Source organism: Dermacentor variabilis, chromosome 4, assembly GCF_050947875.1.
Source record: "Dermacentor variabilis isolate Ectoservices chromosome 4, ASM5094787v1, whole genome shotgun sequence".
In the NCBI taxonomy this organism is placed as follows: domain Eukaryota; kingdom Metazoa; phylum Arthropoda; class Arachnida; order Ixodida; family Ixodidae; genus Dermacentor; species Dermacentor variabilis.
This window is the reverse complement of record NC_134571.1, coordinates 167218847-167507204: the sequence shown is the minus strand read 5'-3', so window position 1 is coordinate 167507204 and position 288358 is coordinate 167218847. Positions and strand designations below refer to the sequence as shown.

Sequence of the window (288358 nt, the reverse complement as noted above, 5' to 3'; positions counted from 1 at the left end):
ATTATGAGAACTTTTACTCTCACTTAAATTGTTGCTCATTAGCTTGTGGAACAACCTACGGCATCTAACAATCAAAAGCTCTCTACGCTACAAAAGAAAATGCTTCGTATGGTTGCAAGCGTGGCTTTTAGTGCCCCTATTCATCCCATACGTTTACAATTCACATTTGTACCTGTGCACAATATGTTTAAGTATAGATTCTCATTCGCTTATAAACGCACAGTAGCGCGGAACGACTTATCTTTATTCAAAATAGTGAAACTCTAATTTCGCCCAACACCTTATGAGATGCGACGAAGAAACATTTATACATGGCCTCTTTGCAGAACAAGTTATCCTTCCCAGGCGCTCAAAACGTCTTTATTAAATATCTGAAAATGGTCACACATCAACAAATAGCATCCATGTATTTTATGTTCTCAGAAAAATATTTGCGGAGTACGATGTTATTACACTATTACTCCTTTCTGTTTCACTATCTCCTTTTTGTCAAACGTATTCTTGTATAAGTGCATGCTGTATGAACGATGGCGTCTCTCCGCTCCTCTAAAAACATGAGTGTGGGCTCGTCAGCTGGCCTCGGAACAGCGTCATGCCAAACCCATTGCTATGTTTCGTACAGGTAGGTAATGAACATTCTACAGTTTAAAAAAGTGACTGTAGTTTCATGCAGATGGCGTGTCCATAATGTTTGCATACATTCTTGTTTCATTTTCGGTATCTTGTTTTGTCTTTAGATGTTGTGGGCGGACGTGAAGTCCAATCTACGACCGAGTACCAAAAAGCTACTCAAGCAGTTAGAAGCACCTAGAATGCGGGTACCCATCCGCGTTCGAGGTGTCACGCAATCTGTCCTAGATCTCTTCTTGGCCAATCACAAGATGCCACAGCGAAATCCTAGTGTCCCCGGGAGTCTTCGAATGCATATCGCAACATACGATTTTGTGTCTTAGAATACAAGCAAACTGTGCCTTAGAATCAAGAAACGTGAATCAACTGTGCTGTATTCTCTCGTACAAGCGGTGATGATATTATGAACATGCTAGACACCTCATTTCCACACTTTGTCCCTCTATCTGGATCAGATGAGGATTCGGTTGACTATCTGTGTAATATTTTTAATAACCTTGCCATTAAATGCAGAGTTGACTTTGCATCATGCAAGCGCTATATAACACGGAGCACAAACCCTTGGATAAGCAAAGCAATAGTACGCTTGAGACGAAGGCTGAAAAAAAAAATTAAAACGACAATACAAGCGATGAAACGTAGCATCAGCCAACGACGAAATTTTTGTGCTGAGATCACAGCGGAAAGACCGCATCGCCGGCGCTAAACATCGCTACCAGAACGTGCACTTTAAGAAGTTTGTCCCTGGCCAAAGTTTTAGCGCATATTTCACCTATGAAAAATTCAGTGTATAAACTTGTTATAAACAATGTCGCTGTAACGGACAACCCAGAAATAGCACGCGTACTCAATACGTTTGCCCAGTTTTCACTAAAGATGACTGTACAGTTCCTGAGTTTGTTTCCTTCGATGAATTGCCGACAATTGATAGCATAAGCGTAGAAGAAAAGGACGTGTTTTCCCTTTTGCAGAAGTTGGATGACAAGAAGTCTGGAATTGATAATATGCCGATCTAGTTTTTAGTGAGATACGCAGAATGGTGTCTTAAATACCCGTATATAATATTGAACAAATCCCGTGCACGAGCAGAACTTCCCAATGATTGTCGATATGCTAAAATAAAACCGATACTCAGAAAGGCGGTGGTCGTGCTGCCTTGATGGAACATGGTTATTACGGCGCGTTTTGAGGGCAGGACACAAAAAGAATGCACATAGGACAGTCAAGAGGTAGCCAATTAAAGTGGATGAAAAACAGCTTGCCGCAGGTGGGGAACGATGCCACCTTCGTTGCCATTCATTTATCATTTCTTTAATTCAATTAGTAAGTACAACTAATTCCCCCTGTGTTGTGCTTGGTGACTTTGTTTGCTGGCTTCTCATGATATAATTAATAACCATCGGGCCCCTCGGTTAACCCTCTTTCTTCACGTTCTTACATAACGAGGGTCTCGAATACGGCAACATTGATGCCTTCAGGTAGCATGCGCGGGTTTATTGACCAGTTTCCTTCACCCAGAAAGAACACGTACTCGTGACGCCTGCGGCAAAACGTATGGTCCACATCCGCAGCCATGCTTTGTTAGTGGCGGTGTTGCCTAACATTTCCATGGTTAGTTCTACTAGTAACACATAAATAACCATGAAAGTGGATGGAGAAACCGCACCGCGGTAGCTCAATTGGTTAGAGCATCGCACGCGTAATGCGAAGACGTGGAATCGTTCTCCACCTGCGGCAAGTTGTTTCTTCCTCCACTTTTATTGCCATTAATCTGTCATTTTTTAATTCAGTTAGTAACTAGAAGTAATTTCCCCTATGTTGTCATTGGCGTCTTTGTTAGTCGACTTCTCATGACAGATACTGTTGCTCATTTAGAAATATGAGCTACCTACCGGAAAGGAAATTGGCTGGTGGAGTGCACAGAGAGTATTGCTAAGAACAACGTCTCAAAGGAATAAGCGCACACATCCATGCGCCTGTACTTACACACGCACACACATGCACGCACATTCATGCAGACGAAAACACGCACGCAAGGATACAACGTAGAGTTTTCAGTCTTCAAGCGGAGTATTACATGCTGCCGAGCGATGACGCAAAGGAAACAAATCATCGCTCACCGCGCACGAAATGCGCTTCCTTGCCTAATCAGGATGTTATATGATGACAACCAGGTGTGATGTAGTTGTTCTACAGCCTGATATTGAAAAAATGCCATAACATGAGCTGTTACAAGAATGGGAGGCCACTTGAATTCACGGGCCAACTTATATAATACAAAAAAGGTAGGCCAGTACTTTGCACCGCTAAGTCTCCAAGTACACGTTAGCGCACATAGAATGTAATGGCTGTAACATCTCGACAGCTGCTCGTGCGTGTGGCACGAGCTACCTTGCACAATCTCATTTATCAAAGTGTCGCTTCTATGCCTCTCTTCGCTTGCAAACTTGCCATTTTTAAGCACTGCGACACCGCTCGTGTACGCTAAAAACATTTCGAGTTTTGCGTTAGATACCGCCAAGGTGGGTGGGGTCCACCGGTTATGCTATGGAAAATGTGTCGCCGATGGTGGTATCGAACTTGTGTTTTGCCTCACAAACCCAATGCTCTAAACATCAAGACACGATTGCATGCACATTACCCTAGCGCTGAAGTCGCTCTTGGAAACTACTGGCGCGTGCGTTAAGTGTCAGTTCCTCGCCTACTTTCCTTGTGACAAATAGCGCTTTGAGAATCTTTGTTAGCGCGCACTGTCTTCGAGATTGGCCCACATTTCTCGTCCCACGGATATCTAAAGAGTGAGCCAGGCCCACTCATGTTGCTATAGCATTAAAAGGCAGACTCCAATCTGTGTAATGGCCTCCATTTCATCCCGCCACAATCCCGTCTTCTTTGTCCACAATCAGCAATTTCCCACTTTTTTTCGAATTCCTTCCCCAGATTGTAGCACATAAGAGGCCGCGTTGAAATAATGGCTGCTCGAATGACATCGACGCAGATATAACCTCCCTCTAACAATGAGGCCTGTATACGAAGCGGTATTCATCCAAAGTTTGACAGAGAAGTTTCTATTGGCAGTCCACGAAAGTGCGGGATAAACAGACGTTTCATATCGACGTTCCTCATCTATAAGCGTAAGGCTTTAACCACCGTGAGAATTATCTGTAGTACATGGATGTTTCTACAATGCGGCATAGATTAGTTTTAGAAAGCGCATTACAACCTATTTTAGTGTTACTAGACATTATCAATTACATTGCGTTTAACCTTACAGCTTACTTTGGTGGAGTAGCTAGTTTAAATGGAAGACTAATTCATTTGATTCTGCACTTTCAGCCTCATAAATAAAACCCGGCACTTCCGAGTATGCTTAGAGCATAATCTGTAGGTAATGATGCCCCAATTTCTAACACTACCCCTTATGCCTAAATATTTCTTTGTATCCAAACAAATATTTTCCTGAGCCAATTAATTTTGTGAAATCCCCTAAAATTGTAAAAAATTAACAAAAGTTAACGTTTCTACTTTAGCGTATGGACCCGCAGAGCTTGCTCGAGATGAGAGAGACGAAATGCAGGAGAATATATATGTACTACCTATCAATATTGGTCGAATAAACATACCAACAACACGCATTTGATATAAACGTCATAGTTTCCTCCACTGTTTTTTATGCGATAGCTTTGCGGAATGGACTATTTAATTTAATATGGCTGGGCACAGACACCGTCGAGAACGCTGCAGAATATAGGATCTATTGCCACAAGTAGTGGACAGGGCCTCAGAGATAACGTCTTTCATTAATGGAGTTTCTGGGTCGCGAAGCTTTCATCCACTGCGCTAAGTTCAGTTTCTTTTCGAAGTCTGGGGGCTTTCTTATGGTATATCTTGTACTGTGGTTCTTGGTTTTCTTTATTCCCCAGCTGTACAATGCTTGAGAATTTATAATTCTTTTTCACTGTTCGGGAACTTGCGCGACCGTGATATATGTTATTGTGAACTGCAGTGTTTACCATGCTTATATCATTTCGTCGTTTTATACGCTTTTGTTTTGCCACTGTTCAATCACAAAGTATTGCGGCATTTTTTTGTTCTTTGCGCGCCAATTTAATACTTCCACCAGACATTAAAGTAATTTGAACGAACGAATGAATGTATGTATGAACGAACGAACGAACGAACGAACGAACGAACGAACGAACGAACGAACGAACGAACGAACGAACGAACGAACGAACGAACGGACGGACGGACGGACCGACGGACGGACGGACGGACGGACGGAAAGACGGACGGACGGACGGACAGACGGAAAGACAGGCGGACGGACAGACGGACGAACGAACGAACGAACGAACGAATCTATTAATGAATTAACTGAGAATCTCGCACCCAGAGCATGCGAAACAAGGTGTGATATGACCTGGTGTTAACAGCTCAACACGTAGACGGGACACGAGACGAGAAGACGACACCACCAAATGCTGTTAAGACCAGGGGTGGTATTCTGTAAGAGTCCACCTAGTGGACTGTCCATTTCGGCCGTTCCTGATTGGTTGCGGCCGTTCGTCTCCTCCTCGCTCGTACAGTTGCATCAAATCAGCAGCGGCCGAAATGGACAGTCCACTAGGTGGACTCTTACAGAATACCACCACAGGATGGAAAACCAACAAGCCCAAGCTGCTCTTCTAGTGTGATACAATGTCACGAAACCTATAATGGCCCGTCGGCCGGTGCATGGCTGTGCCCAACAATGTTATGGTGAGAAATACAAGGGCCACGTGTGTAAGGAACCGCACGGAGCACCAAGTCAGACTTCTCTGGGAATCCGCATAGTGTAATATATTTGATAGCGCCCCGTCAAGATGGCATGCCCTATGGAGATTGCATATCCAGCTTTATTAGACATCAGGGTTTATTTTTGCGTGAATGCCACCACGTGGCGTATTGACCTTAAACATTTCAAACTATCCGCGGTGACGTAGCGTAGACGTGAACGAAACGAAAAAGAATCAAAAGTTATCCCTATGCGCTGAACTTTACCACAAAGCGTGTCCCACTGGCATTGCCATTGTTATCGATAAGAAGTAGCCGCTTGCCGGCTGGAAATTATTTGTCATCCTGACAGCGTTTAGTCGCGACGAGGCACACCAAGCGATGAATGATTGATTCCTGGTTTTCCGGTGTCTTCCCGAAGCAGCCGTGACATTTTACTTTTTCTTTTTTGTAATGCTACGGAGTCAATGGGCTAGGATAATCGTTGGAAGTACTCAGCGGCAGATTTTCTTCAGCCTGAACCACGGTAAAAGATATATATCTGAAACCATGATCGGAACGCAATCTTAGCGACCAAAAGTCGCACAGCGTCTACGAAAGATGCTGTCGCGGACGGCTTTTTATTTTGACCTATCGGTTTCGTTGGTAGAGGACGAAGAAGAAGAGAACACACAATACTTTGTCCGCATCGGCTCCCGTTTTTTGGGAAGTTTCTGACCGGATTTTTGCTAGGTGGGTGCCCAAACTGATCGCCGACGGATCCGTGAAGTTGTGAGCTCCAACTGGATACCGGACTGTTCCTAGTAAGTGAACTTTTCGGATTTTACGGCACTATTCACTTCGACCGCGCCGCCGGTGGACCACAAGAGTTCGTGGCGGGAAACCGCTCCCAACCTTTTGGCCACTCGGTGAGACCTCTTCTTATGGAATACACTGTGCAAGGGAGGGAACTTCCTTCGACGATTTTCCAGAGGATTCCGGCTGGCAATTAGCCGGCCAAGCATGCCATTTGACGAAATCGTCGAAAGACAGGCCCGCCAATGGGGCAAGGCCTAGTGCGGTGCCTGGGCACAACGTTCGTGGCAGGAGCGGAGCTGGTGTCAAGAGCCGCAATATTCGTCGTGGAAAAATGCCGCCGCTTCCCATGGAGGACATCAAAATTGTGATCAAAGGGAGGGGTGGCCTCAATATATCCAGGATAGGCCCGACTGGTGGTGGTTGATGCAATCAACACCGCTGCTTGCATCGAGGATTCGAAGCGTGAAGAGGACACCATCTGTCCTAACTATCAACAGAATATCCTCGTGGTCAGTACCCGGAGGAGGAGAACGCAACCAAATATGTTAAAATCAAGAAAATTTTGGTGGCGGATCGTCTGCACAAGGTAGCGGCATACAGCACAACACCGTATGGTACGTGCAAAGGTGTCATACGAGACGTTGCCCGTTGTGACGGGCCAGAAGTGTTGCAGCGCAAGATTGTTAATGCAACAAACCCCCTGGCGCTGGCAGCCAAGAGGATCAAGGACGCCAGTACCGTCATAATTGACTTTAACGGATAACAGGTACCCAACTACGTCAGGTATGACAATGCGCTGATCAGATGAGCTTTATATCGTAAGCAGATCGACATCTGCTACGTTGGCGGAAGCCTTGGCCATCGTGCCGACGTATGTCCGACGCCCAGTGAAGCCGCATACAAAGGATGTGGAGCCTCTAACCCAGACGAGGAGCATCAGTGCATGCCTAAATGCAAGTTGTGCGGCGAGAGCCACCTCATGGCACGGAAGGAATGCAGACAACGCTTTAAAATCCCACACGTCGTTCGACGTCGTCGAAGAGAACGAGCCAGAGTCGAAAGGAGCCGGATGAGAAGCCGTACTTCGGATTACCACGGTGCCGAGCTCCCGTTCCCAGAGCTCGACCAGCATCGGTCTCAGCAAACAGCCCCCGAGGGAGGTTGCCGTCGCTCCAGATCGCGGTCTAGGGGTCGCCACAGTTCCAGGAGTTTATGCCGGAGCCATTCCCGTGGTCGCTTCAGGGGACGATCTGCTTCCATGGTTCGCTTCGACCCAAGAAGCCGGTCCAGGTGAAGATCCAGAGCCCGGGGACATCATCATCAGCATCAGGTTGTCCACATTGAGGGCCACCCCACTTGGGCAGATCGGGTCCGTGGAGGACCATCGGAGGTGGTGTTGAGGTCGCTGCCAGAGCATGATGATGGTTTGGCAAAAATCACGAGATTAGAGTACGAGAACGCGGCAATGAGAGAGAACATTAACAGGCTAATGGCTGAGATAGCAGAGATTAAGGGCGCTAGGAACTCGCAACCCACTGCTACCGTCAACACGGAAATTCTGGAAGTCCCGATGGCAGAGGGTAGCGACGGGTCACAACCACCGAAGAAGAGGCCAATAGCTTACGATCAGGAGAACGTGTCACGTAAAGCTAAATCAGAGGTGCGTGAGATGTTAACGGATCTCAGCGAAAGTATGAAACAGTTAGGTGACAGCATCACCGAGATGCAAAGCAAGATGACGACCTTAGAAGCAAACACGAACCAGCGGTTGGCCAAAATGGAATCCTTTCTCGAGTTTGTTGTGGGCCCGGTAACGCCACCAAACCCACCGATACGTCTTTGACCCAACAGCTAGCAATGTAGCCCCGATTCTAGCCCCACCTATGGTCGATGTCCAGCTCGTAAGAGATGGCTCTGCCCCTTGAGACATTCCGAATTTGGCAATGGAACTGTAGCGGCTTCTCTAGGAAGAACGCTCCCCTACAGCAATATCTACGCAGTTGAGCAAAGATGGCCCAGGTCATCTTACTACAGGAAACCCTCTCACCTGGCATATCGATGACTAGGTTTTGCTCGGTCGCCGTGCAGTCGGGGGAGGGGAGTTTGTATTCTCGTTAGTAAGAAACTCATGTGACACATGATCTCAAATTGGCTGGTAGTAATATTGGCTATGTTATGGTAGTGATCAAACCTGGTCGGGTCAGCCGAGGCAGCATATGTGTTCTTAACATATATAGTTGTCCCAACGAAAAAAGGCAACGATTTAAGACTCTGCTCCGCAAGGCCGTAGACATGGCAGGCTCAAGCCCTCTTATTGTCGCAGGGGACTTTAATACCCCGCTTCATGTCTGGGGTTGTAAATATGATACCAATAAGGGTAAGCATCTCTGGCAGAACGCCATGGATCTTGACCTGACGCTGATCACTGACCCTAACTTTCCAACCCGAATCGGGACATCCACGTGTAGGGACTCTACCCCTGATCTCATCTTCGTCAATAACGTGACTGAGGCCAAAAGGAATAACTTGGCTGAGAACCTTCCTAGTGACCAATATATTTTTGAGGCCCAGCTTCCTATCGTGGGTAAAAAACAGCGCGAATTCTCGTACACGGACTGGGATAAATTCTGCAAGCTTCGGGAGGAGAGGCCTCCCTCAGATTCCCGACCTACCATAGAGCAATGGATGGTTAAGGTCCAAGAGGACGTTCGGCGTGCAACCTCTGGTCTGCACCGACCTTCCTGTTGAGAAATTGAATAGCAGGTTAGCCCATCTGTTAGAGGCCAAACAGTCCATTCTCAACAGATGGAAGTGTCAACGACTTAATCGTAGGCTACGCAAAAAAAATATCTGAGATTACCAACACATTGAGGAGCATTGTGTAACACTCTCTAAACAGCAGTGGGACGAGGTTTGCAATTCGATAGACGGTCAAATGAGCAATGCTAGAACTTGGAGCTTGCTTAAGCATCTGCTTAATGAGACCAATACTAAATCTAATCAGAGGCATGCCATTGGCACAACCATACATGAGGCCGAACGAATAACCTCTGAGGATGAATTAATCCGCACGCTTGCTGTCAAATATCTTCCAGTCGGCTCAGGGCAGTCTTCTCTACAGCTCGATTACCAGGGCCAGGTCAATTCCTACCTGGATGCGGAGTTTCAGGTTTAGGAGACTTGTAGGGTTCTACATGGACTCAATGGTAGATCCGCACCAGGGCCGGATGGCATCTCCAACAAGACGTTGCGAAATCTGGATGACAAATCAATCGAGTACCTCACAGAGGAAATTAATGAAATTTGGAGAAATGGAACAGTCCCATTACCTTGGAAGACTGCTCTCGCAGTACTCATCCACAAACCTGGCAAAACACCTAGCGTTGACAACTTGAGGCCCATCTCGCTTACATCCTGTGTGGGTAAGGTAGAGGAGCACGTGGTCCTGAATCGAGTCTCCCGGTTCCAAGAGAATAACGATATTTACCCCATAGTATGATAGGATTCAGAGCAGGCCTATCTACAGGATACCATGAAACTGTTTAAGCATGAGATCATAGACAACGACTCTAGCGACACTCGGGCCGTTTTGTGACTTGATCTTGAGAACGCCTTCGACAACCTTCTACATTCGAATATTCTAGCCTCGATATCTCGGCTCAATCTGGGTGAGAGCTTTTACAACTATATTAGATTGTTCCTCTCGGATAGGAGTGTTACCCTCTGGGTGGCCGTTCTCGAAACACAACTGCTGCAACTTGGTGAGAGGGGCACCCCACAGGAGTCGTCATTTCCCCCTGTTCATTCAATATAGCCATGGTCAACCTTAGCAGAAAGCTTCTCTAGATTGAAAGCATCAAACACACATGTATGCTGACGATATAACTATATAACTATATGCTATATATATAGCTATACAACTATATGGTGCACAGGAGGCAATGACGGTCACGTTGAGGTAGCCTTACAGGAGGCCATAGACGCTATCTAAACCTATCTCGAACCCACCGGTCCGAGATGCTCCCCTTGAAGTCGGAACTCTTACTGTATAGTCCCTAGAAACGTGGTCCAAGACACAAGGGGTGGACATCGTTAGAAGACAGATTCATTACTCTCCTTACAAGAAACGGTTGCCGCATACCCAGAGTCGATTCAATCAAGGTCTTGGGCATGATCGTTGAGTCAGGGGGTGCAAATGGCAAGACTATAGGCAAGCTAATTGCTAAAACTGAAAGTGCTGTTCGTTTAGTTCGGAGGGTGTCAAATCGGTATCATGGACTCAAGGAGGATAACCTCATTCGACTAATGCATTCATTCGTTCTGTGCCACTTTACATACGTGGCACAGACAGGGGCAGAGCGGGATAAATGGAATGCACAGCTTAGGAGGCTGACTAAGCAGGCTCTCGGGTTACCCGTATACACTTGTACAGAGCGCTTAATGCAGCTTGGCATTCAGAATACTCTGGAATAGATTGCAGAGCCCTAGGAGCGCGCACAGCTAACTCGCCTCACTACAACGAAGGCAGTGAGAGCCATCTTGCAGGAACTGGGATGTCACCCCGATAGAGTAGCGGAGGATTTCTCTGGCGTTCCTCCGTCGATTCGTGAGAACATTACGGTCGCGCCCATAACTACGAACATGCACCCCGATCATAATCGTGTTACAAGAAGGGCAAAGGCGGCCAACCTCCTTCGGCAAATACACAATGATCAGCGACAGGTCAGCTTTGTGGATGCCGCTTCTTGTAAGGGACGTCGGGCGTTCACCATCGTCACTGTCGATGGTCGGCAAGGAATCACCAATGCTGCCTCGGTTCGGATAAGGGACTCCGAAATAGCTGAACAAATGGCTATTGCACTAGCCCCGCTGGATAGCTCACGGGATGTCATCTATAGTGATTCAAGGTCTGCATTCAGAGCATTTGAAAAAGGCACCGTTTCCGAGCAGGTCCTCAGACTTCTTGGGGGCAAAGCAGTCACGCACCACCTCATTTATTGGTTTCCCGCACATCAGGGTTAGATAAAGTGTGCTCCTCCCAACCTCAATGAGTTGGCTCACGGGACTGCGCGTGAACTTGCGCACCGCGCTACCCTCGACCAATCGGAAGCCGACTCCCCAGAGAACAGAGGCATGCCCTCCACCTACAACGCTATCACTAAACAGTACTATCTCCGCCGTAGAACCCACTTTCGTCCTCATCCGCGGCTCAATAGAGCTCAAGCATTAACGCTCCGTCTACTACGAACGAATACGTATCCCAATCCGTCTCTCCTACATAAGATCTATCCGAATACTTACACCAATGCTACCTGCCGCGATTGTGGAGAAATAGACACGTTATACCACATGCCCTGACGGTGTGCCCGGTCACGCTCTATCATCGATAACTGCTCGGCAAAATGGAAGGCGGTTCTCCGGAGCCCTCTTCTGGCTGAGCAACTCTGGGCTGTCCAGCAGGCCCACGATGCGGCCGAGGGGCTCAGCCTTCCGGTTCTCACGTGGGAGCGGCCCGCTTCGTGGAGACGTACGACCTGCAGGACTTCATTAAAGTTTTACCATACCATAACATACCATATCGGTTTCGTTAAGGCGCTCCAACTATTTCCCCAGAAATTTGCTATCCGCACTCATCTGCTACCGCAGTAGCTGCCAATCGGGAAAAGATGTGCTTAAGTGTTAAAATGGACACATGAACAAGTTGATTTTCTACCTTGAGGCAGAAAACACAAGAATTATGCAAACTGTCTTTGTATTGTCGTCCGTTAGCATGCTATGCCTTAAGCTGCTCACAATATTACGTCGCATTTACTGGCCACAGGGCCAGGTACACCTTGGGGTATGTCATATAGAGTACTTGCATTTAGTTCTCAAAGTAGTCTCCTGTCCCGGTTATCCACGTGCGTGAATGAAGACTGCTATTTAAAATTATTGTGCATTACCATATGTGGAACTTGGCTGTTCTCCATATTGTCTACCATGCTGCCGTTCCGCTTTATAATATAGCGGCAATGTAGACTAGCAGATATCGAACGCCATAAAGGCTACCCACATACTCAAAGACCCCGCGCACAACTTCTGACACTTACTTGTATTCAAGAGTTTTGCCAATGTCAAGGTTATTATTGAGAACGTCGGCAGTTCGAGGAAGGTGACTGTCAGCGCATAAGGCAATTTGTTCGCATTCTCATGACGTGAGAATCGGTACCAGCCACCGATGAATGTAAGCGTAGAGCGCATAGTATTAAATCTGATGGAGTCCGTGTCCCAAATTTCAGACCTTTGTCTCACCCTGTAACGACTGACGACCAGGCATCTCGCTAGTATGTACAAACGCCCGACAGTTTCCTGCCGCTGGCGTCGACCACAGTACCCGCTGGACCTCTCTTTAATGCTTCCCGAAATTCTCGCCTTATTTCCCACCATCTGGTCTCAACTAAACTTCAAATTTATTTGTCGCGAAATTTGGCCACCCTGTGAATTATTATGGTTTTTTATCTTTACCATTTATATTAAGTTGGTGCTGTCCTGAAATTTTCACTCTTTCACCTTTCCTAAGATGTCCGCCTTTATCTCGGCTTCTGTTAATATTGTGGCAGATTCTTGGCATGCGTTGGAACCAGAATACGGTCCCCCGACCTTGCTGATCCAAAAGTCATTTTATTTTCACGAGACCTACAGCGAGCTTCTGCCTTCATGCCGTTCATCAACTTCCTGAATTCACTATAAAATGTTGCCCATTTTGACAACTATGATCCCACGGAAGCCGGCATTCATGCAAGGGCGATGGGATTGAAGTCGTTTAAATTAATTTTGCCAGGGACATGACCACCACCTTTTCCTACTCAAATGAAAATATTCCAGTAATGAGGGACATTTCTAAGCGTTTAAATTAACAGTCTAAAAAATTATGCGGATCCTAGAACTCGATGTAAGCGAAGCTTTCTATGCTTTTTGCTTTGATCGAGCGCTGATGTTGACGGCGAAGGTGTAGTTTCTTCCACGTTTAGTCCAACAGAAAAGTAGTGAGTTGATGTTAAACGTTACATTGCGCGAACCACTCGTATTTGTCTGCGTAGTACACAGAACACGCAGGGGGAGGTGTTTGCATGAGGCGTTGTTGTGCTCCATACTTCAGACCCTATGAGAGGGCTGAGCATACTTATTGCATCACATGTCACATCGCATCGTGGCAGAAGTATTAAACATTATTTGAATTCTAAGGATGTACATGCCAAAACGACAATCGTATTATGAGGCGTGAGACATTATCAATTATCGCAATCGTCGGTGAAGTTAATAATTTTTTTGCGTTCGAAGCTGTGAAATTGTAGATTGGCTCGGCTGGAAACCATTGGCATCGTGTCGAAAGACGCTTTGCCTAAAATTTTATAGCGAACGCACTATATGCGCCATTATGGGAAAATCCGGTGTCGTCGCCACAGAGCGTAAAACTGGCAGAACGCGCAAAGAGCAGAACGACGCTACCAATGCCCAAATTGGCGTCAAATTCTTCATGGAGGTTCCTGTAATCAGAGTAAATCAATGGCTTTGTAAAAGAAATCTTGTAAAATTTAATGTTGGTGGGAATCGAGCACGAGCTTCCGTGGTGCGAGACGAGCCCGCTTCCCCGACGCCACGGTTAGCCCACGGCTCTGACTGACGACTAAAGGTGCGCCTAGTGCGTGCTTCATTCGGCACGTGACGGCGCAGCCAGCAAGTGCGCAGCAAGTGACGCCATGGCGTGCGTGTATAAAATGAGTGTATCAAATAGAACGCTGAGCAGTCCTTCCAGTTATGAAATCCTCGCGGGCAAGCGAGCGCGTTGATGCACTCGGCGCGTTTTGATTTGGCCTTACCGAGGCGGAGCTAGAACGCGGCCGGGCGCCTGCGGGGACAAGGGACGAGTGGAAAAAGAAATCACTGACGATTACGATGCTCCCCAATGCGAAATTTGAGCGCAGCTCTATGCGTGTTTGTACTTCGCGGTATGTAGAGCCATCGCACCAGTCCCCGCACCGACTTTCAGAACCGCGACGCGCGGAGTTACATATAGATCGGCCAGAGTGTTGCCGCTTCCTAGCAACTGCAGCTTCTGCAACCATAATATCACTGGGAAACGCTCGCAGCGTATGCTATGTGCTAAGGTGAACTTTCGAGTCGTCTTTTTCTTTCCCCGGACGGCCGGTGCCCCCTGCCGCGGATGCCTGTACGTGAGCGCCATCTGGTGGTACTTCAAGGTGGCTTCCTCCACTTTCCTCCTCGCGCTCTCTTCGCTATCGCTGTCTTTCACCGCCCGTTTCGCGCCGCGTTTGCTCTTTCCTCCTTCGCTGTGCTCGTTTGCTTGGTGACGCCGACGCTCAACGCCGAAGCGCTGCGCTCTGAAGACATTTCACCAAAGTGACCATATGCTTTCGCATTCCCACACGTAAGCAGCATGAAGTGTGCCTACCGAAGTTTCATACACAGAAACGTTGTACAGACCCGTCACGGTAGCGTTTCGTCTTTGGAGCCAATAGTTACGGCTGGGACTCGAGGTACCACTTTGTATAACGAGCATAGTTTCTCAAGTTAATTACGCAGATTATTTTGCAGTATTTTTTCAGTCTTAATATATTACAAAAAATCTTCAGTGAAACAGTGCATTTGTGGAGCTGGCATAAACATTTTATCCGATTTACGCTTGAAAAGAAACCTGCACTCTGTATTGTTAATACAAAATAAAATTAAATAATATTCAGCCAGCCGCTATCGGCAAACACCATCGAAGCGTTACGTTTTTACCATCTGTTTTACTACTATGAATTAGAGGTGCTATCGAAACTTAGTAACTTATTTGCTTTGCCCCTCTGATTAGGCTGCCACGTTTGACCTTTCGCTAGGTGTGCAATTGTTCAGCATGGGTCATCGCTTGGATACTGTTTGTGGTGTGCGGTGGCTTCTCAATTGTTATATAGTTAACGCAGGTGCTAAAAATTACCTAAGGCTATAGATGGACTGATGGCTTTGTTACTTCTACAGACGACTTTGGACTTTCTAACGCAAACAAGAAATAATCACTGCCAAGACAGGGGACAAAATTTTCGTTTGCTCACGTGTAAATAATTTCAGTTATGTATGACATATAATCTAGTGTGACGCCTTACCGGTGATGGTCGTAGGGGAATTATGGTCAGCTGGAACAAAAGTGATTGACTCAGAATATATCCATAAAAGTGGTGCTTTGTTATACTTTATCAATATTCTTTTATTGGTACCTGGTTGCCCTATGTGATGTCACGTTTAAGTGAGCAGGCAACCACTGGACAGTTCATAACGTCTAAATAATAAATTCATGTTCTTAAATCTTTCACAAAGGAGTTACAGTGTTTGAAGATCACTGTGCATCAAAAATCAACAAAATCTGGCTGGTAGATTTTTCTTAGGCCTTAATGGGGGGGGGGGGGGGGGCGGAGGGAGTGTTAAGAGGAAGGAGTACTTACATTTATGTTTAATTGGAGCGAACCTTCTTCCTCGGCACATATTAGTAATTGAAGTCCCGATTATCACATTTTCATTTCCTGAGCCGAGTGTGAAGAAGCTTCATAGGAGGCTCGCGACATACGACAGCTTGTTCTGATTTATTTTTCGGTTCTGGTAACATGCCATGTGCTGTGGAATTCATTAATGGGTTGTATGGCGAAGAACTGACCATTATTTCTGCGTGATGCTACGCCAGCATAGGGTGATATATTGCGCGGGGGCGCCCACAAAATAAGTTACAATTCACTTTTAAGCGATGCATGGACATCAGAAAAAATGTTTTCATTAGTGGATATAGTAATGTCCAGACTGTCTTTTTTTTCAGGTGTGAACTATCTATTTTTTATGAATTCATTGTAGCACTGCACTGTGTTTTGTATGCTGGCGTTACGCTTATCTACCACCTGTAACTGAAACGATGTCATTTCTGTCTGAACTGCAGCATCACTGAAAAAAATTTTCCCTGCTGGAAACTATTTCAGTTCTCAGGACACCAAGCAGGGCAACATTCTGACAACAATGATGCATTTCATGCAGAGATGACCTCTTTTGTTCAGTCAAACATGCGCATCAGCATGGCACTGGCATGCGAAAAAGTAAATTTTTATTAAAAAAAGATTTGTTGCAGGTGGAATTCAATGATTAGGTTAAAGAAAATGGGCATGTTGGCCACTCAGGTTATGCTACAATATTGCCATGCTACAGCTACTTCCTAAAGAAAGAATGGCTCACATTTGTAAGAACTACTTGTGCAGCACTATTCGACAATATAAAATTTATGCAGTTTTCCGTGCCTCATTCAATAATGAATTGTGTCTGTGGACACACCTGACGTTAATGTAAACGCTGTCAAAAAATTTTGGGGAATGTATAATAAAAGTCTCCAGTTGTTCTTATCAAGATATACGTTAGCCAACCTTTAGCGTAATGTTAACTGAGCCTAGTGAAGTGCCTCTATGCCTCCATGGCTAAAAAATGTTTTGATGAAGAGAGTTACTAGAATTATGAATTAGCCGCTCAAGACATCTTTTAACATCAATTATCTCCTTCTGGGTTTCATGAGCAGCCGCTTGTGTTTTGTCCTCTTGATGCTGTGGTGCTTTAGTGCAGCTTTGCGTCCATGGTATTTATTTACCGCTGTATATTTTATAAACACAGTGCGAACTTGCACGGTCTTTATTTTTAAAAAATAGCAGAAACCTGCCGTATGATACCTTCAATTGAATTTCTTACAGCTTGCCCGTAACCGTTGTCATGTCCACTAGTAGCTACTGTTTCCTTTATTGAAGAGACCCCAGACGAAGCAAGCTCTTTGAGGGCACCTTTCTCTTCTCCCGTGATCGTTCTATGTATGAAAACTGCCACGAGCGAAGAGTGGCCATTATCCACCCGTTTCTCAGGCGTTGTCTTGGCGCATTCTCTGTCTCGTCTTTCTACCATACTATGTCCCCTTGGGGCTGTTGCACGTGAGTAAAAAAGTGAGCGCTGCAGCTTCTACAATGCTTTTGCACATGACTAAAGCGTAATAGCCGCTATCTAGAGGGCACTGTGTCGATTGCCAGGGAGTTACAGACGGCACTTTGACAAAGGCCAACGAGCCTCATAGGACATTGTGGTTACGCCCACAAAGTTGTCACTGTAAAGGGCTCAAAGACGCCTCCCCCGCGTCCCTACCATATGCATTATACACGCTCTCAACCCCTTACCGACGATGCGTGCAAGACAGCGACAGCGGCAGCAGTGGAAAAGTCAAGGGAAAAGGCAAAGAAAGCTTCGCTTTAAATAGGCCCTGAGCTACTTTTCAACGAAATCAAGAAATTTATTTGGAGTTAAAATAAACTATTTCAAAATACTTCGCCGCAAGGTCTCCGTTGCCGTTATAGGGCGACAAATCCCCATTAAAAATTCTGGGGTTTTACGTGCTAAAACCACGATCTCATTATGAGGCACGCCGTTAGTGAGGGACTCCGGAAATATGGAACACCTCGGGATACTTAACATGCGCCTAAATCTAAGTACTCGGGTGTCTTTGCATTTCGCCCCCATCGAAATGCGGCCACCGTGGCCGGGAGCCGATACTGCGACCTCGTGCTTAGGAGCCAAACACCGTAGCCACTAAGCAGCCACGGCGTGTACGAATCCCCATGTCAGTGCCAAACGAAAACTCAGACGCTGATGGACGCATGCAGCCCCGCTTTCAAAGAGGCGTCAATAGTTCTGAACACAAGTAGCGTTTTAACAACGCTGCACGGCGTCACACACTTGACTCATAAACTAGGGCAATGGAGAATAAATAAAATTATATAAGTAATAAAACAGTAAAGAACGTAAGCTGGATGGCAGAAGTAAAAAAAAAGTGATTGGTCAACATATTTACGGAGAATACAATGACGAACATAAAACGCTGGAGGTGGGGTCGCATCAACACCTGGCTGAGCTATTTCGACGGTTCAGAGTTTTGTTATGCGGTGGAAAGTAATCAATAGCAACAATGGTACACGCGTCTAAATAAAATAACAGTGTTTCATCCAGAACTGCGTCGAATGAGCTAGAAGTTCTGAATAAACGCAGGAAAGTGCAAACCTATGTATAAGGCAAATGCAGAGAGAAAGACTGAAAGAATGAGATTATGAGTGTAAATATTAGATATGTACTTGTGGGCCAACATTCTATTCACTTTCCTTGGTGAAGGCACCACTAATAGGTAAATTCTCACGAGACTCATGTAGGAACGCTGCACTGCAATATCTTGGTTGCCGCCAAACTTTAGTTTCGAGCAAACACGGCATATAGTACTCGTAATATATGAAGGCATAATGGCTTGAGTATTGTACAGGTATAGGGGCTGACAGGCAGCATTTAGACAACTCTTCGCTGTATCATAGTTGCTACGAATTCAATAAATGTTAAATTGAAAACGAGAGAGAAAATTGTGCCGTTTCCACTCACAAGGGGCGTCAGTGCTACGCAAAGCATAATATTTAGAATTATTGACTGTGTAAATGTCTGCCTATATGATTCAATAGGTAGAGCATCTGGCTATGAGCTAAAAGATGATAGTTCTAATCTCATCTCCGTAAAAATTTGCTTATTTATTGAAGAGACCCCCAATGAGGCGAGTCGGGAACCTAATGTATTGTTTCGCAAAGGTGCGAAGAATGTGCTGCATTAAAACTCACATGCCTATAACCACCCTGCCACTGATTGGTGTTCGCGCAACCGACCAAAAATATTATGGTGTTAGAGTGCAGCCCGACACAGCGCGCGAGAGTTCATATCGTCATATCTGCATGTTGTGTGTAAGCCGTAGTTTACGAATTTTCCACGTATTTTAGCTTGCCAGTAACAGCCCGGAAGGGGTTTCAGTATTGTAAATAAAATTCAATTAGTTCAGTAAATTTTTTGCGTCACATGGCGGGCCTGGGTATGTATGGTTCGAAATATTTTTTCTCAAACCGATGTCCGACGCGTGACGCCGACGCCGTATTTTTTGTGGCACGGTCTCTTTAACGCTATCATGTTAATAAGACGAAGCCTCGAGTATAATGCATTCTAAGTGCTAATCACTGGAGACCGGAGGTTCACGAAAACAATTAATATTTCTCTCCTGACATCCTGACCCCGCTTATACTTAACTAAAAGCAGAAACTAAGGGCATGCAACCATTTTATTCCAACATCTGAAAAGCCCGTAAGTGCCTATTTCGATGTTCACCCATTCGTAGCCCTTTCAATAGCTAGAACACCTTTCTTGTGTTTCGTCACGGCTTTGTTTTCTTTAGGCTGTTGACCTTGAAGCGCACAAGAACCACTTGTTTATTTGAACAGGAATGTTGTAACATCGCTTCATTAGCAGAGCAAACAGTAATATTGAAACATCGCTTCATCAAGCAGAACGTGGTTACGCGAATTTTCTCAGCGAATTGCTGCTTCATTGCGTACGAAAAATAATTACAGCGTGACATCCACCTTGCTGCGACTAATAATTTGCAGACTACTGCCTGACAGAACCTTAATAAGATGGAGCTTTGGGTTTTGTAGAAAGGATTAGTGCACGTTGACTCCGAAGCTAAGGCAAATATTCTCACTTGAAGGAAACATGGACAGCTTATTTAATGCGGTAGAAATACTAAGTGGCGAGAAGGAAACAACAGTATATAGATCTTCCTCCCACTTAATAGTCGGCAGGCCTCTTTCTGCAAGACCTTCCTTGTGTAAAAATGCACACTTGTCTAAAGCAAGCATATGCTGATAATAAAAAAAAATATTCGAAAACACTGAAATTTGGTCGCGTGGCATAACATGCGTGCAAACTAACTTCTGCATTACAATTCCAGGAAAACTGCAACTTAGCGACGAAGAGGTGCCCAGCACAAAGCGCATTGCGCCTGTTCCAATTCATGCCGAGCGTGCAATCAACTGGATTAAGATTTATATAATATTTAAGCAAGCATTCTCATATGGTCTAAGAAAGACATTAGTGACATGGTATTTGAATTTGCAGTACTGTGCAACTTGAAGTTCGAACTGATCAAGAAGCCATGCTCTTAGGAAAATATACAGACATGCTTGTCTTGCGTTCAGTCTCTGTCTCCACATTCTATTTGTGCGCAACTATGGTGCGGTTAAAATCTTGAATGAGATAGATGAACAAAGGGGAAATGGATTGAAAATCTTCATTGATGTATCATATAGAACCTTCCTATGCCTCACGCCTTCTCTCAGGTACTGCAGTGCAGTATCAAGAATATCAGGGCAGATTTATTTATTTATTTGGTCTAGTTAAAATTTTACAGATCATACAGTACTGGCAAGGTGCATCTAGATTTCCATCATTGTGCATGTCTACCTCGTGTGGAGCCAATTGAGAAAAGCAGAACTTCTTTAGACGTGGCACATATTTGGCTATGTAAACAGGGCAAAAAGAAGCGCCAATTAGAATACATTTCTGAGCACTCCATACGTAAAAAAAAAAAAACAAGGTGGCTTCTCGCATAGCAACTGAAATTGAACCTGATTCTAATAGCCATTTCAAATATTTTCTATTAGCACCAGTGCCCCGTCCTGGCTCAGCCTGACATCATACTTGCCATGCCCAATTAGCTGTGTGATGTCACGTACATATGGCCATTTTATTTCAACAATGGCATTTGCACTGTCGATCATGCCATCAGGACAAGCCGAAAACAACTGAAGGTTTTGGCTTACCACCGTGCCTGCTTTTCTAACTAAAAACCTGTTTTTTATGAGAGCTCAGCATGCGCAACAGCCTCCATTTGCTTTCCATGTTTTGTGGCTGCATTGCCAGAGCACTCTGGGTAAAGCATTCTTGTTTCGGCGTTTTTTTCCTGCGGTGGTTTACTTTTTTGCCACTTTGGCCACATTCTAGGCAGTCATTGACAATCTGCAGGAAAACATCCACAGCTGAGAAAACTGGTTTGCAGTATCTTAGCTGAAAGCACCCGCAGCTGCAGTAGATAAGACTGCGTACTTATAAAATTCACAGCACAATACACAGCCATTCGGAGCGTTGTCCCCTTTGTCATCAACATCAGTTTGGTCTACGAGAATATCTGCTATGGGGCTCCGTTCCCGTGGAGGGGCACTCAGTGTCTTCTATAGGATAGTACCTGCTTGAAAATATCCTGAAAAATACCGGTATTACATAATCGACCAACATCATGCCATAACTACCACTAACTAGTAAGGTAGCTTAACGTTACTTGCTATGGAAATTTACAAGCAGCAATACAAAGGCATGAAAAAAATTTTTACATAATCTTTGGGGGGAAGGATGTCGCCCAATAAACGTTGGAAGCATTTTTTGTGCAGCCACAGCTCCCCAGATGTTGCACAAATATGATTTCCCAATAAGGTAGGAGTCGTTTTCAAAGCTCCATGCTTCATTTTGAAAATATTTGTTGCTCTTGAAGGACAGAAATTGTTGCTGCACTACTGACAGTTCAGTCAATTGTAAGATGACCATTTCAAATTACTTATTCCAGTGGCCACACAAGTGCAATTTAAGATAATGGAAAGATCGCCAGAAGGAATCAATACCGATTTCAATATCCCATACAAATACGCGTGCACCATAGTAGAGCAGCAGCTTCCTGGTTTGTTTTATGTGGTCGACACGCTTGCTAACAAACTGATATGCAACATCCGGCTAATACCTGTGAATAGGAATGTAAAAATTTGGGATGAAAATTTAGCCTTAGAAAATCAGCTTTTATGGTATTCAGTGAAAACAGTGAACCGACAATGTCAATACGAGACCAGAAAATGCCTGGGGTAACAGGTACAAATACATTTGTGCATAGATAGCCGCAAGCAATAGATATATGGAAACACAGCAAAAACAATAATAGCAAAGGAGAAGAGAAATGCGGCCATAATGAAACACACAGCGCTATGGCGATAGAATTGGTACGAGGTGCTTCGGTGAACGCGGAAATGTGTAATCGTTCCAATACTTACATTTGGAAATGCAGTTGTATGCTTGAAGTTGTGGGTAAAATCAGGACTCGACGGAAACAAAAGGTAAGTGGGACGCCTCGCATAGGGCGCTCACGGGAAGACTAGAAATGAAGTTGTGCAGGGCGATATTCGCTGGACAAATTTTGAAGTGAAGGAAGCTCACAGTGAAATGAATTATGAAGAACGGCTGAGGAATATGGTAGAATGTAAATGGGCTGGGACACTGTTCAGGTATTTGTACAGGAAAAACATTGATTCACAATCGAGGAAAACTAGGAAGCTTACCAGCAAGTATGCGATCGTAAACATGGCAAGAAAGAACGCTAAAGGCAAAGTCAGAAAGTATCCCGTCAAATGTTGCGTAATCCAACAACTGACTGGAGTAAGTTACTTTCAAAGAATTGAAGTCGGGAATCTTGGTCCCGCTCTTGAAGCACCGCAGATGTCCTCTCTAACTTGCTTAATACCACGCAGTAGCAGTGGCTATTTTCATGGCAAAAGAGATAAACATACGAATCACTGCCCGCCAAGAACAATTCTTGACTACCACATTGTTTACACGAACTCCATGACTAGATTTTAACGGGACTCCTCATCTATTAATATGTGGTCGATATCGTTTTGTGCGTCCAGCATCAAACATTGTGCGAATGTCTATATGGCACTTCGTTCCTAGATGTCAGAGGAGTATATAATATACCATTTTCAAAAATTGCTTCACTCATGTCGGCGTTGGTGTTGGCGTTGCCGTACGAAAAAATTCAAACCGCGCGAAAATAAAAACTGCTTGTCGAAGTGGGGATTCGAACCACCGCAATCCGAGTTCCGACACCACCACGCTAATCGATTCAGCCACTATTTATTACAGTAGCACTCAATCCGACATTTAACAGTTATGCATAGTTGGAGAATGGAGGACACAATGAAAGTCACAAACAGAAAAGGTAGCGTTCATACTGTGAGTAGAAACGTTGGGTTCACTTTAGAAGGGTGGTAAGAATAAGCACGTCACCAAAATAGGGTACCAATCCGGTTGTATATCGAGTCCATCATAAACATGTTTAGGTGTAGTGTCATTTAAATAAAATGTACCCTTGTTGGTACCACCGTTTCGGCGTTTCGGTCCATCATTCGCGTTTTCCACAAACAGTGCATTCCCAGGAGAAAAAACATATCTAAAGGTGCACTATTATCAGAGGTCGGCAGCGGATATCGCACAGTATGAGCGTTAATCTCAGTCTTTCTTTTAAAGTCCGTTGGAGGACATCCTAAAATAGTATGGCGTCGGTGCAGCTACTAAAACAATGCTCCATTGTCTATGGCACATCACAAAGGCGACAGCTAACAGAAGAGACAAGGATACCCTTTTTCTGTAGCCATGTCTTTACCGCGACGGTTTCACTATGAAGTTTATAAAATAATGTTTTGCAGCAAGGGGATAAATACATTTTGCGAACTCGCTTTAGTACATCGTGACCTCGCCATTTTATGTATAGTGAACGGTAAAATAGGGGCGGAAACAGCATGGCCAGTAAATCCTTGTATAACGTTTTACGCGACACAGAGTACAAGTATTCAGGGGAAAACCTAACTGTCAGGGAACGAACCGCCAGGTAAACCTCTTGCATGAACCCCCACAAGCATAAACGCGACGAAAAATTTTAAAAAACAACTAAATCAGGTAACGCATTAACAACTGCGACTTGCATGAATGGCTGAAATATAGAATGCGAAGTATCAAGAAAAAGATGAAACGAGACATTATTTGCCGTGCATAAAGATGTACTACGCCCAACCCACCTTCACTAACAGGCCTAAAAATATTATCTCGCCTCATGGGCTCAAAAGTTGAAGAGCATACGAAGGTTGCAAAGATTCGGTGAAAGTGTTGGATGTATAGCCTGGCACAATGAATGACTTGCAATACATAGTAACTTTTTGTTGCTAAGAACTTATTGCAGGCTTCGGCTATCCCAAAAATAGAATGTCGTTGTGGAACGAATGTTTGGGCTCATCGTACGCGCCTTTTAAAGCGGGGCTTTACATGCATGAAGAAGCAGACGCAGCGCAAGGTGCGAGCCAATCACAGGGGTCCTCTTCCCTCCGTAGGAGGGAAAGGGTGGTATCCCGTGTTCGCTCGCCTGCGTTTCCCGCCAGTTCAGGCAAAGCTTGGTTCAGGTACGGCAATCAGACGGGGAGGCAGCGTTTGGTTCGTTCTGCCGAAGAGCAGGCTGCGTTGAAGGAACGGATACGTTAGCGCACCGCATTTCGTGCGTTCGGGCGCAGAACACGCGGCGGTTGATGAACGGCGCTGAGAACTTGCTAGAGGATTCGTCGTCGACATGCCGACCTCGCCGTGAGGGAGCGCGTAGCCGAGGCGTTACGACAATGAAGATCCGCGGATGCCGAGCTTCACTTGCACCCCTCTTCACATTGGTGGAAGGGCGGTTAATTTTTTATGACTCTTTCGGTGAATGTCTAGATATTTTCTTAAGCGGGCCTTTGTGTGTGCCAAATTTGACTCAATCTCAACACATTAAACATGACTGAGTGGACCTCAAATTGGGTTACCAAGCCTGACCCTCCTCCACCTCGCCCATTTTCCTCACTGAACATCCGCCAACTACATTCAAGGAACCAATGTACGCAGAAGACATGCGTGCCGGGACAACAGGGGTGACACATGCTCAGATATTCAAAGGGCTGCTATCTTGTCAGCAATGCACCTTCACAGTCAAGGTCTCAAAATATCAGCAGAAAGAAGCGCTCTATTTTTGTTTAAACACCAATAAAATCCCACGGCTACTCTGGCAAAGAATTATCGTTTGATACTAGAGGACAGAAAGATTTCTTGGTATTATGTATTGTTGCGTTTCGCCTGCGACACGTGGTTTTGCCGGCGCGACGGCGGCGGGGCGGCGGACATTTTGGCCCGATCGTCGTCACCGCAACACTCATCGCCAGGTGTTTCCAGGCGCGTCTGCGGCGATGCGACCGCCTAGGGATTTCGTTCCAGTCATTGTGCCCGAAACAGGCGATGCCAAAGCAGGGATCTCCTTCCAGTTATTGGGCCCGAAACAGGCGATGCCAAAGCAGGGATCTCGTTCCAGTCATTGTGCCCGAAACAGGCGATGCCAAAGCAGGGACCATCTTCTCGTTACAGTCATTGTGTCCGACCGGCAGCGCCACGACAGTGTGCTGCGCAGCGCCACGACAGTGTGCTGCGCAGCGCCACGACCAGGTGCTACGAGATCGTGCGCAGCGCCACGACATGGTGCTACGGCATCGCTACGACAGTGTGCGTCACCATTAGCCCATTGTACATTCACGTGCTCGTCTTTTGAGGGGTTCCTTCTTGCCCTCAACTGCGAGAGTATAAAAACAGCTGCCCCCGGACGCCAGAGGAGGGCTCCGATTTCTTCCGTTGAGTGAAGTGCTCTCCCGTCTCTCTACTTCGGTCAAACCTGACCGCCAACTCTTTGCGATGTTAAAATAAACAAGTTGTTTCGTTGTTACCTGTCGACTCATGCTTTGCCGGGACCTTCGGATGCTTGCAGTTGTACCCCCGGCCGCCAGGCCAACGCTACCCTTGGGGCTTGCGACCCAGGTACAACCACGGGCGTCAGCGCCGAGTTCACAACGGATCGCTCCAGCGTCGCGGATCCAAACATCTGGTTGCCAGCGGTGAGATCGCCTACGACTTCAAACAACTGTCTGCCAGCGGCGAGATCGCGACAACGGAGGCCAGCAGCAAAGAGATGCAGTTGACAGTATGCTGAGCAGCTCAACGACGATCCGGGAGCAGTGCAACGAGCCCTGTGTGACGACTGGTTGCCTGCAGCGGAACGACTGCGCGGAATTCCTGCCTGCGAGGTTAGGTGAGTGCGGGACTTTCTTCTTCTGAGCTTGGCCAGGCTTTTGTTAGTGTCAGAAACAGAGCTGGTAATTGTGGTTGTCGTTGCTGCCGGGTTAGTTTGCGGCAAGACAATAGTAAGCAGTAGAGAAAGCAGCATTCAGAGCAGCCATGGATTTGAAGTCGTTGCGCAAACCGAAATTGTTGGAGCTTGCAAGAGAGTTGGGTCTGGATGTCTCAGACAAACTAAGAAAACCTGAACTGCTAAAGGCTATTCTTGAGTTAGAGGCTGAGGATGACGAGCTGTCGGAATGCCTTGAGACTATTGAGGAGAGGTCAAAAAGACAGGAGCGCGAACTTAAAGAGCAAAAAGAGAAACATGAGCGCGAACTTAAAGAGCAAAAAGAGAAATATGAGCGCGAACTTAAAGAGCAAAAAGAGAAACAGGAGCGCGAACTTAAAGAGCAGAAAGAAAAAGAAGAGCGCGAACACGCTTTGGAAATGAAGCGTCTCGAGATAGAGATGGAACGCGCTCGTAATGGAAGTCAGGCACACGGTGCAGGAGAACGCGTATTGTTCAAAATGACTGACCTGATGCGGCCGTTTAAGCTTGGAGAGGACATTGGTTTGTTCCTGGTTAACTTTGAGCGAACGTGCGAGAAGCAGGGGTTCTCTCGGGAAACGTGGCCACAGCGCTTGCTCACTTTGTTACCCGGCGAGGCGGCCGACGTAGTCGCTCGCTTGGATAGAGAGGAAGCAGAGGATTTCGACACAGTGAAATCGAGTCTTCTAAAAAAGTACCGGCTGTCTGCGGAGGCGTTCCGTCGGAAGTTTCGGGAAAATGAGAAAGGCAGAAGTGAGTCATATACAGAGTTTGCGTATAGGCTTATGTCGAACATGCAGGAGTGGCTCAAAGAAGAGAAAGCGTTTGGTGACCACGATAAAGTTCTGCAGTGCTTCGGGCTAGAACAGTTTTATAGTCGGTTACCTGAGAACGTGCGATACTGGGTCTTGGATAGGCCAGACGTGAGTACGGTGGCTAGAGCCGCTGAGCTAGCCGAGGAGTTTGTGACGCGTCGAGCTCGCGGAGCTAAGGACGGTCAAAAGGGTGAATTTGGCTCCAAGTCTGAGAGGCCAAGGTTCACGCCCATGAGATTTAAGGGGGACACGCGTAGTGAGGATGCGAGTGAAAGCAATCCGACCAAACGTAAAGAGACGGCAGCCGAAGCCGAACGCAGAAAGCGGTTCGAGATGAGGCGAGCGGGCGTTTGTTATACGTGCCAGAAGCCGGGTCACTTTTCGGCGCAGTGTCCGGAAACAACACCAAAAGTTGTGTTTTTTTCCATAGGCAGCACGGACGAGAACATGAAGCTTCTCGAGCCTTACATGCGAGACCTCCTTGTGAACGGGAAAGAGTGCCGAGTGCTTCGCGATTCCGCAGCTACGATGGATGTAGTTCACCCATCTTACGTAGAACCCCATATGTTCACGGGCGAGTGCGCGTGGATCAAGCAAGCCGTGGAAGCTCATAGCGTGTGTCTGCCAGTAGCAAAGGTGCTTATTGAAGGACCTTTCGGAGCGCTTGAGACAGAGGCGGCAGTGTCATCTATGCTGCCACCCCAGTACCCGTACCTATTTTCAAACAGGTCCGATCACCTCCTGCGCGAGAAGGGGCTTTTGTTTGGTGAAGCTAGTGTTCAGGCCTTAACCAGATCGAAGGTTCGGGAGCTCGCTGCAAAGGCGGTAGTTGCGGGGCCGACGTTATCAACCAACGAAAAAGGGTCAGAGGCGCAGCAAGCTGATATTCAGAGCACGCCCGAACAGAATAAAATTGAGTCTGTAGCGTTGAAGGCGCCAGATACTGGAGAGGAAAATCCCGATTCGGGAAAGTTAGAAGAGCTATCTACTGATTTGCTCATCGCGCCTACGTCAGACGGACTTGATAGGTTGCTAAAAGTCAGCCGGTCGGCTTTGATAGCCGAGCAAAAGAAGGATGGCAGCCTAGAAAACATTCGCTGGAATGTCAACGAAGGTATCGCCAGGAAAACTGCGCGTTTTGTGGAAAGAGGTGGAGTCCTGTACCGGAAGTATCTAGACCGCAGAGGAGTGGAGTTCGATCAGCTGGTCGTGCCTCAATGCTATCGTCAGGATCTGTTGCGCTTGTCACACGGGGGTTCGTGGTCCGGACACCTAGGAGTTAAGAAAACTAAGGACCGTCTCTTGCAAGAGTACTATTGGCCAGGGTGTTTTCGGGACGCAGACCATTTCGTGAGGACATGTGACACTTGTCAGCGGGTGGGCAAACCAGGGGACAAATCAAGGGCGCCGTTGAAATTGGTACCTATCATAACGGAGCCTTTTAGACGGCTCGTTATTGATACTGTGGGACCTCTGCCGGTAACAGCCACGGGGTACAGACACATTTTGACTGTGATCTGCCCAGCGACAAAGTTCCCTGAAGCAGTGCCGCTTAAAGAACTCAGCTCAGTTGAGATAGTTAATGCACTACTGTCCATATTTGCGCGAGTTGGTTTCCCTGCGGAAATCCAATCAGATCAGGGCACAGTGTTTACTAGCGCTTTGACGACAACTTTTCTCGAAAGGTGTGGGGTAAAGCTGTTACACAGCTCAGTGTACCACCCACAGTCGAATTCCGTTGAGAAGCTCCACTCCGTCATGAAGCGCGTGTTGAGAGCGTTGTGTTTTGAACATCGAACTGACTGGGAGCTGTGTCTGCCTGGGGTGATGTTTGCTTTAAGGACCGCGCCGCATGCGGCTACGGGGTTTTCGCCAGCTGAACTGGTGTACGGTCGCTCGCTTCGATCTCCGCTTCGCATGCTTCGAGAATCATGGGAAGGTAGGGGCGACGACCCAGTCGTGGTGGAGTACGTACTTAAGCTCCTCGAACGCTTAAGAAGGGCACAGGAGTTGTCAGGTGAAGCAATGGCAAAGGCCCAGCAGAGGGCCAAGGTTTATTATGATCGGACAGCCAGGGCCCGTCGTTTTGAGGTTGGCGATGAGGTCATGATATTGCGCACATCGCTAAACAACAAACTAGACGTGCAGTGGGAGGGCCCAGCACGAATTGTTCAGAAACTGTCGGACGTTAACTACGTGGTAAGTCTGCCAGGAAAGCGGAAAGCACAGCAAGTTTACCACTGTAATCTGCTCAAACCTTATAGACAAAGGGAAGCAGTGGTGTGCATGATGGTAAACGTTCCTGAAGAGCTTCCGGTCGAGCTTCCAGGACTAGGCTCAGTGACGAACAGGGAAGACACCGGTCAAGTCATTAGTGACCTTATCAGTAAAGCACCGCTGTCGCCTGAGCAGAAAACCGAACTACACCAGCTATTACAAGAGTTTCAAGGTCTGTTCTCTGAGAGGCCTGGTAGGACTTCTGTACTTACTCATGATATAGAACTTACCTCCACAGAGCCAGTACGATCCAAGGCGTATCGGGTGTCACCCCGCCAGAGCGATATTATGGAGGCTGAGGTAAAGAAAATGCTACAGCTCGGTGTTATTGAGGCAGGTGAGAGTGATTATACCTCCCCTTTGATTTTAGTTGAGGTACCGGGCAAGGAACCTCGTCCTTGCGTCGACTACCGCAGGCTTAATTCCATCACTAAGGATCAAATTTATCCGATCCCTAACATCGAGGAGCGCCTTGAGAAAATTAGTAGCGCTCAGTTTATTTCCACCCTAGATCTTGTCAGGGGTTATTGGCAGGTTCCACTTACAGAAGAGGCTAGTAGGTATGCGGCGTTCATTTCACCAATGGGAACATTCCGTCCTAAAGTGTTGAGTTTTGGTTTGAAGAACGCGCCATACTGTTTTTCAAGTCTCATGGATAAAGTGTTGCGGGGACAGCAAGAATTCGCTTTACCGTATCTAGACGACGTAGCGATATTCTCCGCATCCTGGTCTGAGCATATGACACACTTGCGGCCAGTGCTAACCCGCCTGCGCGAAGCAGGCTTGACAGTAAAGGCTCCTAAGTGCCAGTTAGCACAGGCCGAGGTTGTCTACCTCGGTCACGTGATTGGTCAGGGTCGTCGCCGCCCCTCTGAAATAAAAGTGGCCGCTGTGCGAGACTTTCCGCAACCGCGCACCAAGACCGATATTCGGTCGTTCTTGGGTGTCGCCGGCTACTATCAGAGGTACATCCCTAGGTACTCTGATATCGCGGCTCCCCTGACGGATGCTCTAAGAAAGACAGAGCCTCAAACAGTCGTCTGGGACGAGACAAAGGAAAGAGCTTTTAGCGCCCTAAAGAGTGCCCTAACAAGCCAGCCTGTGCTACGATCGCCAGACTATACAAAAGGGTTCATTGTTCAGTGCGATGCTAGTGAGCGAGGCATGGGCGTTGTACTGTGCCAACGGGAAAATGGAGAAGTAGAACACCCCGTCCTGTATGCTAGTCGTAAGCTGACCAGTCGTGAGCAGGCGTATAGCGCCACCGAGAAAGAGTGTGCATGTCTCGTGTGGGCCGTTCAGAAATTGTCATGCTATCTAGCCGGCTCGAGGTTTATCATTGAGACAGATCACTGCCCTCTCCAATGGCTGCAGACCATCTCTCCCAAAAATGGCCGCCTCCTGCGCTGGAGCCTCGCTTTACAACAATATTCCTTTGAGGTGCGTTACAAAAAGGGGAGTCTCAACGGTAACGCCGATGGCTTAAGTCGAAGCCCCTAACGTAGGAATCAGCCTCAAAATTGTTTGTTACTGATGTTTTTCTTCCTGAGGCAGGATTTTTTTTAACATATTGCTTTTGTTTAGTGTTTCAAAGTGATGATATGCTTTCTAGTGCAATTTTTCAATTTGTGGACGCGTTCTGAGTGATGCTAGACTACTGTAAGGAACTAGGCAGTGGTATAAAAAGGGGAAAGAGCCTGGCAGGGCTTAGTGAGGGTTGTGCCGTGCTTGCTGACTGAGCGGTTGAGTTTTCAGCGTAGTTCTAACGCTTGCCGGGAACGAGAACAAAAATGTGAACTCTCCCGAAGTCACTTTGCAGTGTCCCGTGCGAACCTGAACGAGAGAACGAGGCCTTCTCTGTGCGCTGCGCTCAAGAAACGTCAAGGGACGCCCGACTTCGGTTATGAGCATCATCGAGCGACATCCCTCCGGACAGCGGATGCAGTCCCCTGTCCATCGGGATCTCCTTTCCCCGGCGGGGCGGTCTGTTGCGTTTCGCCTGCGACACGTGGTTTTGCCGGCGCGACGGCGGCGGGGCGGCGGACATTTTGGCCCGATCGTCGTCACCGCAACACTCATCGCCAGGTGTTTCCAGGCGCGTCTGCGGCGATGCGACCGCCTAGGGATTTCGTTCCAGTCATTGTGCCCGAAACAGGCGATGCCAAAGCAGGGATCTCCTTCCAGTTATTGGGCCCGAAACAGGCGATGCCAAAGCAGGGATCTCGTTCCAGTCATTGTGCCCGAAACAGGCGATGCCAAAGCAGGGACCATCTTCTCGTTACAGTCATTGTGTCCGACCGGCAGCGCCACGACAGTGTGCTGCGCAGCGCCACGACAGTGTGCTGCGCAGCGCCACGACCAGGTGCTACGAGATCGTGCGCAGCGCCACGACATGGTGCTACGGCATCGCTACGACAGTGTGCGTCACCATTAGCCCATTGTACATTCACGTGCTCGTCTTTTGAGGGGTTCCTTCTTGCCCTCAACTGCGAGAGTATAAAAACAGCTGCCCCCGGACGCCAGAGGAGGGCTCCGATTTCTTCCGTTGAGTGAAGTGCTCTCCCGTCTCTCTACTTCGGTCAAACCTGACCGCCAACTCTTTGCGATGTTAAAATAAACAAGTTGTTTCGTTGTTACCTGTCGACTCATGCTTTGCCGGGACCTTCGGATGCTTGCAGTTGTACCCCAGGCCGCCAGGCCAACGCTACCCTTGGGGCTTGCGACCCAGGTACAACCACGGGCGTCAGCGCCGAGTTCACAACGGATCGCTCCAGCGTCGCGGATCCAAACAGTATGTATTTTATGGCATATCAGCTATGTGACCTACCTAGAACAGCACCTGGCCACAATATACCAGCCGTGCAATTTCTTTGAGGGGGCTACTTGGAGATATCAGTCGATGTAATGCTGGGAATGTGCGCAGCACTCTTTCTAGGCTAACTTCTCGTACGGACGAACCCGTGAACGACAAAACGGCCCAGTCAGGTACGCCCAGTCAGGAGACAGATAGTCTCCTTTTGTCTCTCTTCGTGAGCATTTCGTAAAATATCCGAATAAAAACGAAACCTACAAAAAATCTGGTACAGCAGAGGTTATCTATGCTCGAGGTCTCAGGGTCCGTCTTTGTTTCATTTTAATGCACATCAACGCTGGTAACTATTAGAATCGCCCGGGAGCACCCAGTATAAGCTAACATTCCCGAAAAATGCGGATAGTGCACATTAGGCTCGTCACATGAGCCGGTTTCCATCATCTCACCACACTACTTTCAAGAATAGCGCATACATAATTTTGGACAGGATCTCTGCTCATTTCTCCGGTCGTCCACGATCTTCACTCCGCAATTAAACTATTGATTCCTCATTGCTGCCTGATTCAACCTGGAGTGCAATTCACCCAAGCTGTCTTACCCTGCTATTAAACAGCTAGCTTTTCTCAATTTGTATCAAGAGTACCCTTCGCAATGTCCACGCTTATACTGATAGCTCAGTCACTTTAAATGTTCGCTTCGACAGGTCATTTTTTTTTCCAGCGATAGACACCCTCACCAGTTTCAATGCATGCCATCCGACAACATCGACAGCTAAAGACCTTGCATCTCTTCGCAACAAATTCTAGTCAGCCAAGAACAACCTCGAAGTTGCTCCGTATTTGTAGACTTGAAGCGGTCAGTACTATCAGCTGAGCCGCGTGGACCGCGCGGATAACCGGCGTTTGAGATAATTAACCTGATCCATACGTTTGGCCCATAAAGTGCACCAAATCACATTTCAATGAGTTGCTAGTCCCTCAGGCGTCATAGGTTACGAGAAAGCTGATGGCGCTACTCGCTCATTTCTCGAACGCGGCAATCAAGAATCGATATTGTTGTGAGCATTATATGCAGCGGGAGCACTTGGTGTTTTTGCACGACACGCCACATTCTTTTGCGGAACATGCAAAGTTTCGAAAAAACAGGTTTTATTTACCACCTGGACTTACCACTCTGCCTTCGCATACCATCTGAAATCTGCTGACATGAGGATATCCTGGTTATTAACGCAATAACGTTAAGAGCCCCATGTCGCATAAAATCGGGTGTAAATGACCGGCGCCGGCGTCCCCATGAGCAAAAATTCCCGTATATATTAAATGTATGTATAAGCCGCTCTTTCCTATATAACATGAGGTATATGCGGTTTATATTGCCGCACCATTTTATAAGTAAAGTAGTCCATACCCTGTATTCATTCTCGACAAAGTTATTCAATTTGAGAATGACAGCCCACAAACAAATATCATGAAACAAAACAGCGACAGCGCATATCTTTTGTGTTAAAGCTTGTCAGACTGAAATATTAAAAGTCGAAGCACAAACAAAAACTTGAAACTTATGTAATTGTTCGGCTCGGCTGTGCTCAACCTGCAAGATCGGCCCACACAAGAGGCGGCGTTTCTACCAGAAAGCTCGCCTTCGTGCGTAGCGTTCGCCGCCAGCGTTGCCCGGGAAATGTAACGGTTACATAAACTGTAGTTTCTGGGAAGTGGAACAAGCAGTCAAGGCTCTTTGAATGCTATCGCATTCCACTCTTAAAGGCGAAGCTTATGGGTCCTCCAATTTCCTTTGCTATGGCTAGGAGCAGCATTCATGAAGTCTTTTCTATTCCGTTTTGGAATGACAAACAACGCGATATGTTATGATTTTGGTCGTAAAGGGACCCTTGAATACGTTTCGCGCGATTGTTCTCGATAGTCAATAGTAACTGTAGGCAGAATAATTGCTCATGAGTCCTCACAAGCAATTAATGTGCGGCGTCCAGGCATGCATTACGGATAATAATGATGAAATGCTGTTTGTCGAAAAATGTGGTGTTACTGTTCAAATTTTCCTTCAACTTTTGTCATGTTACCTGAGGTCAACAATGATTGAATAGGATGACTTCCTTTTCCAACACAAGGCTGGTATCTGTATGGGACGCATAGTGGCTCCCGTCCTTAGTAGCATCTTTTGTTTTGAGCAGTTGGATGTGGCATTAGACCGGCGTCTTTCTGGGATAGCCATTAAGACGTTCAAATAAGTTGATTTTTTTGTTCTAATTAACAGACACGACTGTGCCAACAAGGGGTCCTATAACGTAAAACTGTTCCAATATATTCTTATTCCAATCTTCTGACGTCAAATTTGCGTAACCGCCGACGCAAGCATCCGGCGGTCACGCGAAGGGTTGTGTGAACAGACCAATAAAACGCTCTCCTCGTTCATAGGAGGTCACTTCTATTTGTTTGAAAAACAAATAACATTGCCTACATGGAGCGGCTTGTCTTATCTGATTGGCTGACAAGAGGCGAGGAGCCCACTCATGTGGAGAGAGATTCGATGGGGCCGAGCCACTGCACTGAAAATCGATAACGGGATGAAGGATAACCGGGTGCCCGCGTCTGCGACTGGTCCGCTTTCCCTTACTTACCTTGTGGTGGCTGGTCGAAAATCGCGGCGACATGCAACGGAAGCTTAAGAATGACGCTAATATGGGTGCTCAGCAAAGAAGAGTTGGCAGAACGAGGTCGTGAACGTGCCGAAAGTGCTCGAAAATGCTACACGACCACGCAAGAAGTCTTATCATACGCAAATAAACCCATGCTTCCCGGCAGGTGCAAGTAGCCAGTGCCTGAGTGATCATTGGCAGCCATCTTTTATTCCTTTCGGAACGGGGCAGGCTGCGGCTTTTCAGAAGAAAATTCAGTTTTGTTCGGCATATTAATGCATCTTTAACGCGCACATGTCACTTTGACGCTGTGAGTCATTACGGTTTTGTGACGTCGCGTGACAGGCAGATGAAGTGGGTGAAGCCCGAAAACTTTTGACCAATAGCCGAGGACTAATTGCAAAAAGGCGTCGAATCAGAAATAACTATTTACTTTTGTTCGGTCAAATCATGCATAATCAGTTTGTACCCGTCATATCAGATGGGGAGCTATTGCGGTTTTTGTGACGTCGGGTGACAGACAGGTGAAGTGGGGGTGGTCCAAAAAAGTTTTTTGACCAATGGCGTAGGGCTGATTGCAGAAACGGAATAGAAAATTTTTGAATAGTTTTACGTTATAGTGCCCAAGTTGGACTGAATAATTGGTCCTTTCAGTGAGCTTGGTCAGGGTTTCAGGTTCACCTCAGAGCAAGCAAAAGAGTATCAACTACGATACCTTGACGCTAGACTACGTTTTTCAGACGACCATGTCTGTTGGGAATATTTCTCCTCTTCTCCCAAGCCCCTGTTAAACTTCACCTCATGTCATTCAAAAGCAGTCAAAAATGCCATGGGCCGGCCTGGTAAGAACATGTGGGCATGGATTGAGTGATGCCTTCACACGTCAGGTAGTCAGGCTGGAGGAAGTTCGGCACTCAGGTAGCTTAATAACGGGCAGCTGTGAGAAGTTGATTAGATGGGTGAAAAACTCGAGGGGGCAGGACGCCGAAAGAAAAAGCAGGAATAAGAACGTTGCATTTGTACCCTATGCACACTGCTTGTCCCATGGCCTCAAGAACGTTGCAGGTCGTTATGGGGTGCAGGTTGTCTTTTCGGCTTCTGCAAAATTGAATGCTACTTGCTCGGCGGTCCAAAGGCGAGCAAGTGGAGCAGAACGTAATTCTAACGTAAAGTGCAAAGTGAACCATATTAATAAGAATGCAGGCTGCACTACCAATGTGGTGTACTCTTTCCCGCTCCAGTGTGGGCGAGTGTACATTGGGGTCACTGGTCGGTGCATCAAGGGAAGACTTAAAAAGCATGAATTGTCCTTGGACAAGAATGATTACGCGCAAGTGTCTGCCCATTGCCGATAATGTAAGTGTGAGCCTCTGCTTAAAGAGACAACAATTTCGTTTGAGCATACTCATGTATCCACCATATTAGTCGTGAAAGCAGCCAACATTTAGCGAAAGGGCACGTGGTGCATTAGCTAGCCTTCGAACGCGCTTTCTTAGCAGGAATTAATTTACCTAGATAGCTCGATAGTGTGACAGATTCCCTGTGTCCACGTGGCCTGGTCGTGCGTTCCTCGTTTGGCCATGTGATCGCCTGTGTCGCTTATATTCCTTCGTGTGTATGTTTAAGTGAGCTTGTTTGTGAGTTAGCACTCGTCCTGTATCATTTCACTCAGGCGTCATTCTCCTCACGCTGTTATCATCATAAGCTAACGTAGAATACCACGAAGGCGTTACAAATTTTAAGGACAACAATCTCTCACAAACTCCTTTCGCATTAATATGTACTAAGTGTGATCCTGTGCTGTGATTATCCTGACGTGCTGTGCGTATCCTTTTCTCTCTTCCTGTCTTTCCAGCCCTCCTGCCCCGTCTAATAGTATACGTACAGTGCCTTTCCACTTTCTTTTCCCTATTGCTCCCTCCCTCTCATCAATTCTACTGTGGTTTGTTCTTTTCTATTTCCAATTGTTGAATTGCTTGGTTCCAAGCATGAGAATATATTAACAGAACTAAACCGACTTGCCTCTCCTTTATCTGCTCGTCTAGTTCCACACAATACAAGACACACAGAACACTGCACCTGCTTATTGTCAAGAAGAACATAATAATAATATATGGGGTTTTACGTGCCAAAACCACTTTCTGATTATGAGGCACGCCGTAGTGGAGGACTCCGGAAATTTAGACCACCTGGGGTTCTTGAACGTGCACCTAAATCTAAGTACACGGGTGTTTTCGCATTTCGCCCCCATCGAAATGCGGCCGCCGTGGCCGGGATTCGATCCCGCGACCTCGTGCTCAGCAGCCTAAAGAAGAACATAATGTACTCAGTCTAGCTCGTTTACGGATAATGTCATCATTTTATTTCCTAAAAGATGCGTATTTGATTCCTTGCAGCAGTGCCAGCTAGTTGGCTGAAATTTGTCATAAGTACTTCTCTTCGGAAAATCACTCTAGCTTGTTTTGTGTGTTGCGCCTGAATGTACTCGGGATGAATGCCCTATGTTTTCGTACTCTCGTCGGCCTTCCAGAGGAAGTTCAAGAGAGGGCTGCCTATTAATTAACACAAGCATTCAGCAATGAGAAGCACAGTCGTCTGTCGCGTTATTTAGACCCGCCAATCGACAGGCTGGTTGACTTGGTTCGTTTGCAAAAGCAATAGGAGCACAGCTGCGAAAGAGAAGTTTTATCCCGCCTTGTATCAAAGCTTCAACGTCACTGACACCGCGCTTCTCCAACGATGCGGGTGTAAAGAAACGTGATGCATGTGGCACCGTCACAAAGAAACCTAATCCAACACATTTGTTGCGTACGTCATACTCATCCTCCTTGGGGGCTGTGTGATGACGTCAAGATGTGATTTTGAACACTTTATTGCGGAAGTCATCGGAGATATCAACGAGGCGTGTCGATCGCTCGCACGTGGCAAGTAACAAACACACATTATTTAATGTAAGCGGACGAGCGCGGAAACATACGTCTCACAGGGGTGTGCTTAATAACATTAACAAAAAAAAGACCCGATTGCCACAAACCCCGAGGGCATACGCGGCCGCCCGAAGCCCACCCAATCTGAACGTGTCACTGCGCTTTCGTGACACCGGTTCCTTTGGCTCGTGCCAACTCCTCTGTATCTAGCCTCGGGATACAACACCATACATATGGCGGGGCACGCAAAGTCGCATACACATCGGGCAGCACCATGCACGTTCATATATACGCAGTCTTGCACAGCGCACTTCTGACGAAATGAGTACCACGCACGTACAGACAGGCACGCACACGAGCGCACGCATACATACACAAGTCGAACACGCGCCAACTCAGCTGACGACCACGCGGGAAACCTCACGGAGACATTAGCGAATCCCTCTACGTCTGTCCAGCAATTAAGCGGCGCCGCTGCGGTGCGTGGCTGATGACAAAGTTGTGGGTCCCTGCGGGCGAAACGTTCTCGCGGTCTTGACGAGCGTCGACATGAGCCGTGACTTAACTGCCGGTGGGCAGGGATTTCTCTTTCCCGACACAGTCTCCGCCCCTATTGGCACGGCAAGAAGGGAACTCCGAAAACAACCCCGGTCGGCTTACCGCGATCGAAAGCTTGGATCATAGGGGTGTGTGCGGAACGAGTAAATATTGACGCAAGGCTAGGCGAATCCACGGCTGTGGGAAAGAACGTCACCACAGCTGCATATTGACGCTGTCGTCGTGGTACAGGTGACAATTAAAGCGCAGCCGGTACAAGAAAAGTGAAGGCAAATTAACGGTAGTGTCCGCATGAATTTGGAGCACGTGCCAGCTGGCTTACATTCGTCTTGTTTCTTTTTTTACTTCTTTTCGCGCAGCTTGCAACAGGAGCGAAAGTAAAGGCCATCTGCAAGAGCTCGTATTTTTCCAGCGATCAAATATATGTCACAAGGCTGGTACAAGAAAAACTTCAGCATCATTCTGGCGCTTCAAGCAACGTTCACTTGGCTAAGCCAGTGATGTTGCACATCGAGTGGCATTTGACACTCGAACTTCAAGTTAGTCAATAAAATATTGAGATCATAGGGTCAGCTTTCTCTCTATCTGTGCTATAGCCTATAGGAAAGATGATAGGAAAGCCCAAAAGGACTTGATTTGAAAATCTAATAATTGAGCGTGCGTGCAGCTTTTAGATAGCGCATGGAGCTTTTCGATAGCGCATTGTGTGCTTTATAAAACTACATGACAGGAAATCAAAGGCAAATAGACAGGGGGACATCACTTTTCGACGCCTTTTAAACATATATGACTGGTGCTCGATGCAGCAGTAAATACAACACTGTCATCAAAGTGAATAGCTTTTGTGTGCCGCACATCTGTTACTCTGTTGTTTCTCCGACTGTGTGCTTTGTGACACGGGAACGATGGACTGTTCATAAATTGTTACTCATTTGTATGGGGGAAAACATGTAGTGTGTGAGTTTCGTGCTTATCAAATATACGCTGCAACCTATTAACTCTCGTGTCAGTTTTCCTGAGATCTGGATGACTACCTATGCCAGCATTTACCTAACGGACCGAAGTATGCTGAGCTATATGCTGGTCGCGTCTACAAAAAATAAGTTTGTCATTTGGAATAGCTGAGTTGATCTGTGAAAATAAGAAAAGAACGACTGCGCGTTCCCAAATTCTTCTCTATCATCCTTGGAGCTTCCTTGCCTCCTAGGCGTCAAATCCTCCTCTGAAGGTTGAGTGGTTCAGCGCAGTCCAGCCTTTGAAGGGACCATCACATCGACTTCACGTTTTACTTAGATGCACATACAAATCAATATGCACTCGGCACGCTATAAGTCAGTGGCAATGGCATTGCGCTGCTGAGCACGAAGTCGCCGGTTCAATTCCCAGCTGCTGCGGCTTCATCTCGATGGGTGTGCAATGCAGAAACACTAGTGTATAATGCTTTGGGCGCACCTTAAAGAACAACAGATGGCCAAAATTTATCCAGAGTCGTCCGCAGTACAGTTTACGGACGTGATACACTGAACTCTGTATGTGCATCCAAGTGTCCATCAGATGCGCTGGCTACCCGAAATACCGGTAGCCAAGGGCCAGAAACAACGAGCAGATTAGCCAGCACGTGATGCTATTGTTTTGTATCTCTAGCGTGTAGACCTAGGCCCGAGCAATAGAATAGAAAACATGCCTTCGAGATAATGCAGCGCAAGAGCTCAGAGAGAGACGGGTCGTAACAGACGACGCAAGGTGCCTCGCAGAAGGAGACGAAGTCAAGACGGATCGCCTTGGGCTCGGGTGAAAGCAGGCGTCAGAGGGAGCGAAGAAGGCATTGCTGACGAGGTCTGACCCGGCCAGGGAAGGTTTATGGCGTCAGTAGCACCGCCTAACTAGCAGAAAACCGTAGAAAATTTGCATGCGACACAAACACTGTACGGTTCCTGTCGGCCCCACCGGAGCGAACCCTCGTTCACGAGCAGACGCCTGGCCGATGAATCTCAAGCAAAGTCCGACTCACACAGCAGACGCATAAGCTGCAGCGAAAGGCGTGAGCTGAAGCTCCTCCCACCGAACGTGTCGGCAGCATACTCGCACAGTCACTGTTGAGCGTGCACGCACGTCGGCACAGCGTCGCTCTTTTCGCACAATTTGTATTTTTTGCGGCGAGTTCGTCGCGTCAGTTGCTCCTTATGCAAATCTCGGAGCGTCGCGCCCGTGGGGCCGCGGATTAGTGGCAGACACACTCATCGGGCGAAGGGGATCTTGCGAAGACGGCTGCCATCCATCATGGCGCAAGCCCCCTTTGGCGGCTGGTGCCGCGTCGCCGTCCGGACCGGGGCGTACGGTTCATTGAGAAGGCTTTTGTGAAGGGAGCGGACGTCCTTTGCAGGGTCGTTTAGAACCACCCACGCCGAGGTATCCAACGGCTAACGGCAGCGAGAATGTCCGCCCTTAGCACTGTTTTTGTTTTAACTTTACATCCTAGCGATCAATGGCCCATGCATTTTCTGCAGGCCTCAGTCGTACTTCTTTTACTGCTGCTGCTGCAGCACGAAGAAAATCGGTTCTCAGGTAGTCTCAAGCGGCTTAATTCAAGAACGTTGTAATCCGGTGGAGGACGGCTTGGTGCTCCTCTAACAAAACCGTTACAAAAACTGGGAGTGGTGCTCAGGCGTACTGTTGCGGATGAGCAATACCGGAATCATAGAAGACAGGAATCCCCGGTTTCTGTCGATCGAGCTTTACGAGTAGCATAGAATGTTGTCCTTCCAGGCAAAACCTTGCTATTCTAAATCAGCGCAGCAAGCTTTCTTAGTAGGGTACATATATGGGGCGAGGACTTACGGAGTCGCCATCTGTCGGACGCGCCTCCCTTGCTTAGTATGAGGGATAACGCGGTGCGCTCCTCATAGGTTTGGCCTACGGCACTCAATAAAAAGACCACGCGGCAGCCCTCATGGATGTTACTATAAGAACTTTCATAACTAGAAATGTTTTTTACTGTCAAAATAATAATCTTGGACAAACTGAAACCAGATGATCGTGTACAGAAGCTATCTCTTTACCGCATACGTACAGTGAACGCCACTGTGCGCGGTCGCCGCGATGATGTCTCCTGAACTGGCTGGAAAGATGGCAAACGCTCAGAGCAAAGTATGTGAAATATGTTCTTATAGGGGGCTGTCTGTATAACCTAATGGAGCATAACATAATGAAGCCTCAATGCTGCGATCGCACGGGTTCGCGGTGACCGACTGCGCGTCTCCATGCATGTGATCCCCGTGATCCCTCATGCCACGTCACGCCAACGGTGGCGCGAGCTTTTCCGGGGGTGGAGCTCACCCCCAATACTGTTCTCGGAACTATTCTTTTAAGAAGAAATGAATCTGGCAAGGAACCAAGCCACGAGGCTGTCCGCACGCTGGAGCAGTTCTCAATAATGGGCGCCAGGTAACAATGACGGCGAAGCTGTATTTTATCAAAGTAGACTGATCAATCACAGCAGCTCAGAATGAAAATCTATGTGAATTGGGCCGCAAGCACATTCGTGAGAAATTACCACTCGACCTGATCAATCGTGCTGACAGCGCTAACAAAGATAAACACTGATGAAGCTTTCATTGGTGTTTAAGCATGAGTAAGAGTTTAAGATCGAGACACTAAATTGCAGAAACGCTCCACTACTCTAGTGACAGGCTTGGTGGGCTGAAGTTCGAACGCAAAGAAGGTGCTATTAGGAAGTTTGTACTCTGTTGTAGGGTTGGGGACAAAGGATGGCAAGTCTCTAAGAGTAGCATTATCAGTACGTTTCTCTTCACTGCGAATCTGCAAAGGAAAAAAAATGGACCATATTACGATAGTGCCTAATACGAAATTTGAGGGCTCCTGTATACGTGTTTTCATTTCGCAATTATATTGAGGCAAAGAATTTTAGACCGAAATCACCGCACCTGGCAGTGGGTCAGTATCGTCAGCGCCTTCGCAAAGGGAGTTGAAGTATAGGTACGCTGGCGCGATGATCGGTATTGGAGCCAGCTGTGCAAGAAGGGAACGACGAAGGCGCGAGCTGTGAAATAAGCGTGAGGGGCAGTATGGGATTGCTGGTATGATCAGTGGCATCGGAGCCAGCTGTGGAAGAAGCGTGGAGGAAGGTGCGAACAGTGCAATGAGCGCGAGGGGCAGTATGGGAATTCTAGCATGATCAGCGGCATAGGAGCCAGCTGTGGAAGAAGACGACGATGAAGGCGCAAGCAGTGAAACGAGCGCAAGGGGCAGTATGGGAACGCTGGCATGATTAGCGCCATCGGAATCAGCAGTGGTACAAGACGACGACGAAAGCTAGCGCAGTGGTACATGCGCGTTCGAGCGGTTACGCCGAGGGACACCGACGAGCCAACTGTGGAAGACGGCATCGAAAAAGTGAACAGTGGAACGAGCGCGAGGGACAGTAGGGGAAAGTTGGCATGATGGGCAGCATCGGAGCCAGCGTGGTAGAAGACGACGACGCTCGCGCGAGCACGAAAGCACGAGTGCTTTCGCGTGGCTACGCCGAGGGACGCCGACGCTCAACCCAGGAACGGGCGCCTAAAAGCTGCGCTCTAAAACCGCTTCCTGCTACGCTAAAAGGAAGCACAAAACGCAGGTGTACAACTCCACGCAATCGTCAGCGAACTAAACCAGCCAGAGAAATCTTCACGATTTTTTTATAATAACACCTAAAAGCAGCGTGCGTGCGTGCGTGCATGCGTGCATGCGTGCGTGCGTGCGTGCGTGCGTGCTTGCGTGCGTGCGTGCGTGCGTGCGTGTTTGCGTGTGCGCGCGCGTGTGCGTGCGTGTCTGTGCCTATACTCAGCTTGCGTAATAACGCTTGCCTAAACGCAGGGAAGCACACATATATCGCGTTGACTTATACGTACAGACATCTGTAGTGCCGCTGAAGTTGGGTGCCGCCTACCGCTTTCTTCTCTGCGGAATTTCGCAACGAAACAACTGTTACCGAAATATCTTTGTTTTTTAAGTAAACATTTTCGACAGAGATTTGTCTGACTGTGTGGGAAATATTAGAAGCAAATAAATTTCCGCATAGACGCTTAAGACTTCTTACGTGTCGGAATGCGAAAGCATTATAGTCCCTTTGGTTAAATGTATTTATCCCTGGGTTCCTTGCACGCGCAAGCTCTCGCCTGCGTTTTATATACCTGCACCTCGGTAAGGCCAAATCAAAACGCGCCAAGCGTCTCAACGCCCTCGCTTTCCAGCGAACAGTTCATAACTCGAAGAACCGTTCAGCGGCGTTCAACTGGACATTAATGGATTGCATTTCATAACCCCAATTGATACACCCGTGGCGTGCGTCCATCGACTCCCCATTGGCTGCGCCTTCACGTGCGTAATGACGCAGAGATTATAGGCACGCCTTTCGTCAAGCAGAACTGCTTAGCCGCTGTGGCGTCGGGGAAGCGGGCTCGCCTGGTGGCCCGGGTTTGATTCCCACCTAGACCAAAATTTGCTAAATTTTATTTTTGAAAGCCATTGACTTGCTTGGTTTGTAAGGACCTCCACGAGAAATTTGACGTCAGTCTGAGCATTTTGTGACGGATTTTTACTCTAATGCGCCGTCGCCCATTTTCGTTACCATCTTTCGGTAACGTCTATTCGACGCCGACAAATTTTCGCGTAATGGGCCATATAATGCTTTTGTATTAAACTGACGCAGCCACGTTTAAAGAGTTCCCGACGTTTCGGGACAGGCTCTGTCCCTCATTAAGGGAGCAACGAAGCCGACCGAGGAAACAAGGTCCTATAAACTACTGCCTTCTTCTTATTGTAGTTCCTCCTCTCCGTAGCGCCAGGAAGTCCGTGGGCTTACGCAGTGGGGAGCGTCGATACCCAACGGCCGATTGATGTTGCCGTGAGTATTTTGAATGTGCCACGGCTCAAGCAGGAGTCTTCCCACCACGTTGGTCTCGGTGTCGATCACAAGTGTACCGTCGAAACCAATTGCACGGTCGTGCTTCTAGCAGTGTTCAGCGAGCGCGCTGTACTGGGCTTCGAGCTTTCGTGACTCTATCTCTCTGTTTAAAGCGAATGTTTTTATTGGGCTCTTTCCCAATTTTCATGCTCCGCCTAAGGGAAGCATAGTAGCGTGACAAAGTAACAAATAATTGTGAAGTAGAGAGTCAGAAGGAAAAGCGAAAGAAAGAGAGAGAGAGAGAGAGTAAATATTTTATTGCAAAAAAAAATGTTAGTAGAAGCGTGGGAGGGACCCCTAGTCCGAAGTCCCTAGAACGATCTCAGCGACAGCACGGGCCTGTTGAACAAGAGCCTGGCGGACCTCGGGAGGCCCGTGTCACAGGGCATATCTTTCCACAGCTCTTTGCTGCGGAACGGTCGCAGGATAACTGGCAGGGGAGAGAATAGGAACAGAGCGGGCATTAAGCGCTCCTTTCTCCGCTAAGAGTTTACTCCCGCGCAACGGAGCTATGCGCGTTCGTCGACGAACGCAGACTATCGCTTTGAAACGTGCGTGCTGCTGCGCGGGACATTTATAGCGTCTACACGTTTGTCTAGGTCAGACAGACAGACAGACAAAGAACTTTTATTTTGGTCCTGAGAAGACGATGAGTGTCCCCGTTAGGGGGCAGCGTCTGCGGGCCGCACCCACGACGGAGCCGGGAGGTTGAGACTCTCGGCGATATCGCGGGCTCTCTGGACAGCCCTAAGTTGCTCTTCCTTCGCGGAGCTGGTGACGAGCCGGAGCCAGTCTTCCTCCGAAGAGGGAGACCCTGAGCCCCCGCACAAGTCGAGGCACTGCCAGAGCATGTGCTTAAGAGTGCATCTGGGATGTCCACAGCGCGAACAGCCCGGGTTGATGCCGCCTAGGAATTTTGAACAAATAAATGGAGACGGATACGTCTCCGTCTGCAGCATTCGCAGGGTGATTGCCTGTGGTCTATTTAGGTGTGGGTGTGGAAGTGGAAACTTCCGACGCCCTAGTTGATAGTGCTTGCAGACCTCGTTAAAAGTAAGGAGAGGGTCCCTGTGCCATTGCCATCCCCCAGCCTCCGATTGCCCACTTCCTGCGCGGCGGGTGAGATCTCGCGCCTGGGAGTGAGCAAGTTCATTGGCGTTGGGGACGGCTTCATGAGCATCGCTGCCCATGTGACCGGGGAACCAGATTAAGTGCTTTTTGCCTGTCCAAGATGCTGCAGAGAGAACGCGAGCGGCTTCCTTGCATACCGAGCCTTTCATGAATGCTCTAACGGCAGCTCGCGAGTCTGTGAAGATAGTGGAACGGTTCGTGGAGGCCATGGCGATGGCTACAGCCACCTGTTCGGCTTTGTCGGCGTTCACATTTTGATGCGTAAGCGACGTCAGCAGCTCCCCCCGCAGCGATGTAGCCACCGAAACAAAATGATTGGAAGCAGCGTATTGCGCAGCGTCGACGAAGGCGACGTTGTCCTCAATCTTAGCCGCTAGGTTAAGAAGGGCCCTGGCCCTCGCTTTACGTCTGCCGTAATTGTGCTGAGGGTGCATATTTCTAGGTATCTGGGATACTGAATACATTTCTCTGACTTTGACGGGGAGCGCGCACTCCCTCTGTTTGGTGATGCACGAACCTTGACCGATATGCGCTAGTAGCTGTCTGCCGGCTTCCGTGGAAGCGAGTCTTGCAACTTGTGCCATCTGTTGCGCCTCGACTATCTCTTCAAAGGTGTTGTGGACACCTAGCTCCAACAGCCTTTCGGTACTGGTGCTCTGTGGGAGACCTAGTGCCTTTTTTATGCTCTTGCGAATGATTGTTTCTACCCTAGCCGCGTCCCTTCGGCTCCATTTGTGGGCCAGGGCTATATAGTTAATGTGGCTGATTAGGAAGGCGTGGAAGAGTCGCCTAAGATTATCCTCCGATAGCCCCCCTTTTTTGTTGGCCACCCTCGTGATTAACTTTGTCATGGAATCAGCTTTGGTAGCGATGCGCTCTAAGGTGTAGTCATTACTGCCGTCCTCCTCCAGGAACATGCCCAGGATTCTGATTCTGTGTACTACCGGAATGATGGATCCGGTCTCGGTGGTGATAGAGATATTGGGAGGTGTCCCTTTCTTTGCACCGATTGTGGGTCGGTATAGTAGCAGTTCCGATTTCTTAGCCGACAGGCAGAGTCCTGCCTTCGCAAGAAACTCCTGAACGACTGTGATCGCTCTTTGTAATTTTTCTTCGATGTACCCGTCGCTACCTCCCTCGCACCAGACTGTGATGTCGTCGGCGTAGAAGGCGTGACCGACACCCTCAATCTCGGCCAGCTTTTGGGAAAGAGCTCTCATGGATAAGTTAAATAAAAACGGGGAGAGGACTGCCCCTTGCGGAGTGCCTCTGGGTCCGAGATCGAATGTTCTCGAGCCCAGAGCTCCTAGGCGAATAGTGGCTTTTCTATCCTTTAGGAAGGAGCTGATGTACTTGTAGAATTTTTCTCCTAGACCTGCTTCTTTAATCGATTCGAGTATGTGAGAGTGTGTTACCTTGTCGAAGGCCTTTTCTAGGTCCAGTGCCAGGACGGCTCTGGTGTCTCTGGAGGCCTTGTCAATAATCTTGTGTTTTAGAAGCAGCATTACGTCCTGTGTGGACATGGATGGTCTGAATCCAATTTGATTAAACGGAAATAGATTCCTTTCCTCTGTGAATTTAGTGGCCCTATTGAGAATGACGTGCTCGGCGACCTTTCCCACACAGGAAGTGAGTGAAATCGGCCGGAGCGAGCCAAGCTCTAAGGGTTTCCCTGGCTTCGGGATGAGGATTACGGTCGCGTTACGCCACTCCAGTGGTACCTCGCCTGTCTCCCAAACCTCATTGATTTTATTTGTGAGGAGCTCGATGGCCCCATCATCCAAATTCTTTAAGAGTTTATTTGTGATCCCATCGGGACCCGGTGCTGATCTGCAATTGAGTTCGTATAATACCTCTCTCACCTCCGCGTACGTGAAGGGGGAGCCCAGAGGGTCCGTTTCGTTCTCGTGCGTCGCAGAGAGGTAGTCATTGTTTGAGCCGGGTTCGATACAGAGGTACCTCGAGGCCAACTCGTCTGTAATTTGTTTCTCGGTCATGCCAGAGTTCTTTAAGTTGTGGATGAGCCTATCAATAGTGAGCCTCTGATTGGCTTTGGATTGTTTGTCCCCAAGCAGATGCTTGAGGATGTTCCATTTTGCTCCGCTCCTCATTTGCCCGTCGACGGCGTTGCATACTTCGTCCCATTGTTGCCGAGCGAGGGTTTGGCTATGTTCATCTATTTGCTTATTAAGTTCTGCAATCTTTTTGCGTAGGCGTCTATTTAACTTTTGTGTTTTCCATTGTGCCTGTAGCGCGTTTTTGGCTTCTAGCAGGTGTGCTAATCTACTGTCCATGCGCTCTACCTCTTTGTCCGTCTCTATTTCCTTTGTGGAAGCAGCAACGTCTTCTCGGAGGCGGGCGAATAATTCCTCTAACGAGCTGTATTTAGTCTCGTCCTTCTTTCTGATAGCTCTAAAGAGGTCCCAATCCGTTACTCTGAATTTTCTGAGAGGCGGTGATGACACTCTTATCGCGAGGCTGCTGATGTAGTGATCACTGCTGAGGTTCTCTTGTAAATTGGTCCATACCGGTTCCTCCACATTCCTAACCATGGTCAGGTCTGGCGTGGTATCCCTGCTGACTGAGTTGCCAATTCTGGTGGGGTATTTTGGATCGGTGACCAAGGTGAGACCGCAGGCTGCTATCTGTGCCGCGAGGGCCTTGCCCTTGGCCGTATCTTTGATGTAACCCCAATCTTGGTGTTGTGCGTTAAAGTCCCCTGCTATGATAAGCGGATGATCGCCTGCAATTTGACATGCCTTCTGGAAGAGAGCGTTAAACGTCTCCCTTCTGTCGGCTGGCGAGCTGTACACGTTCAGAATGAAAACGGATTGGTTGAGTTTAGCGTTTTGGATGAGCTCGATCATGATGTGTTCGACTTTTAAGTTCGGCCTAACGTCGTGACGTAAATAGGCGAGACTCTTTGAGACGAGTGTCGCTATCCCTCTTTTGCCCTCCGAAAAGTGCGCTTCTGCATGGTAGTCGTGAAGAGCGATCACATCGGTGAGTGTTTCCTGGAGGAGGATTACTGACGGCCTTTCGCTAGCAGAGCTAAGTAGTTGTTGCAAGACTGCCTTCCTTTTGCGGAAGCTGGCGCAATTCCATTGCCAGATAACTAGATTGCTTGAGTTAGCCATTTTACTTACGTAGTGGGGGCGTACCGAGCAGCGCAAGCTGTCTGTCGGATTCTAAAATTTCGATCCTCGCTGTGTGCTCGTTCAGTTGGAGCTTGATGGGGCTAATTTCGGCAACTATGTTCGATCTTAGCTGGTCAAGCAGTTGCTTAATCCCCGAGACGTTAAGCGTCTCCTCGTCCATGGGCTCGGGGCTCGCCCTGCGTTTAGCGCCTCTGTTAAGAGAGGCGGCAGCTTGGCCGCCGATCGCGCGTTCTCTCTGCTGCATTTCCTGCAATAATGACTTAATTTCAGATAGTTCCTTTTTAAGAGACGCGTTTTCGCGCTCGAGTGATTGAATTTTGCCTAGCGTTTGCTCTTGGAGTTGCCCTTGTTGTGCGGGAGCACGGGTCTCACCTGTTTTGGCTGCCTTGTCCGCCCAGGTGGGTTGTGAGTTGATCCGGACCCGGGATCTGCTCCTGGATCTCGATCTAGAACGTTCCGCGGTGGCGTTCTTGGGAGCGTTCGTAGCTGGCGTCGTGGCTGGAGCTGGGGTTCCTCGACCCCCAGCGTTGCTCATTGCGTTGTTCTTCTTGTTGCCGCGTTTCCTTCCTCTTCTGCGTCGTCTCCTCACGACATAAGGAACTTGATACCTGTTTTTGCAAGTTCGGTCGCCGGTGAGGTGAGCGTCTCCGCAAAGCGCGCACTTGGGTAGCACACATTCGTGTCCGTTTGTGGTTTGCAAAGTTCCGCACTTTTCACACACTTTTTCGGTCGGTCTGGGGCAAACGTCGTGCCTGTGACCGACTCGTCCGCAGTTGCGGCAAGTGTCTATTTGCCTCTTGTACAGCGTGCAGCGCACCATGTTGGGGCCGCAGCGGACATAGTTGGGCACTTTCATGCCGTTGAACAGTATGATCACGGTAGTCGACTCTTTTATGCGCCTGACTCCGAGCACCATCGGGTTTCTGGGTGTGACAAAAAGGCTTTGCAGTGCAGCTTCGGGCAGATCGGCATCGACGCCTCTGACCACGCCTCTGCAGGTATTACCCGGAGGCGTAATGTATGCCGCGATAGGGTGCCGTTTATCCGCCAAGATAATCTCCCGGACTTGGGAGTATGCACTGGCGTTCAATTCGGAGGGTGTGCTTATAACAAAGATATTCTGCATTGCATTCGCACACACGATATCCTCCTCGGCTGCCACCGGGGGCAGCTTGGCCGCCATTAAAATGGCGTTCGTGACTTTGATCTGACTGCATTTTCGCACGTCCAGCCCTCCCCCCGGGCGGACGACAACTCGAAAGTGGGATTTAGGCAGGCGCGGTAGCCTGGAGGCTGCGGCAACCTTTCTTAGCTGGCTGGCTTGTTTGGCGCCAACGCGGGCGCCTTTTTGCTTTGCCTTGCGCGTCTCGTTCTCGACGCAGGTTTTGTCCGCGTTCCGCTTCCTGTGAGCGGTAATCCAGCCGTTGGACTCGGCGTCTTCTTTGGAGATTTGCTCTCCCTCTACCATTGCCTCGTAAGGCATGGCGGAATGTTCTGGAACGCTCTTTGGCGTCGGCTAAGCGAGCGGCCGCGCCTTCCCGCGCTACGGCGGAGCCGATGTCGTGCTAAGCCAAAATAGGCTTAACCCTTGGTGTCGGAGAAAGGACCCACAAAAAAGGTTTGAGTGGACCTACCGTGATAGATGCGCCATCCAATTGCTCCTTGTAACTTCCCGGAGTCGTTCCAGTAGAAATTGTGAGGAAAAGGTACATTGGAACAAGTAGGTCAACTTCGGTTGGCGGAGCTGATGCAGACAGGTCCGCACGTCACGCCGCCAACTAGCGTCCCTCCGTTTGTCTAGGTGCTGTCATCGGTGGTAGCGCTGCGCACGGCCGCGCTGGAACGCTAGCCCTTCCAGCTCGGTCGTATGGAGTTTCTCCGTCGCCTGTTGTCATGGCCCATTCGTCACCAAAATCTGCTGCGCCTCTCTTGTGGAGATGCGCTGAAATGTACTTCCACGGGTAATTAAGACACATTTCAATGCCACTGATTACAAACCTATGTGTGACTACATTGAAGTGGCAGCTTGAAGAACCTTTAATCAAGCCCGCATAATATAAATGACCATGCTACTTTCACTCTTCCTATGGCGCTCAGCCACTGTCATTTCTGTGGTAACCTTGTTTAGTTCAGGACTCACATAGCCCTAAAATTATTATTTTTTTAGGTTTATAGCTACCAAGCACATAGATCTGACCCCCCCCCCATCCCTCCACTCCCCACTCCCACCCCTTATTGATGGTTCTACCATACCCCCCTTTTAAAAAGAACAAGTGTTGATAGTGTGAAGCGGATGAAAATATTTGCATTTCGAAGCAAAACGATACCTCCATTTTTCTACGTAGTGGCGGTACCATATTTCACCGGAACCTTCTGGCAGTTGTGTGCAAAAATGTGAGCCGATTTTATGAAAAGCGCGTTTGCTTTCTATACGCTCGCCGACACAAAGCAAAATCACGGGAACCGACACGCTAGATTGCTCTTAAGAGAACGCTTTAGCTCGGGGCCTCTTATTTAAATACATAGGAAAGGAAAGACTATGCAAAAAGGTGAGGCGTGCAGACAGGACACAAGAGATGAGAAGTGGACAACACGAACGCCCATTATCAACTAGGCGTTGATAGTAGGCGTTCGTGTTGTCCACTTCTCTTGTATCTTGTCTGCACGCTTCGCCTTTTTGCATAATGAATCCTTACCAACTAGCTCAGCTTTCTGTCATTCTAAGGAAAGCGTTTCTCGGCAGCCACGGCACAAAATTTCATGAGATTTGCAGCATTTCACAGAAAAAGTTAACATCTAGTGACAGTCTGAGCGGATTTCTTATTTAAGCCGTCGTTTTTTTTTCATAAGATTATTTAAAATCGTAAATGTTCAGAAAACGCAACTGTCTAGTTTCCGACTCTGTAACCCAGCAAAGGTAAATGATATCACAATTCTGTAAATCGCATGTAATAGTACATCTAAACCGGACATAGTTGATGTATTATACTTGGCTGTTAAGAGTACCACCAATATGTGACTAAGACATTCGCAAAAACCTTAGCATTGTAATAGATTCATGTACGATATATTTCAATCTGTCGAACTTGCCCCCTTTAGATGTTCTAACGGATGTAGTTTACAGAACTTCGATATCTGTTATTACGGCAAAGCTACGGATTTGTAAAATTCGTGCTTCTATCTTTTTCTCATCGATTTTCGGCAATTTCTGTAAATAATATGAGGCTCCAAATCAACATTCCGCGTCCAACATTCACTTGAACTTAACCTTTTCTCTGAAATGCAACACACGTCGTTAAAATTGACCCAGGAGTTATCTCACAAAAGCATTTCTGTGTTTTTGTTGCACTTGAATAGGGGGGATTGGCTCTGATGGTAGCATTTTAACTTCTGCGCTGTTGCGGGGGTACCACGAGTTCCGTACGTGAAAGAACATTGCTAGCATGACAGCGCAGATGTTGCTATAAGTAAATCGGAGTTGGGCCCGAGCTAAACCTTCCCCTCAACATCCATATGAAGCTAAGACCGAGCTCGAGAAATAAAGAGAAACAAACAATGGAAAACCGAGCTTGTTTTTGCTTATATTAGGAAATAATGTAATGTAATTATGGGGTTTTACGCGCCGAAACCACGATATTATTATGACACACGCTGTAGCGGGGGACTCCAGATTAATTTCGACCACCTTGGTTTCTTTCACGTGCACTCAATACATGGTACACGCGCGTTTATTTCATTTCGCCCCAATCAAAACTGCGGGCGCCGCGGCCGGGATTCGATCCCGCAACCTCGTGCTTAGCAGCGCAACGCCAAAGCCGCTACGGCGCTACGGCGGATCTTTTATTTAGTGAACCGTAGATATAAGAGAGCCCGCTGGACCCCATCATTCTTCTCGTTCACTGCATAGCGACAGTCTAGACTCTGGCCACCTTGATTTCTTGAGGGTAGCATAGGACGCTTTACTTTTTCTCCTAAGATCATGTGTGCTCTTGTTAATTGAACGACCGCGACTGGAGGGGAAAAAGTGGATGGGAAAAAGGCGCCGTGGTAGCTCAAATGGCAAGATCATCGCACGAGAAGACGTGGGATCGTCCCCCACCTGCGGCAAGTTGTTTTTACATCCACTATCATTACCATTAATTTATTTCTTTAATTCAATTAGTAACGCTTTCTGAGTTATTTGTAGTAGTAAAACATAAATACCCAATAAAGTAGGTGGGAAAACGGCGCCATGGTAGCTCAATTGGTAAGAGCATCGCACGCATAATGCGAAGACGTGGGATCGTTCCTTACCTGCGGGAAGTTGTTTTTTTCGTCCACTTTCATTTCTATTAATTCATTTCTTTAATTCAGTTAGTAAGTACAAGTAATTTCACCTCTGTTACCCTTGATGTCTTTGTTTCTTGGCTTCTTATGACAGGATTAATAAAAAATCGGGCCCCTCAGTTAGCCCCGTCTAGTTTTGAGCAGATACTTGAAACACATAAAATCAAACAATATTGGTATAATATGAGGTGGCATAGCAAATTCAATGAATACTATTTACAACATTTCAAAAAAGAGCTGAATAAATCTGTCACTTTGATAAGATTGTGTAAAAGGGATCATGCATAATTAATTGCGCAGATGGGTTGTGACAAATGAAAGATGAGGGAAATTATAAATGAAGTAAAGGGAAATGTAAGCAAATCGTTCTTTCCGACGCCATTCACGAAAGACAGTGTAGAACAACTGAATACATATTTTTGGTGTATTGATCCGTCCTTTGCTGCGAAGTGTAAAGTTTCTGACAATATATCGTTTTCTCAGAGTCCTTCCCAATACTTTTGCCCTGTATACCATTGAACTCGAGGACGTGATGGCGGCAGTCAGTAATATGTAAGCCTTTAAAGCCACCGAATTAGATGGTATTGGTGTTTCCCTTATAAAGGAGAACATACGTATTTTGGGATTGATTTTATTTATTTTATTTTATTCATTAGTTGAACTGCTTTATGTATCCGTCCTCGCTAAAAACTACTGAGGCTGTCCCTATCTCCAAAGATGGAAATCGCACCGACCCTTGTAACTACAGACCAATTTCCGTGCTCAGTGTCATTAACATCATTTTCGGAAAGATTCTTTCCAGCCCCGATTCTGTAAGGTTATTGATAAATTTCAGATTATGTGTCCGCACCAACGTGCGTTTCGTCCAACTATTCTACTTCATCAGAAGTGTTAACGTTAGCTTAAAAAGTTAATGTTGCCCTGCCAAATAACATGCTTCTTGGAATCATTGTCTTGGTCTTCAAAAAAGCCTTCGACACGGTTGACGACACTAAACTTCTTCATAAACTAAAGAATTGTGGTTTACATGGAACCGAATTTAGTCTTCTTACTAGTTACCTTCACAAGCGCGTACAAGTAGTCAGTATGAACAATATTACATCATCGCCTAAGAATGCGAGCACTATACGGTCCCGCAAGGATTCATCCTTAGGCGAATGCTATTTTCTTTATATAATGATGAACACCGACTAATATCAAAACGAAGTCCTTATGTATGCCGACGACACTTGCATTGTGGTTTCGGGCGACAAAGTTTATGATCTTGAAGCTAAAGCAAACGAAGAGTCCAAGAAGGTTTAGCAATGGTTTTTATGCGAAGCATATTACTAGAGCTCAACCCAGCTCCTCAGGCGCGGCGGTGTCGCCTTCAATGACTTTTGACCCCATGCCATACCACGTGGCACCGTGACGTCACGACAGAGGAAAAACGGGGCTCCAACTCGCGCCGTCGCCTTCAAGGCTGACCACGTGACACCGTGACGTCACGACAGAGGAGAAACGGGGCTCCAACTCGCGCCGTCGCTCGCGGCGTCGCGGCGGTATATAAGCAGCTGCGCTTGTTTCTAGGTGGCTTTGGCTCAACTCTTGCAAGATGGGCTGGGTGGGAATCGAACCAGGGTCTCCGGAGTGTGAGACGGAGAGGCTACCACTGAGCCACGAGTACGATGCTTCAAAGCGGTACAAAAGCGCCTCTAGTGAATGCGGTGTTGCCTTAGAAACGAGCTGTTTCTAAGGCTTAGGCGTGCGTCGCTTGCTCAGGCGCACATTTCGTTGCCGCGCCGAACGCTGCGTTGCTCGACGCTCACCGCGTCCAATGCGGGGTGCGCAGTCGCTGCGCCGTAGCATATTGTCTTACACCCCTTGGCGGGTCGACGGGAACGCTGTCACGTTCCACTCTTGAAGGCGAAGCAGAGTAACATATGAGTTGTTTCTTCGTCTAGCCGAACCAAATATAGCCAAGCAACAGCAGTTCACCAGGCTAAACAGTGGTTCAACAACTAAAATAAAGGCTAGTATGCTTCGCATCCTGGGCTTAACCTCAGCTAAGCCACAGCCATTTTTAATCAAGAAACTCACATTTAGCGTTAAAAAGACTAAACATTTTATATTTCGCACATGTAGCATGTCCCTACCTACTAAACATTTTCAATCATTATTAGATGGTGCCCGATCGGATGAAATTAGTTCACTTAAATACCTGGGCGTGTTATTTGATAACAACAGGCACCGGAAAGAGCGAATAAGTCAAGTGCGCACAAAGCTGACATCGGGATGCTACGCATTCTCACAAGCACGGTGTCATTTTGACATAAGAACGCTGGGTTTTTTATGTTTTACATTCATTCACAGCCATCTAACGTATTGTAAGAAATCTCAGGGTGTGACTTACGAAACTTATATTGAACCGATCCGCCAACTGCAGGAACGAGCGTTCAGAATAATTACTCACTCACGAGTCAATCAATTTAGTCAGACTTTGTTTAGCAGAATGAACATGCTGCCTTGTGAGACTATACATCAATTCAAAATTGCCACTAGCGTTTTTAGCATTGTCAAGAACAGCCTGCCGTTTCATTTGTCCGTGTTTCAATCATCCTCTCGTGCTACGAAACAACAAACGTTCGGAAATTTTAATCTTCCTCCTACTGGGAATGCTTACGATCTGCATTTGATTCAGTCTACTGTGCCCAATGTTTGGAATAAACTACTGGTATAGATAAGACAGGCGCACAATTTTTCTTGAATGCTTAAAAAATATTTTCTTGACCTAAATAAAAATCATTGATGTTACTTACAATGTTGTCTCTAAAATTATAATTTGCCAACCTAAATATATGGTAGTACACTCTGTGATTCATTCTGGCCCGAACTTATTCATAAGACTTTCTTACTACAGCTTGCAAACATATGTTCGCGGTAATTTGATGTCTTCATACTTGAGTTTCTTGTGTTCATATTTGCTTGTTGAAGAAATATAACGTGTTATGTTACCTTTTGTTGCATTTCATTATATATTCGACCAGTTTTAACGTAAAGTGAGTATAATGCGTGTACGTACCTGATGTATTTATTCCTGTAATGCAGTTATGCTGTAGCCATACTGTGCAACGTTAGCACCAGTATTTGCCTGACCGTTACTCTTTCATTGGACCGGCAACTATCCTTCGGCTATGGGGCCGACCAGCTTGGAGACTCTGTATATTTTACGTCTGCATAATAAATTGAATTGAATTTCCTGATATAGTATTGGTGATTATCGGTCCTTTTTTTTTCGTTAAAGCCAAAGTCTGAAATCTGAAATAAGAAAAACGCGACGACACATAGCTCACCAGGCGGAAAGCGCAGCATAGTTACGCGCACCCTGTAAGTACAGCGAAACAAAAATAATAATACAGAGGTGTTACTTGACATAAAATAAACCCACTGTGGTCCTACAAAGTTCCGTTAGGATTGATCTCACGATCAACGTCAACGTCATACAATTAGTGGTGAAGCAATGGAGAATGCACTATATTGCCACCACCGAAACGCGTCGCGTTTCAGGCGTGTACGCCCAACTAGGCTCTTTCTCGATTCTCTCTGGATACGCCGCGCCCTCTAGTGGCGCGCCCTCGACATTCGCGCGTTGCCTCCGAGATGGCTTCCGCGCCGACGCGTGTGAGAGCACTGGGAAATAATTGATCTCAGCGCGAGAACGTTTGTGGTGCCACACGGTGAACCGTCCGACTGCTGTACTTAAGGGACCCGTGTGATTCGGGTTCAATTCCCCTCCGCCTAGGATGAATATTAATCAACATTTTTTTAGAGTCGGGCGGTCAACGTTTTCGAATACGAATCGAATGCGAAGAGTAAGTATCGATGAAATAATCAAAAGCAGGTGCATATATTTAAATTATATTTATTTCGGTATAATTAGACACTACGCTTTTACTGACTGATGGAAAGAACGTAGCTCACTGTGATAGACAGTCGGGATCAGTTTAAACACAACGTTACTAACTGTAATTAAAGATATTCCACGAGTAGTGACTCACCATCTTTAAAGTTTGATTACCAGCAAGCTTTCAGAGTATACATAAGTTGTTGCTGCTAAATAAATGGTTACCGAAAAAATATCAGAAATTGTGTAAAAAGGGAAGCTGCTGCAGGGCTTTTGAATGAGCCCTTTCACATCACATGTAAACGGGCTTGTTGCAAGGAAAACATCACCGTTCCTAGCTTAATAGACACAACTGCTACATTTCTAGACTGCTAAAAACACTAAATGACAGACTACAAGCATGCGTATCAGCCAGCAGGCAATAAAGCCAAGGAAAGCATAGGGGTAATTAGCTGTGGTTGAAATTGAAATGTAGCAACTAATCTTTTCGTAATGCGCAGGGGGTGAGTTGGGTCCCCTCCTGTTCTTCATTATTTTTTTATCCATTTCAATTTTAAACGAAACTTATTACCGCTATGATTTCCTCGGATTTGTCGCCTCCTTGTTTTATGTGGTCGTGATTAACAAAAATGAAGCTCCTGTGCGTCCCTTCTCGTAGTTCAGACTAAAGCAAAAATCACAATTTGTCATGTAAATAGGCTTCCGCCGTTAACACGAGAAAAAGAGCCTAATTAGCCATTTTTCATGTGCACTGCTTCGAAAATATTTGTGCTTAATTGTTTCACTTGTAATATCTTGCGATACTTTACTCACTAGACAGAGAACACTAAACAGACTTTAGCAGTTGGTGGTTCGATATGTTTGGTTAGTTTCGATATTCAAAAATACCCAATAGTTCATTTTCGTGTGATTAGTGCGTAATATTCAATTTGTAACAGAAACTTCGAATATTCGTTCAACCCTAGTTTCGGTTTTATTGAAGAGTGGCGTGAAAGAGGTTAAGCCCGCGTTAAGCACTACCTTCGGCATCGATCCGTATATTTAATTAGGCGCCGACGGGAAAGTGGCTCCCGTACCCTAAGAATGCTAATCGGTGGCCGATCTTTTAAGTCACCGTATTCCTGCTCTCTACGCCGTAAATACCTTCGAAAACTGTGTCCCACACGTTGCTCGCTTCAAGAGCCACAGCAGAACGTGCTTTATCTCATTACTTAAAGCGCAGCCTTGCTTGACGGGAAGCATGGCCCTATGAAGTAAATGCCGACGAGCGATGCTCCGCTGACTACACGGGGTCACTATGCTGGTACTATATACACGACGTCAGTACTGGACGAGCCTTGGGTGATGCAATACCTGATGTCACTGGCATTTGCACGGTAAAGGGATCCTTGTTTCTAGAAGTATTTAGTGCGCGTGGCAAACATCACTCTGCAACTCTGTAAGTCGAACACGACATCAGTAGGCCCACGGTTATAGGTAATTGTTACTCCAGGTGTGACTGAAACAGAGTTTTCCTGTGCTTAACACATGCTTTCATTCGCAATGCAAACCGACAGTTTTCATTTTATCGGGGCTGCAGTGGGTACGGTGGTAAAGCTATCATATTTGCTACCCCTGGGAAGCAGAGTTGTGCATATATGGCCACCATCGCGCGCGCCGAAGCGTCCTATGTGTGCTGCAGGAAATCCACACCTTTTGATGGCAGGAGAGACTCGGTCCAGCGGCAATAGTGCGCGCTTGTTCATTCCATGTCGTTGTCAGCAGTAACTTTCGTTTTGAACATAAAACGAGAATACTCCATCAAGCAGGCATTCCATATAAAACAAGTCCCACAATTTCGCTTTACCGTCTACTCGGTGAATATGCAAAATAACGAGAATTTTGCGTTGATCTTATGTTAACCTCATTATGTTGACCAGCAAGATGCGGTGAGTGAATTATTTACTTGAGGCGCTTTTTTTTTTTTACCTTTTCCGGGTGACCTTTTTTTTCCCGGTTAAGCATCGTTCACCCGGCGCAAGACGCGTTTGCGTGCATCATAACAGCCCCAAATGTTGACGCCGATTCTACATCGAGAGAATCATGTATAGTAAGACTGCACGTGCGACGCGAACAGTGGAGTACAATCTGAAAAGTATGCTTATACGCTGGAATGAATGATGAGTCATGCATCAATATTCGTTGCACTCGACCGTATAGTTCGATGACGGACAACTATGCTCGCCGCGGTCATAGTGGTTTAAGTACGTCACTTGTTTTTTCCAAGCACAAGTTCGCTAAATAAACAGATTCGAGACTGACAGTTTAGGTCCTGCCTCGTTCTTCGCTCTCCCCTCAGCGTAACATGGGCGAGAAAACTGGAGAAAGCATTCAAATAGTAAATTCTGCAACATAGCTCCTAGCGCGGTCACTATACACGGAATGTTTTGTATTCAAACATAGTTCTCTGCACCGCAACATGTACACTGTGAATCGCTCCACCCTCTACTCACTGTGGAGTTTCGTAAACAGAGGTCGCCTGCGTGAATAGCACGTGAAATAAGAATAGAAGTAACTGCATGGTTTCACGTGAAACATAAGAAATAATGAATTGTTGTCCATCATACTCTGATTAAATATTCGTACTAGATATAGGCACGTGCGTACGGTGCAAGTCCTCGGAAGTGTTTAATCATTCTTGATCCCTTTGACGTCAGTCTCTCAAGTCTAATAAGCAGCAGCCACTGAACACAGCAACGGTTGATAAAGACTTCAAAATGGAACCTCGACGAATGTATTCCCGTTTTCTCGTTCTCTTGCGATTCGGCGGGCAGCACCAAGCCATAGCTCCAACTCAGCGTCACTGCAAATCGCCGTCCTGCCAAGAGAAACTAATTGTGACGCTGCGAACTGGAACAAAAAGTAAATGACCTGCGAAACTGTATCAGCAGATGCGATCACCCAGCGCAACACACACGAAATTGACAGACTGGCTCGCTGGGAGCGGCAATGGTGACGGTGCGAGGTGTTAATAGTTTAAGCAAAAAAAATCGCCGGCGCCATAAAAAAGAACGAAGGAAATCGAGGACGCGTGGCGCGGGAGTTTTTCGTTTTCTAGCTGGAATGAACGACGGCGTAATACACCCTCCTCTCGGCTCTTCGCGCGTATTATTCTTCGCCGTACTTGAAGCCTGGTCTACCGGACAACGAAGTACTCGGACTTTACATGGCGGCCGGCAGCACTGCCGTGAAACTGGCTTTACTACAAGGAAGGGTGCTTTCAGTGCGCGTGACCACACCTTAGCGAATAGAGGCGCGAACTGCGCGTTGAAAAGAACGCGTAACTCTGCCTCATCAAGGATTGCATATACTGAAAGTTGTATGCGGTGGCAACGTGGTGCTGTTTCTCCTTTCACGCGATAACGTAGCCGCAACGATGGTAGGTGGGGCAGAGTGGGGTAGACAGCGCATGCCCTTCTGAGAGATTGATGCGGTCGTTCGCCGCCGGTGTTGCACTTTCAACTCGCCGAAAGTTGAGTTCCGCGTGATATTTTCTTACATTTCGTGTGTTGCACACGGGAACATAAGAAACAGATGAAATGCTCTGCGCAAGGCCCGGCTGCGAGAATTGCAAGGTGGAGCGCGAAATTTTCGAAATAGCAAGCTGCTAATTCCTCGTTCTCGCTCTATCATTACACACCAGCTGGATATTCACTAGCTTGACACATACTTATGGTTCATAATTATCACTGTGTCTGCTCAAATATTAACAAAAGAAAGTGTAGCTGAGCACACTAGTGCCCACTGCACTATCTCATTCACCCCATTTTATTGTTTGTTCATTGAAATTTTCGCTTAAATAAACTGGCTTTACTATCAGCGCGAGGTAACATCTTAGAAAACACTAGCAAATATGTGCGATATGAACAGCGATGCCTATTATGCACCCTTCATCTGCCTTTATGGACCTTTTATGTACCCTTTAGTCAAATATTTATGAATTGTGATTCACTCTATGGTTTACCTGTATTTCTGTGTTTTTGATGCCCCCTTTAGTCAAAGATTTGTGAATGGTGATTGACTGTATGGTTTATCTGTATTTCTGTGTTTTTGTTTCACTTATTTGTGCACCTCTACGGCGCTGTCGGTTCGACTTTTCTCTTCGAGGTTGCATACTTACTAGAATCAGGTCAGACACCAGCAACTTTGGGCTATATCTATTGCAAAAATGTATCCAAACTGACCTGCATAGATGTATTCTCGTCTGCCCCCATAGCTAAACCATGGAGCCTGTACGGTGTAGGGCAAGTAATCTTAGAGACCCAACAAACTTCTGAAAATTTTATTTTCAGTCTTTCACTGGATAAAAGAAAACTCTGCGAATAATAGTTCCGGCGTGAATATTGAAAAACGACAATGTCGTGGCCTTCGAAAGACCTCGCCTTGAAGAAAAGGAAATGAAAGCACGAGATAATGCGGACAACTTTTTTTGGTCTACACAATTCCGTCGCAACATAGAAGATCTCTCTCTGCAGGCACGCGAGTTCTTCATGTGGGTGCGGGGCACAGACCCATCTTTTCTTCTTACGCGCCTAGGAAAAGGACGCGGCTAAAAGAAACCTCAGTCAATTTTGGCCACGCTCCACGCACGGTTGCGCTCACGTCCGCCATAAAAAGAATGAATGGCCGTTTTGTCCTCTCCGCTGTCGAACCAAAAGTGAACGGCAGGCTGCCTGTTTATTTGTTCGTTTGTTTCTTCGTTTGTTCGTTTTTTTAACGTTTCGAAGATCCAAACAAACGACAGTAAAACTCCAGTGGCACGGTGCTGCGGGTGCCAGAAGGGAGCGCGTAATCTTCGGAGAAGCCCGCGGTTGCGCCTGCCAAATATATTGATTCTCCGATTATTTATGGCATACCAAGTGGGCTAGCGTCCGCAGGTATTAATTAATGAGGCGGAGAAGCACGGCGGCGGACGGAGGTGTTTATTGAGGAGCAGGAAGTCACCGCTCACGGGACTTCGTGTTTACCTGAGCATCGGCTTTCTCGCCTCTCGATTGCTACTCCACGATATAGGCAACACGCACGCACGGTGGCGATCTATTTGCGGCCAGGGGCCGGGATGTCGTAAGGCGGGTAATGTTCCCCTCTCAATGGGCTTTCACTCCGTGGGGAGTTTCTTGGGCGCCGAGTTGTTTGTGAGAATGCAAATCGTCGGTTCCAACGAGCGCAATGTACGACATCTGCGCATAGAAAATGTCGTAAGAATTTTGCAAATCTGTAGCAGCTGCACGTCAACGACGATGTTTTAAATAAGCAAGCCTGTCGCCTTGACGCCAGTGCATGAGTTTGTCACGAGAAGCACAGGTTGTTCTGTGATTTTCGTGTCAACAAGTCTTTCTTGCACTATCGTACCATTAACTTTATTCTTATGAAGTATATTGCGACAATTTAATTGTGTGAAGGAAAGCGGGTGATACAGCGGAGCGATTATCCTTTATAACTCACCCTGCTTCCCCTGGAATAGTGAGGCCGTGGCGATCATCACGGATATCGGCTCATCTCAGCTCCTCCTTGAATGGGGTAGGCGATTTTGGATTGCACTTGCATCAAAAAAGAGAAAATACGAGATGCTGCATGAAAGCGATCCCCGGTCACAAATCTTGCCGGTAAATGGGACATATATATATATATATATATATATATATATATATATATATATATATATATATATAGAGTCATAACATGAGTATCCAACAAACACTGACACCAAGGACAACATAGGGGAAATTACTTGTGCTTAATAAATGGAATGAAGAAACGATAAATTAATGAAAATTAAAGTGGATGAAAAAACAACTTGCCGCAGGTGGAAACCGAACCCACAACCTTCGCATTTCGCGTGCGATGCTCTACCAATTGAGCTACCGCGGCGCTGTTTCTCCAGCCACTTTCTTGGGTATTTATGTGTACTAGTAGAACCCTGAGAGTGTTAAGCTGCGCCACCACCTGTGGTGGCGCAGGTTAACTTATATTATATTATATTATATTATTATTATTATATTATATTATATATATATTATGCTGCTTCACGCTCATGAAACTCGGCAGGCTCATGACAACGGAGAACGCGGCGCTGAAGGATGTGTCGCATCATAGTGAGCGCATATATGCCTAAGTTTATTCATCTCTACCAGACTTACGGCAGTAAGTTCACTTTCCTTTACTTTTTTATTCCAAAGCGTAGACGGCTATACAGCACACGTGTTCACTTCGTGCCATAATGTAGGCTCCGATTTGGTACGCAAGATATCCTTTTCAAGATACGCTGATGAAGAGGTATGCATTGCACGGCTATTTATCGATTGCAGATTTCAAGCTTAAGAACAGACTATTTTTAATAAATTGTTCATTGATATAAAGAAATTAAACTGCGTAAAATATGTGTGTCACTAAATTTCAGTAAATGAACCGGAAACTCACCACGGGAGGTTGATTTTTGATTATTACGATAATTGTCTCTTTGATGGCCTATTTTTCCACTTGCTCCTCCGTCACTAAGCAACAACCCTTCATCCCCATCCATTCTATTGAGCTTCGCATGATACCTGCTGTCATTTCGCACCTCAGTACCCATCAAGCTTAGTTTGCATCGATGGAGCCTTTCTTAAGTGCGGCTTCTGTGGGATTACTAGCTTACTTGACCTAAAACTCCATGATCGACGCTGAAAAATCTAATCAAAGCTCTCCCTTCTTTACAATCTCCCTTTTGTTATTGTTTTTTACCTTTTTATCTTTTCTGCTTTCCGTCCTTCTATTGCTGCCCTTTTTTTTCATTTTCATATACATATGCATTTTTATATGCATATCTAACGCATATCTTGGAATCTATGGGAAGCGCAGATTTAGTGAAGCGGTAAATAAACGCGATACGACTAATGGCGATGCGTACAATTGTGTTTGCTCTCATCCTATGTGGCGTGCATCTCATGTAATAATTGTGTTTACCTACCACAAAGAACTTAATGTCACGATATTATTATGTTTATGCACTAACCCCTCACAATGTATGCGGAAAAGGTAACTCCAAATCACGTGAACGCATACGGTGTGAAACGTCTACGTAGCGATGTCATGAGGACAAGGTTGACGTATCGTGCTTGCAGATAAAATAATGACGACGACAGGTGAGTGCCCAAGAGAGTGCAACACATATCAGCTACACGTAAGGATTCCGTCTCTCTTGTGTAATCCTGGAGGATCCTGGAGGATTGGCCAAGAATTCGCACACCACCAGTGGTACCATACCGAATTGCAAAATCTCCAAATGTAAAAAAAAGAACTCGTAATTGAAACAGTCCGTTCAGTGTAATCATCTATTATAATAAGAGGCCGGCTCATATACATGAGCCAAGATCGTATGCCGGGGCTATATGCAATAATTTATTTTCCTATTACGCCTAACCGACCGACTCTTAATAAGCGAACGGGCGCACACTTGAATCAATGCCACGAAGCATTTGTGACGACGACTATAGATGAACTACACACGAATGTTCGATGTTGAACGTTTCGTGACGGTCCACAGGGGGTAAGCGAGTGACTAGCGATAGTATAGCGGCAGTACATAATACCTATGTTTCAAGCGGTGTGCGTAGCAAGAACAATTATATCGGAACCGAGCACACCCGCAAGTGATTAAGCAGGAAATAAACACCCACTTAGTGAATGCAGCGAGAAACCTTACTCAGTGAAAAACATTACAAACCGCTGCTTCGAACTGTTTGCCGAATAAATAATGAAGAGCAAGGCACACTGATCTTGATTTAAGTCATAAGCAGAACGTTTTGACAGCTTGGAATAAATTTCTAGCCCCGCTTTTAGTAACAAGCGCATACTTTGTCGAACTACTCTGTCAATCAGTATACACGGCTTACGCAAACCCTTTGGACATGGAACTTGTTCGGAACACGTGTAATTTCCGTGTATGCCCTTTATACGACCTTTCCCTTGGCGCCGCCATGTTTGGAGGTCATGTAGTGATGCGTCTATTGCTTGCCTCAGTTCCCTGCGTTGTTCCATTCGATTTGCATGATGCCCGGCGGCTCAGCAAACCTCGGTTTCGGTGGATATCGCTTACGGTGACTGGGTTGAAGACACGAAACTTCGGCCACAGCTTCAGAAGACTCATCTTTCGGTGCTCATAAAGCCTTGTCCAAACAGCTGCTGCAGCATATACGGTGCTTGTACTAAAAGCGAGGCTAGAAATTTATTCCAAGCTGTCCAAAAGTTCCGCTTCTGAATTAAATCAAGATCAATGGGCCTTGCTCTTCATTCTTTATTCAGCAAATTTAACACTTCTGGATCTACCGATCCATTCAATTCCTTAAGATGCCAGTCACTATTCCTGCAGCCAACCACTGCACACGTCTTCCCTCTGCCGTTCCACATTTTTGCAGCATGAATGCAGCAGAGTGAGTTAGCGATCACCCCGTTGCAATTCTGACAGGTGATCGCGCAGTAGCGGAGCACAAACAGTAATGGCTTCGTATTCCTGCGCTTTTGCTAAGGCAGCGTGCGACGCGCCGCCGATACCGCCATCTCGTTTCTCTAGTTCCTGCAAAGGGTCCAGATATACCGACAAATATGTACAAATATATATGCTGAGATATCTAACGTCCCTAGCAGTAAACAGCAGCCTGTAACAGCAGTAGCAGCAGCCCTAACAAACCTGGAAAAGTACGCAAAGAACGCTTCATTCTGAAACTACGGTGTTCAAATAGCTGTCCGTTCCCGTGAGTCACTAATTTTGACAGTTTTCGCCTCCTTCTCATTGCAGAAAACAGTCTGCAATATCTGAACAACATAATAGTATTCCAAACTCGGCTCATCGAATGATTTAATACCTAGAACAAGTATATTATGCCCATATGGTTGGTCGCTTACTGCCAGCACCGCCCTGCTGGACCCTAATGCCGATTATATTCACTTTCACAAGTTCGCTGGTCTTCAGAGTCCCAGAGCCTTCCCTAAGGTTATCGTTACGCGCAAATAACATATTCATTTGAGTGTGGACGAAAACCTTAGTATATCTGTTCTCTTTTTGTGGAGCCGCTTAGCGTTCGGATAAAGAACACCCGAGATTTTTTTTTTCTATTATACATCACATGCGCGATATCGCTTGAAGCCATTGCAGTTCTATAGCAACCCACAGTCCACTTCTATAACTCGATAAATTATATAACAACGTGCTATTACGGGGCAACTAACATCTATCACCACACACCGACGACCGAACGCTATTGGGACAGCTCGACCGGCTACATTCAAGGCCCTTCGAGAAACCTAAATAATCCAGCATTCCCACTATTTTATGTCACAAAAAGTAATAAAAACAAAGCACGATGCCGACTAAAAGTTCTCGCTAGCACTTAGTGAGGCCGCTTGCCCCTTCCGCAACTGAGTTCATATTGCAGAATATATTCACCCGACGCTAGCGGCCACATTTCCGTCGAACTGACGCAGCGAGCGCAAAGCGTCATAAAGGTGGCCCGGTAGCTCCATCTGTTGGCGATACTAGCGACGCGCGGTCCGGCAGCCGCACGGCATCCCGTCACACACGCCCGTGCTTCTTGCCCCATCGCCGCTCCCCCCCCCCCCCCCTCTTCCCCTGCGTCGCACACTGAGGTTCTCTCTCCATGCGCGCGGCCAATTGATTCCGCACGCACGCGAGCCCGTTGGCGCCCGCTGCCATTGGCCCACTTTTGATGCTGAACTCGCTCCCGGGGCCCCTCTGGCAAGTTGAAGGACCGCGCGCGCAGTTAGGAAGCACGACCCCACTCTAAGGTCGACGTCCTCGACAGAGAGAGAGAGGCGAAAAAGAGGAAAAAAAAATCCCGCCTTCCCAGAACTCCTCGTACTTGCGGTACCGTTAGCGCTAACTTCCGCGGCGTAACGCTCTCCTCGAGTGACATCTACGATTGGCTCGTCACGAAACGAAACTCGTGCATCTACTGGTCCACATTCATACGAGTAGGCGGAGTTTGCTCCCGGGGTTGACGGACGTGATGCATCGGATTGCGCCGGAATTGGAGCGCAGCTGCTTGGAGCTTGCGTGCAGTGTGCGTGTGTGTGTGTGTGTGTGTGTGTGTGTGTGTGTGTGTGTGTGTTTTTCTTTTTCTTCACGCTCGCTATTTTGCGCTGGGCCTGAGTTGTGTACGCTACTCCCTCGCTACGTTGGCTCGCGATGTTGTTATTTACGCTTGCATTAGGAAGCTGGCGTTTCTTGGAACGCTGACGGCAACTCCGTTCTTCGCGCGTTCACGGCTAAGGTTTGCTCTTCCGTTAGCCAAACGACCAAACGCGCTGGGTTCACCGCCGATGAGGGTCGCTAAAGTTCCTTTTAGTGGGCTTGTATAGGTGAATTTGATGACCCAGTACCAGGTGCACCTTTGTAGACACCACATCCGTGGCCTCTTCAGAGACGAAGGTACAAAGCGTAACACGCTTCTTGCATGTAATCAAATATAAGAAGTTTCCTGCTGATAATCTCTTAGAAAACATTCTTTTTTCCGGCTATCATTTTCACTGTTTTCTTGCCCTGCGCTCACCTTTTAGACCTGAAGAACATCAAGGAAGAGCGCGATCGTCCATCTTCATGTTTTTTTATATACTTCTTTTTCACGAGTCTCTTGCTCTTATACAAACTTTTATGCCAACGTTTCCCTCCTACACCTTCTCTCCACACATCTCCCTGTCATGATGGCATCACGGTTTCACACTTGTGCAGGAGCTTTGAATAGATTAAAGTTTTGGTGCTAGCTATGTTGAGTGGTTTAATCTCCATGGGCAAATATTAGCTTCAATGAAAACTATTGAAGTTATACCTTTGTATAATGGAGCTGCTAGAAACGTTATGACTAATTATAGATCACTCTCAATCCTGCCGTGGATTGACCAAATTTTCGATAAGCATTTACTACTTCTTATGACAAATTTGTTCAAACGTTCACAGCGTACTATCATCTCGTCAGTACGGCTTCATACCAGAAAGGAACAACAGTGTTTTTTTATAGCATGCTCCGATATGCTAAATTTAGCTTTTTATAACAACCAAGTACTGTGCTCGCTTTTTCTTGTCGTAAGCAAGGCCTTTGATAGCATCTGCCACAGTCTTTTGCTTGATAAACTTGCAGCACTGGGATTTCGTGGCTTATTTTTGCAATTTCTTAGTAACTTGTTGCATGATAGGCGTCAGTATGTGGCGATTTCGGGAATTCATAGCGACTTCACGGTAATTAAATCTGGTGCCCCGCAAGCTTCTGTATTGAGTCCTTTGTTATTTACCTTCTATGTTAATGACATTCCAAACACTGTGCCTGTTTCATTATTCCAATATGCTGACGACACTGTCACTGTTTCACGCGCGACAAAATATATAGATGCCCTTCCAGCATTACAGAAGGCAACTATTAAAACCATGGAATGGTTTAATTCTAACCTTATTAATGTTAATAACGTCTGGAAACGCAGCTTATATATGCTTTCATAACCAATTAAAACAAGTTGAATTTGGTTACCCACTTTATTTGCGGTCTACCGCCTGCCTTCAGTGCATCTGTGAACCTGTGAATTATGCGCAATCGGTTAAATATCTTGTCCTGATCTTTGACAGTGACCTTTCTTGGAAGTCGCACCTTTCCTTTTTATGCCAAAGACTTCGTGCCGTGTCGTGTGTGGTATATAAGATCAGATATTTTATGTCTTTTTCCGTACGCAAATGCCTTTTTCCGCGCCCATGCTCTAGCACATAGTGTGCTCAGATATGTTTATGGTCATGATACGATTCGTTGTCAACAACGGTGAATTCGCTTCTGCGTTCCACTTTAGGAAATATTGCCTACGACCTGTCTATTGACAATGACATTGATATTTTTTAGAAGACTAATGTTTCCAAGCTTTAACGCCCTGTTGAAAGAAACTATTGTATTAAAACATTTTTAGTGCAATCCCTTCACTATTCCACATGTTTCTCACGTGATTTAAGGCCAAGATATCGCTATAGCAATCCTCGCTCCTCAACCTGTTATGGAAAATGCGCACGCCAATACTATGTACCTGTTTGTTTCAATAGCCTACCACCTATAGTGTGTTCCGCAATAAACCTGGAAAAGAAATACGTTCCGATCCATCTCTACGTCGCTTCCTGCCCCATAAATGTTTTCATCTGCTCTAATTGAATGCAGTCCAAAATGTTTTCAAGCCTCTTGGCTGTGTAGCTGTGTCGTCACTATATATATATATGGGGAGTTATGTGCTATATGAGTCATTTTGCCAGGTTCTCTAGGACATCTGTATTTTCTTTTTCGTATATTTCTGTCATTGTTGAGCCCTTTAAAGCTTTGGTAGGCCTGATTATTATTGTATTCAAACTGACATGCACAAATGTGCTATCTTCGTTATTAAAGTCGAAGCATTTCATTGCAAACATTTCCCACTTTGACAGTACCTATCTAGCCGTTTACTTCTTGGTGTTCTCATGGCTGCTTCGTTAACTTGGTAGTTACCAAATTGGCATAGTATGACAAGAGTGTATGACAAGCATAAATGACCGCCCATGACATGAATATCATGATATGTGTGTCATGGAGGTCATGAAACAGCCGCCTACGTCTTGGTGCTCTCTTGGTCGTTTCGTTAACTTGGCAGGTACCACAATATGCATAGTATGACAAGAGTGCATGCCGCACATGAAAGATAGGCCATGACTTGCGTTTCATGTAGGTCATGAAACAGTCGTCTACATCTGATACTCTCATGGCCGTTTCGTTAATTTGGTATGTACCAAAATTGGCATAGTATGACAAGAGTGCATGACGAACATAAATGATAGTTAAAAATCATGGTGATTAACAGAAAACGCCTTGCGACAACGCCTACAGTTTCTCGCGAATGTTCTGTAGTTATCTATCTAATGTAGTTATTTTGGGGAAAAATGCTGCGACTTGCCGCTGAGACGACTATATCATTGCGCCACGAAGGGAAGCCAATGGCCCTGGCACCCGTGCTGCTCAATAGATTACGGTCTACAGACAATGTGTACAATCCCCTTTTTCCGACAACTGTCCCCGCAGGCCTGACGAGAAGCGAGGCTGGCATGCTCCGCTACAGCCAGTTGCTGCTAATTCCAGCCATGTGGCAAGCACGGTAGCGGCGATTCGGAATGGCTCCTACTGTGTCCTCCAGTCATTAAGAGCATCACCATCCGTTGACAGCCTCTCCCACTCTTCCTGTGATAGTCCTTAAAAACGTGAGAAGAAGCGGGGACGACTGGTAGCAGTCGTACCACTCACAGTAATCAACGGAGCACGCTTTAAGATAATTCCTTAAACTTCGGCTGAAATTAATAATGCTGAGCGGCGGGATAATCATCGGCGAGACCAGTGACAAGCGCGCAACAGCTAGTGCCACCCGACAGAGAAGCTGGTTGCACGCTGGACGGCTCACCAATGACGACTTCAGACCATGGACAAATTGCCTGCACACTAAGTTGTGTGCTTGTAGGCCATGCCGAAGACTTGCTACGTGGTCGAATGTGAAGACGAAGTGCACTAAGGCGCTCGCACGCGAGTGCGAAAACGACGAGGCAGATAATATAACAGCCGGCCCAGTGAACGAGTGTTGCCTCTGTTCTCTCCTTTACAGAACACATACTATTTCCAGTGACAATGGCCCCTTTACAGTTTTATAATGTTTCGCTGTGAGACAAAATTGTACAGCGGCGAAGCTGACCTTTGTCTCGAGCACATCTTTCATTACGTCTCCATCCGATGCGAACCAAGTTAGGCCTACTGCCACACACACAAATGGCTTTATTTAAAATCTGACTTCGGCTAGCTACCTAGTACACAATGGTAATTACCATGCAAATGTCCCGCATGACGCTTTTTTTTCAGACGGAGTGCACGAACTTCGTACCACCGACGTGAAGATATCGTTGACATTGTATGAAACAGTAGATTTCGTTGCTGACCCTCAAATTCAATATTCTTTTTTTCACACTCAAACGTGCTTTTCCGATTCTCGGTAATTCTGAAAATTTTGCAGGCTCTTCAGTGTAAGAAAAATTCATCGGAGAATGCAGTTTGCATAAAAATTTCAAATTCTAATATAGCGAGATTTCGATACAACGAAGCAAATTGTCGGCTTTACAGTCTTCATTATCTTACGGTATAACTATAAAGATTTTTTCTGATGTCCGTGCCTCGTTTAAAAGTGCATTGTGACATACTTTGTGGGTGCCCCTTGCGACGCGTAGAAAGAAACAATACAGAAAACCAAGGATAAGCAAAAGTCTAATCAAAGTATAAAGGTTAAGAATAAATTAACCCATGAATTTCTCAGTTGCCGCGATCCTGAAGTTTTTCGTAGATATAGAATATTCCGAAATTCTCTGAACAATGATTTAAGAAAAGCTGAAAATAATTACGGCGCAGCAAAATTTAAGAACAATTATGGTGATCCTAAGAAGGTATGGCAAATGGGAAATGCACTAACATATATAAACACTGTAGTGATATAAAATAAATGGCTATAAGTGGTAGAACTATTTGCGACAAAGATCTGTCTAGCTTAATGAACGCCCATTTCATATTTGCAGGGTGTTACGAAGAGCCTAATAACATATTGTGATACTAATATTCCAGCTATACTCATGTTAGAGCACACAATATTGTTATGAGGCATCTGTCCTGCGGACAAAGCAGACGTTGCATAGCAGACGAGAAAGAGGACGAGCTGTGCACCTGCCCGCAATTATTTGTTCTTGTGGTGGCACTCGCTGCTACTGCGTAAATACTGTGCATAAACCATTTTTCACATGTTCCCGTAACAATATTTATGCAAGTGGAAGCGTACGTAAGGCTGCTGAAAAGTAATGTCGCACCTGGAATTGACGTAATTGGTTTGAAGGAACTAAAGCAGGTATGTCACCTTATTTCGAGGACTATATTGATCACAATATTGATCTCATGCTAATAGCCAGTGTTTTCCCACGAAAACATAAAATAGCACGAGTGACAGCTATATGCAGAGTTGGCCATAGGAATAATTTATCAGGTTACCGACCGATGTCGGTGCTCCCCCTTTTGTCGAAAATATTTGAAAGTGTGATTACCCACAGGATGATTCCTTTTTAGAAACACACAGTCTTGTCTAGTAGCCAATATGGTTTTCAGAAACACAGATCATCTGAAAAAGCGTTATGTTGTATTGAAGATAGTATGCTTAGAAACATAGATAGTAAGAAGTTCGCGCTTGGTTTATTTCTAGACTGAAAGAAAGCTTTTGACTGAGTAAAGTACGATATCCTGCGGGAGAAACTGTCTAGCTATGAGGGCGTTGGGAGTTGTACTAAAGCTCATTAAAAGCTACTTGAGTCATCGCCATCAAACCTTGCAAATATAGAACACAACATAAAGCGACAGATACCACAAGGAGTTCCACGGGGCTCCATACTGGGACCGTTTATATTTGCTGTTTACATTAACGACATTGTAACTATACACAACTCTCCTGAACTTATGTATGCCGCTGACACTAACATATTATTTTAATTCCACCAATTAAACAAATATCGAAACAAGGGCCAACACCTACCTTGCATCCCTCTCGGTCTGGCTCAGGCAAAATAGGCTGCAGCTTAACATAGCGAAAACAGTGTTTAATATTTCGTGCACTTAACAAACCACTAAGTAGCAAAATAGTTTTAACTTTTGAAGGGCAACAGATAACCAAGAGGTAACATAGCAAAAGTTTCTTGGTGTTTGGTTTCACGAGCACCTCTCATGGAATATATATGTTAATAACTTAGCCAACGAATTCTCGATCTGTTGAATGCTGGTATAAAATTTCACATTTAATGCCCATCTGACTGAAACAAAACATATATAATTCATCGTCCTATTCCTGATTATCGTACAGAATATTGCTATGGGGCACCACCACAAAGACTAACTACAACAGGCTAATTACTCTACAAAAGAAGATATTGCACATTTATGAAAACTATCAGGAACCATGTTATGAACTAAGCACATTACAATTATTTTTTTAAAATACAGAATGCTTCAAGCAAACGACGTTTATAATTTTAAGATACTGCAGTCCATACATAACAATATACTATATATGCATAAAAACATTAATTAGGTTTCTTATGATGTGAGAATTAAGAGAAAACGGACGTAAACAGCAAGGACCATTTATGGTAAACAAACAACCATCTACCGAATACTAACTATCTTACATAAGCTAGAATATGTTTATGTCAATATGACTACAAATGCATTCGAAAATCACGTGAAGGAATTGTTACTAACACAATGTTTGAGAGACTGATTGTAACATAAATATATCACAACCGTCCATTTTTTTTTCTTTTTTACGTGGATACATATGTGTTCATGCTCAGCAGCTGCATTTGAGTGTACTATTGTAATTCACGTGTACAACCTGTATTTTACTGTTTGTGGACATAATTTTCTCTCTTTTCATTTCTTTTGTTTTGTTCTTTTATTTTTCAACCAATCAACTTTTATTTTCTCGCCGTCTATTTTAAGAACCAACTGTAGCAATAATTTGTCAAATTGCATTGTCGTAAATTTCTGTGTAACTCGTGCACAGTGTGCAAAAATACATAACATCATGTGTTTCCGTACACTGCCATTGAACTGCCACTAAATGGTATACAATGAATTGTTGCACGTACAGAGGCCACTGTCAGGCGCTGCGAGCCTGTTGTTCCTGCACATTTCTTGAAATTGTATTCATTATCAAAATAAACAAACATTCATTCAATGTGTCGCTTTATGCTGGTGTAGCAACACGCAGAAATAACGGCCAGTTCTTCGGCATACCAAAAATTAGTGAATTCCCAGGCATATTGGATGTTGCAAAACGGAAAAATAAATCGGAATATGCTACCACAATTTTTGACCCACACTGACATATGAGTTCTTCACGTAGTGCAGTGCACAAAGCATGCATGCAGGATAAAATACGGCAAGACGTTTACTTCACACCATGTAACATGCACAAACACTACTGCTCAAGCACATCACTGCCTAATGAAATAGGCAGTAATGTACTGGAGCCGTAATGCATATGCATGCAGAACATGTAATCAACAAAATCATACACATGGATCTTGAAGACGATTTCTGCCACAGCCGTAACTGTCCAGGGTGCTCGGGGAAATTTCGCTCCGCAGTAGAGCACTGGCTACCCACAAAAGTTCACTGTCGTAGGCCATGTGGGCAGGTTCTTGCAGACACACAAATCTGCACACAAGAGAAGAAAGCAGGAAAAGAAGTAAAAATGTCCAAATGGCAACTCCAAATAGCAATATGTTCCAAGCAAGAAGTATGGTTCACATAAAAAGTAAATTTAAGCACTCTTTCCTCTTACAGGACTGGTATTTTAAGCTAAATAGGCAACGTTTAAAATTAGTATATTATCTGGCAGATCCATAAAAATGCAGAGCAGTGCCAGACAAAGAAGTGCCTGCACATTAATGTATGGCGCTTTCTTGCTAAAGAGATGCTAATCAACTTGTCAACCTAGTTTTTAAGAACCTCTCTGCAAAATACTCAGTTATGATTTACCTATAGTGCAGGTAAAATTACATGCTCTCTTAATTAAAATGTGAAATCACGCTTTATATCGTGAAACTAAAAGCAACTTCGGCGTCTCGCACTGCTCAGCTCTCTCCTTTCATGATTAAACTTGGCAAAGTATAGGGTGAGCCGGTACCATACAAAGAACTAGTGATAAGGTATCACGAAGCATTGCTAGTCTGGAGCTCTATTTTGGCTTCAACAATGTCGTTGACATAACTTTAAATTGATTCTAATTCGCCTGAGTCCATCAGAAGAGTAAGGTGTCACACAGATCATATGACATTGTGATGTGTGAAGTGCACAAGGCTCAATGCAGTGTTTTAAATGAAGAAAAGGAAATGGACAACAAAGAGTGCGTGCACGGATGCAAGTGCTTGGGAATAGACGACAAAGAACTAAGCACAAGCGCATGCATCGCTAGGAAAAAAATGGCATTATTCGCAGAATCCCACAAAGCCCCAATCAACCAAATGGTAAGCTCAAGAAGTTTGAAAGAACCAATCGTGGAGCACAGTGGCGTAGCCACACATTTTGTTCGGGGTGGGCTCATGTTGCCACTTGGCCTCCACCTTATAGAATTTGTCGAGGGATCAAACACATTAATAATAACTGCATTGGCATTGCCAAAGATGCTGCAAACGAATTCTTGAACGCTACGCAGCGTCAAGACAAGTAAACAATGTATTTTTTCATAAAAGAATATACTCGTGTCTCAAAAATTGTGCCCGAAATAACTGATATCAATGCTTCCGTGTTTTCTGTCTATTTAACACTTAAAGAAAATATCGTACGAACTTTAGAACTATATCAGTTTGAAACCAGCAAAGCAGTGCATGCCGCTGATATGAAAAATGTAAAGTTCATGAAATGAACAAGTTCAAGACAAATATTTTAATGAAATTTTGGCTACCTCTCTGCCTTTCTCTCATTTGCATCTCTCTCTCTCTCTCTCTCTCTCTCTCTCTGTCATTCAAATATCTTGCTTACATTTTTGTACATATGCAACGACCAAGGAAAAATCTCAGTGACGCCGTCCTTTGTTAGAACCTAATGCGCAGGAGCAGCTGTCATCGGTCGTGTATTGTGAGTAATTGGACAGAAATTATAGTCGCAACAGGGAGCACATGCATAAAGCAGGAGTTCTGCAATATATATGAGGCCGAGTCAAATGAAAGTGAGCCAATGCGAATATAAGACTGACGGCGTACTTTATTTAAAAGTAGTCTCCATGAGCATTTAGACATTTGTCCCACTGACTAACGAGTCGCGTGATTCCCGTCTCATAAAACTCCTTAGGTTACTGCTTCAAAAAGTCTATAACTGAGTCTCATCGCCCAACATGAATCTGGTTCCGTTGCACTGCTTTTTTCAAACGCTCCAAAATGGGGAAGTCACAAGGCGACAGGTCTGGGCTGTGTGGCGGATGCTGCAGCCTTTCCCAGTTGAAATGAACAAGTTTTGTGTTAGCCACATCAGCGACGTGGCGTCGGGCATTGTCGTGGAGCAAGATGACCCCACTGCTCAATTTTTCACGTCGTTTGCTTCTGATGGCGACGCGCAGCCGATTCGGCGTTTTACAATATCGGAAACGATTGATAGTCTCTCCAGGTTTAGAAAATTCGATCAATAATGGCCCCTGGCGACTGAAAAAAATGTGAACACCTTTCCGGCAGAAATGACGGCTTTTGCTTTCCTTGGGGGTGGTGAATTCAAATGTTTCCACTGTAAGCTTTGCCGTCGTGTTTGAGGCTCTTAGCAGTGGCACCATGTTTCGTCCCCGGTCACAATTGCAGACGAAAATTCGTCACCCTCATGTGATACCGGATTAGGCGAGTCAAGGCAGCGCCGAACTTCTCCGTCTTCTGGCGGAGGTTCCAAATCTTGGGCATCCATTGCGCACAGAAGAGTCAATAACCGAGATGTTAATAAATTATTGGTGTGACCCGAACCGTGAATGATATTCACACGCCCTGCCAATTCATCGATACGTATCCTCCGTTCTTGTCTAATCAGCCTTTGCAATTGTGTTGGGGTTGATTAAACGGTAGCTTTGGCCCGGTCGTGGAGCGTCTTTGCAACTTTCACTTCCTTCTTTTAACCGTTTGCTCTAACGTTTCACAGTGGCCAATGAAATGCAATGTTCAACGTACACGGCAGCCATACGGCGACTAATTTTTTTTTTGGGGAAACACCATCAGCTGTCAAAAACCTCACGACACCATGCTGTTAAACTTTTGGAGTATCGATTATGCCATGAAACAAAGTTCAACCCAGTGTACGAGAGCATCAAAGAACCTTTGACCTCACACCTGCGTGTCACTTCTGCAAATAAGAGATGCATCTGTGCTACGCGCATGCCTCGCACATAATGAACCGAGCAATTATTGCGCAGGGTGGACTGGCTGACATCCATTTGACTCGCCCTCGTGCATTATAAATGCGAAGAAACAATGGAATAATCAAATGCGAACATACAGCTTGATAAAGGGCCCAAAAAAGTGTAACTGGAAACAAAGTTCACTGCACGTATACACAAAGCCTCGCCACAGGATATTTAAATATACGTATAAGTCTCCAATGAATCTACGCATTTAAGAAAAAGTCACTGCATATAATGCTTCAAAAAAAACAAGTAATCATGTTGCGCAACTACAGATTCACGAATCAGAGGCCCCCTCTCTCCACTCCCCCTGATCTATCGCGCGCGACAATAAGGGGTGCGCTTCCTCCCCGCTTTTCTCCCTTGCGCACACAGGAGTGAGCCACCTTAGTCGGCTCACCCATGCCATCGAAATGGTAAGTTGGGCCAGTTGGTTGGGATTCATATTAAGGTTCGCTACAGCGCAACACAAGACAAGGACAAAAGAAGTAATAAAACGACGACACGGCGCCCAGCCCTTACGCATACACACCGTAAACGAAAACGCTTCGATGAGTCGAAACACATTTTGTCCTGCATGTTAAAGTAAGAAAAATCAACATCGCCATGCAATATTTCATAGCGTTATATAAACCCTTGTGAAAGCTGTACAGCAACACTGATGACTACGTGGTAGAAAAGAAAATTATGGGGTTTTACGTGCCGAAACCACTTCCCGATTATGAGGCACGCCGTAGTGGAGGACTCCGGAAATTTCGACCACCAGGGTTTTTTTAACGTGCACCCAAATCTAAGTACACGGGTGTTTTCGCATTTCCCCCCCATTAAAATGCGGCCGCCGTGGCCGGGATTGGATCCCGTGGCCTCGTGCTCAACAGCCTAACACCATAGCCACTGAGCAACCACGGCGGGTGACTACGTGGTAGAGATTCGTAGTCACTCTGAGGCGCATGTGCTCTTGTATATGTAATTAAGCAACGCGTACCTAATGCCCGTGACGATCTTGTACTAGGTTGGTGAGACAAGGGCTCAAATCACCACAGCTACGTCCGAAATATCTCTGAAGGCCTTCCGGCAAATTTATTAGATGTTTCTGTGTTTGCACTGTGACAGGAGACGCGGCGGCGAACGCCTCGAGTATCACCCGTGGCATTGGTCCCGTTTTGGTATGCTTCACCGCAGTACATTGCGTATGCTTGACCGCGTAACACTCGTGCATTGCGGCGAACCTGACAGTATGGAACCGGCATTACGCAGCTCTCGAGCCATCATCTCAGTGACTGCGAAAGTGGACTGCGCCAGACTGGCCTGGACTCACTTACGTCCACTCAGACACGTAAGTTTACACCTCAAATAGCACTTCTGGCCACTCAAGTTGACACTCACGTGCATTCACGCTTATCAGCACTTACCAACGTTCATACTTGCGTCCACCCTGTCTCACCAGCTCTCACTCACGTTACCACTCACATAGACTGAGCTTCCCCGGCACGTCACTTTACAATCACTGGCACTCAATAATGTTCATAGCCACATCTACTCACAGTCACAAGTACTCACTCCCACTCATAATCGTGTATACTCGAACTCGTATGTAGGTGCTCATTCCCATTCATACTCACACTAGCCGACAATTGCATCCATTGTCACGCTTACTTACACAAAGTTGCTTTCACTCCCGTTTATGTTCACATGTACTCACACCAACGGTTATCCACATTCACATTCAGACTCACACCTACTCACTCCTGACAACGGTCACTCATGTTCATACATCTACTCGCACTCATATACTATATAGGTACTCACTCGTGTTCACACAGTGACCCACGTTCATAGTCACGTCTACTCACACGAACTGGTATTCACTCTCGTTCGTATTTGCGTCCACTTGCACCAAACACACTCATTCAACTTCAGACTCACGCCTGCTCACACTCACAGGTACTCACTCGCGTTTATATGCACAGTCACGAGCACTCACGTTCATACTCACCTTTACTCACACCCTCTGTTACTCACTCACACTCATACTGGCGCCTCTGAGATGAGTGTGAGTGAAATGAGTGGGAGCCTGAAATGAGTGTACTCACGAGTGAGTATGCTTACCTACGCTCTCTATATGCGGTTGCGGAGACACATCACGGAGACTTAGAGGTGAGACTGCCCAAAGACATTTTGGAGCAATTTTTGGAGCAAAAAAAACTGCGTTTTGGAGCAGTTTGGAGCAGACTAAATTTCATTTTGGAGCAATTTGGAGCATATAAAATTTCATTTTGAAGCAGTTTGGAGCACGACAATTTGACTTTTGGAATAATGAATATGGAATATGGAAGCTAGCGCACTTCGAAACCATGATGAAACCGAATGCAGAAGGGGGCGTTCTGCTCCGACGGCTGCTGCGTATGGTGCGGCCGTGCAGGCCCAATTATGAAAGCGATGTGCGATAGGGACAGAGTGCGATTGCAAAGAGACAACTATATGAAGTAGAGTTAGTAGTTTTATTGGTGTCATACGCACTGAGGCAAAGATCACTCGAACAAGAACACTCGCTGTCGCAACGCGAGCAAATGCTTTTGGCCAGAAGAAAAGCACCGAGTACTTTCGAGATCTTTTCCTGGGCAGTCCCTTTTCCGTTAAATACAAACCCGGAGAGCGTTCGCATTCCCAACTGTCAGAGTTCTTACACGCTGACCTTCGAATTCCTGGAGATGAAGAAATATTATAAGCGGCTTGGGAGAAAAGCGACTTGTTAAAGAAAGTTTGCTCCAAGTAAGTGCATTTCTGAAGCATCTTCAACAGTGCCTAAAGAAATAGATAAACCACGACTACATTAGGCACACTGGGGGCAAAGCAATTGGCAAAGAAAAAGTATTTTCAGAAAGGTAGCATTTCTGAACTTTGATTTCGCAGAGAACTTGACAATTACGCTACCAGATGAAATCCAGGGATATCACTGTAGTAAAAGCGGAGTCTCATATTTACAAATGTCACCCCAACAAAGAAACCTACACACACTTATACTGTCATAAGTGATCACAAGTGCAACGACTCGGCCCATGCATGTTATGCCGTAACTAAGGTTCACAAGTGGCCCGAAACACACATTGCAGCATATGTTCATAAGTACTGCAGCTCATTTCAAGAACCAATATCAAATTTGTTAATCGAAAAACAATCTGTACGCATCAGCCAAGTGTATGTTTTATGCCACTGGACACGAGACAATGCCTACGATGGAAGTGGAGGCATTGTGAGGCACCAGACGACGTTACACAATCTTCATTCTTGCCACATCGGTCATCAACTTGGCTTCAAAAATGGCGCAATTTCTAACTTCCAAACTGCCAAAGGTGACACTAATTTATGTCGCAAACACTGACATAGAAGCTTTCAGGGATTTGAAGGCATGATAATGGTTTCCGGTTCCTACAAGGCCTGGTATTCGGTTTTGGCATGTAGAGAGTGCAAGCAGACCCATAACTCCGAAGCAGGGCACTATTACGTAAAACTGTTCGAATCTGCTTTTATTGCAAATATGCCGTCAACCCTCCCTTTTAGGTCAAAATGGTTCGGGTCCAGCTATGTGGGCAGGCGGCACACCCATATGGGCAGAGCCCGAGCAATTTCGACCTACCACGGAGGGGTAATGGCCGATTTGGAATAAAAACAGATTGTAATAGTTTCACGTTATACCGGCCCACAGTTGTTTATGGCACGGACAGCTGCCTCTTAAAAGAAGCTACTTAAACTGTCAAAGTGAATGCAGCATATTCTACAAAAAGAAGGTATAAGAGCAGACCATTAAGATTTATATCTGGCAGCAGTACCATTAGCCATGTACATTAGGCTCCTTCCTCTGCCACATTGGCATCTAAAATCCCCAATTAGGTTGCAATCAAAAGCCGAAATGGTTATAGAACAGAGCAAGTGAAAGACAAAGTTATCTTTTAAAAGTAAATGTCACCTTGGATAAGATCTAGGACTTGCTCAGCAAATTAAAACATGTAACTCTTGTGTCTTGACGACCACGCCGAGTTGGTCACATTTGATGCTTTGTAACTTGTTAGACACTCAAATAATGTGATATTTTTAGACAGAATGGTAGACCACATGTTTGAAAATGAAATAAAAGTGACCTTTTTTAGGAATATTTTCAAATTTCGACGTTTTCGTTAAACCGCTTCTGTTTGAGTAAATTCGTGAAGGGTAGTGGCGTTTCGCTGAGCCACAAAAAATTACCAAAAAAGAAAACACGAACTCATAAGTCAATAGCCAAAGAGATTTTATACTTTCAGCCAAATATATATGGAGAAATAAGCTCCTAGATTACACTTATGTTAAACTTCTAGATTAGAGTTATGTTGACCAGTTTACCATTCTAATTTTTCCCTTACAATTGCGTCTGTAATGAAATGAAATAAAATGCGAATCAGGTTCGAATTTATATGTCGTTTGGTGGGAAAAAGTATTGTGATCATGAACTGTACCAATTTTTCACTAAGTACGCTCAAACTTGAGAAAATGTTAAATTGAAATCTCCTGGAAAGGGCTTTTCGCAACCAAAACTTGCATATCTTTTACGCAGGCCAAATATGTAGTTTTCTCTGAACTAAGTTTATGGCCATAGTCCTCGGTTCAAAACCTGCCCTAAACTTAAATTTAATCACAATTGAAGATGGTGATCAGGACTACCTGTTCATTCTTATACGGCGTATTAACCCTAACTGCTTCACGGCAAGAGGTTGTCTCATAAGGTGATAAAAAATTAGAGTGCTTGGCTCATTTTGTGCTTACGTAATTTGCAGAATTGGGCCAGCTGAGGAGACCTAGTTATGTCAACCCGAAAAGAATGAGAGTGCTTGGCTTGGACGCTGTATGAGCTCTACAACTGCAGATCAATGGAGAAAAAATGTGCTGCCTAAACATGTCCTCTGAATCAAATCCACTTTTAACTACTTCCAATAACATGTTGATCCTGAAAAGCTCCGATTACAAACGTAAAGCCTCCCTGGGATCCGTCTCAAATGTGTCTGCTAGCACTACTGATGACTATGTTTAGCCTTTGAATCATGCCAGACGTCGACAAACAAATATCAGCAAAAGTGCAAGGTGAAGCCGTCGGTACTTCCAGTCGCACACAAGGTAAGACTGCCCTTCTGCTATGGAAGCTTGTGGGTGATGAGCTCAATCACTTGGAAGCGCTGAAGGTTGCAACAGAAATCAATGCATCTGAGTGGTTCTTCCCCATTATGATTCAAAAGAAAGACAGCAGCATTCGTTATTGCATTTATTCTGTCTCTGCATTGACCTGAGGGAGCCGAGCACAGCATTAGAGGTAGACAACTTTCCCCTGCCACATGTGGAAGGCTTGCTACATTGCTTGAGAAGAGTCCATCGCTTTTCAAATTAAGACTCGGCATCGGCACACCATTATATACTGCTTCCTAGACAGCAGGGACATCACAGCATTCATCGCACATGAAGCCTATACCACTTCATGCCAGTGCATTTTGGTCTAACCTCAGCTCTAGCGGCCTTTCAAGAATTGATGATTATCTTTCAAGGCTGCAACGGTGCCCTGCACTATATCAGTGACAGCTTTGAGAAGGCTGAGCAGGAGCGCACATAGCACCTCAAGAAAGCCTTTTACTGCGTCACAAAAGCTAGGTTCAAGCTGAATGAGAAGTGCATATTCAACACAGTGAGATTGAGTTTCTTGGGCATCGTGTCAGCGCTGAACGCATAGCCCGCTCCAACAAACCGTGGCAATGGCAGCTTCCCCTTCTCAGCCACCTTCCCGCAATTGGCGATGTGGACGCGACTCAAGCATGCTTCCACACGTCAATGCTCCCATGGATCCTGTGCATGTTTCCCCCCTCACCTTCGGATTATAGTAGCCACTCAAGCTACCACTTACGGCCTTGATGCATTGTTGCAGCAAGTTGAGAGACCTTGCACACACACCACTGCACTTGCAACGCAAACACTGACTCCAGCTCAGCAGAAGTACTCGGCTGGCAAGCATGAGCCATTGACATGACTCTGCACATGTGAGAAATGGCATGTGTTCCAGTGGGGGAACAATCTTTCAGTCTGAAAACAGACCAGTAGGCCATGGAACCACTGCTGTCTACTCATGATACCGGATACCGTCCGCTCTGCATCGCAAGGTGGGCAGTATGCCTCTTGTGCTACAACTTCGAAGTGCAGTACGCTGAACTTTGTAAAACAAGGTAGGAGATGCCTTGTCTTGGTTGCTCACTACACAAGGAAGGTGGGCTACAGTTTGAAGAGGCACTCGTGGTCTCAGTGACATCATCAGCACGTCTGGATGACCTCAAACGTGCAAATGCTGAAGACAGTATGTTTAAGAAAGTTAAGAAGTATGTTATGAAATCAAGACCAGCACAAAGCAAGTTGTCAACTGACCTGATTCAATACCACGAAGTTCAAGACAAGTCAACTGTAGCTGAACAGTTTCTCATACAGGCGGAATGCATAAGTGTACCCAGAAAGCCCAACAGCTTGCCTGCCTGCGCACAAAGAACCAGCAAAGTACTGACAGTTTAAGCTACAATCTTCGACGACGCGATGTGCAATATTCACCTGGTGACCGTGCTTGGCTTTGGACTTTGATACGCCGAGGAAGGCTTGATGAAAACCTTTTACGACAATATTTTGGTTCATACAAGATACTTTGATGTATTGGTGCATTGAAGGTTCTGCCCGATGGTGTCCCGCAATCGCATCGGCGCTGTGCATGACCTGAAGTTGTCCATTTAGTACGCCTTAGGCCATTCTATATGCGCTAATGAACAGTGAGAACTTCAATTCTTACTTGTTTTGTCAGTTTCGTTTATTTAGTGCAGTTTTTTCTTTGATGTTTTTTTTTGCAGCATCGGTACACTATTATTTAAGAAGGCATTGACACACGTGCCTTATCTTTTTCCGTTGGCCACATGCCACAGGTAACAAATGTTAAAAGTTTAAAAAGAATCTTGATTCTGGGGTTTTATTTGCTGAAACTATAATCTGATTATGAGTCACACAGTAGTCGGGAGCTCTGCATTAATTTTCACCCCATGGTAATGTGCAACCAGTGCACGGTGCACGGGCGTTTTGGATTTGATCCCGTGACCACTAGCTTCGCAGCTAACGCTTTCGCCAGCAAGCCACCATAGTGGGTAAAATGTTAAAGGCGGAGGACAGCGCAGGACGTGACTTTCGTGTATCGGAACTTTCTCGAGTGTTGTCACAGATTCTATCTGTTTTCTATGTTATCCACGAACCTTGTGTAATCAGATTTCATAGTTAACGCGAACAGTGTATTCTCTAGAAAGCATGCAAGCACGAGCGATTACACTGGCATCTATGACAGGTCGTGCATAAATTGCCGACACGCTTGACCCGTGGATCATATTTCAACGATCATCGAATGTACTCACCGATGGCATTGTGCTTAAAAAAGTATAATTTGCTGGGCACAAATTCACCCAACAAAGAGTTGTTCTTGTGACTCGCAATTTTTGCTACTGTTCGGCTCTTCACCCTCAGTACAACGTGATAATATATCTGCGAACCAACAAAATTGTCTTAATCACTGGGCGCACCACGGAGACAGAGGACTCCATATGCCTGCGGAGAATGTCAGTGTCGATATGAAAGTCGACAGAAGAATAAATTTATCCCGGTATCTTTAGCTCTGCACGTGGCTTTAGAAAATGGGCTGCTTAAACACACGCGCAGTGTTGATATATGCTGGTAGTAAGTCGTCGCATTCTTGTTTGACATTCGTACCATAAAGTACAGCTCTTCAAACAACTTCAGTACACTGCAGAATAAAAATATCCTGACATTAGAATATCCCCAATATTATAACAGAACAACCAGGCACCAATCACCCTGCTTATCGAATAACAGCACAACCACGTACTTTTGCCGAAAAGACCGGCTTGATGTTGCTGCATTGCAAGAAAAGGCGTGCAACTTTTTCTGCATGATATGGTGCATGCTATTGCGACCAAGTAACATGCAGATAAGAACACTGAAACTGCGTCAAGGCAATATCTGAGAATACCTCAAATAAACTCGCATGTTTAAAAAAATGGGGATAGAGCAACACGTCGTAATGCCATGACGACCACATAAAACTCCCGCATTTGATTAGTCCCGCTAGTAGTTATATCGGACAAAAGTGCACGCTCCTAAAACATGCTTGTTTTGACGCCAAGTAATACTCCACAATATGCACTCTGCTAATCCTCGTCGGAGTGCGGGTTTCACATGGGCCTCGGATACATTGATAGCGGTCAGGAGAAAACTAGCGCACTACAATGACGACTGTGCGTACTAGTAATAAATACTTCGCCGTTACCAGAAAATAACAATTATGCAGCCCTGGTTGTGTTGGTCATGCGGAGTGATCCTGGCAGTATCAAATTCTCATGTCGCGATAGCTGCATCCGCTGCGATACGGATTCGTATTACGATAGTGCGCTGGTAACCTCCATCGCCAGCTTACTGCGAAGGCGTTCAAGCGAAGAAATGCAGAGCGAACGGTTCAAGTTGTCAGCAGCCGCTACACAGGGCCTGTGTGCTGCCGTCGCTTCCCACCGGGGCCCGTCACATTCAAGCGACTACGTATTGACAAAGAACGTGAACCACTGGCACGACAATGCTTATACAAGCGTTTAGTAAACTTACATTTGATGAAGTCTCGTTGCAATGCCTACCCTTCATGCATAGGTTCAACAAGGCGCTGGTAGTGCAGGTAGGTTGCAGAAAAGGTAACCACGTTTTTGAACAACCGCCAAGCTATAGCGCGGCGAAAAGTTGGAGTGGCACTTCTCGCCTCGCTAGTTAGACGGTTGTTCAAGAACGTGGCGACGTCTCACGATTGATGTCATCGCCGGATAATTCAATAGTGTATCTAGTGTAGGAAGACGCCACTTTTTTTTATTTGGTGCAGGAAAAGTGTACCTCCGCCCACCTCCACGAAGCCATTTTTAAAAGAGTAATGTATATAGCATTTAATCTTCACTTTCTACACCGCAGTTTCAGCTTTGCTCCGTTCAGAAAAGATACACGGCACCACAAACGAAAAGGTGCAAGTGGTGCCAGCTATGGTGTGCCGGGCTGTGTCCACTCACTGCAAGGTTCAAAAGTCCATCGCACCGCGGCGGCACCTTGCCTTGCACCATGTTCAATAGAACACTGGGTACAGGGTGCACCGCTGCACATCGGGGAATCGAAGGCCTAAGTTACGTACAGTGCACCGTTAATAGGTGCAGATGGTGCAGAGAAACTTGGCTGAATCGAACAAACCTTTCGATGAGTGTAGGTAGCAGACGACAAACAAACTAGTTGGCGTCGCAAACGCGTGGCGCTATTTTGTCTGCGACTGGCGACGATAGTGAATGTTCGCTGCAGGGACGGGCAGCGAAGTGCTGGCGTCACCGTGTGCCGCAGACTTAAAGATTAAGGTGAGCTAATCTTCCAAGAAGACAAAATTATCTTACTCTCTGGTGGTGCCGGCTGTTCCAAAGTGTCCACGATGTATGCATAGAGATGTTGTCTTCATGCGCTGCGCATTCGCGATGTAGTTAGCTGCAATTTGTCTAGATTTGTTGAAAGGAAACTCGTACGTTGGCGCTTAGATTGAGGCAAGGGCACATACGCAGAAAGTACACGGTCAGGCGAAGTACGGAGTCAAGCGCTTTTCGTCTGCTAGTGCAGAAGACGACGCGCAATCTGCTCTGATTGGTTACAGCCCAGCTGGCAAAGTTCAGTTGATTCAGCGCACGACGTCATAGCCATTGCCCGGCACTACACTCGTCTACACGAGCCTGCACGAAGTATAAGTAAAAAAAAATAACCCTATGGTTTGATAATTAAAATTTCCTATTTGTTTGTTTTTTTGCAGCCACTGTTGCCAGCATAAAACGAGTTGCCTGACAAATTAGGACCGGTCCACATGACCACCGCCGAAGATGATCGCAGCGCACGAGAGTCAGCCACATTCGATCAATCACGCAAGTAGAGCCTTAGATAGGCTGGCCACCATCGAGTTAATACAATCTGTATACTAACTCCTTAAACAGAGCCAACTCCACTGCTGAGCGAGCATACGCAAGGCGGTTTCCGCTGAACACTTGGACTCAATTGAGATGCAGAGAGGAGAAGCAAAGCAAAATATAAAAATAAACAAACGCATGCAGGAGGAACATGTGATAAGGTATACTGTCTTATCTATCGTATTATTTAATACCATAGCATCAGGCTGCTGCGCCTTGGAGTCGCACCGAACGATCCGAGGTACCTGCGGTCTCCGTTTATTGCAGCGAACGTGTATGTTCCAAATGTACTTACACATCACCATTTTCTTGAATAACAGGCCATTAAAAAATAGCATCCTTTAGAGATGATTGGCGACTTTAATGCCATTAGCATTTTATCTCATAATTGGTGCGTAGAATTGCAAATACTTTCAAACACAGACACGTCACTCAGTTTTCGCTTCCGCTGTATTTGCAGGGTAAGCTCGCGGCAAACAGACAAATTAGCAGCGCAACGTGCCCAGTGATCCAAGTTGGCGTCAAAGCACGTTAAGAAAAGATGTTGGAACAGTTTCTTACCGCCAGAAATAAGCTCCATACATCTCTTTCTTAGCTTCAGCTGACACTCTGAAAAATAACTTCTCGCTCCCTTTCTTTTTCACCAAAATCTCGGATGTAAGGATAGTGAAAAAATTATGCGTATTTTGAAGTTGCTACGTATACGCCTACACCAAGACGGCCTCGAGAGTAGACAGGGTGCAGCGAAATCGTGAACCAGCCCTGCACCTCTCCTGCCCCTTTTGAAACGAACGCCGTGGTTCAGAGGGCGCCATTCCAGCACCGCTGAAACGAATGGCACCCAAGAAGCACAAGTTGGCTACCAGCTAGCTTGGTGGAAGCAGCTAAAACTACGAGACGTTCATTTGAGGGATCGCCAGTCGTTTGTGCGCAGGCGCGAGTAAGAGCGGGAGCGAGAGAGAAAATCTGGGGGCTTTTGCTCCTTGAATATATGACCCTGCCTAGGTACTACGGAGGAATTTTCTTAGCGCGTGTTGTAGACGTGTGTCCCTAGGCGTGCCGGCATTGCGGAGTGGAGTCGAGTTTGTTTAGCCTGGGACGCTGGCTGCCGGCGCTGTAAAGTAGGTGAAGCAGCGGGCTTAGTCGTGGTGGATCGTAGCTTTCTCGCGCGTTATGGTGATGTACCTTCTAAATAACATCACAGATGTTTCTGTGGGAGCAGTAACGACCATAGTGGAGCCCGGGCCACATATAAATTGAAAATCTAGACGGCAAATGCGGTTGAGCGCGCAATTAAGTGGTGAAAAGCCTCCAGTGACGATGAAGCCTAGTATACCAGAGCCGCAGGCGCGAGAAAGCCTGTCCGACGTACCTTCAGAGGCAAAGTTCTGACTGGTGTTGCAGAAGTCGCGGGGCATGGTAGTGCTGAACTTTGCGTCACAAGTTGGCGGCTGGACGTAATTATATTTATTCAATCCTGTTTTTCAATCTTCAAGATGGCACTTGATGTCTCCAAGCCCTACTCTTCTAGCCATGGTGTAGACAATTAGAAGAAGTGTCGGAATTTTTAAGGCATTTCCAAGGCGAATCCACGGATGCCTCGACGAATTCGAGGCAGGAGGGGGCGGCTCGTCAATACATAGAGTGAACGGGGGAGCGAGGGGGGGGCACACAGTCAACTTTGTAAGCGCGGAAGATGCCAGCATGCTTCGAAAAAGTGAGGGCATAGTTACGTTGACAGGGTATGTGAAACACCTTGTGGCGGGATCAGCGCCACAAATGGTGCACGCGGAAACCGATTCTTCGTTGATTTCCTAAGCACGTTTTGAAGCGCGCATGTCCGCCGATTCAAATCTGGCGCCACAATGATAGCATTCTGCGACTTGCAGCCCGCCAAGAAGGCGCAAATTATTATGAATATAAAAACCTTTAAAAAAAATAAAACATGTGCTGCTCAAAAAACATACCTATGCATTAAAGTTGTTTTAAAGCGAAAATATGTAAGCATGAGAAAAAAGTAGTTTTCTTCAAGGCGACGCCACATGCAACGGTAGCGCTTCGCGCTCCTTTATTGCTAAGCCTTTTGCTAAATCTTTACATTTTGCCGATTTTGAAACTTTCGGCAGCAATGGCGGTGATTCGTTCGTGCTGTTCGCTTGCGTAAAGGGATACGAGTTTTTGTGTGGAGGCCTTCGAGCAGCACTGAGCTTAGTGCCCTATGTTGACGGCGCCGCGCTCCTCACGAGACGTTCATTTGAGGGATCGCCAGCCGTTTGTGCACAGGCGCGAGTACGAGCGTGCTCAAGAGAGAAAATCTGGGGCTTTTGCTCTTTTAATAAATGACTCTGCCTAGGCACTACAGAGGAGGTTTCTTGGTGCGTGTTGTATTCGGTTGTCCTCAGACATGCCGGCATTGCGGAGTGCGGTTGAGTTTGTTCACACTCAGCCGCTGGCTGCCCGAGCGATGAGGCAGTGGGCGCGGACGCCCCATTTGGTGATCGCTGTGTCTGAAGGGGCAATGTTCTTACTGGTGTTGTATAAGTCACGGGTAGCTTTTATCGTCACGGTGATAGATTTGATTTTTTACAAGCACTTCTCCAGGAGCGCACATGTAACCGGTAAATGGAGGTCTCAGGAGAGCATCTGAGGTTATAATAAAGCAGGCGGCGCAGGATCTCCAGGGCACCCAAGGGGTAGCGGGGGGATGAAAGCTAGAAGCAGGGCGGCCTGTGGGTTGGGGTCGCGGAGGCCCAAGTGTGCCAGGGGGTGTTCGCATAAAAAAATTGGCTGTCCGCAATAGCCGATCTACACCCGTGGCACGCGTAGGCCTCGGCGAGCTCCAACCCACGGACCAGTTCGGGTTCTAGCTTTGGTGTCCCCGTTGTCGCTTTGGAGCTTTGGAGGCGCCGCCAATAATGCAAAATAATGACACATTGTTACTATTAGTAAAAAACACGATTGAATATATATAATTACGTCCAGCCGCCAACTTGTGACGCTAAGTTCAGCGCTACGGCGCCCCGCGACTTTTTTCAGTATATGCGGTCCGGGCTTTCTACGGTCGCTACTGCTCCCACAGAAACATCTGCGATGTTATTTACCAGGTACACCGTAAGGCGCGAGAAAGTTTTGATCCGCCACGACTGACTTAGCACGAGCGCCGCAGGTGCGAGACAGCCTGTCCGACACAGCGGTCGCCAAATCGGGCGTCAGCGCCCGCTGCCTCACCTATTTTGCAGCGCCGGCAGCCAGCGTCCGAGCGTAAACAAACTCGACCCCACTATGGATTTGCCGGCACACCCAGGGACAAACGCCTAAAACACGTGCTATATTGGCGGCGAGGAGTTACGGAGTCGCCATCTATCGGAAGCGCCTCGCTGGCGTAGTATGAGGGATCACGCGGCGCTCTCTTAATAGGTTTTGCTATCAGCGTTCACTGAAAACACCACGCGCGGGCTCTCCCGGACATTTCTGTAAGTAATTTCGAAACGAGAGAATATTTTACTGTCTAAATAATAATCATGGGCAAACTGAAAGCACAGAATCGTTTACAGACGCTATCTCTTTACCGAATATGTACAGTGAACGCCACTGCGCGCGGTCGCCGCAATGTATTCTCCCGAACCGGCTTCTTGTGTGAAAGGTAGGTAAACACTGAGAGCAAACTATGTGAAATATGCTCTTATAGAGTTTGTATACCTAAATGGAGCGTAATAGAATGAAGCCTCAATGCAGCGATCGCACAGATTCGCACCGACCGACTGCGCGTCTGCATGCTTGTCCGCGCACTGTTTCGCTTTCTCCGCGCGCGCGTTTTCGCACCGTGTCATGAGCTTTAGGCCGCATAGTATGAGCATGACAGCATACAAGCAGCCATTGTTGCGTGGGCGCTATCAGAGCTGTTCAAAAATAATTTCATTGTAGAGACTTCGACGCCTGTGACGTGCCGTCGCGACGAATCAATCTTTTTTTTTTCTTCTAAATTCTCGGACGTTTCAATATTATTTCTCGAGTTGCGTCGCACTGTATGTTTATCGGTGTTCTCAGCGTGTGATTTCCCGCTCCTTCTTTTTTGTAATCCAGTGTATTAAATCATCACACGAACATGACCATATGCCATGTTTTCTTTTTTTTTTAGATTTGCTTCTTACCGCTCCCTTTCCACTCCAGTGAACTTGCCAGTATCTATAGCATCGACAAGTTCATAGACGAACCCGTCATGACATCAGTCGGGCAGCGGACTCGGGCGAGAGTCGCAATGTGCGTTTGCCGAACATCGCAGGCCCGGCGCCGTAGCAGAAATCTTCCTCGCGTCTGTTCTTGCTGCATACCCGAGGTGTAGCCAATGACTGTTTGCCGGTTTTATGTTTCGCGAGCCGTGCTTCACGTAGCTTCTTGTCCTGCGGCTACGTGTGAATAAGGCTGACACCGGGCCTCGTTGCGTACGTCCGGCACTGCAGTACTGAGCAGTAGCCTACCATGTTGCGCGCCTTCAAAGGCAGCCACTGCCTATTGTAGTGCTTTCAAGCGTTATAAAGGAGACACTCGAAGCGGGAAAATCTCGCCACTAAATGAGATACGCAGCCTACGAGGGAATTTAAACTCTCGTTTTCAGCTCGCTTCAGCGCTCCCAAAGCAGCCGACGCGGCCGCTATGTCCACGTGATCCCTAATAACACGTCACGGAGATGGTGGCGCCAGCTTTTTCAGTGGTGGAGCTCGAGGCCAATATTCAAGGAGCAAAAGCGCCCAGATTTTCTCTCTCGCGCCCGCTATACTCGCTCCTGCGCATAAACGGCTGGCGATCACTCAAATGACCGTCGCGTGCGCTCCTCCTCCTTCTCTGTTTTCTGTATTGGATTGGCGCGGCTCGCTACGTGCTTGCGCTCGCATTTACGAGAACATATTCGCGTGCGCCTGCTTCTCACACTGGGCTTTGAACAGGTCGCTCGCTGCTCGCGCTAAAAGGCGTAGGTTACGCGGACTAAACCCCCTCCATACACGTTTCCGCCGACCAGGTTCGCGGATAGGGCGCGTATATGCAGGGGCCTTAGGAGACCACTGCCGTTTTTTGTGCATTTGGAAAACAGCGACCGCCAACTACTACTTCAGCGGAATGCACAGCTTGTCCCCTTTGCATTCTTCTTATGGTGACTGCCACAGCTCTTCTAAGCCCGTGCGGGCTGTTAGGGTTGGCGTCGGACACCACGGGCGATACGTCATCCCCCTACCTTCTACTTAGTCGGACACCACGGGCGATACGTCATCCCCCTACCCTCTACTTGGTCGGACACCACGGGCGATACGTCGTCATCCCCCTACCTTCTACTTGGTCGGACACCACGAGCGATACGTCATCCCCCTACCTTCTACTTGGCCGGACCCCACGGCGCCGAAGAGGTCATTCACCCGACCTTCTCCCCGGATTCGTCGAAAAGAGGATCGACTTCTCCTGCCCGTGCTCGGTAATGCAGGAGGAGGGGCCCTCTCTCTGTGCCTGTCACGTGTCATCGACGGAAGCAAGATCCCGCCCACACTTGTAGAGAGCCTCTTTAAGGGGCTCCGAAATGTATTTTTGAGATACTTCATACTCCATGCTCTTCTTATTTTCTTTCAAGTACCTTTGAATAAACCTTGCAAGTTTCGCACTAGCAAATCGTCTCGCCCTTGCTCAGTCGCCATTTTCTACCGGAGGCCTGCAGCCCGCCGATAACGCCACGCTACCCAATAAGTAATGTCGGTCGAGCTTCGATAGGCAGGCGCCGCTACTTCTCGATAGCAGTACGGTACGCTACCCTGGAGTACGCAACAGGGCGTCTCACCATCGTCCAACGGCAGTCAACGCGGAAATTCCCGCAGCGCAACTCCAGGAAGCGGAAACGCCGGAACCGGAAATTTTTAAACCGGAAATACCGGAACCGGATTTGGTGTCAGGGGAAAAGGCGGCGCGCAACAAAGGTTGTCGCTACTTAAGAAAGCGGCGGGGGTGCGTGGATGCAGGGGTTTTAGTACTACCCAGATAACGTTTTGCGCGCCGCCACCAGGCGCCGCTACTATACCTGAAACTCCAGCGCAAGACGTCCATTGCGTTGGGCTGCTAAGCACGAGGTGGCGGTAACGAATCCCTGCCACGGCGGCCGTATTTCGATCGGGAAGGGGGGGGGGGGCGAAATTCGAAAACACCTGTGTACTTAGATTTAGGTGCACGTTTAAGAACACCAGCTGGTCCAAATTTCCGGAGTCTCCACTACGGCGTGCCTCATAATCATATCGTGGTTTTGGCAAGTAAAACCCCTTAATTTAACTTGTTTTATTAGAAAGTTATTGGCAAAGAGTGAAGCGCCACCACCTCATCGCAACTGCACCGCTGCTACAGTTGCACCTGACATGCATAGAGTTACACTCTAAGAACAGTTTACACCCTTTGGCTTGCCCCTTCTGCCACACAAAAATAATCGTCATCTGCCTTGATGCGTTTCCTTTCTTTATCGCTGCGAGCCCGGAACTTTCCAGTAACGAATGGCACGCGCGTTATCTGCATAGAATAGTTTACACCCTTTGGAGTGCCCCTTCTGATAACGCGCGTGCCGTTCGTCACTAGGAAAGTTCCGGGCTTGCAGCGATAAAGAAAGGAAACGCATCAAGGCAGATGACGATTATTTTTGTGTGGCAGAAGGGGAAAGCCAAAGGCTGTAAACTGTTCTTAGAGTGTAGTGCTGACATGGCTGTGGCGGCAGTCAATTAACGGCCACGCGCGCTGCAAATATTCTTTTCTGCGTTTGCTAGAAACCATCGCTCGGCGCTACCCAGTGTGCAGGTACATCACAAAGTAAAGGAAAAATAAAGCGTAGTTTCCTGTCCCTTTGCTTGTATGTTTCACGGCATTGCTGCATGCTCACATGCACGGTAAGCATGCGGCAAAAAGCACGTCTGCGCTACGCGACGCCTTTCAGCGCGAACAGTGAGTGACTTGATAAAAGCACAGTGCAGAAAGCAGGCGCACACCAATCTGTGCTCGGAAATGTGAGCGAAAGCACATAGCGAGCCGCGCTAATCCAATGCACAAGACAGAGAAGGAAGCAGCGCGGCGCCGCGAATTTGTGAAGCTCAGCGGCAGCAACAACACTGCTTTAGGTTCGGTAAGTCATCTTATTATACGATTGTAGGGTTCCTACTTTGGTGCAAATCATGTTGCACGATTTGAACGGCATGAACGTCAGTTACCGTTTCTGATTGCACGCTTTCTCATGTTAGCACCATTTTCTTTTGCCTCTGCAACTTGAATGTGGTGCAGGCTTTGAGGCTATGACGGGAGCTGTGTACTTCCTTTACCGACTGGATATGCGGTTGCGATACTATATTCATCACTTTGCGTGCGCTATATTAAAACATGATTGCGTATTTGACACTCGCAGGTTGCGACCACTGACGAAAAATAAGCGAAGTCACAAGAATATCGCTATAGCATGAAAGTCTGCTCAACACGGTTAGTTGACCTCCCAAATCGGGAAATATCTGCTAATGGCCTCATATGTAGGTCGTGGGAGTGTGCCCACTCTACTAATAGGCATCAAGGCAATGCAAATACCCACGGCAGGCAGCAAACAAGTGCGGTCGCCGAAGCAAACTGCCGCCTGTAGCTGTGGCCTCTTTTGCACATTGATGAACATACCTTAGCAAACAGCGCCAATAGGGGGACACAGAAAAGGGGCACATTATGCAGGCGCTAACAGAAAAAAGGGCACATGTATGTGTTCGTACCAACAAGCCCGGCTAGCCACTATTCTGATGACAGTAAAGAGCAGAAATTTATTATGCTCTGCCAAGGGAAGTCACAAGGGAGTAAAACTATACGAAAAGAAAGTCATCAGCAGCTCTAAGCATAAGATTTCATGAAAATTTGAACTTTTAATGTGGTTGAAAAATTTTGTCACTGCATGCTATTTTGAGTTTAAAAAATACCACCTTTACACATTAGCTAAATGTAACTTACAATTTCATGGTTGAGAAGTTTAGTATTGTGTGACTCATTTCATTGTTCCTGTATGAAACTTAAGTTACTTTTGCATGTATTGTTTTGGTTGAATGTGTATAACATATTTAAAATTCATTTTTATGTAAATTAATTTAACCGTCAGTTGGCCTTCATTCTGTTTTTTATTGTATGGTATCTGCCCTGCACTATCCCATGTGACTGTTAAGAGAGCTGTGTCGCTTGCATTGTTGTCACAGAGTAGTGTGCAGTCAATAGGTAGTCTGCATCTTTATTCATTTTTGTTGTTTCCGACCATATAGATCTTTTTTTTTTTGAGCACCTGTCTTCACTCGGAGGTCGCATTTGAAGTTTTGTGTAAGCTGTCATTGTTCATATGACATTCTACCTTTCTCGTTTCAAGGGCAAAATCTTATATGGATTCATAGCTGTCATGAAATGTGAGCTTGATGTAGAGCTCATTTGGCTGTAGAAAGAGATCAATTACAGTAAATTTATAACAAGAAACAAGGTCAAAACAAGATCCATTTTCTTTGTTGAATAGTGAGCTGTCACATTTCAACTGGTTCCTTTACATTAGCCAATGCAGCTTAAGGCTTTCATAGTCAATGCGCTAGTATTTTGCTATTCTAAATTAAGTAGTCATTTGCACTACCTGCATCAGCTGATAAGTGTTTTCTGAATTTCAGAGGTGGCTAGGAATGGCCCAATTAGAGCTACTATGCTGTGACACTCTGTCAAAATAGTGGCAGACTGGCTAACACTGCTGTTTCATCATTGTCTGGGCCCTCAAAGGTAAATGTGATGCATTTTATAACCTTAATTACATAGCATTCTTACTGTTTTCTGGAATAGATGAAATTGAGCTGTGCTTCCATTTATTGGTGGGAAATAATTTAATTATAAATATAAGTCTGAACTCCAGCTTGCCGTATTGCAATGTTTAAGTGCTGTCAGCTTCAGGAAAGGGAGCTTTATATTATGGTATTTGTCAGTAAGGAAAACGGCTATTCCCTTTTAAGTTAACAACATCCATTGCGAATTTGACATCAAAACAATGATGGTGAAGTTGTTTCTCATTTGTGCTGATGAGAGAGTACCTAGTTCTATTTAGGAGTAAACTACAAAATCTTTCTCTCACTTTTATACCAAGAATGGATAGCTGTCAACTCACTAATCATGGTGTAGAGCCTCAATTACTTGTTTAATAATACAGAAATATTATATTTAATGCATTACATTTTAGTGTGACAGCTCAAAACATGAGAAGTGTAGTGTGGCTTTGGATGGGAAAACAGAAGTGTATTCATGTCAGCAAAACTCGATGTGGCAGTCTTATGGTACCAGACACAACTACAGAGATCATTCAAAACTTGACAGGATAACGGGGGTGGGGGAAGTCGTCCTGCATTTCAAAAGGAATTGCGCAATTGGAAGGGTAGATTTTGGGGACTTTCAGTAACCAGGTCAATATATCATTTTCGGCTGCTATATTGCGCCAACCGTCTCGTGCTTGAGTTGTTTGTGACACCACATGAATACCAACTATGGTTTCGGTGATGTGAATAGTCTCCTGCTCCACGTATAAAATAGTGCTTCACTTGGAGTGCATTTTAATTAAACTAGCTGCTTAAAACGTGGTGTAATAATTACTTGTGCTGATCAAGGGATTGAGGCTCCATGTCATTATTGTGGGATTGGCAAGTACCTAAAAAAGCACAAAAGTGGGGCAAAACATTTTTCTGTCAGTACTCCCTTAATGAATTTCTCCTACGTGCATTAATTGATTTGGAAAGAGAATATACATTTGAATGCACAAGTTTTACGTTGTTGATGTCTTCTTTTAAATAATGCAGAATACTAGAAACCATTGAGCCTGCCAACCTTGTGTAAGCAGCTGCATCTTTCCCTGAGGTGGCACGAAGAAGGACGTTCCGTAGCTGTGATATCATCGACCAACTTTCTGCATGAGAGTCCCACTTGTCCGTAGAAGATTGTAACAGAGTATTCCAGGGTGAAAATCAAGTCTGTCCGGTCAGCAGAAATGGTGGGCCTCTTAATTAAAACTTGGCTCCTGGTAAGGTAAGGAGGAAGGTCAAAGCATCGCATATTTCGGGTGGCAAACTGTCGATGCCCTCGCAAAATCGCCCACAAAATGCGGAGAAAAGAAGATGCAGCACGAAGTACGACAGCTTCACATTGTGCGCGCTGAGGTCATATGTGCACAGTTTCTTTCGCCGCAACGAGATATCGATGGTCGAGAACATAACTAACGAGTTCTCGAAGCATATGGATCTCCAATCACTGAAGCGGTGTACTGTGCATCGCCTGCTTGTCGACATCGGATTCAAGCACGAGAAGAGGAGCCGCAATTCGCTGCTTATCGACCGGGATGACATCGCTGAATGGCGGAATCGCTACCTTCATGACGTGAAGCGCTACCGGGCAGAAGGCCGAAAGATCTTTTTCCTGAAGGAGACATGGTTGACAACGGGACACACTCGGTCGATCGTGTGGGAAGACACCGTGCTGCAGAAGCGCAGACGCCTGTACGCTCGAGCAAATGGCCTCACGACGGGTCTGAAACAACCTTCTGGAAAAAGCTAGCGCCTGATTGTGACGCACATCGGCAGCGAGGATGGCTTCGTCAACGACTGCTTAGACGTATTCCGAGGCAAAAAACAGACGACTACCACGAAGAAATGGACAGCAATCGCTGCGAAGCATGGTTTATTGACATTTTGCAGGAGTTGCAAGCTGGTAGCGTTGTTTTGGACAATGCACCTTACCACACACGACAAGAAGAGAAATTGTCGACAACAGCTTGGAAGAAGGAAAAAATACAGGAGTGGCTCAAAAGCAAGAACATCACCTACAGCGAAAGCATGGTGAAAAAGCTGCTGCTTGAGTTGGTATCATCTGTAAAGCCACACTTTCTGAGCTACATCGTAGACCATGTACGTACCCAGGATTTTTTTTCGGGGGGGTCACCACCATCACCATCATCCTCATCATCAGCCTGTTTTATGTCCACTGCAGGACAATTACCCCTGTCCTGCGCCAACCGATTCCAACCAGCGCCCGCGAATTTCCTAATTTCATCGCTCCAACTAGTCTTTTGTCGTCCTCGATTGCGTTTTTCTTCTCTTGGTACCCATTCTGTAACCCTAATGGTCCAATGGTTATCTAACCGGCGGAGTACATCACCTGCCCAGCTCCATTTTTTCCTCTTTATGTCAGTTAGAATATCGTCTATACCCGTTTGCTCTCTGATCCAAACCGCTCTCTTTCGGTCTCTTAAAGTTGTGCTTAGCAAGCTTCGCTCCGTTGCTCTTTGCGCGGTCCTTAACTTGTTCTCAAGCTTCTTTGTCAGTCTCCAACTCTCTGCCCCATATGTCAGCACTGGCAAAATGCACTGATTGTACACCTTACTTTTCAATGATAATGGTAAGCTTCCAGTCTGGAGCTGGCAATGTCTGCCGTATACGATCCAACCCATTTTTATTCTGTGAATTTCCTTCTCATGATCAGGGTTCCCTGTGATTAATTGACCTAGGTAAACGTACTCCTTCACAGTCTCTAGAGGTTGGCTAGCGATCCTGAACTCTTGTTCCTTTGCCCGGCTATTTATCATTACCTTTGTCTTCTGCATATTAATCTTAGCCTCACTCTTACACTCTTCCTGTTAAGGTCTTCAATCATTTCTTGTAACTCGTCTGCATTGTTGTTGAATAGAACAATGTCATCGGCAAACCTAAGGTTGCTGAGACATTTGCCGTCGATCTTTACTCCTAAGCCTTCCCAGTTTAATAGCTTGAATACTTCTAAGCACGCAATGAATAGCATTGGAGAAATTGTGTCTCCCTGTCTGACCCCTTTCTTTAGAGGTATCGTCCTGCTTTTCTTGTGTAGAATTAAGGTAGCTGTAGAACCTCTGTTGATATTGTTACGCGAAGGACGAGTCAGTAAGACGGGCAACTATTTACAGGTTATATTTACAACAACGGTTGCAGCGCTGAGCATATGGATTCAGCCCAGTTTCTTCTTCCTCCTCTTTTCAGGAGTGATTGTACCCACGCACCCCGTTTGAACAAACAAATACCACACGCGTGTAGCAATATTTTCCAAGCTACTTACGTAAGCGTTCTGTACTCCTTGATTACGTAGTGCCTCTATGACTGCTGGTATCTCTACTAAATTAAATGCCTTTTCGTAATCTATGTAAGCCATATAGAGAGGCTTGTACTCTGTGGATTTCTCGATAATCTGATTGATGACCATGGATGTGATCCATTGTAAAGTATCCCTTCCTGAAGCCAGCCTGTTCCCTTGGTTGAAAAAATCCAGTGTTGCCCTTATTCTATTGGAGATTATTTTGGTAAATATTTTATATAATACTGAGAGTAAGCTAATGGTCCTATAATTTTTCAATTCTTTAACGTCTCCCTTTTTGTGGGTTCATATAATGTCTGCATTATTCCAGCTTTCTGGGACCCTTGCAGTCAATAGACACTTCGTATAAAAAGCTGCCAGTTTTCCAAGCATTATGTCTCCTCTATCTTTGATTAAATCGACTGTTATTCCATCTTCTCCTGCCACTCTTCATCATTTCATGTCTTACAGGACCCTTCTGACCTCATCGCTACTTATAGGAGGAGTTTCTGTATCCTGTTCATTACTGTTTCTAAAGTAAGGTATCGTGACTCCTCTGGGTACTGTACAGGTCCCCAGCAGAAGAATTCTTCTGCTGCTTTCACTATATCTTCGAGACTGCTGATGATATTACCCTGCTTATCTTTTAGTGCATACATCTTGGTCTGTCCTATGCCAGGTTTCTTTCTCACTGATTTCAGGCTGCATTCATATTTTGCGGCTTCTTCAGTCTTTCTCATGTTATAGTTTTGAATATCACTTATTTTCGCCTTGTTGATCAGTTTTGACAGTGCCGTGAATTCAGTCATATCTCTTGAGTTGGACACTCATTTTTGTCGTTTCTTTATTACGTCCTTTGTTACTTGGGAGAGCTTGCCCACTGGTTGCCTTGGTGCCTTGCCTCCCACTTCAATTCCTGCCTCTGAAACCAACCTAGTTACGGTTTCATTCATTAGCTCTATGTCATCATCATCTCTTTGTTCTAAGGCTGCATATTTGTAGGCTAGTACCAGCCTGAATTTGTCTGCTTTTACCCTTATTGCCTCAAGGTTGACCTGTTTCTACTTGACAAATTCGAATTTAGCTCTTTCTCTCTTCAAATTCAGGTGAATCCTAGCCTTACTAACCTATGATCACTGCACTTTACCCTACCTATCACTTCTACATCCTCTACTATGCTGGGATCAGCAGAAAATATGAAATCAATTTCATTTCTTGTTTCACCATTAGGGCTTTTCCAGGTCCACTTTCTGTTGCTATGCTTCTTGAAAAAGGTGTTCATTATTCGAAGCTTATTCCTTTCGGCAAATTCTACCAGCATCTCTCCTCTAGTGTTCCTAGAGTCAACGCCATAGTTGCCAACTACTTGTTCCCCAGCCTGCTTTTCCCCCCCTTTTGCATTGAAGTCGCCCATTACTACAGTATACTGAGTTTGCACTTTTCTCATCACTAATTCAACATCTTCATAAAACTGATCTACTTCCTCATTATCATGACTGGATGTTAGAGCGTAGGCTTGTACTACCTTTTGTCGATACCTCTTATTAAGCTTCAGTACGACTACAGCTACCCTCTCATTAATGCTGTAGAATTCGTCAATGTTGCCAGCTATGTCCTTATGGATTAGGAATCCTGCCCCGTATTGTTTCTTGTCTAGAAGACCTCTATAGCAGAGAACATGTCCGTTATTCAGCAATGTATAAGCCTCACCAGTTCTTCTAACCTCACTAAGGCCAATAATTTCCTCAACAATGTCTGATAATTCCTCAAAGAGTTCTGCTAAGCTACCCTCACTCGAGAAGGCTTGGGTGGTAAATTTTGCAAGGTTCAGTTTCCATTGGCGGCCTGTCTGGACCCGGTGATTCTCGGCACCCTCTGCTGCGTTACAGGTCTGACCGCCGCCTTGGTCAGTTGCTCCGCAGCTGCTTGGGACTGAGGGCCATTGAGTAATTGAGTGAACCATGTGGGAGGGGGTGGCCGAATACTGCACCAGGGAGGTCAATTCCTGTTCTGGTGAGGGAGTATCTTGTTGAAGCTTAGTGGGCCTTCCTAATTTGGTTGTACCTGGATTAGTATAGCCCCACTCGCTCTTGTCATCTTTTGCCGGTGACAGGCATCACTCCAAGCCTGTAGATGTTGTACACTGGGGGTGGGGGAGGGGTGCAACCCAAGGTAACTTTCTATGCAAATGAGGGGGGGTACCTTTACTAGTACAAATATGAGTAATGCCTACCATTGGTCACAAAGACGCGTAACCCCACAAAAGAGACATGAAATAAGGGGTATCTCACAGGTATGCTTGTGAGATACACTTCTCCTTTACTTGGCAAACATGGAACAACATCAAATGGAGTCATGCAGGAAAGAAGCGCAGAACACGTAAACAAGCGAAAGTGTAAAATAAAGATTTCTACAGTAGAATAAAACTTAAAGAAACTGCATTTAGCAACGAAGGCAAACGGACCGTGCGGGGTTGTGTTACTCCGCCAGTTAATCACAGAAGCAAACAAAATCATTGTCATGCAGCCTTTTCAAAATGGCATCGTGCTTGATAGCTCCTGATCGTCCGCTCTTCTTGAAGAGTGTTTTCATCGGCGGAAGCAATGAGGTGTGCAGCAGGCATGGACAATGTGTATGGAGCCTGAGTGTATGTCACTCTTTAAAAGTCTGTGGTACAGTTGATTTCACTGCTGAGCCCGTTTTACTCATGAAACTTCACTGTCAACTGAAGTGAAACTTGACAATAAATAGTTGCAGCGAAGCAATCATTTTGTTTCAGTTCAATAAAGAATTAGGCTTTCGTCATTCCACCGTAGTATGCGAGGGAAAACGTGTAAAATTAAGCGCTAATAATTTTACTTTTTTGGTTACCGCCTTATTTGGGTAACAGGAAAAGTTTGAGGTACGAATTATTTGCAGCCTCATGGAGGAACAGTGGTTGGTTGTAATGAGGGCGTGGGCAAGGCTTCACTGCAGAATTAAGTTGTATCTCACTATACTAGCGTTTTTCGTATTAGCTCTGGAAGAATTACAGCGAAATATATATTTGCGGAACAATCACAGTTCTCTTGGATTCCTCGTTTACTGCTCTACCAAGTGCGAAAACCGACTCGTATTGTTATTTGGGAAGTTGCGTAACGCTGTGTGGCCGCCAGTCCCATACAACCGTGTAGAGCGCAGGACGCTGCGATTCTAGACGTACTGCGCCCACCGCGGAAGGTTACAAAAACACCCACACAAGCACAGCGAAGTGGCTACGTGAGGTGGTTAGACCGGTAACTGTAGAAGCATCATTCAAAACACGTTATTGTCCTCCACTTCCAGCGGCGTTTTCTCTACTTCCTTCTTAAATAAAAAGATGTTGATCCATAAATATTTTCGTAAACAAGTTACATTTGTTATTATTCGTTTTCCCTGCAATTTGGTTGTTGCCTTGGTTCTCTCCCTTAGTAGATCGTTTAATTTCTGAACTCCTTGAGATTTTTGTTTCCAGTTGCCAATTTTGCACAAAAAGTGCTGTACAATTAGGGAAAAACCAGACGAGGTAACAGGTGAAAGTCATATTGCTAATGGGTTTAAGGGTTATTGCAAGGTTTCATGATGGACACTGTTTCGCATTATTTTATTTCCCACCCTATCTACCCATATCACGTGTATATGGTTCCGGGCATCTGCCAGCGTCACGGCGAGCCGTCACTCGAGGAAATAGTGAAGCAAAAGGAAAAGTTAAACGCAATTGTCATTTTCTCCGGCCGCAACTCGTTCCACGGAATACAGACCAGCTGACTAACAACCGAATCCCTTTCCTGGTCTCAGGATCAACCTAAAGAAGTAAGGTTGAACTAACAAAAGCAACAGCTATGCGCGTGAGAGTTGAATAAATGGTGACAACTGAATGCATCTCGATTTAATCGTGCGGGCGCCGAATCTATGAAAAAACTGGCGTTCACATCCCAAGAAATGCCGATAACTACCGCCATTCAAAAGGAGTGAAAAAGGCAGCAAAATGCTGACTGATGAATAGCTGCCAAGTCTCAACATTGATCTGGCGGCGCTCTAGAAATGTGTGAGGCCCCCCTTGGGTACGTGCCTGTCGTAGACAATCCAGCTAAAAGGGCCGGTTGCATTGTACTCAGGCTCCCACCTTACCACTGCGAATTTAATCCTATCGAGCTCATGTGGGCAAAGGTGAAAAATGGCATCGCTGCAGACAACAGAGACTTCAAGCTGTCCACGGTCGAAGACATCTTAAGGGAAAAATCAAGCACGTAACGGCGGAAGACTGGAGGAAGAACATTCACCACGTAATGGACCTGGAGGCAAAGTTCAGGCTTGGCACGTCTGGGAGTGACCACATCCAACCCATCATCATCCGACTGGGTAAAGATGACACTGAAGAAAGCGACTCCGACTGCGAGCTGTCCGACATTGAGCCACTCGACGAAGCATAACAGCTTCTTATTAACAAAAAAAAACAGCCCTTATTAGTGCTACCAAAATTTTGCCGGTAAGTTCGCAGCAGCCAACCATTCTCCCGTGACCTCTCAATCAAATAAGCAGTTAATTCGGTGACTTATTCCTTTTAATGGAAGCTCAATTCTGAAAAAGCAACGTCCTGCACAGATCGTGCTCAATATAAGTACTGGCATGGAAACGTGCTCAAATGCAAATACAATTGTTAACCCTGAATACCTATGTGGGGCCCAAAATACTCATTCGGGCAGCCACCGTTCAGCTTGACACGAAAAAGCAGTAGTCAACGTGACAGCCACTGTTATCAGCCTGCACGCCAAAGCACATTCATCTGGTTGTATTGTTTATTTTGGTTATCCGGCTCAGGCAAATAATGCGAATAAGAGAACAGTTATAAAACATCATTAGCTTAGTGAGGCCCAAAGTGCTCACTAAGGCAGCCATTCTCAAGCTGACAGGCCCTATGATGAAGTAGGAGCAGCCGAGGCAAAATTGACCGCCACTGTTGGCGGCCTACGTGTCGAAAGGAAAACAATAGCAGTCGTGTTGGAGCCATCGTAAAGCTTTACATGCCCCTAAAGGCCAATGCATGCAGCCGAGCAATAACAGAAATGCACCGTCAGCTCGGTTTGCTCCACCGCACGGTCATTGTTAATTTCATCAAGCCACTTAAACAAATAAGAGCAATGGAGAGCGACATGCTCCTGTTAGTCGGCCTGCTTCCAGGTAGTTGTTCTGCCTCTACTGTTTTTTCCAGCTTGTTGAGATGAAGGATTCCAACGTCAAAAGGCCCAAAATGCTCTATTGGGCAGCCACCATGGAGCATGATGGGCCGTGTGATGAAGTAGCAGTAGTCAGGGCATGCTTGAAAGGCACCTTCAGCAGTTTACATTTCAGAGCGCAGTCATGCGTAGCCATTGTAGATGAAACAGCAGTAGTCAATGCGAAATTGACAGCCACTGTTGGCAGTTTGCATGCTAAACATAATTATGTCATCATTAGCTTAGTGAGGCCCAAAATACTCAATCGGGTAGCTATTAAAGGGACACTAAAAGTTGCTATGAAGTCAAGTTAAAGTGATAAAGCAATGCTCTAGAACATCTAAGGCGTCAGTATAATCACTAGCAGAGCTTTAGTAACTGAGAAATTGAAGTAAATGCATGACACTATTTGAGATATAATCACTAGCAGAGCTTTAGTAACTGAGAAATTGAAGTAAATGCATGACACTATTTGAGACCCCCCAGCGACATTTCAGTACTAGCCCGATGACGAAGGCACTCCTCATAATAATTTATGTCACTAGTACTCAACTACTCGTATTTAAAAAATCCTTTCATTAGGTTATAAGAGAGACAAAAATGCTATTTGTCTACTTCTGTTCGATTCGAAGAAAAAATAAACATTTTGAAATTACCCTTCAGTAGTATTGGTGGTCGAAAGGTTTTGTTTTCGCTCGACTCTGCGCCGCGTGCGCGCGCTTTGGAGTTTCAGCTTTTTTCATTATCGCGTTGTGCTGTGCTGGTTCTGCTGGCTCGCGAAACTTGCATTTGGAACAAGCAGCGAGAGTGCCACATCCATGTGATGTCGTGCGATGCATGAACAGTTCGCGGAACTTGGGCAAGGGCAGTTGCAGCGACGAATCCAACGTTACTTATCACTGTGTGCCAACGAGTGAACCTCTCCGTTCAAAGTGGTTAAGTGCCGTACCTCTGCCACAGCGTGTTGGCAAGGAGCCGAAAAATTGCATAGTGTGCTCGCTGCACTTTCGTCCAGAGGATTACGAGTTCAACGCCGACTTACTGAAGTCATGTGGAGTGCCTTTCAAAGCAATGCTTTCCCATAGCACTGTTCCGTCGTTCTTGCCTGCATTCTCCGAAGCGCAAGAACTGCAAGTCGAAGACGGGGCGGTGAGTGTGGCGTTTGGTTTTCACGAAGGCAAAGCTACAAATGTGCGAACATGTACAGCCATCACATACAGTTGCTGTCGTAGTAGTACGCAACGACGCCGGAAACGCGAGCCCTCAGCAGCAGGTCACATTCATCAGTGGTTAAATCGCTGAAGTCGAGCCCTGCATCGCGAGCCAATGTGTCGTTGTCAGGGTCGTCCATTGCAACGAGCGTCAAAGTTGGCGTCATAAAATAAGGCACCAGCTTATCGTCGCACGCTTTCCCTTCCGCTAGCCACCACAGTTCTGCGTTCGCAAAGCTGTCGGCTCTCTCTTGGCCCTGTTTCTGGTTGCGCATTTGCGTTTGGCGCAGAAAAGCCGTAGTGCCGTCTGTGGGCGCCGTTTTACTCACCGACGGCGCAATGTCACTATGAGACCATGACGTCACCACTGCTCGATCAGAGGGCGGGCGATTTGAACTGCGCCAGAGGTATGCGGACACTTCAGAATGCATTTTCTCTTAAAATAAGTCTCTTCTTCTCATGAAACAAGCGTTTCGAGGTTTCCTGATGGTATCTGAACAGTCCACGTTGACTTAACATTAACCTTTAGTGTCCCTTTACTAGCAGTAGTCGAGGTCATGCTTGAAAGGCACCATTAGCAGTCTGCACGTCAAAGCGCAGTCATGCTGTAGCCATTGTTGGTGAAACAGCAGTAATCAACGTGAAAATGACAACCACTGTTTGCAGCTTGCATGCAAAAGCACATTTATGTGGTTGCATTGTTTATTTTGGTTATCTGGCCCAGGCAAGTAATGCAAATAAGAGAACAATTATCAAACATCATTAGCTTACTAAGGCCCATAAAACTCATTTGGGTAGCTATTAATAGCAGTAGTCGAGGGCACGCTTAAAAGGCACCGTTTGCAGTCTGCACTTCATATAGCAGTCGTGCCTTAGCCATTGTTGTATTTCTTTATCTGACTAGGCAAGTAACACGAATGTAAACATAATTATTCACCCTGAATACCTCTGCTAGCATTGTTTGTACTAAGAAATGCTGAGTAAGGATGAATGTGTTTTATTGAGGTAATTTTTTAATTCACAAGCTGTCAGCATAGCGATGGCCAGGTTCAGACAATGACATTTCGGAAGTAATAAATGGTGAAAGTTGCAAAAGCTATCAGTGCACTGCTTTTCTGGGCTCCATTCACTAAAAAATGTCTTTGTAACAACGAAAGCATCAGACAGGAAATGACACCCCACTGCACAATGTTATTCGTGTTGAAAATTTTTACCATCATATGTGATGGGCAGCGAAACCGTCTGTTTACTAAGACTGGAAGCGTAAAAAATGCAACAACATAGCATGGTGCTGTTTAACAATGCGGCACCCTTTCATGTGCACTTCTGGCAAGCTGCCGCATGCACTGATGCATAAACATGAACAGAGGTAAGAGGCAAAGTTACTGTGCAACCCACACGACGCTTTTAAGAAAACGTATCTGTAAACCTCTCTGTTTTCATAAGTGATCAAAATTTGTTTTGAGCAAGTTGGTTAATGACATTGCGGCAACAACACAAGAAGCAAGGACAGAAAACACAGCGAGTAGGCAGATTGAGAAGACGAGGTAGACCAGTGAGAAAGACTTTATTAGGATGGAAGAGGCCAGCCCTGCAGTTTACAGGAGTTAGTGCTTTGAATGAGATGGGTTAATGAAAATGTGTAAAAAGACTTTGCTGAAAGAACACTAGCAAAATCAAATGTTAATATCAAATAAAAGGACAGAAATAAGAGTACGCGCAAACACGCATGAAAGCAGGCACATATCCACACAAAACGTGAAAACTAAAAAAATATCAAATGTAAAGAAATGTGGGAAATAAAAAAATTAGACCAAACGCAAGAAAACATACACACATTTACAAACAGACGCGGGTAGAGGTATTAGGAGCGGGTTCACAAGCTGCTGTACCTACCTTCTCGTATGTTTTTCTTTTTTTCTTCTTACCGTTCTCTTAACACTGTCTTAGGAATCTTTAGTTGCAACATATCATGAGAATCAAAAAGCAGCGCATAGCTGTGTTGTGGGAAAGCATATCAAGCGCTGGAAACACACCTTATGCGTGACTGTGTCTCGGCACGCATTCGAAAGCGTACGCGAGCAGTGAGCACTGGTGGACAGCAATCAGTCGACGGTTCTACACAACGCTTTAACACCGCCGCTAGACGCTCGGCTATCTCACTGCTGACAATAATCGTTCCCGCTAAGTTGACGGCGACAAATCTTTGCGTTGAAGGCTTCTTCTGCACATATTTTCTGTTGAGACACTCATAGGTTTGTTTCATATGGGCACACTTTTCTGATTTCTCCTCAGAATGGTTTACCTACATCGCTTCATCTCGTCCGACGAAAAACACAGCGACACAGTACACGAACGCACCTGCCACTAACAGTAGGCACCAGTCTTTGGAAAACTTTTCTCGTCGTAACTTCACTCGGGAGCGAAATAAAACAACATGGAACAAACACACAGGATGTGTGTTCATAGCGGTCGCTCGGGATCCTGTTTTCAGGCAAAGCATAGTGCAGCGTCAGCGATGCTCACTGCAATGTTTCTTCACCGGATTATGGCTCAGAATAGACGCACGTGGCACAAATGCCGCATTGTAAGCTCGCAGTAATATTTCCGGCATGATAGACCATCACAAACAGTTCTGGAATTCACTCTGACGAGGGGCTGAAGCACACAGCTGACGCGACTTGGCCCAGTTCGAAGCGTGGGCGGCCATCTTCTCTGTCGGCAGGGTCACCAGCCGTCCGGCTCATCACGTCAGTCCAGAGTGCCCGCCCATTGGCGGATGTTTGTGTGCATCCTCCTCGGAGGAGCAAACGCCCCCTTTTTTCTAAAGTTGTACCCGACGATAGGTTACACACACATTCAGCTGCGACAGAGAGAATGACGTCAGTGATGGTATGCCCGCAGTCCGCCGTTCTCGCTTGCGTTCGATTTTTCGAGTTTGCTCAGTGGCGTGGTAAGCAGCATCCGCCCAGCATTGCCGCTTGCGATTCTTCAAAATTAAATTGCTTCAAAATTAAATTTGTCCATCGCGTAAGACAATGAATGGCTCATACCCCCTCAAGCAATGGCTCATACACCTATAAACGTGGCCTCCCCATTACGACGACAGACGTGATATTCTATGCTTAAATGACGAGCGCCAACGGAACCAGCTGTGGAAGACGATGACGAACACAGGAGCAGTGGCACGAGCACGTTAACGCAGTAGCATCATGGGGCGCCAATAAGCCAGCTGTGAAAAAAGACGCTCAAGCCATTGCTGATGATGATAGTTTCTGCAAAGTTGACGGCGGCGGCACAGGGTCTGCCATAAACAGCTTCGCTGTAAAAAAAATGCCAGTTTCGCCCAAAGCACGAAGCATTGACAGTGACAGCAAGGTTTAGCGCTGCTATATGGTCACATGGATTCTTCAGATTATGCATGCTTCATAAACGTTTTTAGATTTGTCCTCAGATGGTGTTTTAGTCATTCGCAGTTTCGGCCTATTTCCACGACGCAGAACGCAATACAGCTCCTATAGGGTAGAAATAACAGCACCGTTGCAACTACAGGCAGGATGAGGTTCAAAGTCTAGTGCAATATTATAATGGTACGGCGCGGCCACTTTCGATCGCGCTTGAGCCTGATCTGAATAAAATTCTCCACAGTGGCTAGCTCTTTCCCACTTGTACAAAGGAGCCAACCCTGACGAAGAAGTATAACCCTTTGAGGGTTGATTTTTTTCACCATATGCGACCGCCCAGGGTCAATTTTTTTTATTGCCGATTCCAATTCTTTTTAGGGACTTATTCAAAAAAATGTACTGTAACTTTTCTAGGGTGATCGTAAAGGAGAAAGAAATATTTTGCGTTGGTATATATGTAATCTTCATTCCTGAACAACAACAATAAAAAGGAAATAAACTTATAAGAATTAAAAATTTGATGCATTGTTATGCACATACTTCAAGGCTTTGAATATGCGCACACGAGAATATTTTGCAACTCTCACCTGTTCCTGCTCTTGCACTAATATTTAAGTCCACGGCGTAGTCGAACTGCGTAGGTGCGCGCACTCAAGAAAGCTGTGTGGTTGTGTGCCCGTCAAAAACGCAAAACCTGTGACAAACTTCCGCTAATCTTCATCTTATCCAAAAAAGAAACGGAAATGCATGCACGGCGGCATCCTTCCTATATGCACCCTTGTGAGCACTAAACAAGCAAGAAACAAGCAGTAGCCCTTTGAGCGATTAGTAACAAGATAGCCATCAGTTTTGCAAGTGAAAGAAGCCAAAACAGCCCGTGGAACAAAATCTAAACTGCCGCCTGCCCGCGCGTGCGCCAATGCGCAAGTGTTAATATATATGTACACGCCAGAGCAAACTAGCTCTAAAACAAACCATGCAACGAAAACCGAGACAGTGGCACGCTAAAAAAATTCCCTGTATTCCCACATAGTGGCAGCAGATGATAGAAAAGAAAAAGTTAGGAAATTGGCGCACTTTTTAAACGTACAGATGGCATCGACCGTTTTTGTACTTGTTCGCGGCACCGTATATTTACGTCACTGACCCTCAAAGGGTTAATCCGCGTGAGGCTCGATCGCCATAGATTGTGGCCATGTGACTGGGTAATGTAACTATACATTCCACTCGCCACAGTTTATGCACACGGCAGATCAACAGGATCACTACTGTCCTTATGGTGGCGTGAGGAAAATGCTGATGCTAGCAGCGGGAGGCAGAAGTGGCGCCACTACCAAGGTGGCTGAATGCAGTGCTGGCGATGCATTGGCTTTGCTTCATTAATATTGCAGCCAAAGTGTACTCCATGTTTCTAGAGGCCATTTGACCCTCTGCGCACAAACCTCGCATGCGCCATAGAGCAGGACAGCACAACAACTGCGGCTACGGAAATATTGTGCCTCCGGTGACCGTATAATTTCTATGGTCAAGGTGCAGATGAGAGGCCCTTGCAGTATGACAAGTAGTAAATTTTGTAATAGGAATTAAATTATAATGATGTTGCTACTAATAGTTCATCCATAAAGATGGGCTATGATTTCGATGTTTACATTTTGAAACATGTTGAAAACGCGTATAAGCAATGCTCAACTGATCTTCCCACTGCCAGAGCTCAAGAGAGAGGTCAATATTAATTGCTGTTTTCAGAACATAAAAGTAGAAGAAATCAGATCTGTTTTTATCAAACTATTGATAGAGCTATTCAGACGCAACTCCCGGACATAAGGGTTGCTGTCAGTGCAAGTATACTTAAATTTATGTCGTCTCTGCCGTGTATTCAGACCCACATGTACCATAAGTTGCCAAGTTGACTCCCATGTACAGACTATAGAGCTGCATAACAAACTTGGGTACTATTAAGGGGGCCCTCAAACACTTCTCAAACCACTATTTCTCGGTCGTGTCTTTTCAAAGCACCATTTCTCGGTCGTATGTTAATAATATTTGGGGTTTTACGTGCCAAAACCCCTTTCTGATTATGAGGCACGCCGTAGTGGAGGACTCCGGAAATTTTGACCACCTGGGGTTCTTTAACGTGCACCTAAATCTAACCACACGGGTGTTTTCGCATTTCGCCCCCATCGAAATGCGGCCGCCGTGGCCGCGATTCGATCCCGCGACCTCGTGCTCAGCAGCCCAACACCATAGCCACTGAGCAACCACGGCGGGTTCGGTCGTATGTTGTGTAGGTTGATAGTTGGGGGCATAAATGCTCCAAGAATGGCAGCATAGAGGTATGCAGTCCAAAGTTATTCAGCCGAAAATTTTCATCAAGAAAAAAATTCATGCCTTAGCTTGAATTTTCTATGACCTCCCATCCCCATTTCTCTCGCCCACTGACGTAACCCTTTGCTGCCAATAGCAAGCGCTTCAAGTGCATATGCAGCGGAAGTTGGTATTCTATGGTTCCCTGTTCTGTGCTCATGGACTCCAATGCGCTAATAACTCGTGCCGTTAACATGGCAACGAACCAGATAGAACTGCACCACGCCATCATGTTTAAACCATTGGAGGGAAGGCAGCTGTAAGTAATGAGCTTCCCTTACGATAATGAGGTGCAGTTGCCACTACCAGTCAAGCACACCTGGACTGTACAAGGTCTCTCTTCTTTCACAGCCTGTACAGGCTGCTCAGCACAGCATTGCGAGTGAAAAGGCTGTGCCAACAATGCACCAAGGTGGGACACTAGCACTGCCTGATCAACACTCGGGAGGCAAAAAGCTACTCGTGTGCTCACTTTATTTTATGACCATGTCTGTTTGCGTCAATATAAAAAGCACACCACACAACAATAGAATAGAATCTTAGTTTATCACATTTTTGCTGTAGTGCACTGGTTAACTGCGACTTGGATTTTAATCAATCACGGACGAGCGAGTGGCTATGTTAATTTTTGCGCAAATGCTTCCAGCAAATACTATTGGGCAGTCGTACAATCACCAACGAAGAAGTCACTTGTTTCCCTGATTAACATGTTAAATATTTTGTTACCAGTGCTTTTACCTACGGTAGACGCATCTTTAACCATCGGTCTACACTATCTGCAATAGAAGGACGGTGGCTTGAAAAGTGCTTGAGTGCGCCCTTAGCATCCTTTTCTAAGACATTATTGCATTACGGTTGAATGCATGCTGCTTGCATAATTATGTGCTATGCCACCGGCATTGTGGTTTCATGGCATGTAAGTACATTAGCCTGGCATTTAAACCCTTTATCAAATAATCAATTCCTTCCCTAAAACAGAGTATTTTAGTGCCAATCTTTTCAGACTTCAAAAAGGCATTTGGTTTAGTGGATTTAGTGGACTTGCTTTATGGTGTGCCATAGTGCTAGGCGTGCATACACACGCAGGCAGTGGGGAGGCCAACAGAATGCCAAGTTGGATGCGTTATTTACCCACATAAAGTGTGTGTACACCTACAAAAATGCAAAAAATAGTCAGAATGACCAAAATCGGTGATACCTCCTATTTGTGGGGTGCCTGTCATCCTCTTGGAACACGCCGTGGTACAAACATATTGGTCGACTGCGGTTTTTTCTTCTTATTTATTATTTGTTTGAACCGATGCATGTACACAAAGCGTCAGTATTGTCACGTGGTAGTGACGGCAAAGGAAACAGTAGCGATACTGTGATACTACAATACTACAGCCGAACCTGTACCCACAAACACAGACTATACCTAAAGCACAACGATAGCCGCGAACACAGTCGGTGATCGTCGAAATCTGATGAGCAGGTCAAGCGCATCAGCTTTATACATTAACCATCGAACGTTCGAGAGTAATCGCTGGTGCCCGCGTGTCTTCCAGAAAGTTCTACACCATTTGCATCGTGCATACATGCACTCGGATTACACAAGGTTCGGCTACAACAGACAGCGGATAGAACGATCGATAACATTAGAGAAACTTCTGATACAGGCAGGTGCGCCCCGTGCTTACCGATAACGTTTGTTTGACGGTGAAAAGCAGTAACCCGAGAAAGATAAACAAGTACACGTGTCAGTATGAAGTCCAGATATCTGGGCGACAGTGAAGGCGCCCCTGAAATGTGTCGGTTCCACAAGACATGCCACTCGACTCCAGAAGATGCTGCACAAAAAAATAAGCCTTAGTACATACCGTACCACATCCAGATTCGCTAATGGAACATAAAAGCCTGCTGCAAGTAAATATCACTTGGTGCTGACAAGAATGACGAAACGACAACTAGGAACGATTGCTATCACTATCAGCTACTTCCACAGTGCATGCTGTTTCTCACGTCAGCCCGGCAGTACAGGTGAGCTTGGCTCCGACGGATAACTACACCGACATCACGAGCATTCGCTGAGCGTTTATAAAGGTGCAAGTGTGCACGGTGTGAAGTTGCAAAATGACAGTGTTGTAGCGATGGGCGCAGAGAGACGATAGAAAAAAAAAAGCACTTCGCGTTGCATTCAACCAGGTCACGCGAGCTCAGAGATTGTTTGTTTTGCTAGCTCAAACATACATTTATATCTTCGTCGAGATTATTTGTATGAGTCAGTAATGACAAAAACAGAGGTAAACTGCATATGCTCATACACACCTGTCACAAAGTGCAGCCCTAATCCAGGCGTCATGGCGCTGTCAATCGCATTTTACCGACGGAAATCAGAAAATCCGCATTGCCCTGCTGGGATGGTCACGGGAGTTGCAGCCATAAATGACACAGCACATTGGCATCATGCCAAAATTCTATGGCAATGATGTTCGAAAGCGTTCCGTGCGTGCAGCAGAGAGTATGGCCAGGCTGACAAGTGAGTGAAAGGACTTTATTGGAGTTCCGGCGAGCACATGAACTCATCGCACACCCAGCTAGTTCCATGTCGGGATTGACAGGTCTAGCCCGCAGGCCAGGTCACGGGCGCGCCGGATAGCCAGGATTTGCTTGTCTAGAGCGGGGCCACGCAAACACGAGCCACTCCTCCTTGCTGAACTTGGGGTATCTCGACCTGCACTCCTGGAGCATGTGTGCTAGAGTGGAGGAGTGCCCGCTGGACGGGCAGTTGTCGCAATATAGGTTGGGGTAAACAGCAACACACGGATATTTGCCGGTCTGTAAGAGTCTTAAGAGAAACGGCTAGCACCCTATTCCAGTGACAAGTGCAGCACCTGCTATGGCCGTACTCCACTCACTCGGAGGAGAGAGTCGAGCCCTGGTGTGCCTGCCAAATTGCTTCAGTCCTCAGCCGCTAGGGCGCTGCGCGTGCGCAGTTTGGCGTCACAAAAGGCGGATTCAGCTTCCATGGAGCGCCAAGGCAGCCAATGCATAGGTAAATTCTCGAAGAAGACATTGGTAGCTAATAATCAATAAAACCAGTCAGCAAACAGACTTCTAGTGCTTCCAGAGGATGTAAGAACTCACTTATACAGCTTTAGTGTCTTTGATGTGTCAGTTACCCAAATTGACATTTATCATAATTTTTTATGACCCTCCCTCCACTCTGTCCATTTACGCAGAATTAATTTCCATATTCCCAGGCAAAATGCAGACAAATGTCTGACAATACAAATTTCATTCAATAACTTTTTCACATAGTACTAAATCTAAAGCAGATATCAATCACATCAAAAACAATGCAAAGCTTCTAATGCACTTGCATTTTTTTTTATTTTCTCAGGTCAGTCACACTATGTATGAATAAATGGAACTGTTGCTTTGGCACTTGAGTGGTGCAACTTTCCCCAAACTTTCCATGGTGTGTGCGCAGGGGTGAATTATCCAGGGTTCAAATGGTTCAAATGAACAGGGGCCCTCCGGGCTAATGGGGCCGAGGTGAACATCATGCTTCCTTGTACTTTGATGTCGGCGAGGAAGAACGAATTTTCAGAGCCAGGTGGGTTTAGTTCATGGAACAAGGTACATGCGAAGTTAATGACATGAGGAAAGTGAGTGCCATAGACACAGCGTTCTTGACCTGTGCAAACAATGTTCTTTTAGAACCGTAGTTATTCGATCCATTGAAGAGCACTGCCCGGAACGGGCAACTTACCGAAGAAGTGTCCTTCAGCGCGTAGTTGCTGTTGTAATGTTTCCGGCAGAATGAGGGCTCTCTCTCGGGGTATCTAACGATTTAATAGTGTCTCCCCAAAATGACAACTTCCTTGGGTGTCTTGAACTGATCGCCGAGTTTGATTCTTTCCTTGCGTCTATATAATGAACTTTGAGAACGCTGGACATGGCAAGACATCCTACCTCTTCGCAATCATTGCGGGAGAGGTCGTAGAAGCTCTTGGAACTGACGTCAGAAAAAAAAATTGCTTGCGAGATTGCAAGTGCCAAGCACATCGTTTTTTCGGTTCATTCTACACCTGATTCAAGTCGTAGGGACCAACTTACAGTGGTCATTCGCTGCGTCGCTAACGATGAGCCTGAATAACTCTTTCTCTTGTTTTTACCCATAACCAGTCACGAAAGGGAAGATCTCACGAAGTCAACAATTGACTTCTTAAAAAATCTTGTGAGTTCAGTCACAAAACACAAAGGACAAGAAGAGAGGTTCACACCACGACTCAACTTTCAAGACTGCCATGGCCAGTCATACGACAACGCGAGCAATATGGCTGGCAAATACTCTGGCATACAGGCTCATTTGAACAAATCAATCTGCAAGCAAATTTTATCCCTTGCTCTGCTCACTCACTTAACCTGGTCGGGGCGAGTTCTGTAGGTTCTTATGGGCAAGCCGTTAGTTTTTTCGGGCTTGTACAGCATTTATACGTTTTCTTTGCTGCGTCTACACATCGCTGGGCTGCACTCCAGGCTCGCTTGAAACAATATGCGACAGTGGTAACCACAAAGCAAGTCTCAGAACAAGCAGAAACAAAGCATGAGACAAATTCTTTGCTGAAGGCAATGGCAACGTTGGAAACTGCGCTGATGGTCGAGTTTTATGATAGAGTTTTGCAGCACTTCAATGCTACCAGCAAGGTACTTCAGAGCCCAACACTTTCATTGAACGCTGCCATAAGGCTGATGAAATCGTTGTGTGATTACGTATACGGCTTAAGAGACAGCTTCGATGAAATTGAAAAGCTTGCGAAGGAAGCGTCGGACAATGCTTCGTACAAAGCAAGCACCGAGAGAAAGCGAAAAGAATCGACACGATGCGACAACACTGAAGGCATGAGCACGCCAGAGCCACAAAAAAATTCACCTAAGTTCCGATGTGAAGCCGTCTTCGTCATGATACTCTTGTGCACGCTCTCACAGCTCGCTTGAGCACTTACACTGGATTCTACTCGCAGTTTGCTGTTATTACAGATTAGAACTGCTTTTTCCCAACACAGAGGCAGCTTCTGATCCTTCTGTCTGGCTGGCAAATTTCCCAATGAGCTTGAACAGCGTATTTCATTTGCGAGCAACGAAGGCTGTTCTTGGGTGGGAGACATGCTGAAACTTCTAGTTACTTAAAATCTTGAAGGTTAATCCCCAGATGTCCATGTTGTTTCTAGGATTTTTTTTGTTTGATGGCCACAAATTGCACTAGCGAATGATCATTCAGCAAGCTGAAATTGATCAAGAACAGGCTTCGATCAACGATGACTGACAGCCGCCTCAGCGTTTTGTCGCTGTGAGCATGGAGACTGAGACCCTTAAGAGGGTCAATGTTGAAGATCTCATCAACTGTCCCAGCAAAGGGCCCGAAAACACTTGCACACACATGCATACCTTTCTTTCTTTTCTTAAAATATTAATAAAAAGATAAAACATGTTAATACATATACATGCCCCATTTAAAGGTTGAATTTCTCCGATACGCATAACCCATTTTCTACACCCTGTTGAAGTAGAAAATTTTTGTAAAAATGTAAATTTATTGAGCAATTTAACAGCAGAAAAGGCTTATGCAATATGAATGTGTTTCCTTCTCTTATAAACACCTTCAAAAATGTAAGTTTATTGCCTGTTTAAAAATGAACCATCTGTGCATAAATGAAACTATGTGTGATTGTTTATTCGAGAATGTTATTAAAAACATTTACCTTTATTTCAGCATGGACCATCTGGGCCGACAAATCGTGCTGTCTCTCTTCGTCTCCTAGTATAGTTCAATTCCTATGACAACCTCTCCCCGTGCTCTGGAATAAAGTAGTCGCCCAGACGATGTTCATAAACACTCCAGAAATTCTTCAAGTAGATACGGCATGTGTTCTTCGTAGCGAATTCTAAAAAGCATCAATTCTCAAGTGATGGAAGGGGGGAAGGGGCCCTCCTTGCTTTTTTTGAACCGGGCCATCAGCACTGTTAATTCGGCCCTGGCTGTGCGCAGTCATGCGTCTCTTTTGCACTCCATAGGGAGCTCCGTGTCCATCCCTATAGAGAAGTGTCCAGCCTTGTCTTTGATGTGGTGATTTCTTGTTTCTCTTATTAGGTGTACTTTGTAAATTTTACTGCATAAGAATTGTTTGGTGTGTGATTATGTTTTTTTCCTGTTGGGCTCATGTATGTGTTGCCTCTAGCTTCTAGAACTACATCCTTTTTTCTTGTAACTGTTTTCGTATTCTGCTTCATTCCCATTGAATGTAGATATTCCTTTGTAGTATTTAAGCGTTTAATCATAATAAAAATTCTGTTATCTACGTATGTTTCAGTGCATTATTGACAGTGTTCATTGAACACTTCTGCAATGCTAAGTGATGTGTTTGTTTTCTACTAATAGCATATAATTTTCTTGCGGTATCATTACCATATAGCTGTGTTGGATGTTCCAGGAGGAGTTAAGTGATTGCAAGTGGAAGTTCATTTATTACAAGCATAAATATTATTATTATAACTGATCAAAAAAGCTGATTTACTCAGAACTAGGCTGTGATTCTGCTAAATAGTTTTTTTAAATTGTGTCTATTATTCATTTCTATACTTAGTCTTCTGTTACAGGAGGCATCCCTCTGCTCCTTGAGCCTCAATACTCCACAGTACTTGTAAATTAAAGACAGTTCTCATTCTGCTTTTTGTTATGCAACAATGCATATATAATGTGCAATTCTGTTTTTACATGGCATGCTTATATGAAAAGATATTAAATATATATAATCTTGTTATAAAATGTATTTAGTTCTGTTATTTCTTGCAACTGCTTCTGCTAGTGCGTACCGGCCCCATCAGTGTGAATTTTCCACTTTATTTTTCTTGGTATTCGTTTTTTGTTTGATCTGTGGTTTCTTCTTTTTGTGTGTGCATGTGTTTGCATGGCTGTCTGCTGGTCATCAAGAATGAATGTGCTGCAAGCCTCTGATTTGTGCACTGATTTTGTGCACTTCTAGTGTTGAGGTGAGGTGTCTCCTGCAGTGTTAAACATTATATCATGTTCAGCCACTTATCAGTTAACCTCATTGTTTTCTTAATCGTGCACTTTTTATCAACATGTTTGTTAAGGCCGTCCACGTCTTTTGTGCTCCTCAAAAAAAAGGATGAAGTGATAAAAGAGTTCGCATACTAAAAATGAGCAAGAGCAATGCTGCACCATTACCTTACCACATTATGCAGATTTACATGGCCATTGGACAGTCCTGTATGTTTTAGATGTGAAACAGAGATTTGCACAATGTATTGTTATAGTAAATGTGTATACTACAGGACAGATGATGTCCACAGAAATCTTATTTTACAGAGTGTTATACAGAGGATAGCTGAGGGAATGAGTACCTGCCATAAAACTAGAAACTCTAGAAATGATGCAGAATGCTTGACCAACAGTAACTCTTCTCACTTCAGAACTGTATTGTGTAAGTGTTCTCTTTGTCCCGTGTGGAACTGTACTGTGCTGTATCCTGCATTTTAAAAAAAATAAAGGAGTTGCCCTTGTATTATAGTCAATGGAAAGGGGAATTTTCGTCTGCATGTGTTTGTGCTGCCAGAAAATAAGTTTTTGACTCAGAGATTTATGTTTGTGCAGCAGACTGCTTGTTTTTGCATTGGGATTCGTGTTTATAAGATAGAAATCTTCTAAGCCTTAGAAAATACTGTACTGGTTCAGGAATTGGCATCTAAAAGAGTTTTTATTCAGCTGACAGTAACGCACCCTTTGTGTTGCAATTGCATTATGTGTTTAATTCCTAAGTGAGGAATATGAAGGATGGCTTCGAGATATTGTACCGATTCCTGAAGGAAAAAATTGGAATAATAAGAATATTAATCACATGTAAGTCTACCACAGCACACAATAGGATAAATCCTAGCTTTAAATGGTACGCTGCCTTTTTATTTTGTACATCCAGCTCGACAACTCTAAGCATTATTTAGGTACCTGTACTATGACGATGTTACTGAAGATTTGGGCTGTCACACTTGGTCGCAGCAGCAGCCTGCACTAATACTGCACTCTATCTTACCTTATGATTTATTACAATTCAATAAATTATCCTTAGCATCATTTTGTGTGCATTTCATAAACTCGGTCATCGAACAATCACATGTAAGTATATTGCAAAAATCATAAATGCTCAACCAGGCCAGTCCAAAAACAAGAAAGGGGCTGACAGATGGAGTAGCACACTGTGGTATGCAGTTTGTAAACAGGGATAAGGTGCCTCAGAAAGGCTGGCCAACGTTTCGATAGGAGGACCTATCTTCGTCAAAGGCCTTTGACGAAGATAGGTCCTCCTATCGAAACGATGGCCAGCCTTTCTGAGGCACCTTATCCCTGTTTACAAACTTCATACCACAACCAGGCCAGTCTGTTAGACGTGATTTATGTTCACCGTCAATGCTTCTCAAGCGAAGAAAAAGCTGTTTAGCAGTACTATCCCTGTTCTATATCCTTGGCATTTCACAATTACAGTTTTGTTCCTTCAAGTGAAAAGCATTAGGTAACCTGTTTTGTTTTATTTGTGCAGTATCAACGCGCTCCCAGTGTCCAGCAACTGCGGATGGTGACAAGTTGCATCAGGAGCGCCGCCACTGCTGGAACTTCTGTAACTATAAGTCTAATAGGCTGTCTAATCTGAAAAAGCACATTAGGGTCCATTAGGCGAGCGGCCATTTGAATGCAATTCGTGCCCCCAGAGATTCATCCAGAATTACGCACTGAAGGAACACCTGCGCGTCCACGCAGGCGAGCGGCCATTCCAGTGCCCTTTATGTGATCAGAGGTTCAAACAAAAGGTTAATCTGAAGCAACACCTGCGCATCCACACAGGGGAGAGGCCATTTCAGTGCCCTTCTTGCCCTCGGCGCTTCACACAGAAAATTGCTCTCAAGCAACACCTGCTTGTCCACACAGGGGAGCGGCCGTTTCAGTGCCACTTATGCCCTCAGACCTTTACGCGTAGAGCCAACCTCAATATACACCTGAGCCACCATAAGCATAAGTGACTATATCAGAACAAGTTACACTCTCCCAGCCTTTATGTAATGGCATGCTCGGCTGGTCATATTGGAGTCCTCTGTCAGCGCTAAGTCATGCAAGACAACTTTAACGCTCTTGGTCTAGTGGTGATAACACAGCTTGGGCAGTGTTATTTATGCAGAGAAGTTTAGTTTCTATTGATACAGGGATTACGCACACATATAAAAAACGCTCTAGTGTAGTTTTACAATATATACAATAGTATGAAGCAGCTAAGCCAACTGCCAGCTTGTGCAGAGTTTCTCCAACACCTCGTCGTCTTCAAACACCAGGTACTGTCATCAAGGTCATTTGCGAGCACCTAATAACACTGTCTTAAGAAATTTTTGTAGCATTGTAATACACATCTCTTAAGTGACCACAGTCAAACATGCCATGAGTAACAAGCTCAAGGAACACTTGCATGTCCACCCAGTTGCTTGACTATACTTCTGGACTATCTCATCTAAATCCTTTGTGCAAGCCACTCGAGCACACACGTGAAGACACAGCATCATTATACCACTAAGTAGGTCACCAGCTGTGTGGGTGTACTTTGTTTTAAATAGAATCTCAAATGGCAATCCACATACGTGCGTAGTATGCTGCATAGTAGTCTGGTGCATCAAGAACAGGTCTTATCATACTCTCTTAGTATTCATAGAACTACCGAGTAACTTTGCAGAATGTTCTTGCATAGTCTTGTGATTTCTTTCATCATTTTAAAATATAGCTGAAGCTGTGTATATTGAATGCTGCTGGGACGTTTTTTGTAATGTGCTTGCTGCATAGACATTGGCCATGACCCTTTGATATTTCTCTATGTGATGCTACAAGTGCTTGCGTTTAAATAAAATTTGGTATCTACACTCATCATAAGGTGCTGTATCAGTAAGAGCAAGAGTGTTACTGATTTGTCAAATATTATAGATTGGTGTGTAGTCTATTGGCTCAACGACCAAGTCTGGCCCAAGAGCATCAAGCAACTGGTTATGAGCTTCCAATGGAGAAGTGTAGAATGGTAGGTGCTGGAAAGATGTTAAGTCTGAGCAGCGGGACTTTTCATCCTTTGGTGCCTTTATTGATACTAGTAAGAAAAAATTCCAATAGGACTCCTCGTGCTAAGCTTCCATCATTAACAGAGCCACTTTGTTTCTTCTACGAGGGTTGCCCGGGAAGTTCACATTTGACATTTTACTACCTTCTATCTGCACCTAGGTTATGTCGCTGGTAGATGGAGAACTTTTTATTTGAAGCTGCATTATCTGCCATGGTTAGAATATGTCATGTTACTATTTTTAGTAACTGCCCCTTTCTTAATATGCTAGATCTCTGTGACTTGTGGCTTTAGTAGTGTTGCTTTCCACGGTTACATTGTGCACCCAGGGGCCATTGAGGTAGCATGGGTGTAGCAATCCGGAGCTTGACCAGCAGGGAGGGGCCAAGGCACGAGTGGGAGAGAACTGATATAACGAGTAACAGAACTTTTAATTACATCGCTATGGAGCAGCCAGCTGTACATGCTTTCTGAGGGAGAGCGACACTGTGCTGAAGGCTGAAGCAGTAGAAATCTTTCGGCGGCAGCATCTTTTACATAGCGTCTTCAGAACAACCTTGCTCAGACTAGAGAGAATGAACACACTCCATACTTGCAGCTGCTGCTTGGTACATAGAAGTAAGGTCAATGAATTTTCCAACCGCCACTGGTGCAACAGAGGGAAAAGCGCCGTTGCGCACACACAGACACTGCCAGCGACTTCCTCACTGAGAAGGAGAAAAAGCGAATGTGTCCACAAAACTTAACCACCTCGCTTGCTGAAAGGAGACAGCATTGGCGAGCCCACACAGAAATCAGGACGTTGCGCATGCTGTGGGGAAGGAGGTAGTAATGCACGCACAAAGGCCGTCTTTTCGACATGGTGGCCTCCTAGGCATATTTCAAGCATTGCGGGTGGCTCGGTGTATTTGGAAGGTCCAAGCTTTCCCCATGGCTTTGGTGGCGTGACATAGGCCAGTTGTAACAGCACACAATAAGGTGCGATCTGTTTCTTTTAGGCTCATCCTTTTGTCACTTCTGGTTCAAGTATATGTACAAGCACTTGGATCTTTTTTTCATTATTATGATCTTTCAGCTTTGTCATTGTCGTCCTGCATTTAAGTGTGAATGATGGTAGCTCGCATATGTGTACGCTTGACAGCGTCTTCACAGTGATCGAATGTTTATGCCTTTTTATATCGGTTTTGTAAGTAAGTCTGTTTCAGCACACTAATGACTGTGTTTTATGAATGCATTTTCAATTCTTGTTGTTTCAATGCTTGCATAAATAGCGTGTGGTCTTTTATATAACTATAGCATTTTATTGTGCTGAATGGTGCAAGAAAAGGTTGAGTGACAGCACTTACAAGCTCATTTATTATTGACATTTAACACAGTTCTTATGGTGGATTACCAACAGACAGATCTTTATCAACTACAGGTGCAAGTGTTGGGATCCATGTGCTTTTTTTCTTGTACTGTGGCTTAACTATGATTGCAGCAGTACTACAGTTGCTGGTATGTCAGTATTTATTCGTTATATTTCTTTTTGGTAAGAAAAGGTCCATGCGACTATTGAGAGCCTTGAATATTCTTGTATATTAAAGCCTTGTTCCAAAGAATTTAAGGTTCTGGAATTTTTATGTGTCCTAAGTATAGCTAAATTTTCACTCAACTGTATTTCCGGAGGGGTGCCTTGAATGATGGTCTTGGTGTTTGGTGCCACCACAAACCCCGACCTACCATGGCAAAGTCGTAATCCGGACCACGGCAATAGGGTGAAAGCTGGAGAGTTAGAAACCACACACTATTGCGGCCGGGGACTTGGTCTACCCTAGTCTATTGGGTCCTTTGCCTGTAAGCTAAGCACAGAGCTCTGGGACCTCGCCAAGACTATGTAAACCTCTGCTGACTTAGTTACGCAACCTTCAAACTCGTACATATAGCACTATGATACGGACTATCGAAGATGCATCAGGATGTCTACCAACCTGGAAAACTGGGAATTCTCGGGGAATTTGTACCTCTGTCAGGGAAAATTTCCTGTAACTATTGAAAGGGTCGAAAGTCGCGGTAATGCTACCTCGAGCAACAGACAAGAATCGTAATGAATTGTCTTCGACGCCCTGTCTTCGGCTGGGGCAGTTGCCAGTGTAGAGTCAACGACCGACTTTCCGGATTCCCGATAATTTGGACGGCTTCGCGGCAGCACCACGTACCCCAGAGTCAATGTATCAGAACGTCTGAAATTTCGGATGCAAGAATTCTTCACCGTCCAATTTTCTGGACGTTTTCTCGGGACCGCAGGTCCGAAACTGCATTAATCAAGCCACCACCGCTGCCATTTTGATTACCTCGCCGTCTCGAACAGGCTTCTAACACGCAGATCCGCTGGCAGCCGTTGCCACCATTGCGGAAACGCTAGGCCTAGCTGCTTCGACGTTCGCTATGAAGCTCCTTGCCGTTGGGTGCCGTGTTTTTTATTGAAAGAATTCGCTGCTGTCAGCAATGGCACGGACTCCGCCTTCGTGGTCCTCGCAATTGGCTTAGAAGCTTAGAAAGCACGGTGTGTTTCATAATTCCGGTTCCCGAAAGTCAGATTCGCCTCTGTACAGAAATGTTACTTGGTGAAGCATACACAAAAGTATTGCAGTGAAGCATAACATGCGTGGGAAGGGGCTATTGCCACGGGACACAGCATGTATTCCTTAATTATACACGCGTGCACCCGGTATTGCTTGTCACAGTACGAGCACCGATATGCCTATACGTGTACCGACAGGCCTTCGGGGCGTTTTCGAATGTGCCTGTGGCTGTTTGAGCCCCTAAGGGCAGTAAATTACATGCATTTATTTTATCGACCTGGCCGATTTTCCGGACGTTTTCGCGGCGTTTAGGGAGTTGGAAAAATCAGCCGACGGCTGTGCAACTGACCAAGAAGATTCTTTAAATGGTCAGTGGGGCGAACGAGTGGCGGAAGGAGGGCAAGAACAGAAAAGATCTACGCATTAATGAATGAACGGGAAAGGAAGCGTGCTGCCGCCATTTTGAAGGCGCTTCTCAAAAACAGTGTTGACTGATGCCGAGGTGCAGGTGTCTTTCATCCAAACCAAACTAAGCTCTTTAAAGCAGTGAAACACAACACTGAGGCGTCGTGCGCGGGCTGAGAGTATACCTCAACTGTCCTGTCATATGTCAGGACAGGTGAGGTAGACTTACGAGCTGTTGAGAGAGAATCTCAACTGTGACAAAGTTCGGGCCTCATACCACTGAGCTTTCAATCAGTTGATATAAATAGGTCATATTAGAAAATATTTCCTTCTGTGTGCGTCTCCCTTTCATTCCTGTTTGAGAATGTCCGACTACATTTGCAATTTTTTTCGAAGACATTTGCTGTGCATTTTTACTAATACCCCCCCCCCTCTATTCTCTGTTTGAGTAACATATTAAGCACTACTCCTTAGTATTCAAATTGGATTAGGTCGCCTTTTTTTATTTTTTTATATGCTTACAAGATAGTGACAGCATCGGGCGATATGGTTTCATCTCGTCTTGACATAAAACATAGTTCTTCATCACTCAGGGAAGTTTGCAAAGGCACTCAGAGAAAACCTGCAAAACTCAAGGAATTTGGAAATGTCACGAGCACATCATAATTAGATTTCTCCGCTCTTTCTGCGCATGCGCGAGAAGCAGTGGTTGCGAGAGAAATGTGGGGTCTTTTGGTGCTTAAAATTTCTCTTCGCCTAGGTACTACGGGGAAGAAAATTGTTAGCTCTGTTTCTCCCTAGCCGAGCTGGCAGCACAGAATCCACAGAATGCGTGGCAGACAAGGTGAAGAAGCCATGTCCGAAGTGAGTTTGTTGCTATTTTGTTGCGACGGTAGCATATTAAATTTTTATAATCGCAGGGTGATACGTTTTAAAGTGAGGTGTCTTCTCGGATGACGTTAGTAGCAAAGCACTACATCGTGCTGATGCATTGTTTATTAGTGTCGTTGTGCAAGGTCAGCATACCGCACACATCACGAGATTCGTGGGAACGGAAACAGTTTATGAATTCGACTGCCGTGCCGATGCGAGTTTGTTGCTTTTTTTGCGGCGGTAGCATATTAAATTCTGATAGTCGCAGGGCGATACGTTTGGACGTGAGGCGTTTTCTCAGGTGACTTTAATGGCAAAGCATCACATCGTGCCGATGCATTGTTCATTAGTGTCGTTGAGCATACCAAACATTTCAGGGGAATCGCGGGAACGGAAACAGTTTATGAATTAAACTGCCGTAGCAATGCATTAGTTCTTAATGTAACTGAGCATACCACACACTTGGAGATTCGTGGGAATGGAACATTTGGTACTTTGTATATGAAAGTACTAAAACTTGCGTCGCCATGCAATCTGAACCGTAAATCGTTGTAAAAGTTTACATCCACACTGGCAAAACACTACGCCCTGCGGAAGAATACGAAACAAATGTATGCTAAAGAAAAATGGTCGTCATGCAATTTCATAGCACTAGACCCTTCTGAAAGCTGTACAGGAACACTGATATTGGCTACGTGATGCAGATTCGTAGCGATCCTGAGGTGTTTGTGCGCAAGGGTAATTAATGAAGGCGCGTATTACTAATCCCGACGGTACGATGTCTATCTCATATACGGGGCGCTCTATGTGGGCCAGACAAAGGCTCAGATCGCTACAACCGCGTGCGAAATAGCTCTGAAGGCCTGCCACTAAACCTTTCCGGCGTCTCCGTGCTTGTACTACAACAGGAGACGTGACGGCAGGTGCGCACGTATATCACACTATATCCTCTGACAGTAGCCGTTTTCCACACTTGGTATACTTTGCCGCAATACACGCGCATGTTTGATTGCGTGATACTGGTGCCTAGCGGCGAAGCTGACTTCACGCAAACGGCATTATGTAACGCTCGAGCCATCTTGTCCGTCCCTGTGAATAGAAAACGCATACACGTTGAGGCTAGTTGAGCTGCATCATTTTGTCGATGTTTACCCCTCTTTACTAAATGAAGAGGATAACGTACGCCTGTGTGGGTGATCAAAAAGTTTGATAAAAAGCGGTAACCTATATGCAGCCAGTGAAAAAGCACTATTTATTCAGGTGTCCACGCGCCTGCAAAAAAAACTGAAATTGAGTGATGGCCCTCTGCAGGGGGATCCGCACCTATGTAAGAACGACCGGCTCATCAGTCACAAAGAGCCGAGGAAAACTTTTTAATGCTCATTATACGACATTTATATTGATTAATTTGTGGTCAGCCAGTGACAAACGCATTGCCCTAAACAGTGAGACTGTCTTAATCCGCAATGCTTATGTGGCGAACAGGAGAGCAAAAGGTGAAAACAATGTTTTCATACAAGGCAAGTCATCCATGTAGTGGAATAGCGTTTATCCTTGGTGTAATATTGACGCACTTGCTTTCTTAAGTCTAACTTTTACTGCAACTTAGTTTTCGTTGGTGCAGGTGCTTCTACTGGAAACACCCAAACTATTATTTATCAAATCGGTTTGCTGTCTTGTAGATTTAGAAATTTTCCTCTGATCTTAATTTTTTTCTGAATCTGGAAGAGGTGGCTGATTGCACAAAAATAAACCACGTACGTAGCCAATATCAGTGTTACTGTACAGCTTTCACAAGGGTCGACTGCTATGAAATTGCATGACGACCATTTTTTAGCATACATTTGTTCCGTATTCATCCACAGGGCGTTGTGTTTTGTCAGTGTGGCTGTACAGCTCTCACAACGATCTACGGCTCAGATTGCATAGCGACGCAAGTTTTATTACTTTCACATACAGAGAACAAAACGTTACATTCCCACGAATCTCCAAGTGTTTTATGCTCAGTTACATCAAGAACCAATGCATCGGCACGACGTAACGCGTTGTCATTAAAGTCATCCGAGAAAACGCTTCACGTCCAAACATATCCCCCTGCGACTATCAGAATTTCATACGCTACCGCCGCAAAGAAAAGCAACAAACTCGCATCGGCACGACAGTCGAATTCGTAAACTTTTTCCGTTCCCGCGAATCTCCAGAAGTGTGCGGTATGCTCACCTTGCTCAACGACACTAATGAACAATGCATCGACACGATCAAATGCTTTGCCACTAAACTCATCCGAGAAGACACCTCACTTCCAAACGTATCCCCCTGCGATTATAAAAATGTAATATGCTACCGTCGCCACAAAATAGCAACAAACTCACTTCGGACACGGCTTCTTCACCTTGTCGACAACGCATTCTGTTGATTCTGTGCTGCCAGCTCGGCTAGGGACAAACGGAGCTAACAATTTTCTTCCCCGTAGTACCTAGGCGAAGAGAAATTTTAAGCACCAAAAGACCCCACATTTTTCTCTCGCAACCACTGCTTCTCACGCATGCGCAGAAAGAGCGGAGAAATCCAATTATGATGTGCTCGTGGAAATGTCAACTTGGTAGACACCCCGTGCATGTATCCTAGATACTATCATAAGATACTCCTTGGGTATCTTGTGTCTGTATCATGATACAGTGGGCGAGACATGTATCTGTATTGGCGATACACCATGCGAAGCATCCTAAAAGAGAAGATACACCTATGGCAGAACCCACAAAGGCGCCAATGTTTATTCTAAGAGAAGACTTTTACTCTACTTTCTAATAAGGATGCACGTACGATTGTGAAAATAGAATGCTCTGTGGTACTATAGTATCAAAAGTTAAAGTTATTCGAATTGACTTTTTTAATTACAGTTGTAAGGTAGCATGTTCCTGCTGCAGAATGGAAGTCCAGGTGGTGCAATGGCATACAATTGAATTCATAGGGCCGGCGTTGCTGCGACCCGATCGACGTAGTGGAAAGGCGGGGTAAGCGTTATTTTGCCCGGGTCGTTCTGGCGCTTAGGGCCCGAAAGCGTTAGGTTCACCCAAATAGACCCTAAATAATGATTTGGCTTGGCTCCGTATATTATTTTTAAATAGGTGGCGCTAAAGCGATGAACGCGACGAGAGCTCTGAATCTGTGCTTCCGTTCTGCCCGTGCGGACTTCGCCTGTGCCCGCGACTGTTGAGAAGTGATTGTGGCTGTTTGATGTCGTTAAATGTGAGAGCTTGTGGCGAAGTGTTTAAGTGTGGCCGTAGTGTTTTGCGGGCTTCACCTGTGCCTGTGACTGATCGTGTTGCCCAATAGTTTTGTGTAAGGTCACGTGGTTTGTGTGGATGTCATCGCAGCGTTTGCCAGCTCCTGGGTGGTGCCTGTGCCAGTTATTGATGGTGTTGCCCAGTAGCTTTGTGGAAGTTGATGTACCTTGTGTGCATTTCGTCACCGCTTATGACTGCCTTAATCATAGGCAATGTCATAGGTGGTCACGCTGTCTTTCAAAGCGCGTACGAGCGCGAAAAACTTCACCCGATTTTTGTGTAAACAACGTGGACGTCTCAAAATGTTAGCTAGAAAATCAACCGGCAGCAAGCCAAGTCTATGTTTTGTGGTTTTGCGAGCTTATGCTCGTGAGAGCAGTACAATGACAAAAGATCCGTTACATAATGTCAGTACCATAAAATCAGCTTTGCCGCAATACAGTGATGTTATGCGGTGAAGCATACGTAATGTATTGCGGTAAAGCATATGAAAAAGTGGGCAGGGGCCACTGCGTTACTGTGGCGATTTTCTTCTGTTGTGCTCATGGCCGTGCGCTTTTAGAAGGCGCGAACAAGGAAGAAGCACGGTTGAAGCGCATGGCACAAACCTTGCCAATGCTTCAATTGAAAAAAAAGGAAAGGAGTTGGAGTGGGTGATGCCAAAAATACAAACCTAAAATGGGGTTTTCCCTCCATTTGTAGGTTTGGTGTGTGTTGCTGTGTATGTATGTAATTGCTTCCAGAGTGGCTTTTTTATTGCTAATAAATTTAGAGAAGGCAGCATTCTTCATTTTGTGCATCAGACAGCAAGTGAGCATGCTTCAAAGGATGTTGGATTTTGTTGCCATAAGCAACAAAAACACATAAGCATATAGACTGCTTGCTGGAGGTACTCTTTAGAGCATTAAGGATATTATCATACTAATAACTCTGTGCACAATAATTAGAAAGATCACATGATGTCTGACATGACTTCTTGCCACCATGAAATCTCGTCAGATGCATAACATAGTACAGACACCACACATCTTGGCCAGCCATTCCCATTTGTTGTCTTGACCTCCTACCGCTGAGCAGACTGGTCCAAGATCCAAAACATGCAACTTTTGACTGATTAAATGTAGCGTATGTTGCAGAAAATTAGGAGACCATGTCAGGTGTTATTGTTGACACAGATACAAATGTGTGAGCTTCAAAAACTAATGTCAAAAGAAAGAGAATAATACCCATGAAGTACACTCTTGGTACGACGGTAAGACCAGTCTCTTGCAGAGTTAAGTAACAACCATGCGGCAGTATCATGATATCAAACTGAAGAATAATTTACTCCAATAATTTTCTTTGTGCAACATTGCACTGTTAGTCTTGAAATACAATACCCATTGCTAACAGAAGGCCTTCCAAATTAGCAGGACAGAAGGGCATATTTTAGGAAGCAAGAATTAAAATGGAGCCCGTTAACTATGGAAGATGTGAATGCAACTCGGCAAAAGTTAGAAAAGTGAACCAAATGGAATAGTGTAAAAGTAAGTGATTTAGATACAAAAGGCCATTTTATTCCATGCGAGAAAAGCAAGCAGAGGTTGAAATGCTTTCCACATACATACCTTCAAGGTACATGTACAGGGTCTGTCCTGAAAGTTATGTCAGTAAGGCCGTTAAAAATCATATATTGAATTTATTGTTACAAAAAGTGTTTAAAAATCTTCAAAATACTCTCCTTTTGCGTCAGTACATCGGCTCAAGCGAAACTTCCAGCTCTCGAATGCGTTGCGGTAGTCTCCTCCGGAATGGCTTTTAATGCTGTGGTGCAAGCTGCTTTGATCACGTCCACTGTCCCAAAATATTGCCTTTCGGGGGTGACTTTTGGTTGTAAGTGAGCACTTTTGGAACAATTTTTGTGCGCACCTTCCGCATGCCGATATCGTTTGTAACGATTTCATGAACTTGAGTTTTCGGAATGTTTAACATGTCGGCCATTAAACGAACACTTAATCGTCGGTCTGAGTTGAACAGTTCCCTCATTCACGTCCCTCATCGTCGTCCTCTTGCCAGCCTTCCATAAAGGCCTTGCGCCACCGAAACACTTGCCGATCTGACAGGGTATGTCCTTTATAAGCTGTCTTCAGCATAGCAACCGTTGCCGCAGCGGTCTTGCCAAGTTTCACGCAAAACTTGATCGCAAATCTGTTCTAAGGAGCGCTGCATTTTCACTTGCACAAGAATAAAAAACAACTCACGGACAGACCCTTCCAACACTCTCCGATGTTCAGAGTACACTGAGTGACGGAGCGCTGCTTAGCTGGATTCCGCCACTACGAGTTTCAATCAGTTATACATGCATTCATGTCACAATAAATTTACTGACATTACTTTCAGGACAGACCCTGTATGTGGTGATAGACACGCTTTTTAGATATAAATGTTAGGAATCTGGATGGAGGTGAAGGACATGTACAGTAAAAACAAGATGTATAAGGTCAAAAATTAATTCTTTTAGTCAGAAATTGGTCAGCTGTGTCTGGCTTTTTTGTTCCTTGGATGGTGCATACAAAGCGTGTGTATATATATATATATATATATATATATATATATATATATATATATATATATATATATATATATATATATATATATATATATATATATATATATCGTTGCGTACAATCAAGCCTGCAATAATTGCATTCTACCTGTGCTAACTATGGGGCAGAAACTTGGACGTTTCTTGGAGACAAAGAAGGGCATTGTGTTGTCATGTTGGAAGGCATTTTCCTGGAGGAGGGTGTGTCAGCCACTGACAGAAATTTTAATGAAATTTATGCCAATCTAGCTAACATAAAATGTTGAGCTGTCATGAAGTTGAATCAGTTTGGTTTGACAACGATCTCAAATGATATTAAGGTGGAAAAAAGTCTTTTATGCGCCTTCTTCAGTGCAAAACACACAAGCTTATGGAATTCATTTCAGAACCATTCTGTTGGATTATAAATCAAGGCTTCATGTTGTTTCAGAATTTCTGCAGACACACCTTGACAGGCTGAGAATCAACGACCAATTCCTTGCTCCCTGCTCTCCGAGTCTTGTACATTTCCTGCAGGGGCATAATCTGGGGAAATGCACAGACTTTAGTATAGATGTAGAAGATCTATACAAGTCTTTGCCACAGGTGCGTCTCCTGCAGTTTGCTAAGGACTGCATACACGATCAAACAGGTTAGCTGGAATTTGCTGTAAAATTCTGGTTGCATGTTTTCTGGAGTTTTTGATTTCTATTTAAAGTCAATTTCAGTCTGATGGGAAGCTAAAATATGCGTCCAGAATGCTGGCATCTGCATAGGTGCCGGTGTTGTACCAGTGCTCAGTAATATTTTTTAAAGTTACGTTGACCACCAAATAATCAAAACCTGAGAGGGCTTGCTCTTAAAATTTTCAGATATGTGGATGATTATTTGTTTTTCATGAGCAAACGATAACTTTCGCAGAGCTGTCATCGAAGTACTGAATCTATTAGAGAACAAGAGCAAGGTTTCAACTTCACTTTAGAAGTTCAAGAAAAAAGTGTGCTGCAACTTCTTATATCAGGCTTACTTTTATGTGGAGAAAATACGGGGAAGGCGGGAGATAGAAATTCAAGACGATGAGCAAAACGAGAACAAGGTGAAAGCAGGAGCCAACGTTTCGTTCTTGAAGAAGACAAGTCCGCTTGTCGAAACGTTGGCTCCTGCTTTCACCTTGTTCTCGTTTTGCTCATTGTCTTACTTTTATGTGGGATCACGTATGCTGGGGATATCAGTCGAGAACGTCTAAGTCCCTTCTTGGTTATAGGTCTAGCCATTCAAAACTTATTAAGTACAGTATTGCCACTCACGCAATTAAGATGCCCCAACCAAGAGCTATCCTCACCTTATCCTTGAAAGTGTAAGGAATCTGGTGACAAGCCTTGATGAGGCAGGTTATCCAGTTTCAGTGGTTTCTTTATCTTGCAACACATTAATTAAGGAACTTAAAGTGCAACCAGGGTGGAAGAAGTTTAAGGAGCAAGAGTGGAACAAAGTTGCTATTATCCCCTCTGTTCATTGTCGCACAGGCTGAAGAAGGGGGCTTCTAAGTTTCAGGTCAGGATTGGGTTTTCATGCAAAATTAAGCAGTAGGGAATATGTGAAGCAATAAACAAGCACATTCTTCACAAGGGGTGTCTGAACAGGGATGACTGCAAAGTGAAATATAGCATATAGTTCGTCTATTGCACATGAAATGTTGTTTATTCGATTCCTTTTTCTTGCAGCCTACAAAATATATATCAGTCAGACTGGAAAGTGCTTAAACATTCGACTAAGGAAGCACCATAGTTCTTTAAAAAGTTTTGCGCATTCACACCTTTCTGTGCATTTTTGCAACTGTGGGTTACATCCAGTTTTTGAAAGTACTATTCTACTAGCTGTTCAGACACTGTGAAAAGCTCTCACAGTAATTAATGGTGGCTTATCACATTAGAAAGAAAGGCTCACTATCTGTTAGCCAGCCATCCATCTCGCTGCAAGATACCGCGGTTGCCGTGTTAGATCTTGAGTAAAGCCACTGAGTTGCATTGTGCCTTAGTAATTGTTTTTTACGTTGATTAATCAGCCGTGACATGCATGTTGCCGTCAAAACATGCGCATTCTGTGATGTGAAGGTTGTTTTGATATGTATCTGCATATGATAGGGGGCCGGGTGTTGGTCACGTGATGTGTGTTATATATTGGTTGTTTTCTTCCAATAAACTTCATTTAACAGTGCTATGTCCTGTCCTGTTCTGTTACTTTTGTCGGCATCTGTCATGCAGTAGCTACCATGAAGCTTCACCAACTTGCCCAATTTTCCATCTTATTGAGCTTAGGGCAGATAACCAATGGAGCGTTAGAGTTACGGAATGGGTGACATGGGATATATATATATATATATATATATATATATATATATATATATATATATATATATATATTTAAAGGTTAAATGGTGGTAAGGTGGTAAAAGTAAAATGAAGAGATTTTCACATCATTACTAGTCCTTTAGACACATTTACTTACAAAATTAAACACTCTGTTCTTATTAAACACCTTCTACATAGGTATTCATATTACTAATAATCTTTCAATGCAAATGCATATCAACTTTTGGACTAATGCTAATAACTGAACACATGGCTTTTTGTGCTGCGAGTTTTCTTGGACTCCTGCTTCCCTTAAACTGATACTGTATAATATGTTTGCACGTTCAAAACTGGAGTATGCTTCATCAATCCGGCGTATACCTACAAAAGCATAACTCTCATATTTGATTGAAGCCATACAAAACCAACCTGTACATTTTATCGTAGTTGCTTATTGCCGTACCGCAAGCTTATCAACAATTAAAACTTGCCTTGATTGGCCAGTCTTGTCAACAAGAAAACTTACCCGTTTATTTCAAAAATTCTCAATTGAAACAGTAAAGGCAAGCTGAAGAGTCTGTCGAATTCAATAAGACGCTCATATACGGATGCGGGAACCTTATACCACGCAGGTAAAATTTTGGGGGTGATTTTTCACTTAGGAGCGACGCAATCGTCAGTTAAAATTGCGCTGTAGCTCCGCCCCCCGTCGAGCGCCGCGCGCTGTTGCTGACGCTGACGATGCGAGCGGAGACCGGAAACCGCGGCGTAGTGACGTCAGCACTGGTGTTCCGTTCCTTCGCAGCCTCCGCGACTGTGCCTGAGCGGGCTTATTTCTGCGTGCGTGCCGCCCTAATCTGCTTCGCTCGACCCTACATTCCTTTGTTTGTGTGTATATAGGAGTGGTAGTTGACGTGCGCAGCATCAATTGAACTTGTAGGCCGATCATGCCGGCGCTCTGTGTAGCCTCTGCTTGCACGAACACCAGCGGCCGTGACGATGTTCCGATGTTCCATTAGTTCCTGCAAGACAAGAAGCTTTCAGGTAAGTGGGATGCTGCTGTGAAGCGAAACAACTTCAAGCGCTCAAGAACAACAGTGTTGTGCTCTAGCCACTTCCGTGACGATTACTACCGGCATAATGCGTGCTTTGGGTTCTCCTTCGGGTTAGCACGCTGAACGGAAGGTGCATGTTTATCTCCCACCCTTGACGCAGGTTTCATCGCCAAGCGCCGCGAATTTTCTATTCGCATGTGTGTTGTGAAACAGCCTGCATGCAGCTACCATAACGCAGTGCAAGCGTAGTTTGCATGCGTTGGAAAGCCTGCTCACGCCAGCACGCTGCGCTCCCCCTTCTCTCGCACACACAGAGAAACCGACCATCTCACGTAGCCGATGGAATCGGCTGGTTACGAGTAGCGTGCGAATGGCGCGCTGATGAAGGTTCTATACCACACGTGCTACAACAGCCGGTAAACTTTTCCCGCGTTTAAACCGTCTGTGCAGATTGCCAACAGCTTTGGGGCAGCGTACAAATGCCGAAGATCGTATCACCGCTTACGTTATACGAGGAGGTATGCAGGAACATAACACTACAGTTGTTTGCCCGGAAACGTACTCACTGGAACGCTGAATGCAGCTTAGCACAAAACATACTCGCCAAAGAACATTTTCAACACAAGGAGATGCTAACACTTCGCCTGAGTTCGCGTGGAAAGCATGCTTGCATCAGCATTTTTTGCTTCTTGGAGAGGCCGGCTCTTCGCAATCGGCTCGTACATGTAGAAAGTAAAGTACAAACCCCTTACAAGTGATCTTGCACGCGACAGCGACAGCGCGACAAGCGAGACGATGGCTGTCGCGTTCACTCGTCGCCTGCAAGCCAAACTCCACGCGAGCGACGGCTTTGAGCGAACACTTCCTGGTATGAGGGCAGCAACGTACGCGCCGAAACTAGCGTGACGCATAGTTTATGAATTTAAGTTGATGTATTTTACTGAAAAAGGAGCACAAAATATTTCTGAAGGTCTGGCACTAGGTTCTTATTCCTTGCACGTGTAACATTCAATATTTGCTCGTTCCGTGAGACAAACAATAGGGTTATGTACATCCAGTTCCGTCTTCGCACTATTGGCTAGTCGCTCATAGCACTTCCGGGCTACGAGCGACGAGTTCTAGATTTCTAGAAACGAGCGATCGAGTGACAATACCGAGCGATCTGTTCAAGCGACGGCCCGTTTTGTCGCTCGAAGCCGTCGCCCGTCACCATCGCGCGCAAGATCACTCTCATGGAGTTAGGACTTAACGCCGAACTCCTCAGAGAAACGCAAGCTCTCGAAATTTTCCATGACCGTCTCAGCAAAACAGCACCAAACTACCTTGCACCGTGCTTCGTGTGTAGCGGCAGCAGTCGGTCCGGACGAGCACCATTGTTGACGTCACGAGGCGCCCGACCAATCACAGGCGGAAACGAGGCGCGCGAGCGGGGCGTGTCTGCTGCTGCACTTTTCGTCGAAATAAAATATGTTTGCACTCCCTTTCGCTCAATTTCGATGCGATATTCGAATTCAGAGGGTTGAAAACCACGACGTACTGTTCTTCACTCATTTTTACTGGAAAAGCTTTCAGCTTCCCTTAAACCTTTCTTGCCCTTTAGGGCGCTCCACAAAAAAAAACACATATCGCTGATTTTTCCGGGGGGGCAATAGGGGCCTGTAAGAGTTTAGACGTAGTTGAAGGGAGGGACTTCCCATCACTGGCTACCAGTTGTACGGGTTGTATTCGGCATGAAATAAGTGGTAGCTGGCCCATGCCGTCGCCCAACTCACCCACGCTTGGGACGTGGTTGTAGGGCGGAACTTGCTCTCATCGAGAACTAGGAGTACGTGATTTTTTACAGTATTTACATCACGACAGGAGGTACATTTCAACAGTCTAGCACGACTCCCAAATGGAGCACGAATCACACAGCACTCGAGCACGACTAGAGAGAAGTGGTTCTTGAAGGGGATAAGGAAAGGTTGACGCTATTTTCTGCAGCCCTTGCGGGAGCACGGCTCCGCGTCAACAGGGGTGGGGGGGGGGCATAGTGGGAGCAAATGAGATAGGAGAGTAGGGGGTTAAAGTGTCGCCATGGCAGCGGCTGAGCAGTTCGGCAGGAAGGGCCCAGTGGGTCCGGTAGGAATGGTAATCTGGTGAAAGGCCAGGGGGCGGTGATACTGCAGGAGCCAGATGGCTGGGGCAGCTCGAGCAGCCTAGAGTGGTTTGGATAGCCATGAGGCTATCCGTCTTTGCAGAAAATCCTAGAGTCTTGCCGAGAGCCCCGACGAGTCGAGGTACTCGACAACACTTAGGAGGGCTGGTAGCTCGCTGCGACCAGGGAAGAGGATGTCTTCCTGCCGTGCAGAAGGAACCCCCAGGCGTCGGAACTCCTGCAGGAGGCGGCCACGCTGCTGCAGGTAAGCAGGTCAGGCCAGCAGGGGGTGCTCGAGGGTCTCGGGCTCCCCACAGGAGGCGCAGGCTGGAGAGGCGATGATGCCGTGCCGGTGGCGGCGAGCATCCGTCCAACAGCAGCCAATCGTCAGTCGCAGAAGGAGGAAGGAGGAAGGAAGTGGTCGCGGAGGGAGGCCCAAGGACATCCGCTTGTCCGGATGGCAGGCCAGCAGATGGCGTCGAAGCCTGTGGCTTGTGAAATCATTGGCTGTCACTGCCAGGCTGGTGGGGATCGCGCAGTGGTGGGCACGCTTTGCCAGTGCATCAGCTTCCTCGTTGCCCGGTATCCCTACGTGGGCTGGAAGCCAGTGCAGAGACACTGAGCAGCCCACCTCCTGGAGCGCCATCAGCCTTGTCGAGAGCAGGATGACCCCAAGGCTGGCCCTTTCTGGCCTCTGCAGGCTGAGAAGTGCCGCCTTGGAGTCGCAGTAGATGATCACTGGGGTCGCTGGCAGCTCCTCTGCGAGTAAGTCCACAGCCAGGTGGAGGCCTGCTACCTCTGCCTCTGTTGACGTCGCATGGTCGGGGAGGCGACACTGCCTGCTCTTCCGCAAGGCGGGCACCACGCAGGCTGCAGTCGACGAGCCTGTGTCCGGCATCACCGAGCCGTCAACGTAGATCTGCAGGTTTACTCCGTGGTCCTCATGCAGGAGGGAGGCAGCCGTCTAGCACGACTAGCAGCCGAAAAAACGGCTGCTTAAAAGCCCTCTGTCCTCCCTAGATCCATAGGTGAAAGAAAACTGCCGTTCAACCTCCGCCCAATCGGACCGTCCAAAGTCGTCGTTGGAGGCGTAGTCGACCCGCCTTTGAGGGGGAGGGTTCGCACACTCTCTTCCGCACTTTGGTCTCACTGAACACACTGAGGTGAGCGGGTCCTCGTACACAGGGGTTGTCACGCTTGACCCCAGCGGGCGCCTCTTGATTCCAGAGCTGACTTCTCAGGTAGCCGCCGCGACTGTCAGCAGAAGGGTTGAAATCTGGGCCAGTCGGTACATACTTGAACGAAAAAACCAGTCAAAAACACAAAGGACAAGAGGAGTCTGTCAGCAGACTGTGAGGAATTCTGGGGCCCGTGAAAACGCACCGCAAAACACCCTTTTCCAGCAGCTCTCTTGCTGCAAGTAGACCGTGAAGGCTACATTGAGTCAAGGAACAATACTCGGTCCACCGAACGTGGCTAGCCTTGCTGGCGTCGCCGACTCTCCGAAGGAGGCGCATGGTTGATTATCTTTGTTGTGGTCACCAGTTCTCCGAAGGAGGTGCATGGTCGGTTAACTTTGCTGGCGTCGCCAGTTCTCCGAAGACGCGCATCGTTGGCTCTCCAAAGCCACTCGTCGCAGCGGGCCAGGAAGGGTTCGATGATCGCTACCCTCGCAGGGCGATCGAAGGAGCTGCGGCGGGCGGGGAAAGTTTGCAGGTCAGTACCCTTGCAGGCCGATCGTAACAGGCTGTAGTAGAGGCCCGGCCTGCTCTATTGGTGCAGTTTCTTCGCTCTTGGCAGACTTATCATACGCTGCTCTCCGCGACTTTTCAGAATTTTCGAATGGCCCGCTTTGAGCAAAATAAACGCACAGTGCCTTAGCAACCGCGGTTGAACGCCACTGCGTGATATCGCGCCGTGAGAATGGCCCATATTGCAATTTAAAATTTTTAGCCGTGGACTCCGCAAGGCGTATCCACTTGGAACGAATTTTCAAGATGACACCAGTTTCGAGATATAAATTCCCGAACTTTGCGGAGAAATGCATTGGCGTTGCAGTTAATTTGTTAACAAAAACGTTGTTTCATGAACTGAAGCACACAAGTAACTGGAACGCCAATGCATTTCTCGGCAAAGTTCAGGAATTTATATCTCGAAATTGGTATCGTCCCGAGAATTCGCTCCAAGTGGATCCGCCTTGCGAAGTCCATTGGTCGAATTTCTAAATTGCAATATGGGTCATAAGATAATTTGCTGAAAAGTTAATTAGTGAATTTTTATTAATCAGCCGACTTTGCATTTCAATTTTTGTGCAAGTAGTGTCTGCCGCTTCGAGTAGAACGGCTCATAAACTAGAATTGAGCTATCTGCCACAGGCAACCTTTAAAAAATTTTTAAAGTGTTAGCTGAAACACCCTGCGTAAATATATACTAACGCGGTGAGAAAGGCAATTGGCATCAGCATGACGGCGCCTGCTCATGCAAGTTCCACACTCATATTCTTGAAGTCGTAAAGCCCATTGTGCAAGAGGACCTCATTGGTCTGGAAGACTGACTAGTCAACACAAAGAATTGTGGTTGGGGATGATCTTGAATGGCGACTGCAAACAACAGAAAAATTTTTGAACACTGTGATTCTGTGATTTCGCTCAGAATTGCTCAGACAACGACTGGTATAAGCAACAGCGTATTCTTCGTAATTCTATCGTTGTAGAAAGCACTGCGTCGATGCTATAGTATATCCCACTGGCATCGGTATGGATTTCGGTGGGCGAAGAAGGGCGGAAGTGACGCAGTACAATGTCTGACGTAAGTAGGAACATGAGTTGACCAAATGACGACTCACACTCTAGTGTGCAATCGAAAGGTGCATCTTTTTGCAACAGACGCGTCAATGGATCTTGGAACAAAGCGGCGGAAATACGAGCCTAATCCAAAGAAACTAGGGAGCTCTCGTGCAGACTGCGTTGGCTTGAAGGCACTGACTGCCTCTGTCGTCTGTGGGTCAGGTCGGACTCCATCCTTGCTCACGAGGTGGCCAAGAACCAATGTCACGCGCTCACCAAACCGGCGCTTCCCGGAGTTGAGAATCAAGCGAGCTTTCTTCACGTAATCCAAAACCAGGCTAAGGCGGGTGTCGTGCTCTTCAAACGTACGGCCGAAGATGACGTCATCATCCGGGTAACACATATATATTCCACTTTATTCCACGAAAAATTGTTCGTGAATCTGTCAAAAGTGGCGGATACGTTAGAAAGCCCGAATGGCATAATGTTAAATTTGAACAAACCGTCAGGCGTCACAAATGCGGTATTCTCTCTGTCTGCGCTGTCCATAGGTATCTACCAATAACCTGATCTTTAATCTAGAGACGAAACGGAGGAGGCAGATTGCAGGCAGTCTACTATGTCTTCTATTTGTGGGAGGGGGTATACATGTCTTTCTTTGTGACCGTGTTTAGCCGCCTGTAATCAATGCAAAACATCCAACAGATCTTTTTTTTTCTTAACCAAGCTCGAGGACTCTTGTACGACCTTTTTCTTTAACATCTCGTGCACTTGCTCAGCAATAATCTTCCGTTCCGTTGAAGCCACTCGATAAGGCTTCTGCCGGATGGTGTGACATGAGCCGGTGTCAATCTGATGGCGAGCGCACGAAGATGGAAGAGTGGTACGGTTTTCACCTTGGAAGAAGCCAAACACGGCAGCATGTCGGGATGGAACTTGTACCAAGGTCTCACGTTCACGCGTGACGACAGACACTTGCTGACCATGCTCCGAATTTTTGGTTCAAGGGGGTAGATAGATTGTTCGTTTGGGTAATCGATCTCGTCGCTGACGACCGTAACGGAACTGTATGTGTAATCGTCGAAGTTAGTGAGGTCCATGCGTTTGGCAAGTAGTACGGGCATGGCAGTACAGTTTAGGGCCCACAACGACGTGGTTTCATTGGACACCGACACAACGCTGCTAGGCATCAATATGTCTTTCGTAGCACATAAATTGGCGAGTAGTTGAACCATGGCGTCAAATGAACCGCCAGTATCAAGAAAAGCGATAGCAGGAACAGACGCTAGCGACCATGGATGCAGCGCCACCTCATCAGGAACAACCACCCAGAAAACGGGACAAGAGTGGGCATGGGACGAGCGTTGGCAGCGTGCAAAATCGGCACGTTTTTTCAATGCGGGCGGTATTATCGCTAGCCCTTGCTTGGCTCTCGTCAACTCCAGAACTCCGGACCGGCCTTGCCTCACCGTTGCTTCGAATACAACCATGACTTTTACACCGATGTGCCGTTCCTGAATTCAACTTTCATCGCACAGCTCCCGTCAGGCTACCCAGCGCCATCGTCATCACTTCACCCTGCGAATTTAAAAGCTGGCACCCCGACACGCTCTTCAGTGGGCTCGGGACGAGAGTTGGCAGCGTTGTGCTTAATCGGCACGTTTTTTGCAATGCAGGTGCGTACACGGTTCTTGTTATACACTAAAAAAAACTGATGAACTCCGCCTGATTGTCTTCCCGTGCCCACGGGTGTTGTGCGAGTCGCTGCGCCAGTGCTACGCAATGGCTCTTTTATTGTTATGTGCTGGTGACATTGAATCTAACACTGTACCTAATACATGTACTGTCGCTTTATCTGAACTGGATTATATACCTGATGATCCCGCAGACCAAATGAAGATCATGTTTAAGCTGCTTAAGGACGTGCACTCTCGTTCACTACAGTCTTCTAAGTGTCACACCGAACTTGTAACGGATGTCATAGCCATTAAAAACGGACCGAAAAGTATACAAACTGAGCTAGCAGCCATCAGGAAAAGGCTTGACGATTCAGAAGAATCGTCAAGCCATACTAACCTAACACGCATGCAAGACAACGTAGACAGCCTCACTGCTCAAAACAGATCCTTATTATCGCGCCTGGATGATCTGGAAGACAGGTCTCGTCGCGATAATTTCATATTTCGTGGCCTACCTGACTCGAAAGAAACCTGGCAACAGACAGAAGAAAAACTAACCTCAGCACTTAACGCCGCTCTTGGCTCTTTTCCCAACAAATCCATTGAGCGAGCACACCGGCTCGGCACTTACCAAACTAACGAATGTCGCCCGATAATTGCTAAATTTACTAACTACAAAGCCAAAAAAATCTGTACTTCCATCACCCGCGCAGTTACGACTTCGTTAAGTTTTAGGACATATTTTTTAAAGATAGCTAGGAAGTACTGCCTTTCTAGATTGAATCTCTTGGCCCGAGAAGCAGGTGCTGGCATGCAGCCCATACCCTCTTTGGTCATTCATTAGTATGTGATATTACCTCCTACTAAACAGTATTAATCTTTGAAATATAACTGTGGCATTGTGACTGCTAGTCATTTTTCTGAGAGTTAACACGCTTTTCTCATTACTTTTGTTTTAGTCAAGTTAAATTTTCAAGAATGGTTTTATTACATTTCTTTGTATTTCTTTATTTCAGATCCATGTTTAACCTGTTTGTATACAGTTAGAACTTGCAATGAATATTTTCATACGTGTGCCTGGCTGGGTGCCAATCATTTTTTGCAATAAAGCTTTATCAATTGCATAAATATAAAGTAACGTTGACACTATAACATTATGAGTCTCATTTGTGTGGTTTACTTAGGCTTGCTGAACTAACTTTTCTCATGTAGCCACTGCAGGATTTGTATTATTTCATAAGGATCAAAATATAGATCTACGATTCTGTGAGCCCAGTTTGCACATATTGATGAGCGCTAGGACTATCTTAAAAAGTTGACAGTCACTTTAGCAAACGCAAATACGATGAAAGCAAAAGCCTGGGCGTTTACGAGATATTCATTAAATTTTTAACACGATATCCCGTGTCGCAGAAAATTGGGTGTTCCGCGTCCGGCGCCGGACGTCGTTCTGGCAAAAAGATTTTCGAACCACGCATACCCAGGTCCTCCATGTGACGCAGGGCATTGACTGAACTAATTGAATTTCTGAAGCTAAAATACGTGGAAAAATTGTAAACTACTTACAACCTACAGACATGATAGCTCTTGGATTGTACTTCGAGTATACGAGGAAACAATTCTGTTACGCGAAAGCTCAAACCCCTTCTCCAGCGTTTCTACAATTCATAGACCGGCGATGGCGTCCGCCATTTGCGCACACGCCGGCGCGTAAATTTGTCGGAGTCCACAGAGTGGCGCACCCACTTCCTTGAAACATTTACAGATAGGGCTCGCCTCCGCCGCATCGTAAAACCCCTCAATTTTCCAAAAGTAGCATCATTCTTAGATCTTACCGCCACCCGACGTTTCCTCCTCCACGCCTCCTGTCGCCCCAGCCTCCTCTACTCTCCCATTGGCCAGTCCGTGTCACGTGGAAGCACGCTTCGCGCCTTTGTATACTCTTTTTTTTTCAGCTCGCTCCGTCCGCCATTGCTGGCCCAGTGCGACGAAAGTATGCGCAGATGGACTGATCGCGGGAGGTCGCGGGACCAAGTCGCGGTCGCGGCAGCCGCATTTCGATGGGGGCGATATGCAAAGACGCCCGTGTCCCGTCCATTGGGGGCACGTTAAAGAAACCGAGCTGGTCAAAATAATTCGGAGTCCCCCACTAGGGCGTGCCCATAATCAGATTGTGGTTTTGACACGTAAAACCCAAGAATCAATCTTCGTCTTGTGTGCCTTGAGTGTTCCAGTTAAATCAGCACTTTCTCCCTGCGAAAACTTACAACGAAAAAAAATACAGACGCACGTAGTACACAGATATAAAATAAGCACCTCAACAAAACTGTTACTGGTGCTAAATAGGTGGGGGGGGGGGGGGCTAAGTATTTTCGGAACCTCTGTCCAGTTGTGCCATCAAGTTCGTTCTTGCTATCAAATTGAAACCACTTGCATTGTAATAAATAAATAAAAATGATTTCATGTGGTGGTAAGTTGTTCAAATTATCATTACTGTCTACGCGTGGAGACGTTGCTCATGCACGCCACAACACGTGCATGAGCTACACACATCTGTAAAAGGCGCGGAGCAGAAGCAGCCCTGTTGCTAGGCGTTGCTGGCCCCATACAGTTGGAATCTCACGCGCCGGCCGAACAAAAGTATCCTGCAGGTACGTAAATGAAGCTACGAAACCACATACATACTTTCACGCCGTCAAAACCTGAAACTGAGCTGATTACGAGCGTGTTTGAGCACACCGTGCGCATGCGTCGTGTTTCAGCAACACGAACTCTCAACGTGCGGGAGCTTTACGCCTTAAATTTTCTTTTGCGCAAATCGAACACGACATTATTAAGGCCAGTTACCGACTGACGAAGCAAAATCTCGCCTCAAAAATTTCTCCGCAGGGCTCGAACGAACTTTTCCGCGGATTTCCTCCAGTAGCGCGTTAGCCATAGTCTGCTATTCGCAAGTTCCGTCGCCTATAGGGGGCGCGCGAGAGACTCAATATGGCGCCCACAGAGAGTATAGGAACCCTTGAGCACATGTGCGTTCTTCATGTCGGCTCATATTTTGCCTAGCGCTTGAAGATGGCACTACCTATTTGTGGATCGCTGTCGCTGAGTGACATCATGCGCCACATTGACGCCTCAGAAACGCGAATACGGTGCCTCATTGAAGGGGAAGAGGTCCTGAACGCCAAGCACATCATTTGTTGCGGTGTGAAGGCCTGCAGCGCATCGTCTGTTGCCGTGCAAGGGCTTTGTCTGCAGACGCCCCATGTCCGCCAGAAGCCACACGAGCTGGAATTTATTTATGACAGGGAGGGTTCTATCAAGGTACGTTAGCTTGCATTTCCTCTTTTTCGTGTTAATCGCGACGGCCCGCGAAGCCTGCCTTTCGCGCACTGTCGTTTCGCGACGAAGCAGTTTTACTGCTCTATATGTTCTCAGGCTCCTGTCACGTAATTAGTTATGAGCAGATATTTTCGATAATTAAAAAAACGATATCACTAACTCGATTTTTCAGACGTTATTTTTGTACTTCGCTATGCTAAAGCATGCAGATGTAAAGAAAGGTTGTTTTATTTCTCGCTGGTATTATCGTTCGAGTGATGAGGAGTCGCGACAGAAGCTTGTTGCGCTCGCTTCGCGAATTCAATATGTCTGTTTTATGTTCCACCAATCTTGTTTTCAGGGCCACTGTAGCTGTAAAGCTGGTAATTCACAGCGGTGCAAGCACATGATTGCGATGCTGCTACTCGTGAACAGGCAAGTTAATTTTATAGTTTTCGTGATATTGACATTGATACTGCTGCACACTATCAAACAATGCACGTAAGCATGCCTAGGCCAAGTCTCGCTCAGTTCTGTTACAACCTCATTGTAATGGGTTCCGATTGCGAGAACGCTCGCGTACCGTGCAGTGGGTGCACCTTAAACACTCGGTGGTCCAAATTAGCCTGAAACTTGCTTCAGCGTGCCTCTAAATCAGATAGTTACTTTGGCATGCAAAACCAAATAATTATTTTGTAAAAGTTTCATAGATAAACAGAGTACACAAATTCGTGAAAACTCTTTATTTGGCATGTGTAGATTGCTTCTTGATCTTCGGCCTTCAGCGCGTCTCTAAATCAGATAGTTACTCTGGCACGTAAGACCCTATAATTATTTTTCAAAAGTTTCGTGCATTAAGCACAGTACACAAACTCATGAAAACTCTTTATTTGGCATGTGTACATTGCATCTGGGGAGACAAGAATCTAGGGGAGCAAATTTCATGGCAAAATGTATGTAGCCAAGTTGCGCCATAAGAAAACTGGAAATTATCAGTCTTCATAGTGCTTTGGCTTGATTCATTTGCGTAGATACCTTCTGTGGGTTTATCAGAACAAGTGGAATGTTAAAATACAGGCATGTTAACACAGACTAACTTTGTGTTAACACAGACTAACTTTGGCTTACAAACAGGTCCGGCTTTGAAAGCTTACAAGCTTTGTCATCTACTGACATGAAGCAGGCCTGGGGAAGACTGCACGCTTCTCCTCTCTACGAGGCAAAGCAACTGCAAGAGCTTTGTCACGTGCAGGTGCGCCCGTGTCAGCACCTTAGTGACGAAATGAAACAACAGACCAGAAGAAGACTCCTGGAGGCTGCACCACACAGTGCACTTGCGTTACATTTTCATGGTCGGCTTCATCCAAGTGGGTTTGATACTCTTAGCACTGATGTATCCCATGATGAACAAGCCCTCTTTAACCACATGGACAGTGAAAGGATAAGATTATACACAAGCATGCTTTTCCATGACGTAATATTTTTTTGATGCAACACACTTAAAGATAATCAAGTTCACAGAAAGTGACATCACAGAGGCACAGCAAAAGTTTTATGCTACTAATGGCATAGTGACAGCAGCACAGGCTGCACAGATATGTGCAGATACAAGGACTCAGGAGAGCACCAAGTGGCAGCGAACAAGAAAAGTTCGAATTACAGGCAGCATTTGCCATGCATACTTCACGTTCATCCCTCGGCATGACCGCACGTGGGAACAGAAAGTATCTGCTATGTTAGCCAACTCTTTTCGTGGCAACGCAGCAACGAGATATGGCAAAGCGTGTGAAGGCTATGCTCTTGAAGAATATGTAAAGCTTACTGGCAATGCTGTCACAAGGCTCGGTGTGGTTGTGAACCCACTAGTGCCATGGCTTGGCTACAGTCCTGATGGCATTTCATTTCAGGGCGGGAGACCAGCCATTCTCCTCGAAGTTAAAAGCCCAGTTCTTGGGAAATTGCACAAAGCTTCTGACTTAGCTCGGGAAAAGAAGCTCCAATATGTGAAACAAAATGGGGAGGATCTTGTGCTGAACCACAGACATTCATATTTCTCCCAGGTTCAGCTTGGCATGTTTATCTTGAATCTGAATGTGGCTCATTTTATTGTTTATTCAAAGGTGGAATCGCTCATCCTTACTGTGCAAAGGTCCAATGCACACATTGACCAGCTTGTGCGAAAGCTTCAGTATGTTTACTTCAAGCATCTTCTTCCAGAGCTTGCTAAGCATGCATGACTCGAATAAGCATTGCCAACTGGAAAGTTGTTGAGAGAAACCTAGTCTATAAGAGTGTGAATGTTTCGGCAAGAGCAGTGTGCCCTAAATCATTCATTTTCACTCTAGCAAGTCTACTGTCTTGTGATATGCTTCATTGTTATTTTTGTTCCTTTAAATCAGTACATGCCTAAGTCCTTAGCATTGCACAAAAGGAAAAGCTGTGATACTCTGTGTATTGTGTGGCACAGGTCAGTTATGTCGTTGGCAGGCTCATTCAATCTAAATATATCTTACGCCGCCGTGCACTGGATTCTAGTCAGAGACATCAATAAAATGCAAGAGGAAAGAGAGGGCTACAAGGAAATTTCCCCTGCTATCAGGTTGTCAGTGCTGGGTTGTTCAGGTAGTGTTCTTACCAACAGCCTGATTTACTCTTATCCCCAAAGACTGCCTATGTTCCTCACGACACAGGAACTTCTGAAAATGGTCGCCTTGTCTAATATACCATGGAGTGAAAAGCAAAAATATTTTTCCGGCAATGTGCCACGACTCGGTTGCCTGTACATACCCCTCACTTTGCCATGCCATGTGCTTAAAAAATCTTCAACAAAGTTGTCTAGAGCAATCTAGTCTATAAGAGTGAATGTTTCGGCAAGAGCAGTGCGCCGTGAACCATTCATTTTCACTCTAGCGAGTCTACTGTCTTGTGATATGCTTCATTGTTACCTTTGTTCCTTTAAATCAGTACGTGCCTAAGTCCTTAGCATCGCACAAAAGGAAAAGCTGTGGTACTCTGTGTATTGTGTGGCACAATTCAGTTGCAATGTCATTGTGTAAGTATGTTACATGATGCTTTGCTTTATATACTGTAAATTGCAAGTGTGTGCAAATACTCTAAGTTTGTAATACGAACTGGATACTACACACTAGCTATTCATACTCGAAAATGAACTATTTCGTATATTCAAATATTTCATAACCGCTGAATGCAAACGTCTCGTTACTGTTCTCCATCTGCTAAGCAAAACATCAGAAATAATCAGAAGTTAGAACACAAGTGTTACCAAGCAATGCAGAAATACAACGGGCAATGCAAGCTTTTTTTCACGAGTTGGCAGAAAAAGCCTACGTGACTTGTAATTTTTGCTTGCAATGTTTAATGTTTATGGCAGCCTAGTATGTAACTGTTTTATGTTTTATTGCTACAGCCTGGGATATTTATGAACGGTCGTTTTTCGTGTGCCTGCAGTGTACAAGTCGAAAGCTGCATTTTTTCCCACTAGGATCTTTTTCCAGCAACCATTTATTTATATTTGTAGCTAGTCATGAAGCAGCCACTCTGTCATGAAGATCTTGTTCGTGCTTAGGCTTTAACTTGTTGAGAGGCATGTACAGTACCTATTTATACTATTTTGTCCCACTTTCGGCTGTTTTCAAGTGACATCAGCATTACTAAAATACTGTTTATAAAATATTCAACTGTTGTTTGCAACATTTCACCTTAGTCATTTCTGTACTGTTTTGTGCAACATACTGTGTTCGTGTTATTACTTTATGTGTGATCTGTTATGTTTCTATTGAGACGTGGCTTATATTCATATCTATGTACGTACATCAAAGTGGGGCACTACAAGTGCTGTGGTGTCGAGCCCTGCTTTGTGACTGGTTACAAGGTCTCTGTCAAGTTGTATTAAACTTAGCTAACCACACCACGATTGTGTAGGAAAAAATAGAGAATTCAATGAGAAGATAGCTCTGTTGGCTAGAAGGCAGCGAATATTGACTCATGGCAAGCAGATATAAGCTTGGCCTAGAAAGAAGTGTTTAATCTTTGCATCATACTAGTACTAAAATGTGAGTAGGCTTCAGCATTTTTAATTTAAACTGAAATAAGTACACCAACTCTTTTTTTTAGAATTCAGTTGTAATGAAAAATGGTCAAAGCAAATTTACTGGACAGCTACAACAGCAGTAAGTGCGCAGTGTGGATCCTAAACATGTCTTGACGCAGGAAACCTGCCAACATGAACGTCATGTGCCAGCCTGCCTCAAAAGCAACCTGTACTTCTTTCCTTGTGCCTGCTGCTTTATTGAAACAGATAGGGGACTACATGAAAGGGTTGTGAAGGCCCTGGCCCAACTCTTTGTAGTTGTTGCACTGTCGTGGACGAACTAATGGAAATGCGGCTTATTCTACAAAGTCATTTTTTTCTGTATTTGTAGCTCTGTTCCAGCATAATTTTACAAATAAAGTATGTGTGAGTATCAAACAGTCACTGGTCCCTGCTAGTCCCAACTTCACATGGTTTGTTCAGTCTGAATTTGAATTTATTCTTAAACAAAACATACAATGAGTAGCCAAAAAAGGCTACGGAGCTCGCAGCTTGGCAGGATTGCTCTCCCTTTACATGGCAGCTAGAGTGTACACTTTTTACATACAAATGCAGAGAATGAAATCGCAAGGTAAAGAATGTGTTTTACTTAAGAAGGAAGACCAGGAAAAAATGTGTTTTCATTGCTTGACAGCCTGAAATGAAGGATCTTTCGCGCTAATATCGCGAAAAATTAACACACGCCATGTCCTCTTTCTGAACACAAACATACTGAAACAAGTAAAATTACATGTGTCAACGTAACGGGAAAAGAGCTGTTTGCAAGTGATATGAACTGATTACGCAAATTCTTGTCGGCAGGCACTATTTATATGCAAAAAGAACCACATAAGCAAGTACAAGTAGACATGTTTGGTAAAATGAAAGTAATCTGTCACCGCAGTAATCGCATACAGAAATATCTCAAACAGCAACAATGGGCACATCAACATCAGCAATACTACCCAAGCGGTGTTTTATTTCAATTTCCTTACAGAATAACAGCACAATGCGTAAACTATCCTGTACTGTTTTGCATTGGTATGGCAACATGTATAACCTCAATAAACTTAGGCATGTAACATTTAAAAATTAAATTTAATGAAATTTTCGTTTCCCAGCCGCTTGGGCTGGAGAGCGAAACCACTTCTCGAGCTCGGCAGCACAATACGTTACCCGCTAAACTACCATGGCGGGTTGCATGTAAAAATTATACTGCTTGTAATATTTGAACTGTTTTTTCGTCGGCATAAGCATGTTTAATATCAGGAATATGTCAACTCGACAAACTTGGAGCACACTGCTCGGCACCGACTTACTTGGATGGATGGCATGAGAGCACATTGTTTTGAACAATCACAGGATCTCCTCATTTCTATATTCAAAGGCACTATTACTGCTCAGCGCATTACTGCCATGACCAACCGTCACCACAAACTCTCTGTAGTGTTTGCAGTGCTGCTTGCAATGTATGAAACCAACAGTAGCATGCACAGCAGAATGGTAGCAAATTAAACATACGTCCTTGCACTTTAGGTATCCCCTTTTGCCAGCAAAGCATACATTTTAAACTACATCAAAACAAACAGGCTTTTGACTTCTGGCTCACAGTTCTGGAACAGTAGATTCAGTGAAGATTTTCAGGCGAGAGAGATGAAAATGAGAGAAAAGCAGGGAGGTTAACCGGAGTTAAAGCCTCCAGTTGGCTACCCTGCACTAGGGAAAGGGGAAGACTGAAAGAAGAGCGGGGGACAAAAAAGAAAGGCTTAAAGAAAGAAGGGGGGAGCGGGTCATTACAGTCTTTCCAATAGGCCACTTCTACGTAAAAATGTCAACAAAGCCTCGACAGACTTTCGGTGCGAAGGCAGTTCATGTCGGCATTTTTAGACCCACCCTTCGGCTTTGCCTCTCCAGGTCAGTGAGCATGCATTGTAGTTGGTTCCCTGAGTTACTAAGCAAGGCAATATCATCAGCGAATCGCTTGCAAGCACAAGAATTTTTCATTGCTGCGTCTTATCTTGAAAATGGCAAAGGTTTTCAGAACCTTATATCAGACAGTATTGGGGTCGACAGATTAACAATACCTGCTATTACCGTGAATATTTGGTCAGGCGCCCCTGTCATTTCCCAAGGCACTGGGCCCTTGAGTACTTTGAAAACCTTCATTCTCTGGATCGCTCTTTCAACATGAACGCGTGCTCTAGCGATTTTCAGTGTTTTGCTTGCATCTGCAGCTGAGAATTGCTGCTGAGAACGCAAGAAAGGGGGTTGTATAATACCCAGCCCTAGCTTTGTGCAGATGTCATCTATATTAAATCCCTTATCAACCATGACGTCATCCTGAAAGCTTGTCAGCTTCTGAAGTACCTCTGATTTCTCTACGCAAGCCTTGTCAGAAGCCCTACCACCAAAAGCACTGCTTACGAAGGTTATGAGACCTGCAGGTGATACACCCACAAGGACTTTAGCTGTATGTGTTCCCTTATAGGGGGAGTATGTAAGTATTCTGCATGAAGCACAGTGACTCTTTTCTACCTCAACCTCTGTGCAGTCGAGAATGACGCGCACCTCTGAGAAATCTGAAAAGCAAAGTGGCATGTTTTTTTGTATTTCCTCTGTTGTGGACCAAGGAATGGCACATTCCAAGACTGCAGCAAGACTGCACAACGTGCAGTAAAAGAGCCTGTGCACAGTTGCTTTGCTTATGTTAAATAAGGCACCTAAGCAATGAAATGGAAGACAAGTCTTTAGGCGCACAAGGACAAGTGCAACACGCTCAAGCACGGACACCTCAGAGCTATTATTGTCAATTGCAGCCACCTCACTGCAAATGGAATGAAAAGTTTTAACTGACTGAACACCTGTGAACGCTCGAACAGCATTGTCTGTAGACAGCAACTCTGCAAGGTTTAACTTCTTGCTTACAATGGACAAGGAATCCACCTGCACAGATTTTTCGGCTTGATTCTTGTCATTGCCTGATGCTGCAAGTTGCAGAAGGGCCTCCACTGCATCTTCTTCCTTATGTATCGTGTCAGCCCCAGCTCCAGATTCTCTAGTAGCTTCATGGCTTGACTGCTCCACCTGTACCAGTAAACAGTAACAAAATATATGCACTCAATGTGAGACAGCGCACCATGCAAAGGTCTTGTCATTATTTTACTGCGCTACCTAGATAACGTTCCTTGTCTCCAAGCCCAGTCCATGATAGTTTATGAACAGCAGCCAAGCATAACACACACTAATAACTGTGAAATATGTGTGTGAACTACTGCAAACAAGTGATGTTGCTAATGAATAATATTTAAATACATAAATTTACTGCAACATTGTGACCGCCTTGACTCGCAAAGGCCCTTCTGTTCTGCAACCGTTTTCTGTTAGCAGACTGCCACTTATGTACAATGGCAAACAACACAGCAGAGTGCAGTAAAAACAAAACTAAGTTCCCTGGAAGATGATGCAGAATAGGTGACAATTGTCATTTCTTCAACATTATTTTTATGCAGTGGTTCTGGTTAGGAATGCTGTACGTCACATACATTGCTGATCAGATAGGCATGCATTAATTGCATAACTGCACTTTGAAACTGCCCTAATTTCCAATGAATCTCTTACACTGATAGCCTTCATACAAGCTCATACAGCAGCAATTCGTTGTTAACAGAAATTACTCCAACATAACAATGTCATCACCTTGAATTTACATCTGCATAGAATGTAAACAAAGCAGTGCATCACTGTACACAAATATAGCGGTAAATAATGGCTCTGATAGACATCAATGTGGCACTGGTGTATCTTACCTCCATCTGGTCTTCATATGGAATGCTGTTGTGCCCAGACACTCTTTTGGTCTTGAAAGTCGCTCCTGCACAAACTAATCACAATTTTTGTTACCATGGGAGAAGTGCCTATTCATGGTCATAGTACAACTGTCAATGTCTGTTTTAAGCTACAAAGAAAACTACTGATTGTTCACAGTAAGTTCATGTTTATAATAATGGGCACAGATGGGTTAAACGCCAGATGATAATGTTGCTAGTATAAACACACGTGTTCAAATGATACAAACCTTGAGAATGCCTTGCAGATGCACGTTTGTTACGTTCTTTGGCTGCTTGCATCCTAGACAAGTTCATTCTGTCATAAGGCCGCACAGGTAAACATTGGGACGGCACAGCTGTCAACTTCAGTCGTCGCCTAGCAGGCTTCCACACCTGCGGGTCTGCATACCGAAAAACGAGCTAGTTTCACTGAGGAGCATTCTTTGCAAACCGTTGTCTAAAGGTATGAATGAACTATTGCTATCCTGCACTACACATTATCTGGTGTCTGTATCCTCCAAGCCATAACTTTCTGAAGCATAACGATTACTGCCTTAAACACTCATATGTTCTCTTTGCGCTGGCGCAAGTGCGCAGCTAGAGCTCAGGCGCTCGTTATCGCACGGCGCGCAACCCAGAACGTAAACACATGCGGTTCTGGCGGGACTAGACATAACTGCGACCACACTACGGGCTGCTGCCGATGAAACACAGTCAAATGCTCACTACACCCGCCCATACTGTAGCATTTCTCTAGAGTTGCATCAAAGTGCTACAAACACGTGAGTTTCTATCTTAAATGCTCGTATGTTCTCGTTTCGCTGGCCACAAGTGCGCAGCTCGAGCTTCACCCGGCCACCACACAAAGCCACGCCGCTGTTCGCGCTGCTGCAATACACTCCGCGGCTCTACTTTTCGAACTAACACATTAATTATCCGTAGGAAAAGAAATAAAATAATGCACATAAGTAAAGGAATTTTGTTTTCTTACCTACTTGGCTCCAGAAGAAGTCACTTCCGACGAAATGCGCACTGCACACTTTCATCGGTGGTGTGACCGGCTTGCCAATTCTCAACATCAAAACCCATTCTTTCTTCTTTGCCGCATCTTTGGGGAACGAGTGGAGACTCACGTCGCTTGCAGCTCTGTTGGTGCATTGCGGCACGCAGCACATGCGATTGCTCTTGAATTTATTCATACCATTAAGCCCACGGTGACCAAGCCTACTAACCGCCATGAAGAAAGCAAGCAAATGCGCTACCGTCGCACCACCTGCAGTTAGTCCTATACTCTTTGAAAAAAATTCGCCGGTGACCGCGGGGTGGCGTGACAGTCTGCGGAACTTGCGAATATAGACATCAGAATGGAGTTTTGCAAGACGCGTAGCGCCACCTGCCGGTGCGAAGAGGCAGTGATTGAGTAGTGCGAAGCCCGACTCCGAAGCTTGCTAAGTTGCCTATGCAGCTAGTGACTGAGAAACAACGATTTAACTAGATTTTGGTCCATATTACGAGTGTTTTGCGCATTTAACACCCAGACTCGCTTGCTGGCTCACTTTCTTTATTCTATGGCTCACTCGTCAGACTGATGGTGGAAGCGACGGCAACCTCGATACCTCCGCGTGCTACGAAGAAACGCCGCAATCGACGCTAATGTTGCGTTGTAAATTGCCATGAACGTCAATGGCTGAATGACAACGTTCTGTTTTACCGATTTCTATCGCGATCGTATGAAGGGGAAAGGCGGGAGCCCTGGATACGGGCCATTCAACACATTGGGTAATCGAATTACTTGCATTCCCCACAACACAGCGGCTGGCATGAAAAAGCGCGATAATGCGGTTCTGCTGTAATTGTGTAGCGTAGCCCTGATGGAGGACCGTGGTAACCAAGCGAAAACTCAAGAATCTGCAGCCGCCACTTCGTTGGCAACAGAAAAAACAACTTTGCGCACCATCCTGCGTATGTGCCATCGATATTTTCCGTCCGCCTCCGCTTCACTCAACAAGAGGAACGGAGAGATTTGGCAGGTCAGTTTGACCAAACATTTTGGTTTGTTTGTGAATTCAAAATCTTGTTTAGAGCATCGTTGTATCGCGAGCTCATTTCTAGTTTCTGTAGTTTGTATGTCCTGCGCCGATACAACAGGCACGTTTCGCAATGTGCTGAGCCTGCTCAACTGCGTTTTTCAAATATGAGCAATAAAGTTGCTGTAGGAGCACTGCATGAGTAATTGCGAAGTAACGAACGTGTGTAAAAAATTCGCGTTTATTTACATTTACTTGAGCACGTGTGTTGCTTGAAGCGTCTGCGAAAAGTTCAAAAATGCTGAGCGATGCTGCAGCTCCTGCAAGACAGAAAGATGCGGCGCGCAGGCATCGTAGGAAGCTTACTTTCGTTATGTTCGCACGCAGTTTGCTGCCTTGGAAAACGTTTTCTGTTTGCTGCCCTGAAAAAGGCTATGGAAGGATTTACTCTCTGTAAATAATTCCGAGAAATGAACATTACGATAAAATGCATTAAAATACAGGGATACTTAAGCCTTGTGTTCAGTACATTTTCAATATGAACCAATTTGAAATGCTTAGATTTTTATGCTGATATGCCTATATAAAAACCTGATGCTATCTGTACTTCCGAGTTGCAGCACGCCGAAACAACACCTGAGACTTCTTTTATATTGTACACGTACTTCGCCCTGCTGAGTTTCCTTTCCAAAGTGTGGATGGGCGGAAGAAGCTTTCCAGGTCCTTGATTTTTAGGAAACCTTGCCTCAACACTACCGAAAGAAGAGCGTCCATTGTGGCATATGCACCTTCGCTTGCGGACAGCTCTTTTTGCCCTACTCAGTTCGCGCCAAGGCCGCGAGGGGAGCGCTGGTGACGAGTTTTTCCGCAGCGCCGCCTGGGCAGAGTCTGAGGTCTATGGGGAACCAGCGCTGGAGTTTTCACGGCGCCTGCAGTGCCGCCCTGGCGGTCAGAACGAGCACAATGCAGCCACTCCCGCGGATGAAAATTGCTACTGGTAGTGGCGTTGCGTGCCCTGAAAGTCGAAGGAAAACAAAAGGACGCCGACGATACTGTTGCGTATACAAGTGCCACAACTACGTCGGGATGAGGGAGGATGTATCCTTCTGCGTCTTTCCATCTAAACCCTACGAGCAAGAATAGAGGCGGCGTTGGATCCAAGCAGTCAGGCGAGCGGAGTAAGTTCCCGTCTTGTCGCCCGGTCAAGCGGTGTCGGGCTGGTTTCTAAACCGAATTTCGCGTTTGTGCTTGGTTTATTCGATAGTTAAGACGGTAAGCCGTGGCAGATAGTACCAAACAGCAGAATCTGCAGTCGGCATTTCGTCGGAAACAAAATGAGCAATAGCATGCACCATCCGGCTTATGTACCAACCATTTTTTCTTCGTAATACCACCGCCATGCCCCTTCCAACGCCACCGCACCAAGCGAAAGATATGAAAGGTAAATATTATCCGTTCATTGCCAAGAATTATGTGGGAGGCAAGCGGCCTTGTAATACGAGTTGTGTGCGCGTACTGCCTGCGCACGCGCGACTAAGCGGCCTATGTGTTTTTAAAAATGCGCATGCGGATGAAGACTCGGCGCTGAGATGCATCCGCTAAATTTATGTAATTAATGCTAAACGTAGCCAGCGTTGTAACGGATCCAGCAGAGGAGCACTCAAACCTTTGCTTGCGCAAGTCAGCTGATGCGATAAAGCTTTCGTCTCCATGGACTGCTGTGGCGAAGTAACATTAGAATTTTTTATGTCTAGCCAGAGAAATATGGGATGTATTCAGGCCAACTAATACTTCCGAAACCATAGCACAGCACGACCGGAGCCGTAGCTGCTAGATTTGCGAGGCAGCTAGGCGCAACCGTTAAAGAAACACACAAGCTCGCAGCGACACAATGTGAAAAATATATAAAGCTTAAAAAGCTTCTTTAGTCATTTCTTCCCCTTATGGCGCTAGCTTTACGAAAACTGTCCACTTGAAGCAGCGCGAAAACGGAAACATACGAACTATAATACGGCCGCGCACGTGGGTCTCGTCTGGTCGGGAGGCTGGAATACCCCGCGTCTCGTCGCCAGGGCGGCGTGCAACGCACTCTTTTCGACGCGCCGCCTATCCAGCGCTGGTTCCCCATAGCAGGGACAACATAGGCGGCGCCAGTATCGAGGCTGCTCTAAAACCCCTTAAACATCGTAAAGTAGTGCCACTCTCCTCCTCTGCCTCCACCCTCCTCGTTTCTCCTCTCTTTCGCGCTCCCTCCTCGACCGTGGCGCCACCTACATTGCTCGAGCGTAGCAACGGCCCCAACATGCGCTCCTCGCCACTCCGTAGACGCTTCTCGAGCAAAAATGGCGCTGAAGCAAGACGCGTGGGCCCACATGATGCTATTAGGCCAATAGCGACGCGGCGGCGGCCTCGGCCAGAGCACGCGAGGAGGAGGCGGCATTCTTCAAAGCGTGGCACTACTTTACGAAGTTTAAGGGGCTTTAGGCTGCGCTGAGCCGCTGAGCGCACGAGTGGAGCGGAGGAGGAGGGAAGTGGTTGGCGCTACTTTTGGAGATTGAGGGGTTTTACTGCATCGCTGAAACCCCTTAAATAGCGGCACTCTTCTCCGCCTTCACTCTTCCTCGTTTCTCCTCTCTTTCACGCTCCCTCTTCGACCGTGACGCTGCCTGCACTGCTCGAGTATAGCGGGCGAACTTTCGCAGAGTCAATGCAAGCATAGCAACGCGGTGCGCTTTAAGCGTTGGCGTTGGCTTTCTAACTACAAGTAACTTACTGTACAGCATAGATTTTCTATGCAGACGGTTATACAAATTCAGTGATGGGAGCTTTTCTTTCCTGTTTTGATAACTATTTTTAAGGTATCTGAACGAGCGCTAATATGAGCGGCGCGCAGTCTCATAACTTAGCCGTCATGCATTTTAGGCCGACCTGTCACGCAGCGTGCTCCGCCGCCGCAATCCCGTGCATCACGAGGCGCCCCGCATGGTACTTTGCTCCCCGCAAGAGACCCTTGAGTAAACACGAGGAAAGGCTCATCGCACCCATACCCTGCCATGGTTCCTGAGACTGTAAGAAGAGACCCTCGAGTGGACACGGGGGCTCGAGCGAGGAGAGAGAGAAGAGCCGGAGGCCAGCCGAACCAGAGAAACGGCACGGAGAGACGAATGAGAGACGCGGCCGAGGAAGGCAGCGACGGCAACACGCTTCACGCCGACGCTCTGCAGGTAATAAACAGTTTTCATTTAAGCAAGAATCCAGACTTCTTCATTGCTGTCATGGCGCAGCCGACAGGATCTGCAGACACGTCTTTCCCGAATGAAGAACGAGCGGCCACCACGGAGCCCAGCCGAATGCCATCGGTGAGCTCGGAGTCCACATTCATCTGGTCACCGGTGAAATCAACTGTCCGCGACGTTCTCAGCGTCATGAAAAAGCAACAGCTGACTGACGAGCTGAGAATCCGTGGACTTCCGTGCAGCGGCCGCAAGGACGATCTCGTGACCCGTCTCCAAGACAACACTCGCCCCCAGGCCTTGCTGGACACGTCCTCCGACTCAGCGACCAGCCAGACCGAAGCTGGTGGCGACGACCACGAGAAAGCGGACTCAAAGGCGCCGGCTACGATCGATAGTCTGCGTGCCGAGGTTCATCAACTGCGACGGCTTCTAACCCAGCAACGCGGGTCACACGCTACGAGTGATACAACGGGGGCACTGTAGCCAACGCAGGCGCAAGCCGGGGACGAAACGGGCTCCCAACGTTTCGACGGGATCCAAGCCCCCCCACGGCAGCGAACCAACGGCTGGCAGAAGTCAACCGTGGCGCACCTCCGCAGCCCTCGCCGGAGAACACCACCGCCACAGCTCCAGAAGGTACGCCAAGCATGACTGAAATCGTCGCCATGTTCGCGCGCGCGCAGCTGCAGATGACGGAAGCGTTGTCGAGAATGTCCGCGCCAGCTCCGCCCGTGCTGATCCAGTCTACGAATGATACCGCGTCCACCATCCCCGAGTACGACGGTGATGTACAACGAAATGTCCAAACGTGGATTACGCAGGTGGAACGCATTGCTGCGCTGGCCCGCTGGTCCCCATCACTGACGCTCGCGACGGCGGCAACCCGGCTGCAGGGTGCCGCAAGGGACTCGCACAGCTCTTACTGTATGGCTTGTGAAACGTGGGACCCTTGGAAGGAAGCACTCGCCTCTCGTTTCGACCGGAAGCTAACAATGCAGGAGTTCTTGGACCTGCAAGCTTCACGAAAGCTGCGCAATTCGGAGACCCTAGTGGAGTACACCTACTCTAAAAATGCTCTACTGGACAAGTCTCCGTACCCGCTTGCGAATGAAGAGAGAATTTTGCTGATACTCAGCGGGATAGAAGACGACACCTGGGCGAATCCTCTCGCTGCACAGCCCTGCAGCAGCGTCATTGATTTGATAGACCGCGCAGCGCTGCTCGGCACCAGGCAGCGTAAAGCAATAACGACGAAAACAGCGCAGTTCCGACAATCTCAAGCTGGACAGCAGAGCCAACGAAACCAAATGAGGAGCAGTTACGAGAGCAGAGCGGCAGCTGACGACAGACGCCCCGGGCCGAGCGATCAGTCAATGCGGCGCGAACACCGAGAACCACTTCGAGCTGCGCGAGCATGAGCCTGCTTTAACTGCGGCAATATGGGACATTTGTCGAGGGAGTGCACCAGACCCAAGACGGAGGCCACAATCCACGCGGCACGACGCCGAGAAGCCAGATATGTATGACGCAGGCAACGCCGGCACAACCTCCAGGCAAGCCAACTGCTTCCTGCAATCGACGGGCGGCACCCTACCCATCGTAAAGGGCTTCGTTGGGAGCCGACCTGTCAGAGTCTGCACAGACAGCGGCACCAACGTCTCCATCCTCGGCGAGAGCTCCGTGGGCCCTGAGGTTCATCCCCGACCTTGGACGTCTCCCGAAACGATAGAAGTGCTCGACCGGTGCATCAGACCGGCGAGAGTGGCGACTCTGAACATGACCATCGGAACAACGACCGTGCGGCTCGAGGACGTAGTGATTGCGCCCTTGCGAAGTGCCATGGACCTGACTCTTGGTTCGTACTGGCGCCGCACTGCGAACGTTGACGTCACGTTCCACCCCACTAACGACGTCACCCTCGTTCCCGTTCAGTCATCGGTGAGTGAGCCATCGGGTCACGCACCAAGCGCACACAGTGCGCATCGCGTCGGAGAGACCCTAATAACAGCCTTTAGCAATCGCAGGGTCCTATACAGACGAACTACCGGCGAGCGATATCAGCTTCGTACAGCTGAACACGAAGGACCCCGGTCCTGACGAATATTACACCAATAAGATTGAAGAGGCAGTATCCAAAATATCCCGCGACGCAAACGCCAACGAACGAGATGAACTGCGTTCAATTCATCGTCACCATAAGGCGTTCACCACGAGGAAGGACGCGCTGGGGTTCTGCGCTCACGCTGAGCACAGCATCGATCTCAGGGACGATATTCCCGTCGCGTCAAGGCCATACAGATCCTGCCCCGCGGACCGCCAGCTTATGAGAGAACGGGTCAATGACTACCTAGCTAAAGGGATCATCCGACCGAGCCAGAGCCAGTACAGCGCGCCTACCATTGTAGTGGATCAACCAGACCACCCCACCACGCCCAGACGAATGGTCCACGACAACAGAAAAGCTGAGTAGGGTCGTCGTCAACGGTCTGAAGATGGACATCAGGAAGTGTCCGAGACCGAGTCTCATTTCTGGGCTGCGTTATCTCCGCAGACGGTTGAACCCTAAACGAGGCGAAAGTCGCAGCCGTGGACAAGTTTGAGCCTGAGAGAGGCGCCAAGAAGTTGTATTCGTTTCTGCTATTTGCTAACCATTACCGCAAGTTCATACCAGAATTTTCGAAACTTACACACCCACCGCGTCAACTGGTCTCGAAGGATGTGCCATTCATCTGGACGGGAGCACACCAGGAAATCGTGAACGAAATCAAGAGAGCGCTTAAGAATCCTCCGCTACTGGCAAACTTCTGTTCAGACTGCCCAACGCAATACAAGTCGACGCATCACAAACCGCACTCGGAGCGATACTGACCCAAACGCAAGAAGGAAGAGAACGGGTCATCGAATACGCAAGTCGATCTCTGAACAAGCATGACAGAGGTCTGCACTCGAACATGCCGGAATGTATGGCTCTGTGCTGGGCCGTGACGGAGAAATTCTCCATCTACCTGCGTGGTGGCCCACGATTCGTCGTCTATTCGGACAACTTCAGTCTGTCCTACCTGGTTGAAAAGGGGGCGACGAACCGGCGATTCGCGAGATGGACACTCGATCTCACGGAATACCGTTGTCAAGCACAGGCCGGGATGGCAGAACGCTGCTGCTGATGTTCTCTCGAGACTGGCAGCGGATCCAGAACCCAGCGAAGGCGAATTGACTACCAACGGCCTAACTTCCCTCGCCGTGATAGTAAGCAAACACAGTCGCATTCGCGAGATTCGAGAGAGCGACCCCGAATGCCAAAAGTTCCGGGCGGAAGCAGGAACCGTTAACTCTGTCTATGAAGTGGAAGACGGCATCGTGGTGAGAAGATCGATCGAGGGAGGACGAGCTTGCAAAAGGGTGGTGGTGTTTCCTGCGGCGCTCCGAAGCAGCGTAATGGCAGTCTTTCATGACAACAACGGACACCTCGGAAGCGAGAAAACGAAAGCCTTGGTCCAGCGAAAGTATTGGTGGCCATCTATAGTAAAGGACATCCGCCGCTACATCGAGTCATGCCACACGTGCCAGATGATTAACTCAAGAACGACACGAGCCGAAGGGTGCCTCAGCCCCAGAGAAGTTCTAAACGAGCCCAATGTTGTCATCTCTCTCGATCACATGGTCCCCTGGATGGAGGCGAAGGTTATATCCTCGTATGCATCGACCACGCTACAAGGTACATGGACGCGGCAGCAGTGCCAAGCATATCTTCCAAGTACTACCTGGAATTTCTTACGAACCTGTGGATCCCATGATTCGGCGTTCCAAACATCATCCTCGCGGATCAAGCGAAGGGTTTTGTGAACAAACGAACAGCGCAAGTTCGCAACAGGCTTGGAGTCCACCACATAAACTCTACTCCGTACTGGCCGCAGTCGAATGGACTAATCGAAAGAATGGTGGGAACCCTGAAACAGGTATTGCGAAAGGTCATAAGCAAATCTGAAAACTGGAAAACCTAAGGCCATATCGCCATCAACGTCTCAAAGCACCGACACGGCAACCTAAGTCTCTTCTGGCTCATGCACGGCTACGATCCGAGAGTACCGGGAGAACTGAATATTGGAACAATCGGAGAAGAAATCAAAGCCGCACAAAGGCTCCATGAAATGACCAAGGGGCGCCAGGACATGATAAGCTGTCTTAAGAAAAGCCAAGAGGAAAGGACCAGCCGGTACAACGAAAAACGCCGGACACCGCATTTCCAGTGTGGTGATCTCGTTCTTCTAGAGCTCGGCGCAAGGTCTCCATTAGATGCCAGATACGACGGGCCGTTCGAAATAACGGCACTGACAGGTCCCAACATGGCTGTTATAAGCAGAGCCACCCCCATCCCCGGAAGATCAAACGAAAAAACTGTGAACGCCGAACAGCTGGGGAAGTACAAAGAACGCGCCTTGGACACCGAGGAATTGACATCGGCGGACTCGTGCGCCTGAGGACAGCCGCAAATTTCGGGTAGGCCGTGTGAGCGGCGCGCGCTCTCATAACTTAGCCGTCACGCATTTTAGGCCGACCTGTCAGGCAGCGTGCTCCGCCGCCGCAATCCCGTAGATCACGAGGCGCCCCGCATGGTACTTCGCTGCCCGCAAGAGACCCTTGAGTAAAAACGAGGAAAGATTCACTGCACCGATGCCTTGCCATGGTTCCTGGGGACTGTAAGAAGGGACCCTCGAGTAGAGACGGGGGTTCGAGCGAGGAGAGAGAGAAGAGCCGGAGGCCAGCCGAACCAGAGAAACGGCACGGAGAGACAAACGAGAGACGCGGCCGAGGAAGGTAGCGACGGCAACACGCTTCACGCCGACGCTCTGCAGATAATAAACAGTTTTCATTTAAGCAAGAATCCAGCCTTTTTCATTGCTGTCACTAACGCCGTGCCATGACGACTCCGAATGTATCGCGTGCGCTACAATTAAGTACGCAACATTTGTCAAGCGCGTGTTGCAAGATCTTGTTGCGAAACCCCCATATTGGGGGTCTTTAATATAATAAAGTGAAGCGAATGGTTGTAAATAACACGTTTACGATCGAATGCCAACATCCTGGCCTCCAGCGAGCCCTCAGTAGCCTAACTATTCCGCACCGTCCTTACCATGTGAATTCGCGGTGCATATAAGCTATGACGCACAAAGGCTGACAAAGGTCACGAACGATCGCTGCTCTGAAGGTTCGAGAGAGAGAGAGATAGCAAAGAGAGGAAAGGCAGGGAGGTCAACCAGACGAGCGTCCGGTTTGCTACCCTACACTGGGGGAAGGGAAAGGGGGAACAGAAAGAGGAAAGCGGGATAGAGGGAACACTGTCTGTGCACGTAGCAAAGTGCTTGAAAATCAGTCAAGTCAAAGCAAGTGCTCCGTCGATACATTCGTAGCTGGTGATGCACGTTGAAGGTACTAGTGAAGACAAAGATTCCGGTGGGCGTCAGCAGTACGTTGCAGTGCGTGGCAGTATATTTTTAAGCTAAACCCCAGCCGTTCTGACTTCAGTGCGAATATAATGATGCGGGTGAGCCATGATGCTTACTCATGAGTTGCAAGTACTGAATTGAAAGCATCTAGCACTTGCATTGCACTTCGCGCTGACGGAGTATGCAGGTTATTTAAGAGTATTCGAAAGGTATTCATCAGAGACCGGAGCATCATAACGACTTGCCGGTCTTCTTCAGGCAATTTGTCAGGAACTTGCGCTGTTCGCTCTACAGCCGTGCGCAGCTGTATCACTTGACGTGGCTCCGGCTCTGGTTGTGGCATCAGCTGCGGCATCGCCTCCGGTTGTGGCATCGGCTGCGGCATCGCCTCCGGCTGTGGCATCGGCTGCGGCATCGCCTCCGGCTGTGGCATCGGCCGTACCACCCACTGTGGCATCGGCTGTGGCATCAGCTGTGGCTTCGGTTGTGACTTCCGCTGTTGTTCTGGCTTTGGCTGTTACTTTAGTAGTGAGGACCAAGTTGTACTGTTCTCCGCCATGGCCTTGTCCGATTTAGATTGGATTGCCCCAGGCCTACGGGGCAGAGGAGGAGGTGATGTCGGATGGGGCGTACTCTTCATAGAGGTATCAGCGTTCTTTGAAGTCCGGCTGCGTCGGGAACGTCGCTTTCTAACGGCCGCAACAGCTTCCCGACGAGACGAATGGTCTCTCGCCATCTGCTTCAAGATCGCCTTTTCCTTCTTAATTTTGGGGCAGTCCTTCGAGGAAGCATCATGGGACCCAAGGCAATTGGTGCATTTGAGAACCGTGGCTGCACAAGAGTCTGCAGCGTGGGACTCGCTGCAGCGTGAGCAAACTCTCGTGTTCTCGCACACGGCACTCACGTGTCCCAGCCTCATACAGTTGCGGCATTGCAGTGGCCTTGGGATGAATGGTCGCACAGGGTGTCTAAAGTGGCCCACCTTGACGTGCGAAGGGAGAGTCTCGCCCTTGAATATAATTTTCACACAGCGGGATGTGCCGAGGCGATACACATGTGTTATGGCGACGCCATCAACGGCAGGCTTCACTAGGATCGGCAAGTCGGCGCTGGAGATGGAGACGTCCACATCGTAGATGACACCAGTAGTTGAACCACTGTTCTGGGGGATGTACGAGCGGAGCTTAACGCCACCTAGTTCTGTAACTGTAGTCAAATTTCTGAGCGCAGTCTCATGTGTGACGTCGATAGCCAACACATTTTTTCGTGTGTTGACTCTAACGTCTGCTATCTGATTTGGCGCCACCGCTTCAAGTTGCACCGATACGGACTGTCTGTTGAGTCGCCTCAGGTTGTCGGTAGCGAGTTCTGGTACAAATAGAATCGTACTGACTGCGGTGTTCTGAGTTGGTCCTACCGTTGGCGTGCTCGAAGACATGGATGCCCTGGTGGTGTGTCTTCGTTTCCCCTTGCGGCTCCGCACAAGCTCGAAGGCGTCATCGGAGAAGTCCTCACTGCTGAGCGAGTAGACGCTGGTGTCATCGCCGTCGGTGTCGCTCTGGAGGCCGGTCCGCTTTCTAGACGCAGCCGCCGCTGAAGTCGCCATTCCCGGCAGAGGCACGGGGACGTCAACTTGCATCCGCGCCACGAACCATGCCGACTCTCCAAAGATGTACGCAGAAATAAAGAAATGACAGCTGAGCTAGAGAAATAGCGTTCTGGCTCGCAAACACTTCGTCTTCTTCCTCCTGAAGGTTCGAAAGAGCACTGCAAGCTACTGTGCTGCCAACGTGCGTGCTTGCCAATCTTCTAAGCACGCGCAAAGCTCAGAGGTGGGCGCTGGTGCTATTATGTTCCTCGTGCCTCAACGTCGACAGAAAAACCGTGGCCGATCATAGAGTCGGGACTCTGCGTACATAGAACATAAAATCACTTTTTAGCATTCGTTCGCAAAGCGGGGGCGCGATAACAGCGTTTAATTCACTCAGTCTCAAACAAGAGCATATATAGTGGACTTGAGTAACTTATTTCGGTTTAGTGACTTATGACGAATAACATTTCATCGTGTGTTAGCTCGTCCGTTCACTAAGTGACGTACTTCTCGCGAACCGAGTTGCATAGAGGTGTATGCACTGAGGATGGTTTTGCTCGCTCCGAAGTAACATTTGCGAGATATGACTTTATATAGAGAAGTGATGAACGCACAATGAATCGCCGCGTTATGACGCCGCCGAAATTGCGATAAGTGAAATTATGTTTTATAGAGGTCTAAATGATGTGAAACAGCATTAGAGTTGCAACTTCATAGTTCATTTTCAGCATAAATTCATTACATGTTTGATTTTGATATGCATTACATGTTTGATATGGCAGTCACAAGTGACAGCAAGTGCGTCTCAGAAACAAAGGGACCACAGGAACTAATAGTGGAAGGAACGAGCAAGCGAACGACTACACGATCGCGTGAACTAAACGAACGAGAAAGCGACCGCACGTTTTCTTTGCAAGTGCTCCACCGCCGCATCTTAACTTTCGCACACTTTAAAGCTCACGAGAATTAGCAGGTACGTCTCAATGACCTATGAACTTGTCGCTCGGCGACGAACGCACCGCGTCAGTTTCCGAAGAACACGCTCGCTTTTCACCGGTACTTTTTTATCGCACATCCACCGGGTGACCGCCAACGACGAACACGAACAAATGAGGCAAGCAAAGCTATTCTATCTAAAGAAGGCTCGTAAGTAACCACATAAGGCAGAGAGTTCCGTTCCTAAGAATATGTTTCGTGATCGAGCCTGAAATTTTGTCAATATAACTGTGCTGAATCTTAAAAGTTTCGTAATCGCTTTATCAAACGCAGCCTCGCGTGCCCGCGAATTTAAGCTGGTTGGCCTAAAAAACGATTAAGCGCACCAAATACGACTCACACGACCACATAGTACTTATATAAACAAAGTACACGTCGCGTAGTAATCGTGTTAAACCGTGCAGACAAATGACAACATGCTCAGCGAACTGTGCAATATCTACTACGTCATCGTCCGCAGTAAATTACGCAAGCCTGACACATACTATGCTGTGAGAGATTCACAACTTACCTTGCATGGTCGTGTGGAGGGTGTTGGTCTGAAGTTCTGCCTTCCGATTCGGTGAAGCCATCTCTTTCTTAATCCGTCGCACTTAGCGGACGGTATCGAGAAGAGCTTCTTGCCTTTGCTAAAACTATTCTGACATCAGAACGCGCACCAGGTCATGGTCAAAGAAAGTGCCGTGAAGCGACGTCGTACTTGCCACAAAACTTTAGGGCATTCGCAAATCAAAACAACAGAGAAGAGCAACGGCACCAACATGCGCTCCTCGCCACTCCGTAGGCGCTTCTCAAGCGAAAATGGCGCTCAAGCGCGACTGTAAACAAACGAAGCCGGCGCGAGGGCCCAAGTGATACCATTAGGCCAATTTGACGCGGCATCGGCCTCGGCCAGAGCGCGCGAGGAGGAGGCGGCAGCATTCTTCAAAGCGTGGCTCTACTTTAGGAAGTTTAAGGGGCTTTTCTACCGCGTCGCGGCCCTTGCAAGAGGCCGCGTTGCAACCAGAACGCCCGCCTTCATGCATAGCGTTTGCCGCGAGCGTTTCCCCAGGGTGTCTACCAACCGGGAATTTGAAGTCTGGGAATACTTAGGAAAACCTCAGAGAATTTGCGCTTCTATCAGGGAAGATTAGCTGCAATTTTATTGAAAGGGAACGAAAGTCGCGGTAATGTTGGCTCGAGTAACAGAGGAATCGTTAGGAATCGTCTTTGATGCCATGTGGTTCGCGGGAGGAGTTGCCAGTGTAGACAACGACCGACTTTCCGGACGCCCGATAATTCGGACGCTTCGCGGTACCACCACGTAGCCCATAGTAAATGCAAGAACGTCCGAGATTTCGGACGCAAGAGCACTTCGCCGTCTGAGCACGGGTACTACCATTTTGATTACCTCGCCGCCTCGAACCGGCGCTCTCGCACGCAGATCCGCTGGCAGCTCAATGCTAGGCCTAGCTGCTTCGACGTTCGCTCTTCAGCTTCTTACCGTTCTGTGCCGTGTTTTTCACTGTAAGAATTTGCCGCTGTCGGCAATGGCACCCGCTCCTCCTTTGTGGTCCTCACGAATGACTTCGAAGCTCGGAAAGCACGGCGCGTTGAATATAATGCTGGTTCTCGAAAGTCAGCTTCGCCTCAATACAATGTTACGTGGTGAAGCATACACCAAAGAGTTGCGGTGAAGCGTAACAGGCGTGGGAAGGGGCAATTATCACGGGACACGGTATATACTTATTCCTTAATTATACACGCGTACCCCCGCCATATCCTGTCACAGTACGAGCAGCGATATGCCTAATAAGTGTACCCGCCGGCCTTCAGAGCTCTTTCGGATGTGCCTGTTGCGATTTGAGACCTTAAGGGCAGCAAAAGAGATGCATTCGTTTTTTTTTTAGAACTGCCCAATTTTTCGGACGTTGATTGCGCAACTGACCAAGAGGATGTTTCGAATGGTCCGTGAGGGGAACACATGGAGGAAGGAGGACGAGAACAAAAAGGACCTATGCATTGCAGAATGACCGGGATAGGAAGCATGCCACCGCTTTTTTGAAGGAACTTGAGCTCTAAAAACAAAGCGTTGGCTGATGCCAAGATGCAGGTGTCCCTCATTCAAAACAAAATAAATTATTCAAAGCAATGAAACGTAAGACTGAGGCTTCGTGCACGGGCAGAGAGTATGTCAGAATTGTTGAGGTTGACTTACTAGCTGTTGTGAGAGAATCTCACTTGTGACAAAGTTCGGGCCTCATACCATGAAATGAGCTTGCTATCTGTTAATAGAAATAGCTCATATTCGAAAATATTTGCTTCTATATGCATCTCCTTCGTATTCGAATGTGAGAATGTTCGACTCGATTTGCAATGAGTTTTACCGTTTTTTCGAAGATATTATATTCGCTGTGCATTTTACTAACTCCTCCCTTCTGTTTCCTTTCTGAATAAAATAAACACTACTCCGTACTATTCAAACCGGATTAAATCGCTTTTTATTTTTTAACATGCTTACTAGAGAGAGTTACAGCATCGAGCGACATGGTGTCCAGCCCGTCTTGACATGAAAATAAGTTCTGTGCCACTCAGGGATAACCTGGAAAACAGTTGCTGGGAAGCGTGAGAACCAGTCGCAGATCTTTGAATGCTATCGGCGTTCCACTCTTCAAGGCGAAGCTTAAGCGTCCTCCAAATTTTTGTCATTCTCATTCGAATGCATTTCCTATTACTTGAGTGCTCCCACCAAAGGTCATGGGTTCGAGCGACTTAACTCGACCTTAATTACATGTGCGTTAAATTTGCCCTAATTAACACCAGTGGTCGTGGGTTGGTTCGACTTCCACCAAAAGCCGAGGGTTGGAATGTCTCAATTCACTCTGCCTTAATTAACTGTGTCTTCGTTAACTTCACCCTTATTAACACGAAATGTCGATATTTTGAATGACTTCGTTATCTCTATCTTAATTAACTTCACCTTAATTTATTCCAAAGGTAGTGGGTTCGACTTTTGACCTTTATGATGTCAATTGGAATCGAACTTGAGAACTTAGCCGGTTCGCCCATATCGCCATATTCAGTCATGGGTTAGATGCCTTAACCTTGCCTAATTAACACCAAAGGTAGTGTGTCCTACTCCCGCCGGACGAGGGTCCAAATTCTACCAAAGGTCGTGGTTCCACTCTCGACCTTCATGATGGCAATAGGAATCCTACTTGGAGATATGGATGCTTTGCCCATATCTCCAAGTGGGTTCGACTCCCGCCAAAGGTCGTGGGTTAGAGTGCCCTAATTAACTCTATCTTAATGAACTGTGCCTTAATTCGCTTCACCTTATTTAAAACCAAAGATCGACGGTTCGAGCCCGTTTTGGTGCCATAACGCCGGACATCGGATTTTTTTTACCCATGAGCCATTTAAGGATTTCGCCCTAATAAAAAAATACCTCATGAGTGTTGCAATTTATATTCCGGCATTTACACGTTTACATGTTAATAAACATTTCGAACAAGGTCACCAGCTACTTGCCGACAATGGTGGTAACTGTGGCATTAGTGTACCTCAACAGATGTACCATTGAGGATAAATGAAATGCGAAGAGTGGAGCGTGTGGCCAAAGCATAACTAAAGGTACAGTGCATGTCGTCGGCCAGTCATTGTGCACGTGCGTGGGCACATGGTTCTTGCGCATAGTACAGCGCTGCTCACCCTACTACGATAAACGTCACGCTTTATTTTGTCGGAAAGTTGTTTTCTCATCTCTCCGAGACAGCGTCATTCCCACCTGGCCGTACACTGTTGTGGTGGCTAGCACCGCTGCCGCATCTGTAGCGTGATATAGCTGGCATGGACCCAGTTTCCTAACGTCCGTTGCTTTGCTTTTGTTACCACCATCAAAGCTGCCAGCGTCTAATCGTAACTGGAATAGCACCAAAAGTGTATTGCACTGGACGAGCGACAGTGCTAGCCACCTTAAGAGTAATCGCAGATGGGAATGGCACTGAAATGGCAAGATGAGAATACAAGTTTCAAACAACATACAGATGACGTAATCGCGCGTGCATGTGTGCAATGATGGCTTGCGACACCGCACACTGTGTGTTCAGTTATTCCTTTGGCCACATGCTTTGCTGTTCACTTTTCATTTGTATTCGATAGTACATCGGTTGTGACACTTGCAGGCATGCAGCTCACTATAGCGTGAACAGGAAAGAGCCATAATATGTTCTATGAACCTCTTGTATCCCCTATAGGAGCATCTATTAGAGGTCACTTATATCCAGCTGCGACTTCCTTGCAACGCCGCAGCAACGTGATCTGGATGGGACTTTGATTATCCATAGTGCGTATTTTTAATTTTGTTTGGAGAAATACTGATATCTATAGGATGTGTGCAATGTCTTAAATATGATGGTCTATGGACATCTACGAGACATAAATCGTTCACGGGGAAAGTTACCTTTAACAGTAGCACTTGAAGAAAATGTAAATACGAAAAATTGTTCACTGAAGTGATTACTTTATGAGTATTTACATAACCAATTAAAGTAAGAGACAGTTACATTTCACAGCCCGAGTACTCTCGCATCATCGAGGCTGGCATCTCTCGGTGGTGTAATCTTCGTTGGTGTAATTGTCTTATACTAAGCTATCACTAATATTGCTTCCCCAGAAACTGCAGCCTTTTTTTTTACTGTGAGTTCAAGTATAAGCCCTGCTGCGCATGACAGCTATTGATTCTGATTTCCAGTGAATCCGGCTTGGCCTAATTTCGGTCACTGAGTGAATTATATATATTCATGACCTCTGCAGGCAAGTGGCCATCTTTCGATACAATACATGGCGTAAATTATCAGACCACTTTTTTTTTCGTGACTCGTTAGCATTAGCTACTGGAAAGAGAAACAATACTGAGAAAAGTATCATTCGCATGCATTTCACACGCCGTTGATAAAAGACTCTGCCAAAGGAGTCATCAGGGTGTCTACCAAGTTGACATCTCTAAATTCCCTGAGTTTTGCAGGTTTTTCCTGGGTGCCTTTGCAAAATTCCCTGAGTGACACAGAACTTTATTTTATGTCAAGATGGGCTGACACCATGTCGCCCAATGCTTTTGCTCTCTAGTAAGCATGTTAAAAAATAAAAACGATTTAATCTCGTTTGAATATTAAAGCGTAGTGTTTACTTTATTCAAAAGAAAACAGAAGGGAGGGGTTAGTAAAATGCACAGCGAATAAAATATCTTCGAAAAAAATGGTAAAGCCCATTGCAAGTCGAGACTAACATTCTCAAATACGAATAAAATGGGTATGCATACAGAAACGAGTATTTTCGAACATGAGCTATTTCTAACAACTAATAGCAAGCTCATTGGCATAAGGCCAAACTTTGTCACAAGTGAGATTCTCTCTCAACAGCTGGTAACTGTCCTGACTTATGCTGAAGCGCTGACATCAAGGTGCGCGAGTGAGAAAAGAAAAAAAGAACACGACAACACAGGCGCCCGTGCTGTGTTTCTTCCTTTTCTCCGTGTCCCTTTGCGCTGTTACCAAGAGAACGATGTGTCCCGACATGCTCTCAGCCCGCGCACAACGCCTCAGTGTTGTGTTTCACTGCTTTAAACAGTTAATTTCGGTTTGGATAGAGGGACACCTGCATCTCCGCTTCATCCAACACTGTGTTTTTTTAACCCAAGCTCCTTCAAAGAAGCGGCGGTACGCTTCCTTTCCCGGTCATTCCTCAATGCGTAGGTCCTTCCTGTTCTCGTCCTTCTTCCGCCGCGCGTTTTCCCCACGGATCATTTGAAGGGTCGTTTTGGTCAGTTGCATAGTCAACGTCCCCTTTTTTTGAACTGCCTTGGGGCTGCGAAGACGTCCGAAAAATTGTGCAGTTCGAAAAAAATGAATGCACGTCTTTCACTGCCCTTAAGAGCTCTAGTCGCCACAGGAACATACGAAACAGCTCCGAAGACCTCTCAGTAGACTTATTAGGCATATCGGTGCTCGTACTGTGACAGGATATGGCGGGTGCACGCGTGTATAATTAAGGAATACGGATATACCGTGCCCCGTGACAATTGCACCTTCCCACGCTTGTTATGCTACACCGCAGCACTTTTGCGTATTTTTCACCACATAACATTGTATTGAGGCGAAGCTGACTTTCGAGAACCAGCATTATATGCAACGCGCCGTGCTTTCCGAGCTTCGAAGTCATTCGTGAGGTCAACAAAGGCAGAGTGGGTGCCATCGCTTACAGCGGTAAATTCTTACAGTGAAAAACACGGCACAGAACAGCAAAAAGCTTAAGATCGAACGTCGAAGCAGCTAAGCCTAGCGTTGCCGCAGTGGTGGTTACGGCTGTCAGCGGATCTGCGTACGAGAGCGCCGGTTGGAGGTGGCGAGGTAATCAAAATGGCGGCGGTGGTGGCTTTGGTTAATGCCGTTACGGACCTGCGGTCACGGCAAAACAGTTCGGAAAATCGGACGGCGAAGGGTTCTTGCGTCCGAAATTTGAGACTTTAGGGGTACTTAGTATTGCCGCGAAGCCATCGGAATCCGCCTCTTTCATGGTGCGACGGCGCATGCGCCTTGTCCTAGTCGCGAAACGTTTTGGAAGGGTGGCGCGCGTGGCCGCGCGCCGGAATGTCCGACTAAAAAAAGAAGCGCTCGGAAGCGCGCTGCTGCGAGCACTCGTGTCGTGTACCGCTTTGAAACGGTTAAAGCTCTGCTGGTAGATCGACGTCGGTGCGGTGCCGAAAACGTGCGTAGCGTAAGGCTGCAACTCCGCTTTAAAAGAGAAAGCGGCCATGGCATCGTCCGAGTTGTCCGGACTGCACCTGTTTTCTAAACACATCTCCAAAAAAAAAGACCACAATAACTAAGATGCCCTCGGACGAAAAGAATAAAGCTGTTAAAGAAGCACTTGCTTGGTATCATTCCGATAAGACAGAGCGTGATTTATACCCTTTACAAACGAGGCGGGGTGAAGACCTCGCAGCTCAAAAGAATAAACAAGAGTTATGCATGAAGCAACAAGCAACAGTTAAACATGTGCGAAGCCACGCATAAAATAGATGTGAAAACATGAAGTGCTCGACAGCTGGTGCGAGGATTTACCGCGCCACATAAAACCAACAATTTCAATTGTTGCAAACTTCAGTAGCTTTAACATACAACACAATGCGCTCGTGCAGTCCTGCTGCCTAGCTAGCGCAACGCGGTAAAGAAGCGGAAAACAGCATAAGAGGCAAACAGCATTCCTAAATTTAGCAAAATCCCTTTAAGCCACATGCTACACTGCAGACGAACTTTCTCGCTTACGTGTCTAACTATGATTGAGTGGAAAAAAACACCAACGCGACAAAGGATGAGAACAAGAAATTTCCCGCCGAAGCGACGATCCATTGCTACCGTTGCTCCCGCTGATGAGGCTTTGCGGGGAATGATCAGAACCGCATCGCCGGCACGTTTTCGCCGGCATTTGAGCCCCCCACCCGGCAACAATTCTTTTACGACATTCCTTGAAGCTTTAACCACCCCACACACGCGAAGGGCGTTGCCCATTTTGCTCTGAAAACGTGAATAAGAGAAGCACTGTCGGCGACACAACGAACTATGGCGCGCGGCTGGCTCCTCTCCCGTGTGTTCTGCGCAAGACCGCCACCAGTGGCGCGTCCATCGGCGCGCACTACGCGTACAGTAACTAAGGCATTATTTTGTTTTCCTCGTAACTCACTAATCAAGTTTAATTACCCAACTTTTTAATTATTGGCTGAGGACCTCAAGTATGATACGCAGATTTGTAGAGCACCTTCAGAAACCACCGATCGAGTTATTTCCTGTACGATACGTCTCACATAGTCCTTTTTTCCAGGCTGCAAAGAAAGCTCGCGAAATGTGAAATAAGCCACGTGAGGGAGCGTTTGCACAGTGGTATCATGTGCTGCTCTCAAGCGTGTGTTCAGTGAAGAATGTCGGCTGCATCGTCACTGGCGACGGGGAGGTGGCAGGGCGTTCATCTCCTTGGCAGCTCTCGGCCAGCAGCATGCATTGGCGCCGTCATCCGACAAGAGCCAACCTTGTTCACCGAACTCACGCTTGATAGCAGCACGATACCACTGCGCAACCCCTCCGTCAAGTTGCTTTTCTTTTTCATATTTCGTGGGCTTTCTTCCCACCCGTTAAAAAGGACTACGCGAGACTTATCGTACATGATATAACTCGATCGATGGTTTGTAAAGGTGCTCTACAAGTCTGTATTATCCTGTCTTTGGAATGGCCAACGCCGATGGTTTTCCATCGTTACCATCTCGTGCGCCATCGATTGGCGCGACACCTGCAATGCCACCGGCATGTTCAACATCAGTGCACTCAGACTCCTTCGGAACCATGCTAAACCTTTATCTCGCTTTGAATGCTTCACCTTGGGCGGAAACTGAGAATTCTTGGTAGCACCTACTTTTGCGGCTTTGAATTGTCTATGTGGCTATTCAGCAGCGACTAAATAAGCGCTACTGAAATGCATTAAAAGTACTCAAAATCTGCAGCGATGTGCAGTGATAATCCAGATGTTTCTGCAATGGGTCAAATTCTCTAGGTAAAACTGCTATATGGAACTGCAATGCATTTATTGCCACTCTTTATTTCTTTGGTTGACCATACTCATTGTTGTAAATGCTAGACGAAAGGTTCACGTCTTCCGAATATTTTATTTCCACATCTGAAAACACCCCTGAAAGGCAATCATTTCGGGACAGTGGATGTGATCAAGGCAGCTTGCACCACAGCATTAAAGGCCATTCCGGAGGAGACTACCGCAACGCATTCGAGAGCTGGAAGTCTCGCTGGAGCCGATGTATTGACGCAAAAAGAGAGTATTTTGAAGGTTTTTAAACAATTTTTGTAACAATAAATTCAATATATGATTTTTAATGGCCTTACTGACATTACTTTCAGGACAGACCCTGTACATGTACCTTGAAGGTATGTATGTGGGAAGCATTTCAACCTCTGCTTCCTTTTCTCGCAGGGAATAAAACGGCCTTTTGTATATAAATCCCTTACTTTTACACTATTCCATTTGGTTCATTTTTCTAACTTCTGCCGAGTTGCATTCACATCTTCCATAGTTAGCCGGCTCCATTTTAATTCTTGCTTCCTAAAATATGCCCTTCTGTCCTGCTAATTTGGAAGGCCTTCTGTTAGCAATGGGTATTGTATTTCAAGACTATCAGTGCAATGTTGCACGAAGAAAATTATTGGAGTAAGTTATTTTTCAGCTTGATATCATGATACTGCCGCATGGTTGTTACTTAACTCTGCAAGAGACTGGTCTTACCGTCGTACCAAGAGTGTACTTCATGGGTATTATTCTCTTTCTTTTGACATTAGTTTTTGAAGCTCACAGATATGTATCTGTGTCAACAATAACACCTGACATGGTCTCCTAATTTTCTGCAACATACGCTACATTTAATCAGTCAAAAGTTGCATGTTTTGCCTCTTGGACCAGTCTGCTCAGCGGTAGGAGGTCAAGACCACAAATGGGAATGGCTGGCCAAGATCTGTGGTGTCTGTCCTATGTTATGCATCTGACAAGATTTCATGGTGGCAAGAAGTCATGTCAGACATCATGTGATCTTTCCAATTATTGTGCACAGAGTTATAAGTATGATAATATCCTAAATGCTCTAAAGAGTACTTCTAGCAAGCAGTCTATATGCTTTTGCCTTTTTGTTGCTTATGGCAACAAAATCCAACATCCTTTGAAGCATGCCCACTTGCTGTCTGATACACAAAATGAAGAACGCTGCCTTCTCTAAATTTATTAGCAACAAAAAAGCCACTCTGGAAGCAATGACATACATACGCAGCAACACACACCAAACCTACAAATGGGGAAAAACACAAACTAAGCTAACAATAAAAGAAACCAGACACTCAACAAGTGTTACATGTTACTCAACTATGTACATTCCACCTGAGTTAGATGGTCGACTCCGGCACTCCTGTGCATGGATCTGAATAAGGCTCAGCTGCTCTTTCTGTATTATAACTATCCCCATGTTTATGAAATCTGGTGTACAACCGCAAGCACAACGATGGCTTGACAGGTGGTTCACCTTTCAATGAGTTCTATAAGTAGGATGCATCGACTCTTCTAGCCAATGTACACATTACCACGTGAAAGCAGCAGCTTATAAACAGCACACCATACAACACAAATTATATATTTGCCGCGGGTTATTAAACTTACATCATTAAAGTACGTTAGAATTGGTGCTAAGGCTGGTGCACAATATATGCATATACGTTAAACAATCATAAATAAGGCAGGAGCTTGGTATATGATTGAATATTCTTGGAACTGCTTTGATGATACAAAAGTCAAGGCTTTCTTTTGGCATCATCCACTCCAACTCGTTTCCTTTTTTTTCAATTGAAGCATTGGCAAGGTTTGTGCCATGCGCTTCAACCGTGATTCTTCCTTGTTCGCGCCTTTTAAAAGCGCACGGCCATGAGCACAATAGAAGAAAATCGCCACAGTAACGCAGTGGCCCCTGCCCACTTTTTCATATGCTTTACCGCAATACATTACGTATGCTTCACCGCATAACATCACTGTATTGCGGCAAAGCTGATTTTATAGTACTGACATTATGTAACGGATCTTTTGTCATTGTGTTGCTCGCACGAGCATAAGCTCGCAAAATCACAAAACACAGACTTGGATTGCTGCTGGTTGATTTTCTAGCCAACATTTCGAGACGTCCACGTTATTTACACAAAAACCGGGGGAAGTTTCTCGCACTGGCACGCGCTTTAAAAGGCAGCGTGACCACCTAGACATTGCCTATGATTAAGGCAGTCATAAGCGGCGCCGAAATCCACACAAGGTACATCAACTTCCACAAAGCTACTGGGCAACGCCATCAATAACTGGCACAGGCGCCACCCAGGAGCTGGCAAACGCTGCGATGACATCCACACAAACCACGTGACTTTCCGCAAAGCTACTGGGCAACACGATCAGTCACAGGCACAGGTGAACCCCGCAAAACACTACGGCCACACTCAATCACTTCGCCACAAGCTCTCACATTTAACGACATCAAACAGCCGCAATCACTTCTCAGCAGTCACGGGCACAGGCGAAGTCCGCACGGGCAGAACGGAAGCACAGATTCAGAGCTCTTGTCGCGTTCATCGCTTTAGCGCCACCTATTTATATATAATATACGGAGCCAAGCCAAATCATTATTTAGCGTCTATTTGGGTGAACCTAACGCTTTCGGGCCCTAAGCGCTAGAACGACCAGGGCGAAATAAAGCTTACCCCGCCTTTTCACTCCGTCGACCGGGTCGCAGCAACGCCGGCCCTTTGAATTCAATCGTATGTGCGGCTATTCAGCAGTGACTAGATAAGCACTACTGAAATGCATTAAATGTACTCCAAATCTCCAGATAAGTGCATTGACATTCCGGATGTTTCTGCACTGTGTGAAATTCTCTATGTAAAACTGTTATCTGAAACTACAATGCATTTAATGACACTCTTTATTTATTTGGCTGAAAATACTCATTGGCGTGGTGCTAGAGACGGAAGGTTCACGTGTTCACTCTGCATTTCTCAAACCAGTTCCAAGCAAAAAGTTTCTAGGAATATGGTATGCCATTGCACCACCTGGACTTCCATTCTGCAGCAGGAACATCTTACCTTACAACTGTAACTAAAAAGTCAATTCGAATAACTTTAACTTTTGATACTATAGTACCACAGAGCATTCTATTTTCACAATCGTACTTGCATCCTTATTAGAAATTAGAGTAAATGTCTTCTCTTAGAATAAATATTGGTGCCTTTGTGGGTTCTGCCATAGGTGTATCTTGTCTTCTAGGATGCTTCGCATGGTGTATCGCCAATGCAGATACATGTCTCACCCACTGTATCATGATACAGACACAAGATACCCAAGGAGTATCTTATGATAGTATCTATGATATATGCACAGGGTGTCTACCAAGTTTACATTTCCACGAGCACATCATAATTGGATTTCTCCGCTCTTTCTGCGCATGCGCGAGAAGCAGTGGTTGCGAGAGAGAAATTTGGGGTCTTTTGGTGCTTAAAATTTCTCTTCGCCTAGGTACTACGGGGAAGAAAATTGTTAGCTCTGTTAGTCCCTAGCCGAGCTGGCAGCACAGAATCCACAGAATGCGTGGCCGACAAGGTGAAGAAGCCATGCCCGAAGTGAATTTGTTGCTATTATGTTGCGACGGTAGCATATTAAATTCTGATAGTCGCAGGGCGATACGTTTGGACGTGAGGCGTTTTCTCAGGTGACTTTAATGGCAAAGCATCACATCGTACCGATGCATTGTTCATTAGTGTCGTTGAGCATACCAAACATTTCAGGGGAATCGCGGGAACGGAAACAGTTTATGAATTAAACTGCCGTAGCAATGCATCAGTTCTTAATGTAACTGAGCATACCACACACTTGGAGATTCGTGGGAATGGAACATTTTGTACTCTGTATATGAAAGTACTAAAACTTGCCTCGCCATGCAATCTGAACCGTAAATCGTTGTGAAAGCTGTACATCCACATTGGCAAAACACTACGCCCTGCGGAAGAATACGAAACAAATGTATGCTAAAGAAAAATGGTCGTCATGCAATTTCACAGCAGTAGACCCTCGTGAAAGCTGTACAGCAACACTGATATTGGCTACGTACGTGGTTTGTGCAATCAGCCAGCTCTTCCAGATTCAGAAAAAAATTAAGATCAGAGGAAAATTTCTAAAGCTACAAGACAGCAACCTGATTTGATAAATAATAGTTTGGGTGTTTCCAGTAGAAGCACCTGCACCAACGGAAGCTAAGTTGTAGTAAGAGTTGGACTTCGGAAAGTAAGTGCGTCAATATTACACCAACGATAAAGGCAATTCCACTACATGGATGACTTCCCTCGTATGAAAACATTGTTTTTACCTTTTGCTCTCATGTTCGCCACATAAGCATAGCGGATTAAGACAAAGTCTCACTGTTTAGTGCAAGGCGTTTGTCACTGGCTGACCACAAATTAATCAATATCAATGTCATATAATGAGCATTAAAAAGTTTTCCTCGGCTCTTTGTGACTGATGAGCCGGTTGTGCTTACATAGGTGCGGATCCCCCAGCAGAGGGCCATCACTCAATTTCAATTTCTTTACAGGCGTGTGGACACCTGAATAAATAGTGCTTTTTCACTGGCTGCACATAGGTTACCGCTTTTTATCAAACATTTAGATCACCCACACAGGCGTACGTTATCCTCTTCATTTAGTAAAGAGGGGTAAACATCGACAAAATGATGCAGCTCAACTAGCCTCAACGTGTATGCGTTTTCTATTCACAGGGACGGACAAGATGGCTCGAGCGTTGCATAATGCCGTTTGCGTAAAGTCAGCTTCGCCGCTAGGCACCAGTATCACGCAATCAAACATGCGCCGTGAATTGCGGCGAAGTATACCAAGAGTGGAAAGCGGCCACTGTCAGAGGATATAGTGTGATATACGTGCGCACCTGCCGTCACGTCTCCTGTTGTAGTACAAGCACGGAGACGCCGAAAAGGTTTAGTGGCAGGCCTTCAGAGCTATTTCGCACGCGGTTGTAGCGATCTGAGCCCTTGTCTCGCCCACATGGAGCGCCCCGTATATGAGATAGACATCGTACCGCCGGGATTAGTAATACGCGCTCCTTCATTAATTACCCTTGCGCACAAACACCTCAGGATCGATACGAATCTGGACCACGTAGCCAATATCAGTGTTGCTGTACAGCTTTCACGAGGGTCTACTGCTGTGAAATTGCATGACGACCATTTTTCTTTAGCATACATTTGTTTCGTATTCTTCCGCAGGGCGTAGTGTTTTGCCAGTGTGGATGTACAGCTTTCACAACGATTTACGGTTCAGATTGCATGGCGAGGCAAGTTTTAGTACTTTCATATACAGAGTACAAAATGTTCCATTCCCACGAATCTCCAAGTGTGTGGTATGCTCAGTTACATTAAGAACTGATGCATTGCTACGGCAGTTTAATTCATAAACTGTTTCCGTTCCCGCGATTCCCCTGAAATGTTTGGTATGCTCAACGACACTAATGAACAATGCATCGGTACGATGTGATGCTTTGCCATTAAAGTCACCTGAGAAAACGCCTCACGTCCAAACGTATCGCCCTGCGACTATCAGAATTTAATATGCTACCGTCGCAACATAATAGCAACAAACTCACTTCGGGCATGGCTTCTTCACCTTGTCGGCCACGCATTCTGTGGATTCTGTGCTGCCAGTTCGGCTAGGGACAAACAGAGCTAACAATTTTCTTCCCCGTAGTACCTAGGCGAAGAGAAATTTTAAGCACCAAAAGACCCCAAATTCCTCTCTCGCAACCACTGCTTCTCGCGCATGCGCAGAAAGAGCGGAGAAATCTAATTATGATGTCCTCGTGACATTTCCAAATTCCTTGAGTTTTTCAGGTTTTCCCCGAGTGCTTTTGCAAACTTCCCTGAGTGATGAAGAACTATGTTTTATGTCAAGACGAGATGAAACCATATCGCCCGATGCTGTCACTCTCTAGTAAGCATATGAAAAAATTAAAAAAAAAACTAATCCAATTTGAATACAAAGGAGTAGTGCTTATGTTATTCAAACAGAGAATAGTGGGGGGGGGGGGGGTTAGTAAAATGCACAGCAAATAAAATGTCTTCAAAAAAAAATTGCAAATGTAGTCGGACATTCTCAAACAGGAATAAAAAGGAGACGCACACAGAAGGAAATATTTTCGAATATTAACTATTTATATCAACTGATAGAAAGCTCAGTGGTATGAGGCCCGAACTTTGTCACAATTGAGATTCTCTCTCAACAGCTCGTAAGCAACCTCAACAGTCCTGACATATGTCAGGACAGTTGAGGTATACTCTCAGCCCGCCCACAACGCATCAGTGTTGTGTTTCACTGCTTTAAAGAGCTTAGTTTGGTTTGGATGAAAGACACCTGCATCTCGGCATCAGCCAACACTGTTTTTGAGCTGAAGCTCCTTCAAAATGGCGGCAGCACGCTTCCTTTCCCGTTCATTCATCAATGTGTAGGTCTTTTCTGTTCTTGTCCTCGTTCCGCCACTCGTTCGCCCCACTGACCAATTAAAGAGTCTTCTTGGTCAGTTGCACAGCCCACGGCTGATTTTTCCAACTCCCTAGGGGCCGCGAAAACATTCGAAAAATAGGCCAGTTGGAAAAAATAAATGCATGTAATTTACTGCCCTTAGGGGTTCAAACCGCCGCAGGCACATTCGAAAACGCTCCGAAGGCCTGTCAGTACACGTATAGGCATATCGGTGCTCGTACTGTGACAGCAAATATCGGGCGCACGAGGAATACATAGTGTGTTTCGTGCCAATAGCCTCTTCCCACGCTTGTTATGCTTCACTGCAATAATTTTATGTATGCTTCACCAAGTAACCTTTCTGTACAGAGGCGAATCTGACTTTCGGGAACCGGCATTATGAAACGCACCGTGCTTTCTAAGCTTCTAAGCCAATCGCGAGGACCACGAAGGCGGAGTCCGTGCCATTGCTGACAGCAGCGAATTCTTTCAATAAAAAAACACGGCACCCAGCGGCAAGCAGCTTCATAGCGAACGTCGAAGCAGCTAGGCCTAGCGTTACCGCAATGGTGGCAACGGCTGCCAGCGGATCTGCGTGCTAGACGCCTGTTCCAGACGGCGAGGTAATCAAAATGGCAGCGGTGGTGGCTTGATTAATGCGGTTTCGGACCTGCGGTCCCGGCAAAACGTCCAGAAAATTGGACGGTGAAGAATTCTTGCATCCGAAATTTCAGACGTTCTGATACATTGATTCTGGGGTACGTGGTGGTGCCGCGAAGCCGTCCAAATTATCGGGAATCCGGAACGTCGGTCGTTGACTCTACACTGGCAACTGCCCCAGCCGAAGACAGGGCGTCGAAGACAATTCATTACGATTCTTGTCTGTTACTCGAGGGAGCATTACCGCGACTTTCGACCCTTTCAGTAGTTACAGGAAATTTTCCCTGACAGAGGTACAAATTCCCCGAGAATTCCCGGTTTTCCCGGTTTTCCCGGTTGGTAGACATCCTGATGCATCTTCGATAGTCCGTATCATAGTGCTAAATGTACGAGTTTGAAGTTTCTGTAACAAAGTCCGCAGAGGTTTACCTAGTCTCGGCAAGGTCCCAGAGCTCTGTGTCTGGCTGGCAGGCAAAGGACCCAGTAGACTACGGTAGACCAAGTCCCCGGCCGCAATAGTGTGTGGTTTCTAAGAAGAAGAGGCTGCGCACGGTTGCACTGCACATGGGTTCCGCCTTTACATCGCTAAACCCTGGATAATTGACGTCAGCGCCGCCACAACCAGCCTCACTCGACTCCTTACGTCGAGAGGAACACGTGGACACCCAAAGCAATACTGTGAGTCGCTTGCTTCACGAATTACCGGACTCTGAACTTCGCAAGAGGCGCCCGCCCAGCTAAGCCTTACGACGGGTACGGTCTAGCCGACGACCTTGGCCCAGTTCGGCGCACCAATGGCCACCAATGATTGCACCGAGATGAATCTCGAGCACGCGCAAATCCCACTTCCTGATGAACCTGCCGGCGGAGACTGGCTGACTGTTAAGTACGGTCGGAAGAAAACATCGACTCCCACCAATCCACCTCTCCAACCCCGACACCCATCGGTTCCCCGACAAGCCCGACTCCCACCGCTACCCCGAAATGACCTCAAGGTAATCATCCGCCCCCGAGAAGGACTCAACCTTGCCACCTGGACCACGCCACAGGTTGCTGAAGGCATCAAGCTGGCATGTCAGCACCCCACTACTGAGCACGTACGGACCCTTACTGTAAGAATTGACCCAGTACAAAACATCGCTATTGCTAGCACACCAAACGAAGAGCTAGCTATGAGCATCCGTCGCATCACTACAATTCACCTGGGCGGTCGAGAATTCGCAGTCACGGCATACGTGGCGGCACCCGACAGCTCCGTCAAAGGGGTCATTCATGGCATTCCCGCAGGAACTCCCACAGAAGTCCTCCTTAACGGACTCTATGCACCTGGCCGAGAAATCTTACATGCCCGTATGCTCGGACAAACCGCTACGGTAGTGATCACATTCACTGGCAAGGCTGTACCCTTCTACGTGCGATATTACAGCGGTGAAGTGCGATGCAAACCATACCGACCAACCACGCATTTCTGCCGCATCTGCCACCAAGTCGGCCACCGGACCGATGTATGCCCAACTCCAGAAGCAAACGTATGCCCCCAGTGTGGTACACGAAACCCAACTCAGGACCACCCCTGTCACCTCCGGTGCGCCTTATGCCAGGGGCCTCATCCTACGGCTTCCAAGGAGTGCCCTGATCGACTGAAGAAGGCATCTTCAGCATCCCGAAGAACCAGCCGCCGGGACTACTCAAGGTCGAAGTCTCAGTCACGTACAGACCAGCAACGGAGGCGTTCCCGCTCCAGGTCTCGCTCCTGCTCGCGGAACCAACAAGGAGGGACACGGAACCTCAACGGACCTGCTGTACCGGGATCACAAGCGGTGAGCTGGTCAGCACGGCTTTTCCCCTCTCACACAACCCACCAAGACAACACCCTGTCATCGCGTCTACACACAGCACCCACCCTACACAATTCTTCACCCATAAACAATACTGACGTTCAACTGCAAATTCTAGCTCAGCTAAAGGCCATCAGAGAAGAAAACAAACGCCTTCATGAAGAAAACAACAAACTTCGCACGCAGATTGCAGAACTATACGCCACTCGTACTGTCACTCAGCATTCCACACTAATGACCGCACCCTCAATGCCATCATCTTCGGAACGTTCTGAACCGATGATTCTCGCGGAATCAGCAAAACCGACAGAAATCGCACAAGTCGAGGAGAAAGTTGATGTACTGCAACGGCAGCTCCTAGCAATGCAACAAAGCATCCAGCAACTGGCAAGTGTTATTGAAGAAACACGGCTCGCAAAAGATCAGCGACGCAAGAAAGTTAGAACACTAGTACAACAGGAAGTAGAGCAGGGACACCCTGCCGATCCACCCGTCAGCCAGGACGAATAGCAAAACCAAGCACAGGAACGAAAACCCACTCATAATCTGGCAATGGAATTGTCGCAGCTACAAACGCAAGCAAGGGTCACTGAGACAGTACATAAGTAACGCCAAAATGAGACCAAGCGTAATCGCACTACAGGAAACAGGCACACACCCAACTCAAACTGGCTACAACACACATACCACCACGCCTGACAGCCGCGTGGCCACACTTACAGCTAAAACGCTCACAACCACACAACACACTATAGACGGCAGTGATGTCGATCATAACCTAATTGAGATCCTGCCGCTCCAACGAGGCCGAAAGAGCCTTTTCATACTGAATATATACAGCCCACCCAAGCAGAAGCAGGCCAAGTTCGACTACTTGATGACTAAAGCGATTGGCATAGCCAAAAATAATAGTCTGCTGATTGTAGGCGACTTCAACGCGGCTCACCAGGCATGGGGCTACACGACAGCCACATCAAAAGGCACTGCACTCCAGTACACGATACAGCAGCACCGTCTCACCATCCTCACAGACCCCGCATACCCCACACGTCTAGGAAACAGCGTCTCCCGAGATACATGCCCTGACCTCACCCTCACTAAAGGGATACAGCAAGCTTCCTGGCACAACACGGAGGAAACTCTGGGCAGTGACCACTGCATACTTGCCACCACATTGAACGTTACGCATGCACGACACCCGATAAAAAAGACAACACTCACAGATTGGACAGCTTTTCGCAAAGAGCGAGCGGATGACTCCTCAACCAGTATTACGGATCTCGAGCAGTGGGTACGAGAGCTCCAACAAGACGTAGCCAGACATTCAAAACAGATCACACTCACCACAGACATACCGGCCATAGACCCGCACCTTCTTCATCTCTGGGAAGCACGTCGAGGCCTTGTTAGGAGATGGAAGCGCCAAAAACATAATCGTAAATTGAAACTACGTATAGCGAAACTCACGGCAACCGCGGAATGTTATGCTGAGGAGCTCACCCGTCACAACTGGCGACAACTATGCAACAAGTTGCAGGGTAATCTTAGCACGGCCAAAACATGGTCGCTGCTACGCCATCTTCTTGACCCCACACAAAGCAAGGCAATTAGCCAGCAAACAATTCAACGTATCCTGCACAACCATCCGGGTTCTGATGACGAAATCCTGGAGGAGTTGCGGGCGCGGTACATAGGCGATTTCGAACCCGCACAAGGACAACCTCCAACCTACAGCGGGAGCGACAATTACGACCTCGACAAGCCGATCACCATCACTGAGGTGCAACAAGCACTCCATGCACTCACACGAAACACCACCCCAGGCAAGGACAAAATAAATAACAAGCTCCTGCGCAATCTGGATGATGGCACCATTCAATCTCTTACTGACCTCTTCAATCATCACTGGGAAGCGGGTACGCTACCAGCAGACTGGAAGCACGCGGACATCATACTCATTCCGAAGCCAGGCAAACTCTCCAGCTTAGAAAACATGAGACCAATCTCACTGACCTCATGCCTAGGCAAGCTTCTGGAACATGTCATTCTGAACCGGCTTCAACCTTACCTAGAATCCAGCGACCTCTTTCCCGACACAATGTTCGGTTTCCGGCCCCATCTTTCTACCCACGACATCCTTCTTCAGCTGAAGGAACAAGTCCTTGAACACATCTCACCGCACAACACCGGAGCGATTTTAGCACTCGATCTCAAAGGCGCTTTTGACAATGTGGCTCACCATACCATCCTTACAAACCTAAGCCTCACGAACTGTGGTCGTAATACTTACAATTATATACGCGCCTTTCTAAGCAACCGCATGGCCACAATAGGCATTGGCTCACTCAGAACCCCGACGTTACCTACTCGCAACAAAGGAACCCCACAAGGTGCCGTTCTATCACCCACCCTTTTCAATATTGCTATGATGAAATTACCTGAGAAACTCAACGCAATACCAGGAATCAGGCATGCAATATACGCCGATGACATCACTATCTGGACCACCACTGGTTCCGAAGGAGAGAAACAAGACGCCCTTCAACAAGCGACCGACGCCGTCCAGCAATATGCAAAAACAAGTGGTCTCCGGTGCTCCCCCGAGAAGTCAGAACTATTAGTCGTTCGACAGAAATCACGAAGAAAACTCACTGAACTACCCCAAATCACACTCACCCTCGACGACAAAGAAATACCCACAGTAAACCGCGTCCGCATTCTAGGACTCCACATACAACAGGACGGCGGAGGCGCATACACCATTCAACGTCTCAAGCAGACCACCTTCCAAATCATGCGAATGGTCAGCCGTATCACCACCAGACAATACGGACTGAAAGAAGACGACATAATACAGCTCGTCCGGGCCCTGATAATCAGCCGCATTGCCTACGCTGCCCCGTACTTGCCCCTCACTCCCAAGGAACTTGATCAATTAGACGTACTTCTTCGGAAAGCCTACAAGCAAGCGCTCGGCCTACCACCAGGAACAGCGACACTCAAGCTTGAAGCCCTAGGAGTCCATAATACTATAAGAGAAATTATAGACGCCCACCTCACAAGCCAACGAGAACGACTAGCCCTCACACCAACAGGAAGGACAGTCCTAGCGCGCCTAGGCTACCCCACACACGGCAAAGGCCACGAACAAGCAATTCATCTGGCCCCCAACTTCCGGGAACACATCAAGGTAGCCCCTATCCCCAGAAGCATGCACCCGGAACATCATGCCGATCGTCGCCAAGCTCGCGCAAAAACTCTACAGACAAAATATGGCAGTCTCCCCACCACACTATACACAGATGCCGCGCAGTACCCCCAAAAGGCAGCCATGACGGCCAGCGTTGTCGACTGTAACCTACAAGAGGTGGTCTCGATGACGGTCCGCACTGCCAGCGCCCTCGTAGCGGAGGAGACAGCCATCGCCTTGGCCATCACCTCTAGTCCGACCAACGAGTACGTCACAATCATTACTGACTCCCAGGCAGCTTGCCGTAGCTACGCGAGAGGCAGAATATCTTCAATAGCCCACCGACTCCTCAAACAAGCCTCCCAATTGCCGGACGTTGAAATAGTGTGGACTCCAGGACACGAGTCCCTCCGTGGAAATCAGCGTGCGCACGCTGTAGCCCGAGCTCATGCCTCCCGGGCGCCACAAGAGAGGGATACGGCCGCCTCCATGGAGCCCGTACCTTTACAATACAACGCCATACTACAACACCACAGATTGAACAGACGACAATACCCGCCTCCACACAAGACCCTCTCACGTGAAGACGCCGTAACATGGCGACAACTACAAACCAACACATACCCCCATCTAAGCAGACTACACGCAATGCACCCTACACTATATTCATACAAATGTCCCCTTTGTAATGATTACGCCTCCCTATATCACACCACATGGGCGTGCCCCAACGTGAAGGCGGCCCCGCAAATACCCAACCCCACACCCGAGCAGTGGGAGGCCGTGCTGACTAGTTCGGACCCTCGTAACCAGCAGCAACTGGTGCGGCGGGCCCGGGAGACAGCAAGAGCCGCAGGAGCCCTGGACTAAGGGCGCCTCCCGCACAAGCAGAAAGACACCTGCTTGTCCTTTCTTTTTAATAAATGTTTCTCCTCCTCCTCTAACTCTCCAGCTTTCACCCTATTGCCATGGTCCGGATTACGACTTTGCCATGAGAGGTCGGGGTTTGTGGTGGCACCAAACACCAAGACCATCATGCAAGGCACCCCTCCAGAAATACAGTTGAGTGAAAATTTAGCTACACTTAGGACACATAAAAATTCCAGAACGTTAAATTCTTTGGAACAAGGCTTTAATATACAAGAATATTCAAGGCTCTCAATAGTCGCATGGACCTTTTCTTACAAAAAGAAATATAACAAATAAATACTGACATACCAGCAACTGTAGTACTGCTGCAACCATAGTTAAGCTACAGTACAAGAAAAAAAGCACATGGATCACAACACTTGCACCAGTTGTTGATAAAGATCTGTCTGTTGGTAACCTGCCATAAGAACTGTGCTAAATGTCAATAATAAATGAGCTTGTAAGTGCTGTCACTCAATCTTTTCTGGCACCATTCAGCACAATAAAATGCTATAGTTTATATAAAAGATTACATGCTATTTATGCAAGCATTGAAACAAGAATTGAAAATGCCTTCACAAAACACAGTCATTTATTTGAGACGATGAGCAAAATGAGAACAAGGTGAAAGCAGGAGCCAACGTTTCAACAAGTGGACTTGTCTTCTTCAAGGCCTTTTTCATTTATTTCAGACATTTATTTGGTGTGCTGAAACATTTACAAAACTGATCTTATAATAAATGCATAAACACTTGATCGCTGTGACGAAGCAATCAAGTATCCACACATCAGCTACCATCATTCACAATTATATGCAAGAAGGCATTGAAAAAGTTGAAAGAACATAATAATGAAAAAAGATCCAGGAGCTCGTACATATACTTGGAACAGAGGTGACAAGAGGATGAGCCCTAGAGAAACAGATCACATCTTATTGTGCGCTGTTACCATTGGGCTGTGCCATGAACAATTTGTGTCATTCCGCCAAAGCCACAGCGAAAGTTTAGACATTTCAATTATGCCGCGCTGCCCACAACCATTAAAATATGCCTAAACGGCCCCTATGTCGAAAAGATGATCGCCTTTGTGCGCGCATTTTTGCCTCCTTCCCCAAAGCATGCGCAATGCCCTGATGTCTGCGTGGGCTCACCAGTGCCGTCTCCTTTCAGCGAGCCAGGTGGTTAAGCTTCGTGTACACATTCGCTCTTTCTCCTCTTCCTCGGCAAGGGAGAAGCTGGTGGTGTCTGTGTGCGCGCGACAGTGCCTCTCGCTCTGTTGCACCAGTGGCGGTTGCAAAATTTATTGAAATTACTGCTATGCACCAAGCAGCAGCTGCAAGCATGAAGTGTGTTCATTCTCCCCTTAGTCTGAGCGAGGGTGCCCCAAAGACGTTATATAAAGAATGCCCCCACCAGACTTCTACTGCTTCAGCTTTGAGCACAAGCTAGAGGATGTGTCGCTCTCCGTCAAAAAGCTTGTAGAGCTGGCCACTCCATAGTGATGTAATTAGAAGTTTTGTTACTCGTTATATAAATTTTCTCGCACTCCTTCCTTGGCCCCTCCCTGCTAGTCAAGCTCCGGACCACTAGGCCCATGCTACCTCCACGGTCCCTGTGTGCACGGTGTAACAGCACCGAGAAATGCTACTAAAGCCACAATTCACAAAGCTCTAGCATATTAACAAAGGTGCAGTTACTAACAAAACGTAACATGACATATTCTAACCATGGCAGATAATGCAGCTGCAAGTACGAAATTCCCCATCTACCAGCGACATAATCTAGCTGCTGAAAGGGAACAAAAATGTCACATGTGATCTTCCTGGCAAACCCTCATAAAAGAAGCAAAGTGGCTCTGTGAATGATAGAAGTTTAACACGAGAAGTCTTATTGGAATTTTGCCTTATTGGCATCAATAAAGGCACCAGGAAGGAGTGGAAATCCCTGCTGCTCACACTTAACATCTTTCCAGCACCTACCATTCTACACTTCTCTATTGGAAGCTCATAAGCACTTGCTTGATGCTCTTGGGCCAGACCTGGTCGTTGAGCCAATGGACTCTACACACCAATCTATAATTTTTCATAAATCAGGAACACTCTTGCTCTTGTTGATATAACACCTTATGATAAAGAGTGCACATACCAAACCTTATGTAAGCGCCAACACTTGTGGCATCACATAAAGGAATATCACAAGGTCATGGTCACTGTGTTGTGCAGCAAACAGATTACAAAAAACGTCCCAGCAGTATTCAACACTGGCAGCTTCAGCCATGTCTTGAACTGATGGAAGAATTTGTAAGATTGTGCAAGAACATTCTCCGAAGTCACTGAGCAGTTCTACAAATACTAAGAGCGTACAATAAAACTTGTTCTTCTTGGTTTACCAGACTTCTATGCAGCATACTGCACACCTATGTGGACTTCCATTTCAAACTCTATTTAAAACTAAGTAGACCCACACAGCTGGTGACCTACTTAATGGTGTAACAGTACTGTGTCTTCATGTGTGTGCTTAAGTGAGTGGCTTGCACAAAGGATTTAGATCAGATAGTGCAGAAGTGTGGTCGCACAACTGTGTTGTCATGTATGTGTTCCTTGAGTTTGTTACTTACGGCATGTTTGATTGGTCAGTTAAGTGTTCTGTATGGGAATGCTGCATCAAGTAATTAAGCTAGTGTTATGTGGTGCTTCTACTACACTACTCTACAACAGTGCCCGAGGTTCAAAGATAATGAGGTGGTAGAGAAACGCTGCAGAAGCTGGTAGTTGGCTTAGCTGCTTCATAGCATTTTTTATTATGTATAAGTATGCTGGAGCTTTTGTTATATGTATACATAATCCCTGTACCAATAGTAACTAAACTTCACTGCATAAATAACACTGTCCATGCTGTGTTATCACCATTAAACCAAGAGTGTTAAAGTTGTCTTACATGACTTAGCACTGACAGAGGACTCTAAAATGACTTTGGCCCTTGCGCCAATAAACACTACATATCATCATCATCTAAAATGACTAGCCGAACATGCCATTACATAACTGGGTGAGCAGCACCTGCATTAATGTAGTCACTCACGCTTATGGTGGCTCAAGTGTGTGTTGAGGTAGCTTCTACGTGCGAAGGTCTGAGGGCATAAATGGCACTGAAACGGCCGCTCACCCGTGTGGATGCGCAGGTGTTGCTTGAGAACAACCTTCTGTGTGAAGTGCCGAGGGCAAGAAGGGCACTGAAATGGCTTCTCCCCTGTGTGGACGCGCAGGTGTTGCTTCAGATTAACCTTTTGTTTGAACTTCTGACAACATGAAGGGCACTGGAATGACCGCTCGCCTGTATGGACGCGCAGGTGTTCTTTCAGCGCAGACCTTTGGGAGAATCTCTGAGGGCACAAATTGCATGCAAAGGGCCGCTCGCCCGTATGAACCCTAATGTGGTCTTTAAAACTGGACATTTTATCAGTCTTATAGTCACAGAAGTTACAGTGGTGGCGGCGTTCCTGGTGCGACTTGTCACCATCCGCAGTTGCTGGACACTGGGACTGCGTTGATACTGCACAAAGAAAACAGGACAGGTTACCTAATGCTTTTCACTTGAAGGAACAAAACTATAATTATGAAATGCCAAAGATATAATAGAACATGAATAGTACTGCTAAACAGCTTTTTCTTCGCTTGAGAAGCATTGATGGTGAACATAAATCACATCTAACAGACCGGCTAATTGAGCATTTATGATTTTTGCAATATATTTACTTGTGATTGTTCGTTGACCAAGTTTGTGAAATACACACATAATGATGCCAACAAAAATTTATTGAATTGTAATAAATCATAAGGTAAGATAGAGTGCAGTATTAGTGTAGGCTGCTGCTGCAGCCAAGTGTGACAGCCCAAATCTTCAGTAACATCATCATAGTACAGGTACCTAAATAATGCTTAGAGATGCCGAGCTGAGTGTATAAAATAAAAAGGCAGCGTACCATTTAAAGCAAGGATTTATCACATTGTGCATTGTGGTAGACTGTTACACGATTAATATTTTTATTATTCCAACTTTTTCCTTCTGGAATTGGTACAATATCTTGAACACATCCTTGATATTCTTCACTTAGGAATTAAACACATAATGCAATTGCAACACAAAGGGTGTGTTACTGTGAGCTGAATAAAGATTTTTTTAAATGCCACAGTTCTTGAACCAGGGCAATATTTTCAAAGGCTCGGAAGTTTTCTATCTCACAAATACGAAGCCCAATGCCAAAACAAGCAGTCTGCTGCACAAGCATAAATCCCCGAGTCGAAAACTTATTTTCTGGCAGCACAAAATCATACACATGACGTCTCCCCCTTTCCACTGACTGTACAAGAGCAACTCCTCTTTTTTAAAAAAAGCAGGATACAACACAGTACTGTTCCACCCATGACAAAGAGAACACTTACACAATACAGTTCTGAAGTGAGAAAAGTTACTCTTGGTCAAGCATTCTGCATCATTTCTAGAATTTCTACTTTTATGGCAGGTACTCATTCCCTCAGCTATCCTCTGTATAATACTCTGTAAAATAAGATTTCTGTAGGCAGCATCTGTCCTGTATCAGACACATTTACTACAACAATACACTGTGCAAATCTCTTTTTCACATCTAAAACACATAGCACTGTTCAATGTGGTAAGATATTGGTGCAGTATTGCTTTGTTCATTTTTAGTATGCGAAATCTTTATCATTTCACACTTTCCTTCGAGGAGCACAAAAGACGTGGATAGCCTTAACAAACATGTAGATAAAAGTATACAATTACGAAAACGATGAGGTTAACTCCGAAGTGGCTGGACATGATATAATGTTTAGCACTGCAGGAGATACATTAGCTCAACACTAAAGGTGCACAAAATCAGTGCACAAATCAGAGGCTTGCAGCATGTTCATTCTTGGTGACCAGCAGACAGCCATGCAAACACATGCACACACAAAGAAAGAAGAGCCACAGATTAAACAAAAAAACAATACCAAGAACAGAAAAGTACGGAAAATTCACACTGGTGTGCCCGGTATGCACTAACAGAAGCAGTTGCAACACAGAACATTACTAAATATATTTGATAACAAGATTATATATATTTAATATCTTTTCATATAAGCACCCCATGTAAAAAACAGAATTGCACATTATATATGCATTGTTGCATAACAAAAAGCAGAATGAAAACTGTCTTTAGTCCACAATTACTGTGGAGTATTGAGGCCCAAGGAGCAGGGGGATGCCACTTTAAAAGCACCAAAGAAGACAGAGTAGAAATGAATAAACGACACAATTTTAAAAATATTTAGCTGAATCGCAGCCGTTTTCAGTAATTTAGCTTTTTTTCATCAGTTGTATTACTTATATTTAAGCTTGTAATAAATTAACTTCCACTTGCAATCACTCAACTTCTTCTGGGACACCCAACGCAGCTATATGGTAGACACCGCAAGAAGATTATATGCTATTAGTAACAAAGAAATCAATTAACACTAGAAAGCGTTCAACAAACGCAGTCAATGATGCGCTGATAGACAGTGAATTGAATTCATAATGGGATTAAGCATTTAATTACTATAAAGGAATGTCGACATTCAATGACTGTGAAGTATAATATGAAAACAGTTCCAAGAAAAAAAAGACGATGTAGTACTAGAAGCTAGAGGCAACAAATACATGAGCCCAACAGGAAAAAATGTAGACACACACCAAACAACAATTCTGATGCAGTAAAATTTATGAAGTACATCTAATAAGAGAAAAACTGAAATGAACACACCGAGGACAAGGCTTGTTTGGATCGCACCGCTCGTACGATCTGTTGGGAACTCGGCGCTGACGCCCGTGGTTGTACCTGGGTCGCAAGCCCCAAGGGTAGCGTTGGCCTGGCGGCCTGGGGTACAACTGGAAGCATCCGAAGGTCCCGGCAAAGCATGAGTCGACTGGTAACAACGAAACAACTTGTTTATTTTAACATCGCAAAGAGTTGGTGGTCAGGTTTGACCGAAGTAGAGAGACGGGAGAGCACTTCACTCAACAGAAGAAATCGGAGCCCTCCCTTTTGGCGTCCGGGGGCAGCTGTTTTTATACTCTCGCAGTTGAGGGCAAGAAGGAACCCCTCAAAAGACGAGCACGTGAATGTACAATGGGCTAATGGTGACGCACACTGTCGTAGCGATGCCGTAGCACCATGTCGAGCACGATCTCGTAGCACCCTGTCGTGGCGCTGCCGGTCGGACACAATGACTGTAATGAGAGGATGGTCCCTGCTTTGGCATCGCCTGTTTCGGGCATAATGACTGGAACGAGATCCCTGCTTTGGCATCGCCTGTTTCGGGCACAATGACTGGAATGAGATCCCTGCTTTGGCATCGCCTGTTTCGGGCACAATGACTGGAATGCGATGATAATCCCTGCTTTCGCATCGCCTGGTTCTGGCACAATGACTGGAATGCGAGGATGATCCCTAGGCGGTCGCATCGCCGCAGTCGCGCCTGGAAACACCTGGCGATGAGTGTTGCGGCGACGACGATCGGGCCAAAATGTCTGCCGCCCCGCCGCAGTCGCGCCGGCAAAACCACGTGTCGCAGGCGAAACGCAACAGACCGCCCCGCCGGGGGAAGGAGATCCCGATGGACAGGGGACTGCATCCGCTGTCCGGAGGGATGTCGCTCGATGATGCTCATAACCGAAGTCGGGCGTCCCTCGACGTTTCTTGAGCGCAGCGCACAGAGAAGGCCTCGTTCTCTTGTTCAGGTTCGCACGGGACACTGCAAAGTGACTTCGGGAGAGTTCACATTTTTGTTCTCGTTCCCGGCAAGCGTTAGAACTACGCTGAAACTCAACCGCTCAGTCAGCAAGCACGGCACAACCCTCACTAAGCCCTGCCAGGCTCTTTCCCCTTTTTATACCACTGCCTAGTTCCTTACAGTAGTCTAGCATCACTCAGAACGCGTCCACAAATTGAAAAATTGCACTAGAAAGCATATCATCACTTTGAAACACTAAACAAAAGCAATATGTTAAAAAAAAATCCTGCCTCAGGAAGAAAACATCAGTAACAAACAATTTTGAGGCTGATTCCTACGTTAGGGGCTTCGACTTAAGCCATCGGCGTTACCGTTGAGACTCCCCTTTTTGTAACGCACCTCAAAGGAATATTGTTGTAAAGCGAGGCTCCAGCGCAGGAGGCGGCCATTTTTGGGAGAGATGGTCTGCAGCCATTGGAGAGGGCAGTGATCCGTCTCAATGATAAACCTCGAGCCGGCTAGATAGCATGACAATTTCTGAACGGCCCACACGAGACATGCACACTCTTTCTCGGTGGCGCTATACGCCTGCTCACGACTGGTCAGCTTACGACTAGCATACAGGACGGGGTGTTCTACTTCTCCATTTTCCCGTTGGCACAGTACAACGCCCATGCCTCGCTCACTAGCATCGCACTGAACAATGAACCCTTTTGTATAGTCTGGCGATCGTAGCACAGGCTGGCTTGTTAGGGCACTCTTTAGGGCGCTAAAAGCTCTTTCCTTGGTCTCGTCCCAGACGACTGTTTGAGGCTCTGTCTTTCTTAGAGCATCCGTCAGGGGAGCCGCGATATCAGAGTACCTAGGGATGTACCTCTGATAGTAGCCGGCGACACCCAAGAACGACCGAATATCGGTCTTTGTGCGCGGTTGCGGAAAGTCTCGCACAGCGGCCACTTTTATTTCAGAGGGGCGGCGACGACCCTGACCAATCACGTGACCGAGGTAGACAACCTCGGCCTGTGCTAACTGGCACTTAGGAGCCTTGACTGTCAAGCCCGCTTCGCGCAGGCGGGTTAGCACTGCCCGCAAGTGTGCCATATGCTCAGACCAGGATGCGGAGAATATCGCTACGTCGTCTAGATACGGTAAAGCGAATTCTTGCTGTCCCCGCAACACTTTATCCATGAGGCTTGAAAAACAGTATGGCGCGTTCTTCAAACCAAAACTCAACACTTTAGGACGGAATGTTCCCATTGGTGAAATGAACGCCGCATACCTACTAGCCTCTTCTGTAAGTGGAACCTGCCAATAACCCCTGACAAGATCTAGGGTGGAAATAAACTGAGCGCTACTAACTTTCTCAAGGCGCTCCTCGATGTTAGGGATCGGATAAATTTGATCCTTCGTGATGGAATTAAGCCTGCGGTAGTCGACGCAAGGACGAGGTTCCTTGCCCGGTACCTCAACTAAAATCAAAGGGGACGTATAATCACTCTCACCTGCCTCAATAACACCGAGCTGTAGCATTTTCTTTACCTCAGCCTCCATAATATCGCTCTGGCGGGGTGACACCCGATACGCCTTGGATCGTACTGGCTCTGGGGAGGTAAGTTCAATATCATGAGTAAGTACAGAAGTCCTACCAGGCCTCTCAGAGAACAGACCTTGAAACTCTTGTAATAGCTGGTGTAGTTCGGTTTTCTGCTCGGGCGACAGCGGTGCTTTACTGATAAGGTCACTAATGACTTGACCGGTGTCTTCCCTGTTCGTCACTGAGCCTAGTCCTGGAAGCTCGACCGGAAGCTCTTCAGGAACGTTTACCATCATGCACACCACTGCTTCCCTTGGTCTATAAGGTTTGAGCAGATTACAGTGGTAAACTTGCTGTGCTTTCCGCTTTCCTGGCAGACTTACCACGTAGTTAACGTCCGACAGTTTCTGAACAATTCGTGCTGGGCCCTCCCACTGCACGTCTAGTTTGTTGTTTAGCGATGTACGCAATATCATGACCTCATCGCCCACCTCAAAACGACGGGCCCTGGCTGTCCGATCATAATAAACCTTGGCCCTCTGCTGGGCCTTTGTCATTGCTTCACCTGACAACTCCTGTGCCCTTCTTAAGCGTTCGAGGAGCTTAAGCACGTACTCCACCACGACTGGGTCGTCGCCCCTACCTTCCCACGATTCTCGAAGCATGCGAAGCGGAGATCGAAGCGAGCGACCGTACACCAGTTCAGCTGGCGAAAACCCCGTAGCCGCATGCGGCGCGGTCCTTAAAGCAAACATCACCCCAGGCAGACACAGCTCCCAGTCAGTTTGATGTTCAAAACACAAGGCTCTCAACACGCGCTTCATGACGGAGTGGAGCTTCTCAACGGAATTCGACTGTGGGTGGTACACTGAGCTGTGTAACAGCTTTACCCCACACCTTTCGAGAAAAGTTGTCGTCAAAGCGCTAGTAAACACTGTGCCCTGATCTGATTGAATTTCTGCAGGAAAACCAACTCGCGCAAATATGGACAGTAGAGCATTGACTATCTCCACTGAGCTGAGTTCTTTAAGCGGCACTGCTTCAGGGAACTTTGTCGCTGGGCAGATCACAGTCAAAATGTGTCTGTACCCTGTGGCTGTTACCGGCAGAGGTCCCACTGTATCAATAACGAGCCGTCTAAAAGGCTCCGTAATGATAGGTACCAATTTCAACGGCGCCCTCGATTTGTCCCCTGGTTTGCCCACCCGCTGACAAGTGTCACATGTCCTCACGAAATGGTCTGCGTCCCGAAAACACCCTGGCCAATAGTACTCTTGCAAGAGACGGTCCTTAGTTTTCTTAACTCCTAGGTGTCCGGACCACGAACCCCCGTGTGACAAGCGCAACAGATCCTGACGATAGCATTGAGGCACGACCAGCTGATCGAACTCCACTCCTCTTCGGTCTAGATACTTCCGGTACAGGACTCCACCTCTTTCCACAAAACGCGCAGTTTTCCTGGCGATACCTTCTTTGACATTGCAGCGCACGTTTTCCAGGCTGCCATCCTTTTTTTGCTCGGCTATCAAAGCCGTCCGGCTGACTTTTAGCAACCTATCAAGTCCGTCTGACGTAGGCGCGATGAGCAAATCAGTAGATAGCTCTTCTAACTTTCCCGAATCGGGATTTTCCTCTCCAGTATCTGGCGCCTTCAACGCTACAGACTCAATTTTATTCAGTTCGGGCGTGCTCTGAATATCAGCTTGCTGCGCCTCTGACCCTTTTTCGTTGTTTGATAACGTCGGCCCCGCAACTACCGCCTTTGCAGCGAGCTCCCGAACCTTCGATCTGGTTAAGGCCTGAACACTAGCTTCACCAAACAAAAGCCCCTTCTCGCGCAGGAGGTGATCGGACCTGTTTGAAAATAGGTATGGGTACTGGGGTGGCAGCATAGATGACACTGCCGCCTCCGTCTCAAGCGCTCCGAAAGGTCCTTCGATAAGCACCTTTGCTACCGGCAGACACACGCTATGAGCTTCCACGGCTTGCTTGATCCATGCGCACTCGCCCGTGAACATATGGGGTTCTACGTAAGACGGGTGAACTACATCCATCGTAGCTGCGGAATCGCGAAGCACTCGGCACTCTTTCCCGTTTACGAGGAGGTCTCGCATGTAAGGCTCGAGAAGCTTCATGTTCTCGTCAGTGCTGCCTATTGAAAAAAACACAACTTTTGGTGTTGTTTCCGGACACTGCGCCGAAAAGTGACCCGGCTTCTGGCACGTATAACAAACGCCCGCTCGCCTCATCTCGAACCGCTTTCTGCGTTCGGCTTCGGCTGCCGCCGTCTCCTTAGGTTCGGTCGCACTGCTTCCACTCGCATCCGCATTACGCGTGTTCCCCTTTGCTCTCATGGGTGTGAACTTCGGCCTCTCAAACTTCGAGCCAAATTCACCCTTTTGACCGTCCTTAGCTCCGCGAGCTCGACGCGTCACAAACTCCTCGGCTAGCTCAGCGGCTCTAGCCACCGTACTCACGTCTGGCCTATCCAAGACCCAGTATCGCACGTTCTCCGGTAACCGACTATAAAACTGTTCTAGCCCGAAACACTGCAGAACTTTATCGTGGTCACCAAACGCTTTCTCTTCTTTGAGCCACTCCTGCATGTTCGACATAAGCCTATACGCAAACTCTGTATATGACTCACTTTTGCCTTTCTCATTTTCCCGAAACTTCCGACGGAACGCCTCCGCAGACAGCCGGTACTTTTTTAGAAGACTCGATTTCACTGTGTCGAAATCCTCTGCTTCCTCTCTATCCAAGCGAGCGACTACGTCGGCCGCCTCGCCGGGTAACAAAGTGAGCAAGCGCTGTGGCCACGTTTCCCGAGAGAACCCCTGCTTCTCGCACGTTCGCTCTAAGTTAACCAGGAACAAACCAATGTCCTCTCCAAGCTTAAACGGCCGCATCAGGTCCGTCATTTTGAACAATACGCGTTCTCCTGCACCGTGTGCCTGACTTCCATTACGAGCGCGTTCCATCTCTACCTCGAGACGCTTCATTTCCAAAGCGTGTTCGCGCTCTTCTTTTTTCTCTTGTTGCTCTCGCTCTTTCTGTTCTTTACGTTCACGCTCTTCTTTTTCTTTCTGTTCTTTAAGTTCGCGCTCCTGTTTCTCTTTTTGCTCTTTAAGTTCGCGCTCCTGTCTTTTTGACCTCTCCTCAATAGTCTCAAGGCATTCCGACAGCTCGTCATCCTCAGCCTCTAACTCAAGAATAGCCTTTAGCAGTTCAGGTTTTCTTAGTTTGTCTGAGACATCCAGACCCAACTCTCTTGCAAGCTCCAACAATTTCGGTTTGCGCAACGACTTCAAATCCATGGCTGCTCTGAATGCTGCTTTCTCTACTGCTTACTATTGTCTTGCCGCAAACTAACCCGGCAGCAACGACAACCACAATTACCAGCTCTGTTTCTGACACTAACAAAAGCCTGGCAAAGCTCAGAAGAAGAAAGTCCCGCACTCACCAAACCTCGCAGCCAAGAGTCCAGCGCAGTCGTTCCGCTGCAGGCAACCAGTCATCACACAGGGCTCGTTGCACTGCTCCCGGATCGTCGTTGAGCTGCTCAGCATACAGTCAACTGCATCTCTTCGCTGCTGGCCTCCGTTGTCGCGATCTCACCGCTGGCAGACAGTTGTTTGAAGTCGGAGGCGATCTCACCGCTGCCAACCAGATGTTTGGATCCGACCGCTCGTACGATCTGTTGGGAACTCGGCGCTGACGCCCGTGGTTGTACCTGGGTCGCAAGCCCCAAGGGTAGCGTTGGCCTGGCGGCCTGGGGTACAACTGGAAGCATCCGAAGGTCCCGGCAAAGCATGAGTCGACTGGTAACAACGAAACAACTTGTTTATTTTAACATCGCAAAGAGTTGGTGGTCAGGTTTGACCGAAGTAGAGAGACGGGAGAGCACTTCACTCAACAGAAGAAATCGGAGCCCTCCCTTTTGGCGTCCGGGGGCAGCTGTTTTTATACTCTCGCAGTTGAGGGCAAGAAGGAACCCCTCAAAAGACGAGCACGTGAATGTACAATGGGCTAATGGTGACGCACACTGTCGTAGCGATGCCGTAGCACCATGTCGAGCACGATCTCGTAGCACCCTGTCGTGGCGCTGCCGGTCGGACACAATGACTGTAATGAGAGGATGGTCCCTGCTTTGGCATCGCCTGTTTCGGGCATAATGACTGGAACGAGATCCCTGCTTTGGCATCGCCTGTTTCGGGCACAATGACTGGAATGAGATCCCTGCTTTGGCATCGCCTGTTTCGGGCACAATGACTGGAATGCGATGATAATCCCTGCTTTCGCATCGCCTGGTTCTGGCACAATGACTGGAATGCGAGGATGATCCCTAGGCGGTCGCATCGCCGCAGTCGCGCCTGGAAACACCTGGCGATGAGTGTTGCGGCGACGACGATCGGGCCAAAATGTCTGCCGCCCCGCCGCAGTCGCGCCGGCAAAACCACGTGTCGCAGGCGAAACGCAACAGGCTGGACACTTCTGTTCCCGATAGGGATGGACACGAAGCAACTCCCTATGGAGTTCGAACGAGATGCAAAAAGTATGGGGCAAGGCCCATCGGTTAAGCGCCAAAACAAGAGTTTCAATTATTCATACACGGTGTGACTGACCTGAGAAAAGAAAGACAGCAAGAGCATTAGGAGCTTTGCATTGTTGCTTTCTATGTGATCGATATCTGCTGTACATTTAGTACTACGTGAAAAAGTTATCAAAAGAAATTTGTGTCGTCAAACATTTGTCTGCACTTTGCCTATGAATATGAAAAGTCTGTGTAAATGCACATGATGGATGGAAGATAATAAAAAACATATTTCACAATACATGTTATTTTGAGTAACCGACACATCAAAGAGAGCAAATCTGTATAAGTGAGTCCTCACAATAGAAGTCTGTTTGCTGACTGCTCTTGGTGATGATTAGCTACCAATGTCTCCTTTAAGAACTTACCTATGCACATGGAAGTTGCATTGCTGGGCCATGCCACCGGCTTTCCCCGCTGCATTGATACAGCTGACTTTTAACTAGGTAAAAGCCACACAATGTTGTCTATACGAGAAAGGTATATTCAAGGTAACTTTTACATTAAAATCAGTGAGAATAAAGTTACAAAGTGAAAATCTGAAATTCCAATACATTTTAATGAGCGCAACTTTGACTACTAAGAGGCACAAACAAAACAACCTCTCAGCAAAAAACCTGCATGATATGCAGCCATGGCCAAATGTGAACAGGAAACTCCAGGAATTAAAGGAAGAATGATGAGGAAGATGTGGAAGTAAATTCAAGCATTTCGAGAAATGGCCAACTGTGTCTTCATCACAGTATGAGCTTTGCCTAAGAACGAAGTGTGGATAGAGCATTGCTTCAGTTAAGCTAAAGTCAAAGTGACTTGAGGTGTGCAAGGTCACTTTCACTTATAGGAAAGCTTTCACAGCTTTCACAAGTGTCAAAATGACGGAGCATAGTGCCACATTGACGGGCACTCGTTAAGAACTATTACGTGCAACAAAAGAAAAACATTCTAATAGCATAAACAATAGGAGCACACACAAGTGCATTGACAGTGTTTATGTTCCTAAGAACTTGGAAGATAATTTTAAGCTCAAGAAAAAGAAAAATCGCATCCAGATTGAACCACAGCAAATAGGACTTCTTGCAAGGCTGGCCATTAACACCTTAGAGAGACAACTTTCAATTAGCTTTTGATGTACATAACATAAACATCTCTCAACTGTCAAGAATGTTCAATGTTCAAATGGCCAGTGGTATACTTGGAGAACACCAACATGTCCCCACTGGAGACTTAACATTTATTATTATTTATGGTTCATTATTTTACTTCATACACAAGTATTTCAAATGAGTAGATGATGGTTGAGCCCTTCCAGTTTGTTGTGCATTCACATGAAGGAATATTACGAGAACATTGCAGCTGTAATGTGCTCTGAACATCCTGCAGAAATGTCGCTTCTACCTTCAATGTGGATTTAACACAATGGAACTTGTTAATTCAAAATTACCCTAGTTTAGTCCACCATGTGCGCCCACAAGCATTGTAACCTACTTCAACACGGTATCCCTTGTCATTTGATTATGTGTCTCGTCAGGTAAGCGTTCAATGCAAACAACTTGGAGCATACAATGCAGCAGTATGGTCACTAACAGAGAACACGTGTATGTTCAGGTTGGACATTTATGAGATCTGAGGACATAAGTGGGACTGAAATGACAACCCGCCTGTGTCGGATCTTATGAGTACTATAATAGCTTCAACAGTCTTCCAGCTTTGTAGCATTAGAAACGACATCTGTGGATGGCATCTCCTGCTGTGACTTCTCACTCTTGGCAGTTGCTGGGCGCCTGGAGTGCCTCAGTTCTACACAAAGGAAACAAGACAGCCTGTTCGAGTACATAACTTCTATTTTAGAACAAAAACACAATTTTCAATCAGCTAATCAATCAAATCCATCAACCAATCAATATTATATTGTGCAGCAGCAAACAAAGAGATGCATCAAAAGCCATTTGCACCAAAAGCCTATCCAGGCAATATTTGCTCACTGTAGGAAAGCCACAAGCTCGTTAACCCTTTCAGTGAAAGGTTTTTTTCAGCAGTGATGCACCCCCAGTGTTGCTTTCTTTTTCACAGATATTATAAAAAAAGAACAAATTTATTTCTGGTTATGCACAAGGAAAAAGCTGACATGGATAATGGCAAATGCACTCCTGGTATGGCCCTCATATTCCTATATGACAAAAAGATTAAAATGTGCAGAAGACTTAAAAACACAACTGTTCACAGTACTTCTTTTTTCCCGGCGTCAAGATTAGAATACAGTTCAATCGAAATTGCCTCTTCGTCAGACGACAAGCTGTTTATTCTGGAGTACGAGCTTGTATTCAGTAGCAGGAAGAGCTGCTGCTCCATTCAACACTTGAAGGCTCCATGTGAACAGCCACATCAAAGCGATCACATGGCCATGCTCAAAGAAGGGGCGCATTCTTTTCTTCAAGCTCGACTAGATAAAGCAACAAGAGCAAAAGGTGAAAGAGATGTACAGCCATCCCCAAGAAAGCACACTTACAAAAGGACCGCCCTCATTACTGGAAAGGACACACGCCATATTGAAGACAGTGGAAAACGAAAAAAAAATTTTTTTAAATCTGTAAACATGCGATAGATACCAGAAACAGGCACGAGTGAGTCTAGTGCTATGGCATGAATATTTGAACAGAGAATCGCCACTGTAGCCGTGTAAAAATTCTGCGAGCCAGAGCGACCTCTCCCATCTGTGGATGCACGCGCTCCGCATGGTGCAACAGTGCGAAAGGAGCGCGTCCTGCAGCCACTGGCAGAGACCCACACTGAGCTAACCCAGAGAAATACACAACAGATGATCGAACCACCTCCGAGATCGGGAAGTTTGTGTTACTGCGGACATACAGACTGCAGAACATGCAGTTATGTCAGTGACAATAAAAGTGTTAAAGATACATACGTCAATGTAAGCAATGCATGCTCATTTAACATGAGAAATTTATTAAAAAAACACCCTATTGGTTAATGGTCATGACCAAATGATTTATAGCGTTTCATGTCAGAGACACAAGCGCTCACAAGCAAGCCCAATGTTTCTGGCAACATTTATTATAACGTGAACAAAATCCAAGGTTATATACCAAGAAACTGCATACCTCAGTTGTTCTCATAGAGATTTTGCAAGTTTGAAGAGTTACAATACCATTAGTTGCTTGTCTAGCATGTACACATAGAAATGTCAATGTGTTATTAGGAAAGGGGGCTTGTGTCAAACACCTTTATACTACACAAGCTATCTTCTACTTTTACAAATGTGATAAATGAAAGCACACGAAACTCATTAAAGGGACACTAAAGGCAAACATTAAGTTGAGCTAGTTTGAAAGATCACGCTTCTGTAATAACAAGTTCTTCATTCGTAATGAACACAGACCTTTTGTAAGCTAAAAAATGACGAAAATAGAAAATCAGAAAGGTGCCATCTATCGTCAACTCTGGTACCTCTTACGTGCGGCGTCAGCACTTCTGATTCACAGAGAGTGGTGGCGACCCGTCACTGTGCTTTTCTGTTTGCATGGGCTGAGGTGGCAACGTGTGGCAATTGGCCACCCTGCCGGCTCCAGTAGCAAAGGCTCAAGTGACCGCAACTGGCAACCTCAACCTAAGCAGAGCCCACTAAGCGACTCACGCATGCTGAACACCTACACCCACCGAGCAGTATGCTCTGTTTATAGAGCTAAATAAAGAGTATACATAACAATGGCATAGAGGGTGGTCACAGGGAGATGACATCAAGTCCTTGTCTTTGGTGCCGGCGATTCAAATTGAGAAGCGGCAGTAGGTCCTTCGACGACATTTTCCTAGGCAAGAAATTGATATATTGTCGTATAGAAAACGATGACAGATTTCTAGATGAATACTCTGTGGATCTGGCTCAACTTAATACTTTCCTCTAGTGTCCCTTTGAATAGCATGTCACTCGAATGCTGGCCGACAAGAACACCTTATTTTTCTTAGAGCTTCTTTCAGCAGTTATATTAAGCCTATCGAAAAGGATATGTACACTAATTCCCATGTTTCAGAACAGTCAGGCGACAGTGAAGCAAATAAGCATACACAGACGAAAGTAAACTGTGTGGAAAATACCACTGGGATCTGATAAAGGCATAACAAATAAAACTTCTTTTGCAGACTTATTCTTTCTGATATAAATGACACTCCAAAGGAACCCTTCGGTTATTATTAAAAGTGAAAACTCCCTCCAGCAAATGGTTGTCCAAGGTTAGGTTAAACTACGTAGTCTTATTATTATGTAGGGATCATGTATTTTGTTTTATCAGTGTTCAGCACCACATGATTTTCTGAAAACCAATTAGATACTGCAAGCACTTAAGATAATGTCCAGCAATTCTGAGACTGTGTTGCCACTTTATACTAGGTTGTACCATCATACATTTTGATTCAAGGACACGAGCAAGATCATTGATGCGCAAGAAAAAGCAAAATAGCTAGAGGCTCTGCGGTGCACCACAGCTTAAATACCTTTCAGGTATTGCACAGTTTAAATGCCCTAATGAGAAGCCAATGTTATATCAGGGAATGTTTAATGATATTTAGCGACTACAACTTGCCTGCCTTCATGACTGAGAGCGAGTTTCCAACTATAGCACAAAATTTTAGTTTTTCTATGATTATGAAATGGCAAAACATATAAAATGCCTTTCTGAAGCCTGAAAAGATTGGCATTAAAATACTCTGTTTTAGGGAAGGAATTTATTATTTCATAAAGGGTTGAAATGCAATGCCAGCATACTTACATGCTTCGATACAACATTGCTGGGGACATAGCATATAATTATGCAAGCGAAATGCATTCAACTGTAATGCAATAACTTCGAAAAGGATGCCAAGGGGGCCACCAAAGCGTTTTTCAAGCCATTGTCTTTCTACTGCAGGTTGCGTATACCGACGGTTAAAGATGCTTCTAGTGTGGGTCAAATCCTGATAACAAAATATTTAACATTCTAATCAGGCAATCAAGTCACTACATCGCTGGTAACTATGATTGCCCAATGGCATTTGCTGGAAGCATTTGTGCGAGAATCAACATAGCCACTTGCTCGTCCGTGATTAATAAAATTCAAGTCACAGTTAACCACTGCACTGCAGCAAAAATGTGATAAATTAAGATAAATTAAGATTTGATTCTACTTTTGTTTGGTGTGCTTTTTATTTTAGTGCAAACAGACAGTCATAAAAAAAAAGTGCGCACATAAGAAGCTTCTTGCCTCCCGAGTGTTGATCAGGCAATGCTACTTTCTCACCTTGGTGCATTGTTGGCACAGCCTTTTCACTCGCAATATTGTGCTGAGCAGCCTGGGCAGGCTGTGAAAGAAGAAGAGAGACCTTGTGGTAATGGTAAAGTGGTAATGGCAACCACACCTCATTATCGTGAGGGAAGCTCATTGCTTACAGCAGCCTTCCATCCTATAGTTTGAACACGACAGCGTGGTGCGGCTCCATCTGGTTCGTTACCATGCTAACAGCGTGAGTCAGGTATTAGCGCATTGGAGTCCATGAGCACAGAACAGGGAACCATGGAATGCCAACTTCTACTGCGTAGGCACTTGAAGCGCTTGCTATTGGCAGCAAAGGGTTACGTCAGTGGGTGAGAGAAACGGGGATGGGAGGTCATGCAAAATTCAAGCTAAGACATCAATTCTTGTTTTCTTGATGAAATTTTTTGGCAGAATAACTTTGGACTGCATACCTCTATGCTGTCATTATTGGAGCATTTAAGTCCCCAACCACCCACCTACACAACATACGACCGAGAAATGGTGCTTTGAAAAGACACGACCGAGATAGAGTGGTTTGAAAAGTGTTTGAGGGCCCCTTTAATAGTACCCAAGTTTGTTATGCAGCTCTATAGTCTGTACATGGGAGTCAACTTGGCAACTTATGGTACATATGGGTGTGAATACATGGCAGAGCCGGCCTGAATTTAACTATACTTGCACTGACAGCAACCCTTATGTCCAGGAGTTGCGTCTGAATAGCTCTATCAATAGTTTGATAAAAACAGATCTAATTTCTTCTACTTTTATGTTCTGAAAACAGCAATTAATATTGACCTCTCTCTTGAGCTCTGGCAGTGGGAAGATCAGTTGAGCATTGCTTATATGCGTTTTCAACATGTTTCAAAATGTAAACATCGAAATCATAGCCCATCTTTATGGATGAACTATCAGTAGCAACATCATTATAATTTAATTCTTATTACAACATTTACTATTTGTCACATTGCAAGGGCCTCTCATCTGCACCTCAACCTTAGTAATGATATGGTTGCTGGAGGCACAAAATTGCCTTAGCCGCAGTTGTGCTGTCCTGCTCTATGGTGAAGGTTTCTGTACGGAGGGTCAAAAGGCCTCTGAACGTGGAGTGCATTTTGGCTGCAACATTGACGAACCAAAGTGAACGCATCGCCACCACTGCATTCAGTCACCTCAGTAGCGGCACCAGTTCTGCCTCCCACTGCTAGCATGAGCATTTTCCTCACGCCACGCCAGTATAAGCACACTAGTGATCCTGTTGATCTGCCATGTGCATAAACTGCTGCGAGTGCAACGAGCAGTTATGTTACCCAATCAGACTGCTACAATCGATCGCAACTGAGCCTCGTCCAGATCAAATTCCATGGTCACAGGTGGCTACATTGATCAAGCGAGGAGCCAATCGCCGTGGAGGATTTTGATTCCAATCGGGCTCGAGCGCGATCGAAAGTGGCCAAGCGATAACATTATAATATTTCACTGGGCGTCGTACCTCATCCAACCTGTAGCTGCAAGGGTGCTGTTACTTCTACCCAATAGGAGCTGCCTTGCATTATGTGTCGTGTCAATAGGCCAAGCCTGTGCATAATTAAAACACCATCCAAGGACAAATCTAAAAACGTTGATGAAGCATGCATATTCTGAAGAATCCACGTGACCATAGTACAGCACTAAACCTCGCTGTCGCTGTCAATGCTTTGCCTTTTGGGTGAAACAGGCATTCTTTTACAGCGAAGCTGTTTATGCAGACCCTGTGCCATAATTGTTGGACTTCACCAAAATTGTCACCATCGGCAATGGCTTGAGCGTCATCTTCTTTCACAGCTGGCTTGTCGGCACCGCTTAGCGCTACCGCGCCAACACGCTCATGCTCAAGTGCTTCAAGTGAGTGAGGACTCCCGTGTTCGCGGTCATCTGCCACAGCTGTCTCCATTGGCGCTCGTCATTCTAGCGTAGAATTTCACTTCTCGTCTGTCGTTGTAATGGGCAGGCCGCGTTTACAATGGTAGAATGAGCCATTGATTAAGGGGGTATGAGCATTGCCTTACGCGACAGACAGATTTCATTTTGAAGTGATTTTGAAGAATCACAAGCTGCAATGCCGGTGTGATGCTCTTAACCAAACCAACAAGCAAACTCGAGACATTGAACGCAAGCGACAATGGCAGACTGTGGGTATACCATCACTGACGTCACTCTCGCCGTTGCAGCGTGTGTGTAACTTGGAGCACTGCATTGGCCTGGGCTGGCCTGAAAGCTAAGGGCCCGGCCAGCTATTTCTATTGTGGGCCCGTGCCGGGCTCGGGCCAAGGATCTTCGGGATCGGGTCGAGCCAAGGCCTTGGTCAGTGCCGTAATAGACCCGGGTCTCTGTCAGGTCTGTAATAGGGCGGGTATGCTATTGGTGACTTTTGAAACTACCTACTATAAGTAGGAAGAACTTTATTTCACCAGCGTTAGGTGGGGTGATTAGGCATGGTTTCTTCAGGCGGGCCAGATGGCCATCAATCGACGTTTGATGGTAACCTCTTCAGCTCATTCTATGGCCTAGAGTTAGGCATCCAGACTAGAACTGCGCAGCACCGCATACCGTCCTTCAAGTGAGGGAGAGGCCATCATGTTAGGAGGAGGCTTGTCCTCCTTGCAGTCCGATATGTGATTCAGTGTTGCTAGTTCCCCACATAATCTACAGAGTGGACTCAGCCGCATGGACACAGCCAAACTCTCTCTAGAAAATGTTCTGTGCCGTGGATGGTATCTTCACAATTACCGACAACTGGACCATGCTTTGCTTATGCTCAAAAGCTAATGGGCCAAGCCAGGCTGACGAGTCAGGCTCAGGCCGGCTGCCCACAGCACTTTCGGGCCTGGGCCAGACATGGGCCTGAAAAAAATGGCCCATGCAGTGCTCCTTGTCTAACCTCATTAAGAAACACAAAGACGCCAATTGTCAAACCAATCCAACCAATCGTGAAAATGATTGCAGCACCTGCGTCTCCAGTGGTGGGCCTTGCACCATATATACGAAACTTTGGATTAGTTGTTCCGCACATTCCATCCCAGCTACAACTATGAGAAGACCACGAGTAGTGCGTACTCCTGAGGAAGAAGCTGCCTACCGCGGTGTCAGCGAGAGTTGGCTCGTGAACGGGCTCATCGTCGTAGGGCATGTGCCACGTGCAAAAGAAAACACTCCTAACGAATGCTCACCACGCGAAGCATGCAAAAGCGAAAATGAGGTGAAAGAATGGTTAAACAAAAGATTTACAATAGGTACGTTCAATTTGCCAATTGCACCACCTGAACAAGTTCCCCAGGTGTTGCACCGTCACAGGAAGCACACAGCTAGCTAGTAGATTACTTTCCAGCTTGATCTAGCTAAGGCCACAGCTAGTAGCCATCTTTTGTAAGCTGTGCTCTAGACCAAGACCTTTACAAGCTAGCTGGTAGCTCAGCTAATGCTCCCTTCACTTACGGCTAGTAGCCACCTTGGTAAGCACTGCTGTAACTGTGGTTTAGACATTAAATGACCAAGCTTGTTTCACCTTCGCAGGTGCTACAGCTAGCTCTACTTACCATGTTTACAATTCCGGAAGGTTGAATTAATATACATGTCACCACAAAAGCACAAGAAAGGCAATGCCAAAAGTAAAATTTTGACTCTGACTGCGGTCAGAGTCTTTCTTGTGCCAAGTTAATTCCGAACCAGATGAGCTGTTCTCAAGTCCTTGATTTTCTGACACTGTAGTAATGCACAAATACCAAATTGATAATCACTTAAAGAAGTAATAAATCCAGTGAAACAAAATACTTTTTGTCAATATATACCACCAGTACCAAAATAGTTATACCAACATTAACAGAGAGATCTTTTTGTGCTCTATATATTTTTCTCCCACACCTTCCTTGTAAACTGCAAGACTAAGCCCATGCAACTATAAGCATTTCAAGTGATCACATGACGTCACGACTAGCCAGGTTTATTGTGTAGCAAGGTTGGTAATGAAACATTATCGGAGGTTTTCATACAAAGTATGACATCTGCCACTACGCATGAGCAGCGGAAAAAGCGACTTTTCATTATGCCCCTTCATTTCTAAGAACTTAAGGTATCGCTTAAACAAGTGTAGTAGTTCAGCCTAAGCACACGCAGAGTGCACATAATGCATTGCAGTCTACTCATTTTGTTCAGCCATTTTTAACGTTTGAGCACGTCTGTAAATAGTCGTACATTTTCAGAACCAGAAAGGACCATTGTTATGCGACAGTAGTGGATCAGTATTAATGTACTATTAGCGTGCCGGCTATAGCAATGCACTTAATAAGCATGTCTGTCTGACATATTGCAACATATGTATGATTCCATTTGTGTTGCAACATATGTATGATTGTACTCATGGCCTTTTCCACAGGCCATTAGTAGGTCTCACTGTATGTGCATCTTATGTGCCAGTTGACTTGCCTGGTATGAAAATGCATGGATCCACATGCAAAAACCACATATGCCATCTACAAGACCAAACCCAGCCAACAAATACTGCTATCTACTCAGGCAAACTGCACTATAAACAGTTGCATGTGTGGAGAGTGCACTTTAAGGAAGATAAAAGAGCATGCAGAAAGGCTGTTTCCTGTTTCTACAAGGACACAACCTTGCATAATGGCTCATAGATGCTTAAAGGAGCAGTAAAAATGCAGTTTATTTCTTAAATACAAATCTGATTCAGTATGGTTGCTATGAATATGAATATCTGATTCAGCATGTTTGCTATGAATATGACTAATACAGCGGGTCCTTAGTAAAGGCAACTTCTTTACAGAGAACTTGCACAATGCTATCACAACGCTATCTTTACATTAACTAACGTTCTAAGACTTATTTAGCCTAACTCATGGCTGCAAGAAGTGTAGCATGGTCACACCAAACACACAAAACTGATTTGTGGTGCTATCAAAAGTTAACAATCGGAATTACAACTGAACTGTCGATGGCCTACCAAACAAAGCCTATTGTGGGCCCAGGAGCCATGTTTTGATTAAGAGGCCCACCATTCCTGCTAACCGGAAAGGCTTGATTTTCACCCTGGAATACTCTGTTGCAATCTTCTAGGGACAAGTGGGGCTCCCATGCAGAAAGTTGGTCGATGACATCACAGCTATGGAACTTCCTTCTTCGAGCCACCTCAGGGAAAGATGCAGCTGCTTACACAGGGTTGGCGGGCTCAATGGTCTCTAGTATTCTGCATTATTTAAAACAAGACATTAACAATGTAAAACAAATTGTGCATCCAAATTATTACTTTCTTTTAAAATCAGTTAATGCACCTAGGAGAAATTCATTAAGAGAGAAACGACACAAATCTTTTCTGCCCCACTTTTGTGCTTTTTTAGGTAGTTGCCAGCCCTACAATTATGACATGGAACATCCTTTCCTTGAGCAGCAAAAATAATTATTACACCAGGTTTTATGCAGCTAGTTTAATTAAAATGTACTCCAAGTGAAGCCCTATTTTATATGTGAAGCAGGAGACTATTTACATCACCAAAGGCAAAGTTGGAATTCACACGGTGCCACAAACAACTCAAGCACGAGACAGATGGCACAATGCAGCAGCCAATGGTGATATAATGACCTTGTCACTGAAAGTCGTCAAATCTACCCTTTCAATTACGTGCTTCTCCTTGAAATGCAGGAGGACTCTCTCCCATGTTATCCTGTCGAGTGTTGAATGATCTCTGTTTTTGCAGCATGGTCACAGTTTATGTGTAGACATCAGTTGTGTCTGGTACCATGAGACTGCCACATCAAGTATCGGTGACACAATACACTTCTGCTTCACGTCCAAAGCCACACAACACTTTGTGCATGTTTTGAGCTGTCACATTAAAGGTAATGTATCAACTAATAATATTTCTGTGTTATTACAGAAGTAATTGAAGCTCTATAGCAAAATTACGAGTTGACAGCTATCCATTCTTTGTATAAAATCGAGGCGAACATTTTGCGGTACACTCCTAAAAGAACAAATCACTCTCTCGTCAGCATAAACAATGACAAACAACCTTGTGATCATCTTTTTATGTCAAATTCAGATTGGATATTGCAAACTTCAAAAGGGAAAGGCCATTTTCCTTACTCACAAATAGCACAACATAAATCTCCCTTTCCAGATGCTGACAGCATTTAAACATTGCAATTTGTCAAGCTAGAGTTGAGACATATTTATAACTAAATTATTTCCTACCAATAAATGGAAGCATAGCTCAGTTTCATATAAGCCAGAGAACACGGTAAGAATTATATGTAATTAAGGTTATTGCATTTTTGCAATGTTGTATATCATTTTCATAAACAGTATTCCTTTTGCTCTGATAACAGTAACAAGTGTTCGTGTGCCTTCGGATATTGCTTTGTATTCCCTGTGCCTTCAATATTGTGTAACACGGTAATCTTTTTATAGCACTGTTCCTGTTGGAAATTTGTACTTTTTATACCTTTGCTGTTTGATATGCCCCCCTTACTTTATGCCCTGCCATAGGGCCTGTAAGGTTCTTTTGAATAAATAAATAAAATGTGTCACATTTACCTTTAAAGCATGCTCAAGCAGGAGCGTTGTCAGCCAGTCTGCCACTGTTTTGACAGAATGTGACAGCCCAGTAGCTCAAGTTGGGTCGTCTCTGGCCACCTCTGAAATTCAGAAAACGTTGATCGGCTGATGCAAGTAGCACAAATGATTACTTAGTAAAATTATAGCACATTGGCTATTAAAGCTTTAAGCTGCACTGGCTTATGTGAAGGAACCAGTTGAAATGTGACAGCTCACTATTCAACAAACAAAATGGGCTTTGCTTTAACCTTGTTTCTTGTCTCAAATTTATTGTCATTGCTTTCTCTCTGCAACCAAATTAACTCTACATTACTTCAAGCTCACATTCCATGGCAGCTATGAATCCATCTAAGGTTTTGCCCTTGTACTAGTGAGAAACGTAGAATGTCATATGAACAGTGACAGCTTGCACAAAACTTCAAATGCGAGTTCCGAGTGAAGACAGGTGCTCCAAAAGAAAAAAGAAAGAAGATTCATATGCGTGGAACCACAAAAATAGAAAAAGATGCAGGGTACCTATTGACTGCACACTACTCTGTGACAACACTGCAAGCGACACAGCTGTCTTGACTGTCAGATGGGATAGTGCAGCACAGATACCGTTCAATAAAAACAGAATAAAGCCCAACTGACGGTTATGGTATTTTGCATAAAAAATAGAATTTTAAGTACATTATACAGATTCAACCAATACATGCAAAAGTAATTCAAAGTTCAGCATGATTTGCGAACAGGTCATTTACATTTCACACAGGAACAATGAAACGAGTCACACAGTACTAGACTTCTTAACCATGAAATTGTAAGTTACATTTAGCTAATGGGTAAAGGTGGTATTTCTTGCACTCAAAGTAAGATGCAGGGCCAAATTTTTTAGCCACATAAGTTCAAATTTTCATGAAATGTTGCATACATTTGCTTATGCTGCATATGTATGCTTATGAACTGCTGATGATTTTGCTTTAGTATAGTTTTACTGCCTTGTGACTTCCATTGAAACAGCATCATAAACTTCTGGTCTTTACTGTCATCAGAATAGTGGCTAGGCGGGCTTGTTGGTACGAACACATACATGTCCCCTTTTATGTGTCCCACTATTTGCTAAAGTATGAGTTACTGTTACTATCGTACAAAAGAGGACTCAGCTGCAGGCGACCGTTACCTTCGGCGACCGCACTTGTTTGCTGCCTGCCATTGGTGTTGTTTGCATTGCCTTCATGCCTATCAGTGGAGCGGACGCACTTCCATGAACTATATATGTGGGGTCATTAGCAGATTTTTCTCGATTTGGGAGGTCAACGAAGTGTTGAGGCGACTTTCATGCTATAGCGATATTTTTGTGGTTTTGTTTATTTTTCGTCTGTGGTCGCAACCTGTTTGTGTCAATAAATAACGCCATCATATTTTAATACAACGCATGCATATTGATGAATATAGTACCGCAACCACATATCGAGTCAATAACGGAACTACACAGCTCCCGTCGTAGCCTCAAAGCTAGTACCACATTCAAGTTGCAAAGAGGCAAAAAAACAAAAATACAATGCTGCTAACATAAAGAAAAAGCTTGCAATCTGAAACAGCCCCAGTCGATAATTGCATGAACGCGACAATCCGAAACGTTAACTGACGTTCATGCCATTAAAATTGCGCAACATGATTTGCAGCAAAGCAGGAACCCTTCAATCATATAACAAAATGACTTCATCATCATCATCAGCCTGGTTACACCCACTGCAGGGCAAAGGCCTCTCCCATACTTCTCCAACAACCCCGGTCATGTACCAATTGTGGCCATGTCGTCACTGCAAACTTCTTAATCTCATCCGCCCACCTAACTTTCTGACGCCCCCTGCTACGCTTCCCTTCCCTTGGAATCTAGTCCGTAACCCTTAATGACCATCGGTTATCTTCCCCCCTCATTACGTGTCCTGCCCATGCCCCATTTCTTTTTCTTGATTTCAACTAAGATGTCTATAACTCGCGTTTGTTCCCTCACCCAATCTGCTCATTTCTTATCCCTTAACGTTACACCTATCATTCTTCTTTCCATAGCTCGTTGCGTCGTCCTCAGTTTGAGTAGAACCCTTTTCGTAAGCCTCCAGGTTTCTGCCCCATATGTGAGTACTGGTAACACACAGCTATTATACACTTTTCTCTTGAGGGTTAATGGCAACCTGCTGTTCATGATCTGAGAATGCCTGCCAAACGCACCCCAGCCCATTCTTATTCTTCTGATTATTCTTCTCATGATCCAGATCCGCCGTCACTACCTGCCCTAAGTAGATGTATTCCCTTACCACTTCCAGTGCCTCGCTACCTATTGTAAATTGCTGTTCTCTTCCAAGACTGTTCAACATTACTTTAGTTTTCTGCAGCTTAATTTTTAGACCCACTCTTCTGCTTTGCCTCTCCAGGTCAGTGAGCATGCATTGCAATTGGTCCCCTGAGTTACTAAGCAAGGCAATATCATCAGCGAATTGCAAGTTACTAAGGTATTCTCCATTAACTTTTATCCTCAATTCTTCCCAATCCAGGTCTCTGAATACCTCCTGTAAACATGCTGTGAATAGCATTGGAGAGATCGTATCTCCCTGCCTGACACCTTTCTTTATTGGAATTTTGTTGCTTGCTTTGTGGAGGATTACGGTGGCTGTGGAGCCGCTATAGATACCTTTCAGTATTTTTACATACGGCTCGTCTACACCCTGATTCTGTAATGCCTTCATGACTGCTGAGGTTTCGATAGAATCAAACGCTTTCTCGTAATCAATGAAAGCTATATATAAGGGTGCATTTCTCTATCACCTGATTGATAGTGTGAATATGGTCTATTGTTGAGCAGCCCTTACGGAATCCTGCCTGGTCCTTTGCTTGACAGAAGTCTAAGGTGTTCCTGATTCTATTTGCGATTACCTTAGTAAATAGTTTGTAGGCAACTGACTTTCAAGTCTTTGGCGTCCCCTTTATTATGGATTAGGATTATGTTAGTGTTCTTCCAAGATTCCGGTACGCTCGAGGTCATGAGGCATTGCATATACAGGGTGGCCAGCTTCTCAAGAACAATCTGCCCACCATCCTTCAAGAAATCTGCTGTTACCTGATCCTCCCCAGCTGCCTTCCCCCTTTGCATAGCTCCCAAGGCTTTCTTTACTTCTTCCAGCGTTACCTGTGGTATTTCGAATTCCTCTAGACTATTCTCTCTTCCATTATCGTCGTGGGTGCCACTGGTACTGTATATATCTCTATAGAACTCTTCAGCCACTTGAACTATCTCATCCATATTAGGAATGATATTGCCAGCTTTGTCTCTTAACGCATACATCTGATTCTTGCCAATTCCTAGTTTCTTCTTCACTGCTTTTAGGCTTCCTCCATTCCTGAGAGCACGTTCAATTCTATCCATATTATACTTCCTTATGTCAGCTGTCTTACGCTTGTTGATAAACTTCGAAAGTTCTGCCAGTTCTATTCTAGCTGTAGGGTTAGAGGCTTTCATACATTGGCGTTTCTTGATCAGATCTTTCATCTCCTGCGATAGCTTACTGGTATCCTGTCTAACGGGTTACCACCGACTTCTGTTGCACACTCCTTAATGATGCCCATAAGATTGTCGTTCATTGCTTCAACACTAAGGTCCTCTTCCTGAGTTAAGGCAGAATACCTGTTCTGTAGCTTGATCTGGAATTCCTCTATTTTCCCTCTTACCGCTAACTCATTGATCGGCTTCTTATGTACCAGTTTCTTCCGTTCCCTCCTCAGGTCTGGGCTAATTCGAGTTCTTACCATCCTATGGTCACTGCAGCGCACCTTGCTGAGCACGTCCACATCTTGTATGATGCCAGGGTTAACGCAGAGTATAAAGTCTATTTCATTTCTAGTCTTGCCATTCGGGCTCCTCCACGTCCACTTTCGGCTATCCCGCTTGCGGAAGAAGGTATTCATTATCCGCATATTATTCTGTTCCGCAAACTCTACTAATAACTCTCCCCTGCTATTCCTAGTGCCTATGCCATATTCCCCCACTGCCTTGTCTCCAGCCTGCTTCTTGCCTACCTTGGCATTGAAGTCGCCCATCAGTATAGTGTATTTTGTTTTCACTCTACCCATCGCCGATTCCACGTCTTCATAGAAGCTTTCGACTTCCTGGTCATCATGACTGGATGTAGGGGCGTAGACCTGTACAACCTTCATTTTGCACCTCTTATTAAGTTTCACAACAAGACCTGCCACCCTCTCGTTATAGGCACCCTGCAATGGTCAGGCGGCGCAGCGATCGGTTCAGCCGTCAGCGCCACCGTGTCAGTTGCGCGAAACGCCGAGGCAGCCGCTGCTACGGAGGCATGCTTTTGCGACGCTCGTTTGAAACTTGCCGGACGTACTAAATTGTGGTTTTAAGGCAATCGAAAACATCAAGGCCTATCTTGGACTACCGATGCTTGAGAAAAGACGTCAAATTTACAACAGCCATGTATATCATGTCAAATAAGTAAACAGCACGGACATCACTGCGAGGTGCTTAAATTAAATCATGTTCTTTTAAGTGCCAAAACCACGATATGATTAGGAGGCACGCCGTAGTGGGGGACTCCGGAATAATTTGGACCACCTGGGGTTCTTTAACCTACACATAAATCAAATTACAAGGGTGTTTTGGTATTTAGACCCCATCGAAATGGCCGCCATGGCCGGGATTTGATCCCGCGACCTCGTGCTTAGCAGCCCGACACCGTCTATAGCCACTAAGCAAGCACCGCAGGTCGCGAAGTATTTGTCGCAACAAAGCAAGCATACTTACGTCGAACTCAACGTGAGTTAACAAATCATGATTTTATGCCACTTAAGTGAGCAAATACGGCCGTGGGCGTCTTTGAACTGTCATTTGTCGCTTCATTGGAGCGTACCTTGCACCTCACAACTGTAGAGGTTTTGGCGAATTGGCAGGCAAGTGCTTTTTTTTCTCCGTTGAACAAAGTGCCTCGAGCATATTCTGGTATTGCCGTTTGGGCTCGAATGTGAGGGGGCATTACCGCTGAAGCATCATAGAGGGCAATCAGCTGGAGACTAAACAACGTGAAGACTGAACAAATATGCGCTAGCGTGTGCGAGAGAAATGCTAATTTGCAAATACTCGACGTGTGCTGCAGTGTACTCCAACTTTAGTTCTGTTCTAAGCGCGAGAAAATATCAGCGCGAATGAGCTCTTTTCCAGCATTCGCGTCTTGATCTTGACGCAGGAAGAAACACAGCACGTACAAAGCTCCAACATGGCACGTTTACGAAGCTAGATTTGACACGTAACAACCACTACGCGTTTGTTTTGGAGCAAGACGAGCTAAAAAACTATCTAAACTGATTTACAAGAGCGGGGATCAGTTCACGCATTTTTGTGCAGTTGACGCTTTATTGCATATTTTTACAGATGCCGCTGCTCGTTCTTAATTTATTTTTCTTGTTAAATTTGCATTTACATCTTAGTTCGTTGAACAGAATTCAGAAGACTGACACGAACCGCGACGATCCACTGCAGCCGCAGGGTTGCTTCCCCCAGTTTTGAAGGGAAGCGGTACAATTTGATACCGATCGACATTCCCTTCGAGGCGGTGACAATCCTCAACGTATCAGTATCTGCACTTGTTCTTAGCACTTGTTCTCTTCCTTAGCAGTATCTGCACTTGTTCTTTTTGTTCACACTTCTCACGAAAGAGCCGCCAAGAAGCCGCGGTGAATCCATTGGAAAATTGGAAAAGCAGGCTTTCAGGCGGGCCTGAGCGCACCACGGGCAATAGCGAAATGACAGTGAGGGCCTACCCGCGGGTGCTCACCGCCGCTGCTAGGTGGCGCGACATGTACAGGCCTAACTTCATTGCAGGGCATAGAGTTTCTCACTACATTACCTAGAGGGAAATCTGGCGCTGCTGCGCTGTGGTATGCATGGGAATGCCGGTATATTGTGGATTCGGATTGGCATCGTTCTCGTAGAGACAGGACACCGTGAAGACGCGCTTGGCAAGTACCGTTCCGTCTGTCACAATGATTCATTTTCTACTAGAAGAGCACGTGAAAAGCTGTTTTAGTTTTATTATTACGCGAAAACATGTTTTGTTTAACTATGAGAACTTGTTATTGTGCGTACGACTACATGTTACGTAAGAAGTATCAGCGGGCCGCTAAAGTTGGAGGACAGACGACAAGGTTCGCACTCGCTTTGAAACAGTTGGTCGTCTGTTCTTGCTTTTCTTCGCTTGGTCTTGCATCGTGGGTGAGTAAAGATGTAATATGCGTGAATGGAAACATTTTATGAAGATTTTACTTTGAAAACGCGTTATTTGCGTAGCCATATCCACGTTTTAGACGAAGCCTCTTACAACACCAGCCAACAAGAGCCTCGCAGACACATATACCGTCATTCCCATGACGGCACGGTGCCCCCTTAAGAAACTCCCATAGACGGTGGCGCCAGATTACCCTCTAGGTGTTATAGTGAGAAACTCTATGTTGCAGGGTGCCCATAATGCTATAGAATTCCTGTATGTTACCAGCTATATTCTTATTAATCAGGAATCCGACTCCTAGTTCTCGTATCTCCGGTAAGCCCCGATAGCACAGGATGTGCCCGCTTCTTAGCACTGTATATGCTTCTTTTGGCCTCCTAAATTCACTGAGCCCTAGTATATCCCCTTTACTGCCCTCTAATTCCTCCAATAGCACTGCTAGACTCGCCTCACTAGATAACGTTCTAGCGTTAAACGTTGCCAGGTTCATATTCCAATGGCGGCCTGTCCGGTGAACACAAAATGACTTACTGAACCGAAATAAAGCAGCGTTGTTGCTGCCGCTCTTCCAAACACGGTCCCCATGTCACTGAGCTGTTACAAGTTCGCGGCATTGGCAGCGCCGCCATGCGCGGCGCGCCCCCCGTCCTTCTCTGTCTTCTGTGTTGGATTGGCGCGACTCGCTACGTTCTTGTGCTCGCATTTCCGAGCACAGATTGGTGTACGCCTGCTTTTCGCACTGGGCCACTGGGCTTTTATGAGGTCGCTTGCCGTCGGTGCGTCGGCTAGCGCAGTCGTGCTTATTGCCGCGCGTGTACCGTGCATGTATACGCACGCAGGAATGCCGTAAAACATGCAAGCAAAGGGACAAGAAACTACGCTTTTTTTTTCTTGACTTTATGATGTACCTGCACACTGGGTAGCGCCAAGCGATGGTTTCTTGGTAACGATGGTTTGCGGAAGCTTTAGCTCGGGCGCGCCTTTACATGCATGTAAAAGGAGAATTCATTTTTCTCCGTAACCACTGCACCAAATTTGGCGAGGTTTGTTGCACTTTGTGCTTCTATTTTCTCGAACTTCCGAATTTTTGAAAATCTTTCTTTTTAAATTTCAGGCCCTAAATCGAAATTCCGCTTCCAACAGTCACTATAATTTAACCTTTTCTCTCAAATGCAACAAATTTAATTAGAATCGGCCCAGGGGTTATCTCAGAAAAACGTTTTTGCGTTTTACATCTATTTGAATAGGCCGCGTCGGAGTTGGGCCCGAGCTAAAGCTTGGGCCAAATAATTGACGTCATCAACTGCCTCGATTGGTTCACTTGACTTTTTGGACCATCGGGGCCACGCCAACGCCGGCAACGCCGGATTTTTCCGCCTCATGAGTCATATAATGATTTTGAGGTACATATGTGCGAGATGTCGCAAAACGTAAAAATTAAAAAAAAAATTGTGTATGGCAGTGGCATAGCTCGGCTATGCCAGGATATATGTAGGGAAAGCTGTTAACCTTGGTTAATCTTGATGGAAAGTTCAGGTTAGTCTGGTTGTCTTGCTATGTTGCGGCGTTTAGCCAGTCGTTCGGTGCGCTGTTCGTCTGTTTCCTGGGCGATTCGTTTCCTCTTCATCTCGTTCCTATGTCCATTGGCCTCCTCCTGCTAATCAGAACTGTCGCCGTCCCTACTGCCGCAACTGTGGTTGCGGCGCACGCGAGTTCTCCTTTTCAATCCTCCGACATGTTATTAGGCATGCGACGCAGCTGGCGAAGCGAGCGGAGGCACGCGGTTTGACGTAATGTGCCTCCTTGGAGCACGGCCACGACGAAATCGCAAGTTCGCGGCCAGTTAAGCTTTCGCTTTAAAATCAAGCCCAAGCTCGTTCAAAACATATACAAGACAAAAATGGATAATTGAATAAAGCATTTATTTTAAGAAAGGGGACGGCTCTAGGTCGCTGTTGAGGATTAGGAGCGAAAGGAATTTGAGTTCCCGGATTGTTGGCTGAAGCACATCTTCATCTCAGTCTTTGATCTTCTGCTTGATGCAGACTCAGGTGCATGTTCAGTCCCGCGCCGCTCTCGCATGGGCTGGTCGACCCCTTCTGCACTACTCAAAATTAGCCACTTTGTCTGCCATATGTCGCAATGGCTTTCTGTGTTTCAGGGTTAGTTTGTATTCCAATTCCTAGTGTTCTAATGTCTCCGTGTAGTAAATGTTGAATGTTGGATCTCCCTTGTGAAAAACTGCACATCTCCAAATGAGGTGTTACAAGTCTGCTCTGCATGACTCCTGGCAATGTGTACATCGGGTATAAGTGTTCGCAATCATAGCTTGTCTGGGTTGGTGCCATTTCTCAAGTATGTGTGGTGTGTATGCAGCATAACCTTATTTAAAAAAACCTCTTCCGTGCGAGTAAGCCCGCCCTTGTCATCAAACACATGTACTGGTGTAGCTTCTAATAGTCTCCGTTTACTGTCTGCTTTTATTTTAGTGCGAATGTAATGCATCAGTGCTCTGCTAGGAGAGCCTTCGGCCAATATCTTTAGGTATCGATTTTGGTCCGCGGGGTTTGGTGAGGAAATGGAGTGTGGGGAGCTGTACGTGTAATCAAGCCCACCCACTTGCGCGGCAACTGCGTGAGCGGCTGCGTTTCCCCCATCCGTGCCGGTGTGCCCCGGCGTCCATAGGATTTCAACATTTGTCCCATTGTCCTGTATTCTCTTCAGCTTTTTTCTGGTGTCGTTGGCCACAGCATCATCTGTCGTAGGCACCGTTAATTTGGTCGCCGCTTCGTACGAGTCAGTAAGGATCCGATAATTATTTCACGCACCCTGCTCTACAATGTCTCCCATGTCAATGGGAATGGTGTTGACCGCTCCCCGTATAGCTAAGAGTTCAGCGTGCAAGTTTGCACCCCCGGAAAGCTGACATATGTATGATAGCCATTGTGTTGGGGTGCAGATGTGCTAGCCCAGGGCCGGTATTTTGTAGCGATGCCTTTTCCGATTCTATGCTTTTTCAGGCTTTTCGCGCTTGGCCAGTGGTCAGAGTGACGGTCTTCCCACATTATCAACGGGATCAGGCGGCCGTGTGTGGTGGATGATAAGAATAGCATAGAATAAGGCATAAGGCATCGCTACAAAATAGCGGCCCAGGCTATGCTTGCTATGTCGTTTGTGATTGCAGCGTCCGTGTAGATGTCAATGGTGTGCTGCGGCGTTCTTATTGTTCCAATCTCTTTTCAAATATTTTTCTAGCTGCCACGTTTCGTCTGGCGATAGGGCGTTGTTGCCTCCGTATGCCCAATGGTGCCTCCCATGGTGACGTTATGGTTGCTTCTGCAGGCTCTGGCTTCGCATGGACTTGTTTATCCCATGCCATGATCTGTTTTCCTTGAGTCATGTTTTCCAACCGGGATCGCATTCGAATTCGTGCTTCATTGATTATGTCCCGTATGGGTGGAATCGTTACGAGCTTGAGCAGATCCTCGTTCCTCGTGTGCTTCGGTAGCCCAGTGATCGTACGGAGGGTGGCCCTGTATAACTTTTCGATGTCGCCGAGGTCTCGTTCAGAGAATTCATACACGGGTGCCCCGTAAAGAATCTCTCCAAACGCGACCGCTTTTGCAAGCATTTGGCACGCTTTCTGACGCGCTCCGCCATACTTGCTAGATATTCGTCTAAAGCCATGTGCAACAGCGGTCTCCATTTTTGCTTTAGTGTGCGAATCCATAGCTGGGGGCTGTTGCAGCTAGCAATCTGTGCTCCGAGGATCCTAATTTGTCCATTGGTCAATGTAATATCGCTTTGGCCGATATGTAAAGTGATCTGCTTGTTTACATTGGTCGCTTTCTTTCCATCTATCTGATCAATTCCGTCTTCTCTGGCGTGAGTTGCACTACGAGTTTATCTAAAGTGTTGCTAAAGCTCAGGATCGCTGCTTGCAGTTCAGTTTGCATGCCCTGTATGTCGGAATAATCCGCCGCTTCCGTCCATATTGTTATATCGTTGGTGTAAATAGTAAAACGGGCCGAGGTGTCTCACTCAAGACTTTCTGCCACCCGTGTCATGTCCAGATTGAATAGCATAGGTCCGAGGATCTTCCTGGGGCACTCCCCTATCCAAGTAGTAGGTCTTCGGAGTCCGTCCCGGTGCCTTTCCATGGAGCTGGATTGGTCTGCTTTGGAGGAAGTTACGTATCCAATTGTATGTTCTTTGGCTAGGGTACCTGGTTGCCAATTCCTGTAAGATGGCGTCAATTGTTTCACATTAACGAATGCTTTACGCATATCGACTGCAAGAATATAATCAAGCATGTGTTTGCGAGAATTGCGGTTGATCAGTCTGCGGAGCAACCAGAGGCAGTCATGTGTGCCCATGTTCAGCCGAAAACTTGCTTGCGCAGGATGCAAACCCGGTTGTAGATATTCGGTGTAGGGCTGCATTCTTGTGTGTAGCATTCTTTCTATCAATTTGCCGACAGTTGACGTTAGAACTATAGGAGGAAGGTTAGCTTGTTTCGTGTGGTCTTTGCCCGGCTTCAGTATAGGGTAGATGAGAGATAGCTTTAGTGAATCTGGCACTAGTCCGGATTCCCAGGACTCATTGACAGTTGTTAAGAGCTGTTCTTGAGCTTTGTTGCTGAGGTTTCGAAGCTCTTGCCAAGTCACTCCATCGGGCCTGGGAGCGGACTTCGTTTTGCTTTGTGCAAGGACCGCCACGAGTTCACTCAGCGTAAAGGGGGTGTCTAGCTCATCTGTCGCGTTGTCTATCGTGGCAGAAGGCAGCGCTTCTGGAGGCGCCTTGGCAGCATGTGGGAAGAAAGTGTGAATGACGCGGTCCTCCAGCAAGGCAGGCTTTTCTCGCAAAAAGAGCTGCACGAGAGGAGGCGCGCCTTTCTTGCTCCCAAGCAGGCTCCTTAATATCTGCCATAGCCTTTTTAGACCGGGTTCCCGGCCAAGCTTTGCGCACGTATTGTGCCACGTGTCGGCTTCGAGTTGTTGGTACTCCTTGATGAGTCGGTATTGATGTTTAAGGCGCATTAGATCGTTGTGACGCTTTCCTTTATACCGGTACGTATTGCTGTGTGAGGCGGTTGACCTACCGCCATAGATTTGCAAGGTGCATATCCATGCGAGTTGTAGTGTCATCGCATGGGATAGTTTCTCTGACCTCCGGCCGTGCTTCCGCTATCATAGTGCTGAGTTGTTCAAAGTCCGCAAAAGAGTCCCCTGTAGCCATTCGAAATTTTTTCCAGGCAAAAAACACCGTTTCTCTCCTCTCTCGATCATTTTGCAATTTAGCGTGATAATTATTGGTAAATGGTCGCTTCCCCATGTCGTCGAGTCTACGTCCCATTGCCTTATGAGCTCTGGAGTGGCTAGTGTCAGATCGGGCGTTGTGTCCTGTTGCGCTTGTAGCCCCATGCAGGTTGGTGTTTCTTGTGTGTTGCATATGTCCAGAGTTGACATTTCTATTGCATCGTGCAGTATGCATCTTCTCGGGTCAGCTTTGGCGTAGCCCCATGTTTGATGCTTGGCGTTAAAGTCTCCCCCCACTAGAATGGGAAGGCCTCCGGCTTGTGCCTGCATCTTACCGAGCCACTGGTAGGAGTCACTCCGGAGCTTGCCCGTTAGAGGTCTGTAGAACGTGGAGAGTGCAACCATCGGCCGGTGGCCGCGCAGACATAGCTATACTGCCACAATTTCTCTGAAACCATTACAGAAATCTGGTGTTTGCAATTCGGTTGCGGTGCAATCATGTCTAACTAAAGGAGTAGCTTGGCCTTGCGTTTGTTGGTTTCCTTTACCCTGGTGCAGTATCGTAGCCTGCTGAAAGGTTCGGTAACCTCGAATAGTGCACGGTCCCCTTGTCTCCTGTAGAAGCATGACATGGGGTTTGAATTTTTTAATTTGCTGTCTTAGTGTGAATCCATTCTGCATAAAGCTTCGACAGTTCCATTGGATGCATATGGGCCGTGCCGTCATCTTTCATCTGCTGGCTTACGCCTTTAGGAAGCTTGCGTGGAACTATCATTCAACGTGGTAAAACACTGAGAAACGACACGGTGACTACTTTCTGTGAGTGCGGTGTGCTTTTTCACGTCTCCAATTGACGTTTTTTTTCTGGCTACGAGGACATTTTCGACGGCGGCCTTTGCGGCCTCGGCGAGGCCGGCCAGGTGAGCACGACATCATGCCGCCACCACAGCAACATTCGCACTCGAGTGGACCCAGCGCGGGAGCTCTATGCTCAACTCAGCTTAGAGACGCCGAAAAGTTGAAGATTAGACCCCCCCCCCCCTTATATGCAGACAACGCGATGGGTGAAGCGCGCTGAGAGTGTCGAAACGCCGAGTGGACGCCGAGCTGCAGCCGAAGACGCCGTGGCGCGTCCCTCGATGGAAGAGGCCAGAAGGAGGGAGTCGCAAGTGAACGACAAAAAAAAAAAAAAGACAGAAATAAACGCTTAATTCCAGTTAAGGGTGAACAAGAACAGTGAGAACAAATGTCTAATAACATCAAATTGCAAACGGTTAAGTAAACAAAACGAAAAAAAATCATTTACGAAGCGTGCGCCGCTGATGTAATGCAAGGAACTGGCGCGACATGTGAAGTTGATATCGCGCATGGTCAAGGAGAGCACCCCCAAATATGTTTCCAGAATATATAAATTTGTCGAAGCACGTAGTACGTTCGACTGCGCGATAATCCCGCGCAAGTAAAGAGCTCACAGTCAAAGCAAATTATAAATGGAAGAATGAAGAACCTTTAGAAAACAGTGGAAACAAATTACATAACACGAGAAATTATAGAAAAAAAAAAAAAAGAAAGACGGTTACAAGGCCGCTGAGATTGCGTCGCCAATGTGATGCAATTAGCGAAATGTAATTATTTTAATCTTCTAATTTCCAAGTGTTCTAGCTTTTCTTTCTTTGTTTCTTTCAGTATTGAGAGACTTAGTGAAAAACCGGAGATGCAAAAGACGTGATTCTATTCGCGTCAACGCGCCGCGGTGCATGCAGGTCATGATGCAGGCAGCCAAGCAGACGACAGCGAAGAGCGTAGCAGTAGGACTCCTCGCAGCGCCCCGCCCGCTCCATGCGGCGCGGCGGCGCGGCGCGCGGACCGCGCACGCACGGTGCACTAGCCAATATTCTAGGAACCATAGTTTGGCGGTTGTTCAAAAACGTGGTTACCTTTCCTGCAACCTACCTGAACTACCAGCGCCTCATTGAGCCTACGCATGAAGTGTGGGCATTGCAACGAGACTTCATCAAATGTAAGTTTACTAAACGCTTGTACGCATCGTCGTGCCGGTGGTTCGCGTTCTTTGTCAATACGTAGTAGTTTGAATGTGACCGGCGATGGTTGGAAGCGACGGCGGCACAAAGGCCCGGTCTAGCGGCTGCTGACAACCTGAACCGTTCGCTCTGCATTTCTTCGCTAGAACGTCTTCGCAGTCACCTGGCCACAGAGGCTATCAGTGCCGTGCGCACTTCCATAATACGAATCCGCATAGCAGCGGATGCAGCTATCGCGACATGAGAATTTGATACTGCCAGGATCACTCCGCATGACCAACACAACAGAGGCCACCCGCCGTGGTTGCTCAGTGGCTATGGTGTTGGGCTGCTGAGCACGAGGTCGCGGGATCGAATCCCGGCCACGGCGGCCGCATTTCGATGGGGACGAAATGCCAAAACACCCGTGTGCTTAGATTTAGGTGCACGTTAAAGAAGCCCAGGTGGTCAAAATTTCCGGAGTCCTCCACTGCGGCGTGCCTCATAATCAGAAAGTGGTTTTGGCACGTAAAACCCCAAATATTATTATTACAACAGAGGCCGTATGATTGCTATTTTCTCATAACGGCGAAGTATTTATTGGTAGCACGTGTGGTCGTCATTTAGTGGGCTAATTTTGTCCTGACAGCTATCACTGTATCCGAGGCCTATGCGACAGCCGCACGCCGACGAGCATTAGCAGAGTGCACATGAGTTTTATGTGGTCGTCATGGTGTTACCACGTGTTGCTGTATCCCTAATTTTGTTAAACATCCGAGTTTATTTAAGGTATGCTCAGATATTTCCTGTGACGCAGTTGCAGTGTTCTCAACTACATGTTACTTGGTTGCAATTGCGTGCACCATATCATGCCGAAAAAGTTGCACGCCTTATCTTCCAATGCAGCTAGCAACACCAAGCCGGTTTTTTTGACAGAAGTGGTCGTCCTGTTATTCGATAAGCGAGGTGATCGGTGCCTGATTGTTCTGTTAAAATAGTGGGATATTCTAATGGCCGGATATTTTTATTTCTGCAGTGTACTAAAGTTGTTCGTAAAGCTGTACTTCACGGCACAAATGTCGAGCAAGAATTTGACAAATTACTACCAGCATATATCAACACTGCACATGTGTTGGAGCAGCCTTTTTTTGAAAGCTACGTGCAGAGTTAAAGATACTGGGATAAATTTATTCTTCTGTTCAGCTTCACATCACCAGTGACATTCTCCGCAGCGATACGGAGTTCTTTGTCTCCATGGTTCGCCCTTTGATTAAGGCACCTGTCATGAAAAAAGAGTTTTGTTGGTTCGTAAATGCATTGTCACATTGTAGTGATGGTGAGGAGCTGGACAGTAGAAAAATTGTAAGTCACAAGACTAACTCTTTATTCGTTGAATTCGTGCGCACGAAGTTATACTCAAAGCACAATGCCATAGGTGAGCACATTCGGCGATCGTTGAAATCTGACCCATGGGTCAAGCATGTCGGCTATTTATGCACGACTTGTCATACGTGCCAGTGTAATTGCTGGTGCTTGCATGCTTTCTAGAATGTACAACACTATTCACATCATGCAAGAAATCTGATTACGCAAGGTTCGTGGACAACACGGACAGCAGGTAGGATATGCAACAACACTCAAGAAAGTTCCGATACATGATAGGCACGTCGTGTGCTGTGTAATTTCTTTTAACTTTTCATCCATTGTGGTCGCTTCGTGGCTAAGCGCTGCACTACCAAGCTAGTGGTCACGGGATCAAATCCAAAACACCTGTGTACTGTGCACTGAGTGCATGTTAAAGAACCCCAGGGGGTGAAAATTAATGCAAAGTCTCCCACTACTATGTGACTCATAATCAGATTATGGTTTCCACACATAAATCCCCGGAATTAAGATTTTTTAAAACTTTTAACATTGGTTACCTGGTGAAATGTGGCCAATGGAAAAAAGATAAACAAGTGTGCGTGTAAATGCCTTTTTCTTAAAAAAATGTTATACCAATGCTGTAAACAGAACATGAAAGAAAAAAGAGTGCACTAAATAAAGGAAACTCACAAAACAAGTAAGAATTAAAGTTCTCACAGTTCATTAGCACACATAGAATGGCTTGAAGTGTACTAAATGGACAATTTCAGGTCGTGCACAGTGCCAATGTGATTGCGTAACACCATCGGGCAGAAGCTTCAATGCACCAAGACGTCAAAGTATCTCGTATGGACCAAAATATTGTAAAAGTTTTTCACCAAGTCTTCATCAGTGTATCGAAGTCCAAACCCAAACACTGTCACCGGGTGGATATTGCACATCATGTTGTCAAAGATTGTAGCTTCGGCTGTTGGTCATTTGCTGATTCTTTATGCGCAGGCAGGCAAGCTGTTGGGCTTGCTGGGTATGCTAAACTGTTCAGCTACAGTTGACTCGTCTTGAACTTCGTGGTATTGAATCAGTTCAGTTGACAACATGCTTTGTGCTGGCCTTGATGTCCGAAAATACTTCACAACTTTCCTAATCCTGCTGTCTTCAGCATTTGCAAGTTTGAGGTCATCCAGATACGCTGTTGATGTTACCAAGGCCACGAGTTCCTCTTCAAGCTGTAGCCCACCTTCTTTGTGTAGTGTAGGCAACCAAGAGCAGACATCTGCTGCCTTATTTTCCAAGGTTCAGCATATTGCACTTTTATTTATTTATTTACAATACTGCCAGTCTCACATCGAGACCATAGCAGGTGGGCGTATGATTATACATACAATGCATGTTTTATATACCGAATGGTGAAACATCAAAACATTTAAGTGGAAATACATCAAACAGGTTCAATGCACAATTTTACAGCACTGATATGAATAACAAGAGCAACTCACATAAATAGTGCACTTCAGGTTACATGTACGTAAACATTATTGCAATGTCATAAAAACAAAGAAAGAAACAAAGGAGGTATATGTTTAGCTATAGTTCAAAAAATGGGAGTTCTGACGATTATATGTGCATAGGAACTATTCTTTCCTAACTACTCATTTCATCTTCCAATAACTTAACAAAATCAGACTGCGATACTGTGTTAGTTACAGATGCATCTAGGTTATTCCACTCGCGAACAACACGGGGGGAAAAAGGAAGACTGAAAAGTATTGTTATTACAAAGGAACTCGTTTAGTGTATATGGATGATTATGGCGAAGTACGCGGGATTTAGAAAACGTAACGTATGGGGAGGCATTTATTTTTAGTCGGCTGTGTAGTATTTGATGCAGAAATTTTAGGCGAGCTCGTTTTGCTCGAACAGCCAATGTTGCAAGCTCTGACTGTGTTAGGAGAAGAGTAGGGGAATCACTGCGCCAGTATTTTTGGTGGATAAACTTAATTGCATTTCTCTGGATCCTTTCCAGTTTAGATATGTTTGTTTTAGTGTACGGGAACCATACAACATTAGCATACTCGAGGACAGGTCTCACAAATGTAATGCAAGTTAAATGTTTGACGTTAGTTGGTGCCAACCGCAGGCACCTTTTGAGAAAAAAGAGTTTTTGTAATGCACAAGAAGTAATGTTGTTAATATGTGATGTCCAGTTAAAGTCGGACGTTATTGTTAAACCAAGATACTTATGCTGTTGAACTCTAGTTACGAGGCTGCCGTTAAGTGTGTAGTGGAAAAGCGATGGGTGCTCTTTTCTCGTTACTGTCATACGAACCATTTTGTTTGTATTAATGGTCATTTGCCAGTTATCACACCATTCGGTTATTTTTGCTAGTGCATTATTGAGCAGAACTTGATTCTGGTTATTATGTATTTCTCTGTATATTATGCAGTCTGCAAACAGTTTAATTTTACAATCAATGTTATTTGTAATGCCATTGGTAAAAACCAAAAATAACAGCGGACCCATTACTGGGCCCTGTGGGACCCCTGATGTGACTGGCACCGGAGCAGATGGGATGTTTTCGATGACGACAAATTGGGATCGATGAGATAAAAAGTTTTTTATCCATGCAGTAATGGGTCCATTGCCAATCGCAGCTGTAATTTTGGCAGTTAGTTTAGTATGGCACACACACAATCAAACGCTTTACTGAAATATAGTAAAGGTAGGCCAGTTTGAATATGATTATTAATACTTAAAGCAAGATCGTGTACCACCTCTGTTAGCAGAGTGACTGTCAATAAACCTATTCTAAAACCGTGTTGAACATCTACTAGAATATGTTCTTTGAAATATGCGGTTAGGTGTTTGAGAATAATCTGTTCCAAAATTTTACATAATGTGCTGGTAAGTGAAATTGGTCTGTAGTTAAATGGCAGGTTAGTATCACCTGACTTATGAATCAGTACAATTTTGGCAATTTTCCATTCTTCAGGCAGGTCTGACGTCGAAAGTGACTTGCGGTAAATAAGGCCAAGATATTTACTGTTACATTCAGCATATCTTTTCAAGAACTCGTTGGGAATGTTATTGGGACCGTTTGCTTTCTTCACATCTAACTCAATTACCTGCTTAAATATTCCGGAGTCGTTTATTGTTAATGTGTCAATAGTAGGGAATGATGACGGTGGCAAATATGGGATTGTGTCGTTATCTTTAGTAAAGACTGATTGAAAGTGTTGGTTAAATTTATCAGCGAGTGCCAGTTTTTCCTCGCGTGGACGATCTGGTGTCGCTGCGGGGCGTGCACAAAATAAGTTCCAAAAGCGATTAGGGTTGTGATTGATAAGGTTAGACAATGTTTCATTGAAATATATATGCTTTGCAAGCTTAGTCTTTAACTTGAGTTCGTTGGCAGCGCGGAAGAGTTGCGATTTTTTTGTGTACTTTCGCCATTCTTTTTCATGCTACGCCAAGTGTATTATTATGCACTTGACGTGAATTATATCGCGTGTTATCCAAGGATATTTTTGTTTGACTTTTTACTTTTTTTTTTTTCAGGATGTAATGACGCATGCAGTGCGAGACTATACACTTGAAATGAAGCCAGAGGTCATTGACGTGAACAGAACTATCGTTGGCAATTTCGTAAAATTCTTGATATTCGTGCGCTAAATAGGTTAGTATAGCGGAATCATCTGCCTTTTCAAATTTGGGGACAATGATTTCAGTAGTTTTGGCTGTTGCAGTGCATCCGAGGTGCAGCTGGCATTTTGGTATGTTGTGGTCTGACCTCCGAGTTTATGTCCTCCGAGTTCAGTAGATCAAGGGGAAGTTGTCACTAATCAGTATGAAGTCTAGGATGTTATCACTTGTTCCTTGTGTTCGCATATGTTATTCCTGTCAATATAAGTAAATTGATGTCTCCCATAAGAATAACTCGGTTGGTAGCATGCTTCTGCATAAACTCCTGTACAGTAATAACACTTTCGTGACCAGAAAGAGGACTTCTGTAAAAGCAACCAGTAAGTATAGCAAAATCATCACACATAATCCTGCAGAGCACAGCCTCAACATCTGGAACGTTGGGCATCAATACAAAGGGTAAGGACTTCTTAATAAGCAGAGCTACACCACCGCCTCGAGTTGGTCTACCTTTACGGATAACTGAGTAATTCGGGGTGCTATTTCGTGGCTTTATATTTCTGGTGAAAGCCATGTTTCAGTAATAGCAACAATGTCAGGGCTGTGCTCGAGTAACAGGTTTTCTAATGCTTCAGTATTATTTACAATACTTCTAGTGTTCACATTTAGCACTGTTATTTCTGTGAATGTTTGTGGCTTCGAGTTACCGGTCGACTTCTTTCGGCGTTTTTTTGAACTGCGACTCTCACATTTCTTTCGTCATCCCAGACAAACATGCTGTCGTTTATGTACAGTTTATCAAGGAATGGGGATACTTTTTCACCTTTCTCACAGTTTGATTTAGTGCTTTCCCAGAGCTTTTTTCTCTTTTCCCGCACTCTGTGACTGAAGTATTCACCTATAGAGTACTTAGTGTTCTTGATTTTGTAGCCCTTCTTCAGCATCGCTGATTTGTTACTTGAGTCAAGTAACTTTAAGATGACCGGTCTATTTTTATCTTTATTCGGCCTGCCTAAGCGATGTATTTGTTCGATGGCAACTGGCTCCAAGCCAAGGGTATCCTTGATGATTGTTTGATTGACGCTGTGTTCCACTGTAGAGCTGTTTTCGCCCTCAACCCCGCGAAGTCCGTAAACAATAAGATTTGATCTTCTGCTGTGGTTTTCTAAATCATCAACCCTGCTTTCTAATCTTTTAAAAGCTTTTTCCAACTGCAATATGTTCATTTCGCATGAGATTACTTTTTCTTCAAGTTCGGAGAGGGCGTCTATCTTCTTTTCAATTTCGGTTACTCAATGTTCTTTGATATCTTTTGTATCGGTTGCGATATCCTTTAGTTGTTTAGCAATCTGGTTTAACTCGGGGCCTGGATTCGCTTGTATATCCCCAGCTACTAAAAGAAGTTTCCATAAAAACAATACAACATCGGCAACTGCAACAACAAGCCGCAGGCACGGCAGCACCAACAAAAAAGGGTTACTAGATCTAAAACACTTATCGTGACGCCTCCTCACCTGCATGAAGAAGAACAACTGGTTAGACGTCTGAATTCTTGTGGTACTGCCGTGCCCAATGGCTCCCGGCAGGGAAGAAAGACCATATATAGCTGGTTGTATAGATGGTGCTCGATGCTGGTCATGTGTCCAGCAGGGCACGTCGGTCGCCGAACCACGTGGCCAGTTGTTCCAGCATGGATGGTAGGAGCAATCTGGCATGTGGAAACCGGTGTTATTCATATGTGCTCCGCTGGTCATCTCCGGTAGCAGCCCGGTGTGTGCATCCCCACTGATAAGGAATAGGATGACAGCAAGCTGCATGGAGAAGGACAGCGGCTTAGACGTCTGCATTCTTGTGGTACTGCCGTGCCCAGTCTTCACTTCAATGTTATAGCACAAGAGGCATGCTGTTTACCTTGCGATACAGAGTGGACGGTATCCGGTACTATGAGTAGACAGCAGTGAATCCCAGGGCCTGCTGGTCCGTTTTGAGACTAAAGGGTTGTTACCCCACAGGTACACATGACATTTCTCACATGTGCGGAGCTACGTCAATACTTCATGTTTGCCAGCCAAGTATTTCTGCTCAGCTGTGGTCACTGTTTGTGCTGCAAATGCAGTGGTGTGTGTGCAAGGTCTCTCAACAATTGCTGCAACACTGCATCAAGGCCATAAGTTGTAGCTTGAGTGGCTGCAATAATCCGAAGGTAAGGTTGAAACATGCACAGGATCTATGGGAGCATAGACGTGTGGAAGCATGCTTGAATCGAGTCCACATCACCACTTACGTGAAGGTGGCTGAGGAGAGGAAGCTGCCATTGCCACGGTTTATTGGAGCGGACTATGCCTTCATCGCTGACATGATGCCCAAGAAACGCAATCTCACTGTGTGGAATATGCACTTCTCATTGAGCTTGAACCTAGCTTTTGTGACGCAATAAAAGGCTTTCTTGAGGTGCTATGTGTGCTCCTGCTCAGCCTTCCCAAAGATGTCACTGATATAGTGCAGGGCATCTTTGCAGCCTTGAAGGATAATCATCATCAATTGTTGAAAGGCAGCTAGGGCTGAGGCTAGTCCAAAATGCCTTCGCATGAAATGGTATAGGCCTTCATGTGTTATGAATGCTGCGATGTCCCTGCTATCAAGGAAGCAGTACATGATGGTCTGCCGATGCCGAGTCTGAATTTGAAAAGTGATGGAATCTTCTAAAGCAATATAGCAAGTCTTCCACATGTGGCAGTTTAAAGTTGTCTACCTCTACTGCTATACTCGCCTCTCTCAGGTCAATGCATAGACAGAAGAAATGCAATGACGAATGCTGCTGTCTTGCTTGTAAACCACACCCACTCAGGCGCATTGATTCCTGCCACAACCTTCATTGCTTCCAAGTGATTGAGCTCATCAGTCACAGGCTGCCGTAGCAGAAGGGCAGTCTTACCTTGTGTGTGGCTGGAAGTACTGACGGCTACACCTTTTTCTTCTGCTGATATTCCTTCGTCAAGGTATGGCATGATTAAATGGCTAAACATAGTCATCAGTAGACCCATTTGAGACTGATCCAAGAGAGTGCTTCAGGTTTGTAATCTGAGCTTTTCAGGCACATGTTAAGTAGTAAAAAGTGGATTTGCTTCAGTGGACATGTGTAGGCAGCACATTTTTCTGCATTGATCTGCCATTGTAGAGCTCATGCAACGTCCAAACCAAGCACTGTCATTATTTTCGGGTTGATTTAACTGGGTCTCCTCAACTGGCCCAATTCTGCAAATTACGTAAGCACAAAATGAGCCAAGCACTGTAATTTTTGATCACCTGTAACACAGACATCTTGTGCCTGTGTTCTGCATCACAGTGGCCTATCTTCAGCTTTCGTGGTTAGTCGCCAACAAGACTGTCATGGGCACTAGACATTAGTGGTATGGTTGATGAGTTGCAATGAAGGTGCATGGAGGGCATGTGCAACCGACCTTGCAAATAGAGAATTGTGCAGTGTAACTGTCGTCTGCCAAACCAGAATTGCCAAGCAAATGTCACCGGCCTCCCGTGTTTTTATGGCCAGCAGCAGCAGCAGGCAACTGTTCCGAAGCACAGTGCTCATACCTTCTTTGAAGGCTTGGCCTAGAGAAGTTTACCCTTTCGCTGTAGCAGTGACAGGTGTATAGGTAGTGCTTCTCTGGTATAATCAAGACTTTGTTTGCATTGCTGTAGGGGATGCATACAAAGTCTTCTCTTGAGGAAGCGGGCAAGCACTGCATGTGAATGCGGTATTAAACTGCTTACACTGCAAAATACACTGCAGACTGTTGTTGGACACAGCATTCTGTACAACTCTTAAATGATTTGTCAGACATTGGTAAATATTTGTGACTTGCAGAATTACGTACTTCATAAGTAATGTTTTACTTGCTTTTATGTTTTGTGTCATTTCCACATTTTCGCAAGTCAGAAACTATAAACATTTCATAAGTTTTGAATGCAGCTGCTATATTAGTATCAACAGCAGTTGTTGGTTCTTTTATTTTCGGCAATGATTTGCTATTGGCGGCAAGTACATACAGTGGGCCCATCTACTGGAGGCACGCTGTTGACTTGGTATGAGGGTTAACGCAGTGTGCTCTGTGTTATATCCTGGTCATTGCTATCAGAGCTTTCAAAGTGATGGAAGTTATTCACTACGAAATTAATCATCTTGGGCAATAAAAGCACGCAATGCTTTAGACACTGTCTCTTCACGGATACTATAAATGGTCACTTTGTGCGTATGTTGCGACGGGATCTGCCAGACTGGCTTGTGTGAAAGAGGCAGTTCTTAGAGGATAAGATGTGTGCTAAATTAGTGTAGTAAGCTGCCTTTACAAGCTAAGCCTTTGATGAGTCATTGCAGTGCGTGGGCTCGCAGCGACTGACTGCGCGTACATTTATGTACGGCATTGCACAATGTTTCTATTTTGCTGCTGTTGGTTCTGGATGTGCATTTGTTTGCTTATTTGTTTTTTCTATTTTTTTCTTACTACTCACAAACTTTTTTCTAATATAATTTGTAAAAGGTGGTGCATTTGGCTTGTTGAGGTGTAATACATGAACTACACAACACTCTTGCAGCAAATTTCAAATCATTAATGCATCTCTTTAATTCATAATTTTAGCCAACTACTATTGCAGTCACATCTGCTTAGCAGACATCCAGCATATCATCATTTTCGAGATAGTTGTTCTCAAAATATCCACAGAAATCTGCCACCAACCAGACCGCAGGTCTGTTGATAAAAGTAGTTGGCACCGTGGAGACAGTCGAGGGCATCGTCAATGCGAGGCAATGGGTAGACGTGTTTCTTGGTAATGCAGTTTAGATAACGATAATCTACGCAGAAACGCCATGTGCCATCTTTCTTTTTAACAAGCACCACAGGCGGTGCCCAAGGGCTCGACGAAGGTTCAACAATGCCTTTGGCAAGCATCTTGTTCACTTCATCTTGAATAACCTTACGCTTTGAAGAAGAAACTCGATATGGCCGGCGATGAATAGGACTGGCATCACCAGTATTTATGCGATGCTTAGCAATTGAAGTCTGGCCCAATTGGCGATTGTTGAGGTTGAAGATGTCATGGTAGGAAACCAAACGGTGACACAGAGCTGTTGCTTGTTCAGGCAATAGGTCCGCAGCAATCATGGGACGAAATGTCGCGTCAGGGCAAATAGCATCCTGTGGGCATAGTGATGAATCTGAACAGACGTCTACGGAAAACGTTGTGATGTGGTCATCTCTGATAGCATGGAGCATTGCAAGCGATATACCTTTGGGTAGAACTTCCTTTGTCAGGCCAAAATTGACGATGGGGAGGCATGTCCAGTTATCGGCGACGGTAACGTTGGAGCGGGGCACAGTGATATTGCGCATCAAAAGGACATCAGGAACATGTGTGGCGATGTAATCACCATCGGGCACAGGAAAAGATGATAGCAAACCGACGAAAGTCAAGGCTTTAGGTGGCAGGCGGACGAAGGCGGTCATACTAAAGTTGTTCGGCAGTACAGCACGATTATGCGCGAGTACAGCAAGTTTGATGAAAAGGGTACCGGCAGAACAGTTGATCAAAGCTGAATGCACCGTAAGGAAGTCGAGTCCGAGGATTAGGTCACGGGGACAATTGGACAGCACTGTAAGAAGAACAGGAACGTGGCAATCGGCGATACATATACAGGAAGTACACATTTCGATGGCGTCAGCACTGCTGCCATCGGCCGCGCGTACGTCTAAAATAGTAGGAGGCGTGAGAACTTTCCTCAGTCGACGAAGGAGGTTACAACTCATTATGGACTCCTGGGCTCCAGTATTTATTAAAGCTGTGAAAGGAACTCCGTCGACATGAACATTCAGTAAGTTCTGGTTGGTTGGGAGCGTCAATGGAGGATTTTAACACGACGAAGATAATGCAGCAATACGCTTAAATGCACATTAGCATTGCAGTAATATTCCGCACTCTAAGAAGGATGTTCTTAAAAAAAAATTGACAGGAATTAAAATGAATGTTTCTCTTACTGAAGCCCCTAACTGTTCTAAAAGTAACATCTCCTCTCTCTTCCTATGCCTGCGCTCCTTCTCTCGGCTTCTCCCGGGCGCCCGAAAGTGGCGGCAGCTAGGCCGAATACACCTAGCAGACGCTCCCAACGTTTGCCCCTTTGGCACACAGTGCCCTGTGCACCTAAAGAATTTGGTTGTTGCGTTTATGACAGGAGAGGTTCATGAATGAGTTACTTCAATAACTGCTGGGATCCATGTTGCACTGCTTTATCGAAGCTCCTTCCACTGCAGTCACTTTGATTGCAGTGTTAACGGTGGAGGTGGTGTCTGCAAGCGAGCTAACGGAGTGTTTTTTCTCGAACGGCGCCTTTTGATTAGCTTCATTTGAACTTGAACGCTGCCAAGAGAAATTGGAACAACATACACTACGTATGTTGTATGTGGCTATTTACCTTTTATGTTTGTAAAACACAGATGTGGTGTCTAGGCTTTATATAAACTTATGGTTGTCTACTACTTCCCTAATATATTGTTAAAGGTGTGTTTGCTCGTACTACAGAAAGGCTTGCTAATGTATCTGACGTTTATTTCTTGATGCTATAGTGCCAAAGGATTTGCCTTTCAAATTGGTCTTCGGTCAAATGATCCTAAGATGAAGAAACTAAGATTTGGTGTGGCACAACTTTTTTGAGAAGTGATGCAAGGAAGGAAAGAAAATATACACAATGCCATTTCTCAAATAATTTCGAACATAAGAACTGTTGATATGTCAGCACGCCGTGCGTGTGGCCATAACAATTTTATCAACGTCAAATGTTGAAAATGGTCTGGGTCATTGCGCACCCCTTCGTTAACTTTTTTTTTACCCGACCTATCCGCATTAAAAATGTTTCAATCAGCATCACATCTTTGAACCCAATATAATTTCACCTGTGTTTAGTAGATGTCTGCATTCTGATTTATTATTCGTGCAGATATGCGTACTCAAGATATAGCTGCCGTTACTGTGCCTAGGCACAGTAACTGCCGATTTTGGCAACAAATAGAAATACGTGCACAAATGCGCTCTACATAAAAGCTAGACCTGCACCGCGAGTAGCATGAACAGTGGGGGCTCAGACGATGAGAACTGCCGTTTTAGTCTGGAGTTCATCAGCAAAGTCCAACTAAAAAAAAAAAGAAGATACGTCTAGCAATACACGTCACTGAACGGTGGGTCGAAGTTACATGTGAAGCGCAACTTTCATGTCGGAGCCCAGCAACGGTTTCAACCACAACGAAATGAGTGCACCAAGCAATGTGTGCAAGATCATAATGAAGCCTGCCGAACTAGAAGCGTGAACGGCGAGGCTCAGACAACATGAAGCACGGCTTTCGTAGCAGCGAGTGAACGTTTCCAACTACAACCATGCTGAACGTTATTTAGTGCGAAAAAAGGCTGCAAACGCTTGCGCTTCTTACCAGATCGTCCGAAAAAATACAAGTGACTTCTGATGAATGGCCGCTTTCCTCGCAAAGGCACGGGGCCTGCGCATTTTAAAAGTTTGGCCGACGCATCCTGTGCAGCCAAATCTTTTGGCGAGCTGCGTTACTTCTTCTGGATGGAATAACGAAAAGTCTTTTCCCCTAGCCTACTTGGTTGTTGCACGCATAAGCACAACATAGGCTGGGCAACATCGCAATACGTAAACGGCGCCAGCGCTAGCGAAACACTTCCCGCCAAAACTCCACCGCCAGAAACCAACCAATACCCCCAGAAACCAACCAATACCCACCCCGGAATGGCGCCGGCCTCTGCTACGGACCGAAAAAGCGTGCACTAGCACATGACCATGGTACGGTGGCTAGAATGGGAGGTGTGAATACCGGCGGCGAAAACATGACCCCACAGCGCACCGATGTCGCGGGGCAGCAGTGTTGACCGAGGCGCGGGAAGCAGGCAGCCAAAATGAGTGCCTCGCCAGCCTCGCGTTGGCTGCATCTCTAGCATCGAAATGAAAGTGAGCCCGTTTCGAGTATTGTGCGCTTTCTGCGAGCATCAAAGAATAAATCTTTATCATGAAAACGATGTTATGTCAGCCCACATCATTACTCCTGCGAAATTTTCTGGGCCCAGTTCGCACTGTATCGAGATTCAAACGCGTTTTGTCTGTGCACGTTTCGTGAAGTGGCTCAGGGTGTTTGGGGCTAGTGGGGGGCTTCGAAATAATTTCGACCACTTCAGGTTCTTCAACGCGCACTGGCATCATACGGCACACGGGCGCCTTGCATTTCGCCTCTCTGAAAATGTGACCGTCGTCCTCGAGATCAGCAGTCAATCACCCTATGCGTGACGCATGCATAGTAGTAGTCAATGACCCTATGCAATCACCCTATTTCGTAGTCACGCACAGCAGTCAATCACCCTGTGCGTATCAGGTAATGTTTCCAGATTAAGAGACATTACCTGATAATTCGTCTCGACGTATTTACAAACCATTTTCTGTCTGCACTTGTAGACCTGTAGCATGTCAGTTTGATGTTCATATAAGCAATTTCCTATGATTGCAGGCAGTGAAGCAACAGATCTGGTCATGAAATCGTTTATTTACAAGTGAGGAAAGAAATTGTTATAACTTTACAACGCACAAGGTTTCAGTGTTTTCCATTTCTTCTCACTGCCCTGCTGATTGACACCTTTAAGCAAAAAGGGAATCCTTGTGAGGCAATAAAAACGTATAACTGAGGCTGTCAGGGCAGCAGAATAGTCCAGGCAACCAATTTTTGGCACATCACGAATTGACTGCAAAATTTTGGCCACAGCTTTGGCATGCAAGCGTGTTGCATTGAACGAATGAGTGAGTTTCTTTTCAAGGGCATTGACCAGCTTATAGAACGATTCTGAGGGATATAAAATGCCTCTAAGGTCCCGCTCTTTGGATGCCTCTGATGGAAGTTCTCTGGAGATATTGCCTTTATCACTAAGACATGCTGCTTTGCAGTCTTCACAATGTGTGGGCAAAACACGGCTTCTTGCGTTGGTGTATTGAATAAGGTGAATTTGTTGCATGCTGCTGTATGTGCTGGTTGTTCGTTGCCACCGACTGCATGCACCTGTTGCAGCTGCAGCATAGTTGCTGCAGCTTCTATGCTATGCCCCCATGGACTGTTACAATTTCGTGCCATGCTTTGGAGATAAATATTACACAAACAGCATTAGTTTTGCTATTTCTGCTAAGCAAGCACCACATCACTGCTGTCGATTTCATAAATTGAAGATTTAAAGGGTTAATAGAAAATACCTTTAATTGGCTACCTGTGTATTGCTATTTATTGTGGATGTAATCTTCTCATCTTCAGATAATTGACCTTAAGAGGCTGATGTGGAGTTTAGGTATCTTACTAGCACATGCAAGAAATGTTAGATGTGATACGCAAGTCGCGCATTCATGTACAAAGTCTTTCACACACACACACACACACACACACACACACACACACACACACACACACACACACACACACACACACACACACACACACACACACACACACACACACACACACACACACACACACACACACACACACACACACACACACACACACACACACACACACACACACACACACACACACACACACACACACACACACACACACACACACACACACACACACACACACACACACACACACACACACACACACACACACACACACACACACACACACACACACACACACACACACACACACACACACACACACACACACACACACACACACACACACACACACACACACACACACACACACACACACACACACACACACACACACACACACACACACACACACACACACACACACACACACACACACACACACACACACACACACACACACACACACACACACACACACACACACACACACACACACACACACACACACACACACACACACACACACACACACACACACACACACACACACACACACACACACACACACACACACACACACACACACACACACACACACACACACACACACACACACACACACACACACACACACACACACACTGTAGGATTCGGGGGTGTCCTGGCCTCGGACTCTGGCGTCAACTGAAGGTTGCTTTCTAGCCTACGCCGTCAGTGCATCTCGTAACGGGTAGCAGGCCGACACTACTGGGGCGTCACACGAACGCTAAGTGGGCCCATGCCATCATCCGAGCCTTCTTGACGATGGTTGCTTCTTTTGTGAGGATTATGAGGTCTAGAGGTTGGAGGAACAGAACAGGGGGTTTATTTACAAAGGAGAGGCATGCTTACTTACAGAACAAGCGATACTCGTAGTCGCCGGAGCACAGAGCTCTGTACATTGTTCTTGTAGCATGAGCTACAAGTCAGACCAGACTATATCTTTTTGGAGAGCACGTTGGGACACACCTCAATGCACCAAAGATACCCGCCTTTAAAGCAGTTCATTTCTCTCGGTGAATAGACTAGGGAATCTGATGGCTGTGTCTTGGCCAATCATAATTGTTATATCGTTTGCAAAAGCCCTGCTATGATGTTGCATCCTTTAACCGGACTCCACCTCCAATATTACACAATTCCCCTTGCATATGGCGGAACCACGTGGCTATCTGGGAAGCTGTTGTTGACGCCATTTCCATGAGAGACGTTGGTCCCTTGCATCAATTATGGGCTCTGCATGATGGTCAGCTTGCAGTGACCGGGGAAGCCTGGTTTTCATGGTGGTTACCGTGTCTACAGAATCTAGTGGTCGTTGGCACATTGAAGGGAGCTTCTTAACCTGCCGCAGTCTATGTCAGGCCTCATCGCCCAGAAAGTGATGTTTTGTTGCAGGAAAGCGGGGGGGCTCGAAGGTCGGTGCCCCTGCTAGCCGATTGTACCAATGTATACATATGAATGTTTCCTAGTAGAAAAGATAGTTGTGAGTCGGTGCATGTCATGTGCATTTCTTATTTTAATTTTCTTTGTTTTTAATTACGCTTTCACAGGTAATTTGAAGAACTGTTTTCTATAAAAAAGATACGTTATACATAGCTATGTAAAAACATTCCAGTTTGATATCGCTGGCAAAACTTCCTGCCGGAAATTATTAGCCACTAAAGCAGCAAAATAAAGAACTGATAAGACGCGCAGTTCTGTCTTACTGCATATCTGCTCAGTTTTCTTTCTTTATTCTCTCTCTTTTTCTTTTTTCCATGAATGTGCAATGCATATTTACACTGCACTGTGTACTTTAGGTGACAGCATATGAGAATGTGACAGGACGTAAGAAATCATTAACTCAAGCTGGATGCAAATTTGCAATTTCCACTTAACTTTACAGTTGTATTACCATCAACTGGCATGTAATTTATCATGAGGTGAAACGCACATAATTTATGCATTTCATATTTGATTATGAGGAACTTTAGCAGCCTATGAATGATAAACCTGTGGCAAGCCTTGAAAGGCAACACATTTGATGCACTACACTCCCTATCGCCTTCCCATATTTGCTTTGGGGTGACCATAGTTGCACTCAGCAATGTTAATCGTCAGTGGCATCTGTTGGAGTCTTGATGGCATCTTGCCAGGTGCAAGCTATAAGTCTCTTTGATTTAGTGACACTTTCTCGACTAGTTCTTCCATGTGCTATCTGTGATGTGGTGTGAGTATGTACATTGAGAGCACAGAGCAGCACCTGTGCATCTCGTGGCTTTTGAAAATTGAGAATAGTGCAACCACAGATGGAAGCCGTGGGTGGTTAAGCGTCTTTGACAAATGTGCATGTGGAAATGTGAAGAGTATTTCTATTTGCTATCGCAATAATTTCTATCCTGCTTGTAGTATATGAAAGGGTATCCATGGATCCATCAGGATCCATGGATCCTTGAGGTGCCTGTTCCCGTGTTTCATATCGGTGTCATCTCTTGGCGTAACCCCGCTGCCTCTTGCGATCTCCTGATTAGCAGGGCAGTCGCACCACACTTTGCTCCATTTACAACTTGCCACATGAGACAGATTGTCTCTGTCAGCCAATATATTGCGAAATGAAAACATGTTAGAGCTGCACTCAAACTTCGCAATAGGGAGTATCGTAATCGTCTGTGACTTTTTGTTTGTCTGTTTCTTTCTTCAGGAAATATGATGTGGTAAAAAGCGATCAAATTAAAGCAATTTAATGTGTTACAAGGATTTACCAGTGCGTTGTGACAACCATGCAGGCATCAAACCTGTTCCTCACTTCCTTATTCCATGACTGACTGTTGTCCACGCACCGACATCTGTTGAGCGCAGTGCCATATTGTCTCCTACCAAAAGCTTGCATGACACCTGCACTTCCAAAGCAGTGAATGCATGGGAATGGTGAACTCGTGCAGAAATGGTTCTTGCACAATGTCACATGAAAAAGCATGGTGACGGCAGTGACTACTACCCGTCAAATTGAGGATGAAAACGCTTTAGTCACTGTAGTAGACCAGTAAGTCCAGACAAATTAAACATATGCAAGTTGTTAGGGTCTTTTAGGCTGCGCATGCTAGAGTGCTGATTGCATGGGTCTATCTTTCCTACAAGTGTCATGCATTCTCTCTTTGTTTGTCCTTCTTGCAGGGAGCCCGGAGATGAAGCCAGAGACGGATTGCATGACACCAATATGTATGAAATGTCACCACTCACTACAGTTAGATTGGCTAGAGCAACCAGTCTCTGCTCAAGTGCACCTTTCCATCAGCCCTGTACAGTGACTGAGCACTATGCATGTTGGATAGTTGACCGTATCTCCCTCATCAATGTGTTTCTCTTTCATGTAAAAATGGAGCTGCGAGAAATGCCAGGGCAGAAGGGACAGCTGGCTCTTGTTGGTGTGCCAGATGAATGGCTGTTCCGGGAAAGTGTGTTGCCAGAACAGTATGATCAAGCAGTAGCAGCTGTGTACTGGCTTCTCAAGAAGCATTTTTGCATACGTTATCTCTCTATTCATCCATTTTTATTGTTAGAGCATGGTTCGGTTCTCAGCAATGGGCTCCAACATAGCCCTTCTATCAAGTCACTGAAAATCGACTTTGATAAATCTGCTGCCACAGAGGCCCTCTTTGCCAGTTTGTGTACCCTGAGAAACCTAGAATCATTGGAATGCTTGGCACCAGGGCAGCATCACAGAGAATTTCCAACCACTGCAGCGATGCTCTTGCGAGTGTGTCCATACTTAACGACCCTCAAGATTTCCGAATTCTGTATGGGGGACAACAACATGGCCACTGCTTTTGTTGCAGCTCTGAAAGAGAATTTGACGCTGAGAGAGCTGTCTGTACACGCTTCAATATGCGAAGCCAGCAGACACAAGTTTGCAGAGTACCTGAAGACCACCAGTTCATTAAACACCCTCAGCATTGTAGCAGGCAATGATGAAAGGCAAACCTGCACCTGCTGGATGGTGGAAGGCCTCCTTGCCAGCAGAACTGTGAAAAAGCTGGAGCTCAGGAACATTCAATTTGATGAAAGGAGTGCCGAGCGGGCAGCAAGAGTTTTCACAGAAAATCAAGTTATGCAGAGCTTCAGCCTGGCGTGCTGCTCGTGGGGACAAATGCATAAGAGTGCTCTTTATTGCTGGCATGCATCACTCTCCAGCAATGAGACACTGGAAGAGCTCCGGCTTCCTATGGACATTTGGAGTACATGTCAGTGGACCGAATTCATTTGGATTGCATCGAGGAAGTCATCTTTGAAGAAGCTTACTATTGATCGATGCATAGATCGCAAAAAGCTGCAAAGTCTGTGTGAAGTTCTCAAAGAAAGTGGTGCAGAAACAAAAGCCTCTGTTGGGACTGACATATTTTTTTTCTCTGGTGGGAATATAATTGAATCTGCCGCACTCACAAGTGTCTCTTTGTTTTGTTTTGATGATCAGCTAAAGCAGCTGTTGTGCCAGCTGCGGACATCTAATCACATTACATCCGTTTGTATTGGAGTTGGAACAGGTGATGTTTCTCTCTCTTCAGCCGTTGCCGAATATATCAATGTGGCACCATCACTTCGAAAGTTGCGTTTGGAGTTGCTTACGGAATCTGGGGACCTGGCCGATGACACAAATAGATCATGGAAAATACTTGTCGAGTCGCTATCTAAAAATGTGACCCTGAGGGAGTTAGAAGTGTATGTTAAATTCTGCCCTAGTTTTGATGAATATGAAGAACCAGATCACGGGATACGAGAAATCAAGGATATACCGCATGAATTAGAGAAACTTGCTCAGGTGATTAAATCTGGCCAGAGGATACGAAGGGTGCACTTCCGAGCGGTACATGCAAGCCACATGACTGCCTTCCTTTCGGAGTTAGGCAAGGACATCTCAACTGAGTTTACTCTTGTCACTGTAACTCTAGCTGGTTCCTTGGCAATAGAGTCTATGGCAGACTGCTTCCTTGTATGGGAAACGACACGTCGAAACTCTGGGCTGGTCACAAGGGCTGCAGAATTTGTCTCCGGGCACAGACTGGACAGGTGAGCACATTCTGACCTTTTGTTTTGATTCAACGTTACATTTAACTTCTTGATATTTAGCAACAGTTGCAGACGTAGTGGAAGTGCACACTTCACCAGGCAGTGTACAGTCAGATGCTTTTGCAGTGAAGCACTGGGGCTTCCAAAATCCTTCATTGAGCAATTCCTGGAGCTGTGCAGCAGGACTAAAATACTGTGATGGTCAAGCTCATTAACCACGCCGCTAGTTCTACCACTGACCATAGCTGAGGGAGGTGGCTGCAGAGGGCAGTGGTGTCTTTGTTAGGTGCATTGGTTGTAAAGCAACAAATTAGACATCGGGAATGTCTAAATTAATTTATTGTACTCGCAAATTCATTGTAGTGGTCCTCACTCCAAAGGCTTTCACAATACACACCAATGACAGGACTTTAGTGGGTGGACACACGGAATCCTTCGTTGTGCAGGTAATGTCATTGTAGTAGCATTCATTGTAGAGCTGTTTGACTGTGCTTGCAGTATACACTGCAAAATATCCAAACCAAATTCATGTATACTGTTTGAAACAGTGATCATGCTTATGTATTTTCAGCAAGGTCCACATGACTGATGAGCAACATAGACAGTCCAGCTGACTAAGGTGTCATTTGTTTCGTACATTCCATATTATAGAAAGCAAGTACTGCCCATAAATATTGGTAACAGAGGGTGTGAGGTCTACTCTAGCCAGTTGCATAATAATTGCTTGGATTTGAGAGGTCGCCCAAAGCTCCAAACGGTTGATGACTAAAGAAACTGATTCAATGTTATGCAGCTGAAGTTCTTTTATTTCTGCTTTTTTTTAGAAAAGGCCTTGCAGAGGCCCTCCAACACCTTTCAAGCCACTGTTTTTTGGTCATGGGTTGGGAAGATTGATGGTTGGAGAGATAACCGAAACATGAATGACAGTGATAGGGGTACAGAGTTCGAAGTTATTCAACCAATAAATTAAAGAATAGAAGAAAAATATACATACCCTCAACTCAAACTTTACGAGGTCTTCCGTCCCCGTTACTCTCGCCTACTGATGTAACCCCCTCCCGCTGCCAATGGTAAAAGCTCGATGCACCTACGTAGGAAGTTCACACTTCATGGCTGCATACAATATCTATATTCACAGGCTCCACTTCACTGATGGCATTGTTACGGTCATCGCCATGGTAACTAACTACCTTTGAGCATTCTAGCACATTTCATCTTTGCCACTACTGGTCGAGCATGCTGTGCGGTGTCTCTTCCCTTCGGTTCAGCACCATATGAACAATACCAACGAGTGTGTACTGCACATGCGAAACGAGGCGACCAGGCTGCTCATGAGTGTGCATGAGAGAGAAGGTTTTCAAAAGAATGGAAAGTTTGGCGAGTTAGTCTTGTTTCATGATAACGGGGCAGCACAAATGACGAGGACAAAGAAAGAACCGCACAGGACGAGTGCTGAACCTAAACTACATTTTATTCACTGCAAATTCTTGGTTAAATATGCACAAGGAAGCGAAGTAACCTTGTTGAAAAAAAAAAAGGCTGGATGTGTGCGTAATTTTTTACTAGTGATTTTGAACTAGCGTGGCACGATTTGTACCTGGTTTCAACATACAGGTTTTCTTGTACAGAGCATTCACCGCCGCCCCTGCTTGCATGCTAGGATGGTGCACTTTTTTTTTTCTTTTTATATGCCAAAAACCCCGATTTAGTTTAGTGTTCACCTCTGCTCTATGTGCACTGTTTGGATGTACTGGTAGCATGTGAAAGCTCTGGCATTTCCTCAATTCTGAAAGATTCCTTCAGAAACATATTTTTTTGTATATGCACCAAGGTCACCTCAATGCACAGCCTTTAAGTGAGAAGTGTATTGCTATGTTATGGCAAGTTTATTGTAGATGTGACAATGATTGCTGGAGGCTTAGGCACCAAGTCATTTGTTGTGCAGACAAACATCGTGCTCATAATTTTGTGGCTTGTGCACTGAGCTTAGTACAGTAGCCTGCACCCTCAATGTCCAAATGTGGTTTCAGTGCTGGGATAAATGCATTAAATAAAAAACTGCAGCCACTTCCGCCTGTCAGCTCTCTGCATAGTTAGCTCATATAAAATACCCAGATAGCCAGATACATCCATTAGATGGGCATAATGTGGTGCACCTTGGACATTCAGTACATCCATTAGATATCCAGATTTATTCAGAAAACCTTGTATGTGTGGAACTATGGATCGTCGCAAATACATGCAGAACATGCAAGTGGTACGTTGTGGGGATGTCAGGGCTGGATATACGTAACATCTAATTGACGTCTACAACATCCTGTAGCCATATTTATTACCAAGGTGTCTACCAACCGGAAAAACTGGGAATTCTCAGGGATTTTGAGTAGTCTGGAAGAACTCAGGGAAAGCGGAGGGAATTTGTGCCTCTATCAGGGAAAACTACCTGTAATTTTATTGAAAGGGTCGAAAGTCACGGTAATGCTGGCTCGAGTAACAGACAGAAATCGTAATGAATCATCTTTGACGCCCTGTCGTTGGCTGGAGGAGTTGCCAGTGTACAGTCAACAGCCGACTTTCCAGATTCCCGATAATTTGGACGGCTTCGCGGCACCACCACGTACCCCATAGAGTCAATGTATCAGAACGTCTGAAATTTCAGTCACAAGAACTCTTGCGACTCCGATTTTATGGGCGTTTTGCCGTGACCGCAGGTCCGAAATAGCATTTATCAAAGCCGCTGCCGTTGCCATTTTGATTACCTCGCTGCCTCGAACCGGTGCTCTAGCATGCAGATCTGCTGGCAGCCGCAGCCACCATGGCAACGCTAGACCTAGCTGCTTCGACGTTCGCTATGAAGCTTCTTGCTGTTGGGTGCTGTGTTTCTTATTGAAAGAATTTGTTGCTGTCGGCAATGGCACAGACTCCGCCTTTGTGGTCTTCGCGATTGGCTTAGAAAGCTTGAAAAGCGCGGTGCGTTGCATAATGCCGGTTCCTGAAAGTCAGCTTCGCCTCTGTACAGAAATGTTACTTGGCGAAGCATACGCAAAAGTATTGCAGTGAAGCATAACAAGCATGGGAAGAGGCTATTGGCATGGGACACAGTATGTATTCCTTAGACATGCGTGCGCCCGATATTGCCTGTTGCAGTACGAGCACCGATATGCCTAATACTTGTATTGACAGGGCTTCAGAGCGTTTTCGAATGTGCCTGTGGCAGTTTGAGTTCCTAAGGGCAGTAAATGACATGCATTTGTTTTTTCCAACTGGACGATTTTTCGAACATTTTCGCGGCCCCTAGGGAGTTTGAAAAATCAGACGTGGACTGTGCGACAGACCAAGAAGATGCTTCAAATGGTCCGTGGGCCGAATGAGTGGCGGAAGGAGGACAAGAACAGAAAGGCCCTACGCATTGAGGAATGAACGGGAAACGAAGCATGCTGCCACCATTTTGAAGGAGCTTCAGCTCAAAAAACAGTGTTGGCTGATGCCGAGACGCAGGTGTCCCTCATCCAAACCAAAATCCTATGGGTGGGCAGCGCAACCCAGACGAAAGACGAGTGGAAGTACACAATGCGAGCGCAGACTAACAACTGGTTTATTTTTTCAAACGAGAGACTATAATATACAGAAAATGTAAACATGTGTGAAGTGACGTTAACAAGGGTGTTAGCCTATCTTGCCATTCAAAAAATCAGTTTCCTTATCCTGCAGAGTAATAGAAGTCTGGCTGACGCATGCGCCTGAGTTTACATGCATGAGGTAGGCTTCCACAATCTCGCGGTTGATTTGATTCATATCTTTATACAATGTTTCCGTTTGTTCAAACATAGGTTTGCATAAGCAAACTCTACAATGCACAGCCAGATTAGAACCTGTTTCATTCCTGATCGCACCTTAGTGCTCCCTAAGGCGGATGTTAAGGCAGCGTCCCGTCTGCCAAAAGTACTTTTTACCGCACGAAAGTGGAATGATGTAGACCACTCCCACCGAGCATTCCACAAGCTGCCCCGAGTGTTTGACGCGGGACATAGCCTTGGTCGCCTGTTTAGGTCTATTGACAAGATTGCAAATCTTGTTTTTACGAGTTCTTTGCTGAAAAGACTACTTAAACACCACATTTCATGGCTGTCTTTTTTAAACCATGCCCCATCTGATGCACATAAGGGATGACTGCGTACTTTGTAACTTTTTCAATCTGTGTTTGGGGTGCTACCCCTTTTTTTATTTTCTTCATTAGCCCTTCACATATTGACACGATAATAGGTTTTGGAAAACCGGCCTTCTCTGGACGACTGAGTTGTTGCGAAAAGCTCAGATTGGCGAGGTGGTGGCATGACTTTCTAAGTGTGGACCCTAAACACGTCATAGCAATTCCTCTTTTCATTAGTTTTGAGCGTGCCGAGGCGTAGTTTAGAATTGGTTTGCTTGTCCTGGGGTTATATTGCCAACAAATATGTTGCGCTGTTAACCTTAACTGCAAGTACAAAAATTGAATTTCATTATTACTCGGCAGTTCATGAGTAAATCTGAGACCCAGTCCTTCTTTATCAAAGGCTGCGAGAATAATTCCAATATCTTTGGAACTGGTTGAGAGCGGATAACTACCAAGTAGTCATCAACAAACGTAAGGCACATGATCAATGTTCCTGTTAAGATGCTCTCGAGTGGCCGGTCAACAGTGCTGAGAAAGATCTCACTAAGAATTGGTGCGACCTGAGAGTCAATGCAGACCCCCTGCTTCTGAATCATAATTTCATTATCCTAGACAATGAATGTGGAATATAGATAAAAACCAAGAATTTGAGAAAAGACTGAACCGGGACACCACTCTCATTCCTAAGCTTTAACTCGTCGTTTTCCATAATGCAATCTTTGATTGTCTTGATCAGCTGATTTCTAGGAAGGGAATAGTATAAATCTGTGACGTTGATGCCGAACGCTGTGTATACTGGATACACCCCTTCTTGTAAAAACCTAACATCTTCCGAATTTTTTTACTTTGAATGGGTCTTCTAGCTGAAGCCCTGTTAAGTTATTCTGAAGATAACCAAAAACTACGTGCTGTCATGTGTTTCTCTCAGACACAATAGTGTGTAAAGGTTGCGCAGGTTTATGCATTTTTATCGTAAAGAAAACCTTAAGAATCAACCCCTCACTTTTGTTCAGCGTACCAGATAGACGCTCAACGTTCAATTCCAGCAACGATTTCTGTGCTTGATCTTTGACTTTCTTAGGTTGAACGTGTACCTTCTTCAAGATTTTTGTTAAAGCAGCTGAGGCTTTCTCAGAAAACTGCCCTACCGTTAGGAGGACAAAGTACCCTTCTTTATCAGCAGTCAGTACTTTCGCTTCCTTTTTTCTTAAAGATTGCACAAGGGGTTAAATCTTTCGCACTCTGCCATTCTGGTTTCCTTAATGTCTGACTAACACGTCAACACACTCAGAAATGCACCTGAATTTTTCGTCTTCTACATGCTTGGACACTGTTCTAACGGCGGCTATCTTAGTGACAGTGTCTATCTTAGTGACAGTGTCTAGGCATGGCTCTAAGCAGAACTTCAGGCTTAATTCAAGAATGTTCATGTGCTTATCTGGAATGGCAATATTGGTGAGGTTCGGCACTTGGGTCGTGGGCTTCGGTTACTTCTCCCTGGGGGGTAGGGTCCGCCGGACATTGTTCCAGAGGAATTCCAGTAAAGACTGGCTTAGACCACTCGTAGTACCGACGGCACTGTCGTTGTCTACCTTTCATAAAATCGCACATGGACTTGAGGCAGTCTCTCGGCAACCTGGCCTGGCTCATCCATTCGGACCGCAAGATCTTGCAAATCCTTCTGGTGTGGCCAACCGAGGGGCGGAAAATTCCACACAGAGCCATAGCTTCTTCTGGACACGTACCATGGCAAAGATGCCAAGACGCCACCCTTGCACGGCACTCACACGCGGCTATTGTTGCGGCCAAGTAGGCCGGGTCATGAAGGACTTGGTTAAAGATAGGAAAGAGTTTGCTTATGCAAACCTATGTTTGAACAGATGGAAATATTGCATAAAAATATGAATCAAATCAACCGCGAGATTGTGGAAGCCTACTTCATGCATGCAAACTCAGGCGCATGCGTCTGCCAGACTTCTATCACTCTGCGGGATAAAGAAACTGATTTTTTGAATGGCAAGATAGGCTAACACCCTTGTATATGTCGCTTCACACGTGTTTACATTTTCTATATATTATAGTCTCTCGTTTGAAAAAATAAACCAGTTGTTAGTCTGCGCTCGTATTGTATACTTCCTCTCGTCTTTCGTTCGGGTTGCACTGCCCACCCATAGGAACATGTTCAATCACCAACTCGCCCAGCTTGCCATGGTGTTAATTCAGTGAAACACCACACTGAGGAGTCGTGCGCGGGCTGAGAGTGTACCTCAACTGTCCTGACTTATATGTCAGGACAGTTGAGGTTGACTTATGAGCTGTTGAGAGAGAATCTCAATTGTGACAAAGTTCAGGCCTCATATCACTGAGCTTTCTATCATATTAGTGACGGAATAGTGTCTCAAATGCGGTTATTTGCAGACAACTGCGTCCTCTATAGAGTAGTCACTCGTGACCGTGATGCTTAGATGTTTCAGGAAGACTTGAACAGAATCTCGGAGTGGTACGTCGAATGGAATATGAATTTGAATTTGTCTAAAACTGTTCATATGAAATTTACAAGAAAGAAAAACCTTGATATGCAACCATATGTTGTTAGGAATGTAATGTTTGCACAGGTATCCGAATTGAAATATTTAGGTGTTTATTTTACTCCCGTTTTAAATTGGCGCCTTCAAGTCGATTATGTCGCTGCTAAAGCATGCAAAACCCTGGGATTTCTTCGCCGAAATGGAAACACTTTTCCACAGTCATGTCGGGACATTTTGTACGAGACTTATGTGAGGTCAATTCTGAAATATGCGTGTACGGTTTGGGACCCACCTACTCGTAGAGATAAAGATAAGCTGGAGCGGGTGCAGAACATTGCCGCTCGTTTCGTATCTGGCATACGCGGGGCTCGGTACAGTGCATCGCGTACGAAGGAAGCACTCAACTGGGAATTGCTAGACACGCACCGTAAGAAGTTGAGTCTGAAGTTTTTCCATGCTATTTATTATTGAGCTGTTCGGGTTGATCGCGAAAAGTTTGGGCAGGATCCTTTTTATAGATCCAATCGTGTTGACCATGATTTTAAAGTCCGTTAATTTGCGACAAAAACTGAATTGTTTAGAATGTCTTTCTTTCCTAAAACCATTAGGGAAGGAAATAGACTGCCGAGTGAGGTTGTGAGGGTTGAATCAAATGATGCTTTCTTTTTGATGTTGTAGATTGTAGATGTGCTTTGCTAAGGGCTTTGCCTTTTTTTTTCGTTATTCCTCTTTTGTTATCACATCTAACACTGTCCAGGAGCAGAGGTGTCGTATGTATTTCTTCTTGTACCCCCCCCCCCTCCCCTGTAATGGTTTCGCGCTGTGTGTTCCTTAATAAATAAATAAATAAATAAAGTAAATAAGTTGATAGAAATAGTTCATATTTGAAAATATTTGCATCTGCATGCATCTCCTTTTTATTCGTATTTGAGAATGTCCGACTCTATTTGCATTTTTTTCAGACATTTTATTTGCTGTGCATTTTACTACCCCCCCCCCCCTTCTATTCTCTTTTTGAATAACATAAACACTACTCCTTAGTATTCAAATTGGATTAAGCCATTTTTTTAAAATTTTTTGTATGTTTACTAGAGAGTGACAGCATCGGGCGATATGGTTTCAGCCCGCCTTGACATAAAACATAGTTCTTCATCACTCGGGGAAAACCTGGGAAACTCAGGGAATTTGGAAATGTCACTTGGTAGACACCCTGATTGCATCCACAACATCCACTAGATGTTTACTACATCTAATAGATATCCATATTAACCACAGTTACATCCAGAGGACATCCATTGTACTATGTATGGCTGTATCTGAAACATCTAATATATATTCACATTGACATCCACTGGATATGCGTTGTACTATTTTTGGCTGTTTCTTATATTAGTCATGCATACATGCACTGGGCCTCTACAATTTGTTGTCCCAGACTGCCCCAGACTGCTTGAAATGCTATTCCAGTGAGCGTTGGCGTACGCAGCTTCTTGGACAGTCTTGGACTGTATGGGATAACAAATCAAAGAAGTGACACTACTACTAAGCCAAGAATAACTCAAGTTGTCACCACCATCATCTTTATTGTGAAACTTCTTATTGGTACCAACCGCTTGGCAAGTACGCAACGATGTATCTATTCGGTTACCCTAAAGGCCCAGTGGGAGCGTTACATAGCGGGGAAATGATAACAAAACGAAGATACATTGTAACTCATTGAAAATAACTGTAGCTGCAAAAGCAAAAACAACAGAAAGAAAGAGAAGAGGAAGAGAAAGCACAATACAAGACAATGAATCTAGTACATACTACAGCTAACAAAAACTGTTAGCAAATACACAATGGTGCAAACATCGCAATATAGATTCCTGTACACATTAGTGAATGTAAAAGAAGGAGCAAGAATTACAATGACCAAGTAACCAATAAGAGGCTCTGCAGTTTTCAGGTACTCGGCACTAAATACACTGAACCAAAGAGGGGATCTGCAATTTAAAACTACAGGAAAGAAAAATAAAACAGTTACATGACACAAGTGAACTGAATCTGAAAGTGATAGAAGTAGGAAACAAAATCAACAATGTTCAGAAGAATGTGCTCTTTACGTGGCTAACAAATGTACCATAATTGGTAAGACATGCAACATCTTCTGAGAGCTCATTCCAATGTCTGATAGCAACAAGAAGTGGCGAGTAAAAAAAGGGGTTAGTTCATGCATATATAGGCAGCACTTTAAAGGAATGGTTTAGTCGAGGAAAAATGCGATAAGCTGGCGTGATATAACAGGTAGCGAAGGGTGACTGACTGTGATAAAGTTCTTGGAAAAAAGACTGCAGTGCCTGACGCCTGCGATCTGCAAGTGAAGGTAATTTGAGCGATGTTCTTATTTCCGCTACGCTAAATGTTCGAGAGTACTTCCTTGCAATGAAACGAGTGGCTTTGTTCTGTAGCAATTCTAGTTTGTTGATTAGGTATAATTGAGGAGGGTTTCATATTATAGATGCACACTCTATTTTCGAGCATACTAATGTAGTGTGAGCTAGTAGTTTTGTATCAGTGTTAGCAGAGTGTAGGTTGCGCCTAATGAACCCGAATGCGCGAGGTGCTTTGCTAACCACCTCGTAAATATGTCGATTCTATGAAATATCCCATGTCAAATTAATTCCTAAATATTTTGCATTAGGCACTTTGATGAGCATGTTATTTAATGCATAACAGCATTCAACTGTGGTGTTTGATGTAGTAAATACAATGGCTTTTGTTTTCAAAACATTTATTTCCATCTGCCACATTTCGCACCATTTATTTTGTTTAGATCGTCCTGGAACGTGTCAACATTCTATATCGTGCAGTCGTCTGCAAACAATTGTACTGTAGATCATATGTTATCATTTAGGTCGTTCACATATATTAGAAATAAAATCCGTCCAAGTACAGTTTCCTGGGGCACGCCAGATGGAAATGACTTGTGCTAACTGAGACAGGTGTTGATTTACAGAGACTGTCTGGTGAGCTGCCCATTAAAAAGCTTTCTATCCACTTGAGAATTTTCATGTTTATGTTTAGGTGTGAAAGTTTCTTTAATAAGCGGATATGTGGAGCCTTATCAAAAGCTTTCTTGACATCTATAAAAATGGCATGTACTTCCGATAAAGAATGTATGGCATTATGGAGATCAGTAATTAATTCGAACTGCATTTCACAGGAACGTCCTTTTAGAAAGCCATGCTGATTATGGGAAGAAAAAAGCGTGCTTCGTTAGGTGTTTTACAACTGCTGGTGATATGATATGCTCTAGAAGTTTACAAGCGACGTTAGCGAAATAAGTCTGTAATTCGAAGCTATTGAAAATTCACCAGATTTTTATTACGGGGATAACGTGAGCAATTATCCAGTCATCTGGCACATGCCCAGAGTCGATAGACTGCTGGAACAAGGCGGCTTAAATGTCGCATATGGAAGCCTCAGTTAATTTCAGAAGTTTTGGGCATATGCCATCAGGACCTGGTGAAAAGTTAATTGGCAATCAATCAATAGCTGCTGATATGCCCTGAGGGGTGATGGTTATGTCATCCATGTTAGCACTTAAACATGTAAAGTGCAGGTCAGAAGGGAGGGGTAGTTCATCGGTAAATATGGAGCTGAAAAGACTGTTAAATTCCTCAGCTGTCTCTGTCGGGGGAAGAAACTGTCCGACCTTATTAATTGATATAGGAGCCTGTGAATAGTAGGAGGGGTTAATCACTTTCAAAACTTTTTTGGGTTGCTTCAGAGAAGAGTGGAAATGTCGTTATTGTAGAACTTATCTTTAGCTGTTCGAATTTCATTTTGACAAAGCTGTGCATGTTCATGGTGCCATTTCCAAGTTTGATCAGATCCTGTGAGTTTCGCTTTTGAGTATAAGTGCTTCTTTTTGTTTATGCGGCATTTTACTCTCGTAGTAAACCACGTGTTTTTTGTAGATGATGTGATTGCAACCTTCAGAATGTATTTGTGCTCAAATGAGGTAAGTTTTTCTCGAACGATACTCCAGTTTTCATTTATTCCGCTCAGATAGATTGAACATAAGAAGTCTGCCACAAAGGATGGCATTTCGTTGTTTATCATTTCAGAGTTCGCATGCGAATAATCAAATGATTTTCTTTTTTGCTTCGGGAACTTGATTTGTTGCATAAAATTCACGATGCAGCACTTTATGGTCACTTATATTTCAAGCGTATAGATTTTCATATTTTTCTGGGTGTGTAGTTAGTACGAGGTCAAGGATTGGAAAGCCACGTGTCTGATACACAATATATGCAGTGAACCTAATGTACGTGTACACAATATATGCTGTGAAATACAATAGCAGACTGCAGACATTACAGGCAAACTAAATTGCTGCACATAATGAAAAGCTGCCTGTCTCATGAAAATAAAGTGGACACTAAAACTACAACATAATGCCATCTCTTGCTTTCTGAAAGGCAGAATAAGTGCTTAATGCATGAACCAATACAAAAATATCACATACGCATAACAGCTAAGCATAAACATACCAAAGGATAAATAGAATGAGAGAGTAAAATCAACATTTGAAAAGGAACCCTTCTCTCAGAAATCAAGACAATTTCTTAGGTGAGCAATAGCGCAGTGTTAGCTGCACTCTCTCCAGTAAAATAAAACACAAAAGGCACGTTATGAGACTTAATTCTCATGAACAAAAACAAAAGCAGGATTCACATATGGAAACATCAAAGCACTGTTTGACTAGCCTTGTATTCAGCAAAAAAAAGGAAAGTAATAGAAATAACGTAGTGTCACGTAAAGGAGAGCAACTGCTGAAGCCTGAAAACAGCAATATCCTATAGGAAAAACAATCTGAAAACCACCAATATGTTAGTGCAATGATAAATTGTGTAAGCAGGCAACCCCCTGCAGCAAAAGGGTGCCAAATTAGCTTATTTATTTATTTATTTATTAGTTACCTGCATCGCCCCGTAGGGCATTACAGCAGGGAGGTTACAGGCTTGAATAAATACGTGAACAAATTATTTCAATTTGTGGAAAAAAGCGTCATTTTCTGTGATGTATACAATGCTCGATGGCAAACCGTTCCAATCTCAAACAGTTCTAACAAAAAAGGAATAACGGAAGACGTCACCCCTACAAGAAAATTCCCAGATCTTCAAACAGTGGTCAAGTCACTTAGATATGTAGTGTGGTGCCTGGATATATTGTTCGCGGTTTATACCTGTTTTAAAATAATAAATATCGTGGAAAAATTTTAATCTGATATGCCTTCTACGATCCTTCAGCTCTTGCCATTTAAGTTAAGTTTGCTTTCTGTCATGCTAAGCTATCAGCTATAGTTACCAAGAACAAATCTAACTGCCCTATTCTGGATTTTTTCTAATTTATTTATAAGCTCAGATGTGTGTAGGTCCCAACAAACACATCCATATTCAAGTATTGAATGTACATGACTGAAATACAACTGCATTTTAAGTTACTTGGTAAATGACTAAAATTGCGCCGTAAGAATCCCAAAACTGATGCTGCCTTATTTCCAATATAGTTAACATGTTTGTTCCATCGTAGATCAGAAGTAAAAAACACACCTAGATATTTAAATTCCTTGCTTGTGTTTAGAGTTAAATCATGAATTCTATACATATACAGATGATTAGCTTGTTTTCTTGTGAAGGTGACGTGTACAGTCTTATTGATATTTAATGACATATCCCGATGCACACACCAGTCCGCTATACTATTTAAGTCAACTTCCAGGATTTGTGAATCGGAAATAGCATCTACGACTCTATGAACGACACAATCATTGGCAAACATCCTGAATGAAGACTGTATACCAGTTGAAATATTGTTAATATACAACAAACATAATAGTGGTCCCAACACTGAGCCTGGGGAACTCCCGATGTAACTGATGCACATTGCGAAGATATACCTCTCAGAACAACAGCTTGTTTCCGCAATGACAAATATTCAACAATCCACGCTATTTTTTACCATCCCAGTTATCAGATTTTGATTTGGAGAGTAGGAGACTGTGCGATTACATCAAAATGCCTTATGAAAATCTAGGAAAACGCAGTTCACAACTTGTTGCTTATCAACTACTGAGGCTAAATCGTGAATAAACTCTACCAACTGTGTATTGCAAGAAAAACCATGCCTGAAACCATATTGGCTGGGGCTTAGGAGATTATGTTTAGTTAAATGGGCCATAACGCAACTGTATATTATATGCTCCATAATTTTGCCGGTTATACTAGTTAAAGGGACCCTGAAACGATTTTGACAATTTTCTACAAACGTACTGAGTCGTTAGAGTAGGTCCTTCTGATCATCAATCGACACATCTAAGTGCTCCACGTAAGGTGTGTAATTTATTATAAGGTTTTAAAAATGCACATCGCTGCCGATCGCACCACACTGCTCGACGGAATTTTAAGCCGCCCCTACCCATATGACGGAAATCACCCATATGACATCAGTGGGGTGAGCTATCCGATTGGCTGACCAGGGCGCGTGATCGATAATTTTTCCAACTTTATGGTAAACAAATGATCTTCGTAATAGTTGGAATGTTAGTTCATTTGTTTTTATAAAAATGAAAGTAACATAAAGAGAATGCACAAGAACAATTTTTCAGTGCGCTTAAGCACTTCCGGCACACAGCAAATGTCGTCTGCTTGTGTTACAACACACTCCATTTTGACGAGAGCTCCGCAGTCAGAGTCGGTCTCAGTCTTTTCGTGAGCACTATGATTCGACTTTGTTGCCTTGTGGACTGCAAACGTACCGACTGGCAATATGTCAAGCTGCGACATCGTGTCCCTCTGCAAGGCAGTATGCGACCGAACTGGCTGCTGCGCATCAGACTGCCGCTATCCGATCAGCGCCAGAATTTGCGCGTTTGTGGCCGTCACTTACACCGGAAGATTACTAACGCAATAGCGTTTTGCGAGTCCTGTATTAGGGCAAACGCAAGCGCAAGGGGACAGGGTCTGGCCGCTTGACTGTGCCGTAACGGGATGAGCCATGGGATGAGCAGAAGCGCAAATGTGAATGGTCTGCACGGTGCAGCCACCTGGTGGCACAGAGCTCAACCATACACTGTAGCAGTAACGAAGTGTATTCTTCTTTGCTGCTGGTGTGTATTTTTCGCAGGAGTGTAATAATCAATACGTTGTTTTTATCAATGTTTAAAATGTTTTATGCTTGTTTAGAACAATATTAGTGCTTTGTTTGGCTGGTTAAGCGCTGTGCCAACAATTGGCAGGACCGTGCAGACCGATCAGGCCGCTCACGTACGTCTACACTAAAGTTCCTTTATCAGCTTGAGTTTATGCCTCCAGTCATTTGCCGAAATGACCAGCTTGCCTGCGGTTATCGGAATATCAGACACGTTCGGCGCTACGACAGAATGTTCGCAACGCACGCTGCTTCGATAGCTCTCGCTTGGGGTCGATGGCCGAGCGGCTAGCGGAGAGGTTTCGCGCGGGTGGAGGCAGGCTCCAAAACAACCGGAAATGGACGATGTGACGTCGCATCGTGACGCAGAACCAGTGAAGACGCAGCGTAGCCGCGATCGCTCGATGAACGAGTCGAGGTAGAAAAGCATGGCTGGGGAGGAGGGTAACTTTTAATCGCTTGTAGCTCCATTAATACGTAACGCTTCACTTAAATTGTGGTGCGAATGTTCTACTTAAGCTGTACCCTACGCATATACAAAATTTGTTCGAACTGTTTCAGGGGCCCTTTAAGGAAACGGGCCTGTAGTTCTGAACGGAGTTTCGCACCCCACACTTATGTATGGGCACGACTTACACTAATTTCCAACCTTCAGGCATGTCTATTTCATTGAGGGACTTCTTGAACAACCGGGTGAAATAAAAGCATAATGCGTCTGCACAATTCTTTATGATAGTGGCAGGAATGTTATCAGGGCCGCATGCCTTAGCCTGGTTCACATCTTTTAATAATTTACGGATACCATCAACACAATAGGTGACTTCCGGCATGCGGTCTATTTCAGCTGGTAATTCAAAACAAATAGTACGGGAGCTAGATGGCAAAAACAGATGAAAAATAAAGGCTAAAAGTTTCAACTTTAGAGTCATTATCATGAATAATGGTTTCCTCATTTTTCAAAGCAGCTATCGATCTGTTGTCCTTGCAATTACACTTCACATACGTCCAAAATTATTTGGTATATCCCTGACAAGTCTTTCTCCTAGATTTAAAAAATACAAGTCCTTAGCGATGTCGGACTTTTGTATAAATTCAATTTTTATTGCTTTCAGCAAGGCCAAGTGCGCTGGTGAATTAGATGCCTTGTATCTTTGATAATTTCGTCAACTTCATAAAGTGAAAAATTTCATCTTCTTCATAAAGGAGAGAGAGAGAGAGAGAGAGAGAGAGAGAGAAAAACTTTATTTTGGTTCCTTCAAGGATTTTGCGTCTCGAGGTCTCGGTCGTCTTGGGCGCCGGCGACTTGGAGCCTCTTCCAGCAAGGGTGGGCCCCTATTCCAGGGCTCCACTGAGCCTAGCTACCTGACTAGCGTGCTGCACTAAGGCCCTTTGGGCCGTGAGCTCGCAGCTGGTAAGCCGACTCTCCCATTGCTCCGCACTCGGGTTATTGTGTTGGTGGAATGATTTATTGTGTTTACATTCCCATGTGACATGGTATAGTGTGGGTGTGGCCCCGCACCATGGGCAGGTGTCTCTGTATTCTGTTGGGTACATTTTGTTCAGGATGTATAAATTTGGGAAGGAGTTTGTCTGCAATCTGCGCCAACTCGTTGCTTCCTCCTGCGTTAGAGCTCTGTGGGGTGGGGGATATTTCGCTCGCGTCCCTCTGTATAAGTTTAAGATTTCTGTGTATCCTCCCTCACAAGCGTGTGGGTGATACTCCGGGGCGCGCGACTGCTCTGCTCGGCACGTGGTCTCTCGAGCTAGGCTGTCTGCCCTTTCGTTACCCTGTATGCCTGCGTGGGCCGGAATCCAAATTAACTTGTGCGTAACGTTCCTCTCGGCGAAGTTGGCTCCGCCAAGAATTCTGAGGGCGGCTTTGCTAATCCTGCCCCTCGTGTAATTTCTGCACGCTTCCTTTGAGTCTGTTAAGATGTTTAGAGGCCTGCCTGTCCTATATCCTTCTACTGCCGCCAGCGCCACGGCAATTTCTTCGGCCTCCGCTGTGTCGGCTGCCTTTACCGTCGCACATGTGATCAGATTCCCGTCACCGTCCACCACCACCGCCGTGGCCGTGCGCTTCCCTTCTCGCGGGTACGTGGCAGCATCCGTGTACACCGTGTTCTCCAGTAGCGCGAGTGTCTTTTCCACGTATTCGGCTCGCGCCTGCCTTCTGCCCTCGTGGAGGTTGGGGTCCATGTTCTTAGGATAAAGGAGAAAAATTCCGAACATAGCCGCCACATAAAAAAATTGTTTTAACATATTGTTCTCTTACAAATAAAGACTCCTGCAAGCAGCACAACGCTGTTATAATTCCGAAGTACCTTAATTTTCGCCTCATTTTCTTTAAAGTAAGCAATGGTGCAGTCCAAGTACAACCATGGTATACTTTATAAATTATTCGAGTAGAATAACTGTACCATATACCATATTTCCATGTGAGTGAGACTACAGCCAATTCGTGTGCAGATTCATGGATCAGAAGTAACTACAGTTAGTGGTTACCTGGTACCACAGCACACTTGGCATGTACTAGTCAACCAAGTGGAGTGGCACCAGGCCACAACATGCTGCCGAGAGTGCTGAGCCACTCGTAGCAGTATCAAATCGGCCCTTTCCTTTTAAACCGTCTCAATGCTTTCCATACACTCAGCCTGACACCAGGTAACAGGATTCTACATTTGTCACATTTTCTAAAACATACAGCACTCCTTGTAATGCAATCAGGTGCCACGAAAGGCCAAAGCACTGATTCAGCCGATTCTGGAGACAAGCTGCTACATCTATATCTCCGTAACGCTATCTGGTTGGCGTTCATACACTGGGCTCAACATAGCAGCAGTGGTTAATTGCACTGGCCCCCGCAGCAGTACTACCAAGGAAACATGTTGCAGTGAGTGCTCATCGTAAAGTTGCCATTTCAAAGGGAACAGTTTTTTTGTGCACTGAAGATAGTCTTGTAGTCACTACCGGGATTACAAGTTAGACCTCTACCTGTTTCAAAAGAGGGAGAAAATTTGTCAGGACTCCTATAGGCATATGATATGATGCTATGTGGAGCTGGAGGGTGAATCGTACTTTGAAGGTCTCTCTTGCTGGCTGGCTTGAGAATCCTAAACATGAAAAAGAGGACAGAATCTTTACAACTATGCAAACACATCGCTTATTACTTACCCCGCATCCAGATATGCACCCTTACTTGAAGCCTATGCTTGACTTTGTCACTATAATGACAGGCGTGAATGTGCCCAAGACACTCATTGCCTTTCCTTGGGTGCGTTTGCATTGGACTTTTATCTTGACCAAATTAAGCATGGGCTTCAAGTTAAAGCAAATTTCTTAATTGGGGGGTTAGACATACGAAGTAGCTTAAGGTGCCTTAAGTAACTGGTTTTCAGCCTCTCTAAATTCAGCAATTAGGTTAAAATCCCAGAATAGAAATCCACAGCTATAGCATCTCCTTTATCAGGGAAGCAGATCTGTTGTATCTGCTTAAATGGTACCACTGACAATTAAATTTGACCTCGCAAGCAGTAGAGCACAGCGAAGCTTTATATAATGTGCAAAAAGATTGACTGTTCAATAACTCGTGAAAGTACATGGCTTGTGCCTACAAATGTTACAAGCACGTAATACTGCACGCTATACACGGGAGCTATGTAAACATACAGAGGAGCTACAAAGTGCGCAAGAGATTACCTAACTCTACAGACAGCCCTTATTACAAAAGACCTCCACCAGCAGACAGCGCAAAAGCAATGCATGAATGGTGACTACCTCACAACATCGAGCAGCACTATCGAAAGTGTGTTCCAGAACCACTGAAACCATTGTGCCATTATGCACAATACTTATGGACCACGAGAGGCGCAGCACAAGAAAGACCAAGACAATTATGGGAAGCTGAGCTGAAACATGGGACAAAGGGAGGCAGACAAGAATGTTGCTTGTCTATCACCATTTGTTTCGGGTGGCAGTTCAGCTGTTGAAACTCATCTTAGCCATGCACCAATTGGCTCCAGTTTAATACTATTCCAACAAGAAACACCGCCGACATGCCTTGAAGGGTACTGCTAAAGTCGTTGTGCGTTTGCATTGTGCATCAGCCTTTCCGGCCCATGCTAAGCACTCATTACTGGCATAAAAGAGAAGAAAGTACAAAAACAAACCGCCGACATGCCTTAAAAAGCATGTTCCTGCTGACGATGGGACACCACAGCAGACATGGTGAGAATAAGAAGTGAAGTGTCACAGCATCAGCACTGCAGCATAAAAGTGTTTTGTTGTGAGAAAGGAAAGGTTGGCGCTATCTTGCTATCTTCTGCAACCCTTGAGGGAGCATGGCATAGAAGAGTACAGCTCAGCGCCAGCATCAAAACACAAGCTTGCACATGCCTGCATATGATTGCTTGCTGCGTCACAGCAGTGGCTGCGCTGGCTGCACTTATAGCAACGTATGACAGGCACGACTGTGAGGCTAATTGATGAATGGACAATAATGCTACGTAAAGTCTGTTTAAATCATTTAACTTTTCTGACGTCTTTAAACATCATTTTTTATTTAGTGTGACATTTATGGCGTGCTTCTGGCTCTTTGCGTTCGATGCACATGGCTTCCGAGACTGAGTGTGAAGTATCGGAGGCCACGCAGTAACTTTCACATGTGAGGTTTGTCACCATTTTAAAACGTTTGGTAGTGCTTAACAAAAGTATAGTCCCTTCATATAATATCCATGTGTTTATTTTCTGCTATATATCAGTTAATTACTGAATACACTGTACCTTACTTATTCAAAGTTGGAAACAAAGAAGTCTACAAAACTCAGAATCTGCAAATCTGCTCATACATTTTTCTTTTGCCTTGCCCACACTTCTGCATTTTATTGTCCTGAAAAAAAATGTACATTTCATGCACAAACATCCATTTTATGAAGTCCCAATTATCGATCGATGTCCAGCAAAAGAATGGGACGTCCTATGGAAATTCATTACATGTGAACTGATGACACAGTGCCTTATAGTCGCGCCAACTACAGACACGAACCGCGTAGCATTCTCCACGTCAAAATCATACAAGGGCATATACAATATATACATGCGAGTGTTTTGGGGGGGGCCTACAATGCACGTCTAAAGTACAAACTTTGTGGACGTTCCATGGACATCAAAAACTTTATGCAATGTAGATCTTAAGTACTGTTTTCAGAGACGTTCTATGGACATCCAAAATTTTGCCCGCTGTATGTCTGATGAGTGAACTAAATGGATGCTCAGTGGACATCCAAAACTTTCATGCTCTTGTATGTCCTTTAGATTTATGTGCATGTAAAGGATGTTTGCAAGGCATCCCATTTTTTGCTGCATGTTTGGATCAATCCGGTATATCGGATGTTTGTGGCTATCTGGGTATGGATCAGTTGCATTTTCTTAAGGTAACTCTTACTATGCTCACAGGCGTTATGCAGCAGCCTTGGAAGTCGTTGGGTGCTGTCCTCCTCTCCTCGAAGAGTTTGCACAGCAGCAGTCTCTCACAGTTGTGGATGCCACTCCCATCATTCAACGTGCACTCAGGAGTATTGAAAGCATGCACGATTTCATGCGCCTTGTTGGTGTTGTCCGGGAGCGTGTCGTGTGCCACCCACGCAAGGATGGTCGCCGTCAACTGGATGGCCTGGATGACGACTGCTGGAGGTTGATTCGTCGCCACGTTACCCTCTTCGATGTCGGAACACATACAACACATTCTTCGTTAATGGATCTGTAGCAAGAGGACAACCTCAAGCAGTGCATGCAGTATTTTCCAGTTGAAGCCGATTAACAACTGCACCTTCACAGTTCCAAAGGACTTTATAAACTTTCACTGTTTTACGACATAATAAACTAAATGTGGACAATCTGAGCGACTGCTAAAACGGTGTGTTACTACTTTGTCCTTTGCTATGTAAATGTGCACAAAACCTTCATTAGAGCTGTAGCGAGAGGACATTGCCTGTGTAAGTGGATGAGCAACAGTTTCCAAAGAATGCCAGTCGGTGTACATACCTTTGCTATGTTAAAGATGTAATACATTGTCGTTTATTTTTCAAGACTTTGTCACTTTAGTTATTCGATATATCCTATTGTGATAGTGCTTTTCCCAAGCTCCTGCGACATTTTATGCAAATCTTTATGCTGCTTCAACCGTGAATCCAGGGGCTTCCATAGCTATCACAAAAGAGTTTCGTATTTAGTGAGCGCTAATGTGTAGCGGTCACCTGCTCATTAGGGAAGGCATCAAGGAATTACCTATGGCATAAGGAGTAGGGATACAAATCTATCAATAAGAAAAAAAAACATTATCAATGCTACTGTCAGTAGCACACTACTAATGGTACTCCATAATGCCACTTTCAAGTGGCAATGTAGTACTTTTGAATTACAGCATCCGTACCAGCATAATGAGTGTTCTCTGCTACTGGGCATATAATTTTTAAAAGGAGGAGCACACTGAAAGGCAAGAATGTTGACATTCTTATGGTTATTCACCAGGGTGCCTAGATGACATATGGCTAAGTTGCACATCTAACGGTTTAGTTAGAGCAGAATGAATGTATAAATGAATGTGAATGAATGTGTAAACTGCACAACTGCTTTTTATGGCATCTTGAAATGTGAAAACAATAAGAAAGATCTACATACTTTGTTGGTCCAGTGTAATGATGGTTAGTTTCGAGTAATAACGTAGTAGAAGCTGTAGAGTTTAGGATTTTAACAGCACAGACAAATAATTCAACTTCCCAGAAATATGTTGCATAAATTCATGAGCAGAGTGATTGACAGTCAGATATTGTGATGTTTTATAATGATTACTAGCCAACGACTACCAATGGCAAATGGCAAATCAATGGCAACGACTGGAAATGGCAAATGTCAATATTTAGTTCTATAATTTTTCTATGTTATCGATAGTGAATTAACACATTGTTTTGCATCACTAATGAGCAGCCCTTCTGACAATTACTGCTGCACTCGGTCTTTTTTGTTTGCTTTGTGTTTTTGTTTTGAAAAAGAGCCTTGTTGCAAGTTCATTGTGCAATACCATGTGACCAATGCGCCAAATCTGAGACACCTTTACTAGCGTCTCAAGGTTAATGTAACAAAAGCCCCTCCATAGAAGTTTTCTCCGACCAGGTTAAGTACTGCCAACCTGCCCTCCGGGCTCCTCTGCCACTCGATCTCTCAGCTACTGGCGTCCAGCAAAACTTGTGTAGCTTCAGCTTCCTGTTTCAAGCGGAAGCGACGCCAAGTTTCTTAGCATTGTTTGCTTTTGCTGCGTTGACGAAGGGACTTCAATTGTACCAGCCGCAGTTTAAACTGTTAAAGCATGTCCATCCAAGCATCACCACCACTGTAATTGGCGATCTAGTCGTGTTCACTTCTTCACGTCAACCTGTGACTGGTAGGGCCACCAGACACAACATACAGCAGTTGCAGAGAGGAACTTGAAGGTTTGGCAATGTAGTGCGCAGGAGCTTGGAGACCACTGCCATTTTTTGTGCCTGTGAAAACGCACTGAATGTGCGCTGCAACTTCAGCGGAATTCAACAGCTTGTCCCCTTCCCCATAATTCTTGCACTGATTATCGCAACTCTAGAAACTGCTAGCGCAGCATTGCACACCAAGCATGGATTTTGCTGTACTTCTCTGCTGAAGCACAGAGCCCCTCCAGCCAGCGCGTATGCAGGGGCTTTAGTGAAAGAGTTCACAGCGTCAATTTGTACAGCAGACGCATAGAGTTGAGGGTGTGAATTCTGAGTTTGAAGCTTGTCACGTACAGCAGATTGAAAGTAATGAACGGTCAAGTATGTGCACTATGTGAGGATCTGCAGTGACACGAAGCTATAAAATATAACAAGTTCGAATTTGTGTTGAGGGCATTCAGTGATGTGGTGAACGCAAGTGTGTTTTTCTAACGTGATGGGAGTGGAGGTGTGCAGTGAATTGGTGTGTGTGTGCACGTGTTGCGATGCATGCACAATTGTACAGCGAATTGTTGTGTGTGTTGTTATATAAGCAAAGGTGTGCGGCGAATTGTTGTGCATTGGCAACATGAAATTACGATGATTCTTCTTGCGAGCATTCAGAGGACGAACAAGGTAATACTTCGGGTGGTAGGTCGGTCCTACTTCTGTTTTCGCACTTCTGTCTCTGGCCTGAACGCTAAAGCCATTTCATCCACGTGGCAACAAAGATCTTTTTTTTGGCAAAAAGAAGTCTAGAGGGGCTTTATTTAGCGTTTTATAGCTTTACTCAAAGGAGAATTTGATGCACTGTGATTTATTCATTTGTTGAAATGCCATCTACTAGCTAAGTGAAGCAGTTGAATTTATTTGCAGAATGCTTAAGATTTGTGAAGTAAACGTAAAATTGGCTTATAGTTACAGCTACTGTACAAGTACTGTGTGTTAGATGTGCTACTTCTAGTCAGTGTTTCATATGCCTACATTTTCTGTATGTTCTGCTCTGAAAGGCTAACTTCATCCATCCAAGAGTACCCCAGGGTACAAAGGAAATCCAAACAAGAGAAACCTGTATGGGCTTCCTTCATAGCTTTGGCTACTGTTGGGTGGATGAAAAATTTTCCCTTTCATAATTCTTCCTCTACCTTGCGGGCTTCCACAGAACTAATTTTCCAGTGCTCTGTTCTCTGCAGTGCAGGGGTATTGAAATAAAATAAGTTCTGTGAAAATCATGTAATGGGAGGAAGTCTCATCATATGGACAATTGCTTTCTGCCTGATTTAGCGAAATGGTAGAGGTTTCTTCAGTAAGCAGACTTTGCAGGTGAAAATTTGTCCCTGTCCAGAAATCAAACTTAGCTCCCTCACCATGGTCATATATGTTCAAAGTAAAGCAGAATTGGGCACAAAACTAATGCAACATTAGCAAACAAATTTTGCATTTATTTCACTTTTCAGTTAACAGCATAAGCTTGTAGAGCAGTCCATAAGCCCATTGATCTATTCTTGTTCATATATGCCACCTTATAACACAAATGTACAGTTGTTTTGAAGAGTTCCTGCAACAGTTCTTGAGCATGCTAAAATGCCTGTCCATCTACTACAGAACGCTATGACAAATGCCTACTGAACATCATTACAGTAAAACTTTGTTAATTCAGATTCCATGGGAATGAAAAAGATCTCTGAATGAAGCGAACATGGAATTATCGAGCGTGTCAAGAAAACAAAGAAATTCCTGCTACATCAACAGACTTTTATTTACTGAATGAGTCGGCAAATTCTGTTTCCATATTGCACAAAAGCAGTGCAGGTGCTGCGATTCCCGTAATCTCGTGACGTTAGCGCTCGCAGTGGTGAAGGCCTCGTGACTTCCTTTGCAGCAGGGCCATGGCGCGCGTCCTCATCTGAGACGCGCGCACATCCAGATTTTTTCGTTAGTGAACTGGTCGCCAACAGATCGTTCGTCCATTGCAGTGTAGCCGGTGCTCTTCATTCTTGACAGCTTTGCACAGAGTCAAAATGAAACTACTGTTTGCCGCAACCGCTGCAGACAAAAGCCCGGCTGCTATCGACACGATCATGGATCGCGCCCACACAGTTCGAAAGGCATGCGGCGGACGTGTGTACAGAATTGAAATGAAACTACTATTTGCCACAGTCGCTGTGGAGGAAACCGTGGTGGCTATCGACGCGATAGTTACTATGTCGTTATGAAAACACGTGGCCAATGCTGTGTTATGTCTGCTCCATTCCCTGAAAAGTTCAGTTTCTTGGTGTGGTTCAGATGGAGTCTCCTGGGAGATTTAGGCCAGCACTGAACATAGCGGTGAGGTCACTCTTCGCTGCTCTCTTCCGAAGATCAGCATGCCCAAAGAAAAGGCCATAAATTGCCCAAAACTGCACCCACAGGCCTGGGAAAGGTGTCCACAGGTGCACAATGTCGAGCTGAACCGATGTTGGTCTTGGAATTCGGCTAGGATGTGTTTTTCTGCAGAATTAGATGAAAAACTACAGAGGACATGTGAGATGCGTCCGCTCGCTGCAAACGCCACCAGGCGACTTTCAAGACTAGTTATTACTTTTCTGAGGACCTCGTGTAATTTTTCCGCTGTAGTTTGAGACACAGGTAAGATATGTGCTGCATCTTAGAATGATGACAATAAACTCTGAACCATAATAATGTGGGCTGTTTTAGCTGGTTCCGTGCTGTTAACAGAAGCTCCTGTTAATCTGTCTGTGTTATAGTCAAAGAATTATTGCAAATGTATTTCATCAATCATTACTGTGACATTTTTTTATGCTGCTTTTGTGGTCTGGCTTTTCTTATCATGTACCTTGGGAACCCTCTTTCATACTGTTTCTTCAAAGGACTTGCATCATGAGCGGCACATACACGTCTGATCATCAAAGTGTGATGCAGTACTATATTACCACTGCTTTGTGAAAAGTTGTACCCATGGGGAGTAGTAGTGTAAAATCCACTTGACAAAAGTAATAGTTCAGCTGAATACCCTTTGCTCCATTTCACCAGGAGCTGGCACTGTTCCCTGAGGAACATTATTGCTTCCCCTCGCATCCTCCAGCTGGTCTCCACTAGAAATGTCATCATGGAGGGAAACCGCAAGTTTTAACACACCATCCACTTTGTCATACTGTCCAAGTTCACTTCTATGGCAATACTCCTTCACGCTGTCCAGGAGTTGTACCTAAACATGAAGTTCATGAATTCAATCTGCAATAGTAAGCCATTGGTCGGAAATAGGGCACGCACTCCCCAAACACATGCACACTGACATATCCGATGATATGGTTATAGAAGAAACAAGCTTCAGAGCTTCCACTGCTGTCTCGATGTGAGCAAAGATGACATGGCTGTCGGAATCCACAGGTGACCAATAATTTTTTTTTATTGTAGCAGATGTAGGCAAGAGACGATGTTGTCAAGGCAGATCAGCTTGTTTTTGTCTAGCCCTTTCTTGTGTGCCACCGCGGAGTCCTTGATAGCTTTCTGAAGTTGCTCATCTACATTTTTTATTAATTTTTCATTCTCTCGATTGGCGAGTACCTAACAGGTAGTGAGGACTGTCTGGAAAATTTGTTGCCGCGGCATCGTGGGCAAGTCACATCAACGTCATCTTAACTTCAATGGTGTGACCGTCACGATTTGTATATTTTGTCGGCATGCGGAGATATTCTTTGAAGTGACGTTCACATACCTGCTCTGTTCAATCGGTTTATCAGTCAATTGTGGTGCATCTATGTACACATGAGAAAAGCAGGCTGTGAAAGGCACATAGAAAAAATACAACAGGACAGTTCTCGCGTCACTAAAAGTGCGTCGACGTATTGTAACTCATTCTGTTACTAAATGGGCTACACACAAATGCTGCATTCTGGAAAAAACATTGCGCTAATGCCTGCGAGCATAGAAAATGCTGCGATGCCCCGACTAATTTAGGTTCGCTCACATTAACATTTGTGACTCAAGTAAGCGAGAAATACCGACATAAATAGGAGCCGCATGGAATTAAAACAGGTAAATCAGCAAATACTTTCTTAGGCTATATGTCTGAAAGTCTGCTTACGAGAAGCTCCCTTCTCCCACGTCCAGAAATTCTATGTGCCACAAGTTTGCAAAAAGTTATGTTGATAATAACAAAAATTGTCATCTCCTGCACGCAAATATTTGCACGTGACCAATGTAAAAATACGCTTACTAGTAGATTCCTGAGCGTCGTCAAGCCGCGCAGGTCGCTGGCATTTTTACATCCTCAGATTGCTGGGGAACTCGGTCATACTTTTGGGTCATTGTCATAATTCCCTTTGTAGTTCAGTATACAGCTACGCCCCATTCGTCCATATAGGTGCCACACCAGCATGAAAAACAATGTTTGGGACAGGATAAAGAGTAGTGGCGGAAAAAAAAGCTTTCATTTGACTTCTCAGCCAGCGACGAGGTACTGTCCGTACTGTCTCAGTGCTCAACAGTATGGAGGAGGGAACAGCTGATTATGATGATGACATGGCTTTCTCCTTTGTATACGGCGGGTGCAAGTTTTGCACCCTAGCCGGTACGTGAAAAAAGATAAAATAAACTGAAGGAAGAAGAATTTGGAGCAAAGAGAAACAACATGCAGCAACGCACCCAATTTGGATCACTGAGCGCCCTGTGAGTCAGTGAAACTGGTGATCGCACTCTCTTCTCTAGCGTCTTCGAGGCTGGGCTGTCGGGTCAGCCACCACCACTGGCACAGTCTCTCTTTGGTTGTCGCCACTAACATGGATGTTGCGATGCTGTCGTGGCCCTCGAAGCCCAGCGCTTGTGGAAGAGTGGTGCCCTCAAGGTGAGTTGGCGACACCCCAACACACTGGGCTATGACATGCATCACGCATTTTTGAGTCTCCCCACATGTTTTGCAGATGGCACTTAGCACCATTGGGGATGTGTCGAAGCACTGCTGGTACATGAGAGTTCGGAGTGCTGCCGGGCGTGCTTCAAAGAGTACTGCACTCCCCATGTCACTGTCGTAGAAGTTCTCCGTAGCTGGGGTCGACTTATGTTAGCAGCACAGCTCCAGGGTTCATTTGCCAAGCATTGCAGAGTGCCATTGCTCTGTTTTGACCTCGCGTACGCGTTGTCACACCTCGTGGCTCAGCTTCTGAGCACCTGACACCTGTAGCGGCTGGGTAAGGAAGCCGAGCTTGTGGCTCAGTGTGCGCACTTGAGAAGTCCCCACAGTCCAGGCTCCCCTCAAGCCCATGTAATGGAAAACACGGTGCGCCCATCTCTGGTCTTCCATTCAGCGAAATCGACACCCAAAGGCTACCTTGCTACTCGCTTCTCGTGCCTTGAATGATGACCACCCAAGTCGCCTTGTAAGGCCTGAACAGTCACGCGTCCATGGCAGCCGAGAGCCATGTGTCCCACTTGGCGCTGCCTGCGCTCCAGCCCCGCTAGGGTAGCAGCTGAAATGCACACCACTGTGTTTGCAAAGGTTAGGGCTGGGACACGGACAGCCTTCCATAGTTCACGAACAAGTATATATTGGTTGCACCCCCACATTGACCGCCGACACAGCATGGCACTGGCTTTCTGGCATGCTCTTTGCAAGCGTTCTTCGTGTGCCCCAAGGAGGTGCGGTGATGAAGAGAGGTCAACACCAAAGTAGCGATACTCAGTTGCCCATGGGATGGAATCATTGTCTGGTAAGAGCACAGTGTTCTCTTCTGGTCTGCCAGACAACTGTAGAACAGCGGATTTCTTTTGGTTAAAGGAGAGGCTTAGGCAGGCGAGATGGGTGGTGCTCATTGTGACGAGGCGCTGGAGACCAATGATGGTATCTGCCAGGAACACCAGATCGTTGGCGAAGGCCAGTCCAGGCAGTGCCCAGGTGTGGGGCAGTCTCTTGCTGAGGAACCGGAATGGGAAGCCCAGCCTCGGGTTGATCAGGCTTCATTCCAATCCCGAAACATATAAGGTATAGCAGTGGGGTGAGCAGGCCTTGCTTCAGGCCCCGGAGCACTGGCACTGGTAGCAATTGGGCGCTGCCCAGACAGGCAACAGCTGTGTTATTTTTGTGCAGTCTTTGCAGAATGTCTACCAACGGTAGTGGCATATTCAGGGCGGACTTTGGCTCAGCATCGGCTTGCGAAGGATGCTGTCCTACGCCTTTGCTATGTGAAGGAAGCACGCGACCAGACCCTGTGATTCCTCTCGGGTCAGCTCAATGTTCTGGAGACTTGATCTAAAACCGTTGTGTAGCTGTCGGGGCACCCAAACACTCTGCCCAGGTCCTCAGCCAGCTCTTCAACACCGGAGGGAAAAGCCGGTATAGCACTCTGGTCACAGTAATGGGTCGGTAGTCTTGTATGAGGCTCGCATCCCCACCTTTCCTGCGGACAAGACACACGCAACTGGACTGCCAGTCCTTCGGAACTGGCTCCCCAGTTAGAATTTCACTGAGAATGTGAGCCAGGCGATCGCATGCTACGTTGCCCAGGTTTATCACCATGCCCGCCAGTATTGCGTCTAGTCCTTGGGCAGTGTGCGAGTCTATCCACGTTGTCCAACGCGAGTTGGAACACCTGGCATTCGCACTCGCCATAGAGCCGAGTTACTGTTTTTTCTGGGGCAGATATAGTGTAGTGCTGTTCAGTTGGAGTGGGCAGCGCGGGGTCATACAGCTGTGCCATGTGCCAGGTGAGATGTTCTGAGGTGTCACTAACGAGCTAGTGTGTTGTCTCCTCTCGCCGCTCATGTGGGGCGGGTTTCCGGTCGAGTGTTGACACATGCATCCAGAGCTTTCTGCCTCCTTGATGCACAGAAGTTGTGATGGTCCTCAGCTGGGCCTGGTCGTGTGCTACGATTTTGCACTGTACCACCCAGTGTGCTTGCAGGCCAGGTAAGGGTGCCATAGATGTTGGCACTTGGTGGGGAGTGCTGCTGTCACCCCAGCGCAATGCTGACAGGCGACCGCGCGACACACGTCCAGTGCCGCTCTCATCTCCCTGTCCGACCAGCCGTTGCGTCGCACACCGCCTCGCGAGTTGCAGCGGATCTCGTGGGTATGCATGATGCACCACAGTTCCCCAGCAAATTGTTCGTAGTTTCTTGGCGGTGCAGCCTGCAGATGTAGCTCAAAGTCCTGTGCAATGGTCTCGTATGCTGAGGCAGAAAGATACTGTTGGGATGGCTCATGCTCCTTGCATCAATCCCGCCACATAGAGGCATTGAAGCTTAGTGACCTTGATGCGATTGTGATTGCTGGTGGCACTAACCTGTCCCGTTTTGTCTTGTAGATGCGGTGAATGTGTTGTGCTAACTTGTGGGATGCTAGTGCGTAATCGATGCAGCTGCGGCTGTTCCTAGTTAGAACTGAGGTTAAACAGTGCGAAAAAGACGATGACACAAGGAAACAAATACCACAGACAAGCGCTGACTGCCAACTGGAAGTTTATTTGTCTTTTTCGTGTCTTTTTTGCGCTGTTTAACCTCAGTTCAAAGAATGAACCAACTAGCCCTCATCAAGATCTTACTGTTCGTAGTGCACCACATGAACTTGCCTTCACAGTCTTGTCAGAGATTGAGCACCTCCAATGACAGCTCCTGAGCTGTCCGTAGTAGGAGGTCACCGTTGGGATGTTGGAAGCCGTCCAGTAGGTGGATGTGGCCGTTGAGGTCACCTGGCAGCAGTGCCTCTTTGCCTGCTTCCCAGTGAATTACATCCACCCTGATGCAGCGCATGATGTGCACGTTGCCTGTGTTGTGTCTGCAGGCCACTGTAAGGTAGACAACACCCAGCAGGACAGGGATGCCCAGAATGTCATCACTAGCCCGCATGCGTTTGCTGCACATGCACTCGAGTCTGGTCCACAAGGTACAAGCCCTCCACAAGATGCCGATACCGCAACCCTTGCAGCCGCTTAGGCCGCGGTTGTGACCTGCCCAGTGCCATTGTGGGTGGATTGGCAGCTCTTAATTGCCAAGGAGGTGCATGTCGCGACAGTGTATACCGTCATAACTTCATTATCCAGCAACTGGTATAGCTCTACCCACATCCTAGATTTACGCGCTCCATATAAGTTGAGGAAACCGTCATTTTACATGGTTTTGCATGTGCAGTGGGAACGACATTGTCGATTTCCGCATCTGTGGGGCTGCAGCCTATAGTCTGTGCAGACGTTCGGGTCACTTTTAGCAGCGGCTAGTGTAGTGCCACTTGCTAGCGGACTATGTCCTCAACCATTTGGAAGAGGTCGGGGCCAGCACTGGGGCTGAGTGGATGCCATGGGGTCATTGCAGGAAGAGTGGTACCCATGTGTAGTACCCATGTCAGCGGAACCGAACTTGCCTTGAACCGAACTTGAACACGGTGGAGTGCTCAGCGTTGGCAGATGTGGTGCTTCCATCATATAGGCTGGCTTGGAGCGTTTATGGCGGGTTCTCCTCGGAGGGACTTGGGCGTCGCTCCTGGTTTCCCTCTGGCACGCTCTGTGTATCACGTTTGTTTTCCCGGAGAGTCCGGGGGCACTGATTGCTTCTCCGGGCTGGGCAAGGAGACATTCAGGCCTGACTTCCGCTGAGGTATGCGATTGGGCTTGCCTCTTATTCTCCAAGGCTCCTACAGTCCTAAAGAAGAGCATGTTGTCTGACAACCATTTCGCTGCACACTGCTATCACTGACGACTAGGACCTGTGCCGCTTGCTTATTGGTTGCTACCATTTGCATCATCGGGAGCATGGCCAGATGTGTAAATCGGCCAGCGATACATCGTCGTTACTCTGCATGACAACTTCAGCAGCGCTTAGCTGCTCTTGCAGTGACTGTGATGACTGGATATTGTCCAACTCTACTTTCAGCTCGACCTAGATGAGTCTGCTAGATGAGTCTACTAGATGAGTCTGCGACGCAGTGGATGTACTCATGACGGCCTGGGAAGAGCAGCTGTGCACAACAACCCTTTGGGGCTTCTGGGGTGTTAGCTTTGCTGTGAGGGCATCTGATGCAACAGGTTTGGTATGGAGCACCTGTAGTTGCTCCTTCATCGCCTGGACGACTCCTTGAAGTGACTCCACGTCCTCCGAAGTGTGCAGCTTTGCTTCAAGCGCCTCCACTGCATTGCAAAGGTTGCATACAAAGGGCGTGGCATCTGCTGCATCTGTGCATGAGAAGTCCGTCTCATCCAAGTAAGCCTATCTCGGGCACCTGTCATGCTGCACTATCAGTTCCTCTTGCTCCTTCCTCCTTGACTGCTTACAGGAGGGAAAATTGAACTGTTTGGGAGGGTTGCCGCGGAGGCTGGTGGGTATAGGCAATGCCTCCTTTACTAGATGCCTGCGGCGTGAGCCGAGAAGCTGGTTCCTGCCCCTTTCCTCTTTACTCTTCCCCACCCGGGTTAACCCGGGTCGGCTGCGAGCGCTAGCTGCGGAGGCCACTGCAAACCTAAATCACGTAGACCTGCCTCCGAGATTTTAGCAGCGTCTGATGCGATCCCGGAGGCACAGGACCCACAGTCTCTCGTCAAGCCATTGGTCGAGCGCGCGCCAGCCTAGTAATCGTCACTTCCTCCGCAGCAGGAAGTGGGTCGGCTGCGAGCGCCGTCTCTCCGCGACTACCCTGAACTACGGGAACCTCCGCTCCAATAGGAAGACTAGCGACGCGGCAGGCGTCTAGTAAAGGAGGCATTGGTATAGGCAATGGAAAAAAGCGGCGCCGGATGGCCCCGGCAAATGCACTCTAAGAACAGTTTACACCCTTTGGTTTGCCCCTTCTGCCAAACAAAAATAATCGTCATCTGCCTTGATGCGTTTCCTTTCTTTATCACTGCAAGCCCGGAACTTTCCAGTGACAAACAGCACGCGCGTTATCAGAAGGAGCACTCCAAAGGGTGTAAACTGTTCTATGCTAATTACGCGCGTGCCATTCGTTACTGGAAAGTTCTGGGCTCGCAGCGATAAAGAAAGGAAACGCATCAAGGCAGATGACGATTATTTTTGTGTGGCAGAAGGGGCAAGCCAAAGGGTGTAAACTGTGCTTAGAGTGTGCCAGCACCAGTAATGCCATCTCCTAGAGCCCTGTCGAAGGCGATGTCCCGATACCTGCTTGCTTTGCTCACAGGTGGTGCCGCATGCCCATCATCAGCGGTGCTAGATTCAAACCGGCGTGGCAGCGACCTTAAATCCGTCCCCCTACAGTACAACGCCGCGCGCCTGCCGCAGCTGGAGTAGCGCATGCGCAGAACACCGCGCCGCTCCGTGCCGCCTGTCGTGGAACATCGAAACAAATCTTTTCGCGCGCTTTCTCTGTCGGTAGCGATTGCCACCGCGGACCGGACTGTTGTTCGGCGATGGCACAGACGCAGACACATTCCGCAAGACGAAACATTAATAAGCAGGAGACACGGTACGATTAGGCGTCCGATCCGACGTGCGGCGCCGCATGCTCCGGCATGCGGCATACGACGATTCGGGGCACCCGGTGCGTGCATCCGAAAGATTGCGCGTAAGCTCCGCCCAGATCCAGCCCCCCAGCTCGACTTCATAGCCACGTCGAGAAACGCAATATAAACAACTCTCCACAACACTGCTTTGCTTTACACGAACACTGTCAATAAAATCATGCCCCTGCAAGTGACAGAACACGACGGCGCGTTGTCCACTGACGACTCCGCTAACAGCCAGCGATAGGGCTGGTAGGCCTAGCTAGGCAGACGGCGCTTACGATCCAACCCTAGCTCGTCGAAGAGCGCTTATGTTTGCCAAAACAATTAACACTGTACACTTAGGTCGCCCGTAATTAAATACAATTGGTTTACTCGACGCAGTCGTTGCGAAGGGCAAACGTGCAAGCGAAGCGAGCAGCGTCGCTCAGACGGTCAGTGGGCCTCTTCGATTTTCAGAGTTCTGGCAGCCCGCTGGGAGCCAGACGGCAGCCAGCTAGTTCCGGTTCTGACAGGAAGTCACGTGGGCTGGGATCCCAAGACAACCCGAACCTGCCCGAAGTTTGCAAAATCGAACGCCGGTACAGCTGGCCAAATGTAAACATGCTACCAGCATGGCAGCGCCCGTCGAGGCCGACGCGCGCTCGGCGTAGTCGGCCCATTTATGCGTTGCCAGCTTGAAGATATATTGTTGCATTCAGGAATACGATCACTTTCGCGCGATTTCGCGCGACTCGGCGCAGGACGCGTACTCGGCCAACCTCGCCTTGCGCAGCGCAACAGATGGCCTCCGACGAGGCGGATGACAAGACGCGAAATCGTGATCGTATACTCGAAAGCGATAGCTGGAGGATCCCTGCTCGCAGCGATCACGTCGACCACCGGCGACATTGATGAGTTGGCGTTGTGTCATCACAAGACATGAGAAAGCAGGTTATCGGGTACGTCTCACACGCATAAAATTTCGCGCCGACCTGCTTGGGCTTCGATTTCAGAAAGTTTGTTGTCGCTGATGGTGCTTCTCATTTATGGAGCTGAGGACGCGGCTGGCGCGCGAAAATGCACTTCGCCTGTGACCAGCGAAACGTTTCACACAAAAAATAACACTGGTCGCAATCATGAGAGCAATAAGCCAATGTACGTGTACGTGTCTAATGTACCGAGTGCAATCAGTGTATTCTTATATAAACGGCCTGCAATTGGAACACATATCGGTTTCGAGCTGCCACCCAAGCATACGACGGAGAGACGGAGCGAACACGGGCTAGCTGCAAAGCCTTCGCTAACTGCAGAAAACGGAGATACCTCCGCATACATACGCGAGATATGTGAAAAGGAACACCACCAGTGAAAGACGAACCCAAAATGTACCGCAATGTGTGAATGAGCGCCAACAACTTGCGTGGAACACGATGCAGTTAACATGCACGCATGAGAGCGCGGCGCTCTGTTTACCTCCGCGAAGAAGCAATCAGGGGACAACCCCCCCCCCCCCCCCACACACATATATACACACACAAAAGCTTCAAACGGTTCACCACGGCTCGTATCACACCGCTTCGCGATGCGGAACGGAGCGTTAGCACCTAAAGAGATAACGCTAGAAGTAAGGAAATCCGAAGATGACCGTATACAGTTGGCTGAGCGAGGTAAATGTAAGTCCTCAAGCGCCCGCGTTGCAATCCGTGAAGTCCCAGCAAAGATGGCGGCGAGCGCCCATCGCCTGTTTTAGTCGTCTGCTAGGCAGAGAACTTCCAGAGAGCAGCCAGACCAAAATCGTCCTGGCAGGTTCTGGCAGCCCGCGGGTAGCCAGAACCGCCCAGCGCGAGCAAAACGAACGCCCGGCGGAAGTGCGTAGCGCGGTGGGCGGAACAACCCGAAAAAAACGAAGACGCTCTGGCTGGCTCTGGCAGCCCGCGGGTAGCCAGAAGTGGAAAATCGAAGAAGCCCAGTGTGGGATGTCTGCCCGCGAAATGCTCTCGCGTCGCGGCTCCCGATCTCGCCAGTAGCTTAGTGCTAGTGTACTAGGCGCTGCTTTGCATAACAGGCACACGTTCGAGATAATTTCACTGAACTGGTAACTATTTCTTGTCGGAAACAAAATGCAGCAGGCAAGGGGAAAAAAAAAACTGCGAAAAACCGGCCAGCCAGCGCGGCCTCCGTGGAGGGAACGTCGGAGAACGTCACATGCCAGCCGCGTTGTCATTGGCTGTGGCCAGACGACGGTGAGGTTGCCGGTCGCGTCGGAAGATGAAAATCTGCCCGGTTTGCCTCACGCCGGACGTCCGATCCGGCGCTTCGGCGCGGCAAAACACCTCGATTCCGGCTGCTGTTCCGGCTCGTCGGACGCCGGATCGGACACCGAATCGGACCGCGTGTCTCCCGCTTTAACAGGTCTCTCTCTCTACATAACACAGACACGTAGCCGCTGCCGCTCCTTTGCGTCGCTTCAATAGCTTTCACTTCAAGAGTATCGCGGTCCCTCAGCCGCTTCCATAGTTTCAAGCACTCTTCGACTGAAACAGGGAAAACAAGACAAACAAACAGGTGCTGAGTGCATAGAATTGCCGGAGACGTATACACACACGTGCGTAGTAGCACTGACGCTCGTGTTGAGAGGCCGGAGTACATGCGTATCTGCTCCCACGCGTTGTTTTCCCGCTCCGCATCCCAGTAGTCCATTCTTTTGGTGTCGTAGACACAAGGATGTTGCTGGACGGCCTCCAGAAACCTTTCGATTTCGGAGCCGCATGGGTCGGGCATGCTTTCTTGCGAAGAGGCCATCGTTCTGGCTCAGCCTGCCGAGTAGCGAGTCTCTACCTCGACGAGAGAGGGCGCTAGGCGCTAACTTGCTCGGCGCGGTCGGCGCGAAATGCAGTCGGTTGCATTCGGCGCCGGACGACGTCCGAGCACGTTGAATGCCGCCGGCCGCGTCGGCGCCAGATGCCGCCGGACTGTAGGGGGTCGTGTTTTCGCCAACGTAACGTCGCCATGACGAGCGCGCGCGCGCGTTACGTCGGAGTGTATTGCCGCCTTAAGCTTAGCACAGTGACGGTTGCGTACGCCAAGCGTTTCTTTGCTACAGTACCGTGATCCTCATCTGAGCCCTGGTTCACGCAATGGTCAGTGTCGATGTGGCAGCCATGGTAGCTGTAGCCAGATGTGCCATCACACTACTACTCACACTAGTGGATGTGTGCACGTACGGCCATTCTCTGGGAAGGTTGCAACTAGCGCCATCTGACGCAGACTGCCTAAGCCATGGCAGTTCGCGCTCCTCGGGCCGAGTAGGGTGAAGTCAGACGGCGGGAGAGAGGAGTGCGGATGTTTTCTCAGTCTTGGTGGCATTAGGCTAATGTGGCCCTGAACCACCCCTCGGGCTTGGTGAAAAAAGGCTGTAGATGGCATATGCTGCTGTGAACGTCTCGGCCATGTTTTGCAGTAGTTCGTGGAGCTCACCTGCGTAGGAAATAAACTTCGGCCACCCTACTTGTTGATGTCGTAGCCGTCGGGTCTCGCTTATTTTGACTAGCTTTGAAAGCTCAAGTAGCCTCGATCGACATGAAACTTCAGATCATACCATACTCGCGCTTGCTAGCACGCACTCACTTGTGGTTACTCTCGGTAGACACCTTGGCGGGACTAATGGATAGCGCTCCAAAAATGTGCAAGTTGGATATGGCTACTATCGGTTGGTCAAGCTGGTGAAGGACACAGCCGGTCCACACCACGTTGCATGGTCAGACTGCTACGTATGAGAGCGATCACGTACTCAAGCCTTGTCATGCACGAAGCAAACGCTGTGCTTACGCACCACGGTTGCATGTAACTGTGGTCCGCTACGTAGCGTAGATGCCGCGTCGCCACGGAGTGCCGTCACGAGTCCACTAGCTAAGCGCACCTGGCTCGCTGAGGACAGTCGTGTTTGGCTTATGTTTGGTGCATCGTAGGTGGCAAAATCGGAAGTGGCGTCGTTCGTAGCATCCAAAACCAAATTTGAACTGTGTGCCACGGGGATGCATTTAAGAGGCCGAGTGTTGTGTGCATGCCCCGCTCTGTCATAGTCTTTCCAGTGCAAGACATTGAAGAAAGAGTGGAAGCACTGCGGAGGCCATGTTTGATTGCCAATAATTCCAGTTCTGCTGAACGCACTAAAGTTCTATTTGCGGCAAACTATTTCTGAAATAGCCTATTTTCACTTCAAATGTCTTTCTCCACTTCGATAAAAAGTGATTCAGGGACCTTTTAAAGGGACACTAAAGGCCAATATTAAGTCAACATGGAGAGTTGAAATGCCATTCCAGAAATGTTGCATTGCTTTTTCATTCCAAGAAAAGACTTTGTTTGAGAAAATTGCATCTAAAGGGTTCGCAAACCTTTAGTGCCATTCAAATCTCCCGCACCGTAGCGGGGGTAGTGGTGACTACCTTGCATTTGCCATCCCCGCCCTTTACAGCCGTCTGTGAGTAAAACGGCGCCCGAAAGATGTTGGTATGATTTTTCGCACAATACCCAAACGTGCAGCTATGGGAAAACCGAGCCAAGAAAGAGCATTGGATTCGGCCTCTGCAGCCGCTTTTGGTCAACTGGCGTGGACCGTTCAGGCATCCTGCGGTATCACACGAATGTGGAAATCTCTGCTGGCTGCAGTTTGGGGGAGTTTTGCGAGCCAGCAAAACCAGCGCAGCACTACACAATAACGCAACTACTGAAATGCGAAGGTGCGGGCTGTTCATAGTCGAGCAAAAACGAAATGAGACTGCCTGGATCGGTGTCAAGCGTAACGTCAATGAGTTCTTTTTTCTAAAGATCAAATAGAACTGGACAAGTAGCATTTTATTCCGTCTTAGAATGCAATGCAATTATCTTTTTATTACAAAAGCGTGAGTACTAGTGACATAAATAAAATGACGAGTGCCTTCGTCATCGGGGTAGTACTTCCATAAACTGGGTGAGTCACAAACGGTGTCCTTCATTTGCCTCAATTTCTCGACTACTAAAACTTTGTTAGTGACAACATTGAAGCCTTAGGTGTCCTGAAGCTTTAATCTGTCACTTTAACTTGACTCAATATTTGCCTTTAGGGGTCCCTTTAAGCTACTGCTGTGACCATTCATAATGGTCAGCAGCAGATTAACAGTTATATTCCCAACTATCTATACGATCTGACTAGATTGCAACAAACTACCCGATTTTGCATATGGCCCTCCCGACCAGTCTGTTTTTCTGAAGTGCAGTCCTGCATTCTTTTCGGCCCTTCATGTCACAATAACTTCTGAAGGCTCAATGACAGAGAGTAGCAAAAGGTGTCCTATTCATAAGCTCCTAAACTGAAGACCCGAGGGGGTACTTGGTGATTTCTTCTCCAGGACTGCATGTCATCATTGGCATACATTTGTATAGTTCCTTGATGTTCTAGTGGCTCTTGTGGCTTTATGCATTGGAATGTTTTTGCTACATTTGGCTCTTGGTGCATCTATCAATACCTTATTGTTGGTTGTAGAAGATGTAGATTCTCATCTTTACGTCATTGTAGAAGGTCCACTCAGTAATACCTAGTGAATCAGTTGAACCTCAAACTAAAGCATGTCACGTCACAATATTCTAGCTTCATGATTTCAGACATATATGAACATGGAAACCATTCTGCTTAAGCTACTGCTGTGAATTACTATGGCGATCAGCAGCAGATTAGCTTTTTTCATTGCCACTCCTGTGATAACTCGTGCACCCACCCTTGCACAGCCCCTGCTACATCCTAGTATACACATATTCTTTTCTGCACAATCCCTGCTTCTGCAGAGGCAACTCATGGAAAAAAAATACCACTGTTTACCTCTTGTGCCATCTATGGAGAAGCCATCTAAACATAGAGAAAAATTGTAAGTTCAATTTCTGACTGCAGGTGGAGCAAGTGCATCCGTGCTGTGCCTCAGCTGGGTAGCAATGGCAAACCTGTGTAGCAGGTTCGTTGGAATTCAGCAGATGAAGGGATTTATGAACTCTTCATGAATTCTGAATCGGAAGAAACCTATGGTGAAAAACTTTTTAATGTAGTATGATATAACCGCTGAACCAACATGCACACACCCAAAAAAGAAAATGGCTGGGGCTGGGAATTTGAAGAGCGGCCATGGCGAGTGTGGCAAGTCTGTCGACCTGGACTATGTCAGACATTTTGAGCTGCTCACTAAAACTGCAAGGGAAGAAAGCAACGGTGAAAATCAGCTTCTATGTAGCATGAAGTGCCAACTGAACTAGCATGTTAAAAAATGTCAGTCAGATAAGTGTCACTTTTTTAACTATGTAGATAAGTCTGAGTAGAGTACAATAAAGAGCGTGATTTCATGTATTGCTCTCCCAGCAATCTATATTTCTCTTAAATACAGTCCTGTATTGTCTCTGGACCGTCATTTCCCACTTGCTTCTGAAGGCTGGATCATAGACAGCAACAAGAGGTGCCACATTCATAAACGCTTAATTTCAGGAGAAAGGTGACGGTTGGGCACATTCTTTTCCTAGACTGCATGTCACCATTCTGCAGTCATGTAATGGCATGTGCAGCTCTTTGCATTCTGAAGTTTCTGCTACTGCACTTGTCCATTGAAACATGCTTCTTGATTGTTTCATTTCGGCAGTTGCAGAATATGTACATCCTCATCTTTAAAAAATAATTCACCAATTTGCAGGGTACATTCTCCTGTTTCTAGTGCACGGAGTGGCTTAACCCAATGATACTGGTTAAAGTTGTACCTGCTTTTCATCCTGTAAGTCGCATCTCTTGTTGCCACGATGTTTCTAGCAGGCCAAGCCAGTTTCAGCAACTGCTTCATTTATGGATTGTGAGTACAGAGTTTTCTGCTTATTACGAGTCGTGCTGGGCTGAAGCAATTTACACTCGGTGTGTTCCTATAGCTGAGTAAAGCCAGATGTGGGTGACCCGATTTGCCAAGCACTTCCTGCGCTTTGCAGAGCACCCTTTCAGACTGAGGCAAGTATGGGTTGCTGGTCACGAGGGTAAAACCATAGGTCTTGGCAAACTTTTTGAATTCATGAGAGGAAAGTGATGGACCATTATCTGATTTCACGGCTTCGGAGATGCCGTGCTGAGCAAATATGCTCTTTACTTCGACGACTGTAGAAGCTGTTTACGATCGAAGGGTAATAACTTCGGGGAAGCGAGAGTAGTAATCTGCAACAAGTAAAAATGTTTGCCCTTTGCTGTGGAAAAAGTCCATACCAAGAACTCCCCATGGCCGACCCGGTAAAGGTGTGAAAATAAGTGACTCTGCTGGAATCATGCAAGTATGTGCACACGGATCGCGTCTGGCCACCATGGACTCCATGTCTCCTGAAATTCCCCGCCACCACACCGAATCTCTAGTTTTCACTTTGCACTGGTTTACACCTTGATGACGATCATGCAGTAAATTCAGAACTGTGGGTCTCAAGGATGCATGGGCCTTTGAGCAGAAGACTATCACAGCACACTTTGTTAAAGGGGTCCTGAACCACCCCTCGGGCTTGGTGAAATAACATAGTCCGCGGGTAGCATACGCTGCTGTGAACATCTGAGCCAAGTTCTGCTGTCGTACGGTCCGTGGAGCTCGCAAGGGGAGCACGAAGTCACCCTTTTCTCAAACGCTCTCGTTTCAAAAACCCCATGATACTCGCTCTTTTCTGTGTGCTATATTTCATCATAAAGCACACTCCAATACGCGGCTGCTATTGGTCGCTGCGCTCGGCTACACCGCGGCCGCCGCGAGGTGCCGCCACGAGTCCAACGGCTGAGCGCACTGCCGCTCTCTGAGGACATCCGCGTTTGGCTTACGTTTAGCGCGGCATAGGCACCAAATCGGAAATTTGAACTGCACGGCATGGTGACGTCTCCGCCGTAGCCTTCGCAGTGCAAGGCATTGGAGGAGGAAGGGGAGCACAGCTGAGGCCGTGTTTGATTGCCGATAACTCCGCTTCTGCTGAACGCATTGAAGTACTTTTTGCGGCAAAGTGTTTCTGAAATAGCCTATCTGCACTTCAAATGTCTTCCTCCACTTCGATAAAAAGTGGTTCAGGGCCCCTTTGAGTGTATCGGCAGCTTCCTCTTCTGAGGCGAAACATGTTGGGCATATGATATTAGGGACGTACACTCCCCATCCCTGATTTGGGCTCTCTTGATGTCTTGCAGAGTAAATGACAAAGTTGCGGATGCATTGTTAACAGCTTCCGTTGCAAATAATTCAACCGTGTCCTGAGGGGGTGAAACCTTGGGTGTTATCTTCGAGAGAGCGTCTGCAGTAGCTAGTAGTTTTCCTGGAACATACTGCATGGTTAACTGGTAGTGCATAAGTTTGAGATGCTATCTCTGGATACGCGGAAGGAGCAAATTGAGTTCCATTTTTGCTCAACAGCGCGACTAGTGGTTCATGGTTTGTTTCGAGAACGAAATTAATACTATGTGCGAACTCGTTGAATCTCTGTATTGCCCATGTCTCTGCCAAGGCTTCCTTCTCTATCTGACTGTACCGTTTGGTGGCTATCATGGAGCGAGACGTAAATTCTGCTGGTCGACATTCTACTGAGGGCTGCATTTGAAGTAAGACAGCTCCTATTCCAAGAGAACTGGTGTCCGCCGAAATTTGTGGCGTGGGCAGGGTGGTACTTCGCTGTATAGCTCTCTGATACTAACAGTTGTTTGATTTTGCTGAAGGCTAACTCTTGGGCAGGTAGCCACGATCAGGCTGTTTTCTTGCTCAGGAGAGCCCGTACGGGAGCTGCAATCTCGGAGATGTTGGGAAGAATCCTGTTAGATGGCTCACCATCGCATGAAGTCGGTGAAGTTCAGCAATGTCCTTTGGAGATTCAAGAGCCTTGATAGCCTCCAGTTTGGCTGGATCAAGTCTGATGCCGTAAACTGAGATGACCACAGCCAAGAAAGACACTTCGGAAACATTAAAGCGCCACTTCTCTTGGTTGAGAGTTGCACCGGCTTTGGAAAGGTGAAAGAGGACTTGTTCCAAGCGGCCATCGTGCTTTTTCCTGTCACGACCGAAGACAAGGGTGTCTATATCATATTTGCTACATCATCTAGACTATCGAGGATCCGTGCCTTCTGTTTTTGAAAATATTCTGGAGCAGATGTGATACCAAATGGCAGGCAATAGAAGCAATATTGACTAGAAGGTGTGACAAAAGTCGTTATCTCCCGAGACTGTTGTGAGTTTGACCTGAAAATAGTCGGCTGTAACATCCAGCTTCGAGAAAACTTTTGAGTGTCCTAGAAGCTTAAGAACTTGATCAACAGTTGCCAATATGTGGCGCTCCTGTAGCACAGCTTCATTCAAACGAGTCAGGTCGAGGCAATCCAGTAACCACCTGAGGACTTCGGAATTACTACGAGTCCCGCACACCCAAAAATCTGTTTATCAATTCAACGAATGACTCCTTCAGCTTCCATCCTGTCCAGTTCTTGCCCAACAATACCTTGCAATGGGATGGGGATTTGTCTAGGAGTGCTAAGTGAGAATGCTGTGGCGCCAGGCTTAAGTCTGATCTGGTACTCATCTTCCAGCATGCCGAGGCCTTTGAACAGTTCCACATGATGCTGAGACTGCGGCGTCGCTACCCCTCCAAGAAATAGGACAACCCCGAGTGATTGGAGTGCTGGGAACCTAGTAGTAGAGAGACTGCATCGCATAAAGTTACTGGGCACTTGTTTTCCCTTTCCAGATGAGCTGGGTGACATATTATCCAAGTACTCGAAGTGGTTGACCTCCTGGAGCTGTCAGCAGGTTGTCTACTTTGTTGAGCAGCGAAACTACTCTAGGGAAACCTTCCGGCACTGTCGAGACTTCTGCACCAGAGTTGACCTTGAAAGAGGTAGTATAATTGCCTACCGTGGCGTCCGCATACTTAGTGTTCTCAGGCACTACGACAGTATCCAGGCAGATAGTAGCAAGCTTGGTCAGCTTTACTTTGCGGGAACGACATACCTCAGTGAAATGACCTTTCTTTCGACAGTGATTGCAGAGCAATGCACGTACTGGGCATTCTGAGCCTAGATGAAGTGAACACCCACAGAAAGAACAAGTAGCATCGCCAGAGCATTCCATTATGGGTAGCGTGTCTCACTGTCTGGCATCCGAGCATTGAGGGGCTTTGCAAAATTTGGCTGCGTCTAGTTGAACTGAGACGTGGAACCTTCTGCAGCTCCTTTCGCCACTTTTTCATTGTCTGTGTCTTCCCATTGACACGCTTGAGTCCAAGCATTCTTTAGCGTCAACTTGAAGTTATAGCACAGCTGGTCCTAGAGACGAGCGTCTCTTAAGCCTACTACAAATCTGTCCCTCACGAGTCGCTTTTCGACTTGGGCCAATGAGTAGTTGCAGTGCTTGACTAGTCGGCACAGTTCTGTGTAAAAAAGCAACCCTTTTGCTAGATTCTTGAGTACACTTGTGAAAGCGAAAAGATTTATAGAGCTCATTAGCCGGGTGAACAAAGTGCTCCGTGAAACGCTGGATGATGGTCTCGTGGCATAGCAGTTCATCTGCAGAAAGTGAAAAGTGTTGAACAGGGGACGACTTTTCGGGCCCGTACAATATAAAAGTGAGCACATTTGAACTTTGCCAGAAGCATGGCAAACTCTAGAGACAGCTGCATAGTCTTCATATGTTTTCCACATTGGTGAAGTCGAACACGTTTAGTTACCATAGAAATATCGAGCCGCTTGGAATCGGAAGTCTGGTACTCACTGGTCATGGTTTCTTCGGTGTAAATGAAGGAAAACGAAGGTGTTCATTTGGCCACTTCTGACACCATGTCGAATGTTGAGGTGCCTCACATGCCACATGCGAACAGACACGCCTAATCCCTTCAGCGTCGAAACATTAAGTGCCTTTATTCTCGCGTCGCAATCCCGGCCCTGACACAACCAGTGCAACCAGACAGCTCATAGAAGCATAGGTGGCAACCACAATAAGCCACACACATAAAAGATGGCCTCATCGAACTCCGTGTTTTTCACTGTTTGTGGTGCTGGGTGATATAAAATACGAGAACAAGGCTGCTATACTTTGTCGGGAAATCCATTGAGTTCCTTTGCATCTGAACATATTTCTTTTCCTTTTGGGTTCCACCTAAGAAACAGCACAAGAGAGGCAATACGCAGTGCAGACTTAATTCTCAAGGAGATGGAACACGATTCTTCATTTTTTTTTAAATTTTCAAATGCATCTTGTCTTAGCCTGAAAAGGAATTTTGGTCAGGATGGTTCCTGTCCGCACTACCTTTCTTCCACGGCTGCCTCCTCCAATTTTCATAGCTTCAACAAGGCCAATTATTTCCTGAAAGAAAGCATCACCACGAGGTCCAAGGTGTCTCTCAGCCTTTTTCCGGGTTCTTGAGGTGATTAG

General features: G+C 46.0%; 3 protein-coding genes across 7 annotated transcripts; 1 reads left to right on the top strand and 2 right to left on the bottom strand.

Annotated features, from left to right (window-relative positions):
- Nucleotides 1–133872: 133872 nt before the first annotated feature.
- LOC142579925 (uncharacterized) lies at nucleotides 133873–218977 on the bottom strand. 4 transcript variants are annotated; one of them, XM_075690598.1, is made up of 7 exons: nucleotides 218855–218977; nucleotides 212028–212128; nucleotides 210438–210680; nucleotides 205430–205490; nucleotides 200513–200561; nucleotides 190325–190795; nucleotides 133873–134346 (listed from the first exon to the last, which is right to left on the bottom strand). In XM_075690598.1, exons 3-7 carry the CDS (start codon nucleotides 210467–210469, stop codon nucleotides 134270–134272), a joined length of 690 nt encoding a protein of 229 aa, XP_075546713.1. In that variant the 5' UTR covers nucleotides 210470–210680; nucleotides 212028–212128; nucleotides 218855–218977; the 3' UTR covers nucleotides 133873–134269. The 4 variants fall into 4 exon arrangements, 1 of the variants encoding a protein (XP_075546713.1); XR_012827504.1 differs by lacking the exons at nucleotides 133873–134346; nucleotides 190325–190795; nucleotides 200513–200561 and adding an exon at nucleotides 202487–202584 and having other exon boundaries at nucleotides 210503–210680; XR_012827505.1 differs by lacking the exons at nucleotides 133873–134346; nucleotides 200513–200561; nucleotides 205430–205490 and having other exon boundaries at nucleotides 190703–190795; nucleotides 210503–210680.
- LOC142578054 (uncharacterized) lies at nucleotides 149984–152540 on the bottom strand. The gene is made up of 3 exons (XM_075687470.1): nucleotides 152465–152540; nucleotides 152196–152269; nucleotides 149984–151473 (listed from the first exon to the last, which is right to left on the bottom strand). Exons 1-3 carry the CDS (start codon nucleotides 152529–152531, stop codon nucleotides 150427–150429), a joined length of 1188 nt encoding a protein of 395 aa, XP_075543585.1. The 5' UTR covers nucleotides 152532–152540; the 3' UTR covers nucleotides 149984–150426.
- A 6387-nt stretch (nucleotides 218978–225364) lies between the features above and the next one.
- LOC142579924 (uncharacterized) lies at nucleotides 225365–264908 on the top strand. 2 transcript variants are annotated; one of them, XM_075690597.1, is made up of 4 exons: nucleotides 225365–225601; nucleotides 243242–243286; nucleotides 245014–245131; nucleotides 264464–264908. In XM_075690597.1, the coding sequence occupies exons 1-4, from the start codon at nucleotides 225421–225423 to the stop codon at nucleotides 264771–264773; spliced, it is 654 nt and encodes a 217-aa protein (XP_075546712.1). In that variant the 5' UTR covers nucleotides 225365–225420; the 3' UTR covers nucleotides 264774–264908. The 2 variants fall into 2 exon arrangements, with proteins under 2 accessions (XP_075546712.1, XP_075546711.1); XM_075690596.1 differs by having other exon boundaries at nucleotides 225501–225601; nucleotides 243242–245131.
- The last annotated feature ends 23450 nt before the right edge of the window (nucleotides 264909–288358 follow it).

What these genes read in the sequence shown, in the direction of transcription:
- LOC142579924 (XM_075690596.1), top strand. An exon ending in TCCGGGCACAGACTGGACAG is followed by an intron (nt 245,132 to 264,463) that starts GTGAGCACATTC and finishes CTATGCTCACAG; the next exon opens with GCGTTATGCAGCAGCCTTGG.
- LOC142578054 (XM_075687470.1), bottom strand. Translation starts at nt 152,531, where the DNA reads ATGAACTTGTCTAGGATGCAAGCAGCCAAAGAACGTAACAAACGTGCA. An exon ending in ATCTGCAAGGCATTCTCAAG is followed by an intron (nt 152,270 to 152,464) that starts GTTTGTATCATT and finishes AATTGTGATTAG; the next exon opens with TTTGTGCAGGAGCGACTTTC. An exon ending in CATATGAAGACCAGATGGAG is followed by an intron (nt 151,474 to 152,195) that starts GTAAGATACACC and finishes TTACTGGTACAG; the next exon opens with GTGGAGCAGTCAAGCCATGA.
- LOC142579925 (XM_075690598.1), bottom strand. Translation starts at nt 210,469, where the DNA reads ATGGCTCCTGGGCCCACAATAGGCTTTGTTTG. An exon ending in CCCACAATAGGCTTTGTTTG is followed by an intron (nt 205,491 to 210,437) that starts GTAGGCCATCGA and finishes CTTCTTTCACAG; the next exon opens with CCTGCCCAGGCTGCTCAGCA. An exon ending in TGTGCCAACAATGCACCAAG is followed by an intron (nt 200,562 to 205,429) that starts GTGAGAAAGTAG and finishes GTATCAATGCAG; the next exon opens with CGGGGAAAGCCGGTGGCATG.